This window comes from Takifugu rubripes, chromosome 18, assembly GCF_901000725.2.
Source record: "Takifugu rubripes chromosome 18, fTakRub1.2, whole genome shotgun sequence".
Lineage (NCBI taxonomy): Eukaryota > Metazoa > Chordata > Actinopteri > Tetraodontiformes > Tetraodontidae > Takifugu > Takifugu rubripes.
Window position 1 is genome coordinate 7,602,569 of NC_042302.1, and position 271,196 is coordinate 7,873,764.

At 48.4% G+C, this 271,196-nt stretch overlaps 3 protein-coding genes and 1 long non-coding RNA gene across 12 annotated transcripts; 3 read left to right on the top strand and 1 right to left on the bottom strand.

Annotated features, from left to right (window-relative positions):
- Positions 1-3,834: 3,834 nt before the first annotated feature.
- Positions 3,835-51,428, top strand: dock4b (dedicator of cytokinesis 4b). Of its 6 annotated transcripts, none has more exons than XM_029825361.1 (53): positions 3,835-4,057; positions 20,191-20,274; positions 20,871-20,911; positions 20,987-21,042; positions 21,114-21,210; positions 21,547-21,695; positions 23,023-23,107; positions 24,656-24,807; positions 27,158-27,239; positions 27,314-27,374; positions 27,442-27,574; positions 27,997-28,085; positions 28,918-29,043; positions 30,061-30,185; positions 30,263-30,425; positions 31,057-31,163; positions 31,636-31,789; positions 31,919-32,016; positions 32,097-32,180; positions 32,287-32,387; positions 32,810-32,891; positions 33,011-33,181; positions 33,294-33,486; positions 33,579-33,715; positions 34,477-34,611; positions 34,880-34,975; positions 35,055-35,149; positions 35,217-35,292; positions 35,363-35,463; positions 35,543-35,601; positions 35,750-35,898; positions 35,978-36,063; positions 36,746-36,772; positions 37,051-37,146; positions 37,245-37,305; positions 37,723-37,816; positions 37,894-38,042; positions 38,430-38,516; positions 38,587-38,691; positions 38,884-39,025; positions 39,601-39,767; positions 40,353-40,439; positions 41,086-41,262; positions 42,782-42,865; positions 42,942-43,061; positions 43,148-43,269; positions 43,853-43,964; positions 44,478-44,559; positions 45,227-45,336; positions 45,856-45,928; positions 47,117-47,206; positions 47,820-47,884; positions 49,323-51,428. In XM_029825361.1, exons 1-53 carry the CDS (start codon positions 4,021-4,023, stop codon positions 49,770-49,772), a joined length of 5,904 nt encoding a protein of 1,967 aa, XP_029681221.1. In that variant the 5' UTR covers positions 3,835-4,020; the 3' UTR covers positions 49,773-51,428. The 6 variants fall into 6 exon arrangements, with proteins under 6 accessions (XP_029681221.1, XP_029681222.1, XP_029681223.1 ...); XM_029825362.1 differs by having other exon boundaries at positions 47,823-47,884; XM_029825363.1 differs by lacking the exon at positions 47,117-47,206.
- Positions 51,429-51,708: 280 nt separating this feature from the next.
- LOC115253412 (uncharacterized) lies at positions 51,709-190,673 on the top strand. Its single transcript, XR_003891736.1, has 4 exons — positions 51,709-51,811; positions 85,135-85,193; positions 113,199-113,363; positions 190,052-190,673. It is a non-coding gene; the product is annotated as an uncharacterized lncRNA (long non-coding RNA).
- On the bottom strand, positions 140,354-153,541 carry lrrn3b (leucine rich repeat neuronal 3b). The gene is made up of 2 exons (XM_003977390.2): positions 153,185-153,541; positions 140,354-144,057 (listed from the first exon to the last, which is right to left on the bottom strand). The coding sequence occupies exon 2, from the start codon at positions 143,689-143,691 to the stop codon at positions 141,565-141,567; it is 2,127 nt and encodes a 708-aa protein (XP_003977439.1). The 5' UTR covers positions 143,692-144,057; positions 153,185-153,541; the 3' UTR covers positions 140,354-141,564.
- Positions 190,674-230,506: 39,833 nt separating the features above from the next.
- On the top strand, positions 230,507-267,121 carry cald1a (caldesmon 1a). Of its 4 annotated transcripts, XR_003891735.1 has the most exons (15): positions 249,468-249,621; positions 250,140-250,224; positions 254,860-254,997; positions 256,954-257,368; positions 258,636-258,745; positions 258,951-259,218; positions 260,820-260,957; positions 263,164-263,207; positions 263,296-263,371; positions 263,613-263,753; positions 263,840-263,935; positions 264,364-264,432; positions 264,540-264,591; positions 265,054-265,090; positions 265,694-267,121. XR_003891735.1 is itself a non-coding variant. In XM_029851599.1 (14 exons), the coding sequence occupies exons 2-14, from the start codon at positions 250,148-250,150 to the stop codon at positions 265,705-265,707; spliced, it is 1,623 nt and encodes a 540-aa protein (XP_029707459.1). In that variant the 5' UTR covers positions 230,507-230,679; positions 250,140-250,147; the 3' UTR covers positions 265,708-267,121. The 4 variants fall into 4 exon arrangements, 3 of the variants coding, with proteins under 3 accessions (XP_029707459.1, XP_029707458.1, XP_029707460.1); XM_029851599.1 differs by lacking the exons at positions 249,468-249,621; positions 264,540-264,591 and adding an exon at positions 230,507-230,679; XM_029851598.1 differs by lacking the exon at positions 264,540-264,591.
- Positions 267,122-271,196: the final 4,075 nt, after the last annotated feature.

Here is a 271,196-nt window from a genome sequence, read left to right on the forward strand (position 1 = left end):
AGGTTAGCTCCACTTGATACCTTTTAAGGTCAAAGGTCACACGGCACAAAAGAGTTTTGGGAGAGTGGTGAAGCTAAAAGCACAGCATGAAGGAATAAAGGGGAGTTCTCTTTCAAAAGCAGGAAGTGTTTGTTGTTCTGGTGAAACTGGATGTTTCTTTTGTTGTAAAAGTGGCGGCTGAGAGGAAATAAAAGAAAAGAGGAGGGAAAGCACCGTGTTTTCCAGCTGTTGTTGTTTTTGTTTTTTGGTTTCCACTGACAGGACAGGATTCTGAAGCGACACTTCTGAGAGCGACTTTGCATATCAAACCGATACAAAAGCAGACGGAGGGTGTTCCGGGGAGACGGAGGAGGTCTATTTTTACACCCATCCGAGTCCGAGGAAGAAAGCGGAGCTCCCAGTCAGCAAGTTCTGGGGAAGCTGCTCCGTCATTTCGGTGTTTTCAGGTGGAAAACATGAAGACGCAGCGCTCCGGTTATCTGCTCACAGCTGGATTTGCCGACTTGGGGGACTTTTTTTATGGTCCGCACCGGAAGAGCTATTTTCTAGGAAAGAGTAGATAATTTTGGAGCGCGCCGGTTGAGTTTAACCACATAATATATCACAATAAATGCAGCTTGAGATGGTGTTTTTGCAGATATCCGCGGATCCTGGGGGTGGTTATCCATGACACACCAAACGATAGACATCAGCGCATGCTAGCATAACAATATCGGCTAGCAAAGGGAAAAAAAAGGCCAGCAGCTTTACTGGAGAACCACGGCGTGGTGGGCAGAGCGGCGACGTCCAGGCTTCGCAAGGAACAAAGTGGAGAAAAGCGTGTTTTTCTTCTAAAACACAGTCCGTATTCATGGCTATATTTAGAGGCCTGATCCGACTGGAAGTGAGGATATAGCCTGCTGCGCGTGAGATGAGAGAGCCATGTGTTTACCTCCCATCTCATCTCCACTTCCTGGTGTGAATTCAATCAAAGCTGCTAGAAGAGAAGGCGACGGGCGCCGACCTCTTGAGATAAATCCCTGTCAGACTGGATCCCGTCGGTCAGCCGGCACATATCTCGACTCAAAGACGGTTGGGAATGCTGATGCCCTCCAACACCAACCGTGAAGGACAGTTCGGCTGTAATGTGCGTCGACCTGTCGCTTCTTCAGCACCTTTGGACAGGACTGACCAGCATTTTATGTTCCAGTGGCTTCCAGATAAGCCACATGTTTGATTAGCATGCTAGCATCAGCTGCCAGTTATGAAGGGTCGTTGGTTCATCATGAACGATGGTAAGATGAACCAAACAGCTCAGAAAAAGTTAAAAAGAAAGAAGTAATAGTGGACATGAGCAGGTGTGATAATGCTGAAGGAAAAGAGAGGCACATATGGCACTTAATAGATTTTTATTGACTTTCTAGCCTGAGAAGACGGCACTCATTAAATATAAAATATAACATAATATAAAAGCGGAATTTTCTGTGTGAGAGAGTAAGACGGAGAAGAAAGAGTGACAGCAAGGGTACGTGCATTATCCCACATGCAGCTCATGCATAAACCTACATCTGACCATGTAACCTCCTTCCCCATGTAGAGTCATTTATTTTTCATATTCTCGTCAAAGGTACAACATGTCAGAGAGGACTGGAGGCTTTCTTTCTTTCTTTCTTTCTTTCTTTCTTTCTTTCTTTCTTTCTTTCTTTTCTTTCTTTCTTTCTTTCTTTGTTTTGAAGCGGGAGACCAAAACAATTGTGCGTTTCGTATTTATTTAGTTGCTTCTTAGTTTAGCGAGTTTCTGGGGCGGCCGTCCGCGTGCGGCCGTCATGGCGGCGAACGCCCACCTGAACGGGTTGAGCAGGAGACACGGGGTGAAGGTGGGAGCGGGCTCCGTGTGGAGGAGGTGGCTCTGGCTGTGGGCCGGGAAATCGGCCACAAGTCCGCCGCCCGCATGAACAGGGCGGTGGTGCTCTTTCTAGAGCAGGTGGATCAGGCGAACAGGTTGGTGGAGACGGGGATCACCGTGGGGGGGGGGCAGTTCGTTCAGGTGACTCCGCTGACGTCGTCAGCGACGAGTTCCTGGCAAGAGAACTGTCCCGACATGGGAAACTGGTGTCCCCCATTGGAAAATTACTATCACGGTGTAAATCACCGTTGTTGAGACACGTAGTGTCACCGCAGACAGGTGCACATGGTTCTGAACAACAGGGCGGAGGAGTTTAATTATCGGTTTGTTGTCCGCGTTGACGACTTTGATTACGTTCTTTTTGCAACCTCCTCTGCCCTTAAATGTTTCAACTGCGGCGAGGAGGGACCAGGGGCCAGGGCTTGTCCGAGCCGCCTGAATGGCGGCCTGCTCCTGCAAAGCGGCGCAGAAAACAAGTAAATGTCACCAAGGACAGTGGAGACAAAGAAGCCCTGAGCGGCTGGAGGATGCTGCCGCTGCCACAGACAGCGACCAGGAGTTACACGTCTGATGGCAGTGAACTGTCAAACACGGCGGTGGACAGTGAGAGGGATGATTTGTACCCCCCAGGTATGATCAAGACCTTCCTCACAAAGACCAAAGGCATGAGGGGCCCTGACCTCCCCGACAAGCTCCTCTTCATCCACTCGGCCAGACACTGGATAAAACACGGAGCTGCATCGGACCTGACCGACCCGGAGGTCTTTCGGTTGAGGAAGCACATGGGCGAAGCCAGGAAACAGCTCAGAGAACTGTCCAACAAGAGCACCAGCTTGTAGGCGAACCGGCTGGGAAGGGACGGAGCCCCCCACCCCCGGCTCCCCCCGCTGGAGCCTGCATGACGAGCCACCACCGTTTCCCTCTCTAGGATGGATCACTGTGTGTCAGACCAGTGCCCGTTTCTGTTCCGGGCGAGAGACTATAGCTTTTCATGTGTATAGTGAGAGTTTGTTGATTCTATTTATGTTAGTGTCAGTACTGTGTTCTCAACAGGGTACACTTTTGTAAATAAAGTATTTGTAAAAATAAAAAAAATCTTTCTTTCTTGAAGATATTTTTCTCGACCGTTTTTTACTACAATTCCCAGGATGCATCGCTCACGTTTCTCTCTGCGCTTGAGATGTGCTGCATTCACGTACCACTCTGTAGTTTCCTGTTACAGGTTCAGTTGTCGGTTGTTTTGATGAACGTCATGTGGTCAGACGTATTTAAAAGCAATTCTCTCTGGTTGCAAACGCAGGATACACAGAAATAGACGGACATTTAACTGGGTTGAGGAACACACTTAGCTATTTTAACACCCGTGGGACATGCCAACAAGATGGGAGTTTTTATGTGACCAATTTTGACCGAGATGGCGAAATCAAATTCAATCAAAACAAAACAATTTAACTTCATAATTACCGGAACCATGATTGAAATAGCCCACTGTCACGGAAGTATTCAGTCGACACAACCCTGTGATGATCTTTAATCTTTAATCTAACGTTTTAAAATATATGCCTATTTATTTTGAACAATTTTAAAAAGAGAACGTAATGTAAGCAAATATACCCTATTTGCAATTCCTTGGTTAATTTATGCGCATTAAAAGAACTCTGCGCAGGGCCCCATGTGTATTAGCTCAGCCTTCATATACATATATATATATATATCAGCCTACATGATTTATGATATATTTCATGTGTCGGATCTATTTTCCGTTAAAGACTTTTAGGTAAAATAAACCGTGTTATGGAAGTGTCATCCTTGAAACAGACTTTTCTTTTACAAAAAAAAACCCACATCCCGTTTGATGTTTCTGAATGACAAACAAATAAAATATTCGGAAGTGGAGCTCAGTGGTGGCATACATAAGCTCAGATTTCGGACGGTCCGTGAAGGCAGCGCGACTTGGCACCACTGCGCGTCGCGGCAGCAGCGGCAGCGGCAGCGCTTTCTCTCTCTCTGGAACCTAAACAATGACTCGCAACACATACTGGAGCAAAGCGCGTCAGTAGAATGCGTTACCCAGCATCAAACGCCTGCGTTTCGCTGCCACTCCGTCCGCTCACGTAAACGCGCCGAGCACAAACATGTGGATACCTACAGAGCACGAGAAATACGGCGTGGGTAAGTTTGATGCCTGCATTCATTTTTATTTTTCCTCCTCTCTTATCCTCTGCGTTCGCGGCATGTGTGAAGGGTTCCTGGAGGTGCTCCGCGATCTGCGATCTCCTGCATTCTTAACTGAGATTTCCCAGAGTTTAGCGCGCGGAGGAGGCGGCTGAATCGGACCCTCGCTCCTCATCTGACGGCCACATTGCAGCGCATCGGCTCGTCGCTGTGACCCCCCGCAGATTGCCAAATGAACAGCCACATTTTGATTATTTCCACCCCCCCGCCACCACCGTCTCCCCTCCCCTCTCGCTGGTGCTTTGCCCCATTTCTCATCGCCGTGTGCGGGGATGGGGGTGAAACTAGTGTGCAGTCGGGGACTCAGAGGTGCGTTCGCCGTTCCCCGTAATTTTCAAATGCGTAAATCAGCTGTTTGTCGGCGGCCGGAGGCTGCGTGTGCGCATCCCTCGAAGCACCGTCTGCAGAAAAAAACCAAACTGGTTTGGCTCTTGTCTGCAGAGAAAGGGGGTCTCGGAAATGCAGGGCATTGTTTCAGGGTTGGGGGGGATCAAACTGAAGTGAGACAAACAAGCGTCAAACGCAATGGTGGGGGGGTATAAAAATAAGAATCTAAAAGCCACACGGACTTTTTGGGCCAGGAATGTCTTGCGCGTAAAAAAGGGGCAGCGGTTGAAATGTAATTATTCCCGTCAGAGATCCCGATCTGCTGCCTGGATGATGCCCAGCTCCTCCTCCAGCCTCTGGGAAAACACAGCGATCATAATACCTGAGATGAAGCGAGCAGATCGGCAGGATCCAGCCCGCGGATCGGCCAGATCCCCCCCTCCCTCCTGCACACTTGTTTCCCTCCATCGCTGGCAGCCTTATTATATTTAATCCCGCAAAGGGAAACCAATGGAATCCTCCGACCGTCGCCTGCTGTCAAAGTTCACAGGCTTGTATAAAAGGAAGCCATTTCTTTAGTGGGATAAATACGCTGAATTGTCCCAGAAAGGCCCCTTAATTGGATTAATGCTCTCTATCCCATTTTTTTTAAATAATGTAAAATCACAAGGCTGAGGCCGCTGTAAGTGGGCTGCGGTTTACTTTGGAGGGTTTTTGCTTGTTTGCAGCCTTTTGAGGAAGGAACTGGGATGTTTTCCTGTTGAGAAACCGATGTTACACGACAGGCAAACGCGTGAGAACGTGGAAGCTTGACTTTAATTCTAACGTTGAGGGCAGCTGATGAGGCTTCCGTGTTGAATTGGAGCCATTTGGTCAGTGCCAAGTAAGGAGGCGTCATGGGAGATGCTTCCGGTTACGACTCGCCTCATGTGATGATGTCGCATCTGAGATTTATTTGTGTATTCGCCCTCAATATCTGGGTTTCCATGACACCTTTGAATGGGGGTTTTTGTCGGGACAGAAAAAGTGCAAAACCAGCTAACATTTATGTTCCCTTTTCCCCCTCTGTTGTCAATTTCCAACCACCTTTGTTAAACTATGCTTGTTTTCCTGCTCCAACTCTTTAGGGAACACTAACTTCTTTTGAATTACGCTAAAGACACATTTTTGCCTCAATCGGCTTTAGAAGGAACTCTGAACACTTCCTGATTCTCTGACTCTCAGTTCGTCCCAGTGGCTTCACATCCACCCTTAATTCACTTTTAGAATCCTAATGGCTAAAAATACCTCGAATCAGAGATATCCTGAACGCTGATTAAATAAACTAGAGTCCTCTCAACCTCAGCATGACGAGGCTAAAATCGCTGAATCATCACTGCTATCGCGGGTGCAACAGCTGCTTTCATTTGAAAGGATAACCAAATGTTTACCCATCTTTCATAAATAACCACAACAGGAATAACCAGTGATCCCCAGATGGAGTCTCACTTTAAATTATTCATGCTGGCTGAACAACTGCTGCTTTCGCATCGACCTGAACAATTTTAACGACAATTTACCTGAGATTTTGTGATGAGACTCATCAAAACAAATCTCTCTTAAGCCTCGTTTGATCTTTCAGGGATAGCGGAGCGCTAGCATGTTGACGGTATGACCACGGCCCTTTCAGGTTCCTCCTCCCCCTTTGGGAGTGTAGGCTGATGGCTAACTAAAAGCAAAGAGAATCCACAGATTCCTGCACGAGCATTTGATCTCTGGCCAAATAGGGACAAGACCAGTCCGCCTCCAGGTCTAATTGCGGTTGTAGCCTTTGATGCCAGTCTACTGGAAGCACGGTGCTTCGGGAAGACGACGGTTGATGCTAGTAATGAAATATGAACAGAGCCTCAACCTCAAGGCCACCGCCAGGCCACCAGTGGGAGGGATGACTGTTGCTAACCTGAAGCATAAATGGCTGATTGATGAGCTCATTGTGAAATCTAAATGGAGTTGGGATGTGGAAACACTGCCGCTTCTGATTAATCCGAGAAGGACGGATAAGGGGCGGATTACGTCAGATCGGGGGAAGGCAAGTAGCTGAGATAACGCAATAACGCAGCTTTTCAATGCCCAAGACAAACACGGTTTGACTTGGACGCCGGCTGGAGGATGAAACCGGAGGCTGTGATGCAACCAATCAAGCGCGACATCGCGATTCTGACACGCAATTAAAGTATTTTAACGAGCTAGCTCGCGTGCGTGCGCGCGCGCAAGTGGAACTCACTGACGGGCTCGGCTCGTCACGCAGTCCTGATTTAAGAGAGCTTCGCCCACATCCTGCAGCATCTGACCAAGGCGGAGCGACCTGATTGAATCCCCCCCCAGGGCCCCCAGGATTTCCTGGTCTCCCTTGAGGAGGGGGGGGGGGGTTGGAGGCTGCTGGCGCGTGTCAAGGGTGGACTCATTGTCGGGGCTCATTGTCGGAGCCTCCGTCCTGCCCTGTTACCCCTAAATTCACCCTCCATCTCCACAGGGAATTAGCAGGTTGTTTCTGGGGGGGGGGGGGGGGGGGGGGGGGGGGGCATTCCACCATGATAGCTCTGTTTGGGATGCAATGAGGGCGGAGGAGGGGAGGTGACGCCAAATAGCTTGTCATTGCTTCTCTGGCTCGCTGCTTCGCAATAGCGGCCCTCGGCCTCTGGTGCAACCATCAAGCGAAGCGGAGTAGGAGAGGTAAACATCCTGCCCGACATGTGACGTGCGACAGGCCGACGTGCACGCTACAGTCAGCGCTGATTCATCCTGGCTATTATAGCTCCGGTCACACAAACACGCACAATGATGCGGGCTGCTGGGCCACTGCCAGCTCAATTAAATCACGCTCTATTTATTACGGAACCCTCAATTACGAAAGAAAACACCCAAACCGCACAGACGTTGCGTATTTGCTCGGATTGCACATGGCGGGAAAGGCGCAATTACGTCCTCTCGCCCTGGTGTTGTGGAAATCTTTTGCTGTTCCCTCCACCTCCGGGGGAAGCCCTGGTGGATCTGACCGGAGCTGGCGACACAAACCGTGTTTCTTCTTCCCTGAGCCAACGTTTCACCAAGTGCAACAATGCAAGTGTTCCATCCTCGGGGGCGTGGCTACAAATCGTGACCCCTGCGTGCTAACGGCTAATGGTTCCTCTTAGAAATTCAGCAGAGCCTCTGAAGGTAGAGTGTGTGTGTCTGTGTGTGTGTTGTTGAAAACATGACTGACGGGCCGTTTCACAGGCCAAGGACATCTGCCGATGATAATCAGCATGATTGGCGGGTGAGGGGAGCTGTTTGCTTGTCAAGAGACCTTTTTATCCAATTTTATTTTGAAAATGGAAAAATGGCGTCGGTCCATTTCTGTGTAATCAGCACCGGCGTGTATCGACCACGAATGAAGCACGCATTGATTCGCGTCCGGGTGTGTGTGGCTGACCCACTGCACTGTCCTGACCTTCCATTTCCCCATAAATCTTACTTTCCCCAACAGCTTCCTGGGCTTACATCCACCAGTGTGCTTAATTCATAATTAACATGCTGATAAAAGTGAAGTTGGGCTAGTTGAGGATAAATCTGACCACATTAATGCATCACAGAGGGGTAATAGAGTGTCAAGGCTCGCTTAAAGGGCATATGCATAATTTAAGACTGTGAAGCCGCGGTTGTCTTTGTCTTCGATTACCCCGTTAATTCCCGACTACAGAAAAAAGCCTCTAACGCACTCTTTCACACTCTCAGAGTGGGGGAGGTGTAACCACGGACAAGACTCCAACTGATGTTGTTATTTCACAGTGTCTCCATGAGATCGCACGTTTGACCATTGGGTGGTGGGGGGATGTCACGGCTGACGCTTCTGTTATGATGACGATACTGTGCAGTATGTTTACAGTAATATACTGAGGAATAAAAAGTGGTGGTTGGGGAGAAAGTACGGCAACGCCTCTGGACTTAAGGGTAGCTGTACTAATGTGGGCGCTAGCTGCAGTAGGCTACGAGCTCCTCCGTTTATACTCCATGTTTGTTGGTGTTTGGCTTCCCTTAATGCTGTGATGTCACTTCCGTTTTCTATGATCAAATTAACAGGTGTACGTGTATGAAGACTTCAGAGTATTGGGGAGTGTTGGGGAGTGTTGGGGGGTGTTGGGGAGTGTTGGGGGGTGTTGGGGAGTATTGGGGAGTATTGGGAAGTGTTGGGAAGTGTTGGGGAGTATTGGGGAGTATTGGGGGGTGTTGGGGAGTATTGGGGAGTGTTGGGCAGTATTGGGGAGTGTTGGGAAGTATTGGGGAGTATTGGGGAGTGTTGGGGAGTATTGGGAAGTATTGGGGAGTATTGGGCAGTATTGGGGAGTATTGGGGAGTATTGGTAAGTATTGGGGAGTACCGGGGCGTATTGGGGAGTGTTGGGGAGTATTGGGGCATATTGGGGACTGTTGGGGAGTATTGGGGAGAAATCTCAGTCCGTAAATCCGAGTCCGCATAATCTGATGATGGCTGTTATCTGATGAATCACTTTGCACGATGCTGTTGACACCAGCACTTGAATCGTCTGACTAACTCCCGGATCAAGATTTGGATATTCGTTATCATGTAAACAGACGCTATAAAAGATACGAAGAGAGTTGGCGGTAATTTCAGTTGTCAGGAGTTTATCAGCAGTTCGACAGACAGGATTAACCTCAACACGGGGAGACAGTAGAGGTTGTCAGACAGAAGGCCTGGAGCAACCGTTGCTCGACCTTGACTTGGCGTTTCCCTGCTCTGCGTGTTCTTAGTTTGTATTTGAGTGAGGGTCCAGCCTCTGTTTTGCTTCCTGTCCCCCCCAAAGTGAAGCGTTTGCGGAGAGAGAGCAGGTCACGCTGCAGTCTCCTCTATCTCACCCCCATCCTTCCTTTCATTTACCCACAATCCCTTGATCTGTGCGCCATGCTGTTCCACCTTTATCTTTCTTCCACACCTGCCCCCCCTTCTATCCCTCCTCCTGATCCATACTCACCTGTCCTCAATATCCCCAGATACCGTCTGTGTTTACGGCTCCTGTGCTAAACAATTCCACCCAAGGTTGGTGCTTGTCTCTGGGTATTCAGTGGTACGTCTGTGCATGTGCATCCGTGCACGTCTGTATGGTGTTTGGGCCTCAGAGACCCACGAGTCTGAATACGATAACGTGCTACAGATGCCGCAGAGGCCTCAGATTAGAACATCAGTTACAAATGTCACCGTCCGGTTGATTCCTAGCAGGTGTGGTTTCATTGAATCATCTAGAAATGTTGCTCAACCCACAGCCAATGCTAGTGTCCCTCATCAAGAAGCAGCACTGTGACAGTAACGTCCTGTTCACACTCAATAAATAAGCTCTCATTGATTTTATTTCCCAAAACCACCAGAAGCTTGAAGGGACACACTAGTGCGTCGTATCAGAGGCGCTTGTTGATCGTCCCAGATCTCCTCGCTCTGTCTGTCACCTCCCACCCTGACCTTGGCCGTCAACGCTACCTGCTCGTCCCAGCGCATCTCTCTGTTCTATGTGTGAGAGTGATCCGCTGTGCCGTCGCCATGGCGGCCTGGTTCTCCTCCTGCATGTCAACCTCCCGCATGCTAAACTTGGCCCGCTGTCCGTCCTCCTCACCTCCCTCACTTCCTCTCTCGGAGGAGCTGGTTTAATGTCAGGTTGACTTTCAGGGGGCTTTTCATCGCGTCCCTCCCCCGCCGTCTCTCTCTGTCCTGCATCTTTCTTCTTTGTTTTCAGCCAATTTAATGCTGGGATGTTCGGCTTGATGACAATTGATTTTTGAAGCTTTGATTTGTAGAAGAATTCAGATGTGCATGAGACTTTTCTCAATTCTGACATGTCAGGCAGAAGAACCAAGGGGGTCCACCCTTGAAATTTGGCTCAACAAAGACTTGTGACAAAGCTCAAAAATCTGATTCCTGTAAAAAGTCTCTGGTTCACTAACAATTCCTCTAAACTCCCAAACTAATTGTGTTGGTGTTGCTGAGTGTTGTTGCCCCAGAGAGCCTGATTAATTCATCAGCTTGACTGAATCTCCAAGTGCGACCCAGTTCAGTTCTTGTGTCTCCTCTTCAGAGACATTTCCTATTTAGCATGTTTATCCAGTTAACATTAAAACATTCCAACCAGGCAGGCACAAGCAGATTTCATAGACAAATACTCGTATTGAATTAATAAGTCCCCCCAAAGCATCTATGGCACCAGATCATTTGAAGCTTCATCCGAGCGAGGGGAGGAGGGAAGCGTCTTCCTGTTTCCTGCCTCTTATCATTGATTGAATGGGGCCTTTTCAGTCCTCTTCAAGTATTTCCAAAGGTTGGCATCGCAGTGCATTGTGAGGTCTGTTTTGTTTGTGCTCCACTTGTGGAAGCCAGGAAAATTCCCTCTATTGATCCAGTAGGCTGGTTATTTCATTTCCTGTCATTAAACATAGAACAAAGAGATGAAGGGGAAGGGGGGGTTGTGGCAAATACACATGCTTGTTTTCTCGCTGAGAGAGAAAGGACGAGTAGCTCTATAAGTGAAGCAGGAGCCTGCAGGTTCTCAGTGCTCACACACAGTGTTTGAGACGACACGCTAGCTCTCGCTTTCAATCGTAGGGGTAGGTCAGACTGGAGGACCCGGGGACCAGGGCACCTCCTCGGATATGGTGTACCGGCTCTCGGAATATAAGACCGTACATCGAGGAGTGTTAGGCTTTGGTTTATCGTGGCTTCAAATGGCCGCCATATTTACTCATCTAGGTAGTCTTAAGGCCAATACAACCTGACCCACCGATATGCTATCAACTGTCTGTTGGGATTGGGCCGAGTCAGCATCGATGTCCCGTTGCATTAGCGCCTTTTTTTGACAAGGTGTGTTGCTGAATCGGCTTTGCCGGGTTCTGACGTCAAGCTTCAGCAGGATAGAGGCTTATTATGGAGACGTCCTCGGTTCTGTTAATGCACCCCTGTTTTCCTTCAGAGTGGTCTAAAGATTTAAGACAGTCTGGTTGGATGGATTCATGCTAGATGGTTGCCTGCCTTTCCTGCGCTGCGCTTGTCAAATGAAAAAGACAAACTGGTCGGAGTTCCCCTCGTTGACTAAATCGAACCGTGTTGCCTGTATGAACCATCAGCAGCAATAAATAATTGTGCTTCCCAAAATGTTGAACAGAAAGCAGAACCTTTTGTTTTAGATGTGCTCCTCCAGGAACCAGCATCTATTTCTCCACCTTCCATGAGGCAGTGCCAGAAAAAGGCTACCAGCGAGACCAGCACGAGGCGGCATGTTTGCTAACCTTGCTCTCGCATCCACCTGGTGTCTCTTTATTCTCCCCTCTCCACCAGTTGCGCCCTCAGGGGAGGGAGTCTGAGTGACTAAAAGCGGACAGCGGCACCGCTAAAAGTGGCTGAAATGGATCCCTTTTGTGAGGGGGCGAGAGGGCTAACGCGAAGGAACCCCCCCATCCCCATTCCTCTTCCCTTTGTGCTTCAGCTAAAAGCCCTCTGTATGGACGGAGACGGTGGACGGACCCCTCGGGCGGTTGGTTCAGTCCTGCCGCTGACATGAAGGCATAATTTATTATTTGTATGTTTATTATGTTGACACGAGTGCAGACTATGATCCTCTAAGACCCCCCCTCTCCAGTGGATAATTCTCATACCTCTTTAGGCCTCTGGCTATTCTGAGTAATTTGTCCCCCTATAAAACCACAACACTGGTGTTGGGGCAGTAGGGAAGTCTGGGTACCAGGCAGTTATGAGTGATAAAATGCTATTATGACACCGCGGGGGTTTCCATTTCAGTCCCAAGGGTGGACTGGTTTAATATAGCATCAAGGCCCGACCGGAGATAAGCTCTGATGCAAATGGATCAATAATGGAAATCTCTTTCAGTATCAAGTGTCCTCCTCGCTATTTATCGGGAGCCTAATGACCTGTCACGGCGTCCACGTCGACCTTGGGCCCGTGTCAGCTTTCACACTTTGAAGTCAAAACTCCTTTCATAAGTTTACCCTCAAAAATCTGCTGGAAAGGATTTTGCTAGCGGCGTCCTCTGACAAGAGAACACCCCTCCTCTTAATTGAGGTAATCCTCCCAGAGATGGGGTGAAGCCTCGGTTCTCTTGGCCCACCCGGTCCGACCCGGGCTTTTCTGGCTGAGCTGCGTTGACATAATGTGCAGCTAAAAATATTGAATGGCTCCATGCGCATTTACGACATGTGCTAGCCTAGCTGCCGGCGTTGCTGTTGTTTCCGGAGGTAAAAAGGGAAGCTTATATTTAGCGCGTGTGGCTGATTGAACTATTCCATTGATTTGTGGGGGGGATGTTTCCAGGCATCAGGACTGGTGATGCGTCAACCCGCCAAGCTCCTCACGGACCCGGGTTGGTGGAGCTGGTTTGAGGTGCGAGGGATTTTTATCCCTCTGTGGATGAGGTGAGCTCATCCGCCAGGGTCACGGGTCGGGAACACACCCCGGACAGTCCCACACAGGACGCACTCCGCGTCGTGGGGCGTCACTCGACGGTTCTTCTGTGGATCTGAGCTTGGGAGGCTTGTGGAACGCCACCCCGGGGAGTCTGTCTTCGCCTGTGTTTGTGTTTCAGGAACTCTCTGCAGCTCATTACAGCCTTTATACTCTCTCCCCCCAGGGGAGCAACAGCCACCGAGCGAAGCTACCTACCCGCTTTGTAGAGTCCCGCTCACTCGCAGGCGAAACGCAGTGCTGAAGTTAATCACCCCCCTCCCTCCTTCAGGTTGCGATCTCCTGTAGAAGTTCTGTTTAATCACAGACATTATTCTGCACAACTGCAGACCTGAATCACAAAACTGGGACAATTTTCCCTCCTTTCACTCCGGAAAACGGAGCCAAAGAAGAGGAGCTACGGACAACAATGTCCAGGCTTTCCTGAACGTCTTTGCCCACAAGCTAGCTGAGCTTTGAAGTCGAAGAGTTTAAGAATCCCCAAGATGGTGGACCCTGGTCCCAAACACAGGTGCACCACAACGGTTATCAGGGTTTTCTGGTTCCGTCCAGAAGAGATCTGGACTGTGAATGCGACACCATGTCCACTCACGACCCCCAACAAGAGAAGTTGTTGTTGTTGTTGTTGTCTAATTGGACAGTGTCCCTCCCCTAATGAATCAGATTAAGTCTGTGTGTGTGGCAGCTCGTCCGGCCGGAGGGAATTTCAAAGCAGGCGCCGGGAATTTTCAGGTGCAACACTTGAGAGTCTGTTAATTATTCGTGTGATTGTGCGAGCAGCCTGGAGTGGCTTCCCGAGTGTAGCTCTTGGATGAATCACTTCCTACGTGGTTAGCTCTGACAAACACGCTCCCGTCTGCCCAGATCTGATTCCTGGAGGAAACCGCTCCAAACCACAGTAGTTCTCTCTTTTTCCCCCCCTTTCCTTCATCTCCCAGCAGTAATCCTCGGCGATCCAACGATGGCATGCGGGTCGCTGGAAAATAGCGCCGCTGACAGCTGAGCCCCTTTAGCCCCGCAAGTATGTTTAGGCACACACGCGTCGATCGCACAGCACAACGGACCTCATTCTAAAGACGGCTATTTTGGAACGGGCCCGGTCACCCGCCCCCCTTAGCACCGCCGGCTCCAAGAGCTGATTAGAGGAAAGCGTCGCGAGGCCTCTGCTTCCTGGCAGAAAGTGAGTGGAGAGGCGGCCGAGGCAGAAGGAAGGAAGGTCTCTTCCTCCTTCGTGTCACATCCAGGCTGTCCTCAAGTTACCGAGTTACCGAGTCGATACGACGACGGTTGCCGCGCTTACATTCCGGGGACTCCAGCAGTTTTTTCCAGCAGTTTCCAGGAAAGAATGACAGTTATGCCGGCGGACCCCCCCCCCCCTCCCCACGTGCACCAGATTTTATGGACCGCAGCATGAAAACGTTTTATTTTTGTTCTCTCAATTTGGTTGTTGTTAGCTAGTCCCTCCAGGATCCTGCTGCCTGTTTTTGGGATCAGTGTGGACGCTGAGGAATGCTGCTTATGATTATTCACATTTGTTTTCCCATCGTTCCTGAAAGTCAGCCCGACTGCTCATGATGTCAGTTCAAATCTGTTTTATTGGGTTTGAGTTTTTTAGGAGGTGGTGGTAGCTCAGTCTGCTGGGAACTAGCCTCAAAAGCGGAGGGTTCTTGGTTCCAGCCCCAGGCCAGACAAGAAGGGTGTTCTGGTAATAGGAGAAGGTGCTACAACACCTTCAGATAACTGCCCAGGTACTCTTTAGCAAGGTACCGAACCCACAAATGCTCATATAGGGCCCTGCAAAGAACTGGGGACTCATTCAGATGTGAACCCCCCCCCCCCCCGTGGCCCCTGAAGAGATAAAGGGGTTATGAAGATGAGACACGAGACCTTTGTGGCTTCACGACCATTTTGTCTGGACTATTTTAGCCGCACTCATGGCAAGTTTTTCGCAGTCATCGACCTCAGGACAATCTGGCAGTTATACATGCTGCTAGCTTAATAACATCGTCGATATCGTTGTAAGTGTTGGAGGGTGGACTAATAAACTACCACAGCACTACTCTGAACTGCTAAAAAAAAAAAAGCTAATTTTCAAACGTTCGTCATGTGGCATCAGCGTAGCTTCAAAACCGCTGTCGTGAACAATTGTGACGGAGCGGAGGAGGCCATTTCCTGCCTTGTTTCAGAACCTTTTGAATCTGCACCTTCGTGTAAAAAGCCGGTGACGTGTGGTTAGCCGCTCGTGTCAGTTAAACTCCCAGTGTGCACAAATGTGCTCAGAAGTGGCAGCGAGGGACTGAAATAACTTTTGGGGCCTCGACGGGAGTCTTTGGTCAACGCAGTCCCGCTGGAGTCCGAGGGCCGGCCCTGCCCTTTGGACTCAGAAGCCCTTGTGGAGGAGCTTACAAATTCCTGCCTCTCCCAACAAATCGCCCGGCGGTGCACAGAAATCTCACACTGAAAGCCTCTTTATTTCCTCCTGAACAGCCCGATCAGCCGACGTGCACAGCAACTCTGTCAACCCTGGTTAGCTTAGCCGCTCTTATTGTTATGGAGTGTGGATAGTTGATGGATAATAAGCTGCTCCGGTGGCTTGCACCTGCCATCTGTGCCCTTGAGAAGAGCCCCTAGGCTGGTGTGTGTGTGTGTGTGTGTGTGTGTGTGTGTGTGTGTGCGAGACTTCCTGTGACTTTGCACTCATTTGTTCTGGCTCCGCTCCAAGGCCACCGTCGTTGTCTCATCATTTTTTCGCGCGTGCTGCCGTTTTTAAGGCGGCGCCTCGTTCGTGCGTCTGGACCCCATGCTGGAAAACCGCACGCACGTGCACGGCCCAGCTGGCCGGCAGCCTTTTGCTCCTCTGGTTAGTAACCAAGCAACCTGCTGCAGAGCTTTCCCACTGTGTTGGCTACGATACTGCAAAATCTCAGCGTCCTCCTGACATTGGCGCAACAGTTTTTCGTCACTGGGAAACGTCAAATATCGTAGCTTCAACCGCTAAAGGCAGTTGTCAGTCGCCTTTGCAGCTAAAGGTAGCTAACTCGATTAAAAAGGCTCTTGTTGGTGCACAGCATGCAGTTAGCTGCAGCTCCTTGCACGCTTGCATGTATTTTTAGGCCATTCTGTGGTTTCTGTCGCAGAAACAAAGCTGCGAAATCTTGTCATTTCCGGTCTGCCCCTCAGCCCCGTCGCCAAAGGGGAACCGCAGAACATCGCTGCGCCTTTTCGCTGCAGGGGCGTCACAGACCGTCACGCCAGGCGGCGCAGAGTGCCGGACAATAGCTTTAATTTTAGCGCGGAGGAGGCCGGCCCCTGGAAATCCAACCGTCGTCTGTTGGCTCGGACCGCACGTGTGTCACAAAATGCCAAATGTATTTCGAGGCGACTGCCGTGCGGCGACCCAGCGGGTTTTAGCTAAGACGCCGCCGTACGGCGTTCACGGCTCAGTGCAGATGCAGAGAGGGCCGGCCCTGCAATCCAAGCTAGCAACGTGGATTTTGGTGGGCACATGACACATTTTGAGGCACACAAACGGCTTCGTTAGCAGCACGCTAGTCCAGCCTGAGTTTGGGATGCTATTTTCTGTTGATTGCCTTCGTTGACGCCCTAAATGGCAGATCCGTGCGTTGAAATTAGCGACTCCGTGCAGCAGTGGTTGGACAGCGGCTCTCTGGGAACGTTTTGAACCCTTTGGCGGCCATTTGTTTCAGCAGCTGGAAGGATTAAAGAGTTAGCCACAGGGTGCCGTGATTCAACCCATCATTTAAGCTAACACCGAATTAATTAAAGCTTCGAGCTAATTCGCATTTTTTCTTCTGGAGAACTGAGTTGCATATAAGCTAATTGAGCCTTTATCTGGCTTCGTTTGGTGTTCCCAAACTTTTGTCAGTCTGAAAAGCTCAGAAAAATCAAATTGTCACGCTGCCGGAGAAGAAATGTGGTTTTTCACTTCTTCATTATTCATCATCAACACACTTCCTTTGACATATTTATCTCCTTTCACTTCCTTTAGTGGCTGCCATGCTAGCTTGCAACTCGGTCTAGAATGTAGCTAATGTAGCAGCAGGTGATGTAGCACAAGTGTTAGCAATATCAGACCAAGATGTGCAGAGGAAACCATGTCAGGTTGAAGGGAACAAAATGTAGAAACTCGTGGCTGCAGCTATATTTGCTAACAAAGTTACATCTGCAGCTAAAGGCAGGTGGACACAAGGGGACTTCCTGTTTGTGATCGTCTGGGTCGGGTGGGGCTCCGCCCGACTCAAAGATTTGAACGGGCGTTTCACCTCACTCCCGTTTCTAACCGTCGTACCCGCCCCCCCCATCCACCTACTGCGGTGGCTAACTGACAATGCTAATGTGAAACACTGCTGTTTGATGATGACATGTTGAATTTGAAGAATAGAATTTGCAACGCCGACTTCCCTCCACCCCTTGAAATATTCCCTTTCCTGATTCACAAAAAAACAGTATGAATGATGTCATACATCCAAAATAACCACAGAAGAAGAAGAAGAAGAAGAAGAAGAAGGAAATGAACACATGCATGCAGGTGAGATAAACCCCCGAGGAGATTTAAAATAATCATCTCTTCCCAACTTTGGCATTGCCGCGTTGTCTCATGCACTTAGCTAGATGTGAAACCCTCTCACCCTCACACACACACACACACACACACCCTCACACACACACACACACGCACCCTCACACACACAGATTAATGAGTGGTACCGAGGTGAGGTTTTAGCGCTCTGACCTACATTTCTGGTTAATCTGAGTCATTTATGATTCTGCTCTTTGGGCCAGTGGACCAGGCCGTTCGTAGCTTTCCGATGCTAACAAAGCAGCTAATGTTATATTTACCCGTCACAGCAGGCTCTTCTCATCAACCCTGGATGCTTCCATTAGCAGTGATGCTATAGTGCTCCCAAGCTAAATAAAACAGCTCACAAACCTTCTGTTGTCGCGTGAATGAAAAGCTATTGTTGGTTTTTGATTGTAGCCCCCCCCCCCCATCCCCCCACCATCATCCTGGAAGGAGAAATGAGAAGCCGTTCCTCTCGGGCGATTCCGACGGCTTTTGTCCACGCTGTAATCAGCCCTCTGCGCCTGCACGCGCCCACCAGCCGCCCGGCTGAACCCCGTCCACGGCCCGTCGCTCTCAGGCGCCTCCGACCTTGTTTCCTCTGCCGTTTCCCAGCATCCCACCTGTGGTGGAAGCACGAGATTCCTTCTTATCCAGATATTTACGGTCCGGCGGCGCTGATGAGGGACACATCTGGCTAAGACCTAGCATGTTTGAGCCGCGATGCCACGTAGCGGGATGTGAGCGTTGAACTCTGGGAAAGCAGATATGCCGAAACCTGAAAAAAAAAATTCAGACGCCGCTCCGGAATATTAGCGCACCCACCTGTTTTCGCTAAACACTTGCGCGCGTTCGCTAACGCTCGCACTTCTATTCCCACAAGACATCTAAATATTCATGATGCAGCTTTGGCAGCCGCGCAGGCGGGTTGGAGCGCCACCAGTTGCCGCGCCGTCGCATTAGCATAATAATGACATAAAAGCTGTATAATTAGCACGTGGGAGTGGATTCCGTGCACGGATCATTGTCGGAACAGTCAGAGAGGAGAAAGGCGCCGGTAATCAGGTTAAGAACGTTGGATGCCTTCAAAGAAATTTGATGTAATTTGCAGCAAAAGGAGACAAATCTTTGTAAATGTGCATCTAAAACAACCGAGATTTGGGCGCTAGCGGCGTACCTGCCTGGTCGTCATTCGTTCACTTCCTGTTCAGACAACCAACCAATCACGCAAGGCTAATATGAGACAGGAAGCCTTTTGTTAGCAAACACAGGTAAACGTTCTGATCCCTGTTTTCATTGTTGAAAAAGACACAAACCAGGTTGGTCGACAAGTATTGTGTGTTAGCATTAGCATGCAAACTTACCTCCTACTCTCACTCATGCTACACACTCGCACACGGCCATCATGGTTTGGCCTGGCGGAGAGGACCAGGGGTCGGAGGTGGGCGTGTCATCTTGGGGAGGTGGGCGTGTCATCTTGGGGAGGTGGGCGGGGTCTCCGAGTTTGCTGTGCTTTGGTTGTCGACAGATGGGCAAATTTTCCCGTCTCGACTCTGCCTCCTTTGGCGGCGAGCCACCACGGTCGGCTGACAGCCTGACGGATGACGGGCCGTCAGGGACAGACGGACAGACGGCAGCGTCCCGCCTGCTCGTGGATCAGCAGGCGGGAAGTAAGAAAGGAAAAAGGCTGAATAATTCAGCCGACTGCAGCTGGAAGAATCACTCGGATAATTTATGCATTGGGCACACTTTAAGAGTGTGTGTGTGTGTGTGTGTGTGTGTGTGTGTGTGTGTGTGTGTGTGTGTGTGTGTGTTTCTTGTTCCTCTCAGTGTCAAGAATTGAAAAGTCAGATGTGCACTTGGGACAAATCCCTTGTAAAGATGGTGTTTCTGCTGCTCGGGGATAACGAAGAGCTAGCGGAGCTCAACACACACACACACACACACACACACACACACACACACACACACACACACACACACACACACACACACACACACACACTGTGAGTGTGTGTGTGTGTGTTGAGTGTGTGTCAGCTTCAGCTCAGGGAGGATGTGGGTGTAAGTCATCCGGACACCCTGAATTGTTTTCTCCTTTACTGACGATGCTTCAGTTTAAGCTAACGCTAGTGTGGTCGGAGGCTCAGGGTGCGTTCAGGAGCACGAGGTGTCACTGTTGCCAACGCTGTTTCACCTGTGAATGCACCTGAGCGACTAGCGTTAGCGTGCACGTCCTGCGCAGACACCCGTAGCGACTTTCGACGGGTCTGTCGGCAGTTCTGTTTCTACGTGCGCATCATCGTGCGCTGCCTGAGCGAGACTGAGCTGGTAATAAGCTACATGCTTATACACAACTTCATTTGTTTTTTAGTCTTTGTCTCTCATTGGAACTTGAATAATGAATAATCGGATTACTCCGGATCGCCACTGGACTTTTCCGATCACGTGAAAGATGCCGTTTGCTAACTCCGGGGACGCCACTGTGTAGCTCGGCGGCGTAGCCTCGTTGTATAACCCGTGTTATAAACGGAGTATCGATTCACCGCCTCTCCGCTCCGCGTTCCCGATGTGCTCGGACCTTATTTTGCACTGTAAAACTCCGGGAACCAAACAACAAACATTGGGAGAAGTGCTCACGTGGGTGTTCTGTCTGTTCTGCTCTCAGTTCTGGCCAGCTTCCGAGGGACGGTCCAGCACGGCCTCCCACTGGAAATCGGAGACACGGTTCAGATCCTGGAGAAATGTGAAGGTACGGTTCTCTAGAACGCTGTAGAACTTTTTTACCGCGGGAGCAAACGAAACACGTAAACGTCTCAACGGGGGCGCGCACGTGTCCCGCCTCACTTCCTGTCTGAGGCACAGCCGGAATAATCCGTCATCCGGAATTCCGCTAATGGAGAGGAAGCCATTTATTGCCACGTGGAATGTTAAAAACTAGCTTATCTTGTCCTCTCTTTGCGCTTCAGTCATCTCAATCTAGCTTAGCATGTAGCAATGACAATTGGACTTTATCTCGCCTCCTTCCAGAACCAGCATGTCAGCTAACTCGTCCCTCAGGTATATCGAGCTTAGCTAAATCTGTCACGTGTCTTCTGTTAATAACAAAAGATTATTTTACGCTAAATCCAGCAGAGATTAGGAAAATATAGAATGTTTACACTGCTGCCGTGTAGCTAATGCTCTTATCTAAAGTCAGATAGCTTTCAAACGCTTCAAGCTAACTTGACCCGTGCTCCAAAATGAGAAACGTTAGCATGCTCAAGCAGCTCCGCGGCACATTGTCGCATCGCTGGTCGTTGTTGCTGTTTTCCCGCGGCTAATTCTGGCTGTGCTCCTTCTCCTCAGGCTGGTACCGAGGGTTCATCCTGAAGAATCCCAACGTCAAGGTGGGCAAACGCTCTCAGGCGCACAGCGCTCGTGGTCATTAGCGGAACAAGAATGAGCTGTTTTTGTCTCAACAGGGGATCTTCCCGTCCAGCTACGTCCACCTGAGGAACGCCCACATCAAGAATAAAGGGTAACGGGACGTCCGCGCTCCTTCGCCCGTCCAGCGTTGGCGATTTTAACCTCTCGCCGGTGTGTTCGCAGGCAGTTCGAGACGGTCGTCCCGGTGGAGGACTCGGTCATCACGGAGATGACGTCCACGCTCCGAGAGTGGGGCGCCATGTGGAAGCAGCTGTATGTGGTAAGAAAGCGCTAGCGTTAGCGTTAGCGTTAGCCGCACTCCCGGCGAGGATTTTATGGGTCCGATTGAGGGACTTTGTGGCCTTTTGAGTTGTTGTGGGTACGGATTGAATTCCGAAGATTTCCAGGCAAACATCCGTGGCAAATCGCAGCAGGAGGCTGAAGCTAATTAGCATACAGCCCCCTCTGATTGCCCGTTTTGCTCCTTTAGTGACGATTCTGTTGCTTTTCCACCACAAACTGGTTTCATCTGGTTTATCCTCATTCTGTCTCGTCTTCCCGTCGTCTTCCCGTCCTCTCGTCCCCGGTTGACTCTCCCTCCCTCTCTGATCCGCAGAGGAACGAGGGGGACCTGTTCCACCGGCTGTGGCACGTGATGAACGAGATCCTGGACCTGAGGCGGCAGGTGCTGGTGGGTCACCTGACCCACGACCGCATGCGGGACGTCAAGCAGCACATCACAGCCAGATTAGACTGGGGCAACGAGTGAGTACGGCCGCTTCGGCCACGTTTTCCTGGAGCGGATCCACCTCTCGGACGCGCTAACTCGCGATGCTATTACAGCCGCAGTACCGTAGCGCGCCACTAGAGGTGCTGTGGGAACGGGCTAGCACGGAACAGCCCAGGACAGCCTTGCTCTCAATACTATTGCGAAACATTTGGTGCACTTTAGGGTCTTTGTTTGTCATTTGTAAAACAATGCTAACTTGTAAAACAATGCTAACTTAGCCAAAACATGGGCGATTAGCATCCTTAACCTTTGAGGCTGGTTTTACATGAGACCGTCTCACGGGTCAGAATCAGACAGTCCGGAACTGCCCTATAAACAAAAGTGTGTTGAAATGAAACACACACACACACGCACACACACACGCACACACACACACACACACACACACACACACACACACACATAATAAGCTGTTTCCTCATATATCATTTAACAACCTCCAGTTTGTCTTTTTAAAGCTGTTGCATCAAATTCTGGGAAAAAAACAACCAACAACATAAAAGAGACGCTTTGGTCCAGCTCCTGTCCCCCGTCTCTCGCGTCCCTTCAGGTGTCTCACCCCCCCCCCCCCCCAACGTCCTTCTTTCCTGCTGACATGGGGAAACTCTGTGGAAAAGGGGAGGAAGTGAAGAGACTTTTGGAAGGACAAAGAGGACAGAAGGCAGAGCGGGGGGGGGGGGTCTTTCTGCTGGCCGGGGTCGGCCTGTCATGTTTATTTAGACCACTGGCATGTCTCTCTGTGACCTTGTCCTGTCTCTGGTCCGCTACGTTCCCTCCAGGACCCCTCAGGTGCTCCTGGGTCCCCTCCAAGTCTTCTTAGGCCCTCTCAGATCCTCTCATGTCCTCTCGGGTTTTCTTTGTCCCCTCAAGTTCTTATGGATTGTTAAGTCTTTTCAGGTCCCCCCAAGTCCTCTCAGGTCCTCTCGAGACCTTTTGGGTCCTTTCGGCTCCTGTAAGATTATCTCGACTCCTCTCAGTGTCTCTCAGGTCCTGTCGGGCCCTCGAAGGGTACTTCTGGTCCTCTCAGGTCCTCTAAGATTACCTGTGGTCCTCTCAGGTCCTCTAAGATCATCTGTGGTCCTCTCAGGTCCTCTAAGATTATCAGGTGGTCCTCTCAGGTCCTCTAAGATCATCTGTGGTCCTCTCAGGTCCTCTAAGATTATCAGGTGGTCCTCTCAGGTCCTCTAAGATCATCTCTGGTCCTCTCAGGTCTCAACTGGAAATTTCAGTTGATAATTGGCTGCTAATGCTAACCTGGCTAGCAACAAGATGGTGTAATTCTGCCCCTGTCTGTGTCTGCAGGCAGCTCTGCCTGGACCTGGTGCCCCGGCAGGAGTTCAGCATGGTGGACCCGGACGAAATCAGCGTCACCGAGCTGTACCGACTGGTGAGCGTCCCTCTCACCCCGTCCCCCCCCCTCCCGTCCTCCCGTCCCCCCGTCCTCACTCTGATCTGCTGAAACCTGGAACGTCTCACCTGCGTCCACACCGCACCACTCTCCTGTTTCTTCAGACTCTGTTACCGTGGCAACTACTCTTCTGCCCCCCCAAATCGGAGTGGGGAGGATTGCCTCACATGCACACACACACACACACACACACACGCACGCACGCACGCACGCACGCACGCACACACACACACACACACACACACACACACACACACACACACACACACACACACACACACACACACACAGATTGCAGTAGCTTCTCTTTACCTGGACTAATTCCATGTTTCTTTTTGTCTGTCCTCAGAACAAGCAGTTGGCAGCATGATTCACCTGTATCACACACACAGACACACACACACACACACACACACACACACACACCATTGATCTGAGCCTGCGTTGGCATTTCCCAGAGAGATTGTTTTAGCGAGTTTCTTTGTTTCTGCGGCTTAATTAAAATGAGACGGGGATTACCGCCACACGTGTGTGTGTGTGTGTGTGTGTGTGTGTGTGTGTGTGTGTGGATTAGCGGGCTCTTCTGAGGCGCGATACTAAAGAAGCCCAAGAATGCATGTTAGCCTTCATTGTCTCATTGTAGACATCCAGCAGAAGAAGCGTAGCATTAGCGTAGGGAGCGAGTGTGAGGTTTAGCATTCCCTTCAACTGGGAACTTGTGGCATTGACCCATAACCACATCCGCTAGGTCGCTAGACTCTTGCAGAACATATATTTAAAAACAGTCTTTTAGCATTTGGTTGCTAACCAGTTAGCCGCTTCAGCTTCCTCGAACCCGCTCCGGTTTTAAGCTAGCCTTCTCTAGCTTCTACGGTGGCTGCGAAGATTGAACGCTCTTCCCTCCGAAATTTGACCCCTGTGGGAGGGTCCCGACGTGGCGGCAGCCGTTAGCCCCGCCCACAACAAAACCTCGAGGACGGACAGACGACGACGAAATCCTCGAAGGCTCTCCTCGCTCTTCTTTATCCCCGATGCTGAAATTTGTGCGGCGCACAAGTGCGCAGCGGCTCCACCGGCCATCTGGTGTGTGTGTGTGTGTGTGTGCGTGTGTGTGTGTGTGTGTGTGTGTGTGTGTGCAGATTAGGAAAGATAAACAGCTCCTTATAAACAGAGCCGGAGTAGCTGGACCTCCAGGTTCTTCCTGAGGACCTGATATCCATCTGCTTCCTGTGGCCCCAGACCGCAGGTGCCCAGATGAGGCTCCGCATCACTTCCTGTCCCCCCCCCATCAAGAAACCAGTTGAGAACGTTGGTTCCTGCGTGTATTTGATGCTCTGTTGTCTGAATACAGCCGATTTAGCGCGATCGTTCGGTATTACGAGATCAACCCCCCCCCCCCCTTTGTTGTGGCTTTGATGAGCTTTGATCCTCTATATAAGGTTCTCTGGATTTGGAGCTCGTGCACGTTTGTAACGTCTCCAAGTTCCACGTCAGCCCGCTGACGGAGATCCCTCCTCTCCTCCGCAGATGGAACACCGGCAACGCAAGAAGGAGACGGCGGCGCCGGCCAGCACCCATCACCTGTTCGTCCACGTGAAGAGTTTGATGAGCGCCAACCTGGGGGAGGAGCTAGAGGTCTTCTTCCACATCTACGACGGGCGGGAGAACCGGCCCCTCAGGTAGAGGCTCCGCCTCCAAAACCCGACGGCTGAGGAATTTAGGTCGGAGGAGCTCCGCCGGAGTGAGCGCCGCAATTCCCAGCTCCATAGATCAAAGGAAAACCTTTCATGTCACCAACAAACGGGTTCCGAGACGGCAAGAGTGCTGCGAAAAACCCGCTTTAAAGCCGGCTCCTCTCAATCCCAGTCGGGTGGGGGGGGGCAAAACGGCATCCGTAGACCTCCTGCTGGCCCCCCGCCAGCGCTGGCGCCTGGCACGGAGCCACTTTGAAGCGTCCTTCTGTCCCTCGCGGGTGTTCATGGACCAGATGGGGGTCCGGCCCGTGGCGTCGGTGTCACGCCGACACCAGTGTTCCCAGTGCTGCTCTTTTGTGCTCCGAACAGCCTCCCAGTCTGGAGGGGGGACGGCCTGTAACACCGCGTACCACCGTCGTTGTTCTCGGCCCGACGCTAACGGCAACGGCGGCTCGCTAGCAGCAACCAGACGGAACAAAAAGGGTCCAAACCCGAATATGAAGCCGTTTGTCTTCATCTGCAGCCCGATAAAAACATATTTTTCCCTCATTTGATTCGTCTGAGAAGCTAAACGATGATGCTTCCATTTGTAGCGTCTTGCCCAGGTTATAATTAGCATCCCTCGCTAGCAAAAACAGCTAACTTGTAAAGATCTATATATTCTGCACACAGCCTTGAAGCTAGCTCTCAGGCTAATCTAGCAACTACGGGAGTTCATCTGTCTTCTGTATCGCCTCGTCGGTGTCGGGAGAGGAAGTAGCGGGCGGCGTGCAGGCCCAGGGGGGAGGAAGAGCGGCTATTTGTGTTATGCTAATGTGAGTGGTGATGGAGGGAGATAAGGTCCCCCTTGGGGACGTCGGTCCTCCCAGCTCGGGTGCAGCTGTGGTGGGGAGGAGTGCGGCGACGAGGGGCCGTTAATTGGGAGCTGGGGCTTTAGCAATCGAGCGCTAATTAGGGTTCGGGGTAGCATCCGTGAGCCATGTGGCCAATGCGGAGGAATCCGTCTCCATATGGCTGGATAAATGGCGTGGAAAGCTACAGCGGGCGGCTAATGAGAAGCTATGGCCTCAAAACCAAACTGACTCTCCTCTCGTTCACGATATACTGAAAAACTTGACGGAACACATGAAAAAATCATTAGCATTTACATAATTAATAGTTTGGAGTGTAATTAATTCAAAAATGGGCACCCGGTGCCCTACATTACACACAATTACAGTACGAGAGGCTGATTTTGACACATTAGCTTGTAAGAAAAGACCTGGCTAGCATTAGCGGCCCTAAAGCATCCTTGTAGCCACACGGTCTGATATGCTATAGATTAGCTTTGTTATATTTTCCACATATAGGAGGCGCATACTCGTCTGGCGTCCGTTAGCCATATCAGCAGCTCGGCTCGCTGTCGGACGCTGGTGCATTACGAGGTTTCCTCTCTGCTTATCGCTGGACTGTGAAAGTCACCTAACTGGATTAGCCCTCGGCTCGCTAGCCAGGATGAGACGACCCAGCAGGACGCCTCCATTTCCGCTTTTTTTTTTAGCGTGAGATGGAGCGAGAACGAGAGAGCGAACAGAGAGACAAAGGGAAGGTCTCCGTAGCTAAAGCTAACCATTTGTTAACCACTACAGACAAGTTAAAGCCTTATTGTCTCATCGCAATAATAAGCAAAGATTAGCTTTTGTACTTTAATATTTTGGTGCTACAAAAAAAGCTACATAAGCTATAAAGCTATATAAGCTACAAAAAAAAAAGGAACTTCCTAATTCCTGGTCAAAGCATTTAAAATAAAGGCTCCAACAAATTAGCACCGCGGTAGCTAATCATTGGTCAATGTCTTTCACGTACACGGTGTTATAGCGCACTTTTGTTAGCAGCTCTATTTTGGATCCTGTCGTTTATGGATTGAAGTGAGAATTAGCCGTTTCCTTCAAGCTGCTTAAGCTAGTCACCACCGCCAGAAGATGACGTTCCGATTTTCTCCTCATAGAATGAAAGGTTGTCTCTTATTTGTCAGAACACGCTGCCATTTTTGCTAGCGGCGCGTTATCTGGGCCACAAACATGTCAGAGGAGCGACGTTCCGGATGTTTTATTCAGCCGCGCGCGGTTGCTCCCGTTGTCGGGAGGATTTGGTTCAGCAATTCCAGCTTTGTATATATTTTCCTCCCTTCATCCGTCCGTCTCCGGCGGCGGCTTTGATGCCGCCGCTCGTCTCCCGACACGTCTCGACGCCGTTTCTGATCCTCACCGTGTCCCCGCGAGCGGCGGCGGTTGTTTAAGCGGCGTTCCGATGACGTTCCGTCTGGGTCAACTTCTTCTTCTGTCCTCTCGCGCAGTGAAAGGTTCTTTGTCAGGCTGAATAAAAGCGGGTTACCAAAGGCCCCGGAGAAGACGGAGCGGCAATGCACCCTGTTTGTGGTGAGTGGCCAGCATGACTCTGCATTTAAAAAGGCGCCCTGCTAAGCTAACCTGTCACATTTTTTTCCCCTCAGGATTTAGGAAGCAGCGACCTGCGGAAAGACGTCTACATCGTTGTGCACGTGGTCAGAATAGGTGGGCGTCTCTTCTACTTCCGTTAAATCCCCCCTGTAGTTGTTGTTTTGACCGTAGCCGTGCGCAGGGAGGATGGGCGCCGGCGAGAAGAAGAACCTGTGCAGCGTGCCGTACAGGCGGCCGTTCGGCTGCGCCGTGGTTAGCATCGCCGACCTCCTCACCGCCGACTCCAAGGACGACCACCTGCTAAAGGTTTACACGTAAGTCCTTCGCCGTCTTCTCGATTCACGCATAAATGTGAGCTAGCGTCTCTGGAGCTAACTCACCGATCCAAGCGTGAGCTAGCGTCTCTGGAGCTAACTCACCGATCCAAGCGTGAGCTAGCATCTCTGGAGCTAACTCACCGATCCAAGCGTGAGCTAGCATCTCTGGAGCTAACTCAGCGGAGGGTGTCAGGGAGGCTCCGCCTCCTGAGCTGGAACTGATGTTTTCTGGCTCAACGTTCATGTCTCGCTGTCTCTATTGGCGGGAACATGAAAGCGAAACTATTCCCCGAGCTAGCGCTCGTTTAAACACGAGCTAGTTTCGCCCAAAGAGATCCAAAGTCATCAATCAGCGATTACAAAAACGTGTTTTTATCTGTTCTTCTCCGTGTTAGCTTAGCTGAGTCTCTTGTCCTCAGGTGCAACACAGAGAGTGAGTGGTCGCAGATCCACGAGAACATCATCAAAAAGGCGAACTCCCGGTACAACCTGTCCAGCTCCAACACAGGTGAGTCCTCCGATCCCGTGACCGTTCTGGTTCCCCCTCGTTTTGCCGGTCTTTCGGGTTTCGGGTCACTCCGAGCTCTCGGTTCCTCTTTCCGGACGCTCGGTACTTCTGGCTACGTTTGCAACCGTAGCCAGTTTGCTTCTGCAATTGCACTCAGACCACTGCTATAAATAGCATCTTTCGGCATGGTAGCGTTTCCATGGCAACAGGTCGGCGGATCACCTGGACCGTCTGACATGAAATAGCAAGAAAAATGAAGATGACTCGGCACAAAATTCGCAGGGAATCTCAAGCCGGCGTGAGGGAACGCCGTTAATGATCAGCCACCCTTAGCATATTAGCATCGTCTTAGCATCTCCACAGCTCCCGTTAGGTTCATCCCAGATTACGGATGCTAACGTGGCCTCTTTTCCGCCGCCCCGGCATCTCCGGGTCACGTGACATTCGTCTGTATTGCGGTGAAAACAAAGAGCCGTTTTTATTTACGTTTTCCGAACCGGTTTCGTAAGGACGCGGCCCAGCGTGAGTCAGTCGGGGAGATGGATTCAGCTTCCGCCTCCGCTAGCGTAGGTAGCGACAGGAGAGGCTGCGACAGCTTTGTTTTCCCACGTTTATTTGCCTCTTGTGTTTGTGAGGAGGAAGAGCCAAGTGGGCAGCACAGGCCGGCGCTCTTATTGTTAGCTTTAGCTGCCATAGCGACGGGGCCGGCTCTTTGAAGACGACCTCCTTTGACGAGTTCTGGATCAGAATCAAATCCCAACATGCCAAAATAAGACGAAGCTGCGCTTGCTAGCTAGCGCGGCTGTGATTGAACGCTACTGTGTGTGTGCAGGTTTGGCCGTGGCTCTGCAGCTGCTGCACGGCGACATCGAGCAGCTGAGGCGCGAGTACATGGTCCTCTTCACCCGCGGCGTCTCCATCACCAGGAAGTTGGGCTTCTCTGACATCATCATGCCAGGTAGCGACCCAACGACCCTCGTTGTCTGGTCCTGCGGGGGGCGGGGGGGGGGGGGGTTTAGGAAGAGCGGCGCGTCTGCGGAGGAGCCCGGACCGACACGGAATATTCAGGGTTCAATTAAGGACCACCGCGGGGCTCCTCCGGCGCCGCCGCACGAGGGCCTCGTTGCCACGGCAACACAAGCGTAAACCTTCCGCTGTGGGGTGAGGCTGTCTGTCTGGCCCCTCAGTGCCTCGCCAACACTCGTGTTCTCTGTGTCTTCCTTTGTCTGAACACAGACCTGCCCCCCCCCCCCTCCACCTGCCCCCCCATCACCCCCCCTCCAGCTGCAGAAGCTGTTTTTATTGACTTCCTTCATTTGAATCCTTCTGCTTTCTTAAGCCCCGCCCACTCCACTTCCCATTTTCTATGTTTATTCGACACAAATAAACAAACACCCCCCCCCCCCCCCCACACACACACACACACACACACTGTCTTTCCGTCTTTCAGGGCTTCACGTTGCCATGGTGATGGCAGAAAAAAAAAATCAATGCCGACCCCTGGAGATGCAATAAAAATGCATCCGCCGAGGTTTTTACAGCGTACGAGGATGCTGCTGTAGAGCGTGTCTGACTGCCCCCCCCCCCCATCACACACACACACGCACACACACACACACACACACACACGCACACACACCCGGTCCAACTTCCCCTGCATGAGGAAGCAAACGTGCCCCAGCCGCGGTGTGTTCGGGTGTCTGAAAACAATGGAGAATATTACTTCCTGGGATTATTTTCTCTCAACTGCTCTGGCAGGTGGCGTATCCCTCCGCCAACATCCGCTTCATGCGAGCAAATAAACTTACATATTTTTCCCATATTTCCCATCCCAGGAAATATATCATTAGCCAGTACCAGCGTACCCCCCCCACCCCCTCCCACCCCCCGTCAGGAAGCATTAGAATAAAAATAGTCCCGGCTGCTGAGGGCTCATTAATATCGCCAGCCGGCTTCGTCCGTCTCCTCCCTGCAGGAGAGATGAGGAACGACCTTTACGTCACCCTGGAAAAAGGCGAGTTCGAGAAGGGCGGGAAGAGCGTCGCCAGGAACGTGGAGGTCGCCGTGCACGTGCTGGACGTGGACGGGCAGGTCATCAAGGTGAGCCCCCCCACCCCGAATGCGTGACGTGGTCTCTCAGGTTCCTGGGTCAACGCCGCTGCTTCTCCCTCCTCCAGAGCTACGTGGCCGCCGGCTCTGGGGAACCGGGCTCGGACCAGTACCACTCGCTGGTGCTCTACCACAACAACAGCCCCCGCTGGGCCGAGCAGATCAAGCTGCCCATCCCGGTGGACATGTTCCGAGGCTCACACGTGCGCTTCGAGTTCCGACACTGTTCCAGTGAGTATTTGGATCCAGAGGCTCCGCAGATCCAGAACCAAGTTCTGAAACCAGAACAGTTGGAATATTTAAAGTTTGGTTGTGATGATGAGCCTGAATGAGCCTTAAGTGAGGTCATGGAGCATGGATGGGGTCTGGGTCTGGAGCTGGAGCTGGAGCTGGGTCTGGAGCTGGGTCTGGGTCTGGAACTGGATCTGGATCTGGGTCTGGAGCTGGATCTGGATCAGGGTCTGGATCAGGGTCTGGATCAGGGTCTGGCTCAGGTTCTGGATCTGGGTCTGGCTCTGGATCAGGGTCTGGATCTGGGTCTGGATCAGGGACTGGATCTGGATCAGGATCTGGATCTGGATCAGGGTTCTTGATCTGGATCAGGGTCTGGATCAGGGTTCTTGATCTGGATCAGGGTCTGGGTCTGGATCAGGGTCAGAGTCTGGATCAGGGTCTGGGTCTCTGTTCTGACTCCCAAACCCTCCATCTCTCCTCTGATTGAGCTCCGACCCGCAGATGAACCAGTTTCAGTCCGGTTCACACCTGCACACTATGATTCTGGATCAGGGTCTGGGTCTGGATCAGGGTCTGGCTCAGGTTCTGGCTCTCCAGTCCGGTAACAGCGGTTCTGTTCCCCCCACAGCTAAAGACAAGGGGGAGAAGAAGCTCTTCGGATACTCCTTTGTTCCTTTGATGCAGGAGGACGGCAGGACGCTGCCGGACGGCGCCCACGAGCTCATCATCCACAAGGTAACGGCGGCGTTCTCCACTCGACCCTTCACTCCAGCTAGCCGCTAGCGCTCCGTCGTTCCGTCGCAGTATTCCAGCCCGTTTCCTCGACCTTCTCCCTCCTTTGATGTCACCTGTTCCGCTCGGCGACGCGATGGGAATCGCTTCGGCGCGGCAGGAAGTGGGTCGGGTGTAATCGGCAGTAATTGCAGGATCTTTTCGTCCGGAGCCGACGGGAAGAGCGGGAATGATCCCAAAAGTCTGCTGGTCTTTGTCCGGTTCAGCCGTCCTCTTCGGAACCCCGCGTGGGGAAAAAGGTCCCGTCGCTGAAGCGCTCCGCGGATCCGGCCTATTTTCTCCCGCGGTCCTAAAATAGACCCGGAGAAATGGGTCCAGATCGCGCGGTGGCCTCGGAGCGCTAACGACCCCAGCTGTCCGTGACGGCCTCGCGTGAAAGGCCCGGAATAACGAGGGTGTGTTTTTCCTCCGCCAGTGTGAGGAGAACGCCAGCCTGGCCGACTGCTCCCGCTACCTGAAGCTGCCCTTCTCCAAGAACAACCTCCCGTCCAACAACCAGACCCTGAAGGGGACCAAGGAGTCCTTCTGGATCACCAGCTTCCTCTGCTCCACCAAGCTCACCCAGAACGGTAAGATTCCGACTCCGAGGCTTCCGGTTGAAACTGAGACTGGGAAAGGGGTCTCGAGTCCTGTTCTCCCACTGCACTTGAACGCATCGTCGCCCTCTGAGAGGTTTCGTGTCCCCCCTCCCTCCCCAGGGGACATGTTGGACCTGCTCAAGTGGCGAGCTCACCCCGAGCGGATCAGCGACAGCCTCTCCAAGCTGAGGGAGATCGACGGCTCGGAGATCGTCAAGGTAAACGCTCGTTTCCCAAATTTGACCCAACTGGACGGATTGAGCCTTTACGTTGTCCCCCGCCCCCGTCCCCCCCACAGTTCCTCCAGGACACCCTGGACACCCTGTTTGGGATTTTGGATGAAAGTTCCCAGCGATACGGACTCAAGGTCTTTGATTCCCTGGTGAGCTCCCGTTCTGCTTCGGTTGGTGGCGCTGTCGCGCTCCTGAGCCTCACGGAACCAGAAAAGTCCAACTTGTCCCGGTGGAACTTTGTCTCCTTGTCTCCAGGTCCACATCATCAACCTCCTCCAGGACAGCAAATTCCAGCACTTCAAACCCGTCATGGACACCTACATTGAGAGCCACTTCGCGGGAGCTCTGTCCTACAGGTAGACCGGGTCAGACAGGGTGACCTTTGGGGGGGGGGGGGGGGGGACACTTGCAGGTCCCACTGTCCAGGAACGGGGGGGGGGGACATCTGCAGTTCAGTGGACCAGGCGCTGGAGAGAAGCGTGCTCGCAGTGACCTCTGGTGGGCAGCGGTGGAACTGCACCGTCACGTCTAATACAGAAAGCGCGTTTCCGTCTCCTCACACCTCACTTCCGCCTATTTTAGGCTCTTTTACCTGTGAAGCTCCTTCTGAGGTGTTTCTGCAACCACAATAAATGAAGAATAAATTAAAAAAAACTCCACTGAAGTCTATTTAGATAACGAGGAACCGAATAGATACAAAATCCTCTCGTTGGAAACAAGAATTTCCAAATTTTTGTGGCAGCAAGTTTCCAGCTCTGAAGCTCTGCTTCTTCTCCAGGGACCTGATCAAAGTCTTCAAGTGGTACGTGGATCGCATCGTGGACGCCGACCACCAGGATCACATCCAGCAGGTGCTCAAGGTGAGGCCGCCGCCGCCGCCACGCTGCGCCCGAACGCACCATGAAGAACCGAACGCGCACAAAAAAATAAACTAGCTTCCTTTAGCCGCTAATAACTCTTCTGCCGTTTGTCCTGCCAGGCCAGCGAGTACATCTTCAAGTACATCATCCAGTCCCGCCGCCTCTTCTCCTTGGCAACGGGGGGCCAGAACGAGGAGGAGTTCCGAGTCTGCATCCACGAGCTCTTCATGTCCATTCGCTTCTTCCTGTCGCAGGAGAACAAAGGCGCCACCCCCGTCTCACAAACGCAGGTTCGATTCCAAACAGCGGCGCTAGCTTAAAAAGAGTCTTGAGCCCTGTTCCTCTCATGCAACATTTTATGTTCCATCCCATCATGACCGAGCGTGGCTCCGATGTTCTCAGGCGGTGTTCCTGCGGACGTTCCACACCATCTACGCCGAGCTGTTGAAGATCTTCACGGTCCGGGAGGTGGCCGGATTCGTCAGGGAGACGCTGGGCTGCCTCCCCACCGCCGCGCACGCCGACTGCCCCCTGGAGGCCGTCAAGCTGCAGTGCATCGCCAAGACGGTGGAAAGCCAGCTCTACGTGAACCCAGGTGCTAGCACGCTCGCTCACGCGCGTTCCGCAGCGGAACGTTCGCTTCAAGCTAACTATATTGTGGTGCGTTTGCTGCCTGTTGCGGCGCAGAGTCGCGCTGCATCCTGCTGCCGGTGGTGCTGCGGGTCCTCCACGTGCACATGCAGGAGCAGAGGGACCTGGTCATGTGCGCACGCATCCTCACCAGCATGCTGTCGCTCATCAAGAAGGAGGAAAACGGCACCGCGGTGAGTCCTGCACGAGGAGGAGGAGTCGCAAGACACGGCGCCAGTTAGCTTAGCAAAAGACGGGGCGGTGTGCTAGCGTGTGCTACCCGTGAGCTGCGGGGAAGCGGGGAGATCTGAGGACGCCAACACTTCCGGGTCCTCATCCTTCCGTGATGATCTCGTCACCGTCAGATTCCCGCCGTCCCTGGCGCGTGAGGTCTGCGCGCTAGCTGTCAGAGCCTGTTTTCATATTTAGACCCGGGCTAAGCTAAACAGCCGCTGGCGGTTTGACAGGCGCGATTTGCATCAAGTTCTTCGCCTCGTCTCCCGGAGGAACCTCGATTTGTGGTGAAAACATGGAATAAAATAGCCGGAAACATCATTTTAGCATTTTAGCATAGCAATATGTGGGAATACCCGATTGTTTTCCGTGGTATATGGGCAATTAGCCTCGCTAACGAGGGCGCCGGTCGACGCGCAGCCCAGTAACGAGCCCATCGGTTTGGCAGTGGCCATCGCCGTGGCAACAGTCACTCAAAAGTCGTGCACGTCGGTCAGCTGCATCGGCCTGTTTATCAATACGCGAGGACCGCGGTGGAGGCACGTGCGCCCACACGTGCACAGGAAGACTGGCACCACGCTTAAAGACAAGCGACAGCGGGAGCGACCGGCGTGCCCGTCTGGAGCTCCTCATTATCGTGGTCTGTCCTGGGAGGAGGGAGGCGCACACACACACACACACACACACACACACACACTCAACCTTCCTGTTCCCGCCCCAGGAGCCGGTGGTGTCGGAGGAGGTGGAGCTGATCGTGGAGAGCCTGCTGGGGGTCCTGCTGAGGACCATCCTGGAGATCAGCAACCGGCCGCAGCCCGCCGGCCCCCCCATGAGGCTCCAGGTCCAGGACGTCACCGTAAGTGTGCTCGCTCGCTCGCTCGCGCGCTCAGCGGCGTGAATTGTTCCGGGATTTAGCATAAAAAGTAATTATAGATCCTAAATTGAGCCGCGGCGGCGGCGGCGGCGCCGATAATCCCGGCGCCATTATTAACATTAATGGTCGTAATTAAGATTCTGAAATGGGAGCGAGGAGTTGGGCGTTGATGAGGTAACGGCGGCGGGCCTCGCCGCGGCGTGCCCGCCATGTCGGCCTGTGTGACCTCTCCCGGGTGACCTCTTCTCAGGGGGAGTTCGTGGCGTGTTTGCTGGCGCTGCTGCGGCACATGAGCGACCGGCACTACCAGAAGCTGCTGCAGGCCTTCAGCAGAGACAACCTGAGGGTGAGAACGCCGCCCTCTCCCTTCCCCCAGCGTTCCCCGCCCACCGCGGCACTGACGCCACCTCTCCCGCCTCCCCCAGGACTTCCTCCTCCAGATCTTCACCGTGTTCCGGATCCTGATCCGGCCGGAGATGTTCCCCAAGGACTGGACCGTCATGCGGTTGGTCACCAACAAGTAAGCAGCTCGCGCCTGTGATCCCGCTCCCTCTGTCGGGGTTAATTCTAAGCTAGCTTCCCTTTAGCGTCATCATCACCACGGTTCTGTACCTCTCGGACGCACTGAGGAAAAACTTCCTCAACGACAAGTTCGACTACAAGGTAGGAGGAGGCTCGTTTGTCCCTCACGTGCGCGAGCGTTCCCCTATAACCACAGCGCGTGTGGTTGCAGGTGTGGGACTCGTACTTCTACCTGTCCGTGATCTTCATCAACCAGCCCTGCCTCCAGCTGGAGTCCTTCTCCCCCTCCAAGAGGAAGAAGACGCTGGAAAAGTGGGTCTTTTTTCCTGGTTTCCTGCTCCGACGGGAGCGTTTAGCACGGCGTCCGACTGGGATTTGTTTTCTCTCTCAGGTACGGAGACATGAGGGTGATGATGGGCTGCGAGATCTTCAGCATGTGGCAGAATCTAGGTAGGACACGCGGGACTGTGGCTGTAACCGTGGCAACCGGAGGGTTCGCGCCACTCCGACGCGGTTTATTTTAGCGTCCGAGCTAATTTAGGCTCACTTTAAAGAGAAGCCCCGCCCCCCTCCCCTGACTGTGCTGTGGCTCCTGCAGGGGAGCACAAGCTGAACTTCATCCCGGCCATGATCGGCCCCTTCCTGGAGGTGACGCTGGTCCCTCAGCCCGACCTGAGGAACGTCATGATCCCCATCTTCCACGACATGATGGACTGGGAGCAGAGGCGCAGCGGCAACTTCAAACAGGTGCTTTTATTGTGACAGGATCAAATCACGTGGACCCTCCCCTCCCCACGGTGATGCTAACGTTGCCCCCCCACCCCAGGTGGAGGCCAAGCTGATCGACAAGCTGGACAGCCTGATGTCGGAGGGCAAAGGGGACGAGACGTACCGGGAGCTCTTCAACAGCATGTGAGTGGGGGGAGGGGCAGCAGATCCAGGGGGGTCCGGGGGTGTGAGGGGGCACCTGGGTTGTTAGCGTTGAGCATTAGCACAGTCTTTAGCACACATGTTAAAGGTAAGTGATGGCGTCGTCATCTCCACTGTCTTTGTTTCCTCGCTAATGCACCTGCATGCTGTGCTAACGCTAACATCTGTGTGTGTGTGTGTGTGTGTGTGTGTGTGTTTCCATTCTTTTTACATTCCACTTCACACAGATTTCCGTCCATCCTGGCTAGAATGACCAATTTACCAGCAAGCACACGTATGCTACATATAATAGGTCTGATCTTGCTAACTGTATATTAGCGGTCTGATCATGCTAACTGTATCATAGCGGTCTGATCTTGCTAACTGTATAATAGCAGTCTGATCATGCTAACTGTGCCTCTACAGGCTATCACTCACCTTTCCTCCATGTTTATGTGTCAGACATCAGAACAGCAACATCACATGACACATATATAGCGAAAGCTAGCCCCTCTTGTGCAGCATGATGAGGTTTATCTCTTCTTCTGCGAGTAATCTATTTTTTTTTTAGTTCCTTCCTTCCTTTCCCGGCTTCTCTAACCCGGAGACTAACCTGTGTGTCCGTGTGCTGATATTAATCGTATTAATATGAATTTATTCCGCCTATGCTTCCCGCCTGGAGTAGAATTCCTCTGTTTGGTCCGTACCCTAGGTAAGGTGCTCCTCCTCTTTGTTCTGTCTGTGTCGTCTGTGTCGGGGGGGGACGGCGGCAAAGGTCGATGTCGACGGGATCATTAGCAGTTAGCGTTTAGCCGCCAGCCTTTATGGAAGTGGCGACTCTGGCTTTGGCTTTGCTTGCTTCTCTAGCTTTATTTTGCCGTATACTCACCCTCCTCTGCTGTTTGGTGCCTTTTTTCCCGTCCTCCTCTCCTTTCCCTGACGTCTGTCCCTCTCGTCCCTCTCGTCCCTCGTCCCCCCCCCCCCCCCCAGCCTGCTGAAGAAGATCGAGAGAGAGACGTGGAGGGAGAGCGGGATCTCTCTGATCGCCACCGTCACTCGCCTGATGGAGCGGCTGCTGGACTACAGGTGTGAGCAGATCCCCCCCACACACACACACGCGCACACACACACACACACACACACACGCCACCAATGATATTCACCATTCGTGATGTGGGCTTCAGGGACTGCATGAAGCTGGGAGAGGTGGACGGTAAAAAGATCGGCTGCACCGTCAGCTTACTGGTGAGTCTCAGTTCTTTCATATTTTATTTTATTTTATTTTATTTTATTTCATTTTATTTCATTTTTCATGAGGCAGCCCTGCTGCCCAACATGTGTTAGCTTAGCACAAGTGTCTAGCCCGGCTCATCCCACGGGCAACAAACATAGCGTAGCACAGACGCTGGAGCTCATTAATTAGCATGTTAGCGCTCATTGGGATATTCGGGAATTCCAAATTTCATTCAGGGCCACTGCTGATTGGTCACATGTTGTCATGTGACTCTCGAGGACGCAGCCTGGCCCTGTTTGATTGGCTGTGAGAGGTCTTGCTTTTCCTGCCCCACAGAGCGGTGGGAGGAGCCTATTATTGCCCAATAAAGGCTGATTATTGATAATTATACCTTATTTGAACGTTGACGTTAAGACCTTTTTTAACAGAACTTCTACAAGACGGAGCTCAACAAGGAGGAGATGTACATCCGTTACATCCACAAACTGTACGACCTGCACCTGAAGGCCCAGAACTACACAGGTACGAGACACGTGTTAAAACAAAGCCTTTGCTAGCCCTCTGCTAACCCTTCGCTAACCCTTTGCTAACCCCCACAGAGGCTTCCTACACGCTGCTGCTGTACGACGAGCTGCTGGAGTGGTCCGACCGGCCGCTCAGGGAGTTCCTCAACTACCCCATGCAGAGCGAGTGGCAGAGGAAGGAGTATCTGCACCTCACCATCATCCAGAACTTCGACAGGGGGAAGGTGAGACCCCAAACCTTGGCCCCGCCCCCCCGTATTATCCCCGCTAAATAACGACCGTTGGAGCTGAGACCCGGCGCGGCGCCACTCCCACAACTTAGCTCTGCTAATTCCACCTCTTCACGCACATGCCGATTAGAGCGAGTTTCCCGATGAAGCGGCCGGAGCTCTGCGGCGTCGTTAATACGACCCCCCCCCTCGTTACTCACGCTCTGATTTTCCTCCACGTCCTCGAACGCCGCCATCTGCTAGCGCCGCCGCGAGGGGAGGGGGGATCTTCTGGTTTAATTAGCAGGAAGAGGAGGTGCGGCTCGCCGCTGCCACCCGGTGGCGGCCTGGCGGCAGAGCGGCGACATTCCGGCGGCGCTGATGACGTGTTTGTGTCCGCAGTGCTGGGAGAACGGCATCATCCTGTGCAGAGAGCTGGCCGACCAGTACGAGTCGTACTACGACTACCGGAACCTGAGCAAGATGAGGGTGGGTTGTTCAAAATAAGACTCGGTGGCGGCGGGAATCGATCTGACGTTGTTCTGTCCGATGTTTCCAGATGATGGAGGCGTCCCTTTACGATAAGATCATGGACCAGCAGAGACTAGAACCCGAGTTCTTCCGAGTGGGCTTCTACGGAAAGAAATTCCCTTTTTTCCTGCGGGTAAAGAACAGAGAGAATTAACTTTCCTTACGTAACCCTCCTTCAGTGAGGGTTGACATTCAGCTCATACCCCCCCCCCCCCCCCCAGTGGGACGGGGTTGACAGACCAGGGTGCAGTTGCACGCTGCCGCCAGCAGATGTCAAGCTAACACCACGCTGTCCCCTCCCTCGCCGCCCTCTTCTCTCCCACAGAACAAGGAGTTTGTGTGCCGTGGCCACGACTACGAGCGGCTGGAAGCGTTCCAGCAGCGGATGCTCAACGAGTTCCCCCACGCCATCGCCATGCAGCACGTCAACCAGCCCGACCAGACCATCTACCAAGCCGACGCGCAGTGTATCCTTGGCAGGAGCGCGGCCACGTGCGGCGTCTTTATCAGCCCGTTCAGGCAGCGTCTCTGTCCGACCCACAGGTGACCGGGCCCCCCTGTGGTCAACCACCGAGCCCCGCCTTCCACCTGGGTTTGGTCCGTCCCATCGTCCAGGATGTGCCCCCCCAGCTAAAATCGCTCCACATCAACCCGACTCCCCCACAGACTCAGGCACAATATGGCCCTTTTTAAATGATTTACATGAATGTATGGGGCAGCTAATGGCCTATATTCACCCTCTGATGTCATTTCCCCTCATTTGTCGTCTGAACTTGCGTTAGCCTGTTAGCAGCTAGCAGGATTAGTATGGTTTGAATACCTTTCGGGGTCTGAATTTGCATGATTGAGAGTTTTTAGCGCAACATGTCAGCTATGAGCTGAAGCTAATGCAGGATGTGCCTCAAAGCCTTCGGATGCGTGCCCCCCCCCCCCACCTGCCACTCGCCGTGTTCTTTCCAGTCACTGCGTAAATGGATTTAGCGGCACGGTGCTTCCCCTTGTTGCGTTCCCCGTTGCTTCCCTTAACCGCTGGCGCGTGCAGACCTGCAGATCTACGCCGTGACGCCGATTCCAGAGAGCCAGGACGTGCTGCAGAGAGACGGCGTGCCCGACAACATCAAGAGCTTCTACAAGTTCAACCACATCTGGCGGTTCCGATATGACCGGCCCTTCCACAAGGGCACCAAAGACAAAGAGAACGAGTTCAAGGTCTGGTACTAAAGAAAGAGATGACCTGAATGTGTAGCACTGCGGCGGCCAGAATCTTAAAGAATCCTTTCAAAATAAAAGATTCTTCCCCGAGACCCTTATTTTGGTTCACCCTCTACTCTTCAGCTCTATCCTGATGCGTTCAGGTGCATTTCCTGACCGTAAAACTCAGGAAATCTCTAAAGGGCAGATTTTGTGTAGCGAGTCGGAAGACCCGTCTTCATCCCGAAGACGCCGGATCGATCAGCGTCCTTGAGCGAGACGCTGGGTTCCGAAAAGAATCCTTTGTTAAATTAACACGTGGGGGCCTCCATCATGGAGAAAGATGTCCTGAAGTTAGCATGTTAGCATTGGGAACAAAAGGGAGACGGGAGTTTGACCCAGAAGTCCAGAGGAGTCAAATGACTCACCTCCGGCGCCGCTGTACCGCTAGCGTGACCTTTGACATATTGAGCAGTGAGCTAGCTGACAGGACAAAACCCGGAACGTGAGTGATGATCTGGGAAACAGCATCCGCCCTCCACCTGGATCCAGGCGTCACCGGACACGTTGGGGTTGATTAAACTGGTCTGTCCTGTCCTGCAGAGCCTTTGGGTGGAGAGGACCACCCTGACGCTGGTCCAGAGTCTGCCGGGCATCTCCCGCTGGTTCGAGGTGGACAAGAGAGAGCTGGTGAGTCGGGCCTCCGGGTACCCGAGTATTGATCCAAGCCCTTGAACGGCGATAACGACCCACGTCTGGGGTTTGGGGCTATTGGACACATTTCTCACCACAGTCTTTAGGATCAATTTGTGTTCATCCTTGACTCACGATCACATTTGAGTCTCTTTCCCACAAATCCTCTCGAAAGCTTCGTCTCTCGGAGCTCCTCTCAGATCTCCGAGGAGGGGGAGGGTTTTAAATACCTTCTTCTTCAACGTCTGCAAAAGAAAAAACACGCACGAAACACCGACGGGCTGGAGTGCTTATTCTTGAGCTGCTAATGAAGGTGTGAAATTGCACATTGTGTGATTGGATGATGATAGCATAGCATCCAGAGCTGGCGCAGCATTAAGGCGGCGTGACACACAGCCAGAAGAATAAACACAGGAAGGAGGGGAAGTTCAGCATCTGCTAACGTCAGGATGTAATTAGCTAAAATGGTGCGTTTGTGGGGAACAGTTAGCAGTTTGGGATGCGCAAGCAGCAATTTAAGCTAACGTCATGGCTCCAGTTCGGACGCAGGACATCGAATTGTTGATAGAGGCTAATTTTAGACCCCCCAAAAGTCGAACCCCTCTTTGAACTTGACCGTCGATGACTTCCCCCTCTCTCCCAGGTGGAGGTGAGCCCGCTGGAGAACGCCATCGAGGTGATCGAGAACAAGAACCTGCAGCTGCGCACGCTGATCACGCAGTGCCAGAGCCGGCAGATGCAGAACATCAACCCCCTCACCATGTGCCTCAACGGCGTCATCGACGCCGCCGTCAACGGAGGGCTGGCCCGCTACCAGGAGGTACGGGGAGATGGATGGATGGATGGATGGATGGTTGGGCGGAGAGCTGGAGCGTGAGGTTGAAGGTTTTTAGGGATGGAGGCAGGAATGGAGAGCGATGACTCCTGGATTACCTAATGATGCATGAAGGTGGATCGAGCGGCGAGATCTATGGCGCGGGAGGGGGGAGGGGCAGCCGAGCAGATGGATGGATGCGGGAGCCAGTGGCTGGAGGACTGATTGACTGATAAAGATGGATCGCTGCGGAGGGCGGAGTTATGGGGGGGAGGGGAGGGGGGGGGAGTGGATGGATGGAAAAGCTGAGCTGGATGGGTCATAATGGCCCGATGAACGAGACAGGTGTGTTTATGCATGTCGTTATTAAAGCGGAGTGTGTGTGTGTGTGTGTGTGTGTGTGTGTGTGTGTGTGTGTGTGTGTGTGTGTGTGTGTGTGGTGGGGGGCGGCGAATACCTCCGGTTTGATCCCGCCGCAGACACCCACGGCGTGGGGTCGTGGCGCGGCCGTTACAGAAAATGAAAAGCCCGTTTCACGCGTCGCATAGCAACCGCGCCGCCTCCGGGGTTGAACGCACGCGCTCGGGGGCTCACGGGCCTGCGGGATGATTCCCGCGTCCTGAGCGTTCCTGCTTGACTTTTCCCCACGAGTTTCCCGGGACAGGGAAGCGCCCGGAACGCGAACACGCGCCTTTTCATCCTCCGAGGTTATTGTCATTTTTAGTATTCAGATTCATTGCTGCAGTTTGAGCCGCGGCCCTGCGGGGGGCAGCGGTGAGGGGGGGTGTTGTCTGATTTACTTCCCCTCCCCTCAGCGTCTCTAATTGGACTTTTCTCGTGATTAACTGAGCGGCGCCGCGGCGAGGCCTCGCTCCCTGCAGCCCGACAAAGGATTTCCATCATCTGTTGAGCATTATTGATTGTTTCTGCCGTCTCTTTTCTTTTTGAACAGGGGTGTGTGTGTGTGTGTGTGTGTGTGTGTGTGGGGGGGGGGGGGGGGGGGTCAGAATCCGCCGCCGCTCCTCAGGCACAATAATCATGTTTATACAATAAAGTCCTGCTCATTTCCTCAATGTTCCGAGCTGGTTCATGTGGTCTATCTTGATAAAGATAGCTTTCATATAATCTGGATTATTATTCCTCGGTGGGGTGTAGGTGGGCGATTTTCCACCAATATCGGACGTCCCCCCATCCCCCCCCCCCCGCTGTGGCTCTTATCTGTCTGGATCGGTCTCTTTGGAGATAAACACGTGTGTCCTTGACAGCAGAACCGTGCTGATCGTTTCTGTGAAACCCGCATTTTCGTCGTCGCTTTCAACCTGTCTCGTTTTTGTCTGTACCCCCCCCCCCCCCCACCGATTTTTACCGACATACGTGCGAACATCTGGTCTTGTCTGGTTCAACATGGCGACTGTTGTTATCTGCTAAACCGGATCACACGATGCTGTTTCCATGATCAGCTGACTGTTCGTATCGGAAAAGGATGGAATTTTTAATCGTGGGTTGACCCTCGCTGTCCACGCAGGCCTTTTTCGTGAAGGATTACATCATGAATCACCCCGAGGACGCCGAGAAGATCGGGCGGCTCAGAGAGCTCATGTTTGAACAGGTCGGTGGCGAACAGCAAACGAGGGTGAAAAAACATCGTCGCCTCGCGGAAAGCTGATTGTTTTTTTCCCACGCAGGCTCACATCCTGGAGTACGGCCTCGCCGTGCACGAGAAGTTCGTCCCCCAGGACATGAGACCTCTCCACAAGAAGCTGGTGGACCAGTTTCATCTGATGAAGACCAGTCTGGGCATCCAGGTCGGGGGTTTAGAGCCCTAATCTGCTCTGATGTGGCGCTAGCGTCAGAGGTGTTTAACCATGTCCACTTCCCTCCAACTCTCCAGGAGTTCCCCGGCTACGTGCGCGCAAGTCCGGTGCACTTCACTAACGGGAGCCCGCGGACCTGCCGGAACTCCGTGCCGAGCATCATCAGCCCTGACGGCGGTCGGGGGGTTACGAGACGGAGGTGACGGCGCCTTCTCGTCCTTTCTTCTTATCGTACCAGACGTTGGAAGCTTTCCGACTCACCTTCCATCACCCTTCACTGCCGTTATCCGTCTTCATCTAACTTTTTTTATTATTCCTGTCGGCCCCGAACTCGCCACGTCTCCGTGTGGGGCGGGTGTGTGTTTGCGTGCGTGTGTTTTGACGTGTTCACTGACCCCGCCGCTCCGTCTACCCGCGACATTCTCTCCTCCGGCCGCTCGGTCCCGCGGGGCCGCAGAGCGAGACAGGAAAACCACATTGGCTCCGTCTCCCTGACATTTTTAGTTTTTTAGGGGTTTTTTTTCAGCACAAAACAGATTTCTAAAACATTCCCGCCTGTTCGGCACCTCCACCTTTCTTTTATAGTTTATTCCCGCTGGCCGGTGGCGCCGTGATTGCCTCCATTATCTTATAATCTGACATTTTCTCTTTGTCTTTTTTCAATCTGCGCCTGGCCGTTGGGGACGCTTTTTCTCGGTGAGTCTGACCTCTGTACGTTGCTCTAAAGTCGAGCCGCGACCTGGAAGCCTCAGCTGGCGTCTCTCTCCTCTCAGGCCACTCAGCTACCCCGCCGTCAACCGCTACTCCTCGTCCTCGTTGTCCTCCCAGGCCTCCAACGAAGTCAGCAACATCACGGGCCAGTCGGAGAGCTCGGACGAAGTCTTCAACATGCAGGTAGCGTCGCTACCGTCCTCGTGGGTTTTTCCGCCTCCTTCAGTATTTTAGCTTTTATCCTCACTTTGAAGTCACAATGAGACACTTACGTGCGAAAAGTAGCATCGGTGCAGTCGTGTCTGTCCTGGAATGTTGCTAAATATGGCTGCTATTTATTTCTCTTTTCCATTTCCCTGTTGAAGTAATACTTCATGACCTAGATGATAAGATGGACACACTCGTTCGGTTTCTGTTGGCTCCAAAAAAACAAGAAAATATCGAGGGCAGCCATTTAGCTTGTCCTCACTGTGTGGTTTCTAGGCAACAGACTCCGGTGATTTCACTCCTATTGGCCAAGAATGTAAAAAACCTGTTCAGAAACCATAACATGTTTTTTCCCATATATTTTTTAATAAAACAGAAGATATGAATCATTCATGGTTGTTACCTTTAGACAGCCATCACCATTGTTTTCAAGCTCGCTACCTTTGCTACATTTCTCGTCCATTAACAAGCTCTACGTCCTTCCTGCAGCCAAGTCCATCTACCTCGAGCCTCAGCTCCAACCATTCTGCCTCACCCAATGTCACCAGCTCAGCCCCCTCCAGCGCCAGAGGTGAGACTCTTCACCCCTTTTTCCAACTCGCTGCTCTTTCACTTCAGAGCGACTCGTGTGGAGGAAAGTGCCAAAAAATGAACCAACCTGTAAGGGCGCCATGTTCTTAGCCCACCAGGGGTGTCTAGTCTGGAGGTGTCAGCAAGGGTTGATGGGTATTAAGTCGAAACAATGAGGCAGAGGGAGAAATAGAATATTAAATGAGCTCCCATGAAAAATTGAACAGGCTGAGCTGTGAAGACTTAACTCCCCTTGAAAGAAAATGAAAGTAAAATTTGTTTTTCCCTCCATGGCTTCCTCTTCTTCAACTAAAGACCACCCTCTGCTAACTGTGAACATCTCTCGCCCCCTCTTGTCGCACGGCCTGATCCATATCGTTAAGCGGAGGAATATATGACGACGTTTATGGAGGCGCGTACGGTTCCCTTTGGCAAACTGCTGGCAGCAGGTGGCGCCCTAATAAAAGTGCCCTCTGTCCATCCATAAAGCCTGGAGAGAATTTTTAGCAGCTGTGCTAGATGGGAGCCAAGGAAGGCTTTCCTTTTCTTCACAATGGAAGAGTTTATTTTTGACCTCGTTCTTTGTTTACCTGTACATGTTGTGGTATCTCTAGTTGTGGGTAAAAGCTCAACATTTCTCGCTAACATCTCATGTTGCTGGTGTCCAGGGTCGCCCCAGATGGCAGAGAAACACAAACATTCCAGGGAAAATGCCTGCCTGTCTCCACGAGAGAGGCCGGTCAGCGCTATCTTCCCCAACGCCCTGGACCCCTCACAGGTGAGCACACCTGAAGCATTAGCAGCACAAATGCTAACACTGTGTCCAATTGAGGAGAGCTCCTTCAACTCCTTCGACAAGCTAACATTAACAAGGAGCTGACTACGAACTATTGAACTTAGACGTTTAGGCCTGTCTCATTTTCTCCTCGGAAAAAAAAAACTTCCTTGACAAGCAGCTAAAATCTATGCGGCGGGACCAGCGTGACATCCCAGTTTGCTCCCTAGCCCAAGGTCAGCAATTAGCTCAGTCGCGCGCTCCGTCCTCGACGACAGAGCTGCCACGTCGGAAAAAATAACCTTTCATGACGTACAGTCGGGCGCACCTGATGAAGAACAATTCCCAGCCTGACAACAATCAAGGATAATTACCGCTGCTAATGGGCTATTGATTATCGGAAACATTCGCCAGGCGTGTCGTTTACTTTCAGGTTTCTTTCTCTTCTGCCTCTCTTCCCTCCACACTTCCGCAGGTTTTATTCCCAAATTTAAAGTTGTTATTGGCTCTTTCTGTTCGCAGCGAGCTCCTCCGCATCAGATAGGCGACGCCACTTTACCCAGGAGTGACCCCAACCTCTCAGCGCCCGACAAAGGTAAGATATTCCGGCTCTTTCCATCCTACCAGGTCCCCGAATGCTCCCCTGTATGCCTGGAAGAGAAACAACTGCGTGGAATTCCCCTTTAAACTTTTACTTCCCACAAATTCAACATTTTCTTGAGTATTCTTTTAATATCGCTTTGTTTCTCGCGCTATTTAAAGGGGCATTTATTCTTTCAGTGTGTGTCAATCAAGGGTAATTCCTCCAAAAGTGAAGTCTCTACAATAACGACAGCATCCATTTTCTATGTGTGTTTCTGGGTTGATGAAGCAACATGGGGCAGCTGAACACACACACGCGCGCACACACGCGCACACACACACTTTTTGGCCCCCCACCACAGATGAGAGTTTCATCTTCTCTCATCCTGAACAAGTGGTAATAAGGAAGGTGCTGCTCCCACGACGCTGACAGACGTGTCGAAATTCAATGAGAAAAAAAAAACGTGAGGAGGGAAACGGATGCGACGCCTTTGAAAATGATCTGTTAAGAACGCAGCCGAAGGTAGATGAGCTGGTGCAATATGGCGACGTGACAAAAGGTGGGAAAAGGCGGCGAGATTCGCGCGCGATGTGTGATGGCGTCGCCGCGTCTCCGATGTTTAAAGGCAAAAATCCAAATTTAAAGTTGTTTCGGCTCCCGAGCGGAACGAACGTCAAGTTTTGAAATTCAACAGATTCTAAAATATTTATCCGCGCGTCAGGAAAAGGGCGGCGTCGCTTCGGCTTTTCCGCATTTCTTCCCAACAAAAACAAGGATAAAATTTAAAACGTCCACTTGAAAGCTCAAACCGTTCAATGATGAAATGCGATGTAATTTCTGTCGGCACGGAGCAACAAAACACCGTCAAACAAACGCAATTAAATGACCTCGTTGCATCTGATTTTAAAGTGCGCACCCCTACGACGGTTTTAGCTAAAACAGTGCTAACAAAGCACGACTAAAAATAAATGACACCACCGAGTATCGCTTTCTGATCAGCCACTTAAACCCGCCGCCACCTGAATCCACTTCAAATATCGCTTTCATCACCTTAGTTCAAAGCGAAAAACAACAAGAAAGAGCTTCTAAATTTAACATTTCCTTTCAAATGGTTCTTCAGAAAAGCACAAAGATGCCATTCTGCCTGTCAGGAAGACTTATTCTGTCCTCACGGTGTGTTTGAAATGTTCTCCATATCAGTGAGACCCACCCCCAGTAGCTGGAGCCTCGACAGCGACTCCGTGGGCAGAACGCTCTGCCCTCCTGTCCCTCCCAGGCCACCGTACTCAGGTAAAGCGTCACGTCAGGACGAACTCCCCGACGGCCGATGCAACTAATTTTCCTCTCTTTTGACACCTGGAGCTTTCTCCAACTCCTCCCTCTGCTTCTTCTCCCCACTGAGCTCCTCCAGATGTTCCTCTAATCTAACGTCTTTCTGCTGCGTTGCTACACGTTAGCATTATTCACTTCCTGCCTTCATTTTCACCACATAAAAACATGTTTAGGTGTTTTTTGAACAACAAATAATGCGTTTATTCATGTAAAAACCTCACTTTGACTGATGCCCCGGCCATATTTGGACACATTCCCTGGATTTCTGATCTACCGCCCAGCAGATGGATCTCCCCACGCACACACACGCTCACGCCCGCCGTGCCTTTTTCAGCCCTTATTGCATAAAGCAGCAGCAGCTGTTAGATGTAGAAACAGCTGAAGGCGGCCTCGAGGACCTGCAGAACATCGGCGCTTATTTGACTCACTGATGCTTCCAGCCTCTGGCCCCCTCAGCGCCGCCATGACTCACGCTGTGTCATCGAACGGGAGAGAAAACGGTGGCCTCGTTTGAATTGGCCCTTTTTTCTAACACCCCCCCCCCCCCCCCTCCCCCTCTTATCCCTGTCAGCAGGCTCTTCGGCTAAAAGCATGAGGCCGCAGTCCCCCGTCTCCACATCCAGATCTCCCCAAAAGGTGGGTTCTGCTTTCCGTCTTCTCAGGGTTTCTCGGAGCATTATGTTGCCCTTTTTCCTTCCAGCCAACCTCAGTCTTCGACAGCCTCAGGGGGGGCCTTTATCCTACACAGCTAGTGTCTTACCGGCCTGCTCCAGGGTCTTTATCCTTCTCTGTGTCAAGCCAAGGTCTCGGAGCTTAGCATTACTGCTCACTGAAGCTGCTAACTGCTCCACTGCTGCTGATTTTGTACTTTTTATGTCTCGTCGGTCCCAACAAGGACTTAAAAAGTAACTGCCGGAGGGCGACGGTTGGATCGACTTTAGTTGAGAAATAATTGCTGGTTGTATAAATTAAGACATGCTATATGTCATGAAAACACATTATTGTAAGCCAGAAATTATGTTAAATTCACTCACATGTAAATTAATTAGTATTTCATTGCTTTTGATCGGAGGACAAATTAAATTAATGCTCAGTTTTGTCGTGAAGCGAGCGTCTGACCTTGATTGTTTACGTGTTTGCCTACAGTCAAACGGATTATTCTCAGGTTCTCTCCGAGCTCTCGTTTGTTCTTAATGAGCCTGTTTAATAGCAGCCGGCAGAAGCGAGAGAAGTACGTAGAAGGTTAGCTGAGCAGAGTGAGCCTAATTAGGCTAAAAAGTTATTTTCAAAGTCTAAAAGTGTTCCTCGCTGTTATCTCTTTGTGTGATGCTGCTAGCCTTCTGGCAACTACGGTATCTTTTTACGTGTGGTAGCTACAGGAGTTTTTGCATGTCAGTGAGGCTCCCTATGTGTGTGTGTGTGGGGGGGGGGGATGTCTCTGGAAACCAAAGTGTGATTGACAGCTTGGCGTTGGGCACGTTCTGTCAATCACGTCCCTGGCATGTGTGTGCGGTCGGGTGTGTGCACGCTTTGTCTTGCTTGTGTGGCCCTGCAGCAAAGGAACCCTGGAGCTGCCCATCACAGTGCAGCCGAGCGCCGACGGTACGTGGACCTCCTGCAGGCCTCCGTTATCGGACACTAGCGCAGCAAACGCGCATCAGCCAGGCAGTGCAGAAAAGAGCTCATTACTAGGCTGTAAATGCCAGGACAGGAGTGAATGTGATGTGAACAGGTGGCATCCAGAGACAGAAAGGTTTAAACTGCCCCAATCCCCCCCCCCCCCCCCCCGCCCGTGCCGTGTGCCCTCTGTAGCAAGAAGGATACGACCTCCCTGATCAATTCCCCACCCCATCAGATGCAATTAAGCCTCTGGAGGTATAATTGCTTTGAGAAACATTTTGTTGGGCAATTGGATTTTCGAGAAGGATGTGGCGATATTGTGATGTGCCCTATAGAGCAGAAAAACTTGGCCCACTCGATCTGTTCTCCAACTCGGCAGCTCCGAGGCAGGAGGCGCTACATACTCCGACACCTTTGCTCAGGTCTTACTTCATGTCCTTCTCTCTTTCCCCAGACCACAGTGCCGCCTTTCACCCCTTCGCCTACTGAGTGCCAGTCCACCAGCCTGGTCTCTAACTCCCCCGTCCTCTCTGGCAGCTACAGCAGTGGCATCTCCTCCCTCAGCCGCTGCAGCGTGTCGGAGGCCTCAGGGACCGAGCTGCCTGCCGGGGACCACCTGTCCCACCTGCCGCCCTCCACCCTGCCCAACTCCATTTCCAGCAGCTCGGACGAGCCCATCCGCAGGGAGAACAAGACCCCACCACCCTACAGTGTCTATGAGAGGAACAACCCCCGCAGGCCGGTGCCGCTGCCCCACAGCCTCTCCATTCCCCCGCAGACGGACCCCCCGGCCCTGCCGCCCAAACCCCACCAGCTGCGCACTAGCAGCATGAAGCTGGAGGGGACCTCGGACCCTCGTGTCCCCAGACCGAGGCCTCTGCCCAGGAAAGTGTCCCAGCTATAGGTGCTGGTTCAGGTCCACATCTGGAGCTTGGAGAAACACTGGCGTATTTTGCACTTTTTTACTGGGCACTCCCCTTTTCTTTTTTGCATTCCTGAACTCTTCTTCAATAAAAGACTTGATGAACAGGCAGTCAAAAAGCAGTACAAAACTGAAACAAAGGTTTCTTTTTGTATCCTCGAGAGGGCATTGCATCAATCTGGACTTAGCCATTCCGCACTTTTAGATCAAGTACAGTAGTTTGGTCACAGCACAGTTTAGGAAACTTTTATAGCTGTAACACCTGGAATATACATCTGTATATCGGCATAGATGAGATTTTTCTTGGTCGTGAGTCTTGCACTTTTTTAACATCTTTGTATTTGTGTACCTAGCGGCTGAAAAGGTGCTAGCGGCTTAAAGTATGCATTTCGCCCAAGTGCGGAAGACATATTCGTGAGTGGTGGCATAAAATAAAACACCAATCAGCTGAAAAAAGTTCAGTTAAAGTGATTCTATGTGCTGCAGTAAACAGTAAACAAATGGTAACTTTTAGCAAAAAAACATTTTGTTGCAATCCCTCCACTTGTATTCTTGCACCAGCTACTAAAATCGTAGCAACTGAAACTGGCAATATCGAAACGAATGCAGTCCATTTCACCCAATCGTACTATTTTTTTAAACATATTTCCTTCAACTTTTTTGCGCCAGTGTTTCGGTTCAGTGCACAAAGGAGCGACGATGCATGAAAAAAGTAAATATAATGCACAAAAATAGCTACGTAAAATAAGTGGCAAAATCAATAAGTTTGTCTATATTTTAAATGATTTTTTTTTCGTACGAGCACTGGATTTTATTTATTTCTTCACTTATTTCTGATTTTGGCACTTTTCTCAATTCTTACTCAGATGATTGGAACGCTCCCCGTCCCTCCCGCATGATAGATCTTTGTGCCAAAGGAAAGTGTGCAATGTGCTCTAAAGAACCTGGGTTTTTTTTTTTCAAGTGATATTTTGTAATTTATCTGTCTGAAGTTGAGATCTACTGATGAAATAACCAGAAACAAGCACAACCATAACCATGACCAGGACTGTTTATCGCCACCTCTAGGTGGAATGAAGGAATTGGAATCAGAACAGGAGGACTGACATCTTTTCAAAGTAACTTCTGTACAGATCTGATCGGCGTTACGAGAGAGTTTGCTGCACCGTAACAACAAATCTTTGTTTCAGCGGCGCGTTTTACGGCAGAGCTTCATATTGTTTTGTAGAAAACCAGAAAACGAATTGCCTAAAATAATTAATTTTTGCGTGGGGAATATTAGGTTTAGTATTGTTTGTATGTCAGATTTTTGTATGTTTAATTTACTTTTGGATTAGTTGTGAATTTCCCAGATGAAATATTCACAATGATCAGTACTTAAGAGCCTGTAAATGGTCAGAGATTAATGTAAGTATGCCAAATATGATGTTTGTGTACTACAATTCCTGTACAGACTGTGTTTTTAACAAAATGTAGCTATAACGATTTACAGCTTTGAATGTAATGTTGAAGCAGCAAATGATTATTATTATTATAAATGTCGAATCTTTTATGGTTTTGTGATTGTAGAAGAATTTACGGTCATGCTAAATGACATTTAACACATTTACAAGTTCAATAAAGTGGCATATGGAAAAAGTGGATTGATTTTTAAATTCATTTAGGATTTTTAGATATTTAATCGCTATATTTTAAATATGTATTTAATAGATATTGTACATAATCCTAGATATTCGGAAACCCTCGTGGGCTTTTTATTTTGTTGTTTTACGAAATATTATTAATAGATATACCATTTTTATTTACTTATTTTTCTTTTTCTAATTAAAATCGCGCGGCGCTCGTGCGGTCTGAACAGGTGCGCCTAATTAGAGGGATTTTAAAAAGAGCGGGAAAGAAGCGAGCTCACTTCCGCCTCTGAGCTGAAGAATGACGACTTCTGGAAAGAAACTTGTCCACCTGTTGGACCTCGTTTCCCGTCTTTCTACACCAACGTCAACCAAAGACGGACGGACTGTCAGGTAGGACGACACAAAAACCCGCGAAAACCTTCCTTCCATTCTTCCGGTGCAGCGCTGGCGCGTGCTGTCAAAAGGCGTCCATATTCTCCAGACGGCGCTTAAACGCCACTTCGCGCGCGCCGGCCTGCGATTGGCTGACGGGCGCACTTTACCTGTCATCGCTTGTCGTCGCTGTCGGTGGTTCGCTGTAATTTGACTTCAATTACCTCGTCATGAACGGATCGAGCCGCGCCTCCCCCCGCTCCCCCACTCTTCTCCCGCTCCGGGGAGGGTTGCTGTCAGTTCCCCGCGGCCTTGTCACTGTAGCCCGCCCACGATTGCGACAAGAACCCGCTATCTGCTGGCGCGGGGGAGGCGCGTAATGATGACGTCACCGACGTCGAAGGCGCGTTTGTGGGTACAGGGCGAAGTTTCCGGGCTACCAAAGCTACCACATCTGGCAGCCAGAGAGCCGTAATATCCTGTAAATATAGCAAACCTGAAGTTTTCAGCACATTCTGACAAATGCGACATTTAGCGCAGCATTATTTAGCGGAACAGTTTTACCCTTTTACAGGAGACTCTCCTCTTTACCGCCTCCCATGGGTGATGCCATGTAATCATCATGGGGAAATGCAGCGCAAAGGTATTAATTTTAAGTGGCCTGGGGTGGTTTTTAGAGAACACACAGCCGCGGAGAAGCTCCGCGTGTTTGTGTCGCTCTGCAAATCTCTCCGGGGAAAAGGGGGAAGCTGGAGCAGCTCTGCGGGGAGCAAATACCTCCTATCTCTGAGAAGTTTTCAAAGAGGAAGCTGCAGAGGAGAGATGGCGTCTCATCTCTGCTACACTCTGGAGTTAATCTGCTCGGCTGCCTTCTGCAGTCTCACCTGCCCCCCCGGCCCCGCCAGGGTGTTTTTAATGACGCGGCGGGTGAAGTTGGGCCTCAGAGGAGCGGCGAGGTGAATGATGACTGCATGTGAATGATATCGCATGTAAACAGGCACGTTTTTTTTTTTTTTATGAAGGAATGTAAACGATTGAAGATGTATTTGGTTCAAAATAGACAATTTAGCCGTTGCGTACCAGCCAGTTGGTGGTAGGAGCAACGCTACTTTGAAAAAGCTAATATGTAGCCCGCTTCAGGGTCCTTAGAGACATCAAAAGCAACATTTAAAGCTCAAAATGGCGTCACCGGGACACCTTACATGGCTATAAAAATCCGCTAGTGTTCCCTGTTTGACAAATCGAGACATAGACCTGGGCTAACGTAACGAGAGTTGGCGAAGCAAGTCCGCCTCGCCTCATCCTCTGAGTTTGTTGCTTTGTTGGATTAAATGTTTGGCTCCTTGTGGGCGATGGCCTCGCATCCACTCGACTAGCTCGGCGCCCTTCTTGTTTCTCCTACACACATCAATAAACAAAAGGTCAGGTGAGATGCTGCAGCTATTCTGTCGCTAGTGAAAAGAAGAACACGGCCCGGGGTTGCAAGAGAGGCTAAGGAGGATGGGAGATGGATGGATCTTCACCGAAGCTGCCAGTATACTCCAATAAAACAACCATAAATCACCCAATGAATCAAACGTGCACATATTGAAGGAAGAACGTATGCTGAGTCATGCTAACCAGCCTTATCAACGTTCTTGGCAGCTTCTTTATGGACTCCTAAGCTAGCAAACACGTGTACATCATGTCGCTGTGGACCCTGATCTACAAAGGCTAAATCTTCTGGACCATGAGGAGACTTTCTGATTCCAGGAGCAATGACGGCTAGCTGTTAGCTCAAGGAAGCGCAACTTTCAGCGTTTTGAAGGGAGCTCTCGTGGCGGAGTGTAAACCAGGATGGCGATGAGTTTGCTTGAACGAGCGCGGTTTGATTCCTCCAGGAGAACGACTTTACCGGGCTATTACTGCGTCGGCTAGGAAGCAAGGAATTGTTCTTTTGTGCTGCCAGCGCGGCTCTGCGGGGGTTTCTCACGTCTCTTCCCATTGATTTTTCTGGTCATGTCATCAAATTGCATGTGGCTCAAATGCAACTTCTGCTCCCTGATGTGTTCCTCTCCTGTATTAACTTCCTCTTTTGATGGGGGGACTAAATAGATGATGGGGAGGGAAGGCCGGGGCCATGCGGGGAAGTGGATTACAGCTGTTGTGTCTCTCATTCAGGACATGATGAATGCTAATGCTAGCCTGGCTTTTGTTCTCGTGGATAGACGGCAGGAGCCGCATGTTGCCTCCGATGACTTAAATACTCCTTCACGGCTTTAAGGGAAAAAAGAACCTGAAGAAAAGAGGGAAGATGTGGCCCAGTTCTAAAATGAGATGCTAGTTAGCCTTTCTTAAGCTTGTAGTTACTGATAGCAATACAAAACTTTGGACCGTAAAGGAGTCTCGCGAAGACAATTCGACCCAAAACAGAGGGCACGCTAACGTGGAAAACGTTTTTTGGAATTGAATTCCATTCAGCTGAACACGGAACGGTGGCTATATGCTAGCTCTCCTGTTAGCGCCGTTATCAGTATAAAAATTATCTACTATTCTAGGACGAGTCAGCTGGTTAATAATGCTAATAATAACCAACAAACGGGGTTCTTCTAACAATGAGTGCTAATAAGCTAGCCTGACAGAAAATGACCTGTAAAGGAATAAAGAGTAAACTTTAGTGATTTAAGCTAATAAAATACATAAATGTGATGTCGCAGCGTGTGTCGTACTCCAGGAAAAAGTCTTAAGCAAAGCATCTGATGCGTTACGCAACCTAAAGATGTCCGCCGCGCCATAATCTCCACGCCAAACGCTTCCCTCCTCGCTGCGATACTGCGGGCCATCTGTTAATGTGCTGCAGTCTTAATTATGTTCTAATCGCAGGAAGTCGATGAGAGGCATTTACCCAGCCGTCTGCAGCGCGCCAAACCGGGCCGGCACCGATCGATAACGCCGCTCTGATTGGGCCGGGATTTGGGCCTCGCTCGCGGTTGTCGGCGCTCATTGGAAGTCCTTCATTTTCGTCTTTTATTTATCCGTCTCATCTATTGTAGACGCGTTCGGAGGGCTCGCTAAAGCAAATGAGTCTGATTAGCATTTGGCTCCGGCCCAGGAGGTCGGCGTCGCCTCCTGATTGACGGCTCTTGCGGCGAGGATTTTCTGAAAGGCGCATTTTGAATGAAGCGAGTTTATCGGCTAAACGATAAATGAGTTTAGCGCTATCGGACCTGTGTCGGTTTAATGGAAGCTAGTGAAATTAACCTCGCTGATGGAGGCCCCTCTTCTGCTGTTCGCTTCCTCCCTGCAAAGGCTCCGCCCCCCGCCTTCGCACGCCATTCCACTGCTCCGCTGACACCGCGCCGACCTCCTTCCGTATCATCTCGCGGTTCAAGAGTTCACGAGAAGCGCTAGTCCTTTGGCCGGCTCTTCTCTCGCTCCCTCGGTGCGCTATGGGCACTTCGTTGGAGGCTCGGCTCTAATCTGCCTGCTCGGGGGGGGGCGTTTCCTGCATGGGAGGGCAGTGGCCCGATCCATCTGTCTTCATCAGTGAGCCGGGGTGGCTGTGGGCTGGGGCCAGCAGGACCCCGCTAAGCACCAGCTGCTAGCTGCCTTTTACACTGATATCCGCCGAGTGGGGCATATTTACGCTACAGCAAGTAGCCGGCTAAAATTGAAGCACCATTCAGCTCTTATCGCCTGGATTATTCGTCTTCCTCCTGCGGTTTTCTTCTCTCCGCCGGCCCGGCAGCGACAGCCGTACAGTACATGCTTATTTATCAATCTCTGTGCAGCTGAATATTTCAGGGGGGAGGAAGAGTCGGCGCAGCATATTTGTTGTCGCTCCTTGACTGTGGAAAAAAGGCCTCTGACAGTTCAAGATGGATGTTTCACACAGCTAGCATATAGCAATCTGTCCCATACTGCTGACAGAGAGCAAGTTCACTCCCCTTGGTAGCATTTCGCTCAATATTGCTCCCAAAGATATGAAATGGTTGTGTTTTCAGTCGTCCCACACCGTTATTGCTGTTGCCATGGCGTCGTCGGTGATGTCAAGCCTGTTTTCGTCGCTTGTTTCGCGTCCAGGCCGTGTTGGCAGCCGCTCGGAATAACAAAGAGCCTGACGAGGACAAGAAGTCTGGTTCATTGGCGCGACAGCGCGCTTCCTCCCTCTGTTCAGTCTGAAGCGGGTGCCGGTGACCCTGTAGCGAAGGTCACGGGAACCTGATTGATTTTGGGTAGAATGCTATTTAGCACGGCGAGACACTAAGCTAATTACCTCCCTTATAAACACCAGCCTGGCCTTTAGCTGCTATTGAATAAGGCTCGGAGCTCTGAAAGATGAGACCAGCTTCTGATGCCGGGGGTCCTGCGTATGGATCAATTTCGGTTTAAATGGCAATGAGGTTAGCGTAGCTCTGATCTGAAAGTAGGTTTTTTTTTTTTTTTTTCACCTACCATCAAGGGTGAGCTAATGTTCTTACCAGTCCTTACCTGGAAGCAAAGACTGGAAGCAAAGAGAAAGGATGCTAACAACTTTAGCCACCGTATTTGTCACTAATCACCAATGCCAATGTAGCCGATGCTAACTCAGGACTGCTATATATATATATATATATATATATATATATATATATATATATATATATATATATATATATATATATATATATATATATATATATATATATATATATATATATATATATATATATATATATATATGCGTGTTATTAAGAGCTGTGTCCCTCCAGCTTTTCAAACAGATGCTCACAAATTAGCCAATCATGGAACCAACTGTAGTTGCCAGTGGAACCGGTCCATCAGGGCCTGCGCCACAGTTGATGGGAAAGGCAATATGTCTGTGGCAACGGGTGCCTATGCTAACGTTGCAGCTGGTGACGGCAGCCAGCCGTTAGTGCAGTCGCCGCAGAAACAAACTTAGCAACAGCAATTAAGCACTAGCCAAGTTCCTGACTAGCTCCCTTAACTCGGTCGTATTCTGCTGCTTCTTTAAGAAGCGGTACTTTCTGAATGTTGTATTGAGCTGTTGCTGTCCAGAAATGGCTAGAAACATGGCAAATGCTAACCTAGCTGACTGCAGTCATGACAAATCTATACATTTTCATCGCACAGTTCAGCGGCTGAAAGACCCTGGCGGTTCAGGAACAAGTGATATGTGTAGCATTCATGCTAGGGCACCAGATCGGCTAAATAAGGAATAAAAAAGATTTTAGCTTGAGTAGCAGACAATCACCAGAGAACAATGCTAGCCAAGAACCGTCCGACGAAAAGATGGCCTGCGTGTCCTGAAGCGGCCACCAGGTGCACCGCCCCTCCTGGACGGTGCACGCCGACGCTTCCGGGGAACAATGGAAAAACGTCCCTTTGTGTAGCGGCCGCGGTCTTGATGTTTTCAGCAGCGAGGGGTGAGTGTAATGCACTCTCGCGTTGGCAGTCACGCTACAGCAAACCCCCGTGTGCTACAACAGCACAAGTCCAATTGATCCTGATAGGACAATGACATCCCTTGGCAGGCCAATAAAAGAAAACGTCCTGCTCATCATCTGGAGCATAGCTCATCGTGCGGCGTAGCAACAGGACCCCGGGGGTGGGGTGGGGGCCGCCCGGTGCAGCGCCTGGTGTATTAGATTTTTTTATTGCTGAGGTATTTGATAAACGCAATCCTGGTTTTGGCATCAGAGCGGGAAGGCGCTACTTTCCTCCCGCCCGTCAACCAAGTCAGACGGACGCGTCTCGGGAATGAAGCGCCTATTTACCTCGCTGCGACTTCAATGAGCATTTTTAATACTCTCGGCTTCCTTTTTTATTTATTTTGTGTTCCTGGATGCGAATCAAAGACAAACCTCAGAGACCCTGGGAGCCCCTGCACCAGCCCAAGCCGGCTCCACGCTACCTGGAGCAGGAAGTAGGTGGCTCGGTGTGGGAATAGTCGGTTCTCAGCCAGCGGGAGAACAAAAGACAGAGGCTAGCTCGGTTCTGGCTTTCATGTTCACCGATCGTCCGCCCACCCCCGGCACGCCGGGGCCTCGCTGCTATAAACGCAACTCGCACCGACCTCTATTGTGTCCCTGTTTGAGCCATAGCTGTCCGCTAACCTCTGCTAACACGTAAGGATGTGGGTTGGACCAAAGGTCAGGGTATCCTGGACGTGGTCCCTCCAGGGCTAAGGTGTTGAGTAGCTAGCAGATAGCCCCATAGCGATAAGCGACGCGCCCTCCAACGAGCTCATCACTGCCATGTTTATATTCGTCGGGAGCGCTGATGTGACGCCTGATGACACCAGGGACCTTTCGCTAGTAATGGCGATTGACGCGTCGCTTGATTGAGACGTGGAATCTCCACTCTCGCCTCCGAAGCCTCGCAGGAGCGCCGCCTGCCTTTGGCGCGTTGCTCCGTTTTTCATCATTCTCTCACAATCTTACCCTTCTTTTTTCCCCTCACAGGGATTATCTTGCTAACTGTGCCAGGCTCTTTAGATATTCCGTAAACAATAGCGGCGAATGAGGGGAGGGTAACCGTACCTATGCGACGGATGAGGCTTCTCCAAAGAGAAGCTAACCTCTTTGAAATGTTAACTGTTATGCTCGATGCTAATCGGGGGAGAGAATCTAGTTCCTGCTGCCTGAGCTCATCCAGTTGCTGATCATAGCATCTATGCTGCTAGCATGGCGCCGGCAGTGCCTTTATCTGCGAGGCAAGGCCATGCAACATCATCATGGAAGCCATAGCTTAGCAACCGTAGCCTTACCGTTTGTCCGATATGGAGCTTCATACTTGATGTTTTTGGGCTAATTTGGGGGCAAAAAGCAAACGGGACATTTTGGGGTTTTTTTCCACAGGAAGTGGAACGTCATTTAAAATGGCTTATAGCATTTAATCACTATTAGCATACAAGATAATCAACCTGACGGATGATATTCAGTCATTTATTTGGCGAGTGCTTTAAAATCTTCACCTTAACACCAAAGCTAACGCTAACAGCTTTGTTAGCGCCGCTCAAAGACGCACGAACCGGAACGTTGAGCGGAATCGGTGACGCTCACACCTGCAGTGTTTGATGCAGATTCACTATTGATGAGATTCCTCCTTGTCTGGGTCGATCTTGCCCCCCCCCCCTTCCGTTTGCCTCTGCAGGTGCCGTTCCCCCGTCGGGGAGCTGAAAACGCGGCTGTTAATTAACGCGCTGCTGATTTCGCACTGGCGGCTAGCTGTCAACACTTCCTTTGCAGGGAAAAAATCTAAACGATCTGGGAAATCGCTCATTCACACTTTGACGCGCAGGTGCTGGAGGTTCTGTGTGAAGGCGACGTTGACGGGCTCGGAATTTAAAACCCAGAGCGTGAAACCCGTCCGTACGCTACACTGCTAGCAGGACCTTTTTCACCACCGACCGAATCTTTGAACGCAGTAAAAAAAGCTAAAAATCCTCGACTGGGTGCGAGTTTTGTGAAGGCCGCCGGTTCGTTAGTGTGAATTTTCCTCACATCGTCTCAGCTCCGGCTGAATTACTGAATTATTTTATAAGTTTAAATAAACAAGTTTTTGGTGCATTATGGATGTCGGAGCTTGTGTGTGTCTTTGTTGCTTTACTGGTGCTGTGTACTTAATAATGGATTTATTTGTGTGTGTGTGTGTGTGTGTGTGTGTGTGTGTGTGTGTGTGTGTGTGTGTGTGTGTGTGTGTGTGTGTGTGTGTGTGTGTGTGTGTGTGTGTGTGTGTGTGTGTGTGTGTGTGTGTGTGTGTGTGATAAATAATGAATCTCTCTGCTGCCAGAACCTTTTATGAGCGGCTCTTCTGGGAGTGATACCAATGCTGAGAAGGAGGGGGGGGGGAAAATATCAGTTGGGAATCATCTCTTTTCCTGGAGCTGGGTCAAGGTCTACTCAATGGCTGGGGTTGTCACTATGGCTACCACATCATGAAACGGTTAAAAAGGAAGCGTTGTGGGAAAGGCGTAGTTTCCATGCCAGGCCACTAGATGGCGGTGTGTTCAGAGACTGAACCGTGAGCCCAAACGTTACAACAGTTCACCGTTTCCACCTGAAAACATCGCTTAAATCGTTATTTATGGTTGGAGTTGGGGCTCTTTAGCATTGTTCCATCGCTTTAAATTCAAGAAATTCCCATCTCCAGCCCGTTTCCTGGTTGTTTCCTTTTTGCAACACTCTGAAACTAGTGCAGCGACCTTTTGACCTTTTTTACCCTTGAGAAACACCCGAAGGGTAAAAGCCTTAGCTGAGGAACGCGCCGGATTGGAAAGTCCGAGGTTGTTAAATCAAACGCACCTGACGGAGCAACAGGCCGTCCGTCACGGCGCCCTGAAGCTCGCGGAGGATGGAGGGATGCAAGGAGACGGCTGGAGTGATGCAAGCGCACGCTCGCGTGTCCACGTCCCCGGGGGGGCTGACACACATAAAACCAGGGCTAGCTCGGTGGGGGGTGGCTGAGAAGAACCCTTCGGCAGAAGAGCAGAAAAACACGTTAGCGTAGCAGATCAGGTGCAGGAAGTCCTCTGCGTGATCCGGGAAAATTCCTGTTTGTACCAGTGCCGGTTTCCTCTGTGACGCTGAACGCCACCGTTCGTCTTTTCCGTCTCCAAACACGAGAGCAGAATCCCAAATATCGGATCGGTGTTGGTCTCGTTGTCCGCCAGGTATCCGCTGTCATCGCCGTCCAATGAGGGGATCAAATCCAGGCGTGATGTTGTCCCAGAGGTGGGAAACCCCCGGGGAAGGGTGTTCTCATGTCGGAAAGTGGCTTTAGCAAGATGCTAATGGGGGGAGGGCTCATAAACATTCCGAGCTACCTGGAAAAACCCATGTTTCCTGTAGGGGGGGGCAGCTAGCTGCTAAACGTCCGTCTCCCCTTTATGCCGACGACTGTCTGCTGTTTCTGTTCACCTGCATCTTTCATGACGTCTCGTATATGAAGCTAGCTTAGCCGCTACCCGAGGAGCATCACAGCGGTGTCATTAGCTGCCAACTGAAACAAAACGACCGGTGACACTTAAAGCGGAACAGCTTTGATCTCTTTGTTCAGTCCTGGTTTCATCTCCGTATATTCCCGACCTCCGGCTCCGACAGGAGGGTCGTCTCCTTTCATGACGACAGCTCGCGCTGCCGCGTTTGTCCTCCTTTATTCCTCAGCCGCTCCACGCCGGCCTCATCTGAAGACGCTATGACGCGCCGCTTCCGCACCAGGAAGTAGTTCTTCCCGTAGTCACACGGTAAAGCACAACTTCCTGTTTCTACGTAATCGGAGGCCCCAAAACACTGAAATGGTTCAAAGCTCTTTGTCTCTATCGCCGCCCCGGGGGGGCAGTGTGTAAATGTGAGGGGGAGCGGAGCGCCCCAGGTCGGGGAGGGGGGGCAACATTTATCCTCTCTTACATCACCTCATCCTGACAAAGTGCAGCTGCGGCTGCAGCATACTGATGCGCCCGGTGTGTGTTCGCTCCCCGTGTGCCGTTCAACGCCAGACTGGGGGGGGGGGGGGGGGCTGATATTTACCCCCATATCTGTTGCCCGTGAGGGGCGGGTAAAGGCGTGATGGGAGACGCGTGGCGGCGGCCGAGGGCGGCGTGCGGGCGAAGCCGTACTTTAACCCCTCGACGAACGTGTTCCGGCGGATCGCACGTCAGGAAGCCCCACAGGGATCCTCCAAAGGTGTTGTTTGTTCATCAACACCTCCCCACCTGTTCTCGCCACGCTCGTCCACGCTCGCGGCACAAACTGCGGCGTGGGCGGCGGACGAGAAGTTCCAATTACTCGCGTTTCCGCCCGTGAGGATATCACGTATTCATCAATAACGATGTTCCGTTCTGCTTTTAGGGTCAGATATTAGCTTGTTTTGGGCTGTTGTGGCCGGACGGTTTATTTGGAATATTCGGATCAACAGAACGCGAAAGTTGTGAATTATTCAGCTCTTTTCTGGTCATATTTGCCTTTTTATTTTATTTTTTTCTTCAATTGTCGTACATTTAAATAAATAACGCAAGCGTTAGCCGCGGTAGCTCCGGGGATTCGGGCTCTTCGTCACAAAAGGAGGCGCAGTTTTTCCTTTTCTTTTAACAAACTTTTTTCCCTCCTTCCGGTTATATAAACGTCGTATTCAGCATTTCAATTTCAAACATGTTTGTTTCTGGCGAGGAGGCTCTAATTCCCCAGCATCATTGATATTCGCTCTTGAAAGCAAAATGGTTCAAGGAATCGTTTGGGTCCACGGAGGCTCCGGAATTTCCTTCATGTTCAGGAAACTGACTGGAAAAAACGAAAACGGGCCCCATCGCCGGTCCTCCCTGAGCCCAGATGGGCCTCGGAGTCACACTTGGAATTCTCAGTCACGCCCTCAGCTGGAGCCATTTAGAATGCGATTTATTGTGCACGTGCAGCCGCCTGTAAAACTGACTCATGCACGGGATCAGATTCCATCCCTGTCTGTGTCCCTCGAGAGGGGGGGGGAAGAGCGTTGCGACAAACGGGAAACGAGATTTTATTTTCAGCATGGCGCCACCGCGTGCGCTGGCATGGGCGCCGTTGCACGACGGACACCGGAATTAAGCGTTTTCAGGGTTTACGTCTGGGGGAAAAACGGGAAACATTCACGGAAAAACCCGGAAATCGTGAGTTAATTTGTTGCTTCGCTGCCGTCCTTAAACGCAGCTGTTGTCCTGTTGCCAACTTGAAACTGTCGGAGCCCAGATGACCAGACGGGGGGGGGGGGGGGTGTTGTTGTTTGAAAGGGGGGGGGCGTCTGGTCATGACAGATGAAGTGGAGGGAGAGAAACATTCCAGGCGACGACGACAGCTCCGGAGCCTCGGAATGTTCCAATCTCCGCTACACAGGCGTGCAGCAGTGCACCCTGGGAAGTCTGGAGGGGGGGGAGGGGCAGCAAGCGAAGTTGGCGGGCTGCGGCGTATTGTTCTCACCTGCTGGAGGTAATGAACAAGCTTCCTCAGCAGAATGGAGGAATCGTTCCCCGGCGGCCTGCGAGCCTTCATCCGTCAGCCGCGTCGTCCATGCGTGGAAGACGGCCGGAGACTCGCAGGTGCCCGAGGACTCACCTGCCGGGTCCGTCCACCCACCTGCACGGATCGTTGCAGCCGCTCAGAAGGTTCAGGTCGCGTTTGAGGGCTCCAGTTTGTAGCTAAAACAGGTGGTTTCTAGTCGTTTTGGGGCGTCGTTCCCTGTTTTCCAGGTGTGTTTCTGTCTTTCTCAGATATTTTAAGGCGCATTAGCAGTAGCATAGCATCGGTTTTGATGTTATGCCACCCTAAATATTACGATGCTAACTGTTAAGCACACCTGAAACACTAACACAGAAGCCCAGCCGCTAACACTTTCAGTGATAAACGACCTGCGTGTAGCAACATCTTGTACTTGGAGCTAAATTAGTCCCTGCATACAGTCGCTGCTAAGCTAACGCATCGCTTTCAGCAGTGAGGACCTAAATTCCAACGAACCACCTTCTTCTATTGTCTCCCCTGACATTTATGGACATCGTTTGTCTGCGTCACATCCAGCAACCGACACAGTTGCCCTAAACTTAGCGCACGTCCAGCTTTAGCTCTCCTAATCTCTTTTCAATAAGTAGCTCCTGCGGTTCAACGCCGGGGCTGTCGATGCGGTGAAAGGTTGCCGACCGCCTTTTGTGCGCTCGTCAGCGCGCGCGGCTTCGTCAATAAACGGCCGCTCCTCTGGCCTGGAGTGTTAACGGCGAGATGTCGTTATTGCGGCCCTCCGGGTTTTCAAAAGGCCGCTGGTGATGTGAAACCTGCTAATGTCAGCGCGTGATGCTAGCTAACGGTCGTCTGCTTGGGTTGTTTATTCAGGACAAATGTTTTCGGATTATTATACTTTGTCTCCCGGAGACACGTCGTCCCCGCCAGCAAAAAAGCAGAACTTAAGATGTTCCTGGAGGAAGAGGGACGCACCTTTCGCTGTCGTTAAGCCGCATTTCTTAATAAACCGAGCGGTTTAAGCAACTCCAGTCGTTTTCGGGATGATCCCGGATGTCGGTAATTAAACTGCTCAGCGGAGGAGCGAGCGGCCGCTCCCTCCGCCCCCTCTTTAACAGCGCCGGCGTTCGGAGCCATAAGCGGGACCTCATTACAAACAAGGCCGGGCCCTAATGTGGGAAATTAACAAGTGTTGGCGCTTTGAGTGCGCGTTGACCTCTGGACCGCCGCTAATGCAGCAACAGGAGGATCCTCGCCATCCCGCCGCCTTCTCCGTCTTTATTCTTTCACCTCGCCGCCGCTCGCATCCATCTCGCCGGTGTTTATTGTCCATTAAATATTTAGCAGGCGAGGGACGGCCTGCGCACGCTGCAGATTCCCGCTCGCCCTGGCGGGAGAACGTGCGCGCGAACGTGCGTGCTGATCGTGCTCCGACTGATTTAGTTGCCGGACCTCGATGCCAACGACGCCGTCCAATGGTGGCGCGATCGGCGCGCGAGCGCATAAATAACGTTATGGTGATGAAAATAGATGGAACGTAATAAAAGTGTTCAGCCTTTTATCGTGACGTTTAATTATTAACGCAATAAAAACTGAATTTAGCGCTTTAGGACCTGATAAAGCTTATTACATGTATGTTAAATATTCATTAACGGCTAATAGTTCAGGTCTAGAAAACACATAAAAGGTCGTTATGTTGAACAATGTTTAATCTGCGTCTGTACCGTCCGTTGGATTAAGTTAATATTAAATAAATTATAATGCAATTTCTCCAGGAATAGCATCACTGTTGTGAATGGAGGGCTACGCTAACGGCAGCTAGCTAAACAACTTCGATGTGCAACATGACAAAAATGCGGACAAGCCAACGATAATCCAAATTAGGGCAGGCTAGCTTCCTAACGCGAGTCTTAAATGTGGTTTCCGCCCTTGTGAGCAAGTAGCGCCCCAAAGCTATCCAATTATCAGGTCTGTTTACGTGACATAAAAATCCCCAAAAGTAGGATTAATCGGATCGTGGTAATAATTCGGATCTGACACATTTACATGCACTTAGAAACTAAACAATCAGAAAATGCTAGCGTACATGTTGTGCCTACCAATCAAGGAATACTCGACCAGTAATGATGTAATAATGCTAACATATTAGCATCTGCTACTATATCGTTCCACATTCTCGTTATTATGTCCTCCTTTCGTACCCTCCTGTGTATTTTTTGTTTATCTCCGCGCACACCTGACACGTTAGCTACCACTCTCCGCCGAGCCTCATGGGAAACCATGGTAACAGGCTGATTGAGGGCAATAGACCCGTTTCAGTTTCATCAGGTGTGCTAACCAACGGTTTCTGATTCCTCCTTCACGGACAGTGTTGGAGACGGAGCTTGACAACAGAAAACACGTCAGGGACGCAGGAAGTGGAGTCAATAAAACAGGATACTGGGCAGAGAGGACGACTGCTGGGGTGGAATTGAATTGGGGGGGGGGGGGGGGGGGGGAGTGGGAGGAGCTTCCCCACAACATGGTGGAAGCGGCGACGCGATGACGTGCTCAGCTGGTCGCATCTGGGCTTAATGAAGGACGAGCGTCATTATGATGAGGCAACTTAAAAGAGTTAGAATTCTTCTTTATTTGTGCCACTTCATTACATGTCATCAACTGATAATTAGCACCATTTATTTAAAACAGAAAAAAAAAAAAAAAGGATGGTTGACTTTGGAGTGTTTTAAAAACAGGAAGAGGCTCTGGGCGGCTAACGCTAATGGCTGAACACGTCTCTATTGAGAGAGTGCATCAAAGCGTGCGCTCCTGAATTTCGTCTTTCCTGTGTGTGCAGCTAGCGTCACACTAATTACGTGTAATTTTAACTTCTGAATTGCTGCTTTTCTGTCCTGAATAGATGTATTTAAAGCATTTAGGGCCTTATTCACCACCAGTGACTCAGGAGAAAAATGACCTTTACAGATGACATGAGTGGTTTTGTCTCTTGGGGTTCGTACGTGTGACTGAAGTAAAAAAAAAAAAAAAAAAAAAAAATTTTAACCCATAGTTTCTAAGAAAAAAAAAAAGTCACATGATACGCTGAACGAATCACGCCTGTTAAAAGTGTTTTTGTTGATCCTCAAAATTCAAAACATTTCATGTAGGAAATTTGGCATGGCTATAAATGGCTGTCCATTGCTTAATGTAGCATGTAGCATCTTTGTTAGCCACAGCAGCGCAGCCACCCACTGCAGCCTGACCTAAGCATATTAGCTACCTCCCACGGAGCCTTCAGCGCTCATTATCCCTCACGCTGCCGCGGCCGCACGGTCGCCGCCTTTGTGTCAGGAGGAGGCAGGTAGCTTCATCGCCATCTTTAATGACACAAAGGGAGGTTCCTCAATCCCCTCGGGGGGGGCTGTTTTGGCCGTGGGCATCTCCCCGCCTGCTGTCACGTCTGTCACAGATGTGTACGTGGGGTAAAACTAGCGGCGTCCACGTCCGAGCTTCCAAACGTGGGTATCGGAAAGCGTTTCGATCGGATGCATTTAGCGGCGGAGTCGTTTCAACCGGCTCAGGCAGGTTTTTGGATGCATTGCCAGGGATTCGCATCGATTTCAGACACAGCGGGAGAGACGACGCGGCCACGGAACAATATGTTTCCCTCGCAGCTTGGAAGCCGAACCGATGTGCTTTTTAAAATATGTAAAAAAAAAAAAACCTAAAATAAGTCTCTGAGCAAATCGGAGGCAATTTGAGAGCTATTTAAGAATCCAACTTTTGAATGGCCGAGTATTTCAGTCATTCAGTCGGGGAGGAATTGGCAGGTAGGAACCGCAGGAGATGAGAGGCAGGGCTAACGTTAAACCGCTAACACGTGTGCACTGCTGGAGCCACCGGTGGAGAAGTGATTGGGAATTATTTGTGGTTTATCGGCCACTCGAGTGACCGTAAAGTGCGGCGTTCACGGCGGCGTGTTAAAGTGGCCTCGAGGAACCTGCCTGATTCTGAAGGGCTCAGTTAGGAAGTGAGCACAAACTCCAGATCGAAACGGGCCCAGATGAAAGATTAGCGCGCTACGATACACACAGGTTAGCGTCGTAGCACCCTCACACCACACAGGGAAATATTTGTGACTACCGGCACGATAACGCTTCCCTCCTGTGACGCACTCATCGATTCCTGGTGTTTATGAACTTGGGTTGTAGCTTCGAGAGAATAGCAGCTCATTTTTTCCGGAAAAGTGCTCCCGTTGTCTCCGAATGAGGTGCTTCTCGTAAAAGCCCTGCTTATTTCACACCCAGTGAGATGAAACATCATCATATGGATTCCAGGATGGCCCTTTGTTCGTTCTTATAGCACAATCTCACGGATTCATAAGAATTCCGCAGCGATTCTCCCCGGATCACTGTGTTCCAGTAAATCCTCCGAGAGACGTGTCTACCCTTTTTTCTTGCACAAATGCCAGGAGTCCAGGAACATCCCTGCGCGACCAACAACCGACGGATTCGCCGCCGTTTGATCTGACCGGGAACCGCGTTTTTCCGACCCGTGTGATGGATTGTTTCTTTAATCCTCGCGCGGGTTCGGACCCTTTATTTTTGGTTGCGCTCCACAAAAGGAGGGGGGAGCCACCAGGGACAATGATGCCCACTCTAATCCTGGAAGTTCTAAATCTCCAGCATGATTCCAGTCTGGGAGAACGTACCCTGGAGCTTAGGGAGGACGGAGAGGAGAGGGGGGAGGTGAGGAATGGGAATAGAGAACTGCAAAAAAGAAGAGAATTAATTCCTTTGTGAATAAAAAATGTTGAGGGATGACATATTAGGGTTTAGCAGACGGGTTTCAGATCTCGGCATAGCTGCAATCCTCCTACAAAAATGCTTTTATCCGCATCGGCGTAACGGGAGCATCAAATATTTGTGCAGTTTCACAAGCTCCAGACCTGAAATGGAGGACAGGCATGATGCCAGGAGGTGTGAGGCAACAAGGAGATCACAATGGGGACTTGGGTTTACCAGAAAAACACGACAGGGTTCCCTTCAGCGCCCCGCAGTCTCAAGTGGTCTGGCCAAGCGAGAAGAAAGGAAATCGGTGCTCTTTCTTCTGAGGGGAGACAATGTCCCGGGTATGGAGGTATAAAAGAGCCCATCTGATGCTGCTCCAGGCACCTTTCGTCAGTGAGACGGGAAAATTGAGTCTCAGCCCTTGAATTTTCCCAAAAGCACCTTTTATCGGAAGACTTTAGCGTTTCTCTTTAGCGCCTAGCCTTTCTTTTCTTTGTTCTTGGTGCTGATGGGTTTAGAAAATCCAAAATGGGTCAGTAATTTGTGGAGCCTTGCTGGAACAAGCTGACAGATGCCATTTTCTGCTTCCCGATGTGCGTAAACGTGAGCAGTAATGTGAGCTTAGCGACCGTAAAAACGGCAAATGGAGAGTTTACGTTCTGGCTGAAGTGACATAAGATGAACACAGACAAATCCAAATAATCAGAATGGGAAAAGTCGCTCGGATTACTTTAATCCTCCGCAGATCTGTCCCGCGGATGGAGACGTGCTGGCTCTCGTTTGTGCTCCAAATACGTCGCTCTTCGTCCAGTTAGCGTCGTGTGTCGGGTCCGATCGACCTCCGGTTCACTTCCAAGCGATCCCAGACCAGTTCAGTTCAGTAAAGCGTTCCAAACCAGCCATTATCCCACCCCCCCCACCACCACTTGTGCTTCCCTTCTGACGACCGCGGGGATTTTCTCCATTAATGAAACGAGCTTCCAGCTCCCGACTGCAGTGAGAAACCATCTGAATTATTCGCGGTCTGGGGGACAAAGTTTTGCCAATTTCATATTTCACTCCTAAATCTGCGCGATAGCAGCAGTTTATCGACTGTACGTAAGAGCCGTGTACGATAAATACGCCGCTAACGCGCGATCAGACGGCGGCTTGTGCATCATCAGGTTACTTGTAATGAATCCAGCCAACTGTGGCTGCCCTCAGAGCGCCTCATTAGCTCCCGTAGATCACAGCCGCGTTATCGGCCATCGCGTCGCCGTAATGCTGAGATGTTCCCGGTGCCTAATATAACACATCGAAGAGTAAAGCGCCAATAATTCGGCTCATTTGGGGGCCGAGGTGGAGGCCGCGGATCCGAGCGGCGCTTTGTAAAGAGCTGTAGGCGTTTGTATAAATTATTCAACGCTGATGCTCATTCTGAAATACAACCCTCGGTTGTGGAGTGAGAATGGGGCAACGGCGCCATCACGATATTCTCGCGGGAGCGTTTTCTCAATGCGACGGCGCTGAATAATGTCAACGCCGTCGCCCAACTGACAACTGGGAAATGTACGGCGGCGGCGGAGAGCTCGCTGAAAAAGAACTGGCCGTTCTTGCAGCTTTGATGGGGTGGGCTGGTCTTCAAAAACCTCAGACTGATCAAAATCCCGTTTTTCCGACTGTTTCCCAACTCACGAGGGCGGCCGCTTGGCTCTGAAAGTGAAGAGTGGGAATTCTTTACTTAAGCATGCCCCCTTTTGGCCCTTGAAATGCGTTAGCCCATTTCTCCGTAATGGCTCTATCGCACAGCTAGCTCCCAGGGGAGGCTCGTTGTGCGCCTAGCGCCACTGTGCTAACCCCGCCTCGACTTCGTGAAACAGGGGGGCGATGAAGAGATACGGCGAGCACGCTGCTGCCGCCGCCGTGATGAGCGAACGCTGATGAGGGACAGTTATTATGCAGGGCTTATTATTCTCGCTGTGCGCTGGGAGGGGTTGTCAGTAGCCGCCGCGGCTATTCATTAAAACTGTGAAATATGGCCCTGCCTCTGCTGCGTGCGAGAATATCGTGTGTTTGCCTTGAGGCCAAACCTGCAGACCTCCTCCCGAGATTCCAAAGAAGTTTTTTTAGTTTTAGTAATTGTTTGACGAAGGCGAGGAAGTTGTTCGCCAAATTGGTAAATGCAGGAGCGGATGTTTATTCCTGTGTGGGTTAGCTTGATCCCAGATAGCAACAATTAGCGATATACATGCGAAGAAGCGCCGTTATAACGGTGATTTTGAGGCTGCGGAGGCTAAATAGGCGGTTGTTCTCCTTTGGTATTCCACCAACCTCTGCTAGCACATTTCAGCCTCCACACCAGGACCCGGAGGACCCGGAGGTCCTGGAGGACCTGGAGGCAACACGCCAGACAAGCACCGCGCAGCCAATAAAGCGGTGAGTCGTGATGCCGACGGACCCGAACAAGGCTGCCCGTGTGGCGTCTGTTCCGAGCTGCTCGTCAGCTTGGTGAGCGATCGCCTCGTTATCATGGTAACCAGAGCCAACCACATTTTGTCAACTTGTAGAACATATTGAGGCAATTAAATTTTCAGCTTTACACTTTCTTGATGTAGGTTAATTTAGAGATAAAAACAAGCTTAATTGTTGTTTCTACATTCCAGCTCAGTCACAACAGAAACATCCCATATTTTGTGGTTTTCCTCTTCCTGTTGTGTATCGCTGTAAATCACCTGTATCCTCCTCCCTGACACCACATTCGTCCGTTCGATCCTGGCTCAGGTGCCGTTGTGATGGAGACGAGTCTCCATGCTAACGAGGCTGGACCTCAGACACATTAGCATAGCCCCAGATGGCTAATCTGCAACAATTGACAATTAAACAGGCTTAATCAAGCTTCAGGAAGTATCGTCACACCAGGGAATGAATTTGAACCTGACATTTTGGTGTTAGCTTGTTTGCATGAAGCTAATTCCCTCCGCCAGCCCCCCCGCCCTGCTTCGATCTCAAAAATAGGCCAAGGCCCCCTTCAGCTGCCAAGATGGCGGGACACAGCCGTCCCAACCATCTCACCACGTCGCTCTCGTTACCCCTCAACCGTCAATAATTCATCGGCGTGGCCACGCGTCTTCTGCGATCTCCGACGTTAGCTAATCTTTGCAGTGATTAATGCAGGAGGGAGGTGGAGACCCTTCTGCTGACCCAGCTCTGAGATCCATCTCCAGCCCACTGGGAGCACAGCTTGACGAGAAGCTAAGCTATTTTCATCTCCATCAGAATAACTCCTGACATCGTTGCCGTTTCCATTCCCACCACCAAAGAGGCTGTTGATTATCGGTCTACTTTGGGCTAACTTTGGAGTTTTGATCGATATGCGCAGTCTGGTATTAATTGTTGGCGTTTAAATTGACAAATATTCTTCCCGCTGAGCTCAGAAAAGTAATTAGCGGATGAATATGTAGCAGAGTGTCAAAGAGGCAAGTCGTGACGGAAAGCTTCCGAGAGCGGAGCGCACTGTGGAGTTCTTTAAAATTATTTTTTCCCGTCTGGATCTGTTGTTCCAGCTAATTTGCTCGACAACTCAACAGCAACAATATCTACTTTGTTCTCCTGGGGGGGGGGTAAAAAGTCTTTTAACTCCGCGGGATGGTTTTTCTTTCAGTAGCTACAAAGTCTGTTGTCTTGCGTGCAGTTGTGTGTGTGTGTGTGGTCACATGATCACATCTCTTCAGCTTAACCCAGCGTCTCATGCGTCCCATTTGTCCATCCGGAGGAGAAAATAGCCTCTCAGGAACCTTTGACCTCCGGCTCGGCCACCTCTTCACCTCTGTAGTGTCACCTGTGTCTTGTCCCGGCGACCCGTTGCTTTTCACCTGGGTTTTACCTCCCCCTAATCGTCTCTTCCACGGGGCTTTTCAAATGACAGGCCTCTGTGGCCGTTTCCTCGGTTGCTAAGGTAACACGTGGGAATCGTCAGCCGCGTGCACGGGAGTGCACGTGCCGTCCACCACTTGTCTGCATGGTTATTTGTGGGCTTCTTGGTGGCTAAAAACCTCTTGGAGGGAGGTTTGTTCAAACAGCAAATCAATTGGATGAGAAGGTCAGTGGCTGAGGGGGTCTGGATTATGAGGATAATGATCACGCTGATGGAAAAGGGCTTTCTCAAAGAACTGCACGTGCACGCGCACGTGCAGCCGCCTCGCATCGAACAGCACGACGGCATCTGTTTTCCCGCTCCCCTCCGTGGTCCTCGAACTCATCACGTTTGATCTGGGCTCATCACAAAAGACGACATCAGTAATAATTTGCCTCCATGTCGCGTGTCCACGGTTTCGTCGACGTGCCAGAGATCTCATCTTTTTTTTCTTTTTTTTTTTTTTTTAACGATGCCGGATCTCTGATTTCTGATGATGCAGAGCCGGCGGCGGACTGTTGATCAGGCTCACAAAGGCAGCTTTGCAAAGGTTTGTGTCCTGGGGGAAAAGAGCTGGATGTTCAAGAGACACGTGAGGTCTCCCTCTGCCATCGGTAGCTCTGATCCTTCCAATTAGCCTCGCACGCCGTCTCAAAAAGCAAATTATTGCCTTAACTGCCTGTTAAGTACACGTAAACATGTTGGCTCAAGCGATATTGGAGCTTTAAAAGTCCAACTAGCGCACCCTGGTGGTGTAGGTGAGCAGTACAGAGGCTCGACCCAGAACCTTTGAATTTAGCATACACACATATATGTGTATACCCATATGAATTAGCATATGCTGCACAGGCTGCTATCCGGTTCAGTGGAAGGTCGGGTTCTTATTTTGTGTTCGCTTTGGATTAGTTTTGTTTCACAAGGTTGCTTGGGAGGACTTGGAAAACGGGCACCTTTCCTGCTCTGTTGAGAATTCGTGGCATTGAAGAGAGCCGACACAATCCCAGTCAATCCCTCCTTCAATGCTAGCGCTGATAACAAAGGCTGTGGATGGATTAGCGCAGCCGATTATTGCCATTGTCACCACTCGGTGGCTTTTGGGAAAGTGATGTTTCGCGTGAGCGTGTTTTTAACCTGCTAAAAACGGCATTTTGGAAAGAGGCGGCGATGGCGGTCGGACAATGGAAGGCGTCCTGTGGTGGGGTGAGGGAGGGGGCGGGGCATTGCACGGACCGAGTCTCGACGAAGGACGGAGACAGATGGAGCGAAGCGCGAGGGAGGTAGAAAGCTATCGACAGGGGAGGAATCGTGTCAGAAGCCAGAAACATGTTTCCATGATGCAGATCCAAGGCAGGGAGGCCCAGTGGATGTCCAACCGTGTTCAAGGGACTATAAATAACAGGAAGCCTGGAGGGACAATCTTCAGTATGTTCCTGCTCACGTGGACGGCATAGTTTAGCATTTATGCTGTCTCTCTACGTTAGCACGCAGTCGTAGCAACCCGAGACATTACAATATCGTTAAATAATTACACAGATGTAGCGGTGCTGGTGTTGAGCTGCTATCGCTAACACCTCAAATAACGAAGTCAGTCTTGGCGAGATTTCACAGGAATATACGAGACGGTTCATTTCAGCCATCAGAGGTTCAGTGTTTTACTGTAACCTTTAAGCTAACTGCATCAGTTAGCTTATCCATGTGTTCATAACATGCACACTGATATTGAAATAGTCCAATAGCGTTCGGCTCAACAGCTGCATGCTAACCAATGAAACATTAGCATTCACACAGACCTTGTTTCTTTGTTGTTCACCAAGACTTAGCTGAGGGAATTTTCAGTCGTAGCCGAGATATTTTGTGTGAAAAGCTGCCGTCAAGGTCAGTTTAGTCCGAGGAAGGAGGGCAGAAAAGTGCGACAACGGAAACGCGCCCGCCCCTTTTTAATGAAGCAGCGGCGAGGCGGATCCGCGTTCAGGAGAACCGGCGTGTGCGGCTTGCAAAGCGCTTTAATAAAGCTCTCGACTGTCGCGTCGTCTGTTCCGAATCCCATTATAAGTCAACGCCTCCAACTTTAAACTAAAGATGAAAGTGCGCCCGGCTAAACTGCGGGAATGTCAATTTTCAAGCGCAGGACGGCTCCAGAGGTTTGAGAAACCATGTGCAGTTTAGCATGAAAACAATTTCATACTCGCAGCCTCGTACTGTCTGCCAGCCCGGAGAGGTTGGCTGGGAAGCTACTGGCACATTGTGTCGCTAATGAGTTCACGGGCACAAACGGTTAGCGGGAAAAGAATCCTGGCAACCCTCCCTGTCGGAATCTTTGTGCCCCTTTTATCTGTCCTCCACCATGACTTGGCCTCTCCATCCCGCCCTCGCACCCTCGGAGCTTATCAGAGTTGTGAACACCCAAAAAGTGCAGATGGCGGTTTAATTATTAGCGCCAGCTAACGCTGGCCTACGGTTTAGGGTCCAACCAAAAAACTGTGACCACGGGTGATCAGCTGACGTGTCAAATGACTTCCGGGCGCTAAAGCGCTCATCCTGAGATGTCAACCGGTATTTTTCCGATGTGCTTCAGAGACGTTAGAGCTCTTAGCAGATTTAGAGCCTCAACGTGTGCCAGGAGTTATTACGCAAAAAAAAAAAAAAAAAAGCTGCTGGTTGCGGTCGAGCGCTAAAGTAGGCGTTTTTCAGGACGAGCTGTCAGATTATGTGCTGCAGCACCGTCGCATGAATGTATAAGCAGCCGCGGGAGCGTCAACACAAAAGGAAGCTGGAAGCCTGATTTGAATTTTAATATCCGGGAAAATGATTCCGTGTAAAAACACGGACAGCTATTATCAACCTGCTCTCGGCCGGGTAAATCGCTCTGTGTCGGTGTTTGTGTTTGGATTCTACCTAAAATTATGCTAAAATATGCTAAGGGTCTACAAATGACCGTGCGGTGCGAGCGGGTGGCGCGTGTCCTGGGTGTATTCCTGACTCCGACTGTGACCCCGATTAGCGATAAGAGGCAGGAAGCGGTTCCCAGAATGCATCTCAGTTCCAGGATGGCTAAATAAAGAGGCAAAATGTTGCTATAACATCTTTGTTTAAACGTTATTAACCCACGTTTCTGCTCCGGGCTTTGGCCCGCCAGGCCTGATGGGTTCAGCTGCTTGGCAGGGGCGGAGCTAGAGGAGGTGGGTGGGGCATCTTCTTTGGACCCCTCACTGATGGGGTTAGGGTCGGTTGACTGGGGAGAAGGAAGTCTGGGCCTGGGCCACACATATAACACATGTATAACACACATAACACACCTGACTAACCGAGACCAAGGCTGCAGTCTTCTGGAGGGTGTTAAGGGCCCCCGGAGCTCAGGTAACAGCAGTAGAATGTCCTCGCTCCATCCGTACCAGCAGGGGGATGGGAAACCGGGTCTGCTGAGAAGAATCGGCTGGACTGATTCTCCAGCTCTGCTCATCCGGACTCGGAGCCTCATTTCCAAAAAGCACATTTGCTTTTGTTTGTTCTGAATTTCGGATCTCCCTCTGGAAACCGACGATACACAAACACACCTGCCAGAACGCCTCAGAACTCGGAGGTGGCTCCGCCTCCAGGAACAGCTGAAGGCTGATGGGATTCTAAACTCATGAAGAAACCAGCACATGTTTGTGACCGAGACACGTTTATTTGTCTAAAGTTCTGCTCGATTTTAATATAAATATGAATGAATTTGGCGATATTTCAAAAAATAAAGACGTTAACAACCGAAAATTGTTGTTTCGCTTTGACTGATCGGAGGAAATTGGAATTTCCAATTTGTCCCTCCATCATTTAAAAATAGGAATCAATTTTTGCCTCATTTATTTGCCTGAACCAGTATTTACCAACCGCTAGTTATTAGCAATAGCAGTAAAAACGCATCTAAACGGCTTCGTAACAGGACATTTTGTATTAACGGTCTTTAAAAAGCTTTTGGATGCACTTTATCATCTCTGTCGTTAATAACTGACACCAGGAAATTAGCATTAGCAGTGGCATCGGGTTCGAACCCTCTGGTTCTTCCATGGTTGCGATACAAAGAGCGTTACCAAATTTAGTTGTAATAACCCTGTAACCACAAGCAGCTCGACAGGAAGCCGACAGCAATGACGTTAGTGTGCCGATTTTCTGGAAATCCGGATATAGGCCAAACGATTCAAAAATACCCACCTGAATGTGTGTTTGGGACATTTTTTCTCTCCCTTTCGTACACAAATATGAGGTAATTTTCCATGTTTCCTGTGATGTAAGCTGACAAGTGTATCGGCAGCGTGAGAAGCTGCCGGGCCGGCCGGCGGGATTTCTGGGCCGCCGGAAGGATAACGGTGTAGCGAAGGTCACGCTTTATAATGCTACCTGTCAGCCAGCCAACGCGGCACAGCCCCGGCAGAAATTTAATTAGCCTGAAACGGCAGCAGGGAAAGAGGCGACATTAAAGGAATTGAACGATAACCAGCTTTTAATCCCGTCCTGGCTGGAGGATAAAAGCGAGCGGGAGGCAAAAAAAAAAATCCTTCTGTATTGAACAGTCGCGACTTTGATGGAGGTGGAATTCTTTTAAGGTGATATGTGCCGTAATTAGTGATGCACACGTGTTTACAAGATAAATAAACCACCCTCGCTTCCTTTGATGCCTAATGGAACTGTCCTCGCACATCACACGCCGCGTCCCACAGCTGCACGGATCTTTGAGCGTCGCCTCGGCACAACCGTCGATGACGGACTCTTGGGAACTTCTAGCAACACACCAACACATTGTTTATTAGGTTAATTCTAGCTAGCTGCTAGCATGGTTGCTTAATAGGTTCTGGGCTCATTTGGGGCTCGTTTGAAGGCTCCTCTTCTGTTTTATTCGTCCAAATTAAAGTTCAAGATACACTGTTTTTTTTGGGAAAACGGTGGATAATACAACAGGAAGCATGTGACTGTTGTGAGTTGCTCCAAATGCTGGTTGAGCTTTTAATGAATTCACTACGATCCAATGTATGCTAATGCTAACGTTAACTAATGTTGCTATTTTGGGGGGCAGGGTTTCTGTCAAGCTCCTCGAGGCAATCTTGACTGTAACATATGTCGAATAAATAAAGTTGAATCTAATTGAACTGGAGGCTTAACTTGTTTGTTTATTTAAGCTAGCAAAGAGTGGCTAGCTATAATGTTTTCCTACTGAGATAAATTTTCTCATTACGCATCTTGTAAAGCTCACCGTACACCCAAATCACTTTACAGAACCACCAGTATATTAGCTTACGGCTAACCTTGTTTATCAATCAGTCACACTGTGGTCACAATGGGTCTGAAAAAAGCTACACGTGCTACCAGGACTTGCATCCGGAGGCTAAAAGGTTGGTCAACAGCCGATCTCACTTGGTACCCTGGTAAAAACATCACAACGCACGTGACAACCACACGTGCTGTTGACAACACGTGTGAACTCGATACTCTCACACTATTAATTGCAGGCATTGATTTGTGTCGCTAATAAACAGATTAAACTGGTTGCTTCATTAATTTAAAAAAGGAAAAAAAAAAACCTGCTCCCTATCACGAGATATTAGATCGGTCTTAAATATAAACGCTAATTAAAAACGTTCTATATTTTAAATTTAAGAACCTCATTCGTTAAAGTACAAATCAAGCCGTTAGCTCCGGTGCACGTGCGCGGCCTCTGCCCCGCCACAAGAAACTGTGTGTTTTAGCCTCTGCTTGTGTACACGAGGCGCTCAGCGCTCGTCTTCTGCTGAAATATTCCCTCTGAAGCACTTAGCCTAATTAGAGATCATTTATTCCCAGAACTAATCAGTCCGAGAGTGTTTTTGTATCTTCTAAAATAATAACATGATAGCGCGCTGTTGTGCTAAGTGAGGGTTCAACAGCCCACACTGCTACTAAATTTGACTTGACTGTGCATGTGTGTGGCTGCTGTTATGCAATCCGTAGCGTAATTTGATTAGCGGTTAGAATATAATTACTTAGCCGTGTTGCTAGATTCCTCTGATCCATCTTTACGAATGTTATCTCCTGTATAGAAGCTGATCGTTTGGGGGCCGGGCGCGTTGCTGTCATCTGGGAAAAGAAGCTAACTTCACCGACACACGCCGCGGCGGCGTCCTTGACGTTATCTTAAAGGTCCAACGAGGTTTTGCACCAGCTTGTGAGAATGTACTCCTACGGAGTTACCAAGGACCCAAACTGGTGACGCTAGGCTACACGCGTCTTTATACTCACGTCATGACGACGTTACGACCTTTTTTCTTCGCTTTTCTCTTCACAGATGTCAATTAAAAAGGAATTGGGAAATAAATCAGATCAGCGGGAAGGCGGGAGAGTATTGGGGTGAAACTAAGGGTGTTAATCCGATTTGTCATAATCGGGTAAAGCATGATGCCGTTTCCGTGATTACTTAAATAATCTGATAACTCATCACTCCGATAGGACCAGCGGAGCTTTATTGTTCTGGATTTGTTAAGAAATTAGCATTTGACGATGAGCTGAAAAGAACAAACATGTTGAAATGACTGATCCTGCACTGTGATGCAACACTCGGATAAGCTGATGTCGCTAGGTAGCGTTAGCCAGAGGACGTTTGCTCCTGCATCTGCAGCTAGCATCACTGTCGCTATCTTTCAAACATCCAAGTTCCTTCATGGTCACACTGGAAACTCGGTATTTTAGTAAATAAAACTGCAGGCGTGGCCGGATTGTTAGTTGTCGTTTGTAGCTTCATCATTACGACAAATGTGCTAATCACCCACTTTGTTTCCGCCGACTTTCATTTCAGAAGCGCACACACACACACACACACACACACACCCCAATAGTCTGATGGTAAATTGTGTGCAAATGAAATTCACATTACTGTAGGTCACTGAATTCATTTCTCCGATGGCAATTGGTCCAATCTCTCAGGGGCCTTGTTGCGAGTAGAGGGCCGCGTTTACCCAGTTACCCTTACACCCCGTTGTAGATTAAGAAACTCGTTTACCCGCCATCAACCCATCAACTGCGGCCCATTTTGTTCTCCGGGGACGGTATGAACTCCGCTGTTTGGGGCCAGCCTGCGCGGTTTAACCGGGAATCGTCTGCCGGCACAAATCCGGCTGGAGTATTCCCAGGAAAACAAAGCTCCTCTCCTGTTATTCTTTAGTGGGATTAAGTTTGCTCTTTGGTCGTTCCCTCTCGGATATGAACCACGATTCTCACACGATTCAAAGCCTAACGAATCGCACCCTTCACGGGAGATTTGGGAGACTTTGGCTCGGAATGCTCCCGTTGTCCTGGACTGCTTGATCCTCAAGACACGGCTGAAAACAAGAGCAGCGAGAGATCATCACGTTTTTGAAGATCTCCTTTCTCCTATTGCTGTTCTGGTCTCGCTAGATTGAAGGCAATCAAGTCCCCCCCCCCCCATAAGGGAACCAAAAATGTCCTGTCCGGTCCTCGAGCTGCTCTCCAAGTGCTAATCTCCACTCGTCTCCTGGCTTGTCGGTTTCGCTTTAGCACCTTCAACCGGGGCTCTAAGGTGTCCATCTCTGTTTGGCTCTGCTCTCTTCCAGCTAACAATTTGGTCTCCTCAAGCCTGACAGATTTATAATCGAGCCGAACTGCGGCGTCGCTGTGGTGCGAAGCAGTCCTACCTCGAGATAGGGGGTCAAACTCCAGCTGCAGCTCAGGGGCACATTTAGGTGGATTTCGTTGCCCACGTTCCATACCTTTCCTGAGTGTGTCTAGAACTCGCCGTTCCGTAGCTCACCCTGAGAACGACCTCGCCGCGGCAACTCTACTCTTTAACCCGGAGCCGTGTAGCTAGCTCAGCGCCGTCTCTCCCCCGCTGTTGCTGATCTTATCGCTCAGCCTATCGGAGGACTAATGACCCTGGCAATCGCTGCTGACCTGTCGGGGGAAGTGCAGCTGCCAAAGAGAAGGGAGGAGAGTCCATTAAAAGATTAATGTAAAGAAGTGGACACTGTCCTGCTGGACCTGCGGAGAACCACGGAGGAGTGGGGGTTTGATTTATTGTCTTCCAGCCCTCCTCACATGCTGAATAGGCAGAGAAGGATGTGCAAGGTGAAGTCCGCTGCTTTGTCAAGCATAAGAGGCCGCAGGTGTTTATTTTAGCCTTTCTGTGGGGACAAGGAGAAAATCGTTACAACTCCAAGAACCGATTTATTTTTAATAAGTGAACGTTTCCTGGAATTAATCAGCGCAACTTTAGCTTTGAAGCAGCATCGGGGTTTGACAGGCCAATTAACCCAAGAGAATGCCCCAGCCTATTTATCATTCAAAATGCCGCAATTAAGCGTTCTGTTGCTCTGGCAACCATTTTTAATTATTTCGGAGAGTTATGCCGCCGCGACTCACGTGCGTGGCGTAATGTTGGCACTCGGGGAAAAAGGAAATCAAAAGTTTCCATTTGTGTGCTTTTTGGAACGATTTGCTACGAGGACGGTTTCCACAAACACTGACTCGATGCTCTGAGGGGCTACCGACAGATTAGCGACGGTTGAGAGTGATTCTTTTTCACGTGTGATCAGTGTTGAAACCAGACTGAGTTATTTAGGCTCAATCTGGCCACCGTTGATAATGTTAGCTTGAAGCTGTGTCATCCCGTTAACAATAATCCAAGCAGACATTGCACCATTAGCATTGCACTATGATGGCGAGGAGGAAGGCTATCTGGGCTCCAACATCAAGAGCTCAGTTAGCTGGTAGCTTTGAGCAGTAAGAGTGATGTTTGTGTTGGACATCGAGATGGCCAGTGTGCACAAAGTACGAGATCAGAGCGATGCTAATCGTGAACCCAGCGTATAACAATACTTGAGCCGATGGCGTGTTTTTGAATGGGGCTTTGATGTTGACCGTTGTAAGGTTGACTTTAGCTAATGAGCAGCAGTGGTTTTCCTGGGCTCATTATAGCTACATTCAACTATTCTGTTAGCTCTTTTGCTCTTCGCACTAGCAGATCGGAACTGTCCGAACTGCACAAATGAGAGAAATGAAAGTGAAACTTGCTTTTCTAATGCTGTAATTCTTAGAAATACAGGTGATATATGCTAATGATAGCAGTTGTGCAGCATTTTAGAATCTTCTTTCAACAGAAATCACTACTGCTACTGCTGCTAGTACTGCTACTACTGCTGCTGCTATTACTGCAAGTACTGCTACTGCTACTACTACGACTGCTAATAATATTTTTTTCCCAGCAATACACGAGTTTAACCATTCACCAGAGATGACTTTAGCGCTAGCTAACTCACTTTAGCAGAAATTGCACTCACCATTGCTACATCAGTCTGGAAGACTCATCTTGCAAAGGTGAAAGAGGTCGCGCATCCTAATTATGATATATGACACCAATTCTAACGTATCTGGTTCAGGTGATCATCTTTAGGACATACCAGGTGGTTTTTGATAGCACCTAAATTCTGGCGGGAGTTCAGATGTAACGCGCGTGTGTAAACTGGGTTTCTGTTCTCTCATTTCGAGGATAAAGGGACGACAACCGCTGAGAATGGCATGATTGGGAATCGATGGATTACAGTTTCTTCTAGTGTCATCGCCGTGTATTTGCCTGCATGGGGATGGGGGGCGTCCAGGAAGTGGGAAGGGAGGAAAAGCCTGCGCGGCATAAAACTGCAAGCTGTCATTTTTATGATGACAGATGAGACGGGTTATTAGAATCCAGGCGAGGCTCTCGGACTACAGTCGCCATTACGGGACACGGCCGCTTTAAATCTGGGTCGCCCATTGACTTAACCCCACGTCGGGCATCAGCAGGGCCTTGATACGCTGTCATTAGGGACAAATAGGACGCTTGGCTTGTGGTGCCACACCATGTTGCTGCAGGATAACGGACAGTGTGGAATTCATCTGTTCTACCACTTCTTTCCTAATCCCGCCCTCAACCTCTATTACCTCCCTACATTGTTCATTCCTCTCCCTCCCTCCACCTTTCCGCCCTCGGATTTCCAGGCTGTCGTCGCCTCTCTGCTTTCTATTCTGCTGTTTGTCGTGATGTCTCTCGTCGTCCTGGTGGCCTGTGAATAACCGTACCGTCAAGAGGGTTGTTTTAGAAACTGTAAAGCAGGGCGGGATTAAATTTAGGGCGCTTGACAAGACTAATCCGGGAGCCGCCACCTCTGTGTTTTGGAGTCTGAGGATGTTTCGGGTGGTCTTTTGGCCGTTCACGGCAAATTATTGTCTGCAGACGCGACACAGCAGCTTCAGCCCCGGAGCGACAAGCGCTGTGCTCGTACACTCTGGCTAGAATCATGTGGCTGTCTCGCTGTGAGGTGATTGGCTCCGTAATTGGGCCCTGAGGCTTCTACCTGGTGGCGGAGACTGGCCGCCTCAACCATGTTTTATTTTTTCTTCAACTCTGGCTCAGCGGTGATTTAGCGCTTATTAATGATACTTCTGTACACCATTTCAGCTGTTATGTCGAGGAGGAAGGAGCTGGGCTACATTCCGTACTCTTCCTTGGCATTAATTATAGGCCAGACTTTTGTAAAATGGTGCATTTTTCAACCCTCCGCACCACGCGAAGAGAGCAGACGCTTGTTCGGCTTTTATTAGAAACAACAGGGGTTCCGCTCCTCACTTGTGCCTCTATTGTTTTTAATCACTGCTATTGAATATGATGAAGTCCTGATTAAAATAACGGAATTGTCAGGGAAAGCAGCCTTGATGCTTGAAGGAACTCGGCGCAGCTGTCTGAGCGAAGCCGGCGGGGAGGCGCCGCCTGGTGGGTCCAACATCCACATGTAACCTCCAATAATTGAGGATAATATGAACTAGTAATGCACCATGTTTCTGTTTATTACTGGTTAAAAGGTTGAATTCATAAATTCACGCACTTGACTGGACGACCTCACGGGGCCCCCATTGGTCACTGGGGGACGTGACCACTATTACATATTCATGCACCAATTATTCAGCTATGGCAGGGACCCGGGTATGAGTGGACTTCTTTGTTCCAAAAGCACCCCAATAATATTGACAGCTGAGCACCCCTGTGTCCCCGTGTCCGACTAAAGTAAAATCCTGTTCGGCCGTTACCCTCCGACAACCATTCATGTGTATCGGACCATGTTTCCAACCCGGGCTGTCTCATTTCAAACCCAGATGTAGCATGGAACAGATGTGCATACAGGATGTCACTCACGTACTAGCAAAGAATCCCCGACTCATCTTCAGCTTCTGAACTGGAAGCTTAAACCTAAACTCCCTTCTGCAAAGTCTGCAAACTATTTTATGCCGGTCGGTTGTTCCGTTCTGACTTTTTGGTGGGGGAACTATGCTGCTCTGAAGGTCCATCTCGATCAAGTCGGTTCTGCCGGAGCCTCAGTCCTCAAACTCATGCAAATGAGTTTACATTTTTTCCTGTGCACGTTCATTTCAGGTGTTCACTTTATGTCCCTGCGGCAAGCAGGTGCTTAAAAGCTGATTTTTGGTGCTGTGCGTCAAAACACTCGGAACCTGCGGTAGGAACTCTTTGAGAGCCCATCTCAGCCTGACAGCAGGTAGTCTCTTCAGTATTACCATAGTGGGCTGCGACTGAATCCTCAGAGGCAGGCAGAGCTGCGGGGGGCTAAATGTTCCGCTTCGGCTTGTCCACTCTGATTTGGCCTGGGTGTACCACGTTGTCGTACGCAAAGCGATTATTTCAGAGGTGTCCTTCTGGACTACGCAGCATGTGTTGTGGATTTCAAGGTTTCTAAAATCAGTCTGAACGCCAGTTGTGACCTCAGAAGTTCGGGTTAGGTTTGTTATGGTAGGCTAGTAAATACCCGAAAAGAATCAAGAATTCAGCCACGTGCGCAGGTGTCAGCAGTCTAGCAGACGGTGGAAACCGTGACCCACATCCATCCAATCACAGCCTCAAATAACAATTTTCGCCACGTTAATCGGAGATGATCTCCCGTGTTTGTCACACGTGGCTTTTATCGTTCCGATGAACAGAGCTTGACAGATTGAGGAGGAGAAATAAAGCATTTCATTAACACCATTGTGAGCTCAAGCTGTTTGCAGTGACAGTCTGCCAATAAGAGGCATGCTCGGAGTAGGAATAGCGAGTGTGGGACACCCCTAAGGCATGTATACACTGCACAGCAGTTGCCAAGGTGATGGTATTGCCCATTATCTATCATTAAAACCAAGAAAAACAGACTCTGTTACTTATTCAGTTTTCTCTCTCTCAGAAATTGAGGTGACAGGTAACTTGATGGCTAAGAATACATTATTGATTAGCCAACCCCTCCGCCCCCCTGTATGTTGTCTGGATGTGTTCCCGCAGGCTTCCCAGGGAGCAGCGGAGTGAACTCTCTTCTTTGACTCATCTTGCTTTATGAGGTCTGTTGTGGGATGCGTGCATCCCCTGCCAAAGCAGAACCCCGGGTAAAGGCCGTTGCAATGTGTTCAGCGGTTCATGGCTGAAGCTCGGAGCGTTTGTGGTTCAATGTGACTTGTTTGTGGTATTTGTTGTTACAAAATGTCACATTTAGGAAACTTAAAATGCTTTGAAGACAGTTCCCTGTCACCATATCAATCAATCAATCTTTATTTATCTAGCATCTGTTACAATCAAAATTGTTTCTAGGCGCTTTCTAGGAAAAACTCCCCTTTAACAGGAAGAAACCTTGAGCAGGCCCAGGCTCATATGGGGAACCCTCCTGCTGATGGCCAGCTGGGTAGGGAGAGGGAGAAGGAGAGGGAGAAGGGAAGGGGTAGAGAAGAGAATAGGTAGAGAACATGCAAGTCCATTAATTTTAACAGGCAGTTGGTGATGAGTGGGTCAGCGGGGTCGGAGGTCAGCAGGTCAGCGTACAACTACAAGTCAACAATAACTGTAGATGAATACAGAGAGGGAGAGAAGCAGAAAAACTACACAAGCAAATAGGTCCTACTGCTCCTGCTCTACCCCTAGACTCCTAGACCCCAGGACCCCTATGATGGCAGGGCGAACCCTGTTTTTGTGTTAATCTTCGAGTCCATTAGCCCTGGCCCATCTGGCCCGAGGGCTAGGTCCCCTGGCAGGTTGAAGAGGAGGTTTTGCTCTTAACCAGGGTCCTCTTGAACCACACCAACAGCTCAATATTATTATTATTTCCATGTTGAACTTCCGTTCTATGTCTTTTATATTAAAGCGGGAAAATAAAATAGCTCATCTCTCTTTGAAGGAAGAGAATTGTGATAGAAGTCAATATCAAGCTCCAGTTGCTCGGAAACTGTAAATGTTGACACTAGGTCGTCTCGCATCGTTGGCTGTCAATGGTTGGGTAATCGCCAAGATCAGAAATATCCCAGAGGTCTGAAGCCTCAAGCAAACCACGGGAATCTCAGAGTTTAAAAGGAATTGTTATAGTTGTTGTTGCTTGCACCTCTGTCATGAGCACTTTTTGGGCAGGGCTAAAAAAAACCAAAAAACGGTGCAATGCAGCATCTCGTGCTCCTCTGGCAGGTACAAAGATGGCCCTCCTCTGTTCGAAGAGATATATGGGATGGAAGATACAAAGCCAAGGCTGTTAATGAAAATCATCTGTTCTGGTCAGAACTAGCCAGGGGGAATCTGCAGCAGTGGCATCAATAGATGCCTTTTTCTTTTTTCCCCTTATCTACTTTATCTCACCTTACCTCCATCTTCTTTTTTTCCCCATCTTTGTCTCACCACAACATCGCCTCGGCTGTCACTCATATCTCCAGAATCATTCGGCCTTTTCGGAGCCATCGAGTACGACAGAAAGTCACAGAATTACCGCCAGGTAAGGGATGACTACCAGGCCGCCATTTATTTTTTGATTTGGCCGTGATAGGATTGTGTAGGTGTGATTGAATTCTCCTTCCCGCGCTGCCTCCTCCTTCTGTGGAGTCGGTTCCAAAACCCACAAATTCCCCCTCAAACTAGATTATTGCCATTTCCTCACACCCTGGATGGAGCTTCGCCGTCACTCTGTTGCAATATGAAGAAAAATGCAGCCGCAGTTGTCGATTTTTGTTCGTTTCCATTTTTTATGACTTCTCCTCCTTTTTCAAATGAAGCCTCGCGGTTCCTGAAGCTTTCTGAAACAGTTCCTGTAAGTCTCGAGCAGTGCGTATTGAGCATACTGGAGGGGGGGGGGTAAATATGATAAGAGTGTAAACACATCAGTCATACTGGTGTTGTGCGGAGGTTGCCGAGGTACTCCTGCATGTGGGATGGCAGCGCCCGGGGGACGGTGGAGTGTCTCCTCTCCAGGAGAGCATGAAACAGGATTACCAGCAAACATGCAAACCGCAACCTTTATTTCGGGAGACCTACTCGTTGAAACCGCACGGCTGTTGGCGGCGTCTTTATCTGATTGGTCTCGCTTGATGCGGCGCCGACTCCACTCAAACGTAGGCTCACATGTATTTGAAAATATATCACATAGGTGAGCCGGCAGCGACAGGCATCATCATTAGTCAACTTTTGGTCATCCACCACTCGTCAGCCAGCTCCCATCATGCTCTGCACTGCAGTAGCTGTAGGCAATAAACACACCTTCCCACAATTAGAAACATGATGATATGCTCGTTTGTGTGTATAGAATTCCTTTAAAATGCTTCAGTAGGCAACCATCAGCGAGCATCATTGTTATTATTACTAGCTGTAGTAAGAAAAGGGGGAAAAAAGGTCTCTTCGGCTTTAGCATTTCAAAAGTAGCCATGATGTCAACTTCCCGGGTCACATGGCTCCCCGGGGCTCTACATGCTAATCAAATCTTCACGTTAGCAGTTACTCCTTGAAAACTGGGGCATGTTGGTACCCCGTGTGCTGCTCAGTCAGTCCCTGGTGCGTTTTATCGAGAGATAGTAAAGTGAAATGTTTACTGGGAAAAGTCCGTTATCCAAATCTACATTCTAAACTTCGAAAACCCATTTTTCACTTCCAAAATCAGGTTATAGTGTGAAATAAGAGGCGGCAGAAACCCTGTGGTATTATCACTCCCAGTTGGTTGGAGCTGATGAATATGGAGCAGACGGATGACTTACCTTGATAAACAGATCAGCCTTTCCTGTTTTCACACCACTCCGATATGGGTACAGACTACAAAGCTCGTCCCCCTGCCCATCTGCTGCTTTCCTTTTCTGAAGGACCACGATTTTCTTTTCTTCTCGTCTCTGCCTTCCACTCCTCCCTCCATCAGTGTCACTACTTGCCCCCCCCCCCCTCCACCCACCAAACCCGCCGCCTCCTTTTAAATTACTGCCTCCTCTCTCTTCGCCTCTCATGTCATTTTCATAGAACGCAGTCCAAAGTGGAAAGCACGATAATTCAAATGCCGCATCGCTGTCTCGCAAGAAAGAGCCAACAAAAACCAATTGCCATATCTGGCAGCGGCGCCCCGAATATGCCGCCTGCCGGGCTGAGTCAAAGGGGAATATCAATATCGGATGTACACATGATGTTCATTCTTACTTCTACATGTGAAAATACTCTATTAACATTTTCCATTAACGACAAACCGACGGCAAACATTCACGCTAATGTCATTTTGTTTGCAGACGATATTGCGGTATTCATTTACGGCACCTTAAGAAAATGCTCTCACACATGAAAACCGGCACATGCATGTGCGATCACAATGTTCTGCTCTCGTGCATCTGTGCGTAGCAAATATTGACCTGTGTGTCGATCGGCATCACCACTAGATTACCCGACTGAACACCCGCCCTCTGCTCGTTCAACTGTTCGGCCTCCACCTTCCCTCTCATGACATCTCGCTCAACAAAGCTCCCGTCAGCTCTCTGCTGTGCTCGTTTGGACCTGCATGTGGTAACATCATAAACAGCCTTCATATTTTGGAGCATAGATAAGCACCTACATTGCCATCTCTGGAAAGAAGTGTGTGTGTGATATTTTCTGTTTCATAGGCCCTTAAGAAGACTTGAAAACCCTGATAAAGAAAATTACTATAATCATAAACAGCCAATCGCCACACCTCAGCCATGAAAGTGTGCATGAGCAAGAAAGCTGTTCCTTGCTTTCAGGCCCATTGATGAACATCTCCATCCAATATGTTGCTCCATTGATTCTTCATTATTCCAATTCCCAGGACCGTTTCACTGCAGCACAGCACCCAGATGTACACAGCTAATTTGTGCTTTCTATTAAAACGCACCCATTAAAAGCACGCTGCACATCGGTTTATAATTAAAGTATCAGGACAAGTTGGAAGTGAAAACCTCATTAGTATTGGTGACACATACTGTTTATTTTCTTTTACTAATTTGAACAGCCTTTAGCACTTGTGACAATTCATGTTCTCATGTTTTTAAGCATTCGACGTGAGCATTTAGCACTTTTGTGCAATGAGGATAATCTTAAAAATGACTTCTTCCTGTCATGGTAAATAAATGCTATGAAGGAGCGCAACATGCGGTATCTGTTAAATGTCAACAGGACAGCCAGTTGCATTAACATTTTTGTCATGTTAGCTCAATTAGCTCAAGTTCCAATGCCATGAAAGACCTATTTGCAGGATGTTATTCAAGAACACTTTCTATCACGGCTGATTTTTATTATTTAACTCGCCGATCTCGTCAGTATGGCCGTTGAGTGTTCGCAGCATCGCTGATCTGTGCCGCGATAATGAGACACAATTGATTAGCTTTGCTTATCAAATGAGCCCTTCATAAGGAAATTGAAAAAAAAAAAGACAGTCAAACCATACGGACATGATTAATGGTGTTTTGAGATCGGGATCTAGTGGCATTTACATAATAAGCACGGGAGAATTGGTTATTTTCATTGCAGTGTTTGTGCATGAATAGCAGTGCTACATCAGCCTGATTGTGCTGCATTGTTATTAACTCTTGATTTCTCAAAGGGTTGATGATGATTGGATGGATAATCAGAGATTTGGCGTTCTCTGGAGAAAAATACATATTGCAGTCTTTACTATGCACGTCTTCAGAGTTTCTGTAGTCTCATTCTGTTGAATAGGAAGCAAACCTTGGTTTCAAGTCCCAGCGTGAGCGCTTTGTGCCAAGAAATTTGTGTTAGCGGCGTTTTGGGCCACGCAGGTCGAGTGACCTTACTGTATCTCCCCACAAGAGGGCAGTGGAGATACTTGCTTTCACTTTTTGGGGAACAATCGTCTGTTCCCTGTCGCTGTTTTGATTGATCATCATTGTAAGATTAATGTAGATGTATATGTCTGAACGGTCAATGTGGGGAAAAGTGGGCGTGGCTAGTAGAGGCTAAGCTTGATTATCTTTCATGTAGTTCAGAGTCTCTTGATAGTGCTGTCAGATTTTAAGTCTTGCAACTTAAGGAAACACAGTTTAAGAAGTCAGCTGGTAACTTTAGCTTTCCACCTGTGTACTTTACATTATTAATTTCCTCGCTAAGGTTCCATGTCCGTTAAGGCTCTTGAGGTAAACTTGAAGAAATGTGAAACCCTTGCCTGTGGTGCAGTTTAAGCATCCAGGAGATGCACACGAACGCACGTGGTGAATGCGTAATGCCGTGGGACAACTATAGCTAGAGCGTGTCCTCTGCTTGTTCCGCCATAGAAAGGTCAGCGCGTGATTTATGCACCTGTTTTCTGACTTAGATGGGAAGTGTTTGCGCTTTGGGGCACTTGACCGATCAAAACGTGAAATATGAAAATTAAATTCTGTTCGTGAATTGATTTACAAGGTTGAGCAGATATTACGTCGCCCACTGGGGAGTAGCTGGATAAATATTTTGTGTTGGGGTCCATATGCAGAGGTGTGTGACTTTGTTTGAGGGGGGAGGGGCACGGCTAAACACTCGCAAAGGTGCCCTTTACTTTAGAGTTTGCAACTTGTAAGCATGAGCTCTCTTGGACAAATAATGCGCGTCGAGTGCTGACAGGGAAAATGAAAGGTTGACACATTGCACGCACAGTTTGAATAAATCATTTGAAAAGCTGCCGCTGCTTCGGCTTCTTGAGAGTAGAATATGGGCCATCGGCCAAATGGTTTTCTGCAACAGAAAACCAAACGGCATCATTCCGACACGCGATTGCAGGGTGCGAAGTTGAAGTCGCAGTTCTCGCAAATGTTTACATGTCTTACTGACTTTTTTTGGTTCAAAAAGCAGAAAAGTCTTGACAGGAGCAGGGTATCACAAGAGCCCTGTTTACATGTGAGTCGGTGTCCCGACACTTTCACGTGTCCCTCCATCCTCTGCTAGCATGCGTCCCGACATGACAGCGCGCTATGTTTGCGGACATGTATTCTTTAACATAGCAGCACACGGGGGAGAGGCACAGATGGGTTTTGACTTCCTAATGGCTCTGGATGGCCACGAGTGATATTATTGTAGCTGACAAGCTGCTCCGTAGCCGCTGTAATCACAAACCACCTGCACGCTCTGGTTTTTTTCCCTCGCGAAAAAATGAGAATGATTAATTAATCAATTGATTTAGTGGCGGCCTACATTTCGAAAATGAGAGAAGTTGGTGGGATTCCCAGTTGAGTTTCCCTGTGAAGCTCAACAGAGTTGAACAAAACAGTAGATGAGCACATTTTGAGGACGTTAATAAAATATGAGAAGTGTTTTATTTACAATATCTTCCCCTGTGATCTGAGTGGTATTAAAATTCTTTTAGTGTCATCTTCGATAGACGTCAAGTTACATTTATCCAAATAGAAAAGTGCGATTCATTTCCTGCCGCGCAGTTAGCCCGACAAGAAGCCCGAAGGATGCTTGCTGCTGCCTTTAGAAAGGAAATGCCACTTCCACAAGGAGATTTTATTGATTTATCAAAAGTGGATGAATGCTAACGCACTCTGTAGCTTTTAATTGAGGGCGCCGGGCGGTGCTTTTGAGATAGCGCATTGACGCCAGGGGTTAATAGACCATCCTCATATGAGCGAGCTTGTTTAGCATTACAGCTGTGTTGGATACTTTACTGCATTAAATCAAGCCCAATTACTGCCAGCTGGCTGCCCTCTGCCTCCAGAAGTGTGCGGAGCGAACGCTGGAGCGCACTGACCAGTGTTTGCGTGCCAAAGAGGGAAAAATCAGCAATTCCTCCTTCAAGAGTCCTTTAGCTATTAATCTGACAGTTATATTTAAACTGCAGGACAATCTGGTTGAATTTCCATTTATTACTAAATAATAACCCAATCCTGATGAAGCTTTGTATCATTGCGTTTTTATACCTTCAATCTGAAATGTTGAGTGAGGATTTGTAAGAGTTGAGTGCCCAATATCTGAAAGAGTTGTTTACTTAATTACTCCAGTTTGTAACAGCATTTTTTTGTCGTAACTCATCTTGTAATTACCTCATTATAACCAGTGTTGATTACTTGAAAATGTAAGAATATTCTGTACTAGCGCAGGCAATTCCTGTCTCAAATCAAGTTATCAAAGACAAAGACCCGATATTTCACCTGTACTAACTTAAAATGATGGCATTCGGGGAGCCGTACCCCCACATGTCGGTAGTCAGGTGCCGTTAACCATCTGTGAACCAGATAAGAGGAAACAGAATATGTTTAGGTCGATACCCCCCCCCCCACAGTTCAGTTTCCCCTGGAGCACGCTAATGCTCGTTTAATGGCCGGGTTAGGATCAAAGGTTCTTCCTACTCTGCTACTTGTTGTGATGCGTTGAGAAGGTTCTTGCCACTGAGCTCCTGTCTTGTCGCCATAGCAGCCACAGAAATTGTCTCAATGTGTCCTAAAATGCTGATGTTGTTCTTATGGGCCTTTTTTTTTTTTGTCACTTTAGAGGGTCAAATAACACGCTGAGATATCCGTTCCAGCACTCTGAAGTGCTGCATTACACTGATGGAGGAGGCTTTTTCGGGACAGCACTACAGGGATTGGGCCCGAGAGGTAGCCTCTGAAATGGAACAAAGTGTGAGTGTGTTTAAAAATGAAAGTAGGGCTCTGCTGAATGACAGATGAATGGACAGACAGAGGACACAAAGGTAGAAGCAATGCTTAGAGGGTGTGAAACAAAAGGAATGGGGGGGAAAAATCGTCTGGGGTCGTTAGACTCCCAAACTGCCAAATGGGAGGAGAGAAGGGGAAAAAAGAAGTGTGACATGCTGGAGCCGAGCAGAGAGGTCGGCCACCAGTTCTCTCCACTGAGACAGACTGGAGGTGTCTGTCAGGTCAATTAGTACTACTGTGCTTACATTTTTCCACCTGACTTCTTTCATTAGTGTTTTTGTCGGCCGCCTTGAGGCACCTCAACATGTTCAGTCAGACATCACCCACACACACTTGGTGTGAACCGCAGCTTATGAAAGCACCAACCTCTTGCCAAGAACTTGACCTAAAAGAGGTCACAGCTGTCATACTCTAGACTTATTTGGACACTTTGTGCTAGTGCAAGTCTGTCATATGAACCACAAAATGTCGATGCTATCGATATTCTATTCCCCATAAGCCGGTGACATTAGCTGGGTGGCCCTCATGATGGTATGAAATCTAAGGCAGGACCTGCCACAGATTCATTCTTTGAAGAGTTGGCAGGCAGTGAGGACATATTGATTCAGACATGTCTTCTCGCTTTTCTGTGTAGAGACATGGGATGGAATAAATATATGCTCTTTAGGTACTGTGGGTAGGCAGAAAACATGAAGCTAACGAGACATTACCTTCATCTGCTTCAAGAGAACAAGAAAGTGGGCAATCCCAAAGAGCAAGAGGCCACAGATGAACAACCCACCCTTACAGGCAGTGATCACAAGCCAGAAGCGGTGGAGCCCTTTCACTCGGAAGCAGTGATCTGGCATCTGATTTTGCTCCAATCATCTCGAGCTGATGTCGATACGAGTCTATCCAGCCATCGCAGGACTCGAGCTCTTTTCCCATCTATAGTTTTATTGATTCCGTCCTTGTGTGAGCTTCTGAATGATCCAGGATGTGAGGTCCATATATGCGCCATTCAAATTCTAGGGTTGTGCGGCAATGACATGCCTTGTCGTGCGAGATGGACAAAACCCAATACCCATTGAAATGCATGCATTTAAAAACAGCTTGCAGCTTCTGCCAACTACAGGCCTCCTTTCAGCGATTAGCGTTGAACTGTGCGTCCGTCAACAAGCCACAAAGTGATTCTGTTGTCGTGACATATTAATAGACGTGTTGACATTTGACAAGTACAATTCCTGTTATCCTTTACTCGCAACAACCCACCGTGAGACTCTTGGAGCCACTTGAGCTCTTGAGAGACGCCCGGCGAAACAACAGGGTTCGTGTTTTAGAAAAGTCTGTTTTGTCAAGTCCAGGAGATAAGAGAGTAAGAGATTTAAATGCTGAAGAGGGAGAGAGAACGGATTTTATTTCAGGCCACCTGCTGGGTTCTTCAAATCAGAGCCATGTGTGTTAGATCAAAGCACATCATTGAGGCTTTGTTGTGCCAAAGAGTCGTATAATCAAACGTTTTTTACCGTGTACATGATGCAGAAGTGTTAGGAAGCAAAGGTAGCAAAAAAAACCCCTAAAATAGCTCTTTGAGAGCTAAACACAGCTTAAAGTCATGATTAATATTCATCATTAAGTGGCTCCGTCCCAGCATGTGGAGCTTTACATCATTTGCTTTAGTTGTTCAAGTTACCACAACCAGTTCTGGCAACTATATAACATATAAGCACTGATTGTTTATATCAGACACAACCTATGTGCACCTTAGGAAAGTAGGTTGTGCAGTTGTCCCTTGAAAGAACCCTGAAATGGTCATCTGGTACCAGTGTAACATTTATTCTGGTCCACTGCGTTACTGGGACTATTTTTCTTCTGGTTCCAGTGGACTGCTTTAGCGCCTCACCAGCCGTCACGCAGAGAATGAATCGCTGTCACACTCCTCAAAATGGTGTGATCGCCTGTCACAGCCCTTCACGTCAGTTTATTTTATTGGTTGTGGCTCATGCCCCCAGATATTTATATCTTTTTACGGCTGTGTAATGGCAAGCATTGCTAAAAGAAGTGGGGGAGGCAGGGCGCTGAGGTAGAAAGAGGAAAGGGTGGAAAGCTCAGGCGGTGAAACATGTAATGGTGTGGAATGCAGAGGGAGGGATGTATGGGGACTTTTGCTCTGCATGCCCTCTAGATCCATCTTCCCCTGCTTAAAGCTCTGGTTGCCTGGGTAATGGCTGTAGAGGAGGGGTTGGTGGCACTTTCAGAGGTTGTGCCACGGGAGATGAGGGATTTAGGAGTAGAGAGGCCAAAGTGACCGATGATTTCCCCAGCAGACTCTGCTTCATTTTCGGAGGGGAAGCGTCGACGTCGCCGCTCGCAGAGGAAACTGAAAACAAACAAATTACTTCCCAAAGGAGCACAACACCGGCAACACAACGGGTCTGACGGTATAGGAAGAATTACCTTCGTCGAAATCCGAAATGTTGATTTTATCCGCTGAATCCTCTGTATTAACTGCGCACACATGTGACGCTGTACTACAGGATGATAAATCGTGGCTAATAAAATCCCTGCATCGCACGCATTATATCGAGGTCACCACGCCGACAAAAATAAATAGAGTTCCGGGAATGTGCTAACTGATTCAGCATGGGAGTGTTTGTGTGTACTGGGAAGGGTCTCTTCTGGGTTTTCACTTGAAAAACGACCTGTGTGTCCGCTTCAGGCGCACAGGCAACCAGCCTGGAAAGTCAGTCGGTACAAAATGTTTGTGATTCGCCGTGACGAGAGCACGGATCGCGCATTAGATTCAAAGGTGGGATACAGGAGGGAAGACGAGGCGCGACATCAAAACTGTCACCCTGCATTGCAAGAGCGCCGGGCAAAGTCCGGTCAGCAGAACAGATTTGCTGCCCCGCCGGCTCCTGTTCGCCACATTAGAGCGGCGCTTATGCCACGAAAGCCGTTTCAGCAACCTTCGCCAGTAAATCTCGAGCGAGATATGCTCGTCATTCTGTTTCGCACCCACTAAATACTTGAGTGAGATTCACTCCATTTACCTGAATCAACTGTAGCCATCTTTAATTTGTTAAAGGTTCTCTGGCAGCTCGGAGTGCGGAGGAAGATAATTGAATTGGTCTCATTTTTCTCGTTGAGTTCTCATGTTAGCTAAAGGATCTCGGAGTGGAAAGACATTCAGAGAAAGAAACCTTTTTCCCCCTAATTTATAGCAAGAAGTATTTTTGAAAAGATATTTTTGAGTGGTAAGTTAGTAGTTGTTAGTAAATTAAGGCTGATTATCTTCAAGAATTATTAAATTTAATTGCAGATGCAGCCGAAAGCAAAGAATATAAATCACTACTTTTGAGCCGTGTTTCTGAAGGCTTGCGCCATAATTTGCATTGTCTCCACGGCCTGAAGAGAGATGAAGAGAAATCCGCGCTGCCAGTTTGTGGAGTGAAACTAGCGTCGGATCCATCAAACATCTTCTGATGTTGGGATTCAAATGCCTGCAGATTTTTTTGTGTGTCGATTGTCTCCTTGGAAAACTTGGAAATGTCCATTTAAAGTCGCTTTGTGGCTAAAAAATAAACAGTGCTAACATTTAACTTCCTCATGCTGATGGCTCAACATTCCTCATTTTAATGACTCTGTATCAGAGGGATTTCTTTCCTCTCTTTTCCTGAATTTAAGCCCTAAAACCTAAAACTACAATTCCAAAACTACAAATCTCACTGAGGGATTGAGCTTTTGCTCAAAAGTGCTCACTCAACACAATATATCACCTTAAAATATCCCTACGAAAGTGACAAACTACGAATAGAAGCAGTGACAAAAAAACCCAAAAAACCCAAATGCCAAAATTGCACCAAAACACTGAAGGGAGCATTTAAAAGTGAGCTAAAGGCTTCTTGCACAAAAGAACATAAACTCTCAAAAAGAATGCGGTTCGCTGTTAATTTGATAGCTGCCACACCATTTTGACGTGCTTTTTAAAAACGGTTGACACATTCTAAATTAAAATCATCCCTCTCTATTCATTGCGGGGAAGTAATACTTCATTAGCTGTGATTGTTCACCCATGCCATGAATACAAAGGATTATTTTTCTCCCGAATAACAAAAGAGCCTTTTTTCACCCGGGAACCACAGAAGATGAAAGAGTAAAAAGCTTTTGACAAATTAATGAATTAATGTGGATAAAATCAAAAGTGGAAGTGAGTACTCGAAGTAAGTAAAATTCAATTACGCGAAGAAAAAAAAGAGGGGTGTGCAATCATTTGAAAATGCCTTATGGTGTGTTTTCCATTAATTTATGGCTCAGGTCAGCTATTGTAAATCCTTCTACATTTCATCTTTTTATTTGAAAAGTTTAAATGAGCGAAATAACTTGGTCACGATGTGACTGAGGAAACATTCTGAATTTGAAGCTGCTCCCTCTATGCTGACAACACCACACTGTTTATCACTACTACCAATTTCAATCACAGTTGTCTGCGAAGATTTTCTCAGATTTCCCTCAGATTTCCATAAAATCCCCACAAATTACCCATTTTTATCAGGAAAACCATTAATCCATTTTCAGCAACTGAATTAGCAGCGGAGAAGAACCGTGTTTCGATACTATTTCTCTTAATGTTTTTCTGCGCCAAACACAGAAATCTGCTACCTCCCACACAACTGAACCCATCACGGCTATGTAGATCATCAAAGACCCGATGTACGTCTTCAGCGGGGAAGACGAGCGTGTAAATGGAGCTGACACCGTTGGTGGAAAGGTTTCGGCGGCGTTGTGGTTTGTTTCCTGCTGGAGGACTTGAGTGTTGAAACAGTAAAGAGGACGTATTGACTGCTGCTGACACCGACCCTGTTGGGATAGCCTATATTTCACCCGGGTGTGTGACATTATTGCGATTGCGGCAACCTTGAGTTGACAGTGGCGGTGTGTGTTTACACAGACACCCGGGGCAGGCGGGTATCGACGGACTGAAGGACAGGATGGGGGTGGACAATCGGCTCCACGGACGGCTCCCCTCACACGTTCGCACAGGTCGCTTTTATCCGTGAGGCTTGAATCACTGCCCGATCAAAACCCTGGCTTTCATAATTAATTTCTCTTTTACCCCCCCCTCCACTTCCCCCCCCATCCCGTTGAACAGAAAAAGAATTACAATTTCTTGCTCTTGTCGTCTGCATACTTAAAGCACTCACCATATTTCAATATGAGCAATCAAAATTTAATTTAATGTTATAAAGTCACTCTCGGTCTTGGCAAAGTGTATCTTTTAAATTCCACTTCATCATTCAGTGATTAAATTATACATGAATTATTATTTTGGGGGTTTTTTGTTTTCTTTTTTTCTCTACTTGTGAGGGTTATAGAATACTTAATTAGAGACTCGACTGAAATTTGTCCTGAGACACATAGACACATACAAGGACATGGATCTGTGGCACTTGCTGTCACCAGCCAATCACGGTGGACCGTTCCAAGTGCAACCATAATCCTCAAAGTGCTCGACCCCTTTCCAGGAATGACCCATAAACGGGTTCAGTTTTTTAACCCAACTTTCAAATTTGACCTTGACTTGAATCCATCAAGCTGATATATTGGAAAATCAACCCCCCCTCCAAAAAAAAAAAAAAAGGTATAGCAGCTCCTGCAATCTCCATCAGCGCACCACAGTCCTGAGATCATGCTTCCCCCCCCCGCCCCGCCCCCCCCCGTCTTGTGGATCACATTTAACCCACAATCCAAACAGCTTTGACAGGGATTATGGAGTTTTGACGAGAGGCAGAAAAGGCCTGGGAGAAACGGAGGCCCGGGTAATGAAGCAGCCACGTCGAGGAGTGATTTATGAACGGCTCTTTCCTTCACTCTCCCTTCGCCGAGGCAGTCGCCTCAAATGCCGCGTTCCGGGGATGAAATTCAATTCTGACCGCGCGCAAAATGATCATTGTACCAGTTCGTGGAATTGGATCGCATTGTTTGTTTAATATTCTACCCGGGGCCTTCCAGTGATATGTCAGCGATATTTCCACACGGCGCGACAATGCTCATTCAAGACAATATTTGAGGGACAAGCGAAACATTTGGCTGTTTTCCTTCCAGCTGAGAGGGAGGGGGCAGTTCTAGCTGTGGTTCTGATTTCATAAGGATGAGTCACAGGAGAGCGAGGCCGCGGGTCAGTGCCTGAGCTAATGAACAGTTTACAGGCAACATCAGCAACCACCGAGTTCCCCCTGTTTAATAGAATTCTCCGGAAAGCAAAATTTGCCTCTTAATAGCAAAACACAGCTGCTTTTAATCCCTCCGTTTCTGGCGACGACATTAAAGTGGGCATGTAGGTTGTTATGACAACCATCAACATTGCCTTTATTGGATTATTTCACTGTTTTTCCCCCTCCCACTGCTTATTTACATTTTAGACAGTAAGCTGACATTTTCATCCTGTGAGTAAGCAGGTAGGAGTTCAATGCCTTGCCCATAGACACACATGCAGCTACAACTTTTCAAATTTTAACATTATATATCCTTATTATGTCTTGCTGCAGTCTATTTTCAATATAGTTCCCTAAATTAGAATCATGCAGTGCTTCTAAATATGCTCTTAATGTACATGTTGGTTATTTTACAGTCATAACTCAACATTTTTACCTTCAACAGTTAAATAAACGTAGCATGCAAGCTGGAAATGATAGATCAAGCTAATTTGTCGTTGGCATGCTAATCCCGTCTTCACCTGTGTTCAAAAATGCCTTTTCATTGTTCACAAAGGTGGCTTAACTTAAATGTTTTTATTTTTTAAAGTCTGCACCAAAACTCTCGGGACTCGTCCTATTTTCGAAAGCCGCGTGAGTGTTTTCATCTCCCGGCAGGGACTTTACCCCGAACGCCTGTCCTTCAGAGGACCTTCCGTCTTCCTTGACATCTACACCGGTTTCTGTCCGTTACACTCAGTGCGCGGCTCAATGCTAACTATAACACGGTGCGCTTCTCCATCCGTCTTCATCGCCGCGCCCCATCTCGCTGGGAACCATGAGGGATGGCCGTGGCTGTGGGCGGCCTCGTGTTTTTCTTCCTGTACAGATGATGTGTTGCATCCCTGGCAGCTCTTTGATGCTACTTATGTCCACCAATCACAATGTATCACCTCATTTGACTGTGTATTGTTATGACAGAGCTCCGGAGCGCCGCTGACGCACGGCTCTGCCGAGCCCTGACGAGCTTGGCTGCTGCCATCCGTCTTCGTAGAGCGGCTGGCCCTTCCCACAAAGGTCTTGTAACGGATCGTCTCGCATTGTGGGAGGGACAGATGCGGCTCATCTTGTTGATCATCGCAACCGCACATTAACAGACATTTGTTGCGGGGGTGCTGATCTGTATTCGGAGCGCACCTTCACTTGTAATCGGAAAGAACAAATTAACCAAGCTCTTAATTTGCTGTTTGTTTAAGTGTCTGATCTAATTTAAATCACGCAGCGGCATCTGTTCAGCAAAAAGGCCCGTTACCAGCATCGACCAGTGCGCCCCCCCCCTGGTTTATGGGCGGAGAAACTGGGAAGCTTGTCTGCTCACCGAGACGTGCAGCAGGACTCACAGCGAGGGTTTGGGATTGTGGACTTCAAGACTTGCATCAATCAGCGATGTTTTATGGCTGAACTACCGCTAGTTTCCTTAACAACAGCTCAAGTCATAGTTAAACCAACAACTGCAGGCGTTGTCCATCATTTGGTTCAAGTCCCAACGTTATCATATGGCAGAAACTTCCTGTCTTTGGAGATTCTCCAGAGTCTTTATTGATTCATTTGTTTGAACCTTGAACTTACCAGGTCAAATCAGTCAAGAACAGCTTCTCATGGCAATGAACACCTGCTAAAAGGCTCCAGCACATGCAAAGGAATAACAAGCATTCATAAGAACACCCTGGAAGAACACAACGTACAATAATCTTGGATACACGGGTATCTGCTGAGAGACAGTCCAATGAATGGCGGATGTCTGCGAAAAAGGAGTCGTCATGTGCAACAGCCCACAAAAGTCTGCAGCGGTTTCTGCTTAATGGTGTGAAATGATGGGAGAGCCGATCATTTCAGAGTGTTTCGAAAGTTCCTGTCATTCAATGCAGCAAAGCGAAAAGAGTTTTGGGTCCGGGGGGGGGGGGGGGGGGGGGGCGCTGTGGGTAGAGATTCCTATGAGACGACTGGCCTGCAGTTAATAGGTGCAACACGTTCACACATGTGTCATTTTTTTCTTTATGGCCAAAAGTTGCTGGTTGAGTTGTGTAAAAACCAGTATTCTATTCTAAAATCTTAATCCACGGGGGCGAGGGCAGTATGTGGTTCTGTTGAGTCCCTATGGGTTCTTGCCCTTTACCTGCCCCTCGCCCATCACGAGTGGGTCTGATTGTAATCATTACCACTAAGAGTGTTGTTATTTGGACCAAGCGGTAATCATGGTTGTTACGCTATTCACCCGCTATTGAGGAGAGTTCCTATCGTTACCAAAGAAAAAAAGGCCTCTTATTTAGCCGCTTAACCACAAGAATACATTAGCACCTTGAATGTCTTTGTGCTTAAGACGCGTTGTGGTCTCGGCGTCATCAATGCGGTGACCCGAATGCATCAATTAATTCAGAGCAGACTCTCGTGGAGTGGAACCAGCAGAATGTAATCTGTGTCTGAATCACAGTCCGAGGCGAGACATTTACGCTTGAGGATTCCTCCGAGGCAAATGAGTGGCAGATCTACCGCTCGCTTTATTACCCCAAAAAGGGCTTTTGCTCGCCCCTCCGCTGACGAGTGCTGAATCATTCGTCAATCTGCCCTAAGTCGGTCCTTTTTCTCACTCAGATTGATGGTTTACCGGCGCCGTATCGCGACTGTCTTCTTTAAAGGCTAGCTTTATGTTTCCAACGATTAGAGCCCTTTAGCAGGGCAGTTAGCCTTCAGCGTGTTTCAGGCCAAATATTCGCGGCTTCCGTAGGGGTTCCGGGGGCTGCTGAGTCATCGCACCTGTTCTCCATTGTGTCCTTGTCTAGACCGCTCTGCAGGGATGCATTATTGATACCTTTAATGCTGTGTCTGACCCCTCGCTGCTGTCCCAGCGGGAGGCCGTATCGTCGAACGTGCTCTCTGATTTTCCAGCATTTAATTACTTTATACAGAGATGAATGTGTTTGGGGGGGTGTGTGGCATCGATTCACGGCTGAAAGAGCTGTAATTCCACGTTAGAATTATTCTGTCGGTCACATGATTGCCCAGGTGCTCCTCAAGTGACATTGAGGACGTGGCACGGTGCACAAATACCTCACCGGGAGTAAATTAAGCAGAATGATGGACACTTTCAAGAGTCTACACAAATTTCACAGCCTCGTACAAAAGGTTTCTGGTGTTCCTACAGGTAGGTGGAACACAGATGTGGAAGGGGCCCGGAAATACGTCGCCTCCTTCTGACAGATAGATCAATAGTTGTCACGCTGTTTGCATTGCTGGCATTTCAACACATTTGTGTTTAGCTTACATATAATTCGACCCAGAACCAGACGGCTCAAGCTAATGGCTAAAGCTAATGGATCAAGCTCATGGCTAAAGCTATTAAAGTCATCTATGGCCAACTTTCATTTAGGATTGCTAATTTTACTGATTTACCATACATGTGTGGTGACTTGTGTCACACTCTGGTGTATGTTTGTCTATCCGTGTAAATGTATTCATCCTGGGTTGGGTTAATTAGTTAGCTCATTAGCCACAAGTGTTTGGGGATATAACACACAATAAACTAATTAGACTGCCAGACCCCTCCACCCTGGAGCGGTTGTGATGTCGAGTGCTTCAGAGCTGAAACAGACAGGGCTGCATCGGGCTACCTCGTTTATGACCTGGTGCCACAACCTTTGTAAACGCTGTTGCCTTCATGTCCACCCACTCTTGATTGTGCTCATGTGAAACGCAGTTAAATGGGCCGTTTTTGGAAGTTTAACGGTGCAAAAACCCAGAAACAAATGGCAGCTAAAATTTACATAGATGAAACAGACAGTTGTTGACTGAATCTTTAAGTAAAAGCACGTTTTCCAGACTTGAAAAGCTTCTTGGACACTTCCATTACATCCCAGAGATTGAATAAGACCCATCCTGCCAGACGCTGTTAGCGACTGTCATTAAGTAACAAAACTGGACCAGGCAGGAGGAAACTTTATAAACCCATATGCAGGCGGTTCCGGCCTCCTCTCCTGATTTGTATTTCTGCTGCTGAGCTGTGCCGTTCCACTCATCTATCCATCACCGCATTTATTCCTATCAGTCCGTAATATATTCCCACCGTACTCCTCTGCCTCACATTCGCGCTAACATTTATTATCACTGTCAAAAAGAGGCGCGGCGGGGCCCCCGCACGCCGCTGCCGTGCACTCCTGAAAGGTCAGACAGGAGAGGATATAGAGGAAGGCAAATGTAACGGGGTGTCACCGAGCTGGGACCCAGAAACTCCGACAGGTAACGGGGAAGTGTCTTTATAGGTCAGATGGGATGACTGGAGTTGCAAATGAGGCTGGAGGAAAAGTAGTGGCGGGGGAAGAGCACCAGGATGGTTCTACGCTTCTTCAGATGAGAACCTGTGAGACCACGTAGGTACTTAAGGTGACCTCTCCGCAAAAAACAGGCGAAAGCGCACTTGCTCATGGCGTAATAGGCGTCGACTGGAGCTTATTTTAGCCTCCCTGCATGGCTGCATATTAAAACAGAGCATTTTGGGGAAATTTGTGGAATTTGCGTCACAAAACAAGCTTATCATTTCTAGGCACGCCGGTCTGCGCCTCGTGTAAACACAGCGTTTGTTGGGTCGGTGAGTGTTTACAGCGTTTTTAGGCGTTCCAGGCTCAGTGGGTGTCAGGAGCAGTGCTGGGGAGCACTACTGTAATCACTCAGACGTATTATTTCCTTCCTTTGGCAGAAGTTATGCTGCAGACTACAACATTCACGCCGTGGCGCCGGTTCACGGAGAAGACCTCTACACTTGCTTCACACAGACGCTCAGAGAATAAGAAAAGAAACCGACCCTCAAGGCAGGAGCACCATCGTACGACGGTTCCTTCCGCGTGTTGTAGAACCTCACAATCGGCCACGAACAGAGCGGTTGTTTTTCTGGAGTTGTTGGCCAAAGTGGTGGTTGTGATAGATGGATGGATATACAGGCGGATAAACCTAGAGGTGCTTGGCAGGAGTTCCCTGCGGTGGTAGCGGAAGGTGGCTGTGTCTTCTGGAGGGAGTGGGTGGCCATTGATTTTATTCGCAGCTTTTATGACTCATTGGAGGGTCTTTTTGTCCGAGGCAGAGCTTCAGCTCACCACGCTGACATCCCATTGGACAGGATACAGCTCGATAAAAGACCGGCAGCAAATCACTGTTTAAGTTGTTTTTCTTCTGAGCTTCTCAGGAACAGTCGATGCTGGTTAGCTTCTTCACCAGTCTGGCCGCACGCGGGTGTCCGTTCGGCACCCAGATTCCTCCTGAAATCAAGAATCGCCTCCTTTTCTTTGGGTGGCATCAGGAAATGCATCAATTGTGTTGAGGTTTTTCTGCAGCGACAATGAGAGTGTCGCGTTTACTGTCTCGATCTTATTGAGAAGGGACATGAAAAGGGGGAAATTTGCAACGCTGATGAAAATTTTGTCGTCTTCAAATGCAAACAGCATGTCGCGGATTTATGTTTTTGGCATGTATGAAACATGTATCGATCAACAACAGATCTGAAAAACATCAGGAGTATTTGTCACTAGATCAGAGTTTAGATGGAAAACATAAACAATGTATGAGCACAAAGATTAGCTCCCCCTCCCGGGAAATGACACGATATCGCACCATTACAACAACGAGGCTGCAGGGAGTTGATTGATTTTAGCAGCAATACAGAAGAAATTATGCTAACATCAAACAGTTTGTGACTACCAAGCACTTCAATTATCCCGTGAGAAGCTCGCAACAAGACTTGCGTGAGTGGGCGTTTGCTGCTCATCGCTCCTGAAACCGTCGAGCAAGCGAAGCGATGGCGCGCTCGCTGCAGCATGAACGAGGTCACCGTCATTAAAAGGGAAACTGTAAGTGCAGCTGCAACCTGCGAAAATTGGCCTTATTATTAACCAGATTCCTCCTCATTTGCGTCGCAGCAACAGCATTAGCTACGAGCGTGAGTGCAGGGTAACGTAAAACGCTCGCAGGGTGACGGATGTGTGGTCCAGGAAGCGCGTCATGAAGGGAGGGGAAAGGATCCCATTAAGGCTAGTACAAATCTCCGCCCACCCCTTTGGGTAAGACAGTTACGCCCGTCGGCGTGTCCGAGTGACGCCTCGGAGACCTTTAAAGAAGGCGGAGCAAACGTGGGACAGTGGCCTACAACAGGCGCTGAGTCTTGAGGTGACTTGAGTCAGACGTTTGATCCATCACCCCCCCCCCCCCCCCCCCCCCACCCCCCCACCACCACCACCACCACCACCATCTGGGAGGAAAGAAGACTCGCAGGATGGGGGTGTTGGAGGAGGAACCCTGCGGAGTTGTGTTATGGAGTTCCCGCACCAACAAAGAAATCCTCTGGAGATCCAAGATAACGCCCCGGCCTTCAAAGCAGCAGCAGCCGCCGTCAAATATTTTCTCACTTTATGTATCTCCCCCCCCCCCCCCCCCCCCCCCCCCCATTCCCCCCCCCCCCCCCATTCCCCCCCCCCCCATTCCCCCCCCCCCATACCTGGAAGTTATGATAGCTTTTTTTTTTGGCTAAGATCTCCTAAAAAGACAGATCCAGAGCCTCGAGCTCCCCGCCCAGTCACAAGGAGGCCCAATATTTAGAGAATACATCGGTCCAAGACGGTACTCCCTCCCAACCTTCAACTGAGATGACGAGACCCAGCACTCCAGAAGTGACCGTAATCTCAACCTACGAGCAAGCGCTTACTGATGGGCTCAAATCCCTCTTTTGAGCGAGTCCAAAAACAAGGCTCTCTTCCTCTCATTTCCACTCCCACAACTCCTTTGGGGTAAGTTCTGACCCATTTCCACCCCTGCTGATGGAGGCTTAAAAACAGAAGCACACAGCACATAAATAAAGGAGCTACCCTCAAAATATTGTGTACAGACCCGCCATCCTCTCCTGTGATTGGGTCACCAGTGTCCATGTGGGCGTGTCCAGATGACACAACTGTACTGTGGTGAAATAATGCTAAGCTATTTAATGACACTTTGACAGCTCCAGATGCCCCGAGTAAAACACTGCTCGCGACTCGGTTGCTAGCTCAGAACAGTCGTGGCTGCATAGATTAATCGTTTTGCCAGATGTGCTAATTATGTATATCCAGCTTTAATGTGGTGGAATTAAGGGGGGGAAAAGCGACCGCTGTTTGCTAATCTGCTAAACCCATTTACGTATTTATACTCGAGTGTGTGCAGTCGGTCTTGTTTGTGTCCACAAACAAGCGTGTATGGATCCACGTGTCCATGTGTGGCTCCCCCCCCGCCCTTCCACATCTGTCCGGAATATTCTGCAGTCTTCCAAAAATACCCGGCTCATGTGTCTCACCTTGAGTGCTGACCCGAGCCCACTGCCAGCTTAATAAACTTAATGGACTCTGAGCTAACCTGCGATGAGTTCATCAGGTGGCTTCATTTCACACTTCTCATATTTATGCTAATTGGGAACACAGGCGAGGACCAAGGCCGGACGTCGGCGTCGAGGAGCCGCCCAATGGAACAACTAGTTCTGTTATTATCTTTACTAAAAATAGCCCAGGCGTTGTGTAAGAGGGTGGAAATGAGAGTGTGCCCTGTAATCACATTGATGGTACATATTGATAATACCCTTTATGCTTTGGGACTGCTCAGGTTATTCAGTTATAAGCCCTCAAATATCTGGACATTTTAACAGTATTTGTCTTTTCTGTCTTACGCATTTGCTGTCCTTTGTTTTATGGCACCGACGACCACGTTGCCTGGGAAAGTCCTCCATGTTTTCCTTTCTTTTTAAGCTATCAGTCATTTGTTTAAATGGCCGTCATTGTAGCTATGTTGACGCTAGCAGCTCATCTTTTACAGACTCCAGCAGCTGTGATTGCTCTGCTCAGCCATTTTGTACCATCCCCCCCCCCACCATTTTCAGCCACACATCCTGTTCCACACAGATCAATTTGGCCCGACCCGATCCGCAAATAAAACATTTGTCCAATGTTTCCTCCTCCCCTCTTTCTTTCTTTGTAGCAGTCGGGCTTCGAAAGTCTGAAATACAGCTGTCATCCGACCTTGTCGGGGGGTCACTTGTGGGTGGGGCGGAAGGACATGGCGGCAGATGTTGCTGCCGTCGCCAGCAGCTGCTTCAGCATCCCGGCCAAAAAAGTCTCTTCCCTCCATCCACCTAGCCGACCCAAAATAAATCCGGAAGATGTGATGCTACTTCCTGTCACGCTGCAGAAGTAAATCCCTGACGGTGGTGCTGGTGCCACCTTGTGATTTGCACTCAGGATCTAAAGAAAGGAAGCAGGGAGTGAAAGTCTTCCGCTGTTGTTGCATAGACGTGACAGCCTTTGGTCTTTGGGGAGCTTTCTTCCAGACGTTATTGATCTAGTCTTCTAGCATCACCCCAGTTTTTAATGACCATGATAGAGATGGTGATTTTTACCTTTGGAGTGGTAATACGTAATCCTTGTTTACCTTCTTAAATCCATATGTGTGACAGTTTAGAGGAAAAACCCCTCTAAATTATTGTCTCTCTCCTTTCCATCCTTCTGTCTACGTTCTTACGCTCCTTCCTTATCTCCCCCCATCACTCAGCGGCTTCATCTCCCCACAGAGTAGCTTTCCCTCGACCTGCTGCCAGCACAAAAAATAAATTGCTCGGCAAAAGCTGGGAGCCGCTTGTGAAAAACTCACCTCCGTCCCACTTAAATCAATAGCAAAGACTCTAATTAAATCCCTTCAGTTTCATATTCGCCCACTTGAACCTGCGATTTTCGGTACGTTTCCTCTGTCAGGGTAAGCCTCGCCTGCTTTAACTGGCTAAAAATTTCACGCACACTTGTCCGGTCGGACCTGCACAAATGTCAGGCAGGATCGTGGATTTAAAGCTTTGCAATTAGGATACAAACTAAAAGGATCTCAAGGGGGCTCTAAACTGTACCTACACCCACCGTTGACACCAGTTAATATCAGCATGTGTTTTATGGGCGCGTCCATATGGGACAAACCCTATTTCATGCATTTCGAGGACTAAAACTCTTGTGAAACCATTAACACTGAGTGGGGGATGTTTACCCCCATATGCCGGAGCGGCTCGTACCATTTACAGGGACATCGGTGCTGCGCCAACACCTAAGCAGCATGCTAGCATAACTAGCTGAATTTTGGGATTAGCATAAAGGTCCAGTCATCATGGAGAACATCAGCATTCTTATTTTCTCAAACATCTGAGCAATATTAAATATTTCTGTGAAATAGTTTCCACTTTTCCGCTGCAGGAGCTTTTATCATTTAGGTGGGATGTTGGACAACTTTGATTCATTTCCACAGCGGGGGAACAAAATCTTTCCCATAATTTATCAAGTTTTCACTGTTGTTCCTGGGTCTTTTGAGCATCTACGCTGAGGGAGAAAGTCAGAGGGAATATGAGTCTGCAACTGAAAATGACTGTATCGCCCCGCAGCCCCATACCTCAACATGATTTCAATATATATTCAAGAAGTGTGCAGTGGAAACACAAAACCCAACTGTCTTAACAGTCACTTTTTCCTGATACTTCATCATTGTATGGTTAAAGATTTAAGTCACCTGAATATTAAAGAACACCAACATACACATTATGTCATTTATCCAGTTCCTCTCTTTACAGCTGCAGGCATGAGCCAATTATTTCGGCCTCGGTGCACTTCTAAGGCTTTTTCCCCCAATGTCGAACTGTTTCCTTCCTGTATGACATCCTGCCTGCTGAAGATAGGACATCTGAAATGGAGTTGCAGCAGGTTACAGCCCCACAGGTGTGAAGGGAAAACCGGCAGCTCGGCCGAGTGTTGCTGTGGTCAAGCAGACATGCATTCACAATCACAGGTGTTGTTGTGCCGTGCTGTAAAATACAAACAAAGGGGTGCGAAGCGAAGCCGTGGGTGGTGGCGAATCAGAGAGCAAACAAAACAAAACGCCCACCGACGCTCGCGAAAGTTAGCGGCCAAACAAGTCGTAAATAACCCGCCTGTCTGCGTGAGTCTCCCGCCACAGAAGCAGGAATGGGATCAGATTAACACGGATTCATCCAGTTTGCTTTCAGGGGACGTTGGGGCGAACCAGATCCCACGCCCAGAATGGCCCCCATCCTGTCACGCTTGTTGATCAAGGCTCCAAACGATAATGCCGCAGTTTGTTCAGACGTATCTCGAGACACGAACCAGAACCTCAACCATTTTTGGGGCTTTGGGACGTTCCTGCTGGAGTTGCAAGATACAGCATCAATCATGCAGGATTCTAAGCCTGAGTGGTTTAATCCAAACCTAATCTGATTATCAGATTGGTTGGATCCAGGCTGATGTTCTTCAGGAGTATCGGCCGGGTTGTTTTGGGTCTGTAGTCCTGGTTCGATTCATTTGGAATCAAACAAGAAATGAAATGAAAATTCCAGCTCTTTTTTTTTTTATGTCGGCATCAAAGAATCAAGTCAATCTTTAGTCATATTCTTCCAATTTCTCGCAATACCCAAAGGTCCATTCGAATGAAATCAGCGAGTCAAGACCTCTGCCACGTCTCTATATTGAAATTCTTTACCGGCAACGCAGAGTTAAAACCTTCGAGAAAGAAAATTCCTTCAAGGTTTTCAAGGAAACGGGACTCTCTTTTTTCTCCGAGCATCTCTGCTCTTCCCGTCGTACTCAAACATATACAACCCGAGCTCTCCCAGAGGTTTTGAGATTGCAGCTATTTGCAGAAATAAAGAAAAGTTGATTAAAATAAATGGTTCTTGTAATCTAAACGAGGCACATTTTATGATCAAATCCCCAGCTGAAGCTCTCGCTGTTTATGTGCATGTTTTTCTTTTTGGCAATCTGGGCTCTGCAGGGACGCACAGAGGCGCTAAAAGATGAAAGATTCTGCCCGAAGATAAATCGGATAACCTGCTTCTGCCATTAGTAATACCTTTTCTGCTGGTGAACAGCAAGACAGGAGACAGAGGGCCGACGGGAGGAAGCAGAGGGAAGGTGGAGAGAGAGCAGCCAGGAAGGAATGAAAGCAAGAAGTTGGCAGTAATTAGCCATTAAACAAAAGCCCACTCGGCTAGGTTTTGGCTTGTTTCACACCTCGGGCCATCTCTCAGAGCCCGCTCCGGCTGCTCGGAGGTGCCCTACAGCGGGGCCATGTCCGGGCTTTCAATTCATCTGTCACACTTGAGCCTCGCCTGACAGGCAGGGACGACTCTGGGATCCAAAATCCCCAACATTGGCTTTACAATCCGCAGGGTTTTGACTCTCTCCGTCTTTAGACCCTCGGCCCAAGTGAGTAACACTTAAAAAAAACCTTTTAGGGTTCTAGTAGTCAGCCTGATCAGAAAAGAAGTTTTAAACGCTAACAATGTGTCCCCCTCCCAATCTTGACTGGGAGCTGGTTCCAGAGAACCGGAGCCTGAAGTCCTGGAGTTTTTGAGAGCACAGCACTCTGGTGGGATGACAAGGAGTTATGAGATCACTTAAATAAGATGTCCTGTCCTTGTGTGCTGGAACTGTGCTTTATAAAAGGTATTTATCTTAAACAAGCGCCCCAAAGACAAGTTGGATCCACAACTAGCACGGTGCTAAAAGTCGTACAAGCCAGATGGAGCGGTTTCCTGCCCAGGTGCTTGGGGGCTTTCCTTCCAGGCCACATTAACAGCCCGGCAGCGTCCCTCCCACCTGCGCGGCCGCGCTGATTTCTGGAAAGCCTCGCGTTGACAGGCCCTTCATTAGAGTCTTTGTCTTGGAAGAACATGGTACATAATTAATGTCTGCGTGATGGATTACACCGGTAGGTTGCAACCGGCGCAGAGGTCGGCAGAAAACAGCGGAATCGATGCTCGGCTATGTTCCCCCTAACACGCCTCGTGTTTGCCCGTGCCGGGGCCTAATTTGCTGATTAGAAAGTCACAATATTTACAGTATTGTGGACTGTGGTGCAGGTACGCGGAGTAAACCCCCCACTTCCTGTTTATTCTGCCAGTTTTCACGCATTTGCGGGCTGACAAATGGCGGTATTTGTTGTGACTCTCACAGGTGGGTGGATGTAAATCATTAATCAACGCCATTGTTAATGACGCAGAAAGCACAGTGGAAATTAAACCCCTTCTGCTTCCATCTTCTCTAATCTCCAAGTGCCGTGCTGTGATTTGAGCCGGGATGATAAAGATAACTTGCCGCGCCGTTTCTCTGCCTTAATTTTTCATTAGGAAGCTGCACCGCTGCCGCTCTTTCAGTTTTGTCCCTGGTTGTTGTTGCTGTTATGCGCTGGATGTATCCATTACGTCAATTTCTTGCCGCGGAATCAGATTAATGAACTTGACATTTGACTTCCGTCAGGAAATGCACATCCTCCAGGCTATGTTTTAATAAAATAAACTGGACCTAAAATGCAGCATTCAGCTTGCTGAAAAGATCAAGTGGGTTCTAATGGCACTGGATGAAGTGGACTCTCTGTCACGGACGGGTTGATCAGGACTCGAACGCAGGCCTGGACACAATGGTAAAATGGTCAAACAGCTTTATTTACGGGGGGGCACACAAAGAACACGAGGAACACGGAGCACACGAGGGCAGCCCTCCAGGACTGGGGAGCACCCAGGGAACAGGGGCGGCCCTCCAGGAGACATGAAGCTGGAGCGGCCCCCCCCCCAGGAGACACAGAACACCAGCACACGACGAGGAAGACGAACAGACACGCTGACAAGACGAACAGACACCCTGGCACTGACAGGCAGGCGCAACCTGCTTAAATAGGCAGCACGATGTAAATTGCCGACAGGTGCGCCCGCTAGCAATGCCAGCTGCCACCAATTGTGCCCCACACCACCCCCTTCAGGACAACGACCGACACAACCCAGAAACCCTGACACACCCAAATCCCACATCCTTTTTTTCAGATATGCTTAAACCCCCTTTATTCAACACTAGATTGTGGCTTCTCTCCAGAATCATCAGCCTAAATATAGCAACAGTCTCATAATAAATAATGAAAACAAATAAACCTTATCAGCATTTGGACCTTCTTTGTGTTAAAACCCAGTTTTGGAGAGCACCTGAGGTCCACCTGAAGCTGATGACTCGGAGCCCTTTTTGTGGCAGGTTGTCCACGATTCCTGAACTGATTATCCAGCCTGGGAGTTTTGAAAACATCCCCAGATCATCCATTAAAGCTTCCCAGTTCTTCCCAGCAGATGTAGTGGTGCACTCTTTTAGACCTGCGCTGACACGTAATAAAGCCGTGCTGCTCTCCAGCTGCTCAAGCTGTTTTCCCAACCTACCATCAAGACATCTGATCAAAAGAGATCGGCTCATTACTGGTTCCAGAACTCCCTTTTATCCAATATGCATATCCTTAACCAACAGCCCCGCCCCTTCAATGAGCTCCTCATGTCTGCTAGCATAAGCTTCTTCTCTTCTCTTCACCAGCCTCGAGGTTCTACAGTAAAAATAGGTCGTAAATTAATTCCAAGAATATTTGGATTATCTTTAAGTAACTCCAGAAGCTATGACGCAACCGTGCTTCCATGCGAGGGGAAGTTCCTTTTGTGTACGTCTGCGCTTTGATGAAAGCCCATTAAAGCTAACGCGCAGTTTGATGCTGAAATGCAAACAAGTGACGGAGCGTTCCATTTGTTGGCGAGGAGGAGCCACATAAAAGAGCATTGCTTATGAGACAGAGCGAGACGGAGAGAGACACAAAACACCCGACGCCCGCGTGTCCCCGTCAGCCTTCTGATATGAATTTATGTAGCTGTTTGTTGCTCGTGCATTATTCTTTTTGAAGAAAAAAACAAAACCAAACAAAGATGAGTTGATGCTGACCAGCCCCCCTTTCCAAAACCAAAGCGGAGTTTAATTAAACACAGCCATCCGGGTAGGCGGGGTTAATTTAAAATCAATTAGGCCAGTCGTTTAAAATTGGACTCTCTTGAGCCACATGCTAACGCACTCGCAGCTAATAGCTTGAGCAAAGCAGCCGAACGACAGGGACGCGCCCCGGTAACAAGACGTCTGCTGATCCTGTTCCGCCGTGGTAACGTGGCTGATGACTAGTTGGAGCGCCGTCATCTGTTTTTGTGTTTGGTTTCTTCTTGGCAGTTTCAGTCCGACATTTTGGAGGTTTGGATCGATTCTGCCAACAGCAGAATTATTCAATATCTGCTCAAATGTTCATATGCATCGAAACGCAGGCGCTCGATAGGAGATTGCCCTGGCCTCTGGTTTCCAGGGAAACTGTGTGTGTGTGTGTGTGTGTGTGTGTGTGTGTGTGTGTGTGTGTGTTTCACATGCAGCTGGCAGCATCTGTGCAAGAGCTTCCTCTAATGCCGCCTCAGATGTATGTTTTCGAGGACTGTGGTGCACCTGGTGCCCAGTTTTGATGGGGGGGCGGAGCCATTTGAAGCGATTTTTTATTTATTTATTTATTTTAATGCGAACGTGAATATAGCGAGATGCACAGGATGTCACTCTGTGTGTGTGTTCATTTTTCTGCTTTTGTATTTCCCTGCTGCATCTCCAGTTTATATCGTCTTTAATTTATACAGATTTGATCTGAGTCAAAAAAGAAAACACGTTGGAGAAGACTGAGCGCACGAGGAAAAAACCTGCTAATGAGGCAGTTTGGAGTCTGAGCATCAGACAGATGGCACTACATAAGCGTTTTATATATTCATGTGTTGTTATTTTAATGGATTATAGAGGCGGCAGAACCTTGTCTCTGCTGTAATAACCTCTGAAATTACATAGCATGACTTAGCTTCTGGTTCCTACATCTGTGCACACTAACAAAGCTTTTATTACCAGGATTTTAATTCATCTGGGTAAATCAGAGTGGTTTGTGTTCTGGAAGGTTCTGGAAAATGTATCCAAAGCCTGCTGATGATGTCTGAGGGACGTCAATGCTGGTCCGTCGACCTCCGTTTCAGCGTGTGTTCTACATTAAGCTCAGCTAGCTTGTTGGCTCTTCTTTAGGTACAGTCTTGGTTCGCAGTAGCAACTTAATGGAAGCACAATGAAACTCTATTTAAAACCTTGAGTAAATGATAAAAGCCCCCCAGCAGTGGAACAGGAGCTAATCTTGCTAACGTCAGATGTGTAGCATGACACAGCAAAACTAGGAAAAGGTTAATTTTGTGAGAACACTGCAAAAGTACAATGTTGTGTGTCGGCCACCAGGAGGGTGAAGCTACTCATTAACGTGGATCAGATACAGCCCAGGAGTTGTTTTTGTCATAATTTCAGTAAAAAATTTAGGAAATTAAATAAATTCAAAAAGTCGAAGTGGAGCCTCAGACACGTCCTCTGGTACATAATGGACTTGTGATTAATGGCGCTATCTTCAAAGCCAATTAATGAAAATGTGGTTCTTTACGGCGAAATAAAGCAAATTAGAGGGATTCTGGGGCCTCGTGATGATGAAATAAATGATGCAGCACCTGTCAAACACATGCAAATGAGACCTAAAGCCATAATTAATTGAAACACTTTTAAGGCCACGGTGGGATGTTGTTGTTCCACTGGTGTGCGCTGGTTTGAGGAGAGTTCAGAGCCTAAAACGAGTCGACTTTGTGGAGAAAACGTGCTTTAGATTCAGTTTGTGACTCCAGACCGATGATCACAGCGCCATCTTTTCTTTCTTCCTCTCTTTCTTTATCTCCGCTGTTCACACCAGCTGATAGCGGTGGGCACGGCCAATCGCTTCCGGCAGATGAGGAAATTTTGATTGCAGAGCGCAGGGGAGCTGCAGCCCCGCCTGCGGACCGACCGACGCCGGGGGACCGGGGGCGGCTCTAATGAGGAGAGACATCCTCACCCTTCTCCTGTCACCCGCTGAAAGGTGCGATCATCCTCACATCCGTCCAGAACACATCCCTCCCCCACGTTGTGTGTCGCCACTGAAAGTATGAACAGGTGATTAACGTGACAGTCATCCTCCGATGGCAGCGTTTTTTTACGGTTGCCGCGGTAACCACACGGTTCACTGCTACAGCAAACACATGTCAAAATGAATGCCTGGAAATTGGTACATCAGTTCCAACCTGTGTAACGCTGTAATATTACATTTATTGATCTTTTCCCACAAGTCACACCAATGAGGGAGCAAATTCCAACCATCTTATTATATAGTAAGCATTTAGGCTAGCAGGTGGCTATAGAGGCTATCTTTGGTTTGAGGTGTTTGTAGCATAGGCAGGTGGAGACCTACATGACCTGAAACCACCTCATCAAGGCCCCTTTTAGCATGCAAATGAGCTAGCAGCTACTACAAACCCCAAATTATCATACACCACGGGCAGCTGGCACTTCACTTTAAAATGTAGCTATCCTGCAGCTAATGCCAATAACTCTGTAATCACATTATCGGCCTCCACAGAACACTCGAGTCTGGAGTCCGGGGTGACTCTGCGTGTGTGTGAGGAGAAAAGAAAGGTGTCCGTGGCACTTGAAGGTTGTTGTTTTGTCGCATCCCCTCCCCTCTCCCCGTGTGGTATTCTGTCAGAGTCGGCCCGCTGACATTTTCAGGCGGCTGAACTGCGAGACCTTTGGGTGTCACCCTCTGTTGTCACTCCTGACTTGTACAGGCCAGACAATGATGCGCGGGTGCTGCGGATGGAGGAGAGGGGGTGGATGATATACAGTCAACCTCAAGGTCTACCCAGCCCAAAGTTGTTTTTCAAGTGCTCCGTCAGCATATGTCGGCAGTAAAGTATGGGGAAAAAAAACAAAACATTTAGCAGGCGGTTTGGGATTTGCTGGATGCGAAGAAAAGTTTTTTATTTCTAATCATTCTAATCATTCCAAGCATCGTCGAGCAGAAAAATAATAATAATAAAAAACACGAGTCGTCATTACTACCCCTTCGCAGTTCATCATATCACCATTTGCGAGCCTGATGGTGGGCTGTTTAATTGCCCCTGACAAAATCAAATAGGGTTGACCCCTGAGGGAGTTTATGACGGCACACTTCTTATCCATAAATCAGACACGGAGCGGCCCTATCCGAGGTGTCGGCAGCAGTTATATCAGAGCCTGGGTGAGGAAATGGACCTGTCAGAGGGGGTGTGAAATAGTGCTGCGGCCACGTCACTCATGGCTCCGTTCTTTTATTTCAAAGGATGTGTTTGTGTACGAAGCTCAGAGTTAGCGCCGCCGTGCTATCGGTTGAGAAAACTTTCAAGGGGTCGTGGCACAAGAAGAGAAGCTGTCACTTTCCTCTCGCAAGGAACTCTGTGACTGTGTTGGCAGAAGGCTCTGCATCCTAACTCAAGTTAGCATCCAGTATCACCTGAAAGTTGGCCTCCGCCGTCCGCCAGCAGCTCCATGGGTTCCGGCACAAAGGCCTTTAACCACCCTTTCCTTATTGATCGGAGTGTAGCTGCGGACTCCTATCAAAGTTCCCTCCTGCATTAAGTCCAGGCCCTAATTGAAGCTTCCCAGGGGCTAACTCGCTCAATAGCTCCGACATGTCAAAAAGCATCAGTCAGTTAAATGGGGCTGGGAGGCGGACAGTCGTTACTGCTGCTGCCTTCAGGCTGTGACCTTGTGGTGAGACCAGGATTCGAGTGTCTACTTTTAACTCGCTGCCTTGCTCGGGTGTTTAGAACATGTGTTTGATTGCTGGATCCCATTAAAGTTCCTCTACCTTTGATATTAAACGGCAGGTGCAGCACAGAAATAAAACAAATGTTCTGATTAGCCGGTGCGGGGAATGCACACAAATATTCCTCCTTGGCGAGTGACGGCAGCCGAATATAATAGCTTATCAGGCAGCACTGCACAGGAGGGACAAGTGTCCTCAAGGTAAAGTGGGCGATTCTGATGGCCCGAGTCTTATTCTAGAAAGGAAACTAGCTTTTATTTGCTCTGATCTTGATCTCGAGCCAATTTCACAGAGATGCTAGCTACCTTTAGGCTAACTGATGTCATATCAGCCTGAAATGGGCTGGCAAATGCTGACGTTTCCGTGGCTCATCAGTTACACTCGTGGATAAAGCTGACGTTCACAATTCACCTGATGTCAAATGTAGCGCCGCGTAAGCACAGCTAAAGTCGCATCACCATATATAATTGATGTGATGAATGTGCCGATGGAGCAAGTGCCTCCACGTCAAAACCTTTCACAGACTGTAGCATAACAACAGGTCTTTAATTAGTAGAGGCGTGCACAAGCGAGGATGGGACACCTCACAAGGCATTCATTTAATGATGAACCAAAACGCTGGCGGCAACAAGGACGTACGCTACCAAATGAAAAAAAAATGAAGGCAGCATTTGCCGTCTTCGGGCACGTGCATCAAGACCTTGAATGTAGCATAGCACCAAAAGCCAAAGTGAGATCTCCCAAGAGCTCTGTATTTGAGTTTGGGCATGAACATTTGCGATATGCGTCAACAATGGCATCGAAAATTTTGTTAACGTGGTTTTTTTTTTTTGGGAGGGACTATAGCTATGAAATAATTTGTCCTCACAACTCCACTGAGGGCTCTTTGTTCCCTCTGAATAATTTAACATCCATGAAAGTTATCAGTAAACATTATCCTGAAAGCGCCTTGACTGAAACTAAAATGTTCCGACCAGATTCCGCGGCGTGATATCCCTTATCTCGCTCCCGGGTTTCTGATCTCAGGGTTTTACGTCCGCTGTGGCGAGAAACGGAGTGGTGGCGTGGGACCGGAGTGTGGAAGCAGGTGTGTGAGTGGCGGTATCTCCCAGGAACGCTTTCTTCTTGATTGATGCCGAGAGATTATGGCTTTATAGTCTTTGCCTGTCAGCCATCGTAAGGGAACGCTGGATAGGGATGCCGGAAGGGCCGTCTGCTTACACAGAGCTGTTTGCCTGGAACTGCCGATGGACGTGGGCCATAAATCACTCTATAATATTTTTATGCATCCGGTCCATCCGACTGCTGCTAATGTTTCCTCGCCTCACTTTGTCTGTAACTCATCGGAGTCGAGCGTTCACCCGTGACAGCGAGGCCGTAATGGGAATCGTTGGGAACGGCGAGACGGAGGCACGGGCTCGTGTTCGGATTGGCCCACGGGGGCGACTCTTGACCTTGCTGCGATGTGGGACATCAAGATTAAGTGGGGAAAAAAGGGCGATCGAATTCAAAACTTAATTACGAGGAATTACCCCTCAAATGTCATTCCAGGAGCACAAATCCGACGTAAATCCGGCGCCAGTGTTTAAAGAGCCTCTCTAATGCTAAAATGGTAAATCTGTCAGTCTGCATTAAGGGTCTTGTCCTTCAAACAGAAATGTGCTTTTCTATATTTCTATGAATTTCATAAATGGTGGATCTGACACAGCAACCGCATCTGCTGCCGCCTTATTTATGGCCGTGACTCTCAACAACCCCCCCTCAAAGACGGAGTGAACTCGGCTGCCGTTGCCTTCGCTGCCACCACATCGTGACCTTTGCAGCCTTAACTTGTCTTATCAAGTGCTATCTGACGGCCCGCCGGCCCCCCAATACTGACAGAATCTGCTGGAGTGGTACAGAAGCCCTTTATTTTATTTGATCTTTTTTGGTAGCTAGCTCGTTAGGTAGAAGGACCCAAGACATTTTCTAAAACTTTCAAAACACTAATTTAAACACTAAGTTAACTACCATGCAAAAAAAAGAGCCTAAAACATATTAAACCAAACCATAATGTGCAGACCAATGCGCACATTAATCATTATCCTGTTTCACAATGAATTACTGATACCAGAGAACATTAGCCTTGCCCGAAGAGACTGGCGATTTGATTAGCCTCCACATGGGTCCTGTTGATGCCCCAATGATACAGGATCTCCAAATTATACGATCAATGACTCCCCTGTGTTTAGAGGAACTAATCGAGGGAGAAAAATCCAATAAAATCCCACCGTTTCCTTTGGTCTCTAACAAATTGTCCTAAGCGGCGTGAAAACCAGTCAGAACGCAGCCTCGGTTTAATAAGTTTTTGCTCTAAAATGAGTCGGTGCTGGAAATTAAAAGTTGTTCAAGGATGTCACATTGAATTAATCCAGTTGGAAAAAAAAATCCAGAACCTCTAATTGAAAAAAACACTTTTGTGAAGTTTTGTCGGAAGTAGATGGACCATTTCAGGCAAATATCGCTTTTAATAATTATGTGTTTGTCCGTCATGCATTTGCAAGAATAATTACCTTAAACATGTAGAAAATACTTCAGCTTTTGACTTAAAAATGTAAAGAAATTCAGGCAAATGCTTGAAAGGAAAACGCCTACGCTTGAAGCCTCCTACGCTTGAATTAAATCAGTGGAACTACCTGGTTGTACCTCCTGTAGTCCTGGTAAACATTGATTTATAAAAACACTCATCGGAAGAGAAGGATTTATTCAACAAAAGTCAATGCAGACAAATTAATAGAGAAATTATGTTTAGCTTGATAACAGTATGGAAATGGGAGTTTGATTGTGTGTAGAGTATAAAGTGGTCCACAAAAAAACTCAACATTATAAAGCGAAATCACGAGTTAACAATGCTAATGGGGCTAACTGAACGGCGATCCCAGAAAGTGCTTGAGCTAATATTAGTCCTGATGAATAGATGCTTCGTTTAAAATGTGAGTGAGTCTTTATTCTCAGGCCGCCGCAGAATAAATAAAATGAAGCAACTCGTCACTCTATTTATCCCACTTCAGCAAAGTGGCAATCCAGTTTGCAGTGGTCATCCTGACGTGAGTCACTTTTGAAAGGTGATGGCCCTAGAAGCACTTATGCTAATGGCCGAGCACGGGGGTGAGCCGCGGCACAAAGCCGGAGAGATTTGTTTTTGGGGCCTCCGAGCCTCTCGGCTGCATAACATTTAAACGGCTGCATTTCTGTTACGAATATCATCTTGTGTTTTCTTCTGTGGCGACTGCTGAGAGTGCCCCCCCCACACCCCACCCCCACCCCCACCCACTGAAAGCCCGTAATCGACGGCAACCATATTCAGTTTTTGAATCGTGCCTCTGAGGTGACATAAACATTCATGTTTGTTATTCCATGGCAGGCAGATGGCTTATTATTCCTTGTACATCGAGGTCATTGAATGTCACCCCAGCCCCCCCCCCCCCCGATCCCCATACACATACACACACACACACACACACATCCTTGTATCTCTACCTTGGTGTGGACCTTTGGAGACATAACCCATCACCCATCCCCCTTTCCTTGATCCTAATCACCCAACTAACTCCTTCACCCCAACCTAAACCTAAATTCTAACCTCAACCCTCAAAAAGTCCAGACGTTGTGTGCGCCAGTCAAAACGGTCCCACTCCACAACAGTGTCCTCACTTTGCTGTTAGGACAAGGACTTTGGACCTCACTATGTAATGAATGTGAGGACACACACACACGCACGTTGTCATTTGGCTTCCATCACACTCCTGCATCACACAAACAGGCTGTGTTTGTTCTGCTCTTCCCTCGCTCCACCACAGTTTGGCAGGTAGCACAGTGCTGACTTCTATTTAAAAAAAGAAAATCTATCTAAAATATTCTATACAGGTAAATAAACAGGGGTGGGGGCTGCTGCAAAGCCTGCTCACATTCTCCTCTGGATAATAGAAATGGAGGCATGATAAGGTTCTGCTGAAACCTCCCACAAAAGAGTGGAACCGAGTTCACTTTCGGCTTCCTGCATTTATATATTTGCCTGCAGCATCGCCAGACGTCAGGCTGTGTGCGATTCTGGTGAAATACTGCGAAATAGTTGCATCTGCAGCAGCAGGTACGGAGTCAATGTATGCAAAAGTCATCCTTTTTAATCAAGGAGCACATTTGAGTTGATAGTGTAAGTTAAAAAAAGAAAAGTTAGCAATAGCATCTTCGCTTCTCAGCCAAACAATACACTCCCAAGATGTCATACGTGTGTGTTTCAGCATGATTCCCTGGGTTTCCACGTATTTAATCCTAATAAAGCTGGTAGTTTTGATGCCCAGGGCAAACTAGCCTTGCCCGCGGCTAACACGTCAGAAATGTCATTTATATTTAACCCGCGTATCATTGTGTGAATCCTCAGGAGGAGGTAAAGCTCCAGTTGTAGTTGAAGGCTCGAGACCACGGCTTTATGATGGAGCGACTTCAGTAACCTGAAAGTCTCGCTCGCTACAGGAACTTTAGCTTTTGGACGGATTTCGGCACTTGTACAGCGGCTCTTCACGGATTATGAGGACGCCACATTCTCGTGTGGGGGCGGCGCGTCAGAGTCGCGCCGCGGTTGAACAGAAAGCTAATGAGAGCTGGGTTCCTGTGTCACTGCTGTGAGCTACAACCGAAACACGAGCAGATAATATTCAGATTCAGGCCAGTCAACACCTCAGGACTCGTCCCTGTGCTACTCACACCTTAAAACCTTAGGCGTGTCCATGTTTCCTGGAAAAGATGCTAATTTGTTGCTAATTCATGCCAGGGCGCCTTAAAGTAACGGTGTGAGAGGGTTGAGGCCAGGCCTGGTCTGCGTCCACAAGGCTCTTGGAAGGTGCGTGGAGTTGTAAACAGCCTGCTGATGGAGTGCACGGCTCATGCTTTAGCATCTAAGCTAGCCTGACCTATCGACCCTCTTCTGCTTCTGCAGTAGATCCCTCAGAGACAGCAGGTTGGTTCTTAAGTATCGGACTGATCACAATAGCAAAGATGTTTGGGGATCCAAATGGGAGGCGTCTCACCCCAGAAGACGGACGGACGGACGGACGGACGGAGATGAAGGAGCCTTTTCACCTTCAGCTCATTTGTCCGGATCCTGCGGATCCTGTGTGTTCTAACAAGCGCGTGTGAAAACAGCTGTGAGTCTTCCGTTAGCCTCGCACGGCGCTCCGGTCGAGCACCGTTGGAAACACTTGAAACGCTCTTTTTATCTCTGAAGGTGCGCGTCTCGTCAGCAGCCTGCTAACAGGCTAACGAGCATTGATTGTTCGAGACACCCGGCTCTTTACGGCCATTTGTCATCTGCCGAGTTAACCCTTCCCTACCCCGGTTTTCCCTGCACGGATGCGTTAAAGGGCCTCCGTCAGGAGTGTCTTGTGTACGGATCTACTTCCAGCCGAGGACCACCCGGCGTCTACATCCGCCAAAGCTCGTAGCATGTTGGTACGTTGGCAGCGATGCCCTTGATGATCACACAGGGAGCGGAGCTCTGCACCCTCTGAGGAGGGGATACGGGATAAAGAGACACACACACACACACACACACACACACACACACACACACGTATTAACAGCTGCTGCTGGGTTCTAACGGACAGATGCAAGGTGGTGATCAGCTGAGCGGGAAGCAGAGGAAGTGATGCTCATTTATCAGCATTTGCACATGTGCTGACTGCCTGATCAGATAGTTGCCCCCCCCCCCCACACACACACACACACATCGACACACACACCCGACATCTTAGCCAGTGCACGTCTGTCATCCAGATAGACCCCTGAATCACAGAGGGAAGCTTGAAATATCGAACGTGGTTTCCATGGGAACAAACTAAAGTCAAAGAATCATAAAAATCATCACACGGTTAAGACGTTCCAGGTCTCCAGAGGAGCCAAATACCAGGAAGACGGGCGAACCACACACACACACACACACACACACACACACTTGACGGCCTGGGCTCCCAGATTCCCGCCTCACACGTCGCCATCCCTCCGTCATCCCCCCCCCAGTTTTGTGTCATTGCCCAGGGAGCGGTGATTACACCACAAACAAACGCGGCGCTCTTCACACGTTCCCGCCGTTCCGCCTCATTAGTCGCGCAGACATGTTGGAATGCTCCAGCCCACCTAAATAGGCCCTCACCAGCGCTAATGAAGTGGAGGTCCCCCGCTAATATGTGGCCCTTCAACGCATTCCTGCATGTTGTCGCTCTAAGTGCGGGTGAAATATAAAAGATGTGAGTCTATTTCATGTCGGCAAATGTTTGTTTTGTTTATGATGGCTCATAAAAAGGCAAATTTACAGGCGATTGGTGATGAAAATGCACTTTAAGTGACTTGAAATGCCGTCTGTGTGCGACCACAGTGGTGCTGTTTGGCTTTAGCTTCTTTTTTAATCTGCTAATATGTGTAACAACATATTCTTAGTGTTCTTGCTGCTAGCACGGCTAATAAAGGAGCCACGGAATTCCTCACAGAACTCATAAAAGATACACTTTCAGCATCAGGTTAAATGGTCATTAAAGCCATTCATGAAGGGGAAAGTTATGCCTGCGTAAGCTAGGTGACAAGATTAGCACGAGGTTGGAGCGTCGGATGTTTAATCTTTCAATCAGGGCAAATCTGGACAAAAATGTTTTGTGTCATTTAGCTGAAAAAAGGGAAGTGAATCCAAAATTTGCACCTGTTTGGAAGCCAAAAGTAAGACTCACAATGGGAAGACGATCCCGAGAGACGTGCACGAAACAGCCCTTTTTCCAGTCCTGACTGTTACTTTTCCCCAGTGATTTCAGTCATCTGGCTCCTGAAACGGTCCAATTTTTGACATCCGGATTCCTTTTTAAACTAAATGACACAAACATTTTCCCCCAGATTTGCCTCGATTGAAGGAAAACTGGGAAAGCGTCCATCCGTAACCACAGAGACGACACATTAAACAGCCATCTGATGCTCTGACCAAATGCTAATCGTAGCACCTAGCTTACATGTGCTTATCTAGTATTTAATTTAAACTTACACTGAGACGTGATGCCAGAACCGTAGCCTTTATGAGCTGCGTGGGAACGGAAATAGCTGCATTATTAGCTGTGCTAACAGTCGGGAACATGCTGTCTGACTATTCCAGGGAATGTTTTTCCCAACGAGAACCTTCTCTGGTCTTAATCTGTGTATTTATGCACCACTTTTTCCTTCTTTTTTCCTTCTATTTGCTCAATTTTGACTCCACATTTAGTGTGTGAAAACCGCTCATTAGCATATCTTAGCTGTGTTTGTTGTTTCCTGCAGCTTTGGCAGCGCCAGTATTATTTTCTTCTTCTTTCCCTTTTTATGACAATACCAACATTTATATATAACTAATGCAGCCTAAAATTCAAATGTGAGTTTAAATCCGTCTCGGTATCTTTCCTTCAGGACACAAATGCATCGACGCAACATTAGCGTCCCTGAATGACAGAGATGCTAACGAGATTCACGCGTGTTGTGGCGCGTTTGTGAAAGTGAGCCAGAGTTTTGACGTAGCTACGGGTGTTAGCATCACGACAGCTTTATGGATTTTGGCTCATCTTTGGCATGGAGATGGTTTTCCCGGACAAATAATGTACCGAGATGGCTTTTGAGTGAAATTTCTCACGTAAAAGCCGCCATAAAAGTGTGTCCAGCTGTCTCAGAGGCCACTCTGGTCCCCTTAAATACCCCAATATTCTTTAAAGACACTTCTGTCTCCGGTGGCACGAAGCAATCTGACCCGATGATTGGCGAGAAAGCCGATTTCCTGGAAGAGGTGACGCGTCCGTCTCCTAATAATTGTCAAAGCACGGAGCAATCAGGGGTTGGGGGGGGGGCACCAAAACAACACCCCTTCCTCTGAACACCGTCCCTCCCGGTGGACGGGGAGCAACTGGGTTAGAAAAGCTGCCTCTTTTCTCCGTCCAGCCGTTTTTTTCCTCTTTCCTCTTAAAGTGGGAAGCGTCCCTCAGGTGCAGCCGTTATTACGGAGCACGGAATCGCCTAATGTGCTTATTTCTGCTGCTAATGCAGCAGGCGGCAGGAAGACGGAGTGCGGATCTCCGAGGGAACGCGGGCACAATAAGACCTGTAAGCACAATTTAAGTAATTAGATAGTGAGGCTGAAATTAAGGCCCCACGTGTGCACACGGGGACCGGCGCGCGCTGGTGCCCACAACTGCCTCCTCGTTTGCAGGTAATTCCTCCTAAATAATCGTCTGACGATGATGAAAAGCCGCAATAAAAAATGTTTTTAAAAAAGCGTTCCGGCTCTTCATCACTCGCTTCGTTTTCACCTCTTGACCCCTCCGCCTGCGAGTCTTATTAGCGGCGAATAATAACCGGAGTTTTAGCAACCGTGGCGGCGGCGGCGGCGTGACGGAGAAGGATCGACCGCGGCGGGAACCCAGCTGGGCGAGAGGAAGGAGGGAAAATGGGAGCTGCGGGACGGCGGGGGAGGGGACGTAAACGAGACCACGGAGGGATGAGAAGGTGGAGATGAGCAGGACGCTGGTGTGGGCGTGTGATTTATGCCTAGGGAGCGCCGCGTCGCCCCGAGAGGCTGCCCACGGGTTCCCGAACCCGAGTGTCTGAGGGGGCGGGAGGATCCGCGTGGGCCTATATGGCGGCTTCAGGATTTGCTCTCTGATGTTTGTGTAAAAAAAGTTCTGTGGGATTAAAGACTTCTATGAAGTTTCAGTGTTTTAGCTAAAGCTAGCGGTTGGCTAGCTCGAGAGGGTGACGTGCGCGGACGACATCGGGGATTTTCCAGCATGGTTTTGTTGTGTTGATGTGGAATCTTCACGGATTTCTTGAGCGGATCCCGGACTCCCGTTAAGGGTTTTTCAATATTTATGACTTTTTAAGTGAATATTTCTTCTTCTCTCTGTTTACACAATCACGTTGTGCTCAAACTCACATTGGTGCCCACCGTGACGCTGCTGCTAATATTACCTCACATTCTCGTATATTAGCCGATTAGCGCTTGACTGCCAGCTATGCTAAGTATCGCTAAAGCTGCACCAGAAGGCAATTCCGGATTTCTGGCTCTCTTGACCTCTTAATCCCCCAAATGTGGGTGGAAATGTCACGTTTCCACGACACCAGCGCTCACGGACAGAAAAGACCTTGTTAGCATATAAAAAAAGATTCTTGCTAAAGTGTTTCCACTCCAGTTTCCTCCGCATGTGCACCGCTGCATCAGTCCCTCCACCATCTCTCTGGGAAAGGCTGGATGGAAACGCAAACACATCAAACGACACACAAACGTGCGCGCTGTGAAGTGTCTAATTTAACGTGCGCTTTTACGCCTGGCGTTAACGGGCTCCTGCGGATCGCTGATGGAGATTTTTACTTCAACCGGTTGTTGACATGGCAACAAAGGAATCTGCCGACTGATTGTTAGCATGCGTTTCCTCCCCTGAAAGGATCCCCCTCGTGCACGTGAGTGCTGCTTTGAGTGATGTACATACATAGCGTAATCCTGTTACAGCTCGTGCGCTCCTCTGCCAACCTACATTACCCATAATTACCTACGCGGAAGAGATAGCACTCGTCCCCGCCGGGACGCTAATAAACATCACAAAAACAAACCGATCAAAAAACAAAATTAAAATAAGAAAGGGAACGTGCACGAGAGCGCGCAGGTCATGTAATTAACTTCTTTTGTGCTGCAGGGAAACACAAATTGGCCGGTGCGACTTGGGAAAGTCAGGGTTTTTTTTTTTTTTTGGTCTTCTCGGCGGGTACATTCATCTGAATCTCATCAAAAATTCATATATGCTGCGGCATGCTAGCACTCATTATATCGCGGCGTATGCTCAGTAAAACAACACGCGACAGTATCGCTGCGCGGAATTTGCATTAATTGAATCTCCCGTTTCTTTCCCCGGCTTGAATTATGAAGTGTCCCGGTGTTTCCGAGTACCGGAACTGGACGCCGCTGCTCACTCGCTTGGCGTTTCCATCATTTTCGTTCCAGGTTTTGATAAAATTGTCCTTAGAATATCTACACAGCAGCATAAAGAACCCTAGCTCCAGGGTAGCGCTTAACATTAGCATTTATTCTAACGAGCTCAGCCTTGTGTGATGTAGCAAACTGCCCACTTTCCATATGGAGTTAGCATGCGCGAAGAGAGTGTTGTAGCTTTTCCCAGCAGTCCACAGGCAGGAATGTTCCGGACCTAAATAACTGTACAAGTTTGCACGGCATCAATCTGCACACTTTGCTCTGTCGCAGGAGCTAGCCGACATAATTATATGTCATGAAGGTGTCGGTAATTACGGGGCAGCTGGACCTATATGAGGCGTCGGCCTTCAGCTCACTTTTCAGAGGCGCAATAACATCATTAAACCTGCAGGTTTGTCCTCACTGCTAAAGGCTGCAAACTTCAAAAGCATCGAACTTTTCTTGGCTAAGCTAACAGCCACTAAGCTAAAAGCAATTTGCAGGGATTATTTAAAATGCAAATCCTCGGTTCAGTCATTTTAAGTGTGAGCTATTTAGTTGTCTTTCACCGGGGAAATCTCGAAGGTTTACTTTGTTGTAGCAGCTGCAGGTAGAGCTAATGCTAACTCGTCAAAGCAGCACACCGTAGAATTTTAGGGGGAGATTTTAGGGTCACGACCGATGGCCAGAAGTTATAAAAACAAATAAGGGTTGATTTTCAGTTCTTGCTTTTGTGTCAAAGGAATTTTCTCGTTATATTTATCGTTACACGTCTGTTATTTCTGTGTCAAAGAGAAAGTGCAGCTTTTACTGAAATATCTCCGGAATTCATTCCAGGTAAATCACATTTTCCTCGTGTGCGTTATCAATCTAACACACAGGGCTAACACTAGCCAATTCATAAGCTAAGTGAGGCAGAGCAAAGCAGAAATTACGCATTGACATTTGTGCTGCTAGCATGCTAGCAAGTGGCACACTGTTGCTCAAGCCGAGCTTCGTTTACATTCGTAAACCCAGCAAGTCCAAAAAAAATCAGAAAAGGGTACAGAGACTTGAGCATACCGAGAGAGAGGACGACCTATCGGCTTAGCTAGCTACTTCTTTTTTTTGACTGGTCTTCAAAGTGGCACAAACACATGTGAATAGAAATGATTGCTAGCACGTAGCGCCTGCACAATCGTCGGCGTCCAGGCTTTCAGAAAAGTTTCTTTCATTGATATTTCACATCTGGTGATGGCGGCTCACGTTCACCCTCTCAAACCGCCGGCGGTCTGTCAGCCTTTGACGCGTCGTTCAACGAGGAGCCGTCGTCAATAAGTGGCGAGTTGGACCCTCTCAGAGTTTAACTTTCAGAGAAGACCGAGTGGACGTTTCGGAGCCGGAGACGTCGCTCAGACGAGTTCTCCAGACAGAAGATGGACGTCCGGGTCGGGCCGATATGACTGCGGGGCAGGAAAGGGGCAGATAAGCCAGACGGACGAGCTTCCACCGAGCCAAGTGATGACGGTGGACGTTAGAAATGGAGTCGAACAAAGTCAGAAAAGTTGAAGGATGTCACATTAGCTAATGGCCGGCCGGTTCGTTAGCTTAAGCGCAGCTTTCTGGTTGATAAGGACGTAGCTCTAACTCGTTCAGACGCGCATTCGCTTCCTCCTCAGAGCCGTTTGTCTTGATCATGTCGGAAAACAAAAAAACCCTCGCTGGAAAATCTGACGAATCTGTTTGTTCTTTAACCCACGTCGGCAGCTCCACGTTCTCCTTTTGTCCGATCCGTAGCGCTGCGGTCGGGCTCCGGGCCGGCGCTGACATCAGTCAGAGGGAAATAGGCAGTTTTTCCTTTTATGCAGCGAATGGAGGCGAAACTCCGCCGTCAGCGGAAGGAAACGCTCCGACAGATTCACACCAAAAAGGCCCCGAAATCCAAATTTTCAGAAAATAATTTTTTCTTTTGTGAAGGAACCAGAAACCCGTGTTTGTGTGTGTGTGTGTGTGTGTGTGTGTCCTTGCAGAGGTGATATAAGTTTTACCTGGAAAGTGAGGACATTTTTTTCTTAAGGTTTGTTGCAAACAGAATTTTTCTCGGATCTTTAGCCAACACCAGACACTCTGAAAAACCCCCTTTAAGAGGAAGACACCTTCCTCGTCATCACTTGGCTCGGTGGAAGCTCGTCCGTCTGGCTTATCTGCCCCTTTCCTGCCCCGCAGTCATATCAGCCCGACCCGGACGTCCATCTTCTGTCCTCCTCGGCTCTGATTGCCGCCATGTTCCAGAGAGCTGCGGAGAACTCGTCTGAGCGACGTCTCCGGCTCCGAAACGTCCACTCGGTCTTCTCTGAAAGTTAAACTCCGAGCGGGTCCAACTCACCACTTATTGACGACGGCCCTGAAGGTGGCGGCCGACAGTCCGGCTCCTCGTTGACTCATCCATCAAACATGGACATTTGGGGGGGTCCCAACTCCCAACACCATGTTCAGGCTCATCGAGGTTAGCGTTGGATTCAGGATCAGGTGTTTAGTTGTGATGTTCTTGTTAGCAGGGAGCTGTGGGGTGGAGTGTGTCATGGAGAGTCCTCACAAAGATAGTAGTGCAAATGTGTGTGTCTACATGATCACGATTCATGAGAGAGGAGCTTGTGTCTTGGAGATAAAGATCACAAGACCAGGCTGTGATTGGTCGTCCTTCAGTAGCACGCTGGCCGGGTCGGAAATCTGACAATGCTAAGGGTGTTAGCATGTTTCTGATCGCACGAGTTCTCATCATGAAATTAGTTTCGGATTAAGGGAGTTGGTTTTCGAGGAGCGATACAACCACCGCTCGCCCGTGCTGGTGGCATCACTCCGACAGTAGCTGCCATATTTCCCCGAAGGGAGTCGTCACACTGGAGGGGGCGGGGCCTCGCGCAGCCCGATTTTACCAGGGGGAACGATTTTGTCGTACCTGATATCGTGGGCGGTCGCCCAGGATGTGAAGGAATGTCTTCAAGTGTGCGATGGTTACCGTCAAGGTTATTACATTATTGATCATCCCGCTTTTTAACCATTGCCAATCTGCTACGGCCCAAATATCGATTTCTTTTTTCCCAGGGTGCTTTTAGACAAAACTGATGAATTTTATTGAACCCAGGCATGAGGTAGCCCTTACAGCTTTTCTAGCATTTAAGCTAAATGATTGATGAAGTTCCCAAACGCCCCCCCCCCCCCCCCCCCCCGGCTCTCAGGCCTCCCAAGGTGACCTTTGTGAGGACGAATCCCTCCACCGTTTGTTCCCAACTTTTAACTTTAGCTCTTCTTGCTCTATTTTCCCTCTTTGCACCGAGAAGAGAAGAAACAGCGTTTGTGACTCGAGGGACGTCCTTATATGGGCGTGAAGAGTGGACGCCAACACAAGCTAGGAGGAAAACAGCAAAACAACAAACCGCAGCCTAGCCGGCGAATCAAGTTAATTAGCGGCGGTGCGCCTGGGACCTTAGTTATTCATCTGAGAAGCCCATTAAAAGCGGCTGTCACCTCCTCACCGGCTACACTCGGCTTCGTTTCTCCTTCAGTATCCGAGAGGACGCCCGACGGAACATCCCGAACTTTATTTTCCGTTCCTGGTTTTCAGATCTTCCGTTTCTGGCATGGCAGCACAAATCCGCTCGTCTCCACCATCATCGCCGCTGACTTGGGAAACTCGGCGTAATCACAGTGAAGTAGCGCCGTAATGGGCTTTACTGGCTCTTAATTTAGCCGGGAATGTTTCTTTGTTGTCTCGAGAGGCTCTTTCATTTCCCTTAAAGTGTCGTGACGGCTTTATCGTTGTCGGAGAGGTTTCGACTGTTGCTGCTTCTGTTGCTTCTGAGGAAAAGAACCTCCAGGCAGGACAGAGTTTTCCAAGACCGCCTGTTTCTGGTCTGGAAGTTTGTGGTTCTTCTTCCCTTTTAGAGGAACACATCGCCCAGTTCCGCCGGTTCGGCCTGTCCGCCCTCGTAAAAGGTCATCGCAGCCTCAGGTTGGATAAAGACACAGGTGACACTCATGCGTACAGACAGTTAAACAGTCTGTCAGTCGTTGACAGTCGGCGGGAGATCGGAAGTATATCGTGGAGGTTTTATTGAAGTTCCGACGCGTTTCTGGCAGCTCGTTGGATAAAAATGTGGTCCCGCTCTGGGTTTTTATGTGATGCGATATATTTCAGCGACTTCAGGTGGCTCACATGCTGATGACTTCGAGGACTGAAATATTTACATAAAAATGGAGGGAAAAGTAGGAGGGTGGCGTCGGAGAGCCGCTGGCCAGGAAGATAAATAATATCTACATAAGAAACATTGTAAAAGAAAATCAAGGATTTGATTATTGTCGCCCTTCAGGCCTGTAGAAACGAATAATAAAACTCACAGATAAGGCGGCACGGGCCCGGCGGCGACGCGTAGCCCTCCACAGGGGGAGCACACGTGAATGTGGAGGTGTCCCGGACTGGGAGGTAGATGAATGGAAGATCCTGGAACTGCGAGTCAGCAGGATATGAGCTCTGCTCCTCATCACCCATCTGAGGGAAGAAAAAGACGGAAACTGTCTCTCTCTCTCGCTCTCTCTCTGTCTCTGTCTATGTCTATGTCTCTCTCTCTCTCTCTCTCTGTGTCTCTGTGTCTCTCTCTCTCTACTCAGCCTCTCCCATAGTCCAGAACGTCATCAGGTGCTACACATAAACCCACAGCCTGACCCCACAGGCTGGAAACACTCCCTTTTATTCGGGCGTTGGGTCAGGGAGAAACCTTGAGCGGGACCAGGCTCAAGAACAGAATCCTCAAAGCTGTAACACGCGTTCAGGAATACTTGCAGTGCTATTCAGTCTGCATGCTAACCTCGCTATCTGCCCCTGCTGTGCTGCAGATTCTTTTTATTCCCTCCTGACTGCATATTTGCTCCCTTTGATGAGCCTTTAAAAGAGACCTTTTATGAAAGGCTAATCTCTTTTTTTATTGGACGCAACACTGAACCCAATGCTGCATGTTGAGCACATCTGTCTGCAGCCTGCCAGTTTTTCATGGGGGGGGGGGTTACCGACCACACTTTGTTGGCACCATTAATCAGGAGCTTTCTCATACGTGTGGACAAAGGTTTTGCACAACTGCGCTCTACTGTAGCGCAACGCTTGCGAAAGGTCGACAATTTATTTTCTCGCTAATAAATCCAACTTTGCGGCTCGAATCACCCTGTTTTCACCAGTTAATTTGGTCGGCTTCGGATCTGGTGTCGCGTTTATGGGTGTTTACTGATACGTAGCGCTCCTCCAGGCTACCAACGCCGGCGGTGCCGCTTGTCTGGATGAAGGTAACACACCTGCATTGCTCTTGACCTTGTTCCTGACCTTAGGAAGGATGCTAGCTCCTGTAAAACCCTGTTTCAAACAATTAAGATAGATCAGAAAGCAGATTCTTACTTTTAAGCTAACAAAAATGCTAATAAAGAGGTAAAAGGTAAAATAAATGACCGCGTGTGCCCCGTTATCGGCCGCAAACACACACAAACTCACACTGAGACAACTTCACAGCTCTGACTGATGATAATGATGATGACACGGCAATTGGACGGCGGCGCACACAGATGGTCGACACCCAGGGATTTGCACCGGCGCGCTGCCGCGTGCGAGATTTAGTGCCCGGGCCTGACATTCGAGCCGCGTCCTCGGGAGTCGCAACTTCAGAGGGAAGAGGAGATGGAGGAGAAACGTCTGGCCTCGCAGATTAACCCAGCAGATGTTCCCACCCCCTCCATCACTGTCGGCCAGGCATGCGACCAGCAGAACCCGACTCCAGCCGGTCGCCGGTATCACTGCGTATCGGTATCGTCTCGATCCCGCGAGGGCTCTTTAAAATTCTGGGGTGGTAAAGACGGGCGCGCCATCACCTTCCGGTTGCTCCAGTGTCACATGGGAGGGTGTTTGGGGGGCTTTGCTGAACAGTACAGTAAACAGAGAGAACCGACCCGCCTCTGATTGAAATGGCGCTGACCTTTGTTGTATTGATTCTGGCTCCAGGACGGGTGCACACACACAGGCTAGGCGCCTCGCTTTGTACGTGTCGGGTCTGCGGCGCCGGGATCTAGAGCCGCAACAGAAATAGCCTCGACGGCCCAGTTTTCAGACTCCGCCCTCCCTTCCTGCCATCTGTCCCAGCACCACCATCGGTCCATCCAGGTGAGCGGTTAACCCACCCATCCAGTATTAACCGCCACCCAGCAGATGGTTACTTTAAAAGCCACATTAGGCTGTGGGAAATTTAATTATGTGTGAATAAATGGATTTATTCTGCAGAGTAGCATTCAGCATGCTAATGCTGCTAATGTCAGTAGGTGCAAGAGAGCTCATATTTCCATGGTAGCTTTGGTAGTCGTATTGGTAAATATTATATTTACCAATAATTTTGGAGGATCAAACCTAAATTTGTAGTTCCTGGTGTGTTTGTATGAAAATTTTGAAGACTTGATCAATAATTCACAATCGAGGAATAGATCCTGATCTTTAAGCGTTTTATTTAGAGCCGGTGTTCTTTTTATGCTCATATTTCACCTTCTCCTTGAAGTCGTCAGTATGTGACGCACGTGAAGTATCTGAAATTTATGGAATCATACGAAAACCCAGCGAGGGACTGCGTTTTTATTCAGCAACCTGCCAGAAACGTGACAGAAAGATAATAAAAGGTCCTCTATGAACTTCCTGTTTCACACTGACTGTCAACAATATTGATGCACTGCCTTCCCAGCTTCCCAGAATTGATTAGTTTGTTATTTCAACGGGACAGATCCTGATCTTTAATCATGATTCCCCTCGTTAAACTACTTTCAAATCTATTTTTAAATAAAGAAATAGCCAAACTGTCCCTGCTCGGATGAACCTTCCAACACTTCACTCTGAATTTCAATTACAGAGAAAATATCAGACATAACTGAAAATGTTTGCTATTATGTTATGGGGGTTATCACGAGTTTAGCTAGGTAAATATATCGTAATTACTCATTTCATTTTGTAGAGTTTGGCTCAGAATGATACTGTAGTAGACAGACAGACACGCTTTCCGGAGAATTACAGAATTCTGCATTCGTCGGTGTGTTACAACATGCATGTAAATGAGTTAGAGGCGACCCCCCCCCCCACCCCCACCCCCCTCCACCGGCACAGCCTGAGCTGTTTTCAGAACTCATCTTCCAACAACTCGATCACCTCCGACTGCGGAATCCCCGGCGATGGGGCACCAGGCTTTCCGGCTGTGTTATTCTATTACAGAGCAGCTCATGGAAAAAAAACAACTTCCTCTCTGCTCATCTCCAAAATAAGATTTCCATTGATTAAATGCCACCGCTGGGAGGGAGTGTCATCAGATGTGACCAACCCCCCCCCCCCCCCCTTCCCTGTGTCGCTGCTCTAAACTGGGCGGAGTTGCATGAAAGTCAGGTAGTCTGAAGATAAATTTACAGAGGGGGGTTGAGGAGGTGGGCGGATGTCTAGCTGAGTGCAAAAAGATATGGGGGAGGAGACGGAGGGCAAGCAGCAGGGTGATGGATGGGAAGGGGGGGGTAGTTGAGAAAAAAAAAAAGTCAGACTCAGAGGTTTCTGCTCAATCTGCAGAATAATCATGCGGTGTGTCTCCGTCAGGCCGGGCAAAGACATCATTAAGAAAACCCAGGGTCGCCTGGGTTCACCAATCCACTGAGGGCCGGCCCAGCTCCCCTCCGTCCTGTCACTCAATTTGTATAATGTTCCTCCGGTTGCAGCCTCTTTTGAAAAGAGCCCGCTTGACCCAGACTGCGGAGGAGTCAAAAAGTTGTGTCCGAACCGGAAGGCAGAGTGAAAGCTCCGTTTCGCGTGGAGGGAGGAGGCTGCACTTTTCCAGGACTTGTTTTGCTATGCAGCGAGAGTCGGAGATGGACGACCCGACGGTGGTGATGGGGACAGAATGAAGAGTTAAAGCCCGTCCTTCCCTGATTGAGGGGGTGCTCTGTGGTTTGCATAAGGCTGTTCCATGGCTGCAGTGTGTCAGGGGTGGGGGGGGTGAGCAGAGGAGTAATTACCATGGAGCCGGGGGCCCGGAGTGGGCATTTTATTTTGTCAATTGGGGCGCGCAAATGGAAATGTCAGAGCGGGCCGGAAAATGAATGAATCTGATGTGAGCAACGCCGCTTCTCTCGCCAAAACATTTGATCAATCGTCTTCTGTATATCCCCGCCTGTTTTTCCCTTCTTTATTTATTTGCAGCCAAGAGTTTGATGGCGATCTTTGAGTCGGGGAAATGGAGGAATTGATCGAGGGGCAGGGATCGATGCTTTCATCTGGTACAAGTGTGGGCCTGTGAAAAGTGATTTTTGGATTAGAGAACCCTAACATGGTTAGCAGAGCAAGTGTAAACAAGGCAAGAGCCTCCGGACTGTTGGGTTACCTCTGCCTCTGGTCTCCCAAAAAAACCCAGATCATCTTTATTTTGAAGTTCTGTCAGTGGAAGCACGTGGAGAAAAAGTTGCAGCACACAATTAAGAACTTTTCCAACCTTCGGGTGATTGGGTGGCTCAGCATCGAGGAGTGACAGTTTAAATTGAGCTCGACAGCTACAGTGTCTTCCAGCTCCGCGCTTGTGTAAATGCAATTTCTGGGGGCTTGATGAGGATGAGACAAAGTTCCTGCATCTGCACTATTCTGCCTCGACATGCGGTGTAATTTCCACCCAGGGTCATCAATATTTCTGACACTTCAATGGTTGGAATAAATATAGAAGGAATGTGCTTTGTTGTGCTCGGGGAGCCGCGCGTCTCTGAGCATCAACAAACGATCTATTTGCTGGTTTGTTCACTCTGACGAAAGTGACGCCTTGTCCCTCGGGACCGCACCGACTTTCAATATCATGCATCATGAACAATATTCAATTTGGTCTGCTGAACTATGAAAATACGCCGCTGAAGAATGGGAGGAAAAAAACCAAGAAATCAAGCGGCCGTATGAGTAATGAGTAGGCGCACCGGACTGGAAAAGGTATCCCATGGTGCTGAGGTCTGAGGGGATCGGTATTGAGAGGTATATCAATGGTATTTTGTTAGATGTGATGCTTTTAGGTTCACAGCTGTTTCATATCATCCGTGATGGATAGAATACCAGCAAATGCTACACAAAGTCAGCAGAGTGACCTCATGGTTTTTGGGTTTTGAAACCTGTCAGAGCCTGCAGGGAGGGATGTTTCCATTTGAGAAGCTTTGAAGATTTTATGGCCTTGAGGATGTCAATCGTCCCGCAGTTCTTTCCACTTGCACCTGTGTCGGAGGCAGTGTCGCCGTAGTGAGGCTCAGTGTTCCACAGGGGTCATTGGACGAGTCAGGAATCGTCGAAGTACATCGAAACTAAATCCCTGACTTAATCACGCAAAAGAATTTCCTTTCGCGTTTTTAGATGAGCACACTAGTGATTACGACGCTCAAAAAATGAAAAAGGTGCTTGCAGGTAATACCCGCCGTCTGGCTTCCTTTCCTTCTCTAATCCCAGAGGACGTTCACCAAATTGGACCTGAACAATGAGTCTTGCGAACAAGTTCTTCGAAAAATCTTTTGTGTCGTCAAAGCAAAGGGGTCAGCGGGCTTGCAGCTGTCCGACGGATGTCATTTAGAAGATTGATTCACATTATAGGAGCGGTGTTTAGAATAGAATGCTGGTAATTAGGCTGTCAAAAATGTAAAATATATTCCAGAGCTCAACTGATGTGTCTTTGAGAATTTCTCCCAGTTGAGGGCTCTGGGGCTCGAGTCTTTGTTCTACAGGTCTCTCATTCCTTTGATTGAATCCGCCTCATTAGCTCAGACTCCCTTTAATTTTGATCATGCTCAGCGAGTCTTCACGCCTGTTCTCACCTTGATGATCCCTCGCCAGAGCCGAGAGCGCCGACCGCTCAAGCTCTAAAGCCCTTCGATTGAGACCAGCGTGCAGAGACCCCGGTGACCGGTGTCTCTTGGCCAAGCTCGGAGATTGTTGCATCTTAGCCTTTCTCACTAATGGCTCGCATCGCGAAAAGAGAAGAGCCAGGCCCTCGTTATCACCCGAGTCCTTTTGGAAGTACTTCAGAAGGCCGCGGAGAGCTTTTCTCTTCTGAGAGAAATGAGACGGCACTTGCAAACGCTCTCTGCAGCTAGTTACGCCGAGCATAAATAGAAAGCTTTTACTTCTGTTCATCGACTGTAGTTTCCCATTTTTTTCAACTTTATCAGCAGTAGGTCTTCTTAGAATTATGCAAGTTCGTTCACTCCCCAGCAAGAGAAAAAATGTTTTAACAAGCCCTCTAGAGAGAATAATTTGTTTTTGAGACAATACTAAATGTGATGGTATTCCACAATCTGGAGCTAATTCCAGCATTAACATAAGACGGTTGAACAGGCTGCGCGGTTTCTTTTATTTCATAGAGGAACAGCTCTCAGTCTCCACGAGCATCATTCCGAGTGCATTCATTATGAACGAGCAGATTGCCAGACTGTTAACTACCGCGCCTTCCAGACAGATAATTGATGCAAAAACACAATTATCGCCGTGATGAAACGGTCATTTGACCGTTCAACGGCTTCGCCTGAATGGGCTGATTCCTGCGGCGTGTAGGTGAGGGGCGACGTGAGGAAACAAATATTAGCCGATGCGGGAAAAACGCATTTGTCAAGAAGGGAATGGAGACATTCTCGCTTGTTCCTAATCTGGGATCCAGAGAAGCGTGTAATGAAGGAAAGGAGGGTGTTCGTTTTGTGTACCCTCGCCGTGGGACGCGTGCCGTTCTCCAGGAGGCACCATCCAATGATTGATGGTCCGGCGCGGCCATTCGTGTGTTCATTTCGGAAGTTTATATCGGAAACAGAGTGAATGATGCACATAGGTTTATTAGAAGAAGAGCCTGTGTCCACCTTTCTGTGTGGAAAAATAAAAGTGAAGCACTTCATCTCCCCTGAATGGCCCTCCCGAGCTTCAACCCCCCCATCTAATCAAATCTATCGCTCCCTCCACCCAGCGTTGGCATCGTTACATCAAAGAATATGGCCGCCCCGGTACGATGAAAGACGCACGCCGCGTCATTTTATTGAGGTCACAGGCTTCTTTTCCTACCACGTATCGTGCCGAGCCCTGGAAATGTGATGTTTAAATGCAGTAAAAGGAAAATGTCACTTAGATCAAGATGTAAGATGTTGAGGGTGGATTTAAACAAAGAGGAAAAGGAGGATTGAAGGTTAAAATAGACAAAAGGTGCAAAATGTTTGCTTTCCACATTATATAACCTAAAAACCTGCTGTTGAGAAAAGAAATCATTGATCTTCAGGAGAAGACTTTTAGCACAATTTGACTTTACAATTGGCCACTAGGGGGCGTCTGTAATATCGTAATGTGCACATTTTCTTCCAAAATATTGCGTTGATATCCAGGTCCAGACTCTGAGAGATTTACCTCCGGGGGAGTTTCCATTTCTCTGAATCATCACTGGCATGTTTCTACATCTTGATTGGAGCTGAATTCAAATGACTGAATGTGATTTGAGGCACGCACGTCTATTTATGCGCTACCGATATCAGAGCATAACCCTGGCCCTGCTCCTGGAGCTCAGGTCTTTTAGATTCTGCTGTATTGAAGGTTTCCAAGAGCACCATTGTGTGCTCCTCAGGATTCAATATCTTCTTGTGGTTGCAGTCGGCCGAGTTAACAGGCTTTGAGTTGGTGACTGAAGTCAATTTGTTGGATGTTGTTTAATCGGCAGCCTGTAATTCAGTTCTTCCAGGTTTTAAGGCATCTTTTATCAGGTCATGATCACCGTTTTAATGGATCTTTACTTCCCATAGAGTCAAGCTAAACTCCTCCGGAACAATCACTTGAACCAGGAAGAAGTGATCTAGATTGGTAAAGAATAATCACACCTAACTTTGGATTAGCTTTAGCTGAGGTCAAACTTTGAAATTTAAAGGACTGTGCTACTCGATCTGAACAATTATCCTTCTTTGTTTATTCTTCGTTAATACCTCTTTTAGTCATTAGGGACAAATGTATTTAGCAGCGCCGCCTTTGGCAAACAAACTTTTTTTAAATGTTTTATCTTTATTGCCACATCTGTACATTGTGGTTTAATTTTTATTGTTGTTTTCTTGCCGTTGCTCCTGGTAATTGTTATTGCAGCCAATTTGCTTAATTTCTTTCAGCCCAGCACATCAGCTAAAAAGATTAAGGAAGTCGCACGAGCTCATTTCCACTGGAAAACCTTCTAAGTGTGCTTTGCTTGCTTTTTCGAGCTCAATCCAGACAGAAGCGAAAGTGAACGATGCAGAATTTTGTTATCATCCGTCCTTTTCAATCCTTTACTTTGAAGCTAGTATTATTAGCTAACTGTGCTTCACACCCTCCATATGTTTAATGGAGTCTGCAACATTTTATTTACATAGATGGTCTTTCCTCAGGCAGGGACTCTAACCGTGAGTGGTTAGGCCGCCCCCGCTATCAATGACCTCCAAGGCTTGACTTGTTCTGATGCTACATCACCGCTGGAAAGTTGACAACGCAGACCCTGCTTAAAAAAGGCGTTCCCACCTTTTATGTTTTCCCTGACTGAGCGTATTCATGAGATGAATTGATTAGTCTTTGCATCGATTCGACCCCGCCACCAGCGGCACTTCATAGAGGAAACACAGCTGAGACAAAGGAAGGCGGCGATCAATCAGTCGCCCTGGAAACCAATCAAATATTTGAAAATGGGACTTCCAATTAGCAGAAAAGCTCTACACGGTGTGGGTTTTACTGAGGCCTACAAAAGGCCCCTCAATTCATCAATATGCGTGGATTATTTATGAAGATAGACATTTCATTTAGCCTTCCTGTTTCCTGATATTGTGGTCGCTGTGCAGGAGGGTGAATTTACTGGTGCACATTAGTCCACAGTTGACTAAAAGCAGCTGTTTTTGCATCTTCTATGCTAATAAATTTGCACGCGTGCTCAGACATTTGTGACGCCTCAACAGTTATGCTAATGCAGACAGGAAGCCAGAGAGAGCACATGTGGTTATTTTTGACCATTTTCTCTTCGACGAGCCTTTTCAAATCTGCTGTGACGTTCTGTCTCCATTTTTTAGGGAATACACAGCAAGGCGTGTTTAGAGGGGAATTAAAGCCCACTGATGATGCATGTTGTACGGGGATAAACAGTCACGAGGCCACGAGGTGACAGCACGTCTGCTGCTGATGCGTTCAATGAAACAACGTTTTTCTGGCAGTTGTTCTTTTTTAATTTCTCCCATCGCTTCAAAAGCATTTTTAGTATTTCCTTAATTGGGTCTTGTCTTATGTCACTTGACCGGGACACATGACGCGGTCACACCAATGCCTCTTGAAGGTTTTCAGAGCATGTTTGCCTTCGCTGATTTTACATTTTTTGGTTCGCCAATAAAAGCGGATGTTTTTAACTTTAAAGAGGCCATTTTTGCATCCTCATTGATCAGCCCCGGCTCCGCTGCCACCTGTTCTGATTGGTTAGCTGTCTGCAGCCGCCTCTTACCACTTGGGAGTGAAGAAGAATATCCTCTTTGAAATTGAACCAAGAAATAACCATAGTTTCAAAGATGTCAGCTTCTGCGGTACCATCATACAAAAATCATTTTTAACGTATTTATTGAGTGACTGATAATGATTTGAATGGCAAATAAACATAATTATCGTCATTAATTGTTGACAGACTCCGATTTTTTTGAAAGTCTTCAATGCAGAGGAGCTTTTCTTCAATCGTAGGCGGCCTCCAACATCTGCCTGAGCTGGAATAACTCCAGCAGAGAGAACGTGGGGAAAAAAGAGATTGTGGAAATGCTTAATATCGAGACAGACAGCGGGAGAAATGAGTTCCCGAATAACGTTCAGCTTATTCATTCAAGTATGTAATCAAATCAGGAGGGGGAAAAACACGAACAATATGGCTAATATCCACAAGCTGCTTTAATCTTAGAAGAGCAGGTTTGGTCGCTGAACTCATATCTTTTCCTTTTTTTGAATGTCATGCCGTGTTTCTCTGCAGCGAGGCCAAAGCTGCGACATTTCTAGCTATGAAAGGTTGCACAAATTTCTGCTTTGGTGTGCTCATCTCGCTACAGTTCATGGGTGCTGGCCTATGCTCTGCTCATTTTTCTCTTCTCTTGACCTCATTCCCAGCCCCCATGACACTGTGCATGAATTATGAGGTTGAGCTCCTGTCACTGACTGGGACTAGAGGTTCTCTAGAGCAAAAGTACATGGCTGAGCTCTTTCTTTGGTGCGAATTGAAACCTCTGCATAACGTGTAATTAAGATTCTGTCGGGCATACTTTGTAATGATACAAGAAATTCATTCTGTGTCAAATGCTTCTCTGGTTTCAGCCTAGCTTGTTAGCAAAAACAATGCATGCAATACAAAAAAGTAGTCCCTATTTTCTCCCACAGGCCCGTGAGGTGGATAAATGACTGCACTGGAGAGGGGCGACCTTGTACGTACCTACAGATGTTCCTCAGTATGGGAGTGCGTGCGTGTATATTCAGCTTCGTTGGCGGCTGTATTTGCAGTGAAGCAGCCTGACCTGCGCGTTACCTGAGGAGCGCGCCGCATCATATTTTAGCTCCCTTTGTCTTTGACAGATAGCCCGCCTCTAAAAGCCTCTGTCCCCGGCGCTGAAGGCTGGCCTGATGTATGAGCGGCAGTCCCCGTTTGATAAATCCAAGACGTCACTCGCCCCCTGACAACTATTCATCACTCTTGGCTTTCTCATTTGAAATGTTCTGTGCCAGATAATTCTCAGAGACAAATACAATACGACTCCGGTGCTCCGTCTCTCCCCGCGTCGGCTTGCTGTTCTTTTTAATCACCCTGTCGCAGGAATGCAGTGTCACCGTTGCTATAGCAATACAAGACTATATCCAGACCGAGTGAAGGACGAACATGTTCTTAATGAGCCGACTAATGAGTTCTGTTCATTTGTTGCTGTTTTTTAAATCCCCCTTCTTCTCGGGGTCAGTACAGCCACACAACCATTTAGCCAGCAACTTCTTTGTTCGTCCTTGGCCTGGCTTTGTTCTACCATCAATGTTGCAGGTGAAATAATCATGGAAAACCTTATTCCGCATGACCCCAAAGGAGGATGACAACAAAAAACCAATATACAAACTGTAGCTTTGCATTTTGGTTTAAAATACCTAAATGCTAATGCTAATGAGGGAAAACCAAAGGACAAAGGTAGGCCATTGTTTTTAAAAGAAACAATTACGTTTATTTTTTCATAGCACTTTTTTTTTAATTAGTCTGTTGTGCCCATTGATCACATATAATACAGTTAATATAAAAATGGCTTTTCGACTTGACAACCAAAGCAACAACGAAATGTTTCCTTAAAACATGGATGTTAAAAATACTGAGAAAGGATCCTCACTAAAAGTCCTGGAGAGTAGCGCGTGATAGCATGGCCTTGTGTCACTGTGGCTGACGCGTTTCTTCGGGTTCCTCCTTCTCCTCCCACCGCCGCACGTAGTTCTTGTTGTAGGCACTTACCAGGCGTGACGGGCCGTGTTGCCGAGGAGGGGACGTGTCGGTCGCCCCGCTTTTGATCGACCCACTGCATTAGTTTCAATCCCGATGAGTTTGCTTCTTTGTCGCCACTGTGATGAGAACTACGCCGCATGAACAGCCATTTGGCAAATGGCTCTCTAGACACTCATTTTGTAGCTGAATTTCATTAAGCTTAATGTGACGTTGTAATCAAAAGTTGTCTGTTCCTTGCCTTAATTTAAAACCCATTAAAACTGCTCAGATATAGAGATATTGTCATTACATCAACATAATAGAATATATAACAATATATCCATGAAAAATCAAGAATCCATTTTTAAATATAAAAGAGGGGGTAGTGGGGGGGTATCTCATCAAAAGGTTTACACCATAGTCACTGTTGTCATCTACTCTACTAAATCTCTCTTCCCAATATAAACAGGTGTTATTACTGGAGCGCTAACTCGTCTATGAAGGTTCTGACAAAGCACAGACGGTATTGCTTGGGACCACACGGACAGTTCCACAACTCTGAATACATTTAACAGTCAATTACAAGAGAGTTGACCATCAGCGCTTTCTTGTCACCGCCGGCAATTCTGGATGTGACTGAAATATATCTCGTTTTTTTGCAGTAAATGCCCCCGTCACTGTTGATGTTGGCTTGAGTTGATGTAATTGTTACAAAGCCACCACATCAGCTAGGATTGAAACTGGGGAAACTGGTACAGCTGTCCATTATACACTGTGTCCTCCCAGTCAGATAATATATATTTTGGCCATTGTCTCTGAGCCCAGGGGTCGAGCAGTGGGTATGCCTTTGAAAAAGTCTTTGAAATCCATTCCCCCCAGCCCAGGGCCCTGTCCAGTCAGTATAGTCGATGTGTAGAGCCCTGTAGAGCCGGGCTCCTTAAAATGCATTGTCAGACACATTTATGACTGTGGCATTTACTTCCACTCCACTCGGCAGGCCCTTGCCTGAAAGCCACAGCTTTGTAAAGAAAGGAGACTGCATACCAGTGGTTTCCAGTGGTGCCAGTGACGCTTTGGATTCGGATTTCCTTATATCCCCATAAAGGTGTCGGTTCCTCAGGGACATATAAATAAGCAGACAGGCCACTGAAATCACTGCCAAGAGCACACCAAAGATGGTGATTACTGCCGCATCCCATTTTTCCATGTCCTTGGCTGCCAGCTCTAATCCCTTCGTGGTGACATTGACACATTTGGTTTCATGACTGTAGTGAATACTGCGCACATCTACACATATTTTGTATTGAGTGGCGGTGCTGAGATGGCTGATGTTGTAAACCTGAACATCAGAGGGAACTCTGGTGGTAAATGCGGTGATGGGGTGGTTTACGCCTGACACCGTGTACCATTTGATACTGGGAGCCAGTGTGCTGGGGCCGGCCTTCCAAGAAACTAGGATGGACTTTGCCTCCACCGACTTGATCTGAACCTTAAGAGAGCCGTCTGTGGGTTGGGGAAAATAACCGTTCACCTCCACCGAAACCGATTTGAGATCGGCGCCGACCAAATTGTGGGCGACACAAGTGTAAAGACCTGCCTCCTTTTCCGTGATGTCATAGATGTCGAATGTTCCCTCTGGATGCATGTAAAACTTGTCAGATACCGTATTGGGAAGAACCCTCGATCCAGCTGGAGTGACCCAGTAGATTTCAGGCTCAGGTTCTGCAAAGGCCCGGCAGTGGAGTGACACCGAGCTGCCATTCCTTGCTTTAATATGCCCAGGCATGCTTTCGGGAGAGATGAGTGGCAGACAAATTTCCATCATCTCCCTGAAGTGCACCTGTCGGACATGTTGGCCCTCGTACTCGGGAGGCTCTACGCAGTACAACGAGTCGGGCTCCATGAAGCGAATGTTGGTCTTGTTCATGTTCATCCAGCGGACTACACAGTCACAGCGGATGGGATTACTGTGAAGGCTAACCTCTCTAAGATTTGGAAGGGACTCGACAGTAATCCTGTGGAGGGCGCTGAGCGCATTGCCATTGAGCATTAAGGTTTCGAGATGTGGTAGTTTGTAGAAAGCATTAGGGTGGATGTAGGAGAGCTTAGGGTTGTTGGTGGCTTCTATTTTTGTCAACTCGGGGAGGTTGTTCATGGCAAAACTGTCGATGGAAACTAGATCTGGCATGCTATTAATCCCAAGTTCTTTAAGATGGAGCATGTCTACAAAGTCCCCCCTCTGTAACCTTGTGATTGGGTTTTTATTTAGATCCAAAAACTTCAGGTTTCTTGCATTTTTGAGGGCTGAATGGGGTACCTCAGGGAACGTATTATCATAGAATGAGATGCTCTCTAATTTATCGAGGCCAGTCAGCGCAGCGTCAGGAAGCTGAGACAAATTCATCCTGGTGAGAACAAGGCTGCGGAGATTACTGAGTGGTTGGAAGTTCATATCCTCGATAGAAATAACAGGATTTTCACCAATCATAAGGATCTCCAGGTTGGAGATGGGTTCAAACCACTCCTTTTTGATGACCTTCAGCTTGTTGGAATTGAGATGCAGCCGCAGAAGATTGCTCAGACCCTGGAACGCTCTTGGGGAAATGGAGGAGATTAGGTTGTGATTCATGTAGAGCTCCTGAAGGTTAGCAACGTCGACAAGACATCGGTCGGGCAATTCTCGTATCCAGTTTTCCTCCAAATGAAGGGAGAGTAGCTGAGGCAGGTTCCCCAGATGGACATCATTGGTAGAGGATAAGTTGTTCTGCGATAAATCGATCTCTGTGATGTTGGCCAGGTAATCCAGTGGTTGGTCGATTTTCGGGATATTGTTTGTTTGCAGTAATAAAACCTGTGTACCCAGAGGTAATTTTTCTGGTAGGCTGAAGAGTCCTGCATCATTGCAGTCAACCGTCTGTGCCTCAACATACACCGAGCTGGGTGAAAACCAGGGTCTGACCTCACATACACAGAGCTTCGGGCAATCAGGCCTCTCCTCTGTAGTCACAACAAAAGAGGCCACGGCAAGGCCAAGAAAGAGATCCACAAATGACACGTCCTTCATATTGGACTGATTCCCTCCAGATAGAAATTGGTCCTTGTAAATCAAATGGTTTGGAGCTGTTAACTTCACAAAAAATGATTCATTTGCTGCAGCTACCAAGGCGATTGACTCACCACCCCTTCCGCCACCAGCTCCAGAAGGGCTCACTTTTTTTTCCTCACTATCTCGCTGAGTAGACGCCCTTGGACGCGATGACCAATCGCTCAAATCTGTCTGGCGGTGTCCCGGTTCGGGGCGATGTTACAGGGCTCGAGCATAAAGGACAGTGTCTCACAGAATTAGGTATCCACAAAAAAAAGAAAATCTCCTCGTCCTTGTCGGCGGTCGTTACTAGCTTCCAGAGTCGTCAGCCCGATCCATTCCTTCCTGTGTTTGACAAACAAGACAGGGGGAAAAAAGGTGTGTAAGTATAATATGGTAATGGAAGCACTCAGAGAATCTCATAACAGAAGGATTTGGTCATATTGACATTTGTTATTGGCACACTGATCCATGTTGACATTTATAGATGCTGCCTTTAAGACAAAGAAAGGGGATTTACATGTGCTTGACCTTCTAGACTTCATTTGGGGGTCTATAGCATTCGATCCTGATGTTCGCGGTGTGGTGCTATTATTGGTTAAAGAGAAGGCTCTATTAAGATTCTTAAATGGCACACATCCCAGGGCTTAAGAATTATCCTTCAGGGCAAGCCTCTTAAAGACACTGGGATATGGCAGTCACTATAGCAACAAGTACACACGCAGCCAATCACAGAGCTCCACAGCGAGGAAGTGCATGGAAACTAACGTTTAACACAGTGTCTGTTTGCTCAAACGCACAGCAGCCGACCAGCGGGAAGATGCAAATACGTAAGAGCGCCGGAATAATTAATTCCTGTGCAAACAGCAAACGTGCATTCAAAAGCAAAATGCAGGTCAGGCAGTTGAACAGGGGCTAAACGCTATTTGTATGTTTAGGGACGTTGTGTTTGTCCGCAAACAAGATTATGCAAAACCTGCGGAATAAAATAAATGTTCCTTTTAAAGGATAATTTTCAGGCTATTTCCCCCCTTATTTTGACATTAAGGGTTTCCAGAGACAACAAGGTTAGAATAAAGTCCAAAGTTTTTGTTTTTTTTAACATATATTTGGTAGCATGTGAAAAGACGTAGAAATGTTCTATAAATTGCCTGCTCTGAAAGGCGACAGGCCACAGATTGAAGGAAAATAACGACTGGCCCGATACTTCGCATCTTTTGAGCCGTCATATTTCTCACGTAGCCATTGTCTGCCGCCGCGGCTGAAGTGCACCGTGTAATTTGTCGGAACTGCCTCTTACAGAACAGATGGGTTTGATGGTGCTTGTGATATTTTTGGGGCCCAACAAAAGCGTGCCACATCGGGGGGAGGCATCAAGAGAGAGACGGGGGATGAAATGGAAAGAATCATGGTGGAGGTGGGGGGGCACATGATGGCAGCTGAAAGAGCGAAACACAAGAAAAAATGGATTCATTTCATCACACATGTTGTTTCCACATCGGTGGCTGTGTGTTTGTACGGGTGTGTCTGTGTTTTTTGTGGGTGGGGGGCTCAAAATAAAAATAAAATGAACCTTCTGAAGGCAGAAAAAGTGCAGTTTGCCTGGCTAAGGGGCAAAAAGCTCCTTTAGGCTTTTACTTTCTTTTGGTGGGGGGAGGCAGCGTGTGGTATTATTTTAAAACAAAGTTCCATAAAGCGGCATCGAGAAACGCAGGTCTTATCTCATGTTGGGCTCTGGCTCTCTTCTATGGTAATGAGCGCTGAAATGTGGTCACTTCTTCTTAGCTTAATAACTCCTGTTTGTTTTACCAATAATGCTAATTGGGTCACCAGGGACACATTTTTGGGGGTTAGTTTGTCTAGCGCTGCCACTTTTGGAGGCAGAAATAAAATCTGCAAAGGGAGAATGGTGTAACAACCGCAGTGCCGGTAACGAGGGGTGAGAAGCACAGAGAGGATTTGTCTTCATCTTGATGTCTGTCGTCCCATATTGATGAGAATACGGGGGGAGATTAGGACGGCTTTAGTGGACGATTTGCAAAGTGGCGTGGCCAGAAACCGCGGTGCTTTTTCCCTGATAATTAAATGCCGACTCAATTTTGCTAATGATAATCCCAACATCATATTTTCAGCCTGTTCTTGGCCACTACTCTGTGTTCCAAACGCAACCCGGTGACGGCAAAATCCACTGCAGTTATTTGCTTGATTTGAAGTCGTCGCCCTACAAATTTATACTCAATCAGTGCAAAGAGATGTTGGTGTATCCAGCCAATAATCCCTGAATAATCTGTTTACTTCTGCTGAATGGAAGACAAAAGAACCGATTCATCTTTAGTTACAATTTAGCTACCATCAGTTTAACTGACTAAAAATTAATCAAACTGATGGTGTTCGTTGTGTGTGGAATATACAACAAAGACATGCTGATGGGAGGAAGAAAGATGGAGGAATAAGAGAGAAAAGAGGAGAGGAGGGGGGTTACTAAAAGGAACAGTGGCACATCGACTTCACGGCTAAAATTTAACGCTAAGGTTCCGGTAGGATAAATACCAAGTCAAACACAAACCTTTTGGAAAGACCCGTCTTTTCTCATTCTGCCATCTACTGTATTTACACTCCTTCCGGGGTTGTTGCAGGCTAAAGAACCCCAAAATGGAGAATTTACAGTGAACTATCTCAGTCACGTTTTGGGCCCTGAGTCCATGTTGAATAAGGAAGTGACTCTGGATGCTAAAAGGCTTTGTGGATTGATGCTACACCCTGCTAATTCAGTCAAAACTGGTGTTCACATACAGGCTATTAGCATTCTTTCTCTGCTATTCCTCTTTTTTGCTAAATACATTTCACTCTGGGACTCTGATAACTAAATAATGCACCTCTCCTATTGTCGCAGAAATCAAGCGATAAATATTCCACACAAATGTATGCTAATCAGGTTTGATTTACACTTTCCTAGATGTCAGCCGCGGAGCCGGCGAGTCGCTGCTGAGAGGAAGTCATTCTTGAGCAGGAAACTGACTGAATGGGAAGTGACATATTTTGTGGAAATGTGTCTGATGTGGTAAAATGTACCGAGTCTTCGGGCGCGCTCGCTGTCTGCGCGGAGTGTTCTTAAGTCGATGACTCGCTTACATAACGAAACACTGCGGGATGAAGACAGTCAAGGCGAGACGGTCGCGTAATAAAACTCTGAAAATGTTTTGACAGGACACAGACGAACATCCTCAGAGCTTCTTACGCCTAATGGAGAGATTTAATCACCTCACACCTCCATTAGAGGCGCTATAGAAACACCCCGACCTGCATCGTCCTGGATGAACCGTCCTCATCATCCACAGGCCGTTAAACAGCTAAATTACTCCTCTTCCTCAACTGTGTGGGGCCTGATGAGTTTTATTCTCGGGGACCTGCACCATGACTGCTGCGACTATTGAGTCCACGCAGAGCTTGTACTAACCTATTAGCAAGAGGTGCAGTCTTAAATCCCCCACCACACACACACACGTAAACACACGCAGGCACGCAGAGCTACAATGTGGAGCTAATTTCTTACAATCCGCCGCTCAGTCTCTGGTAATTGAGGTGGAGCGAGAGGGGAGGAGGAAACGCAGAGATCTGGAGGACGGAATGACTTGCCAGAAGAGAAACTTGTCAAAGTGTCAGCGGCGGTGTATTAACCTGTGGTGACCCCAGTCATAGCTGCGTAATGTTCAGCCTACCAACTCCACAAAGCAGAGGAATTAAAAAAGAATAACGCGGGGAAAAGGCGTAAGCCGACAAGGACTTTGGAGGATAATGTTATGTCGCATTTGGCTAGGTGTCACACAAAGAGGAACACAATTAGAATGGGTGGGACGAATCTAATTCAAAGGCAGATGCTCACAATCTGTGCCTGGAAAAGCCGAGAGAAAGCTACACAATCAACAGCTGGTGGTTTAACCTAGAGGGGCTGAAACTGGATGTCCGGGTTCCTAACGTTGAGCCGCGCTGACGCATTAGGCCCAAAGTTTGACATTTGCTTGTGGGAAGCCTTTTATAGGTCAGGCTAAGGTGTTCAGTCATGGAGCTAACGCGAGCTCCCATGTGTCACGAGAAGGAGGTGGGGGCAATCATTCAAGCTACGGTCTCCTAAGCACCTCCATTACAGTAGCAGGCTGACAGTTTTACCCACGGGGCTTTTCACTTTCACCGCCGTTAATCCTGACGGTGAACACTACAACTAACAGGCTCTTCTCATCAGCTTTGTCTCTCAGCAGCTCCAACTCTCGGGGAAAACATTAATTGCGTGGCCCAATGTTGCGCCAATACATCGGCGGCCATATCAAACCCTTCCGAGCTGCGATTCTGTGTCGCCATGGGGCAGAAAGAGACACTGTGTTCACTTTTGCTATTCAATGAGCTCACATATATATGAGATAATAACATAAAATCTGCTTAATTATTGACATTCCACCTTCGGCTCTGTGGAGAGGTAACAGTGTCAACGCACCGCCATGAGGAGCTGGTATGTAGCTCGTCCTCGTTAGCCATGTTTCGCTCCTCATTACGATGACATTTGACTTTACAGCGATTTTGGAATTTCTACTTATTATAATGAAAATTGTTTGCAATTTTCCTCCGCAGGGATACTTCTGGGTGGAGTGGTTCAGTGAGTTGTTGCGGTAAACAACTAGCTTAATCTTTGATTATTAAGAGAACACTAGCATTAGCATTTTTGCAGTGACACCTCGGCTGCAGGGAAAAGAAAGACATGACTTTTACGGATGTTACAAATTACAATCATTCTCTTAATTGTTTGCGTAAATAAGCAACGTGATTCACGATCACAAATCACAAAAAAAGGGAGAGGTGGCGAGCTGCGTTTCTCAGGTGGTGCTGCGGTCCGGAAATTGAAAACACAGCAATTAGGACACGACATCACAGAGGTGCCAAACACGGAAGAGTTTGCTCGTTAATCAAGTCTCACGATTAACCCGAAGTGGGACGAGGCTGCGCGAGAGGTTTAGTCGAGGTGAAAAGCTTTTCCACTCACATCTTGGCAACATCTTGCACTTATTTTCCCGCTGGGTCTCGTCCGTTCTACTAAAACTGGGTCTGATCCCAGACAGTAATGGCCCGAGTACAGTTTGATTAGAGACCAATGAGATATGACCATTTTAAATTAATGAGCGGACACTGAGCGGCCCGGCTGGATCTGCTAACTCGGGCAGACGTGACTCAAAGGTGACCGGGCCTGGGCTGGGTTGACGCGGGCGGCGGACGATGATTCCTGATATCCTGTGTGGTTCTGCAAAGGGCCACAGAGGATCCCTAATAAGTCTTGATTTAGGTTTTCATTGGGGAGCGTCCCGGCCCTCGGGGCGATGATTAGGAGGCCTGCGCGGTTTAAGCAGTAGTAACAAGGCGCACGACTGCCGTCTGATGAAAGGTAGACATTCGACTCACTGTGGTAAAACTGGGTGGAAGACATAAAGGTCAGTTGTAAGTGGAAAGTAGGGCAGAGCCGAATCGCCTCCTCTTCCAGGAGAATAGCCCGAGTATTGTAGAAATGATTCGCTGGGACTTTTGATCCACAAGTAATAACCCTCACAAGGCTTTTTCTTTACCCTTCACCACCCTCCTCTCCGGCTGGCTCGTTTCTTCATTTTCTCATTTGCTTTATCTCAGGATGGTACCACCCCCCGTATCTCTTTTAATAAACCTCGCGCGTTTTGCCACCGTAGAGTCCGTATGGTCCTCATTTGCATCAGGATCCACCTGAGCACTCCAGACAGAAGGCATATCTTTTGGTCTTTGTAGACATTCGGCTTCATTATTGGAGTCCTGCTGGTGTTGAACCCCGTGCTACACCTGTCTGCCGACTTTTTCTCGGTATCTCGTTGAGTGTATGCTAACATGCTCACATTGAGTCCCAAACTCTGCTCCTGGGTAGCTTTCTGGATGTGGCCGTCTCTGAATTGGTTCTCTTTTAGCAGATTAGCTACGCTGCTCCCTTTGTCTTATACTCTGCGTGCTTTTTCTTTTTTTTTTAACCTGACACGATCTCGCTGGGTCACTGGTACCAAATGTGGCGAATTCGCGTGTGGACTCGTCGGCGGAAACGCTGCCGGCCTTTGCTGGTGTGCGCTGATGCTGAAACAGCCCAACAAATCTTTGGGGATGGTGATGGAAAATTGCCCGGAAGACATTTTTGTGTTTGTTCCAGTCCCCCCACCACAGACACACTCAGGCGTAACTGTGCCATATCAGTGCAACAACTGTGGAGCTTTTTAGGCTTCCTTGATGCAAAATCGCCAATTTTGAGCTCTTTTAAAACTCTTCGGGCGGATGCAAACCACCAACCTCGGACAGACTTCCGAGATAAACTGAGTCGGTGGGTGGACCCGAAAGGCTTTTCCTGTCCCTCCCTCTGCCCCTCACCTCGGTGATTTATCACTATACGTTCCATAAGTAAGGGGGAGTCCATTAAAAGGAGGCCTCTGCATCCGTGCGTATGCATAATCAAGCCTGTTGGAAGTGCGCGTGTGGAAAACAGAGAACGGTCATGAATCAGCACCTAGTCCGATGTTAATGCAAAATCAATGTTGCAAATTAACCGCAGGAAACCCGTGTTCCTGGGTTCTCGGACCTTCCCCTGGCCAAGACATGCCCTTGGGCCCAGCGAGAGAGAACTCACACGCTGCGCTATCGAGCGGCATCGCCCGCCCGCCCACAGACGACGGGAGGGAGCGGCGGGAGTAAACCAAGCATCTCCCAGCACATTCGCATAATGCTTCCATAGTAGAAAGAGCGTGGCGAGGTTCTCGTGTCTGAATCCCACCGTGCCGCATCCATTAAAACCAACTGTGGGTGTTCGGCCCAACGTCGCGGCTGATAAGGTCAGCGTCCCCGCCTCGGCATAATTTTACCCAATCTTGACGAAAAATTAAATAAAAAATAGCATAAAGCTCGGCAGGTAGCTGCAGGCCAGGGTGATAAAAGGAGTGAGAAGTCTGTGTGTGTGTTTGGAGGAGGAGGAGGGGGGGGGGGGACTGTATGAAAACCAGCAGCATATCCCTCAAAGTCAAAGCCAAATTGAATCTGCAGGTGCCAATGTGACATGTGCGCAGCGCCGAGATGCGGCTATCTATATTTATGTGAATAATGTGGTTGGTCAAAGGGCCACAGGCCTGCAGAGGATCCGTTCCTCCGGCAGACAGAATCAATCATTATATGCCACTGAGACGCATTTATTGCTCACTGCTCCTCTTTATTATGACTTCATCAAGGTTGGATGCGGGCCTGCGCCTGCCGTCTCCGCTCGGCCGACGCAGAAGAACGGGCGCGGAACTTTCTGAAAACCTCCGCTCCCACCGGAGGGTTCCGGAGGCTGCAATTGCCTTTTATATTTATGTGCATATTTCCGCAGGCATCATCCGCTGCTAGCGTACAAGAATGCGTGAGCCGCCGCGGCTTCATCCGCACAACGCGCTGCTTGGTCAAACAGCGCGTTGTGCACGAAGCCTCCACGTACGTATCAATCAGAATGGCGAGCAGGTGAACGGCGCCGCTCTCAGAGCGGCCATATGTCCCCGCCATCAAGAGCGGACTAATTAATCCTTTATTTGCTTTGACATTTATCCAGCATTCCTGCTTTTCGTCCCCCTACTGTGCCTCCCTGGAACGTCCGTGTGCACTGAAGCCACGCGCCGGCTAAACAGCGAATATGTTAATGCAAAAAATTAAATGTCACTGATACAAAGGAAGTGTCGCATCCCGCTGTGACCTTTGATACGGACGGGGCGCGCGTAAATGCCAGGGACACTGCCATTAAGCCGCGCTCGCGTCCCTTTGTCTCTTTCCTTTGTATCATTTTCTGCAAGAGACCATCCACCTCACACGTGCCCTCTCCCCCCCCCAAGCCTCACTTTTAATAGATCCCTGTTTGTTTAGGAACCCGACGCTATCAGGGGAGCCTCTGCTCCGCCACGCGGGTCAAGATCCGCCTGCGTTCGTTTGGGTTTGCCCCCCCCCAGTCCTAGGTCGTCTCACTGAACTTCCACTTGGGCTCCACGCCGCTCGGCTGGCACCCACACATCCACTCACCTTGCAGTAACAAGCCAAAGAGAAATGAACGCCCACGCTGTGCTGCCGAGCCCTCACAAGGCCACTGCGGACGCGATACCTTTTCCCTGCCAGCCCCCCCTCCGAATCATTCCCGCCTCTGCTTCCCAGTTTCACACACAGATCAATAGGCAATTCGCAAAGCCACCAGGTTTAACTGTATGACTTAGTGTGGACATGTGATGGAATCGATTTCTTGGGAACAAATACACCAAAATTAATAAACCAGCACATCGTGTTATCTGTTATCGTGCAATGTAGAAGCTTCATTTTAAACATGTTTGTGAATTTGTTAATTTTCGTCCCTGGCAAGTCGCCTTCGCCAATAATGGTCGATGTTTAGGGTGGAGAAAAAACCCACCCCCCATGAGCCCGGGCTCGTCGGCGGGTCGTCGGCGGGCTGAGGGGTCCCTGGCCGCGCAGGGGGTCTTGCCGCGAGGCCGTGGCGACTCTCCTCTGGTACTTCAGCAAGCAGCTGCTTTTGGTGAGTCATTCACACGACAGAGGACATAAAAACACCTCCCCGTCCGTGCGCGGAAGGGAGCGATGAAAAGAGTGCACGGAGAAACGACAGCAGCGTGTCCTCCAATCTGCGCCTGTCAGTTAAAATGCCGGAGACGCGTTCATCAGTAATGGCTACATCTGCTGAGGTGACGCGCAGTGAAATGGGAGGCTGTGTGTGTGTGTGGGGGGGGGGGATTAGTGAGAACCTTTCCTTTCTGTCCCTGGATGTGGGGGTGTTACGGACACAGGCAGGTGAGGCACCGATGGAGAAATCGGACAAATGAAGGTGGGAATGCGGGTTTTTTTTTTCCCATTTTGGATTGTTTGTTGTTCCTCCGCGGTCGGACCGCCACACGCCGCACTTCCATAACGACTTCTGTGTTTTCAACAGGAAGGTTGAGCAGAGAGAGTGGGGCAGAGGAAGGGGGGGTGGCCACCATTCTGTGGATTTCTTGGAGACGTGTCTGCTGTGCGCGCGTTAAGCAGGACCGGGAGGGGGAAGGAGAAGGGAAGTGGAACTGCTAATTCTTAACTCCTCAAGCACCCACATGCAGATATCCGATATTTTATGGGGGGGGGGGGGGGGTCTAGAAAGAACACATATCCGTGAATTCACTTTGGCAGGCGCGCGTCCTGCACAGTTGCGTCAAGTGCGGCGCCGACGCAAATCAGCAGCGCAATTATCCCAACATGTGAGCATTTCTGTAATTATAGGAGAGTGAATGGGAATCAGCCAAACACTGGGAGCCACAGACCTCTGAAAACAGGCGTTTTGCGTGAACTTGGAAGCCGCCTGGCGCAGACGCCACCGAGCCACATGCCTGGAATGCCAGAGATCTGCCCAAAGTAACGAGCGTCAACTCACCAAATGAACGCGCGGGGCCGTGGAGGCTGCAGCCGAGGCTCTGTTGTCTATATTCCCATCAAGCGCGTCGCTCCGATGACGACGAGAGTCCCAGCGCGCAACATAAAGCCAGTCAACAGTATGTGGTCTTCTGCTTTTACGCAATTGGCGGACCAAAAAAAAAAAAAATCACTTCAAGTGTCTCATCCACGGCAGAACATTTTCAAAGGAAACGAAGTCCAAGGTCTGGTTTGCGGCGGGATGCGTGCGTTCCCTGTGCCCTTCCCTTTTCCGTCTTCACCGCGGGTGTCGTGTGCGCATCTCTCCACCCGATCGAGTGGCAGGCGGACCACATAGATGCGCCGCCGTCTCCTCAGCAGTCATTAATATCCGAGCGGACTCCGACTCTCCAGAGAGCAGCCAATGGCGGCCGAGGAAGGAGCGAGAGCCTCGCAGCATCCGCGCTCTGATTGGCTGAGAGGAGCCGTCAGTCACACCCCCGCCCCGCCCCCCTCCGAAGCCTGCTCTCCTCTATGTCTTCTTCTGTTGGAGGTGAAGCACGCTGCAAAAAGTGTCCACACGCACGAGTCCTGAGCTCTGCCGCCATAACACACACACACACACACACACGCGCAGGAGTGTCAGAAGTAGATTTATAGGATGATATTGAGGCAGAGAGCAGCAAACATGCGTCATCATGGCTGTCTGGTCGTTGGCATCCTTGACAGGGTTGTATTTTATTCTGATTGGGAACAGTTCAGGAAATATTATTATTGATCAGTGCGGTCTGAGGCGTTCAGGTAAATAGGACATTTTTTAACTAGTCCAAAATGACCTTTGCTTATGGAAGTTAGGCGGAATCCTGATTACGTGACGATGGGATGCAGAGTTTCACCTCATTTGGTTGGAAACCATTAAAAGTTAAACAAATCCAAAGGCTCGTTCTTCAAAAATAGCACAAGTATTAACAAGGGTTACCCGAAGGTTCATAAAACTCCAGCTTTGACAAAGGGGGAATATTTCTACGCTGGTGGCGGAAGCCGCAAACCACAGTCAGGCCCTGAAACTGTATCATCATAATAACTGAATCATGCACAATGTTTAAGTTATGTAGCATTTTAGCAACATGCGCCTTCAGCCAGCACAGGCATCAGCGCCCACATCACTGGAACGAGCAGCAGTTACATGTTTCCACTTTAATCCCTCCATTTATAACATTTATAACACAGCCAAGGGCCAGGAGGAACCTTGGCTCCAAGACATCCTTTTGGACACCTGTATCGGGGACCCTGGTGGCCAACTCGTGCAACTGCAACTCTTTAATTAGCTGTAAATAATGAGCTGGCGATGTCGAAAAGAGGGTTAAAGTTCTGGATCTAAAGATGTTTTCCTGGTGACCAACAGTCCTCCTCCTCCTCCTCCATCTTACCACTTCAAATCCAAACTGTGGCCCCTCACCGAGAGCTGCATCCCGCATGTCAGCGCCTTTTTTAAAAAAAAAGAAAAGGGACATTTTTTGCAGTGCGGAGGAAATGAGGAAGAAGGCACAGGCAGGGGAGAAAATGGATAGCTGTACCTATTAGCTCCAGAGCTCCGGTCTCAGATCCCCAGAGGATTTCTAACACAATGTTCTACAAACTGATGTTCTTGGAGGTCAGGCAGGGCTATCCGCAGCCTTGGAGAGCGAGGTGCGCCTCATCCGTCAGCCAAAAAGTGTTGCCATGCACAGACCGTACACGCAGGGCTGGTTTAACTCCATGCATGTGATTAGACGGGATCTTCATGCAACCGTGTTGTGGCCAGGTTCTCCTTTGACTTTACTCGTTGAAAATTCCGGAGTTTTTAGCCTTCAGGAGTAGCAACAGAATGTTCTCCATCACTGCAAGTGCAGTTCCCTTGTTATATTTCTGCCTTGGTTGCATTTTTGTTGCCTGGGCTGACAGTTCTGTCTCGCAGCGGACGGAAAAGCACCTCGCTCCTCGTCGTAACAACCGCCCGCGTGGAGCGCGGCTCCGTCGGCCGACAGCGGGAAAAACCAGCAGGATGTTTTAATTCAGCGCGCGTCGCGGCGGCGAGGGGGAACAGGAGCTCGACTGTGAACGTTCTCATTTTCATCCTGTTTTGTTAGGATGTGCAATGATGTGGGTAAATGGGAGCACGGGTCGGACCACCTGCTCGGCGTTCCTGCGGCCTCGCCGCCGCGTGTCGCTCCTTTCATTCTGGAACATCTGTAGATGGTGCAGCTCAGGGTGTTTCCTCTCAAAGGCTCGGCTCTGCCTCCTTCATAGGTGAGCACACGTTCCCTGGAGACTTCAGGAATCTGAGGGCCTCCTCCGTTCCTTTCCCTTCTCTCCCAGTCCACCTCCATCTCCTCCCCTCATCAATTAGCTCCAACAGATGCTATCTGGCCAAGGGAGGTTCCAGGGTCAACTCTCTCTGGAAGTTCTCCTTTTGTCTATGGAATTTTACAAGAATTGTCATTTGAAAAGCCCATTTTCATTTCAAATCGCCAAATAATGAGGCTTGGTCAGGTACGATAATTCCTCCGGAGTCATTTTTTCCACAATAAATCTCCATAACACAGGACACAGATGGTCTCCGCTCTTAGCCAGCTTGAGTAACGGGACATCATTTGCATCACAAGTGTGACACGCGGTGGTCACGAGGATTTAAACCCACTCTGACTCTCAATAGCTTGTGCAGGCCGTGGAGGGGTTTGGCATTGAGGTACAGTTGGAGGTCCTGGGTTTGGTTCTCCTCGGCTGTATCGACCTGCAACCTGTGCTTTGACTTGGGGTCAAAGTGGTTCAGGAAGTCCCTCCAAGAGCACAAGAAGTTGTGAATCTCCTTCATCCAGACTGTGGTTAAACAGCTCCGTTAGCCGTTTCAGGAGTCTGACATCATCCATCTAGCGTCCCAGTGTTGGGAGTCCTCCTGGCTGCTCGCGCCATCTGTCTTCCACCAATTAAGATGACATGGAATGCTAGGGGGACGGGGAGGATCAGCTGACCCGTCACTGGTGCCCCCTCTCCAGCTGGTGTATGTCAGTGTTGCGTAACGCAGATGGAGGTCGGCGATGAGACGGTGAAAAGACTCGCTTTTGCATTTGCAAGATCCCGACGCATTACGAGAAGATTAGATTAGCGGCGCTTTGCTGTTCGGACAAGCGAACCCTGTCTCATAAACGTGAAATAGAACTTTATCCCTTCTGGTGTTCTGCCTCTCTGCCAGGACCACGACTGTAAAATCGGCCCACATGTTGACAGGTTTATAGCTATTATTTACATGTTTGGAAACACAAACATGCTCACAGATGCCATTTTTTTGGTAATTAAAGCAAAACTTTTGACTGTAGGGCTAACGGTGAGCCTCTGGTTTAACCTCTGACCCCGTAGACCAACAGTATATGGATGAGGCACAAGCTTTGCTAGCACTAAAGATTGATGTTATGTTGCAGAATAAGACCAATCAAGGAGAATTCCACTGTTGGAACATTTGTAGAACCCCAGAAACCTTTTATTTGTGCTTCTATATTTATTCCTTCTCATAACAGTTAATATTAGCCTGTTTTCATCGGTGCAGATTGCAGCATCGAGGACCCACTTCACGCTCCAATCAAAGCCAGAAACTCCGCTCCGCTACATCACTCTGCATCCAAAATGTTGGCGCTAAACCCCGCTGCGAGGGCTAATGCTGAACTTTTCACATCTACTCAAAAAGATTTAGAGAACAGCTCCACATTGGCTCCGGGTAGTTAAACTGGAATAAGTGCCCGCTTCGATCCACGGTAACGGTCTCCTCGTTTAGCCTGTGAGCGTGGCTGCGTTCCTCCTCACAGCTGAAACTGCAGGATTTTGAGGTTCCATCCACAACTCTTCTTCTTTCACAAGGTTTGCTAGGAGCAGTTAGCTCCAAAAAGGGACAAGATATGATTTGATCTTTTAAATAGAGGTGAAATAAGTCCCCGTAGTGCCGTCGTCCAAATGCTTTCTTTTCTTGTTTTGGAGACCTTGACCTCCTCACCACACACTTGGATTGTTAATTGGAGCCTGTGTAAACACACCTGCAGAGCATGCCTGCGTGTTTATGACAAAATATGCTACACATATACATAACCTAGCATTTTGCCCCACGTTTTATCACGACTGTGGAATATGGCTACTGACAGAGACACGGAAAAACACTCCAGCACGCCGTCTGTCCGTGTATTTAACCTCCTGCGGTGACGGTTTGTCGAACGCCAGATCTTGTACCGCTGGAGAAAAACCCTGTCCTGAATATTTTAAGTGCCTCTTTTGTGCGTGAAAAGAGTTTAAGAGTCTTATTGTCCTTCCTGAACCTCTCCAGAAGCCATTTTTGGGGGGATAAAAGCGGCAGCGGTGGAGCGACGTCAGAGCTGACTCCTCAGTTTTGCCTCCTGGATCTCGATAACAGTGAATCGTTAGCTTGACCGCGGTGACTTTACACCTCGTGAAGGCAGCCGAGGGTGCTCTGAAGGGGTCGTAAAAGGAGGACCGCGAAGGAGGAATCAGGCGTCCACACAGCAGGAAGAGAAGAGGCTGTCGACCCTCAGCGATAGAAAAGAGGCCACAGTTTTAATCCAGTGGGTTATTTTGGCCGCCGGAGCTCCAGGTGTTGATTTTCCTGCTCATTCTTGTTTATTGCGTTGGAGTGTCGCCGGATATTCTGAGAGCGTTGTGACATTTTGTGATGTGCTCCGCAGAGGGAGGAAAGGCCGCGGAAGGGCATTTGACTTTATTGACTGAATTTCACAGTTATAAATGGGTCTTTTACAAGTGACATAAAGAAAATGATCCGCACAGGTCCGAGGCCGCAGAGCTCCGTAATCCCGCTCTGCAGTCGTGACACATCCCAGTTTGAAGAATCAGGCGACGGACTTCCGGTTTGATGAATACTGTCGCACACACACACATAAATAAAGCACTTGAGTAGATTCTTGCACAAAAGGACCCAGAGTGTGCCCAAGGGGGGGGCTGTTCGTGGCAAAATGCTAGATTAGGACCCAGATTTGCATCAATCTGAATTAGCGTTTATTGTTTCGCATGTTTAGTTAAAACTGTAGACTTGAGGATCATCCAGAGGAGTAATTGTCTCTCCAGAAGAGCCTTTTACAATGAGACCACCGTCTATGGCGTCTACGAGTTATTCAAACAATCCATATTCTACGCAAGGAAAAAAAAACTCCACCCGAAGGCTTTAATATCTTTCCTGCGACCGCTGCGGCATAGAAATACAGCTGTGCTGAATGCTGCAGGGGGGAAGTGAAGGGAAACGAGGAGTGAATATTTTTGTTTTCTGAAATGATCTTTAGAAAGGGGGTCATCAATCATGTGTGCGCTTTCTCTTTGGATTTAGGGGAACAGTTTGCGTGAAAAGTGGCGTTTTATCTCTGTCTTGTTACAGCACAGCAGCAAAAAAAAGGACTGAAAATTGAAAGACACTGAAAATAAAAGAGCCTACTTGGGACAAAAGATAAAACAGAGCATTTTTAATCATTAGCGTGAAATGCTACACATTACCTGAGGCCTGGCAGCCAACACAGTCAAGAATCACCCCAGAATATTCCAGAAAAAGTCAGAAACGTCACATTTAGCATAGCATTTCTCTTCGCTGCAACTGTTCTTCAAAGTCAGAAAGTGTGTAGTTAATGCTGATTTAGCAACAATGGAAAACCACGTTAAAAAAAATGGATTTAATGTTCCGTACTTAAACGTTGAGGGGCGAACATCTGTAAGAGCATCTGCACCGGGAGGTTCGGTGCAGCTGGCGGATGCCAAAGAAAAAGACGTGATTATTTCGAGGAGGATAAGAAACTCCGACACACAAGCGAGGTTGATCAGTTCTGAAGCCGTATCGTGGCACAACATTAGAGAACAGCTGCTGAAAATGGGCGCGGTCCTTCCGGAACCATCACGCTGATCAGGCGCCCTCAGTTATCAATCAAAGGAACTCTAGAACTAGTCTAGAGCTAATCTAGTGGACCTAAAGCATCCACGTGCGCTGCCCTTTTTCTTTTTAGCGCCTTGTCAGCTGCCCTAAAATTGGAAATCTCTCCGTCACTTTTCTGCTGCGTCTCCGGGTCCAGATCACAATCGCCCTCCTTTGAAGACTCCATTCTCAGCTCTGGTTAAAGCTATTTCGAGCTAATCACAACCACAAGAGCGTTGACGTCAAACCTTATCCTCGCGGGGTCTCCTTTAATAATAGTTGTGACTTGCACGCGCACATTCGGAGGCGCTGCTCAGCTTTCAGGCACAACAGGAATCCTGTGATTTGGATGAAACAGAACCTCTTTTTGTCGGCAGGCTCCAAAAACTCTCTCAAAAATGTAATTATGCTCTTTACTCTCTTGATAGCTGCAGGTAGACGGAGAAAACAGCCTGTTTTGTTTGTTCTGCACCGCATTTGTCATTAAATGCGTCCTGATAATTCGGCACCATATGTTTCCTTCTAAAAAATATCAAAACCGGGAGGCGCAAAGTGCCTTTGAAACCATCAATAAAAACCTGCACGTTACCACCAGGAAGTGATCATTTACATCTTTGCAGCGGAAGTCTATAATCAAATGGACAGATGCTAGCGGGGTCCCGCGTGAGTCACGCCGCCATTAATCCTGATGGTCTACTTTGCATTAAGAGAGTATCTCTTCTGTTGTGCAGCTGGTTAATTATCCCAATATATCGAAGAAAAGAGGAGCCAGGGAGACGGGAAGGGTGCGCTCTTTTTTTGTCTCATACATCGAAGATGCCTCCGTCGCTCCCACACCTCTCTCTAAACCTCCCACGTGGAGACGCTAACATGCACTCCGTAGCCTGAAGCGTGATCTCCAAGTTGGATCAGAGAAAGCACGACTGGTTGCATATTTCACAACAGCAGAAAAAAACCAGCCGCGGGTTGAACTACTGTATGTAAAACAATGCCAGAAATAATAAATAAATGCAAACATTTGCTCGAGGAAACACTTTGTTCTCCGCCGACTATTTTTTAATGACGGCGCCACCGGATTTACCAGAGAGGATGAAACCTTGGAGTGCTCATTTCAAAACCTGTCAGTGCTGTTGTGACGTGCTAGCAAGCTTTATCAGGAACCCCCATCGGTGTTCCGGCTGCTTTTTGGGCCCCCTCCCCAAGGATTTGGGGGTGTGGTCAGACTACTTATGGTGTCGTGAAGATCATTTATTGATCCAGACAAAGCTCATCTGACATCTGACATGTTTGATATTAGCAATAATGTTTGATATTAGCGATTAGCTGCATGCAGTCAGAGCTACCACACATTTATTTATGACCACAAACCTCATTTATATATCTTCACAGTCAGGATTTAACCCACAAGCAGGCCCGTAACACGATAGCCAACTGTTGGCGTCAGTCCACCTCCTTATTTGTTTTACTTCTGAAATCTCGTGTCTTTTGAGTGGCTACTGAGAAACTGTGTGTTGAACGTGCACGTCTGCGCTCTATAAAGCAGTAATAGCTCAGTATAATTAAATTTCTGTTTCTATTCTCATTTAACAAAGACATAATGCTTTTCAGTCCCCTTTGATCACCCAGTAATGAAAGCACAATTACATCATATTCTTTCTGCCACTACAGACTCATTCCTGACTCTTCAACATATTTAAACATTGTGTACTTGCATGTTAAAGTGTAAATCAAGAAACAGTGTAAAAATGTCTACGTGTAAATTTATGGTTTATGGTGAAACCAAATCTTGATTAAAATTGGTTTCTTTAGCAGGTAGCAATATCTCAACCCAGAACTCGGAAGACACCTTGGTCATCCTCGTATGTTGACCTTGCAATCTGAATTTTGTATCCCTTGAAGTTGCCATCATAAATAATCCACATTTAACTGCGCGAGCCAACTGTTGGCATGGTTACGATACTGCGGTAGTCGATGTAGGATCATTGAAAATCATATTATTGCGGTATTTCTCACACTGCGGTGCTGATAACACTAGATAAGACCTGGACTCAGGGACCATAAGCCTGTCAGTAAATTGATATTATGGCTAATGTCTCAGCTACATGGTGGTTGAGGGCATATGTGACACATCCTGACCTCTGCATGCATAAACATGATATGAAGAATGGCATCAGTGAGTCAAACCTCACAGTCCAATTACGAGTGGAATTTGGACGTGGCAACAGAGTCAATGAATTGACGGATGAGTGATGATGTTAGCATGGATGTATCGGGTAACCTGAAGAGGTCTGAATCACCCGTAGACCGACTGAATGATTAAATGATGGTTTGTTATAGACCTTTTATATTGCATAACATCTGTTGTCATCTAAACCGGTGTTGTCAAACACATGGCCTGTGGGCCACATATGGTCCTTTAAACAGTAAAGTGCGGCCGCAACAGTTTTATATATCTATCTTTTTTACCATATATATTAGTAAATTTATACAAAAAAGGTATCTTGTCTTTATTGCCTTCCATTCTATGCCTTCTGCCTTTGCTTTCTATCACTTCTTTCTCACTTCTTCACTGTTTTCAAGCAAGGCAAAAGACAATAAACAATATCAAATTTCAAAGTACGAAGTTGAAGCGTTGAGCTGCTTTGTCAAAAGAATTAGTGGATTAAATGGTTGCGTTTAAAATTTTTGCCCAAAGTATTTTATATTTTTGTAAAAGATGCCAACTTTAAACGGGTAACTTAATTGTTCGTTAGTAATTGTCCTGGGGTGGAAAAAAAGAAAAAGGTCTAAAATCTTTTTTTTGCTGAAAAGCAATGATTAAAAATAAGCCGCTTATATGTGATTAAAGTAACACACTTCTTTCATACGCAATAAATGCATAATGCTAGCACAAAGAGATGCTAAAATCCACGGCCTTTAAAATGACACGTGATGCTAAAATTCTTCTATAAGATCACATTATCAGGCGTTCTGACGCATCAATGAAATCAATTCTAGAACACATGTAGAGTCCATGAGAAGCTCAAGTATAAATATAATGGAGTTAAAATAATAAATTAATAATCATAAAACAAGGTCAAACTAATGCCAAATGGATTCACAGCTATCCAAAAGTATCCACGGGAGCTAACAGATACAGTAAAATATGTTGATATTTGTGCAGCATCTGAGGTAATATGATGCTGTAATGATAAATTGTCTGAAAAGTAATATTCTGACTTTCTTTATCCAATTTTACAGGGTTTTTTCCTTTTAATATGTCACAGTGTTCCAAGAACTTCCTGTTCCCGTGCAACTCTTTTGGGAATCTTCCCTGAGAAAACCAACTTTATGTGACATTCACTGATGTTCGCATGAAATAAAATCACCCTGTGATGAAAGTTTCAGTCACTTCGGTAGCTCAGAAATGCTCATTAATTATCGACTCAAACACACACACATCATTACTTACTCATAACTTCACTTTACATCAGTCAAATGTGCCAAATACTTGATTCCTCTCACGCAAAAATGCGAGTAAGAAATATTCAGTTTCGTTTTGACAGGAAGAAAATGGCAAAAAAATGTAATATAAACGTAAAAATTAGTTTAGATTTTTTCCCATATTATTATTTTTACAACCCTTTTAGTAAAAAAAAAGTTCATTTCTTCACTTTTCTTTACAAATGAAAACAACAGTAACCAGGGCTGCACTGCCACCTGCTGGCCTGGAGTGCATCTACGCCAAAGCTCAATTCTCTTCCTTATATAACATCATAAATCACAGAGAGAAAACTGAACCTGCATTTATAGTTGGAGGTTTTACTGAGACACGGGTTCCTTCTCTGACCCACTGTGGCTTCAGAAGAACCGACCCGCTGCTCCTCCGCCTGCTTTGTTGTTTAGCATAGAGCTGCCATTAGTATTCCTCATCAGCCATCTCCTGGTTAAGCCCCGACTCCGCCGCGGCAAAGTTTGCAGCGTAAGAGCCAAGTTCTCGTCTTCGCACCGTGAGAGAGGTGAGGATGGAAAATATCGCCCGAGGATGTTTCATATCCCTGCAGCCCTGCCTGTGCACACGCTCCACTCACATCTTTTCATCTCTTTCACTTAATCAGTCATCTTTACTCTGCATCGCACCCCCCCATCTCTCTCTTCCTTCAATTTCCCCCACCCTCCGCCTCCAGTGCGACAAAAGTGCCAGGATGGTCTCTTTGCTCACTCCCCCATCCTCACCCCCCCCCCCCCCCCCCCCCCCCCCCCCCCCCCGCTCTCTCTGTCAAACCCGGGGGGCCCCAAGAGGACGAGGCAGCGCTGTCACTTTGGACCGGCTTTGAGGTAAGACGAGGCAGGAAAAGTTACAGAGAAAGAGAGCGAGAGGCGGTGGAGGAGCGCGGTGCAGAGGAGGTGACAAGTCCTTTCTTTGGGGAGGTTTGAAGTTAGGAAGCTTCAATAACGGGCGAGGGAAGACTTTCGGGGCGCGCAGTTCAGCTGTTCCCGAACAAGGTAGCTAGGCTAAGACGTTGCTCACATCCAGCTCGGTAGCCTAATCCGCTTGTTTATGTAACCCAGATCTCACCCGTCATCTCAAGGACACACAGTTTTATGCAAACTTAACAAATCAGGGGGAAAAAAGACGGCACAGCTAGTGTTTTCCAACCTTATACCCAAGACGAGCTTGTTTTATCTTCACTGGGACTGTTGGTTTGGATTGTTTGAGCGTGGAAGAGGGATCGTTTGCTGGACTGAATGATGGACAGATGTTCCAGCTCTCCGTCCCGACAGCTCGGGAAGAAAGCGCCAATGCATCAAAGGGCATTTTGAACTATTCCACATGGAAGGTTTGCGAGGCCCGCTGATCACTGCCGATTTCATTCTCTTTGATGCGCGCACAAACGTTTTCTAGTTAAATTATCGCTGCTCGCCGAGAAAAAAAAAAAATCTCAAGACTCGTGTTTGTCCCGGAGATCTAAAAATAAATGACTTTTTCCCCGTCTGTAAGAGACAAAAACATCTCTTCCCGTCTCGTTTGATGTTATTTACGCCCCAATTCCGCTGGTGCCAGTTCAACTTTGGCGCTCCGCTGGGATTTGATACCTGATGTGACTTCGGGGGCTCCTCAATCAAAGTTTCAGACAAGCTACAGGGATGCTACGATCATGATGCTAAGATCGTGATGCTACAGAGAAGATCTTTGCTTTTCACTGTGTGAACACTTCCCAACATCTGAATCCTTAATGCTATAAACAGCGTTGGATTTGGAATGGCATCATGATATATTAATTGTATAGCCTACGCTAAAAGGGCACCGATTTTAGCGCTATGTGCGGCCTGAGGCGAAGCGAGCATCATTATTGAACTACGGAGACTATTTAGTAAATACATAAAAAATACAGACATGGTTCTTTAAGCTGTTTTTACTGTGCTCACAGTTCAGTGTCGTTTCAGAAAATCTTGCAAACGGGAAACAAGATCGGTGGCAAAGTTGCTGATATAACTTGGTATTATTCGTAACTGACGCTAATAAACGGAAATTTGCTTGCTGATAGCTTAAAACAGACGACGACAAAGCTAATAAGATGAAAGGAGTACATCTGATGCTAGCACGTTAAACTTTGAAACACAGGGTCCTCAATCGGCCACAAACGCCGGCTGAAAATGACTTCAGATGTTGTCGTTCTTGGCTGTGAGGTGGCACCGTTGCACCTTCGCACTTTCGTGGATGAGACCCGGTTTGGTCTGGTAGCCTCCAGAGGTGTTAGCACACACCTGAGCCCCTGCACACAGCTGTGCACAGCTGAGGAAGATGCTCATCTGTCCTGAAAATGACATAACTTAAGGAAAGGTATCAATGAAATATGCCAATTAGCAGCAATACATGTCCACTTATTGAGTATTAACCCCTTTAAAACACTATTTTAGCGTAGCTTAGCATAACAGCTTCTGCTTTGTCATTCAGGCACTAAACCAGGCAAAGAAAAATTAACTTTTGCTAATTTCCATTTAAATTAATTCGAACCTCTGAAGCTTTTAGGTGGCTAATTTTGCAGAGATCACTGTGGATTTAAATGCAGGTTTATCTGCCAGGACCTGCTGCTCCCATCTATGAATGTCGTAGCCGCTTGTTTGTGAAGCATGAAAGGGCTTGTTTTTGTCCAACATCTCTCCACTTTCCAGAAGCTAAAATGCTGCTCTGACGCATCGTGAACATTTGCGGGACTTATTGGCCGAAGCGTCGTCCCTTCCTGTTTGGCGGGGCTCTGTTAGCCACGTCGCGCGACGGCTGCCAAAGTCTCCGGCGGCTCTCTGAAATGCTTCATTATAATCTTTTGTGTGTCCTCTGTGAATGGCTGATGATGATTATGCAAATGCTGCAGCCGAGAGCAGCGCGAGTAATTATCACGGCAGAGATTGATCCTTTCTGAAAATTCTGACTGCATACTGAGCAGAGCGGCATCTACGGTGCGTGCGAGGCCGTGCGGTCTGCAGATTCAGCAACTTTGGGCCTTCGAGAGCGCGGCTGCGGTCACTTTATCGGTGTTTTGGGAGTGTGGGTTGTTTTTCCTTTGGAGCAATTTCAAATTAGGTGAATTTGGAGTCTTTGGCCCAGTTCCAAAGTGCTCTAATCTATTCTGTAAAACCCTATTTCTGCCCCGCGTTCATCTCTTGAGTACGTCAGTGATGAATACAGGACCTGATCGTCACTCATCGCTCCTCAGGGATGCAGGTGTGAGTCCCAGAACCCCCCCCCCCCCACCCCCGAACACTGGTTCCAGAGCGCAGTGGTGACACAGTGGTGGAGCCCTGCAATGCCACGCCACCAGTGCACCCCCAACATTCCTCACCTCGCCAGATGTGCCAGACTTAGCGGCTAGCGATGCTATCATGGCTAGGATGATACTCATTAGCGAACTCATTAGCAACTTCAGCCAGTTTGGAGGAGTCCTGGGAATTCCTTCAGCGAGTGAAGCTCACATTCACCCGTCAGATACGCTCGTAACGCTGCTCAGCTTTAGCTGTTCCTCAGAGGTTGATGCTAATCTGGCTCATCTGAGGGCTGAATCGCAGCGTAGCGCTGGGGGCCACTTGATTATCTGTGATCGGAAAATGTTGGTAGGACAGGAACTAATTTATGCAGCCACGCCTGTGACAACGTTCCGGGTTTATACGGTTGATTATTTCATTCATATTGACAGCGTTTGTTTGCAGACTCCCGACGCCGGGACACGAGTGAAAATGAAAAATCGCTCTTTTATTTATATTTACAGACGTTTCCGGGCCCTTAAACGTGGAAGTACTCTAATTAAAACGGCTCTAAAGTAAATATCATACTCTTATAACGACTCTTTAAATCAATGCTCAAAGTCTAAAGTCTCGCATCGATCGGGTCCACTTTAAATCCATTGTGATGGATCACGTTGGAATAAATCAGCGGCCCGTTGGTGGCTGAGGATGAAGTGATTCTGGCAACTTAACATGTCTGATGCATCGACCACTAATCAAGCAGATTAGATCTTCTTCTTCTTCAGCGTCCAATTTATATGTGTCTTCCTAAATTAAGGCAACTTTTTCCTTTGTGGTTGATGATAATTCACAGTTCGGGGCGGGCAGTGAGCGAGGGGAGACCGCTCCAAACGCACTGGAGGGCCAGAGCAGCGCTGCCGTGGCAACGGGGCCTTTGCTTTCTTTGAGGAAATAAAAAGACCAGGCGGCGGGAGAAAAAGTAGCTCCTGCAGAAAGGAAACGGCCCAAACTCCCACAGAGAGCGGAGCCTTACGAGAGCTCCATCCTGACCCCGGGGGCCCCTCCAGCAGCCCCCCTGCCCCCCCCCAACCGGTTGTTTCACCTCCAGAGCAGCCTGAGCCGGCCTCAGTGGAGCACCGGGTTTATAGACACTGACTAGGCACAATTCGGAACAGGGTGGCACTTACTGAGAGCAGGTCATGTGGCAACGAAGCGTAGAAGGGACACTAATGAAAAGCTATTCTCTCGTTGGCCACGTCGGCACCCTGCTGCCTCCCAGAAACACTTCCTCCCTCTGCCAGCAGCACACACACACACACACACACTCCGAGGAAAACGCTGGTTTACAGCAGAAATTGAATTTGCCGATTGATCCGGCTCCTCCGTCTCCACAGGGGCAACGAAAGGACGTCATTTTTAAACAATAGGCCGGCAAATCCGCAGAAATCCGTCCGATCGGCGCAGTCGCCGAGGTCGGACACATAAATCAACACCTGGGAAAGTTGCCTCTCGGAAGTTGTCGGAGTCAGCGACTTCGGGTGACAGCATGGCTCGCTACCAACCCCCCCCAGTTCAGCAGAAACAAGTGCTGCGACGTGTGTGTGTGTGTGTGTGTGTGTGTGTGTGTGTGAGTGAAACACTCCGTTCCCCTCCCCTAATGTAATTAAGTCGAAGCAGTTAATGTAATAATCCTGCAACAATGCACAGCCTAATGCACCAATCACTGCAAATAAAACATCACAATTTAACAGTTCTGGAGGCCTCGCCCGGCACGCTGTTCCTCTCTGACCTGCGCTCACCCCAAAGGCATCATGGGAAAAAAGCAATAAGCAGTGACAGTGCCGGTCCTCATGCTGGCATGGAGCAGCTGTTAACATCTGGAGTGTGGCGTATTTAAGCAAGATTGAGTCCACACGTGCTGCCACTCAGGAGCGAGTTCTCAAATCCTTCTTTCCAGAGCCTCAGGACGCACAAGGCCACTCAGGCCGGTTCTGAAGCTGCCCGCTGCCGATCACAATGGACCCGCTCAAGAGGAGGGCGGGAGAACAGGCGCCAAACACGTTGTAGCGGCGGCGTTTGGAAGAGGGAAAGATTTAGTGAGGACTCGCAGAGACCTGCGGTGCTCTACAAGGTGAACCCTGCAGGGGAAAATGTTCCGCTGAGGCTAATTCTAACTAGTAGTAGCTGAGCCTAATTGTTGTTTGAGCGACTTATGCTATCAATTAGCATCTTATCCAAGGTAGTTTTCTGTGTCAACTGGGCTGAAGGCTGCCGTAGTTCTGAAGAAGCCTTCTGGATAGAAGGCGAGACGTCTTCAAAAGAGAAGAAAACCAGTCGTCGACACGGAAATCTACCTTGGATAACTTTGACTTGGATGATTGAGAATTTCCCGGACTTCTTTACCTTTCTGCTCCACTCACACGGTCAATATTCCATCTGCGCCTTCCATAGAAGGAAATAGACGTTTTAAAAGTTCTTGCCGTGCATCTGGTTCCTGCTAATTACTGCGCCCAAACGCTCGTTTGCGACTCTCCCTCCTCTTAAACGAGCTCTTATTTTTCTCCGGCCAACAATGAGCACCGGAGGTCTGAAAGAGCGTCTGGTTAAATATGGGCTTTTCATCCGGATTAACTCTACAAATGGACCTCATTGTCTTGAGAAATTCGATTTTCTGCCATTCTGCGTGCATGTTGTGTCCCCTACCACCCCCCACCCCCCACTTACCCCCCGGGCCCAGCTGAAGCCAGCGTGGCCCCTTATCAACAGCGCTCAGGGGGTGTGGAAATGAAGAGTCGAGTTCTGCCTCGGATCAAACGGCGGGACGAGGAGAGCGTCGGAGAGGAAGGTGGAATCTTGAGATACTGTCCAGCTTCACGGCGTGAAGTGTGCCAGTGCAACACCCCCCCCCCCCCCCCCCCCATGGTGCCCCCAGCGGACGGCTTTTACACGCTCTAATTTCCAGCATTATCTCGCGCTCAAGGCCAGTACCCAGACAGTGTTATTCTATCTTTTAGATAAGGGCTATCCTGCCTTTGCATGTGTCAGGAACACAGCCATGGGGGGGGGGGGGGGGGGAGGGGGGTGACGCCGCCTGCTACTGTACAACTGCTGTCACGCCGACAGCGGCTGCAGCTACGGCTAACATTGAGCATCAAAACCACACCAGCAGATTTATATTGCTGTTTTATGTTCAAGGGCGGCTTTGACGATGCGTTTACTGACTTAAAGAACGTGGTGCCTGTGCAATATTCATGAAAAACACTTTGATTTATGTCAAAAGAATAATGTCGACTGAAAATATAGTCGAAACTACGCAAAGTGATAACTAGCTGGAAGCTTCCGAACAGATGGAAAACGCATGAGAGGAATAATACCAAAGAGTAAAATATAGGTTAAATGTGGCTTGGTGTGCAAAAGAGGAGAAGAGAAAGCTCTGCGTCTCCTGTAGCGGCAGCCAAAAAAAACCTGGGTCGTAATTCAAAAAGTAATAAAAAAAAATAGGGAGAGAGAATTATTCAGTGGATCAATATTTAGCAACCATGAAGTCAAAATGATGCATTTTTCAATATATATATTTTTTTTTTCATCCAGCGTGCAACTTGTTTAATCTGCTAGCACGAGGCTGAGTTATTGCTCGGCAGCTGTAGGACGTAATGTGTTTAAGAAGGTGGTAATATACAGCAGGAGTTCCTGTGAAGAGGCAAATGGAGACTGATGGACAGTTTCTATGGGATGGCAGTTTTTAAACCACGAGGCTCAACACAGCAGCTCCTTTAGATTTGTCGTTTAGCACGCGGAAATATGAAAATTCACCCCGTCAGATGTGCGCAAACAACTGCCGTCCGTCTCCTCTCGAGGCAAACATGCATCCACGCCTCCCCCGCTGGGCGCTAACATGCGCCCATATAGATCCATAATGATTTTTAGCGATGGGGAGCCAACTTCACTTCACCACGAACAAATAAGAACGTGACAGGGCGCAGCGTGTACATCTGCGGAGCCTCGATTATCGGCGCCGGTTTAAGCGAGCGTAATCACCTCGGGGCCATTTATGTGAACATTAACTGATGTGGAGGATGTGGCCTCACCAGGACTGATGAGGAAGCAGAACAAGGCTGTTATTGTCAGTGAGGTTTTCATGCCCTTTATGTGGCTGTTAGTCCAGTTTGAGGTTCAGGTGCAGGTGACCCCCCCCCCCCCCCCGGGGTGTCTGCAGGATACAGGATTAGCATCCCTACTGGGTGGGGATTCAGAACAACATACACAACCTCAGCGTGTATCAGTTCGTACCTTCTGTTGATTCCACTTCCTGTTTTTGAGGTGAGACGGCTGGACCTGTGCCTCCGATCCAGACGGCTACGCTAAAGCTCGCAGCGCACTTAGCTACGGTCTCAATTAGCTAGCAATTAGCAGCGGTGTGTATAAGGGTGACTGACCACAGTGACAGCAGATATTCAAAGGCATTTTAGATATTTTTTGGGGGGGGTTATTAAATGAGATCTTTGCCAGCTGCTGTGTACCTTACATTGAGCATGTGGCCAAGCGTGCACGTGCAGGTGACGCATAGAACGCACAGCAAAGCCACTGCTCAAGGGCCACCCGTCTAATTGAGGTCACGCAGCTTCCATCTCTGTCAAGTTTTTCTCTGGTACAATTTCCATCCCCTATAATCCAGCCCTGTTAACAGTCCCCTTCTTCCCAGGACAAATTTAATAGCTCAAAAACATCTATTTAGGCGGATGAGATTGGGATTTATGAACGGGTGTGTTTCATGAATATAACCTCATCTTATCATGGGCTCTAGGCCTCTTGATTACAGGCTGCATTAAGTGTCTCTCAGAAGGGTGAGCGCCCCGCAGACGACCTGAACCGTATCGATACGCTGCCAGCGCCGCGGAAAGTGTTCATTTTATCTGCCATTAGCAAGTCTTAATTAAAAACCGGTAGGAAATGGGCACACACCTGCAGCTCCAGCCCACATGATCCTCCTCTGGAGTGAAGGGGACCTCCGAGGCCATTAAAAGGGATTAGCACACTATTCTCAGCAACGATCAATGCAGAATTGGTATTAGCTGCCCATAATAATGTAGGAGGGACATTGTGTGTGTGTGTATGTGTGTGTGTGTGTGTGTGTGTGTGTGTGTGAGTGTGAGTGTGAGTGTGTGTGTGAGTGTGAGTGTGAGCGTGTGTGTGAGTGTGTGTGTGTGTGTGTGTGTGTGTGTGTGTGTGTGTGTGTGTGAGTGTGAGTGTGAGCGTGTGTGTGTGTGTGTGTGTGTGTGTGTGTGTGTGTGTGTGTGTGTGTGTGGCTATGCGCATTTGACAACACCAATAAAAGCCATAGTACCAGTGAATCATACATTTCTTAAAAGAGCTAAAAAGTACATTGCTAATGCTATTCCAGGGTTTGGACTTTCATCCTTACCAAACAGCCAAACCAGCAGGACAACGGAACTCGGTTCCCTTCGGGTTGGTGTTGCCAGAAACGAGCCTGGACCAGGAAGAACAAAGCATGGGGATGAAGAAACCTCTGCCCGTGGACCAAATCAAACCAAACTGGTCCTCTGACCAGAAATTGCTCCTGCACCAGCCAGCACACCTTGGCTCCACTCTGGAGAAGGTTCATCTTGAGGTCTAAAACAGCTGATGGCCTGGTCTGGATTGGCCCAGGAATAAAAAGGCTGGTGGAAATAGGACATTGGTGGAGTCCCTGAATCGTTCTCATTCCAACGTCTTTAGCAGGAATCTTGACGAACGCATGATCCGACCATCTAGATTCCTGCTTCTTCAGTCTGCTGGGATGAAGACATGTGCAACCACTCATTTTCCATTTTCTTCTCCAAATTCCACACGAGCTATCTGTCTAGAAATATCCCCGAAGGTTAATACTCTTAAGAGCCACTGTAAATAAGTGCAAGCCGTCCCCGATGCACTGTGATTTATTCATGTGCAAGGGCTCTATTTTCCTCTACATTAAATGCTGACTTGTAGAGTAACCTTTACCTCTGAGTGCTTCGGCGGATGGGGGCATTATTTTAGGTTGAGGAAGCATGAAAACTGAGAGATATTCTTGGGCATGTTCCGTTCGGATTGGACGAAGCTTCAGGGAGCCTTCGGAGCAGCGGCGCTGACCTCTGTGGGCGCCGTGGGAGCAGAGGAGACGTGTGGTATTTAGAAAAGTACATTTGCGGAATTATCGTTACATTTTCAGGAATAAAGACGTAGCTTGAAGGCACAAACCCGGTCGCCGGAACGCCGTTCATTCTTTTTTCTTTTTTACATTGGAACCTTAATTCCTTTGTCTTGAACGAGGCAGCTCCTTGACCCAGTGGGGGGAGATTAATGAAGAGCTTTATTGGCGATGAAGGCTATCAGGCACCCCGCTCCCCTCGTCTAACGGAGCAGGAAGTTTACATAGTCAATTATGTTGTTCCCGTTCCGCCTGTATCCACCATTCTGTCCGGTTTGTAGGAGCCTTATTTGGACCGAGAAGGTCGCGCTCTTGCTTTACTTTTCATTTCCATTTTCAGTGACGAGGACAAATCTACCCCGACAATAGAGGAGACGTACGGCTGATGTTTTTGTGACTTTCGAAAGCAACAGAGAGAGACTTCCGTGTTTGTGTGTGTGTAACATTCCGCTGCCTTTATTTCGGAGAAAGGCTACAGCGTCTTTCTGCAATTGCGGCCATTACGGCTCTTTATGGCAATTATGGCCAGCCAGCCTCTCCGGCTCTTTGAGTGCTCCTCAGGCCACGCTGGGTCAACCTGAAAGCCTTTTCCTTTTCCTTTTTTCTTCCTCAATAAATGGGACATGAGTGACGATATCACGGGGAGCAAAGATACGAGCTGTTGTGGCATATGAGGAGAAACGATAGAGGAGACGAGAGGGTGAGGAAATCTGGAATCGATAGGTGGGTAATCGGAAGGTGTCTGTTACATGTCGCTGTTGGTAACGGCAATGATATACGAAAAAGATTCCAGGTTTCTGGAACACTTGAGCTCACTTTTCTAGCCTGACAGGGTCTGTTTTCTTGATTCCTGGGGTGGGGCTGAAGGACACTGATTGGTGAGACGCTCCGAGAGGTGACCATAGATTAAACAAAGCCTGTCAATGAAAAAACAAAGACTTTTGAGACATCAGCGGCGCCTGGCTGTTGAGGCTTGAGTCTTCTGAATGAGTCACCCCTCCAGACAATGACACCACAGGCGGTCATCGTCACAGTCGATCCCCGAAGGAAGCTCTGGAAACCATTTTAAATAAGCGCAGACTGACATAAATCAGAGCACTTTAATGCAATCAGGGAGACAAGCGGGGCTAAAAGTACCCAGCTTTCAATACTGTGTTGGCAGTCTCTCAGCTCTCAGGGTATAATTTCAGCATCACAGTTCGATACAATGCAACAAAATGACAAATCGAAGCTTTATCCCTAATAAAACTGACTCCAGCCTTTACTACGAACTCTTCCTGTATTTGTTGTGGTCTTCAGCAGGTGAGTGGAGTCTGGGTGGAACCATTATTTCAAGGCTTTATGGCCATTAAATAAAAAGCACATCCACCGGTTTGACCGGGTGAATTATTCCCTTCACCACTCCGATGGATCCACCTGTTCTCCGGGGGCTCTTAAGTGAGCTCCCTGATGCTCCCATCAGCCTCTCCATACTGTGCAATGGCCGCAAACAGGGTCCCCTCCCCCGCCTGCTCCATCCTTCCGTTTTCGGAGTCGTTGCTGTCACTTCGCATCAGACCACAGACTGCAGGTTCCTGCCTCTCTCTCTCTCTCTCTCCCTCTCTCTCTCTCTCTCTCCCTCTCTCTCTCTTGGTATGTAAATACCCCCATCCTCCGCAATCAATGTTGGTGTCTTTCATTCAGCCTTTAGCTCCTTTCTGGGGGGAAGTCGTTGTGTCAATTAGCTCATCTTGAATCCGCTTTCCAACTGTTCCCAAGGTGGCCGACGTCACAAAGGTCCATCCGATGCGGCGCTCATCCCAGATATTGTTTTGTTGGGGTCACCCCAACCACTGAGGAACCAATTCTGGGGGGATGTCTAATTCTGCTGAGCTGTGATTAATCCCATCAGTAAACAAAGCAGAGGTCATCGTGTTTTGGAGATTTCCAATTACAGAGTAATCAGGGCTAATCAGACAAGCTGCTCGCCAACATCTTGGGTTATTTTCAGCAGCAGAGGGGTCTCCAGTCGATAGTTTGCCCTCCACTCCGCCAACATACGACCCCCAACTCTCTGATCCCACATTGGGGTAGTGGGAGGCAGAAGAAAGAGAAGAGGCTAATAGGCACCGCCACTCATTAGCAACGGTGTGACGAGCGTTTGGGTGGGCCGGTGAAGCGCCGGAGTCGCTCCGATGTGGCAAACGTGCTCAAACGGAAGAGCTAACGTGTAACTCTTCCAGACGAAAGCTCAGGTTGTCTGTGTGTGTCGTCCCTGCAGAGTCAAAGCGGATTTGTTTGGATCTCACCAGAGGCCACGCGGCTGAAGATTTAAATTAACAGTGACTCACTGTTTTCTGCCAGTGTCCAGTGTTGAATTATTAAAGTTGTCTCAGCATTTGGAGCCAGCATTCAAGGTTAAAGGGCCGACCAGATGAGAGTGTTTGCCAATTGATTGGACACCGAGTGTGTGCTCACACAACATGGGCGGGATAAATGTTTTAGCTTGAATCTTTCATGAAAAAAACACACTTTGTTTTGATATCGCCGTCAGAGGCTTCTGTGAAAGCAGCTAAATATACCCCGGTGTCGTTAATCAGACCAATAATCCGGCATTTGGAGACAAAAGCTTTCATGTTTTCGTGCTGACATTTACATGAGCGGATCAATAGCATCTCTGGGAAATAACAAATCCGTTGTTACTGTGGTTCTGCAGGTTCACATTAGCTCACAAAAGGCTCCTGCAAAGCCACTAAAGTGTTGGGCGTTAGCGAAGCACCACTGGCTAACTTTTTGGTTGGAGAAGGTGACCACGAGACGCACTTCAAAGAATGAAACCTTTGGTATCGGGTAGTTTTTCCCCTCTTCTTGGTCAGTTCCTCTGTCACATCCCTGGCTGCTCTTCATGCTCTTTGTTTTCTTCTTTCAAGTTCTGATGTCCCCACAAGAAAGAGAAGAAATCCGCTTTACCTTCAAGGCTTTTTTGTGGCCTCTGAGGTTTCAGTGATCATGTGGAGCTGATCTGTTATTCATGACAGAGTTCTTTTTCTTGTGTCTGCCTCTTCTGTTGGTGGGATCAGACAAATCCTCCACGAGATCCTCTAGAACCAGGTCTTCCTGTCGCTTCTGGTTCCTCTTCAGTCTTTCCCTCATCTTGCTGTTTGTAATAGATCCAGTGTGGGAGATCCTGTTGAGAAGCGTCTGATTCAGGTTGGTCTGAACTCTGATACCCTCGTTTGGAATGATGATGACATCATCGCTTCTCTTCATCTTTCTGCTTTCCCCACGTCTCCGCTTTTCTTCTGCATCATCTTCTTTCACACCAACTAACTTCGTGTCGTCTGTAACTGTCATTTATCTATTCCTGCTGTTGACATCATACTATCAGATAAAGGGTTCACAATGACATCATAGTTCCATGGTGACACATCAGGCTGAGTTAGAGGACTTGTGCTCTGTTGTTTGTTTGTTTATTAGCGTTTAACATTATTAATTGTTCCTTTAACTGCTTCATTCCATGCGTCTATGCTCACAACATGCTCTCAGGTCACATGTCCAAATATTATGACCTTTTTCCCCCAACAAAAATGTAAAGAAATCATCAAAAATTCTGAACAGCATAATCAATCAATATCAATCACAGATGTGTGATCGAGTGATGAGGAAAAAATTCCTTCGGGATAAATACTTTGGTGGTGGCGTCTCTCTCTTTCCTCCTCTGAGGAGTCCCCAAGGAGCATTTATTAGAATAAGTTGAGCCCAATCCACCAAACCACCCTGGACCTGAGCTGCTTTTCCCTTTAGGACTATCAGAACAGACAGTAATGTGAGGTTTTACTCGTCGCTGCCACCCCTCTTGGTTTACAGGACCAGTTTAGAGTAATAATGAGCTAACCTGCAACCGGTTCAAACTGAGGAACCAAAGTGATTTAACGGTTTAATTCCTCCACCCGTGTCACTGACGGCCTATTCAGCCCTGCTACACTGATGACGTCCCCTGTGGGCGATGATGGTGGATCCGTTCATACGCCAGTCTGTGATTCGTGTGTGTGTGTGTGTGTGTTGTGATTTGAATGAATTACTTTGGTGTTTTCTATTTTTTTTATTGGCAAAAACTTTTTTACTGCACGTGTACAGTTGCCAGAAGTTGCCGAAGTGATGTCCTTCATGCTCCTCACGTCTCCTATGGGATGTGGCGTGTGGCGGAACGGTTTTTCACATCGAGGCCATTTCATTTTTGTTCGCAATCGCATGGAAGACTTAATTAATTTTCAGAGCTGTTTCCTTTTCTAATGAATGTACCAAGAAAAGAATCAAAGCGAGCAAAGCCACAAACGATTTGCTGACACCGTCGACTCGAGTTCTGTCATGTTTGCTAAACCTTTTGAGCCCGAGAATAAATTGTTTTTAGGGCACTCCGCTTGGATCTCCCAAAAGAATAAAGCACTGCTGTTGGAGCCGAATTCCTGAAAAGTTCAATTAAATTGAAAACAAAAAAAAATGGTAGCAACACCTTGGCAACCCTCCAGTTAGCATCCCTCTAAGCTGCTGGGAGTTAGCACTGAACCCAAAGGCAGTCCGTTGGGAAAGTCTTCCTCACTGCGGGAATAAAGAAACCCTTCCATCCTCCTTAATTAAAACATGATTTACACTTAGTCCCAGCCACGAACTTGCCTTTGATGCTTCTTTTGTCAATTAAAAGTAAGTCCTATAGCGTATTATGCAGCGTTCATTACTTGCAGGTTATTCTCAAGGACGTTGCAGCTCCGACTTTCAAGTTTCCAGGAGTTGAGGGGCGAGTGTGTGCAAGGACACCAAAGTAAAAATAAAACTCAGTGATTGTGCATTATACAACTGTTCCACTGAAGGCCCATCCTTTTCTGTTGTACACCCTCCTCTTCTTTTTGAACCCATGTCCCCAAACAAAATGCCATCACCAGGACGTCTCTTTGATTGAATGATATTTTATCTACACACTCCTCTTGGAGACTTCAATATGCCGACAAAAAATGAATCTACCAAATTTCGAGGGAGGGAGGTGCGATTATTTACCCAGGAAGCCACTTTGATTGGATATTCTTTGCCGATGAGACAGATAAAGAACGCTCTGACAGGTTCGCTCGATTCTGCTCAAATGTGCTTTGCTGAGTATTTAAGCGGCCTTGACTGAATAGTCCTGCAGCATTTCAAGTGGAATACTACTGGTATTTAAAGTTCATGGCATTCGTCAAAAAAGGATTATAACATTGTATTTTGTTGCTGAGGTTTCTCCAGTGGTTGAACCTCATACAGTCACAACAGTCTCCAATTTTCTTTAATTTTAGCTTTCTTAGTTTCTCTAACGTTGCCGTTGAACCTCCACTTCTGTTCAATATTTGTCTGTGTATTCAATATCGCTAATTCCCCTTCTGGCCTGAGAACAGTGTGCCATGATTTAAGCTGACAGCCCCACAACAGAGCCTCTATTGGAGTGAGAGGGTAAAGATATAAGATCCCCCCACCCCTTCCATCTACCCAACCACCCACCCTCACTTGACCTGAGTCACCTTCATTGCTTCTTCTGAATTTCCTGGTCACAGCTGCTCTTCCCTGCTTCCCACTGTGGGCTGCAGGTGTACATTTAAATGGAAATAGACAGGATCAGATGGGATAAATTCTCAGATCTGCTGTTTGACAGGAGATGGAAGTGGGTGAGCGTCAAGGGGACGCGAGAGAGGCTTTCCCAGTGCGGAGTAATATCTTTTATCAGGGAGGGGGGGATGTGCACTCAGTTGGGGAGGAAAAGGAATCCAGGCAGGGGCACGATTGACAGTTTATTTAAGAGGCCATTAACTTTACATACATTGCTTTCAATAGACACACTTTTGCAGTCCAAGCCACCGAGGATCAAAGCTTCCTGAAATCTACGGTGCTGTAAAACTCACCAGATTAAGGCAGAACATTTTGCTAATGATGATGCATATTGGCATCTCCGGACTGGAGCCGCTTGCCACTGCTTACTGTATATCTCATCTTGAATCCCTCAAAAGGTCCACGAGAAATGTGACAGCATGACCTTTTGAATTCCCCCAGCAGCACTACCTCATGCAGAGCGCAGGGAAATGTACTCTTCATTTATCTCACTCGGTGTTTGCTTTGTGCCGACCAATTTAAGATCTGAAGGATAGAATCAGAAAGGGTGGGGGGGAGTACTTTACAATGCGCTGCAGATTTCTCTGCTAAAACATGCAATCGTTTCGGAATGGAGTGGCCATTATGAGCAATTTGAGGCTCTCACTGCCAACCTCAGGACTCGCTGACAGCGTTACGCCCCTTTTCTTTGCACTGTACCAAATATGTTGGGCTCCACTTCTGCCAGGGTGCAGCCAAGACAAGTCACCGGGTGCTACCCTGGCAGTCCCATATGGTCTAGTGGTCAGGATTCTGGTTTTCGCCCAATCGCTTTTGGTTTGATTCCCAGTGTGGGAACAATCTCAGAGCAGCTCACTTGAAAGGGAACTTAGCTGGGAGTTGGAGGGCTTCCAAAGTTTCTATGGAATCCTTCCAACTCCCAGCTAAGTTCCCTTCTATTTTCTCTTTAAGTCAGAAAGGGATGGCAGGTGTTCCTATAGCTCAACTAAGACCAGGAATCAATTGAGATTGAGAACATATTTCTGGTACGGTCACTACATCCCACAGCCACAGTACACAGCTTGTGTATGTTTGCATTTTCCTGTGGCACTGTCTTTACATTTCTGTGTTTGTTGTGCCATTAACGGGCCCCTGAATAGGACCCTGCTTCTCAGTGAACTCACCTGTGTAAATAATGTTTAATTCAATTTAATAAAAGACCAGCCCGACCACACTTTCTGTTTACTCGTAACAAATTCCACTAAGGCTTTGTTTATCAAGTAATAACAGGGTTTGTGATTGGGATGTTTCACTGGTCTCTTTTTAAAAGTGATTTTCTGGCTTATCCTTTAAGATATTCCACTCTTGGAATTCTAAAAGGTGTAAAAAAAGTGAACAAAACTTCGGTCAGACCTGAAAAAAAGGTTTTTATTCTAGGAATCGGGGTGACTTATCCATAGATTCCAAGTCAAAGCCTCTGCGATAGAAAATCACTGCACTCCCCGTTCATCTGCAGCAAGCGATGTCCCACCCCTGATCTCCTTCCTCCTCAGTTCTACAGGAGTTTGGAGTAATTCCTGGTTTTGGCATTTCACCGCACCGAGTTGGCTTCGACTAGAGGACACTGAGTCAGCACTGCCAGGGAGCCGCAGCAAGGAACTGATTTAAACCACTGCCGAACCAGGACTCAACTTTCATTAGCTGTTGTCATTATTCCCCAGCCGCTCCCTGACAGATGGCATTGTGGGATATCGGATTTTATGGCAGGTCATCTTTCATATCCAATTTCTTTTCCCATTTGATGAGAAGTTCTCGCTCCAGTCAAATTCAGTTTGCAGTTTGAATATTGATCGGACTCTGCACTCCCTCCATCTTTCACCTGCTTGTTCTCTATCACTCTCTCGCTCTGTCTTTACCGACATCTACGGCGCGTCTCCACAATCTTAATGGCCTTTTGCACTTGCTGCTCGATCTGTGATGGACAGTGGGTGTACACCCATGAAGAAAAAATGAATAAATATAAGGTGAAGCCAGAAGTCAGCTAACATCCTGCATTTGTCATTTCTCAATTATCAGGTTAGCCCTAATAGTTCTCGGTAATTACCGCAGGGCCAATTACCCGAGTACATTTAAATAAGATTAAATAAGCAATCCAGTCCAAACAGGTTTAATGGAAGACAGGAGTGCAGTTTGGTTATAATGCTCTTTTGTGTAATCTGTTATCTCAGCAAATCCTCTAAGGGGTTGAAATTAGCTTTAGCCTCACCCTGGAATAAATTGGCAGCTTTTGAAAGGTGCCGTCCCTCTCGTAGCTGTGAGGGTCAAGATCTGGCTCCGATATGACAGCGATTATTCCCTGTCCCCTTTTTTCCCATTTGGCAGACAGGATATAGGCGGGAGATCAGTTTTCCCCTGCAGCCGGTGCAGATGGTGACCTGACAGAACCCCACTTCACCTGTTTGTCCTGACGGAACCGTGGCTGGATAACAGGGGGTCTTAATGATGCATTAAAAATTCAACATTCAGTGTAATGAGATGCCCTGCCAGGACTGTTTGAATGTGTGGAACATCACACTGACACGAGGGGCAATATTACATCCCAACTGATAAAAGGCTTGAAGGGGGATTTGGACATAACGAGATCTGTTAGATGAAGAAATCTTTACCATGTAAATAAGATTTGCTCGAGTGGTGCTGGGAAAAATGGGCTCTTGGTCAAAATGAGCTGTGTCATATTAGTCCAAATAATGGACCCTTTTTTGAATAGCACAGTTTACTACAACATAATAAAATGACTCTTCGGGTTAGGCACAGCTTGTCCTAAAACCCAACAAAGCACGGAAGGAAATCTAAGATGTCATCAAGAATAAGATAATGGAAATCTCAAACTGGGCCAGTTCTTTTTACCATTTGGGTAAACGAGGCAACAAAACAACCAAAAGACCTTGTGTTTTTCTCCCTTTGCTCCATCAACTCATTTCCCACAGAGGTATGTCAAAAAAATTCCATCAATTTTTGCACGTGCAGTCACAAAGATTCCATACAGTCTGTGATAAGCTGGCACTTGCTGGCAATAATGCATCAAAAAGTGTGGCTCACAGTCCCCATTGTGTTCCTAAGGGACCCTAGGATCTCCACTGACCGTGACATTATTCACTCACAGACTCCTGGCGTCTGCAGGAGTCAGCTAGCTTGACTTAACAGTGCATGAAATACAGGAGCCTCCCAGGTCCGCTGGTCATCCGGGGTTACGAGGATTGGCGAACATCTCAAATGCTTGCGCACACGATTGTCGCAAGGATACGAATCGTAAGATCCACCTGGCGGCATCTGGCTCGTTGTCAGGGAGCTTCTCATCCCTTCACTGAGCTTCAGAGGGCGATGCCTTTGAGGAGGGAACAATATGGAATGAAGCTACGGCGGGCTGGCGAACAGCCTCTTGCATTCTATCACAGAAGTTAACGCAAGAGCGGGCTGCCGAACTCTGCCAACTCCAAAACCCCCGAGGTTCCCAGGAAATATTTGACAGAGGAAGACAGACAGCAGGAAAGTTATTATGCTGCTTGATGGGGTGTTGGTGCGCAGTCGCGCGGCGTCTTTTGTTCTTGCGAAGTCAATATGTGCACAAACATAAATATCAAAGGGTCACAAAGGTCTACAAGTTGTATGGCACCGCGGCTCCATCTACTCTACGTATATCCATTCTGTTTGTTCGGCAACTTCCCGGTTCAAACATATCCAACAATGCGGTAATCTCTATCTGTCCCTATTTAAACGTAGCCGTTTGTGTTGTGAACGACTGCCCCCAATGGTTTCTGTTGGTACTGCAACTGTTAGTTTACATGACAGATGAGAGAAAACGTGCAGAATTGGTGAACAAATATATGCAGAGTACTTGGGCGTAAGCCTCTTTCATATATTTAGAGTAAAGCATAAATTAGTCTGCGAGTTCTCAACCCGCAGTACTTCTGGAGTGTAATTACTTTCCCTCATTTGGCCTTTTGAAAAGCTTCCCCATCCTTCCATTTGAGGTCTTTCAGGAAGCCTTCCGCTGTCTTTTCTGTCTGGACCCAGCAAAAAAATAAACCTGCATTCTGAAACAGACAGAACTAGTTTTTAAAATATGTGGAGGCAGCAGTGCAGCTTCTCTAATGGCAGATTGCCTGTGCTTACCATCTGCTGCTTTGATGCCTCGTGAACGCTGGTTTCTTTGCCTCAGGCTCAACGCTGTCTCAAGGTAAAGGGCTTGAACCCCTCTCGGGGGTTTGGGGGCTGTCTGTGCTGCACTTTCTGAGTCTGAATTGTGGCTTTAATATGAGAACATTCTAATCTTTTCGTATTTGACGTAAATGTCTTACGGTAAAGGCGACATTTGCTGGTGTCTGATAAGAAGTCCGAGACAATTTGAGCTTTGAGCCAAAGGATCCCCTCGAGGGAAGGAAGAAGGAATTCTTGCCGGTTATGACCCCTTCCCCCCATAAATACACATATCGCTGCGAAAAATAGGACACATGAAGGCGGAGCGTGGTGATGATGCAACTTTTCAGGTCGTGATGCCTTCAGAAACACAGAACAGTTTCAGCTCTGATATCTGAATGTGATACACAGATAAATTGGTTTCAGACAGAAATGCTGCTTCGGTCAGAATTGGTCCAAGGTTAAAGGAGCAATACAAAACCATTTGGCACTTTCCTGAATGTAGTTTCATGAGATTTTTGAAGAAATCCCACATCCCTCCTTGTTAGCATTTTAGCTAGTAATCCTATCTACAATTAACCTACACTACCCTGTAACAACTGTAGGGAATTACACCGGTCACACAACTACCATTACTGTGAGTATTTTTACATGCGTAGTAAAAAGTTAAAATCGAGAAAGATTTGATTGGTAGTTTACTCCGACCACAGTTTCATGCTGTTGCCTTGTTGCCAACTCCAGACTATTTTTTAGTGAGCACCTTGAATCAAAGTAAAACCAAAAATTTTATTTTTTTTCCTATTTGAAAAATAAAACCCTACGATGAATTAAAATTTAAACTGCACATGGAATTCTTTGTAATCTAGTTATTTTTCCTGCACTGATTTGATTTATATTCCTTCTATTTTTATTTATCAATTTATTTTCCTGCCATTTTTGGACCACCGAAGCAACTTTCCACCTGTCAGTCACTCAAGGGCGGCACAATTGGGAAAAGAAAGTCACATTATTTTTGGTGAGACGCTCCTCCCTCTGAAGTTAATGTTGTTTCACTCTATCAAAGAAATGTGCCTGCTTTAAAAGAACAATTTAAAGTTTGGACTTGGAAAATATGAGCTGTGCAGCCGCCGCCTTTATTCTCCGTCACTGCGCCGCTCTATTGTTTACGTCCCCCCCATCCCTCCTCTCCTCCCGCCGAAGGTCGCTCCTCCTCGAGTTCGTCTGTGGATGAAAGGCTTTGATTGAGCCGTAAGTCAGTTGGCAAATTGCAGAAAGGGCAGCCCTGTAAATGTTTGCTAACACCGCCTGACATTTCTGAGGAAGAATCATAAAAGACTCCTTTTTTTTCTCTGCATTTTCATTTTGAAAATGACTCATCAAGTGCTGAGGTGCTTTTGAAAACCACTGCCAAGCTCTAAATAATTAGGCAGTGGTAAATATTTCAAGATGGAGTGATTTTTACGGCCCCGAGCTCTCTGTCAGTTTTATAAATGATGCTGTGATGATGGAGGGGCTGCATTGTGTGCACGAACAATTATGGTTTATGCTGGGAAAAAGCGCCCCAACGAGTTTTATTGGGGGGGATCAAACGGAGACGGGAAAGGTTTGATAAGGAGGACAGCCGTTAAGCAAATTTGAAACGGAATTTAAAGGACACACCGATCAATGTCTCCCTCCGGTGTTAAAAACAGATGCGTGAAACAAACGGAACATCAGATGCTTGGAAGCACCTCGCTGGCTTCAATTCAGCCACGTCCCCCACTGGAAGCCACCCCGGGGGCTTTTGGACCTGAGCAGCATCTGCCAGCTTGAGACAAGGTCCCCATAAATCAGAGCGTAACACGGCTGCTTTCCCGCTGTAATTTTGGCATAAGCGGCAAGATGAACTGACACCCCCACTTGTCTTGTTGTCCCTGGGGTCATTTCCTAGAGGAATCACAAAAAACAGCTGCAGGTTATATTCAGCAATATTTACACAGGAAGTAATAGATTTGATCGTATCGCAAAGCATTTCTTACTGTCGCCAATGAAAGCTTGCAGCATCCGACTGACGAATGTCTGGGGGGGCTACAAGGCTGCAGCCTGACAGACAGCTGAGGCGGAACAGACGATCAGAGGCTCCGATGTGCAGCAGATCGTTAGGTTGATGCCGAACAAAACGGGTCAGGTGTAAATTGTCTTCGGGCAAAAATAGCCACAGGTGACGGAACAAATCAGGGACATTTTCTCTCTCACACAAACAAACAAACAAACACACACACACACAGGCTTCAATGTCTGTTCCCAATGTGTTACCTGATTCAAAGAGCAGCTTCAGTCTGTTTTCCTCTTTTTTTATCACACTGAGGGACTTAATTTCCAGACCTTTTTAAACCCAGTTGGTGGGGGAGGCGCAGCCGTGCAGTGTTTCCCCTTCCAAAATATGGTGGGAATAACAATTCCGACGTCACTGCTCCGACACAACCCACTCTCAACATCACACGGCTCTGCTGGATGAAGATCAGAGCGATGGAAGCGATCGCAGCGGGTGTTTTAAGATGCTAAAAATACAAAATTGGCGGATGCCAGCCTCAGCCGTGTGATCGTCAAATCGCAGAGACCATGTTGGCGAGGCGGCATTTTGTCGTTGTTGTCCAGCACATGCACACATGCCGGAGGTCTCGGAGGATCTGCAGCTACATTTTAAAGGGCACCATCCTGGCACAATTCATTTCTTTGCAGATGATTGCTTTGTTTATCTACAACATCTTTCCCTGGATCAACCACAACTTAAAGCTACCACAAAATACTGTAGAAACACCAGAACACCCACAAAGTACCAAATTAATGAACGATGCTAGCATCCTCTCCTCAGCTGACAGCATGCTATTGTGTGATATAAACAATATATAAAGACTCCCTCTGACTCATTCTCGGGCTGATTTCTTTGAAACAACTTGCCAGTAGCCTTTCTCTCCACAGTAACCTCGTTGACGTCTCCTCAGCAATGCAACAGTAATGAATCCAGAAGTGTTCCCACAGCTTAGCATGTTGTGAAGATGAAAAGGGAAAAAGGAAAAAGGACTTTTCAAGAATCTGCAAAGTGCCTCGCCAGAAAAATAGACCCTGTTAATCTACAGACCTTCTGCTGCAGAAGCAGCTCCTATATGAATACTATTGATGCTGAGCTCTGTGAATTATCCCGACAAACTCGACATTGTTTCTGTTAATTGGTACCCCCCAACTTCACTCTCATTCCTCCACCAGCCCCAGCCCCCCCACCCCCAATTACTTTATAGAACTGCATAATCAGCAGTTAATTTGCATTTCCTCAGTTTTTTCCTCTTCACTTTCATTTCCTGGCGACTGTAAGAGGACTGTAAACTGTGGCGGCTCAGCGAAAACTTGAAATCCATGTGATAATGACATTTAAACTGTCTACTAATGCATACCTTCAACCGTTTTAGAATATTTGTTACGCCTGTTTATGTTCCCGTGCACAAATGCGTAGTTGTAAAAGCGTGGAAAGATTAGGGTTGAGGAAATGTTGCCCCCATCTGCTCACTCAAGTTGCACCCTGACTTGTGCATTATTTACCTCGGCACATCTGCGGCCTTTGTAAATACATAAGCAGCTTGTAAAAATAGCGTTTTGTTCTGTCACATCACCGTAACCGGCGCCGTTCCGCATAATTCCACCTGCTCTGAATGCGAAACACGCTTAATAACACATTGTAATTTGCCGGCGTGTGACAACAAATTCATCTTCCTTTTCTGAAGCCATGTTTGCGTGCACGTTTTTTCCGTGTAGTCGCTGACTCCAAGCTGTGGCTCCAGTACAGCGTGTCCGTTTCCTGCTTCCTGTTCCCCGGGAGACATGTTTATCATTCTAATCTCCCGGTGAGGGGAGTGTGTCCACGGCAGTGTTCAGTGTAGCCCTTCAGGGATTCCCAGGGTGCCGACATACACACAAGCATACAAACTGCATGGCTGCACATGCTTCCGAGCCTTGTTTATTTCACTACAGTGAATAATGGCTTTATTTTAACCATGAGTGCACTTTCTTACCCTCCCGGTTTTCTACAAATTCATAATTCAAGACACCAGAAAAACGCTGTGTTTGGTTCACTCACACCGCCCCCGAACATGCGTTTGGACACTCTCAGAGTCAACACAGTTCGGCTTCAGCACTAGCGTCCATTTATTCATCCCAGGTAAATTATGAGTCGTTATCCAGCAATTGAAAAATTAATTTGGCAGCAGTCCTTTTTTTATGTTTCAAACACGCCACCAACTTTTGAAAAAGCGTCGTCCTGGCAACCGTGTCCATCTCCGCCGCTGCTTTCGGGAGAAGACGAGGTCACCTCCTGTTTTCACAATTTCACCATTGTGCGAAAAACAAAATGAAAAGCCGCAGGTGATGTGTTTGACGCCGTATCTGGGTACGAGTGTGAGGGGTTACTCAAGAGTCATTCATTTGAGATGCCGGATCCATTACATGCATGAATCATCATCGCTGCGTTGTTCAATCACACTCGCTCACGGTCTGAAAGACGCATTTTGTTTTCCATTATTTAAAAAAAAAAAAAGTTAAAGTAGGAGCACGGTAGCCGTTGTTTTTTAGGAATGGCCCTTTAAGATACCACAGCAATGCCGTTATTAGGTTTAAATAATGTTTGGTTTACAGTTAAACCACCCTCCCACAGATACAGGATCTGTCCCTGTGGGTGGACAGAAGCTGTTACGCAACGTTCCAGTTAGTGCCGGAAAAAAAAAACTCTGAGCTCTTTTTCCGAGTCCAGGCATCAACTTGGTGGCTTGACTCGAACACCAAAGACCGCATGCCAGCGGGCGACAGCCTCTGCAGATATCGCCACAGATCTGCTGGAAAGTCGGGGTGAGCGTTTCAAGGTTTGACCTCAGACTGTAGCTCCCTGTGTCTGGCGAGGCAGATTCGCAGCTGCCATTTGGGGGGTGGCGTGCCAATGTCAGGCCTGGATGACCTCTTGCAGCTTCTGACGGCGCCCTCAGTAGAGCGCGCATAAACAAAAAGAGAAATCTGGTAAATATTCATTTTCTTCCAGGAAGCGTCGGCATGGAGACCAGACTTCACAATTATTCCTGGAAGGCAGAAGTGGTTAGAAAAATATCATGACCCACAAGCGATTCTTTTTTGGCCCTGTGGAGGTAGATGGACGGTGAAACAAGCTCCATCAAGTCTGACTGGTAAACAAGTCAACCGTGTTGCGCATCAATGGTGTAATCAAATACAACTGCTCCTCTTCCGCCACCACATGCCAAGATCCATGGTTAAATATAACGAATATGTGTGCTAGTGTATTAATGCTATTGGGTGTACAGCATATCCACTGTGTGCAGGTTCAGTAAGGTGAGTGAGGGAGGGCTAACAGAGGTGTGAGGAGGGGGAGGATTACCACCGTTATGACTCACCTCACCCTAGCCCCAGGTGAATCCTTGCATGTGCCTCTAGCACATAACGGACAACTCAGCCTTAGGAGCAGGCGAGGACATACATAAACTACCGTGAGTACAAGCTAGAGATCGTGTCAATATTATGAAGTTGCTCCAATATTTCATGTGCAGTAAACAGTTTGATGAGCGTCACCATCTTGGACAGAACTCCTTCAGCCGACAGGCGTCATAAAATTGATTCACATTAATGGCCTCCAATCAGGTTTGCAGTAAGTTCTTGTTGTCATATCCGCAGTTCTCTGGTCAATTTCTTTAGTGACCCGGATGAATGAGGATCAACACTACACAGATGGATAATTAACTGTGAAGGGTAAAGCCGTAAATAAACAAATTTGTTGTCTTTTGCGCAACTTGTTAGCTAATGGTGTCTGGAATCTAGCAAATCTAACGGAGCCAATTGTTGTAGTGACCAGATTTTTTTTTTTTATTAACTTGTTCAGGGTCCTGTTTGGGGAGCCTGGGCCGGTTGTTGCCATGTCATGTGACATAACAACATTCTTCAATCTCCACTTGTTTGTACAAGACGCTCTCCTGAAAACCGTTAGCTTAAAAGTTGCTCCTCTGTCAACGGTGATGGATGCAAAGGTAAAGACGCCAATGCTAGCATCCAGACAAAAAGGCAAACATGACAGTATTACTCAAGAGAAATCTAAAATGATGTTCTCTCAAGGACGATGCAGACCGAGCATGAAAAAAGGAAAAGCTGGAAAGGGGAGGGGGGAAATTGCAGAACACAGTGTTGTGCTCCCCAGCTGTTTACACAGCATTGCAGAGGCTGTAAATTGTATAGAGCTGAAGCATATTGGGCATCATCTCCGGCACCCATCATTCCAGAAATTGCCTCTTTTTACCCCTCTCCATGGAGAAGTACACAGTTCATTGCCATGCCTGCCAATGCCTCTTGCGCTGTCACTTTGGCGGTGACACTCAGGGGGGGGCCCCATAAACAACCTGTCCCTAGAATGCGTCCAGGGTAAGGATTGGTCGCTTGCTTCTCCTGGGATATAAAGGATCTTTTTGATATTTTCTTTTCCCCCACTGGATGTTGGGTTTTAAATGCTGCTATGAAAGCTGGGTGTTGCTCAAACCCCTGAAGACAAATCCTGGTGCATGTGAAAACACATTTCTGTAGTTGGAAGTTATTGGAGTACACGGTGTTATTGGAGGCTAATTAAAGTGAGCAGCCTGGCTCCTAAATCCTAAATTCAATCTCGTTTGAAGCTGCATTGAATTATAAGAGTGGATCAAGCAAATGCAGAATCAGTGGTTCAAACTGCCTGAAATTCAGACAAAGGGGATCTTTACCCTCTGGGATCCTTTACACCCCCTATAGAACATCTGAATACTCAATGTGTGGGGCAGGCCTTTAGTTTGATTTTAATATTAGCATTAAGCTAGCTTGGAAGTAAAGTGTGCAACTGACTGATTCCTCATGATTTTTGTGTTTTTTGTTTCTGTGGCACCTCAAACTTCTGGAAAATGTCAAGGTAGCTTCACTTTTTGACATCTGTCATTCCTGATGCATAAATAATTACTAGAATTAACAGTTATGGTTTGAGCATCACAAATTTAGGCGTGTATGATTTATATTGTAATGGCAGGCTGAGGTTGGCTATGGTAGCAAGCTTTATTGTGTTGTTGCCGCCAAGATAGCTCGTGCTACACCAAGCATCAAACTGGCACAAATTATGATTCTCTTTTCTCCAGTGGTAACTTCCTCTGTGTGACACACTGTCAGAGCAATAAACCTGTAAATAAAGTCCCTCACCTGACCAGAGAGACCCACCTCTGGTTGGTTACTTCCACTTGTTCTCAATCCACTTAATAAATGTCTTGCCAAGATTGACAGGAAGTCCCGCCGCTCCAGCCGCCCAGTTGATATTGCAAATGTTAATTCTCCTCAAGGTCGGATATCTTTGGCATCCTCACATTGTCTAATTTTCTCTGCGCCATCTCTTTATTGAATGTGCAACTTTGAAGGGCTTTCCATTGGACCATCCCTCATTTTTAAAAGTATTGATTCCCCCCACCCCCCACCCCCAACATTGATCATATCAGGTCTTGCATTTTCAAACAGACCTTGCCAGCATTTTTTTTTTTTTTTTTTTTTAGCTCTCCGGCTTTTGTCCGACGTGCGAGCTTTTCACTTTCACTCCCATCCAGGGTGTTTCATGGCTGGCAGAATCTTAACTGCAAACGTGCATCTTCTGCTCAGCAGTTATCGGGAGGGGGGGGGTTGATCTGTCGACTCGCTGTACAGTAAACAAAGCCTCCCTGTCCCGAGTGTGCCGGGCAATTATGGCGTGCAAGAAGTAGCAGGTCTTGCTATAAAAAGGAAGAGCTGAAAAAACGTGCAAATAGGCAAACAAACACAATTAACTTTAATGCAGCTCTGTTAAATCTGACAAGTGCATGTTTCACTGGTCGCTCTGCTAAATCTTAGGGAGTTACAAGACATGGTACATGTTTTTTTTTCAGGCAACAATACATGGCAATGTTTTGTCCTGCCTCTCGAATTTTCGGCCATATCTCCCGCTTCCTGGTAGCCTAACCTTTGCCACCCACCCCACCCCCCACCCCCCCTCCACCCATGTCCATCATCTGTGTTGCTCTCATCCTTGTGCACAACATTAGCTTTGAACTTCGACGTGCAGTATCAAAGATGGATGAACAAGTTGTGTTTTAGGAAAATAAATTGATCTTTACGCTTGTGGGGCGATTACGGGACACTGGCTACTGTCAACAGTTCCGTCCTATTTCTATTTCAGCCAGGCGCCACAGGCGAAAACGCACTCACAGGATCTGCTGGAATCAAAGGCGAAATGGGCTATTACCCTCCGATGTAATACGTCTGAGGCCTCGGAGAAAAAAAAAGGTCCCTCGTTTGTGCAGCCCACGGATTCTACGAGGCGCACATTCATCAGACATTACTATGTATGGAAGAGCTTTACTAAACGAGGAATAGCGAGTGCAAGGGTAATGCTGGATTCAAGATGTGTCAAATTTGCTGCTACAATTAGGTGCTGAAGTATTCTGTATGACTTAATTTCCACACGCACGGCCCTAAAATAAATCAGATTTTTACATCAGCCCTTCCCATTTGCTCTTTTTTTCCCGCTCTCCAATTGAACATGAGTAATAGAGACCATCTGCCCAAAAGAACACAGTCAGCAGAAAGGCATCACGGGGGCTGCGAGGATTTCAATTATCAATATACTGTTTAATACATCGCCACTGGGCCTGGCATCTCGACAGGCCGAGATGGAGAACGTTATTTCTTAAACACATCAGCAGATAGCTGCAATTTGGCATCATGGTACGGGGGGGTTCCTACCAGCCACCATCCATCAAGCCGTACTTGGAGCATGAGAGACACCGGGAAGCTTCTGCTCCCATGTGGGAGGGGTTGGCCCACGCACTCGGAGGACAACGTTAGAGCTGTGTTTGCCTCAGAGGAGAGGAAACTCCAGGAGGATCCAGCAAATTTGTTTGCTGTCCTTTTCTTACTGAATGAATGAGGGTTAATGTCTGGATGAGCTTATAAAGGAGGCAAATACGAAAATTCTTGCATCCAAATAGTGGCTAAAAAAACAAGTAGTCATGTCACTGTGCAAGAATGAGAGTGGAAGTTAGATCCAGCTTCTGTTAACAATGAGCAGAAGACACCAAAATGGTGGTTTTTCCAGTTGATCCAAGACAAACTCTTCCAACAAACAGCCAATATGTTTAAATGTTTGCTAAAAAAAACTAACAGCATGAACTCAAACTGACTCAAACTGGACTTTAAAAGCAGAATTAAGTCCTCAAATGTTCAAATCTATTTGAAATCTAAAAAGTCACTTGGTTGCTTTGAAAACTGGGGCTGTGTTTAAAACTAGTTTTGTTATTTAATTTTTTCTCCGATTATTTATCTTTGCAGAACAAAACGCAACGTTTACAAGGGCAGAACGATGACAACAAAAGCCACCTTATGTACCCAGCACTGCAAATACCGAGCACAGTAAATCAGCCATGTAGAAAATCGTTAAATAAACTCTACACGTAACTCGGCATGTCGGCGAGTTTGGCTGCAGCAGTATAGTGAGCCTGGTGACAAGTGAGGCATAAAGTAGTCACACTCAATAATGTATAATTCCTGAGGCTGAAATGTGTCGTGCGATAAAAGATTTGCGCAAAGAAATGGTGGAAGTGCTGTATCAGGAGAACTCTGAAAGCTCTGTTCTCATAACATCTCCATTAGCTTAAGGGGAAGTGAAAGAATAATGCCTTGAGAAGGGAGGGAAGAAGAAAGAGAGCCTCTTGTGTGGATGTCCGTCTTCATGCTGACGGATGAGCAGCTATTGCTGTACGTGGTCTCCCATGTGCGAGCGCCACATGTTCTTATTGTGCCTGTGGCTGCTGCTTTGTGACTATCCTTCATTTATGAACGCACTTTGGTGGAGAGAGATTGAAAATAGCGTTTTCTGGATTGAAAAATGGCAAATAATCAAAGTTAAACACTTCTCTCTGCCAAGCGAAGATGATTTCTCTGTCGTTACATCCATATCTTGGTGTTTATTAGCTGCTCCTGCTGAGAGGATGGTGATTATTCCATGTGGTGCCACCTTAGTGATTCAAAGACGATAGATTAAGTAGCAGGAAGTCACTGAAAAGGCTAATATCCTCTGCAAATGAGGCGGTTCTTACCCCCCATTAAAGGATGTTTTGCATCTTTTCTGAGCACTAAAAACAGAATTACCAGCCATGTTTGGGAGATGATGAATTTCTAATGCTGATCCAACCCATAACTGTAGCTTAATCTAATTAGATGGCCAATGTGTCATTTCTGCAGGTATCGCTAGTTCGACAGCTGCACACTGACCTCTGACCCCCCACAGTTTAAAGTACAAAACATGCTACACATGAAGTATTTCCATGTGTGTTTGATCTGTATACAATGTGTCAATAATGTTCAACTGAGTCAGGTATAAGAACATTTTGACATTTTTGAGTGAATTTTACCAGCATCTCAAGGCTAAAAGCTAACGCCAGCGTGTTGATACGGTGATTTAAAGATGTTGACACGTGTCGTGTCGAGCGGGAAAAGGCAACCTGTTTGTAGCATGTGGGCGGACTTCAGAGCGTCGGCCCATGGAAATCTCCCTTTAAACAGGACAGAAATGATTGGCAAACGATAACACGGACCGCTCTCCTGTCTGACGCTAACTGGCGTGAATAATGAATTCCAAAGAATCGAATATCAGACAGTTGCAATTCTGGTGTGCCCTGTGTTCCTAAATTAACTCCCTCATAAATGCAGAATGAGACGCGATTACCATTTTATAACCTCTTTTGGCATTGATTTTACAGTGTAGAGTACAAGGGAAGCTCACATGCATTTATAATGTCCTCGGATGTGGAACAACGTGGACGGTTCTCCGTGAAGATTAAAAAACTGGCGGACAACTTAGTGCTGAGTGAGTCTAACGGTGAAGCACAGAACAGTTAAATTTCATTTTTTTTATGTCAGAAAATGGAAAATACCTTGTAGAATTGCTGTAAAACTTAGTTTTGTTATTTGATTTATAAAATACCTCTTTTGTTTTAGTGTCCAACTCTGAGATAGATTATTGGGGGCTGCAATATTTCTGAAAAGTTTTGCAAGGTGTTTTGAATATTATGCATTGTACATGACTTCCTGTCCGTTTCACTTCCTATTTCCTGTCAGTTTTATTTCCTGTTGACCAAGACTGTCTACACACGTGACATCTTACTTCCATTAGAGACAAATATGCAAATCTTTGTTCCTATTGTATCAGCTAGCTCCCAAACTCCCTTAATTTAGTCAAAAGGCGATTACAAGCATCTACATATATTCTATTACACGTTTTGATTTTTAGATCTGTCAGGTATTTTGTAAAAACTGTCGCAAAAACAGTGATGCTAAGTGTCTCCCCAGTTATTCGGCCTCATCCAAGTTGTCCTTGATGTTCAATAAAAGCAACTTATGTTTCTAGAGGTTTGAATCTTTTGATTTTTTCGTCCTTTTTTCCATTTTGCTGCAGTGCAGCTTGATCTTCAGAAGAAAAGAAAAGCAAAACTAAACTCCAAAGCCTGCTGCCAGAATCGTCCGTGACTCCCAGTGAGAGGCTGAAAGGACAGAATACACAACTCTCAACTACCTTCTCCTGTCTCTGCTCAGTCAAATTTGCCTTTGTTCTATGTGGTTTCAGAACAGCAAAAACTGGTAACTCGTTTTATCATGCAAATGTCAAAACAGTGAGCAGCTGCAGAGCAAGAGCTCACTTGTGCTAGCAAACCGTATGTCCAATAGCAATTTGGGGAGTGCTGCTGTCAAGACTGAAGGTTAAATGAGCCTCCGGGTTAGGTGAACCAGGTTGTTAATGAGCAGATACTTCAAAAATAAACCTGGGAAGGGAACAATTCAACCCAGAAGAACTGGGTCTTAACTCCTGGTGCAAACTGGACTTAGTGCATCTGATCAGAATACAGCAAAACTGATGAAAACAAAAGCTACAAAAATTCAATGGGACCTCGCTCTCGTTGTCACGGGGGAAAGGAACACAGCACCCAAGTGCAGGTAAAACAGGAAGGTGGTCATTTTGGTCAATTTTTCTGTAGCTATATAAGTGGGGAGGGATCAAACCCTGTCAGAGGCATCCTGGGCAGGCCCGTGGACCGTGACAGCACACAAAAAACAGGCAGTCCTCGGGGCCGCCTGCCATCATTCTAATGCATGCCAATTTGACTTTTCTTTCTTCTGCCAAGGACAGGAACCACCTGCTGAGGGATCGGATTGTCTGTGCGTGTTTATGGACATCTGCGCTCCCGGGGAGCCCGTTTGAGGGATAGCTTGGCCTTCCACAAGGGGAGAGGGGCCCTACCCGCTGCCACACCTCGCTTGTCATTAATCATGATGACACAAAGAGAGGATATCTCCATATTCTTGCATCTTCCCACTCACTGAGCGGCGGACACCGTGACGGCGGGCAGCTGACAGGTAAGGAGAATTAAAGACGGCAGCGGCAGTCGAGCACCAAAATAAATTTCCACACCAGCTTTAAACATTCACAAGAAGCTAATGCTAAACTCTAAAAACTGCAGGTCTCCTAATCCCTCACAAAACGAGTACGACTACTTTGTCCTCAGTGGACTTCATCAGCATGCACTGATATTGCAGAGGCGTGCCAACCACGGGCCATTTACACACTCTCGGAGGTTTTCCCCTTCCTCATCCCTATACCCCCCCTCGATCGTTTGAAATTCAATTATGCTAATCGCGGCTAAGGTCAAGACACACAGACACGGCACCTTTACTTTTTTCTCCCCTCTGCTTCTCGTGCGTGACAGCTATTATACAGGAAAGCTTTTCGTTGAGACTCAGTTTTGAATGGAACTAAATTGCACCATTTGGAATGTGCTGGATACTTTAACCGTGATGGGTTCTGCAAAATCAGTTCTAAATACGGCTGACCTCTACACTTATTTTCTAGCCAAATCTCCATGGAGACACTGAATGATCCCAGAACAGGTTATGAATGTCCGTACAAAGTGATGTAATCTAAGGATGAAATGTAATATCAAACATTTATGATCATATTTACACTTTAAACGTCATGATTAACTGCGTAAATTGTTGCTTTACAGCATCGACTTCATCACAAATTAGTACAATTGAGGACTGATTGTGGTAATGAGGAGAAGTGTTGAGAGAAAAAATAAACTGCTGATGTGGGAGAGGAAAATCGTTACATTTCACTTAAATTTCATCAGGAGACGCGAGCAAATTATCAGCAATTAACTCTTTACAGCCTGTGTATTTTTATTTGACTAATTGAGCATCGTTCCATTAAAATAGTTGCGTGTGGGCTAGCAGTGATGCAGAAAGTCACGTTTTCTAAAACACATTTGGTTTCCTGTACAAGAGTGACCAGAATCTTGCAGAAAGCAAATATCATTTCTCTGCACAGTTGTGACCTTTGATCTTTAATTAACTGATCAAACCGCTAAGGTTGCCTTTGAACTTGGGATTTTAGGCATCAACGCAAAAGATTATGGCTCACGGCCTTTACCTTGTAAAGTCCCAAAGTATAGTATGTAGTACATAGTATATAGTATATACTTATAATCGTATAGTTGCAGTTGAAGTAAGATCATTAAAAAATGTTCCGAAAGTCCCAATATCTGTGTGCCTTTCCCTGCGGAATCATAAAGAAAAAGGTGGAATTGCTGTTGAGCCAGGACCTTACAGAGCTACAACAGGAGAAAAGCATTCTGTCCACTCAGGTTGCTCAGATGGAAGAGAATCTCGAAAAGGAGAGAAACAAGAGAATAGCGGTCCAGGATCTCCTCAAGGAATATCAGGTCTCTACCCAGTACATAAAGCAGAGGTTGAAGCAGACCATTAGAGAGGTGGAAGAGCAGAAAAGGGCCAATCAATGGTTGATGAATAGAATGAAAGGAGATCACTTTGGGGTCAACAGAGCACCGGATCCTGCCGAGGAGGTGAAGGAGAACTGGAAGGACTATGAGGATTCAGATGGTGTACGTTTTAACTTTATGGTGGACTTTAAGATGGACTTACAATCAAGACGGGCATGGAACTGAAGAAGCAGCAGCCACTGGGCGACAGACTTCACTCCGCCCAATGATCCAGAGCTGGGAATCGAACCTGGGACTTTTCTATGAGTCACAGAAGTGGTCAAGAGGGAATGTTAAGAGGAGAATCACAGTTTAACTGTGACGAACTGCGGACACCAATCAAGACCCCAAATGCAGACGCTCATGAGAGTGAGGCTGAAAACAAGAAAAACCACAGGGGGTTGAACAACGAATCGGCGATGAGTTGATCGGCCTTTTATGGAGAACGGCAGGTGTGGATAATAACAGATCGGTCTCAGGTGTGCCTTGCTCGCCCAACGGGGAAGAGTCAGGAAAACGCTCCACCCAGCCTGAAAACAGACAAACAAGGGAAACAGACAGGACACAGAAGGGGAGGGGGAGAGGGAAAACACTTGGGACTCCTACCATTAACAACATGTATTAATGTCAATGTCATACAATACAATCACTTTCCTTATTTGTTCGTGTTTGATTCATTCGTTTCAATTTGTCATTTGTTGTGGGCTCGTTAGCAATAACGATAGCATTAACTCGAGCGTTGAACACAGCGCCGACCCCTGTAACGAGCCGGCCCTGTTTCTGTGCACTGGCCCACATTAGCAAATAAAGGAATCTAAATCTGAATCTGAATCTGTGATTTTGTTTGGATTTCCAAGGTATTCAAATCTTCCAATTTGCTCCAGCCTCCGCTTCATTTCTAAGCACGTTAGAGAGCAGCAGAATTCACCGATGTGAGGGCTCGTTGAGTCACGGTTGGCGCTAGCAGACGAGCATTACCATCTGGCCGAGTCGCCTCAAAAGCAGCTCATTTGCTAAGAGTGAATTATTTCAAGAGGTTGACCACATTCTACGCCCCAGCGACTACAGCCTAATCTGTCCCTCATGATCAAACCGCTCCCTTTTTATCTGCCATCCATGATGGCCTCCAGGTCAGGCTGCTAGAAAAATAATAATTAAAAAAAAAAAAAAACAGAATCAGCTGAAAAATAATCCCAGATGAGGCTTTAAATGCAGTGAGAGCTCCTTCACAACCACTTCAGTCGCCCCGGGGGAAGAGGCGCCGCGACATAAATACACAACTTTGGTTGGCTGTCCTCTCTAAGCGCTGTGGTCACTTAGCCGTATTTGCATTCGTGTGCACGCTCTCGCTCTTGCTCCAGTTGGTCGCCGTGACTGATATCGTTTTGGGATCTTCATACAGCGGAGAGGAAATCGAAATTGCTTAATGTACTGTAGAGAACAAAATGTTTCATAAATGTTTTATTTAGCTTAACAAGGACGGCCGCGTACCTCTGCCGTTTTGCCGAGACGCACTATCTCTCCGCGCACGGTGTCCGTTATCGCCCACGACGACTCGGCGAGCGATAAGTGGTTATTTCGCAGAGGCGGGAAAACTCACGTGGGATTTATCAATACTGTCGCAATCAAACGTGTTTGAGTAAGTCCGTGTCTCACATCTCACCGAGATTGCTTTTTTAAATTATACATGCGCGTTATGGAAAAAAAAAAAGATGGTTTAAACTCTTAAATCTTTCTCAACACGCTGAGGTTTAATAATACCAATTATACAATGACTGGAGGCTAAGAGAGCCGAAACAGAAGAAAGGGATGAGGGGGGGAAAGTGAAGAGCGCGAACAGAGGGGTTGAGATATGACTGCAATTGCAGAGATGGCAGCTTTAACCGGGTTAAGGACATGGAGGTCATTCATACTGGGATTTGGCCACACATGCACATGCACCTGCAGAGGTAGCATCAGCGGCTCAGCAACAAATAGCAGAGGGAGGTGCGTCCTTGGCTACTGGTCATCCAGCCTGGTTCTTTCTCCTTTTTAACGGGAAGACTTGAAATTAGAACCCGGCACTGGAAGAATATACATTTGTAATATTCTCCGTGTCTTTCCACGTACTCGCATGCAAAGTGGGTGAGGTTCATCGTAACTGCGTGATCCATGTTATGTTCAACCGTACATGTGCGCCTTCCTGAAGAAGCTCTGAACCCCTGTGACCCCAAAAAGGGATTAAGCAGTTGAGAAGATGAGGCAAGAGTATTCCTGAAGAATAGCAAAAATGCCCCTTCCACCCTAAATAAGGAACCTCTGAAGGCTAGCACCAGCACATCATGGAGTCACATGCCACTTCTCAAGATGAATACTCCATTTTGTGAAACATCGTTATGGTTCCAATTCAAAGTTCGCAACTTGCCTCGTACGCTCCAATTTCCGCTAGGTGTACTTATTCCGCCCATTTTTCAAGCATGCAGCGGACATGACTTGTGTGGACTTGGGACAGCTAGGTCTCCCACAATGCATTTCAGCACATTTCAGTCAGCGACGCCAGCAGCAATAGCAGAAAGCACAGACTTTAAAGTGCCGACATCCACGCGTGAACTCACAAGTATTGAGAAACGGAACACGACTTTTCATATATTTTGCTCGTGAATTGCATCTTTTCCCAGGTTGCTCACAGGTTTGTCACATGTAAGTTATTTTACCCGTGCATGTATTTCGCTCGAGTGAAATTACAACGCGCATTCTATTGTGTGTACATCGACAGCTCGTAACGCCTACGGCGATGCAGCGACGTTCTGGGAGTGAGCCTTTGCTAATTACATCCTCCTTTCACTCTCTCTTGTCATATTGAATTCCAACAATGCGGCCTCGGCTGGGACTGCGGCTCCCTTATTGACAGCCACCGCAGCCGTTTCAAATGAAGCGGCTTGAAATCATCTATTGCCCAGCGGAGTGTCAAACACGTTGTCTGCAATTAAGCGATGATAGCAAATGCAGCTTTTAAACTCTGGGGCACATCCTGTCAGTCCCCGATAAATAAAGTGTTTAGAGTGACCACGGCGTGCGGGGGGGGGGGGGGGGGCTTGGTAACTGTGCTCATGCAAGCAAGGAGGCAAGCGTTAAAACGGTGCTAACGCACTGCCGAGGCACGTGGGGGTACACCTTCGGGCCGAACCAAGTCATTTAAGGAAATGGCAAAAGGAATAAATCTGCATCCTGAATGTGATGCAAGATTTGAGGATTTGAGAAGAAGATGGAGTCTCGAAGGCAACCTGATGACTTCAGCCACATCAAGGCAACCTGGAATCAGAAACCCCTCCACCGCCAATCAACCGGCAGAGACAAACTAATTCCAAAGTTGAACCCAAGGCGGAGTTGAAGCAGAGTACAAAAATCAAGGAGAACCCGCGTGGGGGAAAGAGGTGAAGTGGAAAAAACATGGAACAAACTGCAAAGTCCGGGAAGCAAAAGAGAGCCCCTGGTGGCGTTAAAGCGGCGAAATACCCCGGGCTTTCAGACGCCTTTGATTTAATGTGTTTGAGGACCTTCAAGACGCAGCAGAAACTAATGAAAACATGAAAGTTGCCCCGAAAAAAGGACGAAAAACTGACTGCATCATAATGGAAGCTAACAAATACTGAAGCTTATTGGACATATTAATATGTTAAATGGCACCTGTGAGGGTCATTTAACCCTCAGGATAAAGATAATAACGGTGGCACCGGTGTCAATGACGCATGTGAGTAATTGTAAAAGGAACAGGTAATTAAAAAGCAATCTGATCTGGAAAATAAATTCTCGCACATCAAATTTGGAACAGTGACATTTAGGTCAACGAGAACTCTCGTCATTTTTTATTTACAATCTATGAGCCACCAAACCTAATTATAATAATCAATAAAAACCTAACTTTGTATGCTAGCCTCACTTCTGATACGAATATTTATGTAGCAGCCTTTTGAGTCTGCTGTTTAGTATTATTCAACCTTCAAATGGTGTCGCGACACTCCATTTTGGCTCAAATTACAACTTTACGAGCTAGTTTACATGCGCGCCACCACTTTTACTGCCTTTTTCATCGAAAAACATTCTGCCTTTGAACTGGCGCCCATGATGAATATTTAGAATTCCACGCCTGGTTGAGATTCAGAGACAAATTTCTTCTTTTCCGAAGCATCCGTCCATGTCTCTTTTGATACAGCCGCTAATGCGACTTGTCTCTCGCAGTGCTGTTTTGTTGATCCTTTTGGGGACCGTTTTAATTCCATTTGATGACTTGGCGGACCCGCTCCAACCTTGGGGGCACCTTATTTGCCAAAGTCTTTTTCATGCTAATTTATCATTCCTTCATCCCATCGTCTTAAGATAATGAGAATGATGCACCGTGACAGCCCTACCTTGTTTGTGGGAGGGCTTTAGTGAGTAACTGTATAATTAACGCTAATAAACACACCATCTTGTGTGTTGTAATGAAGATGGTTCTGAACTGAAGTGCCGGGCAGGCTTCTTGTCTTGTAGAGACAAAATTTGGAGAAAAGGGAGACGTCATTATATTTAGTCGAGAGCCCTCCGTCCCCCATGGGCTCCACTCCCACATTTGTCCTGTAAGGCTGGATCGAGTGATCCTGACCCCCACAGTCTCTTAGTCAAGGCAGAAGTAGCGGAATAAAGGAGGCGGAGGTGGGGGAAATCGTCCTTGAAACAAGTAACAGCAGCTTCAAGAGGAATGTGACACACGTCTCCAGGGTCCGACAATATTAATCTATCTGCCAATCAACGTAGCCACCCAGTCCACCGCAGCAGCCCCGGAGTGTGTATTAATTAAGGCGCTGTCACAGCAAACGAAGAAGTATTTGCCGCATAACAAGACAGTATCTCTGAAGTCATTATCGTGGTCACTGTGTGTGCAGCGGAACACTTCAGCGCCTTTACTCAGGTGGCGTTTTTACGATGTTATTTTGGTGACAGCTTTACGCAGGGTAGTTTTACGATGCGACGCGATGCGCCGAGGCCACGACCCATCACCCATCCGCTGAATACCCAACGGGCCAAAATGAAATGAGAAGATGTCATTTTGTTAATTCGTCACTTTCATGTGTCAGAAGTCAGATCCTCTATCAAAGCGGAATCCAAATGTTCCTGTCAAATAATCACCTCTCATCTAAAAACGGGACAGGAGTAAAGGTTGTGGCCCAAATCCTCATGGGGTTAGCTTGAGCGATCACTGAAAATAACGTCAAATGATAACAGCCACGGCTATGGTTAAGCTCTCCTAGATCAAGGTCAGTCCCATTAATTTCCATCTGATTAATTATACGCTTGAAGTCGGCAGTCGAGTGTGTACTGCACCTTCCACACTGATTTCTGTAGCTCATTTGACGATACCGCACCCGGAGGTTTGTTCTCGGGGTGCAGGAAATGAGCGGTAGCCCGCTTGCGCTTCCGCCTCCGCTTCTTTCCGCCCTTTCCGACGGCACGGCTTCAGATCTGATCCTCTGACTGCGCTCCAGAAGAGAGATGTATAATAGACATCCTCAGTGTGTGAAATCCAAATGTTCACACTAATCAGCTGTCAGAATTCAAGTACATGGCGTGCGGCCCTTTTGTTGCTATGGATACGGCCGATATGAAGCGCGCCTCTCTCAAGACAGACATACAGTTTGATCTCGTGTAATCACCCAGACTCTCGGCATTTTTCAGCCAGTAAAATAATTTCCGCCGTTACCAACAATCAATCAGAGAGCAAACGATATTCTTAGATTATAATGAGCTCTTAATCTCTTTAGGAATCTGCGATATGCCCGGAGTAATCCCACTTTGATTTTCTAACTGATCAGGGGAGCGCGAGTGTAATCTCGGGGTCCAATAGGATTACTTAAATAATGATAATGATTACGCAGCAACGCCAGGCTCAACTTGTACTGTTAATTCAATTGCAACGAGGAAAATCTGACAGACACGACTCGGTTGCACTGATTTGGCGATAATATCGGTCCAAGTGTCGAACGGCGTGATTCCTTCTGAATGTGTTCACGAAACAGCGCGAGGAACGACAAACTTAAAAAACTGGGTCTGACATGAGCTGTTGCTCGTGTCCTCTCCGGGTCTCCGAAGAATTTCCCTCAACAACACTTCAAACGCTTCCACAACACGGCGAGCGTGTGCATGATTAATGTCATTTACCGCTAACCACCCTCGCTTACCGAATGCACGCGCGGTAATGCACCCTAATGCGCACCTCTCTGGGGCTTTAAAGAGGCTTTCAAGTTGTTGTATTTGATTTCAGCAGGGCGGGTTTTTTTTCAGTGCATCTGCCTCCGAGTTTTGCTCACCGCAGCTCTTGTCGCCTGGCATTAGCATGCGCGCTAAAGCTGCCGCGTTCCCGATTGAGCAGTCCACCTCGCTGCAATTACTTCATAGCCGGACAGGATTAGTTCACTCTTGCAGGGAAACATCAAATAAGTGTGGATTTATGGCAGGGCTTCTGCCTGTTTTAGCTCCGATGCTAATGTATTATGGTTCTACAAGATGTACGTTGCAGTGATGAATCTGTTTTTATGTGCTTCGATCAGCACGATAACTCTGCCAGGACTTTGCTGTAAAAATCTGTTATATTTCAGTCTTACAATCTATCACTGAAAGGCAATTTATTGCAACTTTTATCCAGCAAAATTTGACAGGAATTCAAATTGCAAACAAAAAACTTTTTACAAACATTTATCAGCTGTAAAAAAAAAAAAAAAATGAAATGTTCCTGTGTGACATCCCTGACATCAGTCTGACAAATATAAAAGGGCATGAACTTGGCTACAGAAATTCGTTTATATGATTATCCTTCATCGCCTATTTGAAATGAAGTATTGCTGGAATGTGTCTCTGAAGTCTGGTTCACTGGACAGTCCGTTTGCAGGAGAACCACCACAAGGTTCACTTGCAAGCAACCAAAGATTCACATTTTCAGATGAACCAGAGTTCACACTCAGGTGAGGTTTCACACCTGCCTCAACAAATCGGACTATCGGTAGAACTCTATTTAAAGCGAACCAAACATGATGTGGGATTGCATAGTGCACCTTCAAAGGTCCCATGGCACGCCGATTCTTTGGATGGGTAATATGAGATAACTTTCCCCGTGTGACTCCATGGCGACGTCTATTTCTAACCTCTCAGGGACAAAAGAGAGGCTAGCAGATGAAAGAGGGACGGATGTGTAATGAGGATCTTTACGTTGTTGGAAAGAACGTTCATGTCACGGACGTTGCAGTGTGTCACATGATGGGGGGGGTGGGTGGTTTTTGTAGAAAATAATATGCGACATGTTTTTGGATGAAGAAAGACAAAATCTATTCCAGGCGCAGCAGTCAATGCAATCTACAAAACAACAGAGCGAGGGTTGTTAACAAGAGCTGGTGCCAAAGGGAGATCGAAGGCAACTTCGGAATTGTCACACACACCACCAGACATTCGCTTTAAGACACAGAGGCGGGCTTTTTTTACACGCGGAGGCGAGACCGCCGGGGTTTGTTGTCAAGCTATCATAAAGACAAAGAGCCGGCCTCCTCTGGGGAAAGGAAGTCTGATCAAAGCAACGCTTTGTTCTGAGTCAGGATTGCTTTTTCAACTTCTTAAGCTAATGAACAGTTTACGTTGCCTAATGAAGCCGTCGGCGGCTAATGAAGTCGAAGTTAGCACGCGCTAAGAATAGCGCCGTCGACGCTATAAAAGGCCGCCATCAGCTGGGCGTGGAGGAGAAGGGAGAGAGCTTTTCAGTCAATCTGCTGTCCCGCCTAAGAGAACAAGCTGTCAAGGGTCGTCAGCGTTCAGGTGTTTCTCGGATGGTTTAATTCCTTCGGTTCTTCTATGGAGGTGGGAAATGTCAAACGTAGACAGAGCGTACGCTCTCGCCCTCCCCACATGCTCGCCGACATGCCTGGAAGCAGCCAACCTGCTTCTTCCAGCTGTTGCCCTATTGTGGATGCGCAATAAAACACAGCTGTAATTGTCCATTAATCTAAGGTTGATCAGCATCCATTACTGCGCGTTGAAATTACACCCTTGTCACGATGGCTTCATTTATAAGACGTCTACGCTCATAAGGGCGGAGCTAATTCCTCAGACAGAATGAATAATTGGCCAGCCTGTGCATACAATTAGCTTCAAATTTGTTAGAAATCTGGAATGTGTGAGTAAGTTGTTAGCATAGCACAATCAAAGTATGATAAGCACTTTAATATTTAACACTTTTACTGTGCGGCTTTGATTAGATTTTCTGTAAATGTACACCCTGAAAATGAACAGCCTGTCACGCCTGTAATGGAAATGAAGTCAGATTCTTATTATTTTTTCCCTCCTCCCCGATATTCAATTTCATCTGCTCAAGGGCTAAATAATGACACCAGCGGTCTAACAAGACCACAGTGATGTTTCGCAATTATAGCTTGATGAAGCAGTAGCATGCTAATGTTTTCCATGAAGGCAAGCAGATGTGCGCTACTGAAGAGATATATTTGACAAAAAGAAACTTTTTAATCACTATTTATGCTACTTCTGGTTGCTTTTTTCATGACTTTGAATTTTTTTTCCCCCACTTTTAATCCGCAAATGTTCTCACAGCAGATTTTTGGCTAAACTGTCGCTCCTGCAGCGACTCACCATCTCCTCCTGCATATAATCAAATCCAGCCTGTGCCGTCCTACACACTGGCCTATGGGGACCTCACAAATCACTTATGGCAGAGAGACAGTTTTACTGCAGCAGTAATTTCTCCTGTATCACAGAAACACACAGCCCGGCTAAGACCCTAGCCGGATAGCACTGTTGCTAGGAAACGCCTTGGTGGCAGCTCTATTTAATAAGCCTATTTGACCTGATTAGTTAATTAGGAGAAGTGAGCAAGTGGGGGAAATTGTTGTTAGCATCATGGACTCGCTCAGACTCATGACCTGGAGTAGCTAGCAGAAGATGGATTTTGAAAATCGCCTCTTCAGTTAGCGTGTTTTAAAAGAATAGAGGAGCAGGTCAGAGGTGTTCATAAGAGGTTGTTGGGAAATATGTTTATCCCGGAGCCGATACAGCGATGAGAGGACGAGTACGTTTTCAGTGAGGCTACTTGGACTGATGCATTTGATGACGCGGACTTTAGCTTGTGCCAAAATAAGCTGATTCATCAGTGATGCAAAAACACACATAAACTTTACAAGGACTGACAGTTCGCAGTGTCAGGATTTAGCAAGTGTGTGTTCGCTGAGGCACATGCCACATGCTCAAGCTTCCCAACATGGATATCCTGTCCCAACAGGAACTCCATGTTAGCACCACAATACACCTTTTAAAGGCTCTTTCTTCTTGCTTCCAGGGCAGCAATAAAACAAGTAAATGTCTTTTCCAGGCATGACTGGACAGTTTTGAGTAGAAACTGTCCAAAGTTGTGAGGAACTACAAAAAGTCCAAACACAAGATACTCTGCTTCTACAGTAATTTCACATTCAAAGATTCCGAGACGGGCTGAGTTTAATTTGAGCTCACTTGCGGCTGATGCTAACCCTGTTCTGTCTGAGTAAACTAGTCTCAACACCAGGCCTCATCGTTTGGACGTCATGATGTTTTGATATTATAATGTGAAACATATTGTTAAATAGACGGCTAATTTATTGTGAACTTGTTTCATTTTAACAAATTTGCTGGGGATTATGTCAAATTCTCGTATGCTACGTGCCATCGCGTTGGCGAGCAACAGGAAATCCAGGTTTTATGACCCACAGATGGACTATAGTGTCAAGTCTGTCTCACAGCTACGCACCTACGCAACACGCGACATCCTCCCGCCCTTGTACTTTAACTCACCAAAGAGCATTTAATTATATGTAAATATCTCGCCAAGCATGACTCGGGTTCGGCGGTGGGCTAGAGCCGCCCCTCCTCCGACCTCCCACTGAAATATAGGACGGAGAAGACTTTGACTTGTGCCAGAATGTGACCTTTGCCTCAGAAATGGGAGCCATTGGTAACCCAATTAAAAGGAAATGTCACGCTGGTAATTGCGTCTCACAATGTGAATCATCTGTGCACGGCGGCCTGTACTGAATCCTGGGGGGGGGGGGCACAAGATGATATGTGGCACTGAAGCCTCCCCGCCTGTCCCGTTTATGCTCTACCCAATTTTCTGTCCCCTTTGAAGTCATCGCTTGTCTAACTTCTCAAGTATATATATTTATTAAAAAGTTCCAGCAGTTCGGCATCTTCTGATTTCCCGTCAAATATTTCCTCGCGACCTGCAGGAGAATTCAAAGGCAGATGTGTGGCAGGTGTTGAAATAAGAGACATTTGGACAAAATGTCTCAGGAGGCAGGAGGAATGTGATCAGCCTCTGAAATTGCCTCCCTGACATTTGAATCGGCAAAAAATGGATATTTCGAATTTACAACAGATTTAGCTATTGCAATTGGACGGCTCGTGGACTCGCTATTAACGCTAATATTTTATATAAATGCGCCGGGATCACGACCGTGAAATACACGACCCTGAACTCAGCGTCTTAGTGAGTTATTAGACAAGTCGTGCACTGTAAATGAAAAATCAAATTACCTCTTCTCACCCCCACATCCTTGAATTTCTCTCTTTGTGGGGACCTTTATAGGCATAATACATTAGCCACCCCGTCCCTCTTCCCATAGCCACCTCAACTAACTCCTCAGCCCTAACCCAAACCTAAACCAATCTTAACCTCACTCTTAAAACCATGAATTAACCCTCAAACAGTCCTTTGTGAGGACCAGCTATATGGTCCCTCTATGAATTGATGTCCCCACTTTTCTGGTAGAATAAGGATGTTGGTACTCACTATATAGTAAATGTGAGGAAACTCACACACACACACACACACACACAGACATACATCCTATAGAACAGCTCTGATATCACACTATACCATCTCCAGGCCTGGTATTGTCCCATAAATGTAAATGTTAAAACAGATTCCGGCACAGATGGTTGTTCTTCCTCCCCTCTCCGCGTGGCAGATGGGAGGTCTCAGCCTCGCAGCCCCCCCGCATTCATTTCCTCTCTCATTCCCGTTGTAAATCAAAGCTGGCAGATTCCTCCCGTCTTCCTCTCTGCCTCTCATTTGTTAAACCTTATCATCGTCACACCGCTTCGTTAATTATTTGAAAATGACGCGCGGCTCCTCCTTCTTGCCCGGTTGATGTTTTAGTGTTTCACCGGAGACTCTAAAATTCCGGCGCTGGTAATTGGCCGGTCAGGAGAGCGAACCCGGGGTGCCTGCGGAGCTCCGGAACCCCCCACTCGTTCTGTTTGGAGATAACGCAGCAGCCGATACTTGTTTCGCCGTATCTTGTCTGGTGAACGCGGCGTGGAACAGGCCTTCGGCTTGTTGCCAGGCTGAGGCCTCGGCATCGCTAACGTTCGCACGTCTCCCCTTTGATGGGATTATCTCCCCTCCATTATTGGGGAAAGTTGGAGAGCCTTGCAATGCGGAGATGGCTCCTTTCTCACACATTGTTCCAATCTATAATTGCTTCTTTTCAAGAATTTTGTGGGGAAAAGGTTACGTCTGTAAGTCTTTACAGACGTTTGCTTCCTGACTGGATTATCAGATGAGCTAGACAGGCAAAGCAACACTGAACTCTGGTCAACTCCGTGTTTGTAGAGGGTTTTCAAGGATTCAGAGCTCCTTTATTGTTTATTCTCAATACTTATTCCTCTTACTTTTGAAAAAAAAAACACATTCTGAGGATTTGCTGGAAAAAATCCTTGCTCATTTGATTAAAACTAAGTAGTTTGATGCCCGAGGCAGGTGTCAGGAAGATTGTGCTAAAAGTGCGTGTTTCTCATTATTAATTCAGCCTCCTGGTTTTGGTTGGGAGGAGATTATAAAGCACCTTATGCTAACAGCTAAATATAATGACATATTCGCGTATGTGACAGTGGCAGACGCTCGTTAAAATGGATTAGAGTGTAGGATATCTGCGGCCCCTCTCTGCTTTAATTAACCGATACCTCTGATAAATATTTAAAGCCGTGGCAATGTCATCGCCGCAGAGGCGGGCACCCAAGGGTAGTCTGGAGGTTTTCAGGAGTGTTTATACTTTTAAACTAGCAAATGTCCTAGCTTAACGCTTTAACCACGCTCAAGGAATCTTTTACTTGCAACTCGCTTCAGCTCGAGTTCTTGAAGTTGGAATAATTTTCAGAGAAAAGCAACCGTATTTATTTATTTACAGCGGTATGCTTACATGTGACATTGGGGTTAGCCCAGGCTAAAGTGCTAAATGATGCCAGGCGAGATGCATTACCAAAGGAGCCCGTTGAATCCTACGCTAATGCTATTGCTAATTCAGGCACTTCCCACTGTGAGAGCAGTGACAGTGAATCCAAGCTGCACGTTTCAGTAATGAGCTACAAACGTGTGGAACTTCAGAGATAATGAGCTGCATGAGCAGATATTCTCCCTAGCACTCGGGTTGAGTAAAAGTTCCATCGGGTCATTGATTGGACCTTAATTTTAAGTTCGGATCTATGAATTTATGCTAATTCAGTCACCAGAAGGAGTGGTTCAGTGATATCCGATGTGTAACGTCTAGGTCATGCTATAGGCTAGGCTGCTTGTATTAAATCCAAGTTGAGGTTATTACCGACTTAATCCTTCCACTCCGTGACCTTCCACAGTTCAAATATCACCGGAGTGATCAATCAGCAGAAGCTTGCATTTAATCTATCACAGAAATGAAAAGCTGTTTATTCTGGCTAAGCCTCCGACTGAACAATCATCCTATGGCCTCCATTAGCGCTAGCAATCTTTCAGCATAAATGTGAACCGAAGAGTTGATTGGAGATTAAAAATTGAATAACCGCTAAACAAAAGATGCTGCCAACTATAGCTTCATTAAAAGGCTGTTAGATTGTGAACACGGTCATTTAGGAGAGGAATATTCCCCCGGAATGGTCCCGGATCGCCGTCGGCAGTGGGAAATAAGCAGAAAGTGGAGGTTTGTTTGACTCCGTTATCAAGATTTAGAGCAGAGTTTTCTCCATATTGTAAAGCAGACCTAGTCTTTTTTGACAACCTCCGCATCCGTCAGAGACTCTCGGAACCCCACCGTGAGCACATTGCGCTGCAGAGGGCTCGTCCTCGGAGCACTTATGGAAAGTTTGAATCCATCAGGCAGACTCACGCCGTTCTCACATCTCCTCTCTTATCGCGCTGATGAATGAGCCGGCATCAAATCCGTTTTTGGGAGCTGCGAGACATTTATCAGTTTAAGTGCAGTCGACCGCGATTATTCGCTTTAAACAGAGACAGATTTGACATTATCGGGGAGCCGTGCACCCATTTTTACCGTTTAGCGATCGCTTATGTCCCCCGTGTGGAGTTTGTTTCGGCACATTTCACCCTTCAGGTGGGAGAGGAAGCACCTGGACTCTGCGGTTGTTGCCGGTTTAGGATGAAACCGTCGTGTTGAACGTCTGTCTGCTAATTTCCTCAGTATGGGGTTGTCAAAGGTCAAAGCTCAGCAGGACAGAATCCGCCCGTCTCCATGTGTAATGGCCTATTCGAGCACGGATAATTTACACAAGAGATTCATGTTAACTTTGGATAGCTAGCTAGTTAAATACTCGTCAACACAAAAGTCGGAACACAAGCTCGAAACGGGATATTCCATCAACATCACCATCAACAATGATGACAATGACCATTTTTAACAGAGGAGTTGCCAAAAAACACGTCAGGTGACGTCTATGGACCCCACATATTTGACTTGGAGGGAAAAATCGGAAGTGTTCCGTTGACGTGTTACTTACTTGACTGATTCCAGCCTTAATTGAGCCTCTTAAACAGTGATCCAGATCCCATTTGCTGTAATGACGATAAAAGCGGAGCTGTCTGGCGCTAATGTCTCTGGCTCTGCCAGCAGGTAGCGAGCCTCTGTCTTCTGTGATGTCAGCGAATCGGCGGAAGGGTCAGGCCAATTAGCTGTGAGAGCAGCACTTTTAGTATCATCGGGAATATTCACGTCCGAGGTAAGAAGGCGAGCAGTTGTCACCCCTCTGATCCTGATCTGAGAGAGATCGGTTCATGGATCAGTGGGTCGGTTCAGTCCTGGTTTAGACAGCAGAACAACCCCGCCATGATGGAGTTAGCGTGGAGCCACAGGTAGTAGCATGGAGCGAATTTTCGACTTCCGAAGTTCCAACCGTAACGCCACTTGAGGTCAGATTTCCTACATGGAATGTCGAAGGATCCTCATGACACCCCAGCTGACTTTGGACTGTGTAATATTTTTGTGTGTTAGCCCTTCTCACTAGTTTCTGTTGTGCTAACACAGTCGCGTATCATTTAGCCTGTTTGCCTTGAACTCAACTGTAGGTTTATAGAGGCACAATGCTAAAATTTGTCGTTTAAATAATCGCAGATCTGCCTCACGAGGCGATAGCTCAATGCTGACATTAGCTTGGCCACCAGTCCTCCGATCGGCACACTTCCTAAGGGTAACGCACAGATCCAGGCAGATCCCGAGGATCTAACGCGGCAGCGCGGGAAGCTACGAGGGGCCATGTTTTATTTCTAAATTCGAAGTGACGGCACCACCGAGCTCCAGTGCCTAGCGCCCCTATCACGGCAGATTGTATAATAGGTATCCATTTGTCAAATTAGATCAGAGGCTGATATTGGAAGACTTTTCTCTCTCCTGCGGGATTCTATCAGGAGGAGAGGAGATTTTCAATAGGCATTAATGCGTCTCGCAGCCCGGCGCTGCTCAGCCTTCCTAGCGGGCCCGACGATCTGCTGTGCAGGAACCATCAGGAGAGCTCCTCCTTTATCTCCCTGCTCTTCCTGCCACCTTTGATTTCTTCTCAGACAGTCTTCACATGGCGGCTTCTCCTTCCGATCGTCGTGACCCACATTCGGGCGTCTCATGGCGGCGAGTTTGGTGGAAAAAAGGGGTGTTGGTGGATCAAGCGTGCCTGGATATTTAAGGACTGTTAGCACACGCTGTGTATTATAGACGTCTTTGAGGAACCATCAATCAGAACTGCAGCTGCCAACACCAAAACAACTCTGTTAAACGTTAGCATACTTCCTAAAAGGCTACAATGAAGTCAAGATCACATGTCTATATTTGTCTCATTTGTAGTGAATGAAAAATAAATTAGCCTCTGAGATGTTTTTCCCCAAGTATGGCCATTACCAGTGGTGAATAAGAGCATATTAACCCTGACTTTCATAACCCGTGGCGAGCTGTCAGTGTTGAATTGTTCCATTCTGCTTTGATGGCTTTAATACGGTTTCATTTAATTAGTACAGGAAGTGGACGCCCGGGGCCAGGCGCACGCAAATCCAGAGACGGGGACGTTTTTTTTACAGTTAAAGGTGAACGAGTCCACAGCGAACAGACACAAGCTAGCCTACTCCCTATACACTGCTGTATGAGAGCAGATAAACCCCTGGACATGTTTAGAGGACCTAATTTCATATGATGACATGATTGGCGTCACCTTTGACCTTCAGTGTCACCGTCCAATCAGATGATCTCATATTCAATGTTCCTGAACAGAAGCTACTGACAGGAACACCCACGTTGCCCTCAAAGAGAAGGGCAATATGCTCTGTTTGAGTCCACACTGCATAATTATAAAGGAATAACTTTAATTTATGCAGGATTATCAGCTGGGGGGGGGGGTGGACAAACGGCTCAAGGTTTTAAACCGCATGTAAGAATTGCCAAAACGTGCACATTTACTGGAAAGGTTGAGCTCATATGAGGGTGCGGTCAGCAGTGGAGCGAACCACTGAGAGGATGGTGAAGGTGGCTCAACACCCCCCCCCCCGGGAACACGGCCTTTGTCATGTGGACTTTGCATGGTGTCCCCGTCTCTGAAAGGGGTGTCTCCAGGGACTTCCTCCCAAAGTCCACGGACAGAAATTTGGGGTCAGGAGAGACGGCAGCGGCACAGTTCCTGCCCCCCTCCAGCAGCTGTACAGAGGCTTCCGATGGGTTTCTGATCCTGAAATGCCACCTGGTGCTGGAACAAGAGTAAATAATTCCAGAATACAGATTTGGATGCGTCTGCATCGATTTAGGCTGGAAAGAAAAGTGGTATGTGGAAGAACAAACCCTGCAGATCAATGCTTGGGGAAAAGAAAAGCGAGAGAGAGGCGGAGGCCGAGGGCGCTGCAGCAGCTGAGCCACCACCCATGTTTATCCACACACGTCATTCAACAGACAGCGGGTGGGGGCTCAGTTTGACCTTCTCCCCAGTGCCACCGGTCCTCTGTGCACCCATTACAGAGCAGACTTATTAAATTGAAGTAATCATCTTTGATTAAGTACAGACTCGGGGCTTGTGATACAACAAAGACAAAGGTCATTCCACATAATGCGATATGACATGCTAGCTTGAGCCGCCGCGGCGGCGTTCCATCGCCGCGCACGTCCGTACGGGCGAAGGGGGGAGCCGGGAGAGTAATTGCACATCATTTATTTAGACGGCTGCAGATATGCCCTGACGGTGTCATGTGGATGCTGGGAAAGTTCTCATCCTCTTATGAGCGGAAAGGCGCCGAGACTTTGTGAAGAGCCAACACGCCGCAGCTACGCCGGCTGCAGCGAGCCATCATCCGGATCACTGGAGACGTTCTGCGAGCGTCACTTTTAAGACGTTCTCGTAATAAGCTGTCAGGGGCTGGTGAGCTATTAAATCAGCATCTGGGAACGGTCTAATCTGGGGAGCCGCTATTGTGCGTTTTAGTCTGCATAGCTCAGAATCAGAACGTTGGTTTGACTGGTTTTTGGGGGCGGGGCAATGACCTGTAACACCTTGCACCGTGTGATTGTAGTCTAACTACGACTTAAGTTCTAAAGTGCATGTGAGCATGTTAGCTTGACTGAAATCGAGGCTTTAACGCCGAGCTAGCGTGGGGCGGGATGTTGTACGCATGCGCTAGATGTGCAAAATCCAGACCTGGAATCCAAACAGAAGAATCTGGCTCCATATGGTCAAAGCGAAAAGTCGCTACGTACAACTTTACGTTGCGTTAGAGCTGGGTTGCTAGCTAGCAAGCTCGGAATTGACTATAGTTGTCTGGGGCTTCGTAGGTCAACCTGAAGAACGTCAATCGCCCATCACAGCGGGGACGAGGACGACGGTCCAATTAAATGCTGAACAACCCTGCGCGCTAGCATGCTAAGCGAGAACTGAGGCTCCTTACTTCCTGACTGAGAAGTGAGACCAAACTCGGCTTCTTTAAAGCAATTTCTTGCTCTGCGGTGATGCGGCGGTTGGGTTTTATCGCCGGTCTTTGTTGAAACACACGAAAGACGAGTTTCCCGTCCCGCCGAGCACTTCTGACGTTGTGGAAACGCGGCAGCGAGACGCCGACAGCAGAAATATCCTCAGCCCTGATGTTGAGGGCCAGTTTCCCTTTAATGACGCCGTGTTCTCGGCTTCGTCTGCTTGGTTTTGGGGACTGTCAGGCTGCCCAAAGGAAGATCTGAGCTCTTCCGGAGGAACAGATTTATTTTTCATACCAGGGCTGCTCGTGTGGAAGATTCTGGAAGATTCCAGTGATCGTGCTGCTGCTTCCTTTTATCATGAGTGAATAGCCCTCGTTTGCTAACGAGCCCGGTCTTGACCGCTCAAGAGAGGTGTCTTAACGATTCTTTTGGACAAGGTTTGACTTGAGTTGCAGTCGAATATTGTCACGCCGACGACTTTGAGAGTTCGCTACACAAACAAGCTCATTTGCGCATCTTTTTGTGTTTTCCTGTATTTGCAAAGCTACTTACGGGGACCACGAGGACAGCCTTGTTTATGAGGAAAGGAGGACGATAATCTGAATTGTTTTATAATCCGGAGCGCCGCTGCTTCCCTTTTCTCTCCACAATGATGGGATTCCTTTCACTCCGTGGCTCGTGGGCCAGGACGTGATCTCACATAAGCTCCTTTCTACCAACAGATCTTCATGTTGGCTTCTGTTGGAAAAAGGGGGCCTAGAGGTCAGAGGTCAGCGCCAAAGTGTAGAACCACATTAAAGCCTGATAAAGTTCTTAAGACCCAAAAACGAATGAGTTGTTTGGCTTTGATGCCTGAGCTGTTTGCTAAATCAAAGGGTAGAGCTGCAGCTGCAGGTTAGCTACAGTTCATGTCACCTTTATTTATACAGCGTCTGTCACCATCCAGGAGACAACACAGGTGATTTACCAGCGCTCCCACCGAGCTTCATGCAACAGCAGCAGGAGAAAGCTAACCCTAACCCTAACCCTATCCCTAACCCTAACCCTAACCCTTTAACAGGAAGAAACCTTTCCTCACACCAGGCTCAGAGTTCTTCGGACATTCGGTGAATTGTTGCCTAACCTCTTGTTTTTATGGATAAATTAGAAGTAAATAGCTCAACAGTCGTCACCTGTAGTCACACATGTTAGCTAGCAGGAACAAAAATTGACATTGAACGTTGGGACACTGGGCGACTGCAGGGGTCCTCCGTCCAATTCTCCGATGGATCAGAGCTGCTTTCACGGCACGACGGAGCCAATATAATAGCAGGAAAGTGGTTTTCCTGTCGGACTGCAATAGTTTGCTAATTCGGGCTAAGTGGACGCTAACCCTGGCTAAAAGGTCAACGGCGTTAGCTGCCGCGATTGTTTTTGGTCAAATTAATTGAAACGAAACGGTCGAAGCAATAAATCGTTCCTGCTGCACTAATTTGGGATTTCACACGTTTGGTTTTAACAGCTGAGTTTGAAAGTGTGTTCACACACACACACACACACACACACACACACACACACACACACACACACACACACACACCAGGACCTATGAGGGCAGCTACTGGAATAAGAGCAGCTGGTCCAGCTCCAGCCCATAATCCAAACCTCTGCAGGCTTATCCGGCATTGAACAGCTCCGCCCCAACGTGTGACAGGTGTTGCTGATAGCGGATGTCAAATGTTCCGGGAGCTTTGAGGACTCATCAGACCCAAGTGGAGGTGCCGCAGTCTCGGAGCGCTGTCATTAAATCCAATTTGTGCGAGTGTGACGGACGGCTCGGCGCCGTGGGTTTTTGAAAAGAGAACGTTTAGAAATGGCCGTTTTCTTCATTAGCCGCCATTGTTGTGACAGTCTTCTTCCAAATTGTCTGGAATAGCTGAGCGTTGTGTTTGAGGACAGGCCGTGCTAGGCTAATTACGGCGCTAAAAGGCAGGATTGCTTGAAAAATGTCGACAATACGTCGCTAAGTGTGAGCGCACACATCAAGGTCCTTTTTTGTTGTCGCTAGTTATTTTTGTATTGCAAATGGGTGAACAACTGAGATTAGTAGGATTAAAAAAACACAAATTCCAACTTCCTCTTTTAATACGAACGTGTATTTACCAGCGAAAAGTAAAAAAATTGGAGAAGGAAACAAGGCTGAAGGGCTTCAGCGCGAAGGCTGGCGTGATTCTTCAGTCACGTTGGGAGCTAACAGGAATTACGTGCATAAAGAAATAGGGGGAAAAGACTTCCTTTCTTTCCCGATCCGCCACTTTATGTTTCAGTGTAGCTCCTCCATCGAGGTCCAATTGTGATGATAAGAAATGCAGCGCAGGAGACGTGTCCTAAATTCATCCGTCCTCGGGGATTAGCAAGCTGTTCCTTCTACAGTCTGGACAGAGAAGAAAGCTTCCTGGAAAAGGGGGGAAAAAAAGATCCACAGAGAAGAATCATTTTAGTTTTTCTCTTTTTTTTTTCCTGCCTGAAGAAGCTTCATCTCCGGAAAAACCACGCCGGGTCCGCGGTAGCCGCGCGAGCAGGTACGCCGCCGGAGTTTAGCCGCCGCATTAGGACGGGATTATGGACCGCGCTGGTTTGCTTTAGCCCGCTTAGTTTCCGGCCGCGCCAGAATCCTGTTCATTTGCAGAATTTCACAGAGACGCGGAAGTGCCGCTATTATTCCGGCAATATTCCCAAACACTCCCGATAAGGCCAGACGTAAGCCCGGAGCAGCCGCTTCCATACATTAGATTTACTGTAAATAGATTGAGCTGTACTTGCGGGATATATAGCGTGTGTTTGCTCAGTAATGACCGGCGCCGCTGGTGGTGAACGTCGTCACGCCGACAGCCGCCTGGACAAAAGATGTTTTTATCCATTACGAGCCAATTTCCAGGATTTGAGCGTCGCTTTGGGACAGTTTGGGAAGAAGCTCCTCTGTTTCGGCGCATGTGTGAACGTGTTCTGTCAACTGATGGGGGGGGGGGGGGGGGGGGGGGGGGGGGGGGGGCGGGGTGAATTCTGCACGTGTTCGGATCAGACGGGGTGTTTAATGAGGACGCAGGCTGCGCTAAATAAATGTGAAAATAAGCCCAACAGCCTCTTCGGAGGTTTTATTTTAGAGCGTTTCACACAGGCGGGGATGAGAAGGGTCCTGGCTGACGCTGGTGAAGCCCTTGAGAACGCAGCAGCAGCAAAGGATTGTGGGCCGGGGCAAAGCACAGGTGATTATCGTGTTCCCTGCGAGTTGTAGGATGGGCTTAAGAGTTTCTCCTCAATTAAGATCATCACACAAGGTGCCTCTGAGTGTTTACACGTGTGAGTGTGTGTTGTTGGACTTGTTCCATCTTGTGTCTCCGACTACAAAACTGAGGACACTATTGCAAATTTCGGCCATTTTCTCTGACCGTTTAAGGGTTGAGACGTGGTTTTAAGGTTGAGATGAGGGTTTGGGTCGGGGGGTTGGGGTAGGGAGGGCAGCACATCTCTGAAGGTCCCCACAAAGATAGGAATACGAGGATGTGTGTGGTAACAACAACGGTCACAACAGTTGTCCACCCCAGCCCACCCCCTGCCACATAAAGCCATCATGCTGTGCTTGTGGCCATCATGTCGCCTAAGCCAATTAAAAATCAATTAATCAGCTCAAAGCCCCGGCGCTGGCTAATGGACGGTGTGTGCTCGGAATGATAAGGCCGGTCGCCGGCGCCGATGCTCACGCAGCGCCGCGCTCCAACATAAGCTGCGTCGCTTTCATCTGGCAGATCTGGAGCAGACAGAAAGTAATTTGTTCGGGGTTAAATGTTAATTAGCTCGCACCTCGTGCTTGGCTCACAAATGAAACATTTTGTAAATGTTATTTTGAACGTTTTCGCCGGGATGAGACACCGACTTGTGCGTCTGTCCCTGCAAAAGCGGAGCAATAAAAAGAAGAGCGGAACACAGGTCATCACCACATCCTGTAATAAAGAGCAAACATTCAGCAACAGGATAGAGGAAACAGGCGGTTTGAGAGGGTTAGCGGTTAGCCTAGCACTACGACCCCTCCCCCCTCCACTGCCTCTGCTCCCCCTCCGAGTGTTCAATGATAAAACATACATGATAAAATAGCTGGAACATGTAACCCGTCAACCCGATGACTCCCTGGTTGTGGCCCACACTGACGACAGTCGTTAGCGGTTAAACTTAGCATGGAACCTACACCTTTGAGGGTTCTATTTTTGCCCTACCCGCATGTTCTGCACTGACAATTGAACAACTGAACACCGGAATTACCCTGGCAGCCTTCCTGCTTATGAAACCTCCCAATCACATCGTTTCCTGGAGGGTCATCCCAAATTGAACTGATGGGGGTTTAAACCGTGATACTTTTTTATGTTTTCCAACAGAAACGCCCTGAAAACTGTGTGCGTGTGTGTGTGTGTGTGTGTGTGTGTGTGTGTGTGTGTGTGTGTGTGCGTGCGTGTGTGTGTGTGTGTGTGTGGCTTTGGAAGCTGATTGGCTCTCCAGGGAAAAGTGACGTTTCATGACAGCGGCACCAACCACAACAGCACCGGAGGAGGTGAAGCCTAGCTTTCACGCTAACGGCAGCTCTGGCGCCTGTTCCGACTGTTGCCGCCTTCATATAATGGCAGAAACACACCGTTAAAGCCAGTTCCCGATCATCTGGATGCTTCTCCACGATGCATTTTCGGTCTTCACCCTCCCTTCAGCTTCGTCATCCTCAATCCGTCAGCTTCTTCTCTTGCTGCCACTCCGTGTTTGGTCTCTCGCCTTCTGCCCCGGGGTCACCGCGGTGATGGATGTGCCGGCCCGCGCCGACAGTGATCCAAGGCGCTTCCAGGCAGCCGGTGGTGGCCTCTGGCCTCCTGTCAACTCCCATGACAGTACAGAGGGCCGCACCACGGGGGGGGGAGGGGGAGGAGTCAAACTGATGCAAATGTTTACTGGTTTCCTCCCAGAATCCCAAACTAGTGGCGCCGACGTTGCCGCCTCTACAGACAAGTCGACTCAACACCCTCAGATGCAGAGAAGGAGCTCACACGCACCCGAACGCAACACAATACTGAAATTCTCTTCCCCGTTTTACGCGTATTGGAATCGGATCCACGGTGCGGCGCCCTCTGACTCCCTCGGTTTCATTATCAGCTTTTAACAACTGGCTGTGGCACTTTTACAAGTCCTCGCAGCATCGGGGCCTCTCTGACGGAGACTAACCTCCACCCCCTGGTGGCCGTCGGGAGTAGTGCAGCGTTTCCATATATTGTAGCATTGTTCCCTGGAGCGGAGAGAGCTTGGCTGCGCATCACTGAGCACCCGAGCTCATTCAGGAGAGCGATATGGCCTCTGCAGCTCCCTTTTCAGCCCCATCAAACACCTGCTGAGTTACAGTCCTCCAAAACTGCAAAGCGCTCGCACCTTAATTACAAGGTGCTCGTCAAATTGGGCTGAATGGTTTAAGTCACCGGCGTGTGGTGAATTCACGCACGTGTTGGCAGGATTACATACTGTGCAGCCCCTGATCATACATATGCAAATTCTCCCTCCTGATCCCAGGACATTGAAAGAATAACAGCTAGCATCCGCCCCAGTGAAAGGAGCCGATACCGGCCCGTGTAATCAGTCGGCTGAATTCAGACGCGTCCGCTCACTGGAGTCAAAGATCTCCAGTGTTCTGCTGCACAAATGCTCTCGAATCAGCCTCAATCAGCTTCCCTTCCCGCGTAGCGCTGGGGGTCGAGCTTTTTCGGTAAATATTTGATTGCGCGGCCACGGACGCCTCCGCGAGGAGATGTTTTTTGGGTCAGCTCCGAGATCCCTCTCCGTCGCTCCCAGCGTGAACCGCGGAGGACAGTGTGTGATAGGTGGGGGGAGATTTGTTTGAAAGTTGCCCTACTTCGCAGAAAAAGACGTCAAGCGCGAGTAAGCAACCGCGTCGCCGCAAACGCACGCACCTCCTCTCACCCCGCTCCGTTTCCCCCCGCAGGGTGCACAACCAGTACCGGGCTTTCATCCGCTGTTGCACAATGTGCCACCCTCTGTGAGGGAGCGGGGAAGTTGTTTTTGGTGATACACACCGAGGAAAAAAGTGTAAAGATTTTCGTATATGTGCTTCGATGTGTGCTACTTTATGATCATAACAAAGCTAATATACTCCTGATGCGATCGCTGCGGTTATCAGATCCAATCAAAATACTCTCTACGAACGTGCCGTTAGTCTGATTTAATTCGTAAAATCGTAGAAAACGGAAGTTGCGCCACGACGTGAGCTAGCAGCAGCTGCGTTTCGCCTCTTTTTCGACTTTGTCGCCTCCGGCTTTAGCAATGCTAATGCTAAACGTGGCCGTCTCCACGTTTAAGAAGACAAGCCGCAATTTTTAGAGAATACCAGGAGGTTTGAGACGAACGTCACATGTACGTACATACGTAGTCCATCCGAAAGAAATCTGATGCTTCAAATCTGATATTACAATTTTCGGATAGTCGAATATTGGATCATTTGAAGGCCTCAGTACGACTCGTGGAGACCCTAAAACATTAGGTGATATTTCAGGTACATCCGTAGTCTCGCAGTTAAAATGACAGCGAGGCTAGCTATAATATATATGTGTCTTTTACGTCTATGTTGTTCCCTGCTTCAGTTGGACACAAAGAAGGTCGCCAGCACCTCTCGAGCAGCGTGCGGTACGCCGCAGTCATCGCGTTGCTAAGTAGTCGCGCCTCCCACAGACTTCAAAGTAAATGGAGCGAGAGCGAGCGAGCGCGTGCGGAGACTGGCTAACCATTTGGCTCCGTCGGTGAGGGCTCACCTGGGACCCAGTTAATGGGAAATCGTTATGGAAATCCAATCAAATTAAAATTAGAACCACACTCGTCGAGTCCTGAGCTGAGGACGGGGAGAGGGGATGTGCCTGATTTGCATAACCTAATTCACCGTCGTGCGGCGTCTCTCTCCGCACGCTCACCTGATGCGTAAACTCAAACGAAGAACCGACAGCAGCGAGGGGACGCGGACGCTAACTTAACTCGCGGCTTCGGCCTCGTATATGCTTTGGCGCCAAAATGAGGCTGATTCGCCGCCCGCCGACGCGTGAAATCTCCCCTCAAATTTACCTCATTGTCAGGATTATACTAATAGCTCATCTGCATGGAAGCCAAGCTGCAGGGCTTTGGTTCTCAACCCAGATTGTCGAGTCTCAGTCATCTGATTAGAAAGGCTTAACGCCTTCACTCTGATACACGCTCGGTCTGAGTGCACGTGGGTGTAAGTGTGTGTGGAAGTACAGGGAGCCTTTTGAATCGAATCTCGTCATTTCGCCTCCATTAGCCTCAGCGGCTCGTTTGGCGACACGCACGTGAAGCTTTGATGGATTGATGGGTTTCTTGTTCGAGTGCTTTGGCGTCTTTGTTTTAGCGGGGACGTGGGGGGGGTGGTGGAGGCGCCACTCAGAAACCAACGTGCAAAGTCTTTTTCGATTAAAAACGGCGTTATTTACCGAGGAGCCGTTCTTGATTCCAAACGTAGGAATTATTTTCGGTATTAGCATAGCAGTGAAAAACGCACGGATAGTTTAATTTAATTAGCATTTTGAAATTGTTCCTTTTATTGTTTGTTTTGTGTCAATTCGTGCCAACAAGGAATCTTTATCTCGGGATTTTTTCCTGTTTCTCACACTAGCAAATTACCATTTAGCCTCTGTACATCACCTGACTGTAGCCGACTCGGCTACTTCAGAGCAATATTGGATGCTAATTGAACTCGGGGTGCAAACTTCGTTGCGGGTGTGTTAACGTTATGGAGAAAAAGTTCATCGCTCAGCGTAATGAAGCCATCTGCATTTAGATTGTCCGTTTTCACTTTCGGGTTTCATCCGAGCCTCAAATGAGAGCGCGGCGAGCGACAAAATATGTGGAAAATGACGATATTATTTTAGCAGCATCGGAGTGTCTTCCTGCTTTTAACGCTTTTCTGAGGACCAGGAAAGAAAATGTGTATGGCAGCCTGTGTGGGTGCTTTAAACGTCGACAGGAAACGGTGATTTTTCAGAGGAAAACACGTCCTCGGCCTCTCCGGTGTCTAATTATACTCAGACAGCAAGGTCAGCGTGACTCAGACAGACGATCACACACCTCTGGACACCTTCATCCTGCACCCAGGGCGACACACACACATCTGAAGTCGATGTCCTGAACCCCCGGGAACTAATCTCCACCAATGATTAACCTCACATTAGCCAAGCCGATGTGTTGTCATCTGGAAGTCTGAGCCTTGAGGCGCCACTGAGCCGGCCTCATACAAACGCCTCATTAAACAACGAGGAAGCGATCACAAGCGCGGCGGCGGCGGCGCGTGAGGTGACACAGAAAACAGGAGACGTTTCGGCGATGTGCGTCGCCTGCTCTTCGATCAGATGCACCTGTAGCGGCCACCTGATGACACCGCGGCGGAGGTTTCCTTCGGTAGTCGGGTAAAGGTCAGGTGCAGAGCCCACCCCCTCCCACCGGGGGGCAGCGTGGAGCAGCAGCAGCCTTATTTCACAGGCTTTTTCGTTCTCGGCACACGTTGGCTGAGCTTATTTACGTTATTAAGGTGTAGAAAAGTGATCACATTTGGCACAGTTACCATCTCCGGCCACCAGGAGGTGCTGCTGCACCCTCAGCGCCCATTCTTCTGCCTGGTGGGGCAGAAATGGCTGGAATTGAGCCCTGGAGGCCTGGATCTGGGCAACCCTGATCTACAGGATCAAAGTTTGCTCCAGTTAATTCCCAGCGATAACACACACTTTGGTGGCGAGTGAGAGGTTTGGTGCGATAAGACTTTATCAATAGTTTGATTTTTGCTCTCAAAACCTGATTTTAAGAAGCAGAACCTTGAGTTTTGCTTCATTTCAGGACCTTAGATCTTGAGAAATCTCATTTTTCTTTGTACTTCCTGGCTTCTACCTTCAAAGGGGCCCGTTCCTTTCCAGTTACCACATGCAATGACTCAATTTGTGTCGTCGTTGAGCTGGTCAGACGTCGCCAAAGCATCAAATAATGATGAGGAGTGAAGCCCTCGGTGTCACTTCGGCTACTTCTGATGGCCCGGTGCATCAGATATGACACAAAAGGGCTTTGCTTCTTTTTTTCCCCCCTCAGAAGTTGACGCATGTCCAACCTGTGACCAGCACATCATTATTTGATGAGCTGGGAGCGAGAGCGTGTGTCAAACACCACTTTTCGGAGCTCCGGCGCTGTTGGAGAAGGTCGGCTCCTGCAGGACATCTCGCCAGTCGGGCGTCTTGGCTGTTTTTCAAAGATAAATATTGTTTTCTGGGGTAATTTCGAAGTAATTGCTTGGTTGATATTTGCTAGCGCTCGGCTGATAATATATACGAGCGGCCCTGGTCTTTATCGTGCGCGCCCGACGGCCTCTGTGAGGCGGTTTTATGCGGCCGGCGCCGCCGCAGCGCCTCTTTTGGCCTTCGCAGAGGTCACAACTCGTATCCAGCATCATATTTTAGGTGAGAAATTCCCCCAATAAAGCTGCTTTTTACTGCCGTCAGATTGTTTTCTTGTAAAATGGTGCATTGACTTCATTCCCCTCCTGTCCTTCTGAATCTTATTCATTTGCAGATGCCCGCGTACGTGCACTCCTGCGCGCGCACGTGTGTATGTGTGTGTTTGTGTGCTAGCTTGGTGACGAGAGAGAGAAAAAAGCGCCTCTGTCGGGGGGGCTCCTGTAATGTATTGTAACCTTCTAACAGGATGGCCTCATCCTGCCTCATCTGTGACAGAGTCAACAGCTATTGTGCGTCTAAGTGTGCACGTGGCTGCGGCAATGTGCCTCAGCTCAGGGGAGCTAATAAGGTTAGCGGAATGAAGTGTCACACAGAAGGTCACAAGTTCATACTGGTGACATTAAGACATAGGACCTCTTTACCCGGCAGCACCCCCCATCGTTTACGTTAGCCGACATTTTAGCTGAGACAATGAAAAACACCCGTGAGTGGAAGCGTGAGTAGCTAGCGCCCGCAAGTTAGCTTCGCGACAGCAACGTAGCAACGTACGTAGCAACCGCTGACGTCACAAAGTGGTTAACACCAAATATTAGGTCAAAGTTATTACATTAGCTAATTACATCCATTTGCAACGGTCAAATTTATGACCTTTTCATGTGTTTTCATTTTCCTCCCCTTTTTTGCCCGTGGGCTTCACTTGACCTTTGACCCTTTTGGGCCAGCTGCGACTCCTTCCTCCACTTTGGCTGCAACAATCATCCCAAAATAAGAAAGAAAGAAGAAAAACGTCCATGAAATCCTGGAGGGACTCGCGATAAGCAGCTAATGAAGGAGAAACAAATCCGCCATCTTTTCCCTGTATTCCCAGGCCAGAGGGGACGTGTGACTCCATGTCTTCCATGGGCTCCTATTCCGTCGGGAAGACCTCCTGTGGTAAACGTCCAGGTGATCGTTGCCAAGGAGCCTCCCAGGCAGCTGGACTGCAGAACCCCCAGATGTTCGGGTGCGTCACCCTGTTAGCGAGGGGCGCCAGGCAGCGCTAATCCTGGTAGCGAGAAACACATAAATACACCATCAACCGGCGCACGCGCTGATGATGCTTGTTGGTTATCGCCGTTTCCTTGGAGACGCCAACAGGATGCTGGGATCCACGCGAGGCCACTTAGCTGCAATCTCACGCCGCCGCTGGCTTAAACGCCGCCGCGTTAGCTTGTTGTTGCTAAAGCTGCTAACGGTGATGAATGTGAATTCTGCGCCCCTGAAAATGAATAAATCCACAAAAGGATGGAGATCACGTGACTTTTTCCTCCAGCGTCTATAGATTCTTCCCATCGCTGATGTGATACCATCCAAGGACCCAATTAACCCGCAGGGCCGACCCCCCCCCCCCCCCCCAGGTCCCCTCATCTCTGCTCGTGATGAGGGAGTCGGGGTCAACGGTTTTTATCCCGAGCGAAGGCCGCGGGGACCCTGTCAGCCCCCGTCCCCGGAGAGGCGCCCGTAATAGCATTTTTCTGTAGAAATCAGAGGACAAGATATGACCGGGCCCAAGGTCGTGGGGGGGGGGGCGGAGGTGTCACCATAATTACCTCCTGATAATCAGAACTGGCTTAGCTTGAAATAGAGCTCTTTTTTAATGAATGCTAATTTGTAGCTTATAGGAGACTCGTTATTGCTGGCAATGATAATCTGATTACATGTAATCAGACTACCTGCCAGAACGCCGGATCGGCCGCCGGCCCTGGAAATCCCGCACAAGGACGAAGGGTGCTCGGCCGTCTCAATCAGTCATCTCTCCAATAACCTCTTCGCTATTGATTCGGTGGGGGGGGGGGCTGTCCTGCGCCTCCACGCCATCACCGCTCCTGATTGGCTGCCTGAGCTTCTGCTCGTCAAGGCTGTTTAATCCCCAAATGTGCCGAATTAATTGAATTTGTTTTAATGATTTTGGTGCCGCTTCAGTTTTGTTTACGTCTTTTCGCAGTTGAACAAACAACCTGCGGTTATTTGACAACAACTTACGAATTGTACGAGTTCACCGGTCTTCCCTGGACCAGGTGGATGGACACGGCCCACAAGAGCTCCACGTTGGGGCTTTTGCCTGTTTTTTCTGCAGCTAACGCCTCAAACGTTGTTTTCAAAGCTGAAATGTCCCAGGTGACGCGACGGGACGCGATCTGCGTTACAACACGACAGATAAACCAGACGCTCTCGTGTGTTTGCGCGTTCCTGCTCCCTGTTCTGAGGGTTCGACGTTTGGAAAACAGCAATAAACGCGACGAAAAAAGAAAAAAAAAAAGGTCCTCGGAGCGACTTCAGTCCACAATTACTCACGATGTTGTGACAGTTTTTCACAGTGAGGAAGGAAAAAGGGGGGAAGAAGAGTTCCGACACGCTTATGCTAGCACCACGCTGAGCCTACGTCACTGTTTTCATGTTCTCTGCTATAACGTTAGCGCACAGAGAGCTAACTGAGGGGACTCTGCACACACAAATGCTTGTGTTAGCATTTGCTTGACCTCTACGTGAACTTATTTCTTCGCGGACTTTCTCTCGTTTGTGCTTTTATTTTAAAAGAACAGCTATTAGCCTCTGAGCTAATTTTACTGGTCAGCCAAGAAAAGGAGTTCCTGAATCCGTTGTCATCGGGCTTTCGTCTCGTTCCGCCCTGTTTCTCCATCCGCAGGTGACGGAGTCGGTGTTTTCCTTGACTCGGGAATCAATATCCAGCCGAGAGCAAGGATACGGGAGGGGGGGGGGGTTGTCACGCCACAGCAGAGGCACACATCTGGAATCCAGCACGACGGGCCTTCAGAAGTGTTTCCCTTTGCCACTCGTGCACGCTCCGTGCTTCCTGTAATGATATTTGACGGATGATGATGATGAGGAGGAGGAGGAGAACGCCAGTACGAGTTGTCATGCGGCGCAGCGCTCGACTGATGAGAGATGCTAGGCTACAAGAAGGCTAGGCTAGGCTACAAGAAGACGACGCAGCTGTGCCACACGGCTTCTCCAGCTGATTTGAGTTAAACGCCCGGATGCGACGTAATAGGACGATGGTCACGTTAGCAACAGGCAGGAGGTTTAATTGTAGCATTTAGCAGCTTAAGAAGCAGATTGACTCGCTTTGGCCAGAGACCGGGAGCACAACGCGTTTCCAGATTCCCCGAATCGATGCCAGTGAATAATTAATAACATCAAATAAAGTTATGAATTATTCATGTTCCTGCCGGACATTTCTTTCGGACTAGCCAACAAACGAGACGCGCTATGAAACCTGCCGGTCCGGCTCGGCCATCTTGCTGTTTTCCTCCTCTCTGGTTTTCTCGGTTTGCCGTCTTGTCACTCAAACGTCAAATACGGATTTAGCCTCGAAGCGCCTAGAGGTCGTGTGCAGTTAGCTCCAATCAGCTCGTATGTAAATCAGGCCTCTGTTTTGGGGGTTTTTCCCTCAAAGCTCTCCAGCTCATCCACTTCTGAGTTGATGGTAGAGTGAAATCTACAGTCGCTCTCACAAACGCCGTTTGACAGCAGCGATTTCTTCCCTTTTTCCCTCCGTTCCCTCCGGTTGAAAGGAGCCCCCCCCCCCCGCGCAGGATTGACGCGGCGGATGATGAGAGTTACGATGCTGAGGCGGAGGCGAGTTGTCTTTGAAATAGAAAAGAATGTAAGTTTAAGTCGCCGTCTTGCTTTTCTCTGCTTTTATGGGATCCGACGGCGTTTGGACTTCACCTCCGATGACCCCCAGCCAATGGCCGCTAATCTCCAATCCACCACGCTCCCCCGGTCAGGTTGTGCCCCCCCCCCCCCCCCCCCCCCCCCCCCCCCCCTCACCCTATTGTCATCGTGACATAAATAACAATAACATATTTAAATAACACTAAAAACGGAGGGATTATTTTTTAATGGATGTGTTTGTGTTGACTTTTTTCTTTGAGGCGTCCGCTTCACTCGCCTAAGCTAACGGTCAGCAACGGATAAACCGATGGACTTTAAAGCGAGCGCACCTAGCTCGACGCAGCTAGCTTGGACGCGGGTAAAACAAAGCTGTATCCAATGGTTCAAATTAGAAAAAAATAGCTCAAATTTCTTTCATTTGAATGCAAATGAATATATAATTACATTTCATTCCTTTTATGACCATGTTTTACCCAAAATGTTTATATAACCCTTGAATTTACCCTGCTAGTCAGTTAGCTGCTTCTAGAGCTGAGCTACGCTAGCTAGATGTCGCACATGGGAGTTAAAAGGTTTTTGTAGCTATTAAGGATTTCGTCCTAAACAGCTAAAAAGCTTTTGACGGGTGGTAAAAACACCAAACATTCGTTGTTTAATCGCAGCTGTTTTTCCTAGAGTTGCATTTTGGATCTTAATCATATTTTGACGACGGCTGTGAACACGGCCGCCGTCGTTTAGCGACGTTAATGCTAAATACGCTTTATTCCTCCCTCCTGCTCAATGATCCCTGACGTTGGGAATCACATTTAACCACGAGCGCATCGGAGGAGTCGCATGTTCCGGAGGACCGTCGTAAATAAGACACATCGTCCCGCAAGTGGGTCAAGGTCCGTGCACGGGCGCGTCCTCCGGCGCCGCCCTGACGGATGATGCCGAGAGCGGAATGGTCCCGGTCTGGGGGGCTGTGGACTGGAGGATTTACTGGTTTTCAACCAGGAAAGTGGTCCTTGAGACCTGACCCCCCTCCCAGAACGGGTCTGGGCCGGGCTCAGAGGGTTCAGTTTGGCCGAACCTCCACCAGGGGCTGTCCAAGCTTCACCCTCCGATTCACCCATTCGTTCAGGGAACGTTGAGGGACTAAAGAGGACAAATGCATCATTAGAGGTCACAGCTTGCACCCCCCCCCCCCCCCCCCCCCGGCCTCGTTGTGATTGAACACAGATGGCGTTTCCATGGTAACGCCATCCCACCCACCATCGACTCCTGATCCCAAACGATTTCTGAACCCGACGGGCCACTCAGGTCTTGCTCTGAGTCCTCCGTCCAAATGTGGGTCCCTGCGTCCACTGACACGGTTGCCATGGAAACACGTCCCGACTGTGACCCTGGTGACACCAACGGCGGACGGCTGGATCGCCTGATGCGATGGACGGGCGCTCCCACATGACAGCGGGACCGAGATCTGGATCACAGAAGCCTTCAGTCGTCCCCCTGATGCGGAGCAGAGCAGTCCTGTTGCATATTATGGGATGTGGTTTGTTTGTTTTTTTAATGATGACAGACGAGTGTAAAAGCGTTTCACTCTCACGAGCGAGCTTTGTTTTTGCTTTATGGGAATTCAGTTCGCTCGCTTTGATGTCGTGAAACGTGACGCGAGGGACCCCCCCCACAACCCTCTGAACTGCGTTTTTCTCTTAAAAGGAGACATCGGATGATCCGAACTCCCTCTCCCGCTCCGCTCATCACCTTTAACTTCTCTTTAAAAGACAACAAATGAGGGATTCTGGCTCCGGCAGGGGTGGCGGCGTCCCCCAGGGACCCACTCTGGGCCTCCCGGAGCACGTGAGAGATGGAACCTGATCCAGGTGGACGACACCAGGCTTGTAATCCCCCATTCAAGGCCCCCGCAACCCAACATCATAGATTATTTTAAATAATCGTCACCAGAGGGTCAGAGGGATCAGCTCCAGCAGTATGAGGCAATCCATCTGTAATCCACCTTAATCTCATGAGCATGTGCATCAAAATGTTGTGCAGCTCTTTGTCGTTTCGCATTTTTTGGGCGCATTAGCGCAGCAGCGTTAGCATAAAGGGCTCACACACAAGTTATAATGGAGCTGCTGCTACGTTGGTCGCGTTCAATTTTCTCAAACATTCGCGGTGTTCAAGGAGTCTCCGTCCACATGCTAACGACCGTCCCCACTAAATAACTGATTTTTAAACCACTCACCTTTAGCCACTGTGGGAGCTCCAAAACGACCCACTCAGAGGAACAACGTCTACTTGTTTCATCCTCCAAATGTTAATGGAAGCTGTTGAAACCGGAGTGAGAAATATTATGCAAATTACTTTTTTTTTTGAGTGAAAAGAGGCTACATTTTTTAGCCGGGCGTCACCGCCACATCAAGTCAATGGCGGTCACTTTCTTGATGTTAGCACGCTTGATGTTAGCTAAAAGCTACTGCACAGGAAAGGTCTGTTTTCATTAACTTTATTTATTCAGAGTCTGTGACAGTCAAGGTTGTCTGTAGGGGCAGGAAGAAACCTTGATCAGAACCAGGTTAATGCGTGTATGTTATGAACACAAACCAGTAGGTGTTTCACACCGCTAGCTTTGCTATCTGTGGATGCTAACCACGCGCTTCACGCTCCTGACCCCTCAAAGAACCCAACAGTCCTCGACTGGATCCCGGTCTCCGGCGGGGAGACGCGGTCGGAGACGACGGCGTTGAAATCAAGATTCAAGATTCAAGATAACTTTATTGATCCCTTTAGGGGGTGTCCACCAGGGAAATTAGCATCTCCAAAGATCTACAGCATCTACAAAATTTCCCACCACCATTCCCCCCATCAAACCTATTAAAGATAATAGAATATAAGAAAATAAGAAATAAGTGGAAATAAATAAGAAATCCAAGCTGGCCGTGGGCGTTCGGTGTGCACGTCAACCCGCTGAGACGCCGACAGCGAGGCGACGATCTGCCGTGCACTCCCGGAGGACGCCGGGTGTTTCCAACGGTTGTTGTTTTTTAGGTGTTATTGCAGGATCCTGTGGGATCCAGTCACACCTCAACTGAAGGCGACTTTCAAATTAAAGCCAAACATCCCATCTGAACGATGCCAGAGGTGGCACCAAATGCCTGTAAGACAGGCGTCCACACACCTCTACACGAGGAACCAGGGGGACAGAGGAGGCCGAGCTAGACCTGTGGACGCGTCCCCACCGGAGCCTCATGTGTGACTCCAGCTGTGCCGGGAAGCGACTTCTGCTGGAGGTTTTGAGAGGAACTGAGACGGACACATTCCTATTCCTGCTCTCCCGGCCTGGTTGTAACCACTGCTGTTCACACACATGCTATCAATTTAACCTGCCTTTATGTTTAAGAGCAAACACGCAGCAGCACGTGTTCATTTCGCCCGTTAAACTTGTTCCGAGCGTCGTTGCTGTGAGGCAGCGAGGGCGCGCGTGTGGCAGGACGTTGCCTTTTTCTGAATATTTCTCATCCCAATTACCACAACGAGTGCTATAAACGTGGCAGCGGTGGATTGCTTTAGCGTTAGCGGGCTAGCATCCACCTGGCAAACTGACGCACTTTCATTCCAAAACTGTCCCACAGGGGATCATTTTACAACATTAATCAATTTTGTGCTCCACTGGCTCAGCGCTTCAGTTTACGGCTGCAGTTCATATAAGAAATATATGACGTTTCCTTCGTGACGTGCAGCCGTACGTGCACGGCGAGGCCGCGGCTTTGCCAGGGCCGCCTACCAAACTACACAAAAACAAACACATCTAACAGATGAAGACCAGCCTGACCAGACTCTAATGTTAGCATTAGCCAGGTCCCCATGCAGTGTTTCAGGCCTCTTGTTATTTTAATCGCATGGATTCGTGCACCAAATTAGCTCCATTAGCATAGCATCAGCTGCGGGACGTGTCGTCAGGTGTCTTAAATTGTGGTAAATGTGGTTATTACTGGCTTTCAGTGGCCCCACTGCAAGAAATTGGCCATTTATTTTAAATAAAGGTGAAAGAATATTAATGAGATTGGATGAAACCATCACTTGGCATTAAAATAACAGTTTAACCTCTAAAACTGAAAACGAATGTGCAACCAAACCCCCCCAGAACAAGAGGGATTGTGCCTCTTCACAACAACTTCAATTTAGCCTGTTGTCATTTCTCACATTCCAGGGAAAAACACTTGAACTGATCCGCTTTGACGGGAGATTTTCTTCCAGAGGCCTCCAGATGGAAGAGAGGAGCAGAAGCTTCTGCCAGGAGTCGCTATCGGGAGCAGCGCTGACATTTTTCACCCTGAATGTGGGCGCAGCACTGGGCCTTTTTTTTTTTTTTAAAGCGCAGACTGGAGCGGATAACTGTGCGATTATGTCTTAAAGGGAGGGGCCTGAACTGCTATTCACTTTGGTTTTTTATCACTGGGAGTATCGTGGAGCACCCGACTGCAGACCGGCCGCCTCTCCGCTCCGCACACTCGACTCAACAGCGCAACTTCGTCCCAGTTAAGATCCACAGGTAAGCGCACAAAACCCCCCGACGCGCGCTTCCTGGCGCGGCCGCCGCCATCTGACCGCGGCGGGGACAGAGTTCACGACCCCCCGCAACCGACACGACGCGGGTTCTGACAATAGACGGTCAGATTGCGGGTCCGCGCCGTGCGCACGGGCTTCTGCTGCTACTTTTCGGGGACGTGTTTGGCTGCGCGCCGCTCCCCTCTTTTGTGCGCGTTTCCGCGCCAGCGGATCACGAAAGGGGAAGAAAAGTGGCGACCGGGAGAGCGGCTGAAAGTTTTTTTTCCCCTGGGGGTCGAGGAGTGACGCCATCGTGTAAATGCTCACCGCGGGGCGACACAAAGAAAAGAATTTGTCCACCCGAGTAATGCGCGTTCAGTCCTCCAGGGCGGCGAGAGGAGGAGGAGGAGGGGGCGCGCACTCCCCGCTCGGCCAACTCTCATAACTACGAAATAAAGTGACTCAGGAAGTGTGTTGCTTTTCAGTTCCTCCAAAAAAAAAAGTCAAATTATTACAAAACTGCTCGGTCGGGTCTCATTCTGGGTCAGATTCCTCTCAATGTTGTCTGAATTAAAGGCGTCTCGTATGGCACCTCTACCGCCCCCTGGTGGCAGGTTGCAGGGGGAAAGCCAAGCCCCTGCCCCCAGCCTGTATTTGACATTTGGCTTCTGTCTTTGTCCATTTAAAGCGCTCAAAATGTTCCAGCTATGCTAGCAGTCAAGCAATGGTTCTGAGCTCCGGGTTTTACTTGATTAAGCCCTTTAATTGGACTATTGTCTTTGTCTAAGTACACGCGCACGGGAGTGGAATCGGATTAGTGTGCTAATCATGTCCCCTTCGCCAAGATAGGTGGTGACTTATACTCTTTTTTTATTGGTATTGGATCGTTTCCAGGTGACCTATGATGTCACAGACCACAACAATAGTCAATAGCAGCAGGTTAGCCACCCAACGCTAGCATACTTGTCAATCACCCCACGCTTTGGGCAGATCAGCTGCCGTGTTTAGCTGGTTTCCTCTTCCAACTCTCCTCTTAGACCATCCCGTCTCGTCTGTTGATCACTCGCCTCATCTGGCCACGTGGGCTTTCAACACTTTGATGTCAGCCAAGCTAACACGGTAAAGTCCAGTTTTAGTCAGATTATCGCAATAGGTGCCCAGTAAAACTGGCTGCAAATGATGTCACCAGTGGCAGCGAAATCTGTTGATCTTGGCGTCGCTACGGCGCCCCGTCTGCAAAAATGGAAGCATGGCAACTGGGCAGGGGGGCGGAGCTTTGAGCCTTGAGTCTTCAGCCTGTGGAGAAAGTCAGGCGGCGCTGGAATTACCAGCGAAACCGTATCTGATAAGTTGTTTGGATCGTTCGGGAAACATGCAGAGAGAGAGGCCTCCATTCCTTATAAGGGCAAACCCAACCTGGTGACAGGTGATTGGAATCGTTTCTGGAATGCGGCGCATAACGGCCGCGCGGCGCTCTGGTCCCAAACATTCTTTTGTCTGATTATGTGACGCTCCGTGGAAGCCCTGCCAGACCCACAGTGTGTTGTTTTAGTCCTGATTGGCTGGTAAACACAGTTGATTTCATAAAAGCCATCATCAGCACATCTTGCCAGGTTGCCATAGAAACTAAGTCCAGGTTAGTTGGCTTGCTTTTGGAGGTAGTTGTCGGTGGTAGGTTAGCATGGTTGCTTGGAATTTCCCTGTAAGTTAGCAGCAACTCTCCGTGGTGCACAACACTTTATTTTTTTTCTAATTTTCCACAATTGTCTGCTTTTCTGATCACTTCTGATGCCCCTCTCTCTCTCACACACACACACACACACACTCAGACATATTTATACGGCACATACATTTTAGGAAGGTGCGACATGGGTGCAGGCAGATCTGGAGGTAATTGCGCAGCGATAACAGAGGCGAGAGCTCGGGTGGGCAGGATGTAGGGAACGCTGCCATGCATTTCCGGAGTGTTACTGCCGAGTTATTCCGCCTCTCTCCCCCTCTCTCATGCACGTTTGAAATACTTGTGCTAGCTACATTTTCTGGCTTATTGTAGCCGTACCACAGGGGATCCATGTCTGTGTGTATGAAGCTAACGTATATGCAGGGGTTTGGTTGTAGTTTGACCCCAAACACTCACAATCCACCTCGGTATTGAGTTGCAAAGCAAGGCAGTTCTTTTCTAACCGCTACCGAGTTAGCGCAGCCAACCAAGTGGCAAAGTGGATTTAAATAGAATGGAAAATTGGCAATTTTCTCACAAAAGTGATTAGCCTGTCTTAATATGATGCCGCTGGTGCTAAAGTTTTCCAAATGTGGTCCAGTTTCCAGCGATGGAATACCAACGTGTCTGTCCAAATATATATTGTTTCTGCACAGCAGGTGCCAGAGCTATTTTCTGGTTTCTTTCCCTAATGCGCCAGTGAAACTATGTCAAGCATGTTTCCTCTCTCCCCGTCTTTTCCCTTTTTTATGCCCCGGGACGTATCGTTATGCAGATTTGTTTGCTCTAAGAATAGAGTTTGAAATGGAGACGCAGGCCAAACACCCACCAGCAAAATGAGCGGGTTTGCTTTTATCGGCGGCGTCCTTGTCTTCGCCGTCCACCAGAAGCCTCGGATAAAGTTAGCTCTGGTTTTAGGTTCGCGTTTTCCTGGACGGCGGCGGGATACGGTTCAGCTCGTTTGAAGTGATTGGGATTGGCGTACGAGCAAGCGCTCCTGGGACTCGGGCAATGGACCGGAGCCCCGCACCATAGCCGCTCTGTTCCGCCTCGCTTTTGAATTCGATAGCATGTAATTTGAATGAGTCCCGAACCGCTCGCTAAGTGATAGAATATGGTGAGATTGTGGGGGCGGGACGGGCCGATCTGGAGCTGCAAAAGTAGGCCCAGCTCCTTTAGCGGGCACTTAAAGGTCAACAAGTGGCGGCTGAGAATGCCAACGCGGCTTAATTGTTTGTGAAGCCGCGCGAGGCTGCGGCATGAAACTTTAGATGATGTTTGTTGAGGCTGGGGAAAGTATGCAATTAAGAGTCCTGCAGTTAATTGCAGTTAAATAAGAGCTCTGTTCAAGAGAAAAGGCCAGCTGTCGTCACTCGTTACACAAGCAGGCTGACGTGGAAAGCCTTCCATGCGGTCAGTGATACTGGTGTTTGTTAAACGTTAACCAATCCACTGGCAGATTAACCTATCAGTCACCAACCAGAAACCTCCGAGGCTGGGATCACGGGCTTGTTTTGCATCCCCTTTTTGTCCTCCAAACAATTTCCCCAACTCCTGTCTGGTGTGGTCATGTGGGCGTGAAAGAGCCGTGCCTGAATTCCTCCGGGTTTTAGTCACACTCTGGTGGAGAGGGTTTGTTCGAGTCGTTTTCAGACTTTAAAGTCCTATCTCTCCAGCCATGATTGCTTAATGGAAAGCTCCACATGCTGGTGTTGGTTACTGGCATGTTGGTCTGACATCTGCCAGTTGCCTGGTGCCAAGCTTTTACCAAAAGAAATCAAATTTATCCATTTTCCTCGGAAAAAAACCCTCCTGCGTGTCTCAGGGGACCGTGGCCTGCTTAAACTCGTACCACCTCCACTCTTTCTGGTCTACATTTGTGGATGATTAATGGTGCGTGAGTTGGGTCAGCGCCTCTTATGTTATACCCAAAGTGGGTTAATTGAAAGAGTGTATAGTGTTGTTACGGGGGTCGTTTAGCCTTGGGGCTCCTCGTCATCTGATAAAAGCAGTACAGGAAATGTCTCTGTTCGCTGATTGGCCTTGTGTTTTCCTTCACCATCCTCCCAGCGGGACCGCAGACACGCACCACGGCGGCGGACCCGCCCCTACCCCCCAAAACGGCCACTTCAACTCTCCCCTCTCCCAACGACATCTATCCCACCTCCGCTGTAACACTGTCTTCGCTCTGCTCGTCCCCCTTTGTCCCCTGCTCGTCCCCCTTTGTCCCCCCTTCAGCCTCCAGTCTTTCACACTGTTCTTGTAAGCTAAACAAACACGGCTAATCAACAGCCGGTCAAATCACCATTTAATAGAACCCTATTTTAGGGTGATGGGGATTTGAGGGAAGGTGGAGGTAACGTAGCGACGTAAACCTCGGTGGCATGTGTGAAAAATACCACTGAGCGTAAACACATGACCAGTGAGGTCATGTGTTTACACAGTTCGCGGGGTTAACTGCTCAATGAATCGCGCAGGAGAAACCAGGCGGGTCAGTTATAGGCTCGCTGGATTTATGCCTGCGGTTGCAGAGGTGCTGAATCCAGCATGTCAGGCATGAGGGACGGCTCGAGGAGCCCACGCTGGGACCCCGCCGCCGTCAGAGAACTCGTATGTGGTAATGATGGAGGTGAGGTCTTAACTCAGGCACATAAAACCATCGACGTGCCCTTACATGGCTGTTCTTGAGTCAGACTTCTGCTGAAATCCTGTTTCGGTCTTTGGAAGGGCTTCAATGTTCTGAGTGTTGGGATATTTATTTCAAGTCCTGGTTTGAATAGAAAGTTTTATGAGATTCATTGGAAGTTTCGATCGACCAAATGCTGCGAAACGGGCTAGCGCTGCAAGATTTATGCTAGCAGCAGGCTTTGATTTCAACACTGAGAGAGCTCATCACTCTATTTTGTTACATCCCTCCATCCATCTTCTACTTTATCCCGGGGTTGAGGGGGGACGCTGGAAGCTATCCCAGCTTTCTTTTGAGAGAGAGAGGTGGGGTACACCCTGGACTAGTCGCCATCTCATCGCAGGACTAACATATACAGCAGAGACAGGGAATCGTCCACGCTTGCAGGTCAATTTTGAGTCTTTGGACTGTACGAGGACACAAGTGCACCTGGATGGAACCCACACAGACGGCGGAGGAACCTGCAGAATCCACACTGAAAAGACCCTGGGACCTTCTTGCTGCGAGGTGGCTAGCCTCTGCACCGGCTCAGTCTCTAGTGTTCTCAAATGCAAATCCACATGCTGCCATCCAGCGGTCGCATTTGTGTGCCAAACATTCATAAACTGTTATCTTGACTGACAGGAAACAAAACGAGGAAGAAAAATGGTCCAAGTGTTGCTGCAGATGCTGGTCGATAGCGTCAGACGAGCCGGAGTACTTAAACGGAAGCTCGTATTCGGAGTATAAATAATAGATCCCTGCGAGAATGACGTGTCCTCTTATGTTTAGCATCAGACGTCATGTTTATTTATCGCGATGAAGCCTGTTGTCATGTCAATGGAAATGATGAATGATGGATGCCTGGTAGAGCGCACCCAGGACTGTAGTCATCATTTGGACCTAGCTCTATCATACCGTCCACATGTCTCACATAAGTGGTCCACATCCATCTTTCCCACCACCAGTAAGCCAGTCTGGCAGGAGCACAGGCCCGGGTCTGTGTTGGGGGGGGTCAGGAGCGGCGGTAATTGTTTAAGAGCGCCTTTATAGAGTGTACTCTTTGTGCCTCTTAATCAGAAGCATACTTGGACATTTACATACGAGCCTCCGAGGATTGCTCAGGAATGCGTTGCAGGCGAGCGAGGGAGTCGACCGCGGCGGGCCACTCCGCCGTTGGCCTTTCTTTCCACTTCACGTGTCGCTGGTCTCCTGGGACGGGGGTGTGTGTAAATGTGTGCAGGATTGCATCTCATCCGTGGCTCTTACCTGTCAACCTTTATAGATTAGATCTGTATTTGGAGATGCTTTTCAGCGGGCATTCGGTGATTTGTCGGGTTTTGTCTCTGACTGCTCTCGCTGAGGCTTGGCAAGAGGACAAGGAGGGCGAAAAAATATGGCTTTGGAAAACGATTTTAATCAGCCGGTGTTCCGCGGGGACAGAGGCTGGCATAGAGCAGCTCTTTACTTCATCTGAGCTCTGCCAGCGGTGATTGGGAGAAACACTCAGTCAGGTTTTTATTGAATGACCCCGGCTCCGGACCGGAGGGGCTTAGCTTTACTAGAGCCGCCGAGGTGACAGCCAAATGGTACTTATTAAACTCGGGGATGATTCATAAAAGCCCTACTGCAGTTTAACCTTGTTGGAGGCTTACGGATCGGCCTTAATATCCAGCCCAGCTATATTTTTTTCCACGGCCCAGCTACACGTGTGTGTGATTAACTTCTGATCAGACGGCGGAGCTCGCGGATTTCTGAGGTACGAGCAGATGAAAACAATTATTTTACATAGACGGACAGTTCGGTCATCTCTGTCTAGGTTGCAGCTCGGTGTTGGCTGATTGGCTGAGATCAAAGCCTTCTTAGAGACGTGCATTAGCAGTGAGGCAGCAGTCTTGGTTACCGCCCCCCCCCCGCTTATTTAGCTAGTACACAGTGCTCTACGCAAATTGAGCGTGGCGTCTAATGGAGTGTCGGCACGGATTAATTATGCGCCATATTTAGACTAATGGAACCTTCTCCTTTGATTCATGGTGGCAAGTGACAGGAAGAGGCTGAAATATATGAAGAGCTTTATATTAAAACATCCGGTATCAAAAGGAAGAATTCTGAGAACATAATGAATAGAGCCGAAATCCCCCTCTGCTGGAAGACCGCAGTAACGGAATTAACCTGTTAGCATTTGCCTGACGACCAAGTGCGATATGACCCAGGCAAGGTGTCACCCTGGGTCCAGGTCGGGGCTCAAGTCAAGAAATCAACAATTAACATTCACAGGTACTTTTTGTACCTGTGTAAGAAAACTATTACTGGTCGTCAAATATGGTCTTTCTTTCCTTTTCTCAAGGTTCTGGAAAATGTCTTCAAATCGGGCTGATGATGTATGGGGGGGGCACTATGACAAGCCTTCGGATTCTTTTCAACTCATTTAAGATTCGTCAATTTGTTTTCAGCCCGTGTCCTCCAGCCAACTTGTTGTCAGAGATGCTAAAAAAGACCTGCTGGATCTGTGCACCTAGCGTAGCTTCTTTTGCTCCATTTTCCAAATGATTGTGTTCCACCACTCCACATTTTTCAGCACACAGTGCCCCCCCCCCCCCACCCCCAACATCCCTCACGGATTCCAGGGAATCTGAAAACCCACCCACGAGGTTTAGGAAGGTTAACTCCCTAATTCATTTGAATGGAAACACCTTGTTGCTTTTCAAATTCCCGGGTAAATGATAAAAGTTCCTGCTGCGGAAAACAGGCTATTGATTGGTTGTGAATCCAGGATGGGGATTTGGTCAGGAAAACATCCTTGACAACATGTCTCTGAGGGTCATCAGTGGAGTTAAGCCCCTCTACCAGCCCCTCTACCTCTACCATGGGGGTCCTGGTAGAGAATTTAGCTAAAATTGCTGTGATTTACAGGTTCTATTTTGATCCTGGATAGAGGTGGGCTGGTCTCTTTTGGCTTTTCCAATGTACAATTCTTCACATATACAGACGCTGGTTAGGGTAGAATTACTTGTTGGCAGCAACTGTGGTTTAGATCAAATAAAAAAAAATCCATCGGTGCGTACAGTAGGAGGGGTATCTTACCTCAGCTCGTCTCATTAAACCTGACTTAATGAGAAAGTAAACACCCAGACTCTCTCCCTCCAACAATGGCCTCTTGTAATCAGAATGACCGAGCCTGGCTCGGGTCCTGGCAGATTTTTGAATCAAGCGCTGAGCCTCGCGGTGCCACTCACGTCTGTGGCAGCCACCTGGGAGACCACCTTGGAAAATAGGCCCCTATTAGTTCAGGTTAGACTTAATGACCAGTAATGTTACACCGGCCAAGCCAAACTGTGTGGAAGGGCTCCGGGCAGGGCGAAATGAAATACCAGTCAGTCAAGCTCCAAACATAAACACGAGGTGGGTGGTGGGTAGGGGTGAGTAAGTATGTAGCTGGTGCATATCTGTGTGTATGGGGGGGTCAGACATGTATCCATGTATTGTGGAGCAGAGGTGGCCCAGGGGGAGGTGCAAGGAACTGGGGTTTTCTTCCCATTTCGCTCCACCACTTTACAAACCAAATCTCATTTACAGTTTTGCCATCAGCAGCTAAAGGTCCCGAGCAACCGTGGTAGCTAAGAGCACCGCTCAATTATTTACAATTTCATGGTTGTCTGAGATGTGTGTTAGCCTAATAAATTTAGCAATTAGCCAGCTTAAGTACCACCCATATTCTAACCACTAAAGCGGAATTTTACCCTCAATTTGGTGGTAAATGCCAAATCATACTAAAAGGTTTTTAGTGACAAGTCCGACAGTGGTCTGAAATTATCGCACGCATCAAAAATACGAATCCACACCAATTTAAATGCTAGCATATGAGCCTAACAGCTGCAAAGCTCTGATTCCTGAAGCAAAAATGGACCAAGATGGGGGGAGAGAGGGCACATTGTTATGTCTCATGAAGCTCTGAGGTTTCCTGCCAGGGGATTGAGTCAGCGGGGGGCAACTGTTCAGATGGGCAGTGTCAATAAAACAATAGCTGCTCGGCCACATATCCCAGCTGCTGTTGCTGATCTTTGGTCAGTTTGCTCCTCGACAGGCAGAAACTCTGTACAAATACGCCCACGCAGAGTAGAGAGTAAAGTATACAGTCACACTCGTACATAGCCCAGATTAAAGACCACGGCTGGGGAGGGAGGGCTGCAGCCATCGTCTTCCAAGCTGACTGTGTCGAGAAAAAATGATCTGTGAGTTAGTCAGAGTGTTTAGTCAAAATAGTGCTGATCCGTCTGCGCAGCATCCTAACTATTAATCAGCGCAGACAGATGGAGGCTCCTTCGCTCGTTTTCCAAAGCTACATGATACTTACGTGCCTTCATTCCGGCAGCGGTTTAACACTTTTGTAAGCATTACTTTAAAATTCACGCATGAGACGAATCGGTAAAATTAGCATTGAGCCCACTTATTATCTCTGTTTTTGGCTGTTTCGCATCACTGGCCGCTGCAGCCGCCACCTGCTTTTAGTAAAAATCTGTAATAAACACCATCCGGATACCTCCAGCAACAAAAGGTAAAGAGACGTGAGTGATTAGCAGCTAATGAGTCCGACGTTTCCCTCTGGAAATGGTGGAGACCCCAAATGGAAAGGAGATTGCATATTGATAGATGTCCAAAAAAAACCCTCCCAGCAGAGATTTGTGTTTTTTTGCACGTGGTTGCGAGCAGCCAGCTGTTTGCTAAGATGTGCGTAATGAACTGAAATTGCGTGCGCTAGCTTGACTCATTGAAGTGCACGGGAACTCAGAATTGTAAAAGTTTGACAGACTCTGTTGATTGGTCGTACATTGTCATGGGAGACGTGGCCTGATCCCCTGCTGCCTCGACGATAAGGGGGCGGAGCCTCTGTGTGGACACGTGTGGGGGAAAAAAGATACAAGAATTCCTGTAAATGCAGACTTTGAACATGTGGCTGGTGAAAAGTTTGATAGAAATTTTTATTTAGATTATCTCTCAAGCACTTTTAGCCTGCTCTTGACAACTGTGTATCACACCAGTGATGCAAAGCCTTTCTGTTTTTAATCTTCCTTCCGTTTCTATCTTTCACACGTCTCTGCGGTGTGAACCGAGCGGGGAAGAGTGCAGGCGGTGTAACTTAAGCCCCTCCAAAACCTTGAAAGCACCACTTCTTGCTCACTGTCACGGGCGCAGACACCCATTTATCATCCGTCTGCCGAGTATCGAGCAGAAAAATCTTCTCCACGCCAGCCGCGAGTAGCGCCAGCACGTCCGTGGTTAGATAGCTTGGCCCCGTGTCAACCCACTGAGAGGGTGTCAGTGGTGCGTGAACACTGTGGTGGTGGTGGGGGGGGGTCATAGCTTTATAATAAACATCCCTGCCTGTTTGTGGCTCTTTGTTATCATTCTTTTTCCCCTTACTTGTGTTTTCCTGAAGAAATAGTCCGACCCCCCTTCTCCCCCAAGTCAGACGGAACTCCGCCTCCTCACATACGCTGTGAGTAATAGACCCTCTCGCTCAGGTCATCTCGTTCAGCCCCCACACGCAGACTACCCGCTCCTTAATCTCCTCCTATCTCTCTCCAGGAATGCAGCCCCCTTATTTTGAAAAATACCTTGTCATGTAATACCCTTGAAAAGCCTCGCAGTGCACTCGAACGAGGGGGAGGGGGGGTGGCACTCGGCTTCGTGATTTACTGATCCGTGAGCTAAAACAAGGCAGGGAAGATTGCAATTGATGACATTTTGGAGTTAATCAAATAAATATGGGCGTTTTTTCTTTTTTGCGTGGGTTTCTGTGATGCATGCGTCGGAAAAGGCGAACTGGCGTCGGGGTTCGCGCCGAGCCGTCATGCTATCAACAGGCGCTCGGTATGTGGGGGCATTGCATCATGCTTTCGAAGCCTCACGCTGACCTCATGTATGCGTCCATGTAGGGTAAGATGGGAAGTAGTCCGCCGGTGTTTTGAGTCAGGCACATAAATCTTCCGCCATTTATGTTTTTCTTTATCTCCGTTTTCGCCGCAGAGCCATTTCTCGCCGCCCAACATCCACCAGAGGCATAACTTTAGGAAGGAAGCCCGTTTTGGGGAACTTTTCAGGGGCTCCATTTTCAGGGAAACGCGTCGGGAGTGTCTAGATCTTTATGAGACGTACGTCTCTGTGTTCTCCACCGCGGCGGCTAGCGCTAATCGCTTACAGGACTTTTCATCTTGCGCCGTTTGTCACTGATGCTTTTTGAAGCCATCGTTCTTCTGTTTTATCCCGTCTTGTCCGCCGGAGCAGGAGCAGCCCCGAGCCCCAAAACCCACAATATATCAGTGGCCTGGTTCCACGCGTCACCCTGGATAGAGCACCAGGACCAGATTAATGTCCTGTTGAGGAGGCGCAGACTCCTGCCTGAAGCTCATTTACTCCGACAGAAGGCAGGTGTCAAGACGGGCCGTCCCCAAGCAACGAGACGAAGCTGTTTTTCTCTCGGAAATGGACACGGGAGAACAATGAGGAGGAGAGTCATGACGAGTCACATGTCCTGCCGTCTGAAGGACTATTTGTTTGCTAGAACGAGCTGAAATTCAATTACCGTCGGAGCAGGAGGTTTCCGTGACCACTAAGTGACCTAATAAAATTGCTTTTTTCGATGCATGGAGATCGTTATCGCCTCAGTGATCAACGCCCCCCTCCTTTCTGTCGTTATTTATTCGGGATCCTGTTTAATAGACATAGAAGACGTCACGGTGCAGCTCAAGGTGCAGATAAACTTGCCAATTTTTGCTCCGCCGCATTCATCATTACTGGCTTGTTATGACAGGAAAATAATGTGGAAAAATGGAATCTGTTTAGTGATCCGATGTGGTTCGCTCGACGCGATAATAGCGTGGTTAGCAGTCGCAGGTTGTGACATGAGATTTACCCCTGAGTGACAGACAAGAGGTCTTTAATATGTCCTGTCAAGAGCATGAATCCATATTTATTGAGGTTATCTGGCGTTGTTGAAAATATCTGATGCTGCTGCCTCAGAGCGGCGAAGGAAGAACCTTCCTGGTGGGAAAGAAGCGCTCACTTTGTTCCTACGTTGTTTATTGCTTAGCGGCAGGACAAAAGATGTAAAAATAAAAGAGTGCTACTGTAACACTGTCCTGAAGGAAGAGCTGCCATTTTAAATTGACAGCATTCGAGCCCAAAACAAGGAATCCGGTCCTGGGCGCCGACTGCCAGCCCTCTCATACGCACAGCCTAATGCCTGGAAGTGGCTTTAACTTGAATATTGTCTTTGTCCCAAGATACGTGCGCAGGAGTGGAATTGGTTTATTGTTGAAGTCAAGGTGTCTCCACGAGGACAGGTGGTGACTTGCACCTATTTAGCTTGTTAGCATTGGCTCATTTGCGGTTGAGCTCAACAAATGATCGAGTTAACAACTGGCATGAAGTTTGTCTTTGTAACCGGTCAAAGCTCCTTTCTTTCTGAAGAATCGTACCCCCGGGTCAGGATTTGGCACTGAGCTATAGAGCGAAACATCTTATCCTGTCTGTACAAATACAGGAGTAGATCGACCTTCGATCGCTCTGTCAGTGTTTGCTCGACTTTTACATCTTCAGCATGTGAACATGCCTCCTCAGGTTTGAGATACCTGGATGTTTAATTTCCCTGAAACATTGCGTAAGTATTTCTTCACAGTATTTCTTCATAGGTGAAGGCTAGCTGCCTTCACCTATGAAGTTTTGCAAATCTAATCAGAGCTATGACAGTGGACAAGGACTATCGCGTGTCTGTGCATGCCAAGATAAACCAAAGAGATTATCCTAAATGAAGATTGGGACACCACTTCCTGTCTTTGCACATAAATAGAACTTCCTCTTTCAAGTTCTGTTCCTTAAAAAAGTTGTTTGAAGGTTACATTTTTAAAAAATATAGGCATGCTTGACATGTTAATGCTTAATGGTTGAAACACTAATTGTGTGGTTGTACAGTAACCAATCTGTAGGGGGCAGTAAAGGTTTGGTTTTTACCTTCAGGGGCTAGTGTAGCGTGTGCCGGCCGCATCGCTAACCTCCATAGTCCGTTTTTAAATCACCGCGTGGACGTGTTGTGGTGGACAGAGACCCAAACACATCTGCTTTATTGTTCTGAACCTGCCGACGTATTTTTCCTCCCGTGCCAGCAGTTTTAGTCACGCACGAGTCAGAAAATGTCCCGTTCCATTTCAGACGTTGCTGTGAAGCAACATTAGCAAACCGCCTGCCGGAGAACGTCGGTGGGGGCAGATAAACAAACCGTTTCTGACCGTTTGAGACGGATGCTTTTTCTCCAAGAGGAATGTTCCCTTCCGGAGGGGGGGGGGGGGTTGCTGACAGTGAAATTGAAGAAAGCTTTTTGTGTATGTTTAAAAATGAAATGTCAGTGAAAGGATTCATGCACCTTTGGAGGGTGTGTGTGTGTGTGTGTTCCCCCTTGTATTTGCTACATATTGAATACCAAAGTTTAGGTTTGGGTTAGGGGATCTTGATGAGGCCCCCAGGGTTAGGGCACAATCTCGATGAATATCCCCACAAATATAGGAAGACGAGTGTGTGTGTGTGTGTGTGTGTGTTACGGCTGGTCAGATATTGCCATCGCTCAGCCCGTGTTCAGAACGAGCCAGCTCTGTGGCCCCTGTGCAGCCGTGTCAGGGCTCTATCTCGCTGTGCACGCCGCCTGCATGAAAAAAAAAACCTTCCCTTTTTTTCTTCCTTTTTCCCAGTTTGGTTACGGGAAAAGGCAGCATTTTTCCTTCCATATTTGGTCATAAAGAGCAGCACCAGTCAGCAGTAGCCTTTTGATTCTGTTTTGTGTGGGATATGTGCTTTTCTCTGAGCACAGAAAATGAAAGTGGACCTTTTAAATTGGCCCCTGATGCGATCTCAGGAGGAAGTCGCGTTTTCTAACAGTATTATTTATGAATCGGGCAACAAGGCTCCGACTTGGAGACGCAAATGCCCACTTAAAGCATTGAAATGAATTTTATAGCCCCTCTTTTTCAGCCAAGTGCCACATATTTTATTCAGAAAGTTGCTTCGGCAGGTTAGAGAAGCGCGGGAGGTTCAGGGACCAACCGAAGCCGTAGGTTTAAACGGATTTCCCCAAACCGGAGAACAGAAAATGAAATGTTTGCAGTTTGAATCGCGTCTCCGCCGGCGCCGTTGAAACCCGCGACACCCAGACGGAGGATTTAACACAGATTTGGGGTCACATCTTCCTTCTGGTCACAGGTTGTGATGAAGAGGGTCTCAAATGAGGGGATGTATTCACAGAACAGCGAGTCAGAGGCCAAATGTGGGAAGGGTTGGCTCCGGTTATCTCGCCGGCGGCGGAAAATAAAGCACAGGCTCCGAGAATGCGCTTGTTTTTAGGTTATCGGGGCGACATCGCAGCTCGAACGACACGCAACGTCTCTCCAGAAGGGATTTTGAAGGCACTTTGAAGGCTAATTAAATCAAAGGAAGAGCGACGGCGTCGTGCTGGGAAGGATTATTCCAGCTTCCGTGTTGTTTCAGCGGCTTTTGGCATCAGCAGACGTGGAGACGGAGCTCCAATTAAGTGTGATAAGGCAGCAGAATGGTCAACAATCCACATTATCTCCACCACTGTAGATGGAAAATTCTCCAAAAGCTGAAACGAGTCGACCTTAATGACTTTCTTGAAGGTCAGCCTGTTCTTCAGATCTATTTCCTGCGCACATTCTGGTGATCTGGAGACAATATTTGGGGACATATTTGTGAGCTGTCGCCAGGTTTACGTCCTTTGCCTTCAGCTCAACTGGTGATATTTTTGAATGGACTCAAAGGTCGGCGGAGCCTCGTGCAGCCTGCTCACAACCCCGTGAAATATCCTGCGCCCGTGGTATTCCATTGATGCCCCCCCGGCCGCGGGCGTGAGCCGATAACCTCGCTCACAGATCCTGGGCTCTTCTCTGGGAATGCGGGAGTCACCAAACAGCAATTAAATCTCTGCGTGATGCTAACGAGGACACGCCCTCCACCCCTCTACTGACAGCGTTAGCCACCCCGCTAGCTCTCTCTTCGCGGCTCGGTAGCATTTCGCCTCGTCCAAAACCACGTTTGCAAAAATTTGTTTTTGGAGTAGCTGGAGTGCGAGTGGAAAGCAGATGGTTTTGAGATCGCGCTGGGGTCCGGAGCGCTCGGCCCCCTCGCACGCCGCGTTGCCTGGAGTCTAAAAATCGCATCACAACAGAAACCGCTCGGTCGACTCAGAAACTTGGCCGCCATCTTAAATTAAAGGCTAGGATTGAAATGGTAGCCAGCGAACACAGAGCTCCCCCGTAGCAACAGACGTAACCTGCAGCTGTCAAGTCTCAGGAGAAACTTTTGGGTTGTTTTTAGCCGTTACGATCAATTCTGGGAGAAACCGAAAATGATGAAATCAAAAGCGTCTCAAGGAGGTGTTTTTTCGCTCCGAGTGGGCGGGGAGTGTTAGATTGCCTCTCAAACGTGGTAAAGAAGCTTCTTTTTTACGTCATTTCTGCTCACGACAGGGTGAAAATGTTCCCATCAGCTTTAATTTGAAAGCAACATTCGGGGGGGTTATGATCCCGAAAAGGTGAATTTATGAACGCTCATGCATCCGCCACCGCTCAGCGTCCCGGGACCGTAAACGTGCTGCTGGCTGGGCTTAATGCGTCCCATAACGGCGAGGACCACAACCGCAAGGCCGGCTTTCCAAATCAAGGCACCCGCCCGGAGACGGTGATGGATATCGCACATGGACGCTCGTTTCACCGTAAACACGCGAGCTGTTAGCGGCCGCCCGCACGGTGGGAATGTACTTCCTGTTCACATCTGCCGACACTTTAAACACACAGCCTGCATTTACAAATAAGTCTTGTATGTTAAATAGTGTTCAGTCTGACACACACACGCACACACGTCTCAGGAGGCTCCTTAAGCCTGAATAAAACGTTTCTCCACTCAAACTGTCCCCAGAGCCTGAAACACAACAGCTGTAAGTAGACATTACCTACAGGAATGTCTCTCTTACTCTGCAGGAATATACCGGTTTAATAAAATATTCATAAAATGATTAAATGATATAACCTTCAGTACATGAGGCGGTTTGCCGCTCCCGCCTCATTTCCACGTGCGTTTTCTCTTCTGACTCATTAGTGTCAAATATCTTCAACGACCTGTGATGTAGCCAGTTGGAGTAAAACTCTCCTATTTTGGCACAACAGCATCGTAAAAGTCACCGATGCCCGCCGCCTTGCTAGCGCAGTTAGCCGCGGCGGGCCGCGAGATGCGCTACGTCAGCTGGATTCCGACAACTAGCTGCCAACGGATGCTAATTGCGCGGAGTGTGAGGAGTGAGGTCAGCGCGTAACAAGATGCAAATGCAGTTAACCTTCCAAAAAAGTCAGCAGAATAGCTTTTAAGCTAAAGTAGCAGCGCAGCCAAGCCGGTTTTATGGCGGCGGGGGGGGTTTTGTGTTGCGCCAGAGCCTCCGCGGTGCGCAGCCAAGAAATCCAGCACCTCAATAAAAGCATCATTTGTCAGAATTTAAAAACCGTTGAAGATTCATCCCCTCGGATGTTCGCCTGGGGAGCGCGTTCTCCATAAAGTCGGAGTGAGGAAATCCTGGCGAAAACTCTGGCGTTCTCGGGGACGTGTCCGCAACCATCTCGCGGCGATATTATGGGATGACTCACGAGCACCTGGACGACACGCGTCGTGGAGCTGGCGGCTGGGCGGAGGCCCGATGGCGAGCGGCGGTGCTTCGTGCCGGCGTTCCCCCACATTCCAGACGGTTGGAATATCTGGACACCTGCAGAGCTGCTGCTCCGGAGCTGCGGGACATTTACCTGCTTATCTGCGCTCCAACTGTCGGGTTCTTCGATCCTCCTGCTCCCTGGATGTCTCGCATTCCTGGAGAAGCGGCCTGACTTCGCTAAATGAAATAGCACATCGGAGGAAAAGGCCTGTCATTATTGACATTTTTGTCTTATCAGCCAGGATTCAGATGCATCCTTGTTCTCATGGTTCCTATGAGCTCCTGCCACCTTATCGGTTCCTCCGGAGGAAACGTTGCTTGGTTGAGGCTCATTTTTAGCCCGTTTTCACTCTCACTTTCAGGGTTTTGGTAATTTTAGCCTTAAGAATCAGGCTGCTGGGTGGATTTTTGGTGAACTAGAAGCCTGACCCCAGCTGAACCTACAAATGCATCCTGGCTACGTCCCTGATGTGAAGCTCTTCTGGTCCAGGTTAAGATTCTGTTCTTGGATCAGTTTGTGTGATTTCCTCACAACTCCTAAAGTCCTGTGTGGCTCAGGCTAAAGTCTTGTAGCAACAGCATCATCTTATTGACCTGAGCCGTGTGTGACTTTTCCCACCCTGCACACACAGGCGCTAACACACATCGTCTTCTATTTACCGACCTCACAGCCGATTTCGATCCCTCGACCCGGCGCAGTTTACCTTCGCCTCCACTTCCTTTTGTTCGACAAACGAAAACCAGCCGGCGTTCACGCGCCGAAAGAAGCGAGGGGAGTTTTTCCTCCCTGACTGGCGTGTGGATGAGGAAAATGCGCTAAAATCAAAGGCTAAACAGGGACATTCCTCGCATAACTCCGTGACCATAAGGCAGAGATTAACGGGTTGGGCTAAAGCTAGCGTGGGGATCGCTGCTCCGAGTATCGCGGCACTAAATCACACCAAAACGCATCAGCCCTCGAATCATCCGGCCAAATCCAGAAATAGCTGTGCCGCCAGCCTCCCAGAACGCTTTTCCAAGGGCCCCGGCCGACCGGGCTCCGTTGTTTCGCCGCTTTCTAACTTCAGGAGAAGATTGACGCATCAGGAGGCGGCGTTATCGGCGTTGTCGGGATGATATCAACTTGGCTTTTAAGGCTGTTTAAAATGCCGGCGCTCCGACTCCGGCTGCTGCGCCAGGATCCCGGCAGGCTCCACAGGTCGTAATTTGACTGGTAAATATGTCATTATGACTGTCGGGGGAGGAGGAGAGGACCGAGGGAGGTGGGATGGATGCCGGTTCTGGAGGTATGTGGTGGGAGAAGTGGACCTTGTGGGGAGGCAGCGGCGGGTCAAAGACTCGCGGAGTTCCCCCTGGACCGGCGTGCGGCCGCTTCCCGCCCTCAAGCCGGCACCCATGATCCAGACCGATCTAGGCTGAAGTCACGCTAAGCTCACGTATGTACGAACGCGCCGGCCTGTTTATGCAAATGGAGCGGAGCTCATTTTCCCTCGAAAGGATCCGGCGGTCGTCCCGGCTCCATAAATCACGCAGCAATCGCTGCGAATGCGCGCCGCCGCAGCTCGCCTTACTAATAACTTTGTCTCCCTCGGCGTCTCTGGTTTTAGGAAGTATGTGATTAAGCTGGTGATGTTTGGAGGCCTTGTCAGCTTTAGTTATTGCCCTCGTTTCGTCTTAATTACGGCCGCCCCTCCCCCGCCCACCGCACGGACGACAGCATGACAGTAAACATGCGTCTTGACACCGAACGCGGAATTTAAAATATGTCTGGGGTGTCACGGAGGGGGGGGGGCGGGGGTCTGTTTACCGTCCTGTGTTGCAGGCGGTGGAGGTGAAGGTCGGGCCGATCACGTGGAGTCCCGTGTGTGTTGGCTGGGCCGAGGACGGAGCCAGAAATTATAGATGTTGGAATGACGTCGCTGTCAGCTTACGCATAACATCCGCCTTTATCTCAACACACCCTCATCTCATGTTTCGCTAAGGATAAAAAGTTTGGGGCGGGTCTCTGGGGGTGGGGCATCGACAGTTTAGCATTAGGTAGCATCGGGAAAAAGCTAATCATCCGAACGAGTCAACGGTGTCTATGTTTAGCTGTTGTTTAAAGTTCCGACTAAATGTTTGTAGCCTACCATGTGACATTTGAAAAGCTCATACCGCCGCAGCGGCGGTCATGTTTGTAGTCCTATCCTATCCAGGTGAATGATACCAACATTCTATGGACTACAACAGGGAACTAATACAGGATGCTAGCATGGACAGGGCAGGATAGGCTAATGATAGCACCGCTTATCACTTTATGAAGTCTCCAGTGCGTCAGCAAGTCAGCTAATTGTGACCTGGACTGTGTGATGAAAAGCCCGAATCTGGTCGTTTCATTGTGTTATACCCCAGAAACATGTGTGTCAGTTAGCATGCTCCTCCGTGTTGGCAGGGAGTCCCAGCCAAAAGCTACAGGTTAGCATGTTCACTCTGAAAATAGGGCAGAAGGCGCTGTGGTGATGGCGGGCAGCTGGGCTCCGGGGCAGAGTCGCGTCCTGGAGGGCAATTTAGCCGAGCGGTTACATGGAGGTAAACGACACGGGAAAAGTAGCGGAGATAGCAAAGAGAGAGGGAGGGATGTCTGAGGGACAGAGGAAGGGAGGTCTCCGAGGAACGGAGGGAGGGACGGCTCTCGGGGAGTGGAAGGAACAGACATTTGCCTTCTGCCAGAGTCTGGACCGTGGAGGGGCAGAGGTGTCTGCTGGGGGAGGCATTATGAGAAGCTGCCGCAGGGCGGAAAGAAACAACAAGCTAATCTAAGGTACGACTGAGTTCTCCCTCCGTTCCTTCACGTTCGTCCGGTGTTTAAACTGTATTTGTTGCCTCCACGCGCTGTTGTTTGACGTTCAAGTCCTTGTAGATGAGTGATAGGAGGCTCCGCTCCTCCTGGGTGGTCCTCGGTGCTCAGCCAGTCACATAACCCAGAGGGGGTATTTTTAGCCAGCGTTGCTCTTCGCTGACTGGCTCCACATCCTGTGTTGTCTTTGTCTTTTTCCATTTTCCGCCTCATCTGTGTATTTTGAACAAAATGTGGGGGAATAAATCCGTCGCCACGGTAACAAACCCCGACGCTGCCTGGGGAATGATGACCCGAGGTGTTCGCCTCCTCGCTGTATACGTCTTGGGATCCATCCCAGGATGTGTGTTCCCCGTCCAGGGTGCATTCCTGGTCTGGAGGCCCCTTTTGAGGTCACGGATACACTTTGACATGCTGAAAGTTTGGAAGAGATCCCCTGTAAACATAGCTAAGGCTAGCCTGACGACGATGTCTTCGTTTAGGCACCATCATGGAGGAAATGGACTTCGAGCGGCGCCGGGAGCTGAGGAGGCAGAAGCGGGAGGAGATGCGCCTGGAGGCTGAACGGTAAGAGCTTTTGACGTTAGCATTTGTAGCCGGTTATCACTCAAGGCAAACAAAAAAAAAAAAAACACGTCCGTTAGCAAAGGTGGGCGCTAGCTTTCACAGCGTCTCCCTCCTTTAAGCCGCCTTCAGAAGGTATTGCTCAGCAGATGTTGGCCACACAAGTTGGAAAAATAAAAGCCCGATAAGACATCCAATAATGACCACAATGACCTTAAGGTGGGAGGGAGCGTTCAGCGGCATCGATGGCCTCCCTCGCTCCCTTCAGTTTTTCCACCCAGATGTTCCTTTGCAAACCCTCTTTGATTCCCCCTGAAAAAAAAAAGCTTCCGCCAATTGATCGGGAGTTAGCGATCGCTAATAGCAGCGGAGGGGATTTATTGGGTGCTCGATACCGAGCACCGAGGAGTGCGCGTCGCACAAAAGCACCTTCGCCTCTGCTGCTCCCGTCCAATTAAGGAAAGGCCGATGTGGATGCAGATAGCGGCCAAGGTCGCGTCCCTGCGGGATGTAGTTTTGGCGAGTTTTGTCCGAGCTGCTAACTCGCTCGCGGGAGAAAAAAACACGCTGATGCTTCCCTCCGATAAGGTCTTACTCTAATGCTAATGGTAGCTAAGGTGGTAGCGGTTGAATCGCCATCTGATTAAAAAAGTGGCTCGTTCGGCTTGTTAGTGCAGAGCCATTTTCATTTGACCCTTGGCCCCCACAGACCCCAACAATAGTGAATAGTGAGCTAGCAGAATGGCAACCCAGAGCTAAACTGGACCAACGGGGGTGTCGCTAACGTGTTCAACGCAATAATTTGTCATTTTAGGTGACGTGTAAACCTGCTGAGTGATTACGCTGACATTCGGGGAAAAATGGGTCTTTATTTCACACTAAATCGCTGCTTGTAGGTGATTTTTTTTGTAGTTTGAAGTATAGAAATAAATAATTAAGATCAGATCAAGCTTTAGCTTATTTATTGGCGCGGAGAACACGGAATTTGGCAGAAAGTGTAGACGGCGGGAAGAGGCGCGTTAAAAAAGGAAAGCTGGAACGCGTCCCTCATTTGCATTTCAAGCTCGGTGGGCGTTTGTTCGCGGCTCTTTATTCGTCTGGACTGGTGCTAATTTCAACTGACAGGCGACGCGCCGCTTCTGTTCCCGTTAGCTTACGTCATCACGTCAAATCTGCGCTGGAAAAAAAAAGCAATGTTGCTATTTTGGGTCGGACGACATGCTGTGTCATGCTTCGGGTCAAAGGTCAGAGAGTGAGTCTCAAGAGTAATGCTGAGTGTGCTCTGCTACGCTATGCTATGCTACCTTGTAATGTCCTGTTAGGATTCATGTTGTTGAACAAACAACTCATTGCAATCAAAACTAAGTGGACATACAAAATATTCCGCTTTTTAAATCATCGATGCCAATAATCTGTCGTTACTTTAAGATTCTTTAGGTTGCGTCTTTACACCATGCGAAGCTAAGTTATTATACCGCTGTGCTAATATGCTTTATACTTTTATTAGCATGTGGTACTATATGGTAATTTACTTTGTTTTACGGTACACGTTAGCATGGGCGTCTGTTAGCATCCTCTCGCCGTCCTGTTTCAGCTCGGCTCAGTGGAGTGAAGGCTGGACGAGGGGACGGGTCGAATAAAACCGTCCAGAAATCGCGGCGCGTGCGTGGCGCCGCTCCATCGGAGCTCAGGAACCAGCTAAGACGTCTGGAATTTTCCCAGTCAATTTGGTGACCAGAGGCTATCTGTCTCGGCTAAAAATAGTCCTCTTTCGGACGTTGACAGTTGGACGGAGATTTTTCGGGTCTCGGCCGCTAAAGGAGCGGTCCGAAGGTTTTTTGGAAACGTGTCAGTTTGCGTTCTCGTGGCGCGTTAGATAAGAAGATTAGCGAAACTCAAGCCGCTTCCCTGGGCCAAGAAAAACAGCCCCTCACATGACCTCCAGCCAAACCGCAACTTGTCTCTCAACTTTCCGAGTTCAGCCTTAATGCAAGTAAACAAAAACGCTCCTTAATGAGGAGCTGATTTAGGGGCCGGACGGACGGTCGTGATGAATTTGGAAAGCTTTCTTTCCTCCTTTGATGTCCTTTTTTGGATGTTTCTTCCTTCTCCCTCCTGTGTCATCACTTCCTGCTCTTTACTCAGCTTCCTCCCTGTCGCTCATCCATCCAGATGGCAGAACTTTTCCACTTTTTCTTTCCTTTCCCTTAAAAACTCGCCGGTCTGGCTTGTAAACCAACACAGCACATACCTTCTATCCTCCCTCCCTCTTGTCTTCTTCCTCTTTTCTTTGGAGTTTTCAGGAAAAACCTGCATCTTTCTCGTCATCCGATGATTTGAATCTTCTATCTCTCTCTGCCAGTTCCTCACTTTCAATCTTGGCATGTGCCGGGCCGCTCCCACTCCGAGAGACCAGGAAGGGCTGAGGAAATAACACCCATCCTCTGCGAATGAGCCGCCCCCCCCCGCCCGCGGTGAATGGATCGTGCCAAGCATTGCCTCAACCGAGCTTCATTTAACTGTTTTGGGAGGAATTTATTCCCTTTTAGGGACTATTTTACTCTAGTTTGTGTCGGAAAACAAAACCAATTGAAATAAGCCAAAGGTTTTTATCCTGGGAAAATAAACCTCGATGGCGTTCGGTAACCACAGCAACCTATACGTCTGGCAGGCTCCGCCCCCTGCCGTTGACAGGAAGTCACATGACTCGTGACATAAAAGCTGCCGTGTTGAGGAAAATGGGGATGGATTTTTCTTAAGAAGGGTCCTTTCATTGCAGCGTTTTTACCCCCCCCCGGGGAAGATTTGTTGAGTGCACGTTTAAGTAACCATATGGTGATGTTGGGAGGGGGGGCGCGAGCAGAGCCGGGCGGGGACGCCGTGGTTATCTGGGCGGGCGGTAGGAAGGGGAGCGGTCCGGAGAGGCCAGCGTGGGAATGGGTCAGCGTTTCTGAGCCCCCGCCCTGGCCCCCCCATCCCATCCCGCCTGGCTTTCCCCCCCCTCCACATTTCCTTCTGTCTTCCTCTCCTGCTCCTCCTGGAGGGGGCGAAGGAGTCTGTTCTCATGGGCTTCTCCCAAATTGTTTTTCGCTGACATTTCTGAGATATTTCTTTGTAAGGAAAATATTTGGACATATTTCTCCCTAATAGGCTCATTTCGAGGGGCCCGCGCGCCGACGGCTGCTCCGCCTCGCGGGAGGGAAAAGGGGGAAGACCTTTAAACGGGACTTTAAACGACTGGTTCGGAATCAGCCGCCGGTCCGGAGATTCTGCCCCTGATCTGACGCTCAGACCCAAATTACACAGGAAAAGGCCTCGCGTTCCTCCTTTTTCCATTATCAAACACACCCTTTCCTTCACCATATTTCATTTCCCACTCCGGCTCCTTTTCCTCCCTCTTTCCCTCTCTCCCCCCCCCCTCTTCCCCGTACCCCCCCCCCCCCCCCCCCCCCCCCCCCCCTTCCCCGTATCTCCCAACAGTTCTGCGTCAGTATGCCGATAGAGTCTGGGGCCTACGTAAGGAAGGGGATATTAAATTAGGGCTCCGCTTGTGTGCGCGCGTCTCCAGCCAAGCTTGTGATTGACGGGAATGCTAATTCAGTTTGTAGGAGTTTGTTCTCCCGTCCTACTCGGGAACATTTAACCCCGAGTTTGTCAGAATCGTCGCTGCAGCCGTCGCCGCCGAGGACGCTTTTGTTCCATTTTTAGCTGCTGTCACTGTCTTTCTCATGACATTTGGGGCTGTTTCTGGGATGGTGCCGTCCTTTGGGAGCCGAGGCTGCGTTTTTTTTCTTCCCTCCGTAGAAAAACATCACTCTGGCATTTTAAGTAAGAATTAATGTTCTTTCTCCTGCAGGGAAGAACCGTTGAATTCAAATGTGATAAAAGAAAAGAAAGATAAAAGAAAAAGAGGCAGAAATTATTCTTTTGTTCAAAGTTTGACGGAAACAACTTTGTTATAAGTTAGCAAATACTCGAGCATCATCTCATGCGTGAATATTGGAGATAAAAGAAGGCTAAAATAACTTACATTTATGGGTTGGTGGGCTCAGGAGCGCCCCCTGCTGAGGTGCAGCGGTAGTGCCGCTCACCGACCGAAGACTCCACGCTGGTAAAACGAGCGCAGCGTTCAAACACGCCACTGATCACGAGGATTGAGATTAGACTGGTTGCCGGTGACACTTCCGATACCTTTGGCTGTAACATGCTAAGCTATGTAGCTCAGCTTCGCGGCTCCAGACTGATTAGAAGGCAGCGAGGCTCAGGCGGGGTAACGCTGAGCTCATGGAGATAAGGGTCCGTAGGAGACAGCTTATATGAGTTGATGTTTCCAAAAAAAAGCATTTGTGATGTTGCTAAGCTAAGCTAGGTAGCCTTGCTTGTTCATGCACATGGTCACGCTTCGATCACGACAAGAATACGTTTTTATCAGCTGACAAAACTGCAGCCGTGATCAGAAGCTCCGTCCGTGACTGATAGGAGAGAAGAAGAAAGTCGAACTCCTCCCGCTTTGGTCGCCGCGGTGATTGCAGGCCAATTTGAGGAATTCTTCCTTTGAAGGCCTAAATTGCGGATGCCGGGAAAAGAAAGGGAAAAGGTCTCTCATTTCCTCGCCGTTGACTTTCCTCTGCCTTTCAGGATGGCGAGGAATGAGGATGACGAGGAGGAGGCGGCCCGGGAGAGGAGGCGCAGGGCTCGCCAGGAGAGGCTAATCAGCAGGGAGATGGAGGAGCCCAGCGGACAGACGGACAGTGTGGTCACCGCTAACAGCCACAGGTGAGTCACGCGTAAAATCTATACCTCTGTCAAAAATCCATGTTTTGTTTGTGTCTCTGACAGGAAGTTGTAGCCTTTCTATCAACGTGTTTAGGTTAGATGGTGATCTCCGGCCACTAGAGGGCGCTAATCTGCCACTGCCTGTTTATTAACATGGAAAGTATGTTAATTCTGTTGAGACTGAGCTGGAACGAGATGCCAAAAAGCAGCATAAAATAAATAACAGATGAATAATAGAAGCAGATGTGGCTTTAAAAACTCTTCAAATTTGTTGTTTTTCATTCAAATGAAACAAACATCCTCTCCGAAGACCTTTTGAACGCGACGGGGAACGATTGAAATCCACAATCTGCATTTCCTGGACCCAGAGTTGCCCCCATTGTTACCCTGATGACTGGAAAATGTGGCATACATGCAAGAATAATCATATTTCAGGTTTATAGACTAAGACTGGGAAAACACAGTAAAACTTGCTCTCATTTCCTGCCCATATTTGTGTACGCAGGACACAATATCCAAGTTTAACTGTGCGGTCTGACCATATTTGCACTGCTGGCTCGTTCGCAGGGCGCATGCTTTAATGATGAGTGGCTCTGAAGATGTTTGTAAAACCCGAATTTGAACCACATTAAGGAAGCTGCAAATATGCAAGTTTTCGAATTTGAGGGGAGAGCTTCGCATATCCCGTTTCACAAAGTAGCTAAAGGCTGCGTCTCGGCGGAATTAAGCAGTTTCTCCTTTTTTAAATGCACCTTCAGGAGGCCGTTAACCTTCAGTGACCCTTCAGGAAGCAGCTGCAACCAGGGGCCTGAACCGCCGCTCCCCCCCCCACGACCTGCCCCGCTTCCTTTAGCCGCACTGACGTAGCGCTCGCCAGGTCACGGCCGGTACCGGCGCCGCATGATCTCACCCCAAACTGCCAGAGACGATCAAATGGCCGCCAGCGTTTTCTGTGCGAGCGCCTGAGATCGATGCTGACGAGAGGTCGTGCTGGAGGATGCTGCGATCTGACAGCACCGACAGCAGGACCGTCGGGATAATGCGGAGCGGGTCGGAGCGGGTCGGAGCGCCGTGAGTCACGCCGCCGGTGGATGCACAGTTTGTGTTTTTACTGGATCGGAAGACGTAAACATTTCCAGTCAGAAGACTGGACGGCGGCTCCGAAAGTTCTCGTCCAGATTCAAGGACGACAACATTTAGATGGACGTCGTGCAGATTTTCCTGTTTCCTTCAGGACGGTTTAGGTGCGTGTGGAAATTCCCAGAGTTTTCTTCTGGTGAGCGCTTCAATCGCGGTTTGTGGTCGTTTGTCAAAACAAATAACGGAAAGAAAGCCTTGACGATGTATCGGCGATCTCCTCGGCGTGGAAAAAAGCCCCTCCAACATTCTGTTAGGTGCAAAACAGAAGCAAAACAGAAAAATTCCCAATTCAGATTCCCTGTGAAATGTAGATTTCTCTTTACATCCTAATCACCATGACTGTTAGCGCGCTAACATTAGCATGCTGGGAGCATATAAACCTATAAGAAACATTTCAAGTGGTGCCGCCATGTTTTAGGTCTGGACTGTTTTAACCCTTAACGGGGTGTTGGGAGGGGGCGGAGCCTATCCCAGCTACCTTCAGGAGGAGTAGCGAGTCGTCTGCAGGGCTAGCCCCTAACCCCCGCATCGCCCCCTTTGACTGGCGCTCCGATCAAGTTGATTCCCAAAATTCCAGAACTTTGAAAAGTTCTCACACCCTGCAGGAAGTTCTCATTTCACTGAAGCACTTCCTGTTTTAGTGTACCACACCGGTGCCAAGCCGACATTAGTCGGGGGTTCCCCGGGGCTTCGTCAGGGGCCTGTGGGGAATCCTGTGCTAGCCCTGCTTCACCTTACAAAAAGTAACAACTGGTTGATGACTTCCTGCCCTTCCGTCCTGGTTCGGACTCGACTGAGGTGTGTGTTTCCTCCCAGTGTGACAGAGACGGCGAGCAGATCTTACGGAGGCGGCGCCGGAGACGACGAGGACCAAGCCCTGCTGGACCGCATGGCCAAGCGCGAAGAGCGGCGGCAGCGGCGCCTGCAGGAGGCGCTGGAGAGGCAGAGGCAGCAGGAAGCCGAGGGCGGCGAGAGCCTCGCCGCGGAGAAAGACGACGCGGAGGAGGACAGGCCGTCCTCCCGGCGCCGGGCTCGTTACCGTGATGGCGAGGAGGCGGAGGAGAAGACGGAGATGCACGGCACGAGGAGAGAGGAGAAGGGCCAGGAGGAGGCGAGGGAGGAGGAAGAGGCTGCACCGGGAGGAGGAGCGGAGGAGGAGGAGGAGGAGGAGGAGGAGCAGAAGGTGGAAGCGGTGGAAGACGGTCTGAGAAGATCCTACCTGAGGGATCAGGTGAGTCACCTGTTCCTCGGACCGGTTCTATTACCCCTGCGTTGACAGTCAGGTAGCCGTGATCCGGTTCAAAGAGGTTAATGAGGTCACAGGTTCTCCCTGCACGCCTTCCCACTCCGCACGGACAGCGGCACCGGCTCCACTCGGAAATTTCGCCGCCTTTCAGGGCGCCCCGATGCCAAATACGCCGACGTCAGAAAGTGACGCACAACGTGTACTTTCACGGCGCCGCAGCTTCGCGCCGCAGCTTCGCGCCGCGGCGCCGTCTAACGGACAGTGTGGCGACGGGGGGGGAGAACGGGCTCTGCGGGGTCACGCGTCACGCCACCAGAACGGCTGTTGCCACTTCCTGTTTCTAGCCACGGTTCCGTTTCTACACTCTCAAGCATGAATTATGTTGCTTATTTTATCGTTCGGGTCAAATGTTTTCAGATTCATGTGTTTAAGGTGGTTTAAGACCCAAACTGGCTGTTTGGTTTTCATACCGATGCAGATTAAGGAAAATTCTGCGCCAGAACTGTTTGGTCGGCTTCAAACGGACCAGAGTTCATTCAGGAAGTGAAGCACAGACAGGAAGTGAAGCACAGACAGGAAGTGAAGCACGGACAGGAAGTGAACCACAGACAGGAAGTGAACCAAAGAGAGGAAGTGAACCACGGACAGGAAGTGAACCAAAGAGAGGAAGTGAACCACAGACAGGAAGTGAACCACAGACAGGAAGTGAACCACGGACAGGAAGTGAACCACAGACAGGAAGTGAATCACAGACAGGAAGTGAACCACAGACAGGAAGTAAACCACAGACAGGAAGTGAACCAAAGAGGAAGTGAACCACAGACAGGAAGTAAACCACAGACAGGAAGTGAACCACAGACAGGAAGTAAACCACAGACAGGAAGTGAACCACAGACAGGAAGTAAACCACAGACAGGAAGTGAACCACAGACAGGAAGTGATGCAAATATTGGAAAAAATCTGCGACAGAAATAGTCTGGCAGGGTGAGAAAAGGCTGGGAAATATCTCGTGGGCGGATGTGGCACTTAATTGTTTGTGGTCAAGATTCCCAAAGATCCAATGGCAGGAGGAGAGTTTTTATCTCCAGGTTTCACCAGAATCCGCTTCACTCCCACAATTCGCCTCTTCTGGATTTACAGTTTTTCCAGCTGACTCTTAACAAACGTGCATGCAGAGAAACTGCTCTCATCTGCTTCTGGAGTGCGTCCCATGTGTCCGGGGCGCCGCTGATATCCGACTGTCCTTTTCTAGGAGGCTGATGAAAGAGACGGCGGCGAGGTGGGCAGGGAGGAGCAGAACGGAGGGCTGTACGAGGAGGAGCCCACCCCCAAACAGCACCGGACACCAGAGAGGACCCTCAGGTACACACGGGCCGCTTCAATCCTTCAAATCATAATTGGATGTTTTCCTGGTAGTTTCGGGTTTTACGGGAGAATCTCCCCCTGAAGCACGTCTGATTCCGAAGCGCTAGTTTTGTTTCCGCTGCACTTAATCCTGACTGAAAGGTTTCATCGGTTACACGTGAAACATTCGGCCTGTATCGGATGTCTTGTCTGTCCGTCCCAGCCGAGGCAGCCTTCGCTCGCCCGAGGCGCCGGCGGACGACGACCAGGACGACGCGGCCCGCCTGGAGGCAGAGCGCAAGCTGGAGGAGCTGAAGCGGCGCCGCGACGACGCGGAGAGCGAGGAGCTGGAGAGGATGAGGCAGCGGCAGCAGGAGGCCGAGGCCGAGCTGGAGGAGCTGAAGAGGAAGAGGGAGGAGAGGAGGAAGGTGCTGGAGGAGGAGGAGAGGCAGAAGAAGCAGGAGGAGGCGGAGAGGAAAGCCAAAGAGGAGGTGCGGATCCATCCTTGTTGGAAAGATTAGCTTCTTTCTGTCTGTTCTCGTTATTTCCTCGCTGCATCCAGAACAATCTGTGATAAAAGGTTCGTGTGTTGCCGACGCTGCTCCATTTCCCTCACAGAGGATTCCACCTTTCACGAATTTTGACGTATTTTGTTGTTTTGGAGGGACTCGGGGAGAAACATCCAATTTATCAGCTTGATTTACGCAGCTTAGCGTTGGCTAATAGTTCTATTACATAAGCCAGCTCCTAACCTAATTTGCCAAGTATATTCTTGACCTTCCGCACATCCAGAGACGTTTTCAGTCTCACCAGTCTGTGTTTGTTTTAGAATACAGCGGAAATGGCTAGCATTGATGCTGCCAGTACAGCCATTTTCTCCTAAATTGCTGGTACTTAGCTGCTAATAGGCTAAGGCAAGAACCACTTATGGCACAGAATTCATTTTTTAACATCATAAAGGTTGGATTTTCCATGAATCAACCTTCCTGCAGCCTCCTCGCTTTATCCACATTAACATTGTGTATTTGGGCCACTCGCGGAAAACATTCTCTGACCTCGAGGCCCGGAAACGCCGCTGCTAGTTTAGCAGCCTTTGCTAGTTGGATTCAGCTCCAGCCAGTTTTCCCAGACTTTTAAGCTTCCCACCCACAGTGTCACCCCCCCCCACATCCCCCCCCCCCATTGTGAGCCAAAGCCATGCATCACATCCATGCACACGCCGCGGCGACATTATCTCACCGCACGTCAGCGTTATCTGGGTCCCCACGAGCAACCTGGTGAAACCCCCCTTTCCCCCTCGGCACATACCTCAAATGCGATAACCTCCCCCCCCCCACACACACACACACATCCACCCCGTGTGTTCACATCTGTATTCAACCGCACGTTTTCTCTCATTCTTTCGCCCCGAGACCCCAGCGTTCCTCGTCATCCCGACCGGTCGCCTTTGTTGGCGTTGGCTCCGACGGCGGCGGCGGCGGCGGCCCGTCTCCTCGCGCTCGGCCCCGCGTTCGTCTCCTCTGGTGTGATGTTAATGAGGCCTTTTGCTTTGTAATTAAACGATGGCCCTTAGATACGGAGAGACTAATTAACCAAGACAAGTGTGCTGGAGAGGGCTGAGAAGCTGCCAAGCACCAGCCAGTCATGAATGCAGCGTAAATGTTCAACGTTAATTGTTACAACAGGGGCAAAAACAGTCTAAAGAGCTCCAATCTGCTTTTTTTCTGTCTTCCTTCTTCCTCCTGAAGGCGCTGGCTGTAAATAAGAATTTGCTCAGAGGAACTGAATCATATCTCTATTAACATAATAGTAGGAAGTCAATTGGAACGCGCCGTTTGCGTCCGCCGCGTTCCTGTCGGCGGTCGTCCATCATGCTTTGTATCGGGCCATTCGAGGGGTTGCCGGCGCAACCTCTCCGGGTCAGGAACCGCGGGTGCGCAGGGAGAAATGTTTTCAAGTCTCCAACGGCAACAGTGGTGCGTTTAGAGTCGATACAGGCAGGACGAGGGCCGTCGCTGTGGCTGGGAAACGTCAGAACGCCCCCTGGCGGCGGAACGACGTAAGACATGTTTTCTGTAACACTTGTTCTCAGGAGGAGAAGAGGAAGATGAAGGAGGAGATCGAGAGGAGGAGAGCGGAGGCGGCGGAGAAGAGGCAGAAGGTGGAGGACAACGTGGACGGGGAGGACAGACCCTTCAAGTGCGTCAGCCCCCGAGGCTCCTCTCTGAAGGTCGGTCCGCTTCTTCAGCGCCGTTTTTCCTCAGCGTTGAATAAAGCGCCGCCGGTCCGGAGGTGGTGGTGTTGTTCCGAAGTACCTGGGCGACTGCTGTAGCGCGTCGGGGCCCGGTTTGACCCTCCCTCCCCTGCCGCGGCCAAAGATAAACGGTTGTCACGGCGACGGACTTTTAATCAGCTGAAAAGTGAATCATGTCCGCGGCGCCGCCAACAGCCGACTCCCGCGCGCTGGAAATTGATGGGGATTTTTTCAGCCAGTGGAGAAAATCTAATTAGTGGCGGTTAGCGGCGCTATCCATCTGGCCCGGGCCCGGCGAGGCTTCTGCTGGCTCGGATGGCGCCGGATTCAGATGAACCGTTTCCCTGTGGTTGGTTTCTAAACTGTGATTGACCCCCCACACACACCACACACACCACACACACACACACACACACAAGAGGCCGTGTTGCTTGGTGATCATGCACTCTGTAGGTACAGTTTGTCTGCCTGGTTGTTCCCGCCTGCCGCTGCCTTGCGGTGCTTTTTTGACCACGTGACGCCGTTTCCCCGCCTCCGAACGCTTGTTGTTTTTCCGATGAATGCCCGAAAGCTGCTGTTTGTGTCCAAAGGTGTCATCGACGGGTTGTTATCGATGATTCCTGGTGGTACAGCACAGCTCCGGCATTCATCCGGGAGTGCTTCGCGACCCCTTTGTGGTGTTTTTCCCACTGCAGGATTTTCCAGTTGTGTCTCTGTCTGCCGCTGGTGCTGGGCAGTCGGGACGGGTAGATAAAAGAACCAAACACATCAAGAAACAATTCATTATCACTTCAATGCCCAGTTTTTCCAGTATAAATATTGCAACACTCATTTGGACCTACTTTCTCTGAATGCCTCATTACATTGGCTCAATAATTCAAGCCTTTCCTGCGTTGTTTAAGACAAACGGGCCCACAGGATCATTCTTGATTGCTTTCTGCACCCAAATACTGAAACAGGAGCAGATATTAAGACGTAAAAAGTGCACTACTTGTGTTTTCTGGTGAAATGAGGCCTCACTTCAACATTCTGCCTCAGTCAAGGACACATAATCAGTTAGTAATGCAATATAATATTCATTCATGGTTTATTTACCCAGGCCTCCCGGTCAGGTGGGTTGTGGTGGGAATATCAGGGTGATGTCCTCGTTATATAATTCAGTAGTTCTCACAATAACTGCATCGATTCAGTCGTTTGTCGGATTTAAGTGCTGCGTTTTAGCATTTTCGACCCCGTCCTGCCGGTCTGGTGTTCCACCAGTGCTACGGTTTAGCATTTTCGACCCCGTCCTGCCGGTCTGGTGTTCCACCAGTGCTACGGTTTAGCATTTTCGACCCCGTCCTGCCGGTCTGGTGTTCCACCAGTGCTACGGTTTAGCATTTTCGACCCCGTCCTGCCGGTCTGGTGTTCCACCAGTGCTACAGTTTAGCATTTTCGACCCCGTCCTGCCGGTCTGGTGTTCCACCAGTGCTACAGTTTAGCATTTTCGACCCCGTCCTGCCGGTCTGGTGTTCCACCAGTGCGACGGTTTCCGCCACCGGTCCAGAAACCTGCACATTAGCTGAGGGAACGCTCTTCCCGCCTCTGGCCCAGTGGGCACTGGGATGCCTTCCATGCAGCTGCAGTTGGGGACGGTTGCATGGATACGACTCTTCAGCTAGCATACTTAAAAAAAAAGAAGCTAGCAAACATCTTCCCCGGCGCCTCGTCCTCCGTGCCGGAGACACAGAACGGTGTTTTGTGGCGTGGAAGGACAGAAGGGACGGCATGCGGCTGCTGGGAAGCGATTAGCTTTAACAGGATTACTTTAACTGCACACGGATGGTTACGTCTCTTTAAAACTCATTTGAGAATGAGGAATTTCCTGTCTGGGGTATTTTAGGAACTCCCACATTCGGCGGGAGGCGAGCGCTCGGTCTTTAAAGCAGTGGAAGGTCTTTCAGCTGTTTCTTTTGTCTGCGTTGAGTCTTTTTTTGGGGGGGTTTAAGTGTCCAAGGATCACATGCCCCCTTTTTAGCTCCTTTTCAGAAATATAATAAACAGTCCTCTGAGGTTCCCACAGTCTGATGGCAGAAATAACTTCTGGTGCGTTCGTGTGCGTGTGAGCGCGGAGAAAACGTGAGAAAACCTTGAAATAAATGAGATCACGCCGCGTCCTGACTGCGCTGATCTTCCCCTGCAGATCGGAGAGAGGGCGGAGTTCCTGAACAAGTCGGCACAGAAAAGGTAACAAATGTCTCGTTCAGCCTCTGAAAGGCCCGAAGGCGGATTAAAAATGGTTCATTTCCTTTTCTTTTTTTTAAAATCCGAGCAGCGCGGTGAAGACCACTCACTCCCCTGTGGTGTCCAAGATTGACAACCGGCTGGAACAGTACACCTCAGCTGCTCAGGTGGGCACCAAACCTCCTTCCTGTCTAATCTGCAAATCATTTTGGCTCTTTTTGGAAGATTTATTCCATAGAAACCTGAATTGGGTGCTTCACAAATCAGATGTGTCTGGAATCTGACTCCATGTTGCCCAGAACTGTCCCCAGGATGAGTCCTAAATCCATCCCGCTACGTCAGATCCTTCCCTTTTCCCGCTTTTTTCTGCCCCTCCGCCAGCTCAAATCCGCCGCATTGTCTCCGCAGAGGGAGAACAAGGAGTCCCGATCCCCTCGCTCCGGAGCAGTGGATCTCCCCGTGGTCGCCGACAGCATACGAAACATCAAGAGCATGTGGGAGAAAGGCAACGTGTTCTCCTCGCCCGGCGGCGGCGGCGGTCAGTTCAAGGTAAAAGGAGAGGCGGCGATGGGAGGAAGGACGAAGGCTTTACTGGCTCCTGAGATCCGCTGACGTTTGGGCCGCTTTTCCAACAGGAAGCAGCTGCGATGAAGACGGGCGTGGCCGGCCGCATCAACGAGTGGCTCAACAAAACCCCAGAGAGCGGCAAAACGTCCGGGGGGCGGCCATCGGTGGGTGGCTAACGCTAATGCTAATCCACTCACATTTACGGTCCAACAGAGGCCATTTTGACACCGCGTCGCCTCATTTTGGGTCCCTTTTGTAGCGTTGAATCCCCCTCCGGGGGGGTCTTTTCTGACGTTCAGTCTCCGAGATGTTCTCAACTCTCCCGAGCTCGTCGGGCTGAGCTAGCACCTGTCTGGCGCCACCCGGTGGCTGTGAAGCATGATATCGTGATAGCTGTCCTTTAAGGGGCTGATTTATTCCTGTTTCCATCTCTCTGTTCCTGATTATGACTCAGGCAGGTGAAACAAAGTGTAATAAAAGGGATTTTTGTAGACGAAGAGTCCAGAACTGTTAACAGCAGATCTCCTGTTATTCCCGTGTTTGACGACGTCTCTTGACCTGATGCCCTCTTGTCTCCGTCTCCCTCTGACAGGATCTGAAGCCCGTCGACGTCACCAACAAGAGGAGTTTATGGGAAAATAAAGGCGGCTCGCCAACCAAGGTAGCTCCCAGTTTTCCGTCTTTTTTGGTGAAGCTTTGTGTTTTTTCCAGCTGCGAAGAGACGAGCGAAGGCAGTAACGGTCACTTTCATTTCTGTCTGCTTCAAAGAACTCTCATAGCTAGTTGACCTCGGCCTTTAATCTGGAATAAGCCCTGAGAGGTAAAGGAGTCATTTTCTTTGCTCAAAATCACGTTCCGCTCTCACGTTGGCACAGCCGCACCGCTGCACGCTCCTCTGCGACCGGACGTGCACGTCAGCTGCTCTCCGACGTGCACGGAGGGAGTTAAAAAGAAAAAAAACATGGACTAGATATAGCGAGTTAGCGGTTAGCATCAATTCTGTGTGAGGGAGGTTAAATATAAACGGGCTTCCTGCTTCTCACCAAGGGCTGCGTCACGCCGCCGCTCCTCTGCGACCACGCCACCCGGTGGCCCCCGCCAGGGACAGGAAAGGTAGCGGTTTAGGGAGCTTGTGATTAGCTACGGCGCTACGCTACATTGTCAGGGAGGCGATGATGAGCAGCATAAAGGCGGGACGGCGTTTGTCTGCCAGTAAAAGAGGAAGATCACAAGCTCTCGCATCTTTGCCGCCTCGTGACGTCGGTGTCTTCGTGTCTTGCAGGTGGCGGGCCGAGCGGAGACCAAATCAGTCGCCAACGGTGAGTTTTGCTTTTAGCTTTGCCGCGACCCTTTAATTAGCGCTCCGAACTTTGCCTCCGTGTCAATACACGCACGTGCGCGCACCCGCCGACGGCACTCCAGTGTAGATTAAAGAGGGGCTGGCGCGCCGGGGCTTCGATTCAAAGAAGAATCTCTGCCGGTGTTTTCAAAAACATCCTCTTCCTCTGGGATTACAGACGGAACGGTACCTGGGATCTTCCCTCGGCAGGTTGGGTCAAGGTCCTGCACGTGTCGCTGTGATTACAGGAGATCACACGGCCGTGCTGGAGAGTGAGCTGTGTTTAGAAGAGTCTGCAAATGTGGAGTTTTATTAAATATAAAGTCAGCACAGATAATAGGAGAGAATAATTGCACTATGAGAGCGCCTCGACTGCCCTCTGGTGGTCGGGTGTGGTAACAACAACCGACCTGGACGCTCCAACCGTCCGAAAAGATTCCCAGATCTGGATTCGGTCGCTTTGGGCTGTTTTGTTTGTCCATTTTGTGTGTTGGTGAAGTTGTGCGTGTCGTCGGCTGCCTCCGTATCTTCGCTGACTCATGGTAACAACCCCTCTGTTCATTTCCGGTGTGTTTTTCACCAGGTATGGGACATTAATGTCGTCCAGGAGCCTGGGGACCAACAAGCCAAGACTCTTCCTATGACTTTGTCTTAAGCACCAAATAACAATCACACTCCCGAAAGGGATCCCAAGAAAAACAAAAACAAATAAATAAAAAGAATAACGGAGGGCGGGGGGGGCTCTGTCCAGAAGCATCATATCGTACGGTAGCAACGCATAGTGCCTTTGCACAATCATTTTTGAGTTCTTAAAGAAACAAAATGCTGTGAAATTTGGATATTTTTAGTCACTGTTACGAATTAACGCAATCCTGCCGTGAAGATTCCGGAAAAAAAAGTTAGCGACATTCCAGAGCGATGGGTTTAAAAAAAAAAAAAAAAAAAAAAACCCTAACAAAAAAAATCAAACATTCCATGTTTCATTTTTATTTTAATTTATATTTAAAGCAAAAGCTTCACACTTTATTTTATTCCACATTCACCAGGTCAGGATAGAAATATAAGCACTTCTAGAATTTAGCGGAGTTCACTTTTATTATGTCGTACCAATAGTGCAGCAAAGGTCTGAGTAATATATGTTAGCACATGTGACGTTCTGAATATGACCTATCAAACTGTATCGTATATTATAACATTCCTTATACTCTTATTTTTTTTTAAAGAATCTGTATTTTTGCTTTTTTTTGTAACCACAAGAACAGAACCAGGCAGGTCACGTCCACATTGGTCGGAGTATCAGACGACCACGACGACTTTTATTATCCTTTGTCTTTTTTTTTTTTTTATTTATGTCTTATTGCGTCCTTATCAGTTTCAAACTGTTTGTTTTTGTAGCCTTTATGCTTTTTTTTTTTTTTTTGGATCACTTTAAAGTCTTCATACATTCCTTCATGTGCTGAAAGCTGAAAAAATCTGCAAAATTAACACTTTTACGAAGACAAATCTACCTTTATTGGGGTTTATGGCCCAACGGGGGGCCTGTCAACGCAAATTCAGGGTACCGGGAAGCTTTTAGCAACACGGACATCAGGCTCTTCACCACTATGGGATTCTGCTGGTTGCTATGATACGGCTGAGGAGGCCGCCCGGCGCGCTTTTACGCAACAAATTGATGGATTTACTGCTCAGAAAGTCTGACAATCACATTCCACGGTTCCTAAAAAGAGCAGGGGAGCTGGACCAAAATACTTTTACGTGTGATTTAAGTGAAATTTTGTATTTGTCCCTCTTTTTTTTTATGAGCTCTTGTTTTTTTTAAATGTCTTTTTATTTGCGTATTTAACCAGACACGTCGTTTGTGTAGCGCTAAGTCTATGCAAATCACACTATCTGTAGTCTCAATACTCTCCATGTCATACAAGTGAGCAGTTTCCAACTGGATGGATGTTTTAAACATTGTACCCTTGACTCAAATGCAGCAATAAAGACATTAAAGTAGTCGACACGCTTCCCCAAGTCCTCCCGCTATGTTCTCCACCACATTATATATTCTCTATGAACAACGCCAACGATCTATGAAAGTTAAAAGCCTTTTTTCTCTTTTACACTCCACTTTTATTGTCTTATTTTCAGTTTTCTGCTTGGGTTAATAAATAAAATTTTACTTCATCAGTATGAAGCAGCGAGTGTGGCGATGCCTTCAGGTGCTGTCAGGATATTTGCAACAGTGCACAGCAAATATCACTTTATTGTTAAATTTTTTTTATTTTTTTTTAAGTGCTGTTTGAAGCACATCTCATAGTTTAAAATGGGGAGCTCTTGAAGGCAGCGTTCATATCCTCTCTCTACACTCTCAACTGGTCACCGTGAAAACGCCAAATCAGGTGATGGACAGGACTCAGGTCAAGTGGACTGTCTGTCCCACTGTAACCAGTTCATCAACCCTCTCTGTCCCACTATAACCAGTCCATCTACCCTCTCTGTCCCACTGTAACCAGTTCATCAACCCTCTCTGTCCCACTATAACCAGTCCATCTACCCTCTCTGTCCCACTGTAACCAGTTCATCAACCCTCTCTGTCCCACTATAACCAGTCCATCTACCCTCTCTGTCCCACTGTAACCAGTTCATCAACCCTCTCTGTCCCACTATAACCAGTTCATCTACCCTCTCTGTCCCACTGTAACCAGTTCATCAACCCTCTCTGTCCCACTATAACCAGTCCATCTACCCTCTCTGTCCCACTGTAACCAGTTCATCTACCCTCTCTGTCCCACTGTAACCAGTTCATTTACCCTCTCTGCCCCACTGTAACTAGTTTATCTACCCTCTCTGTCCCACTATAACCAGTCCATCTACCCTCTCTGTCCCACTGTAACCAGTTCATCTACCCTCTCTGTCCCACTGTAACCAGTTCATTTACCCTCTCTGCCCCACTGTAACTAGTCCATCTACCCTCTCTGTCCCACTATAACCAGTCCATCTACCCTCTCTGCCCCACTGTAACCAGCTCATCTACCCTCTCTGCCCCACTGTAACCAGCTCATCTACCCTCTCTGTCCCACTGTAACCAGTTCATCTACCCTCTCTGCCCCACTGTAACCAGCTCATCTACCCTCTCTGTCCCACTGTAACCAGTCCACCTACCCCTCTCTCTGCGCACCAGGCTAACATTAGCATGCAACGATACTGGTCTTACTGGTCCATCCTCCTGGGTGATTGAAAACACACAATGTCACATGATTAAACGGATTCACCGGCGGTCTTATCTCTTTATTTTTAACGTCGGCTCGCCGTCGCTGTATCGCGGTAGGAGCGGCGCAGTCGTCACTGAATGTAGCGCTAAGCTAGCCGGCGTGTTGCTCCGGGCTTTGACTCAAGCCGCCTAATGCTCCGAAACAGCACCCGCAACATTCCTGCTGCTGTCAGGCGGCGCGTTCCTTGGGTTTCCAGCCAAACTGGGACGTGGTGAATTAAGGCAAAGATGGCGTCAGCGTATAATACCCCAGCCGTGACGCCTCTTCCTCCCACAGTTCTTTTCCAGTCAGTGAGCTTTTCCCCCAACCAGCTTTTTCTCCCTTCTCATGTTCCCACTTCCAATGTGAGCCGACCCCAGGCGGAGACCCGCACCACAAACCCAACGATCCTTCGAAAAGAGGGGGGACAAAAACAGAACCGTTCAGCTGCAGACTTAATTTTTTTTTAATTTTGGAGGGTGGAACCCCAAATGTTGTCCAACCAGCGGCGAAAAAAAAGCCCGTCTGATTCTGGTGTCCGTGTGGTGAGGTCGTCTGGAGGCGTCGCTCCGAACCCGCTTCTGTTAGCCCTTCAAACGCTTCCCGTCGCCGTTTGGCCTCCGCTGACACCTGGTTTTTACGAGCTGATTTATCGGCTCTTGGAACAGAGTAGCGCGGGTCGAGAGGCTAGCACCGAATTCTGACGCGGAAGTGGAATTTACAGTCCCATAAACGAATCCCCTCTTAACAGTCGGATTGAATTTGACCACCTGAAAATGTCACCGCTGGTCGCCTCAACGGTCGTTTCAACACCGCAGCAGCAATTCACCATTAGCTTAGCTTAAGAAATAGCAAAAATCCACCTTTTACAGGTGCTAATTAGACCCCGGTGGAGGGATTTATTGAAGCTTCTTTGGACATGGAGCATTAGCTGTACGCTGCTTCTGACACTAGTTAATGCACAACATCAGCAGAACTAGCATGTTTTAGCATTTCCTGCTACTTCCTGCACCCTCAAATGTTTGCAGATCTGCAGGATTCAAGGATCAGGCTCTGGCCAAACCATCAGGTCATTAGGAATTCTTGGAGTTTTTACAGTCCGCAGAGCTAGCATCGCACTCACTTTATTATTTCACAGCTTGGCAGCAAAGGTTGGCTCCCCTGGGCTTCTGCTTACCTCCACCGCTTTAAAACAGCCAGATATTCTCCAAACACGCGCCCGCAGTTCAATAACTTTTTCATTAGATCGGTTTTCAAACTCTGGGTGTATCTGTGAAAATGCGAAGAGCAGACAGCGCGGTTGACGTTGCCATGGCAGCATTAGCCTCCGACGAAGCGGCGCAGGCTCAGGAGAACAGAAACGGCCCCAAAATTAAACCATATAGAGGCAATTTACGCCGGCACAGGTCCTCACAGGGGGGCATTATTGATGTTCCTTGCACTGTACACCTAAATCTCCAGGACACCTGGAAAACGGGGGGGGGGGGGGGGGGGTTCTCAGCTAAAATGGTGGACTTGGGTCTGCATGGGTGCTGCCGACTCTTCAGCCGTCTGCAGCCGTGGTCGCTGCCAGGAGGAAATGGTTGAGGATTAGGCCCGCAGCGCTTTAAAGCCCCGGGCCTCCGCTCTGAGTCCCACAGTGGAATCGTTTCTGATTCAACAGATGTTCCAGGATCCCAGCGTTCAGCCCAGGTTCTTCACCAGAGGGAAACCTGCCGATGGGAGTCGGGACCGGAGCAGGTGGGAGGGGGTTGGTTCTGGGCAGACTGGGACTGTCTGGTTCTGGGCAGAAACAAAGGCTTTATTCTTTACGTAAGTGGACGTCGCGCCTTCTGTCCAAGTTTCTGCCTCAACAAGATGAAAGATTTGAGCTTCGATGGGGGTAATTAGAAACTTAAGGCGTCGTCAAGGAGATCCTGACGGACGGAGGTGAGATCGGGGCCGGTTCCGCCTCGTCGCTCACGTCTTTTTCCTCCCTTTCAAAGACGGACCATCACCTTGTCAGACGGTGGCGGCCTGAGGAACGAGCACGGTGAAGGTAGATGCCCGTGTAGTCTTGTTTCCTGTTTCCTTCTTTCGGGGTCCAAGGTAGTTTTCTCTGTCAACTGGACTGGGTTTCTTCTCTTGAAGACGTTTCGCCTTCTATCCAGAAGGCTTCATCAGTTCTGAGAACTGATGAAGCCTTCTGGATAGAAGGCGAAACGTCTTCAAGAGAAGAAACCCAGTCCAGTTGACAGAGAAAACTACCTTGGATACAATGACCTGGATGACTGAGAATTTACACAGACATCTTCTTTCGGGGATTTTTAGAAAAAATCTAAAAAAAAAAAAAACCAAAGCCGGTATCAAATACAGCTCTATGCTGTATTTACATTTAACCTTCTAATTCATTCTTTGATTTCATGCGGACGCGTAGGTAAGAAACATCAGCGTGCCGAACACGTGCAAACGTGCATTTTGACACCAAGTGCGCGCCAGAAATAGATGGCGATAAAAGCGCGGGACACATTTTACGAGCGGCGTTATTGAAGCCAGCGGCTCATCGGTCGCTGAAAATACATTTGTTTGCTCTTTATTGCACGATTCATTTATCAGTTTTATGGGATTTGGCAGGAGACCCGGAAGCAGCGCGCCTTAGCTACTAACGTTAGCGCGCTAGCTAGCGTCGTGACGGCTATCGCGTATCGAACCATTTGAGGAAGCAGCGGTTGCGCTCAGCTTTTAACTTAAATCGGCGCAACGTCGAAAAGGAAACGTGAGTGATCTATTTATAGTTGATGTTGTCGGGATGGAGCGACAAAAAACACTCAAAGCGGTTAATGGCAAAGCAAACGAGGCGATGGCACAATT

What these genes read in the sequence shown, in the direction of transcription:
- lrrn3b (XM_003977390.2), bottom strand. Translation starts at nt 143,691, where the DNA reads ATGAAGGACGTGTCATTTGTGGATCTCTTTCTTGGCCTTGCCGTGGCC.
- cald1a (XM_029851599.1), top strand. Translation starts at nt 250,148, where the DNA reads ATGGAGGAAATGGACTTCGAGCGGCGCCGGGAGCTGAGGAGGCAGAAG. An exon ending in ATGCGCCTGGAGGCTGAACG is followed by an intron (nt 250,225 to 254,859) that starts GTAAGAGCTTTT and finishes TCTGCCTTTCAG; the next exon opens with GATGGCGAGGAATGAGGATG. An exon ending in AACAAGTCGGCACAGAAAAG is followed by an intron (nt 263,208 to 263,295) that starts GTAACAAATGTC and finishes AAATCCGAGCAG; the next exon opens with CGCGGTGAAGACCACTCACT.
- dock4b (XM_029825361.1), top strand. Translation starts at nt 4,021, where the DNA reads ATGTGGATACCTACAGAGCACGAGAAATACGGCGTGG. An exon ending in TGTGCACGTGGTCAGAATAG is followed by an intron (nt 27,375 to 27,441) that starts GTGGGCGTCTCT and finishes AGCCGTGCGCAG; the next exon opens with GGAGGATGGGCGCCGGCGAG. An exon ending in AGCCCCCTCCAGCGCCAGAG is followed by an intron (nt 44,560 to 45,226) that starts GTGAGACTCTTC and finishes GCTGGTGTCCAG; the next exon opens with GGTCGCCCCAGATGGCAGAG.